General features: G+C 38.6%; 5 protein-coding genes across 7 annotated transcripts in view; all 5 read left to right on the top strand.

The window, feature by feature from the left end:
* Positions 1-43,010: 43,010 nt before the first annotated feature.
* On the top strand, positions 43,011-45,050 carry LOC122696459 (growth-regulated protein homolog beta-like). The gene is made up of 4 exons (XM_043906482.1): positions 43,011-43,184; positions 43,275-43,398; positions 43,509-43,592; positions 44,375-45,050. The coding sequence occupies exons 1-4, from the start codon at positions 43,094-43,096 to the stop codon at positions 44,388-44,390; spliced, it is 315 nt and encodes a 104-aa protein (XP_043762417.1). The 5' UTR covers positions 43,011-43,093; the 3' UTR covers positions 44,391-45,050.
* An 11,031-nt stretch (positions 45,051-56,081) lies between these two features.
* LOC122696458 (growth-regulated protein homolog beta) lies at positions 56,082-58,248 on the top strand. The gene is made up of 4 exons (XM_043906481.1): positions 56,082-56,242; positions 56,326-56,449; positions 56,563-56,646; positions 57,503-58,248. The coding sequence occupies exons 1-4, from the start codon at positions 56,152-56,154 to the stop codon at positions 57,516-57,518; spliced, it is 315 nt and encodes a 104-aa protein (XP_043762416.1). The 5' UTR covers positions 56,082-56,151; the 3' UTR covers positions 57,519-58,248.
* Positions 58,249-73,176: 14,928 nt separating this feature from the next.
* Positions 73,177-220,974, top strand: MTHFD2L (methylenetetrahydrofolate dehydrogenase (NADP+ dependent) 2 like). Of its 2 annotated transcripts, XM_043906475.1 has the most exons (8): positions 73,177-73,478; positions 94,179-94,363; positions 94,980-95,102; positions 118,578-118,730; positions 119,856-119,963; positions 137,803-137,895; positions 188,144-188,269; positions 219,534-220,974. In XM_043906475.1, exons 1-8 carry the CDS (start codon positions 73,336-73,338, stop codon positions 219,644-219,646), a joined length of 1,044 nt encoding a protein of 347 aa, XP_043762410.1. In that variant the 5' UTR covers positions 73,177-73,335; the 3' UTR covers positions 219,647-220,974. The 2 variants fall into 2 exon arrangements, with proteins under 2 accessions (XP_043762410.1, XP_043762411.1); XM_043906476.1 differs by lacking the exons at positions 94,179-94,363; positions 94,980-95,102; positions 118,578-118,730; ... (2 more) ...; positions 188,144-188,269; positions 219,534-220,974 and adding an exon at positions 75,281-76,074.
* Positions 220,975-225,725: 4,751 nt separating this feature from the next.
* Positions 225,726-233,413, top strand: EPGN (epithelial mitogen). 2 transcript variants are annotated; one of them, XM_043906478.1, is made up of 5 exons: positions 225,726-225,824; positions 226,356-226,445; positions 229,014-229,134; positions 230,086-230,238; positions 231,987-233,413. In XM_043906478.1, the coding sequence occupies exons 1-5, from the start codon at positions 225,782-225,784 to the stop codon at positions 232,039-232,041; spliced, it is 462 nt and encodes a 153-aa protein (XP_043762413.1). In that variant the 5' UTR covers positions 225,726-225,781; the 3' UTR covers positions 232,042-233,413. The 2 variants fall into 2 exon arrangements, with proteins under 2 accessions (XP_043762413.1, XP_043762412.1); XM_043906477.1 differs by having other exon boundaries at positions 225,756-225,824; positions 226,311-226,445.
* Positions 233,414-285,533: 52,120 nt separating this feature from the next.
* The window catches only part of EREG (epiregulin), a 19,806-nt gene continuing 16,981 nt past the window's right edge, over positions 285,534-288,358 (top strand). Inside the window, exon 1 of the mRNA XM_043906479.1 lies at positions 285,534-285,746. Within this exon, the coding sequence (XP_043762414.1) occupies positions 285,698-285,746 (49 nt within the window). The 5' untranslated portion in view covers positions 285,534-285,697. The remainder of the gene's footprint in view (positions 285,747-288,358) is intronic.

The following is a 288,358-nucleotide window of genomic DNA, read 5'->3' as shown; positions in this document are numbered from 1 at the left end:
TTGAATTTTATTTAGTGTGCTGGAATTTTCACTGAATTATGCGTCCTATATTTTTCTTTCAGGGATCACAGACAACATCCTCAGAAGCAGAAACGCTACTTTCTCCCTATATTGTTTGAATTTCCTATTTCCAGTGTTGGCGTAGACATGGGGTTCCATGGCCTGATCCCCACTTCATGGAAGAACTTTGCTGTCTGGGGGCAGGGAGCTGCTTTGACCAAGGTCATGGCCTTCCTGGGTCAGCCTGCGTTCAGTGATTCAGTGAGAGTACAAAGGTGGGTCATCTCAGCTCCAGGTGGGGTGACATTATTTGCTCTGGGGCTTGTTCTCCGGGCTAAGTCTATGTAGGGCTTGCAGAACAGTTTAACTGTTTTCTTCTGTCCAGTTCTGCTCCCTCCCCCTTTTTTCTTAGGTTTTGATCCTTAATGTATGTCTTAGACTCCAAAATCATCTTGGAATTTGCCTCCTGTTTTTTTTAAATTGTGATAAAGAGCACATGCCATCAACTTTATACCCTTGACCACGCTTAAGCGTATAGTGCAGTAATGTTAGCTACGTGCACTTTGTTGTTCAATAGATATAGAGAACTTTTTCATAAATACCTGATTCCTGAAAAGTCAATCTGTGACCACACTTTCTCTAATGATCTAAATCTTTCCAGGATGTTTTGAAGTGCAGTTCTTCTTTCTTGGTAATATCCTAAACAGGTCTGCAATATGAAATTGTGAGACTGAAGGATGGCAGAACCCCCAGAATGCAGAGTATCTGCAATGATCACATCCCTTTTTAAAATGGGGTCTGTGAATGCTTCCCATGCACCTTGAAGATTATGTTTTTCCTTTTTCTAGCCTGCATAGGAAGTGGATAAAAATTGGAATACTTTCTCCTTGGAAGTTTTAAGAAGACAGCAAAAGGTAATTTTTTTTTTTATTGAGAGGCTAAAACAACGTGGCAGGTATCTAACAAAGTTTTTGACTCAAAGTTTTCAGTCCTGAGCATCCTATTTGGGATTTTAGAGTTAATTGTGTTTACTCAAAGTTGTGGTCACATCAAAACTTTGTACTTCGGTAAGTCTACCTACAAAATGGGGAGGTTAGCCTATTGTAGTGGTTTTCAGTCCTGTTGCAGTAATTTAAAAAGGGCTAAGAATTTTTTTGCTACTCCTTCCATTGAGAGGCAGAATCTAATTACCCTCCTCTGAATCTGAGTTGACATCAGTGACTTCCTTGACAAATAGGATGTGAAACAAGTGATAGGGCATAACTTTTGAGCTAGCTCTTGCAGCTTCACCTTAATCCATAGAACCACTCTTCTTGGGAGTCTCTGAGCAGACTAGTGTTTTCCTCAGGACTTGAGAGGTAGGGTTAGAGGGACAGATGACAAAGGGGAATGAGGAAACTTTTGAGGGTGACGGATATTTTAATTACCAAGATGAATGTTTTTGGTGATGGAACAATCTGGTGATGATTTCGTAAACATACATGTATACCAAAGACCATAAAATTGTTCATTTTAAATGCATACAGTTTTTGTAGGAAAAGTATGCTTCATTAAAGTTGCAGAGAGAGATGGAAATTGGTTATCTCAAAGAATTTCCTCAGGTGCCAGAAAGTCTGGCCCAGAGGACTCATAGCTGGGAAAAAATGTCAACTGAATTTCACAATAGAATGAAGCTGGCAAAGGCAACATAGCTATTCCTCACTGGATAGGAATACCACAGATTGCTTCATCGATCCCCTGAACGCCTAAAAAAACTGATTGCTCTAACGAAAGTATTTGTTTCTGGTGCTGCATCTGAAAATAGAGGCACCCGCTTCTTCTGCTACCACCCATTGCCAGAGCTCTTCCAGGTGAGTTTCAGCACAGATCATCTTCTTAGGTACTAAATCCTACTGGGAGTACTCAGATTAGCCCAGAAGCATCTATTAAAGTTCATTAAAAATCTTTTTGAGGAGGAAAATGTGGTTTTCTTCTTCCTTTCAACTGGTTTTGGTACCTAGCATTACCATCTCATAATCTCACTATGAAACCAGGGCTTCACAACAAGCTAAACAGTTCATATCAAGGCTTGGCAAATAAATACTTAACAGCCAACTTTTGCTGACCAATAAAAGTACAGAAACCCACTGTCAGTCAAGTTTTTCCTGGGACTCTTTTTCACTAGGACAACTCAAAATGTATATATGATGAGATTTCAAAGTAATTGTGTTGGTCAACTTTTCTTTAATAGAGGTTCTTATACCCTTGGTCTCTACCAAAAATAATTATCCAAAATTGTTTAATAGACTTCAGTTATTCAACATTACCATTACTTGCTTCCCTTTCATAAACCCAGTATACTTTTCATCTACAGAGTATACTTCAACCCCAACACAAATCTTCCCCTCTAGTATATCCTTCTATTTGCTGATTACTTGAGCTTCTCCTAAATAAAAGCTTTTTAGATCCAACTCATGGGATTTTCTATAATGACATGCAGGAGAGAAAAGAAGTATATTTTATTTTTCCCCCATCTCTCCCTTCTATTGAGATATTAGCATGCTGTGGCAGTAATATACCTGTACTTTAAAGAGAGTTAAAATAGTCTTGTCAATGTACCTTCTTCCTACTATAAATTTTAGATCTGTATGACCAGAGTCACCAGATCTCTTTCTTTAATTCTATAGATTATTCAAGGAATTTTATCTTCTCAATAATACACCTTGCTTTGGGGACCTCAAAAGTTATAACATGTACATTATCACACAGTTGCAAATTCTAGCTTTTAGATTCAGGGTAATACCATCTTTTTAAAAGTACTTTAAAAGTAGGCATTCATAGATGCCAACTTCTTACCACCTTAGACAGTTCCCATGAAGCTCAGTACCCCTCATTCTCTGTCAAATATATCTTGTCTATGTATCCAGATGGTCTGTTGCTGGTAGAAAGTAATTTAGAAAGCTACTTAATCATCTGCAAAGTGGTTATATGAATTTACATTTTTCTTTGGGCAATGTGTGTGTTCTCCTTTTTCCATATACTAATGCTCAGAGTTGTTTGATACATTGTTTCTTAGTACTTCATTGTGGTTTAATTTGCATTTTTGTTAGGCAAAAAGCATTAGCATCTTCTCACTTAAATTTGTTCTCCCACATTTTGTAATAGATTGTCATTTTCTTCTTGCTTTAATTAATTGAATAAGCTGAAAACTTATTGTGGAAAAATGAAATTTTATCATGTTTTAAACTGATGTTGGTGACACATTTCAGATGCACCTAAATTATCTCTGACTTTACTAGGTCTTAATAGGATTAATTTTCAATCTGCTCTACCTTTATTCAGAGTTTTCACTCTTTCTCCTAACTATTGCACCAGACTACTCTCATCAACTCTAATGTGCCTGTAAGTCTGTAGACATACAAGAATACCTAAATTTTTATCCAGCCTTGAGCCTCCTAGCTATGTAACCACAAGCATATCACTTAACTTCTCTGTGCCTTGGTTCCTTCATCTGTTAAATCTTAAAATGACACTACCTATTTTGAGTTATTATGAGGATTGCATATACGCAGACAAGGTATAGAACAATGATAATTAGACAAATGTACACAACACACAATGAGCATTCCAACTTCCACTCATTCTCTTGCTTGTTTGCCTTATGTTTTCATCAGTTTATTGACAGATTCAAAGGTGGCTTAAAATAATATTAATACAGCTTTGAAAATTACCTTTAGGAGTCAATCTAGCTACCTGTTCCATTTGATGGAAACAGAAGTCTTTAGATTTATGTTTCAAGCCCATAGTTGTGTGCCTTATTTCCTCACAGTATGACTTTATTTGCTCTTATAACCCTTGAAAAAAGTTCATTCCTTGTCAGGATATGGAAAGCATTTATGAAGAAAAGCATTTTGGCTTCTGAAAGCCATTATTAAAATAGATATTCCTCTTATTGCCTACTGCCAACTGACTTGTCAAGCCAGTCTTTTATCTGGGAGAAAATGGATAATAATCAGACTGTCTCATAATGCTAATAATCACTCCAGTTGGACAGTATGCTTTGGATGCACTGTAGATTCAAAATTAAGAAAAACTGGACCTAAGGAAGAAAAAGCCACCTGTTTGAAGCCTGGTTGTTAGCAGAAGTCCCATGGTTAAATTTTCAAACCTCAGTTAACTATAGATGTAATTTCACAAAGCTGTCTTGAAACAAACAACAGCAAGAATCAGCAAAGGTGAAAACAAACTCTTCAAGTGCTATGTATCCAAGATAATTGACACAATCAATACCCTGGCTAATTCAAACCTTATAATATCTACATTATGCCTTATGATCTGTAAAACATATTATAATTTAGTCTGAGTATCCTGAAGATAGAATGATAACAGCATAGCAGTTGGAACTAAACATCCTGACTAGATCCAACCAGGATATCTTTCATTTGACCATCTACCTGGCTTTCTTATCCTGTTGCTACTTAGATAAATTCTACAAGCTATTAAAGCTCTTTGAGCCTCAATTTTCTCATTAATAGAGATTTCATCCACTTTATGGAATTATTGTGGACAGTTAATAAGATCAAACCAGTCAATCCTAAAGGATATCAACCCTGAATATTCATTGGAAGGACTGAAGCTGAAGCTCCAATACTTTGGCCACCTGATTCAAACAGCTGATTGACTGAAAAAGACCATGAAGCTGAAAAAGATTGAGGGCAAGAGGAGAAGGGGGTGACAGAGGAAAAGATGATTGGATGGTACCACTGACTCAATGGACATGAGTTTGTGATGAGCAAACTCAGAGAAATAATGAAGGACAGTGAAGCCTGGCATGCTGCAGTTCATGGGGTAGTAGAGAATCAGACATGATTTGGTGACTGAAAAGCAACAATATGGCACAAACTAGATACACAATAAAAGCTAGTAAATTTATGCCCAGGATCATATAATCAGAGGGTTTTTTCCCTTCATATGTGCAAATTTCATTTCCTTGGCTGACTGATAATCTCATCATCAATTCTATTTCCTCTCCCCTTCTGCTGAAAGCCTAAGAAGTGTAGTGCCTTGGAAAGGGTAGTCATTGGTTGACGGATAGTCTGAAGTCAGCCTTGGGAACAAGTATCTAAACTCTAAGGATTTTTCCAAATAACTCCTTATGGGGACTTAAGACAAACTTCCCAAACTAAGAGATTCAAGTGTATAAATCCTCTGTGGAACTAGCTCTACATTTTGAAAATAAAAGAATAACAGTTTCCAAAAGAGATTTTAGATTTTCTAAGTCAAAAAATAAACAAAAACTTTCTAAAAATTTTACATTTACAAGGAAAAAAAGGGAGGAAAGAAAAGAGAAGGAAAGAGGGGAGAGGGGAAAAAAGAAAAGAAGGAAGTAGAGAGAATGGAGTAAAAAGGTATATTACCAACTACCAAAATGGTGGGAATAAAGGAAACTTTTGGGGAGCATATGAATAAACATATTTTTTAAAGTTTAATAAATAAAATAGCAATGACAAAAACATTTATTTGAATAAAATAATGACAATCTATCAGTTCAGTTCAGTTCAGTCACTCAGTCATGTTCAACTCTTCACGACCCCATGGACAACAGCATGCCAGACCTCCCTGTCCATCACCAATCCCTGGAGTTTACTCAAACTCATGTCCATTGAGTCAGTGATGCCATCCAACCATCTCATCCTCTGTCGTCCCCTTCTCCTCCTGTCCTCAATCTTTCCTAGCATCACCGTCTTTTCAAATGAATCAGCTCTTCACATCAGGTGGCCAAAGTATTAGAGTTTCAGCTTCAACATCAGTCCTTCCAATGAACACCCAGCACTGATCTTCTTTAGGATGGACTGGTTGGATCTCCTTGCAGTCCAAAGGACTCTCAAGAGTCTTCTCCAACACCACAGTTCAAAAGCATCAATTCTTCGGTGCTCAGCTTTCTTTACAGTTCAACTCTCACATCCATACATGACTACTGGAAAAGCCATAGCCTTGACTAGACAGACCTTTGTTGGCAAAGTAATGTCTCTACTTTTTAATATGCTGTCTAGGTTGGTCATAACTTTCCTTCCAAGGAGTAAGCAACCTTTAATTTATGGCTGCAATTACCATCTGCAGTGATTTTGGAGCCCCCAAAATAAAGTCAGCCACTGTTTCCACTGTTTCCCCATCTATCCGTCATAAAGTAATAGGAGCAGATGCCATGATCTTGGTTTTCTGAATGTTAAGCTTTAAGCCAACTTTTTCACTCTCCTCTTTCACTTTCATCAAGAGGCTCTTTAGTTCTTCTTCTCTTTCTGCCATAAGGGTGGTGTCATCTGCATATCTGAGATCATTGATATTTCTCCTGCCAATCTTGATCCTAGCTTGTGCTTCATCCAGTCCAGCATTTCTCATGATGCACTCTGCATATAAGTTAAATATGCAAGGTGACAATATACAGTCTTGATGTACTTCGTTCCTGATTTGGGACCACTCTGTCATTCCATATCCTGTTCTAACTGTTGCTTCCTGAACTGCATACAAATTTCTCAAGAGGCAGGTCTAGGGGTCTTATATTCACATCTCTTTCAGAATTTTCCACAGTTTATTGTGATCCACACAGTCAAAGGCTTTGGCATAGTCAATAAAGCAGAAATAGATGCTTTTCTGGAACTCTCTTGCTTTTTTGATGATTGAATGGATGTTGGCAATTTGATCTCTGGTTCCTCTGCCTTTTATAAATCCAGCTTGAACATCTGAAAGTTCGAGGTTCACATATGGCTGAAGCCTGGCTTGGAGAATTTTGAGCATTACTTTACCAGTGTGTGAGGTGAGTGCAATTGTGTGGTAGTTTAAGCATTCTTTGGCATTGCCTTCCTTTGGGATTGGAATGAAAACTGACCTTTTCCAGTTCTGTGGTCATTGCTGACTTTTCCAAATTTGCTGGCATATTGAGTGCAGCACTTTCACAGCATCATCTTTTAGGATTTGAAATAGCTCAATTGGATTTCCTTCACCTCCACTAGCTTTGTTCCTAGTGATCCTTCCTAAGGTCCACTTGACTTCACATTCCAGGATGTCTGGCTCTAGATGTGTGATCACACCATCATGATTATCTGGGTCGTGAAGATCTTTTTTGTATAGTTCTGTGTATACTTGCCACCTCTTCTTAATTTCTTCTGCTTCTATTAGGTCCATACCATCTCTGTCCTTTATTGAGCCCATCTCTGCATGAAAATTTCCCTTGGTATCTCTAATTTTCTTGAAAAGATCTCTAGTCTTTCCCAGTCTATTGTTTTCTCCTATTTCTTTGCATTGATCACTGTGGAAGGCTTTCTTATCTCTCCTTGCGATTCTTTGGAACTCTGCGTTCAAATGGGTATATCTTTCCTTTCCTCCTTTGCTTTTTGCTTCTCGTCTTCTCACAGCTATTTATTTGTAAGGCCTCCTCAGGCAGTCATTTTGCTTTTTTGCATTTTTTTTTTCCCTTGGGGATGGTCTTGATCCTGGTCTACTGTACAATGACAACCTATGGTACAAAGTAAATCATTCTGACCAATAAACAATGACACTGAACATAATCAGGTAAATTCTTGCTATTTTGTTGTTCAATATAATGAAATTATAGCAATTTTGCCCTAACACAAGTCTCATGGTTCAAGCATAATGAGTAAACATGAAAGCAATATAAGCAGGGTGCTGCCAGCAGAGAAAAGATGAGAGTGGCAGCATCAAGTGCTCTCTAATGGAACATCATTAAGAATCTAAAATAAATACAAATGTTTTGCTAGACCAGAGCTCAATCCCTGCATCGGAAAGATCCCCTGGAGAAGGGAATGGCAACCCATTTCAGTGTTCTTGTCTGGAGAATCTCATGGAGAGAGGAGCCTGGCAGGCTATAGTCCATGGGATCTCACAGAGTCAGAGACGACTGAAGTGACTTAGCACGCACAGGCCATTATATTATTCTCTTAATATTTTTGCTTTATAATTGGGTTAACATTTGGTTAATCTATGTTCATATGTTTTATTATATTTGAACTAGATTACAGTTGAAAATATTATTTTATTTGACTATTTAAAAAGTTATAGGAATTTTACATGTCCTTAAATTCTCTTGGTGATAGGAAATGCCGTAACTTTACCCACTTTAGAAATTAAGAAGAAAACTAAACACAATGGTTAGTTTCCAGCCTTGCATAGCATTCAAAGCTACTGTCTCAGAGTGGTTGTCCCAAAAGCTATCACTCAGTTGTGAATTCAAGTTTCAGTAGTTTATTTTGGAAGTGATCCCAGTGAACAAAGTGGGTGAAGTGGAGACAATAGTGAATTAAAAAAGGCAATCAATGAAGTTTAGTTTATAGTTATGGGTTAATTGGAGCTTCACTGCCTGCGTGTGTGCTAAATCGCTTCAGTCCGACTCTTTGCGACCCCATGAACTGCAGCTCACCAGACCCCTCTGTCCATGGGATTTTCCAGGCAAGATGTGGGTTGCTGTGCCCTCCTCCAGGGGATCTTCTCAACCCAGGAATTGAACCTGTGTCTCCTGTGTCTTCTGCACTGGCAGGCAGATTCTTTACCACTGAGTCACCTGGGAAGCCCAGAGCTTCACTGGAAACCAAATAAAACATGTTTTGGACATATCCACCTGGGGGGCAAGGGAGTTGAGCTATTTACATGCTACTCTGGTGAGTCATTAAAGGCTGCTTCCAGAGCCATTAATTTCCCAGTATTTCCAGTCTTCAGCTCTGCTGGTGTAGTGGATTGGTGGCCAGAGAGCCCTGAAAGACTAAATACAGTAAGGATAGGATTGTATGGATGCCAATCCAACAGAATTGGCTAGAACTGTGATTTTATTTAGTTGAAGTTAGCACATCTACTGATAAGTTGTTGGAAATAATGGAAAAATTATCCTTTTTTATCATTTATTTTTCTCATCCTTCAAAGCTGTTGATAACATTGAATTAGGTAAAAGCAAAGGAACTTTTTCGTTGTCCTTTTTTTTTTTTTGAGAAATTAATAGTATTAAGTTTACTGTTTTACTCTACATTTTCAGTAATTAAAAAAGCAAAATTGCTTTTGCTGTTTTTTCCTTTCACTGAAGAGGCATAAATGAAAGTAACCATTTAAGCAGCAGCAACAGAAAAGGTGGTGGGTTGGAGTTAGTAAGATTCCATCATGTAATTGAGGAGCTGAGTTTTCTGAGTTTTCCTTAGTAGTTCCATGATAAATGAAAATTTTAATTGTGAAAAATCAAACCAACTCTTCTCAAAACGATCTGTACAACTACTGTCTGCACCCACTTTTTCTAAAGTCTCAGTGGAGGTCTCTTTGTGAATGAGCTAAACAAAGAAAAGATTGGGGGAAGCTTTATTCACCTGTTTTTAGGTATTCTTTTGCCATTGAAATCATGGTCCTTTGAGTTCAGTGGTTAACTGAAATGGGGCCAACAGGATTTCTTCACAATTTTCCAGTAGCCACGGCAGCACTTCACTTACTTACGTTGCCAAAGGCCACTGGACCCAGCAGTCACAGTAAAGGGGTTTCCCGGGTAATTTGGATGCAGATTGCTAAAGTTAACCAGGACAAACCTAGAGTTGCTTCAATCACTGTTAATCAGTTGTTCACGTTCCACTCTTTGTGACCCCATGGACTGTAGCCTGCCAGGCTCCTCTGTCCATGGGGACTTCCAGGCAAGAATACTGAAGTGAATTGCCATTTGCTTCTCCAGAAGATCTTCCCAACTCAGGGATTGAACCTGTGTCTTCAGCAAGTCTCCTGCATTGCAGGTGGATTCCTTACTGCTGAGTAATCAGGGAAGCCATAATCATTCCCACTTCAAACTTATTATTTCAGAAACTCTGTGGTGCTTCTCCAATTACTTTAACTCTAAAGGATGGAGGTTAACCAGATCCCCAGGCAGTGATTTAGAATCTGTTTATATCAAGTAAGTGAAACTACTGCTCTAGGATTCAGAAGCTAGGGAACATGAGCCAAAACTAAACAGACATCTGCACCACATTAAGTTTCATAAAGACAGAGATATTTCTTATTTTTGTTTACCACTGAACACCCAGAACCTTGTTATTTTTCATTGGCAGATGCAAAATAACTCAGCACTTTTAAAAGCAATTACATGATTTCTAAACTTTTACAGTGTGATCTATTCTGAACCATTCTTCATTATTTGACACATTTTGAACGGAAAGGAATGGAACATGCTATCATCCATTGGCACTGAGGCGGTGCACTCAGACTTGGCACAATGAAAGCAGTGAAAACAATACAGGAATAGGCACTGGTTTCACTAAAAGGCACAACTCTGCTGCATACTCTTTAAACTCTAACATGATGAGTTAAGGACCACACACACACACACACAAAAGTTTTAATTTTAAGGAGAAGATTACTGCAAACAAGACTACTTTTTGGCCAGGCTTTGACTTCCATTTGCTTTCTTTCAGGGAGGCCTGGCGTGCTGCAGTTCATGGGGTTGCAAAGAGCCGGACACAACTGAGCAACTGAACTGAACTGAAAATGTTTTTGCTGATTACTTTCAGTAACTTTCTATGTGAAGACTAATATTTATAGTTTTTAAAATTAATGTTGAACCTCCCTATGACATTTTTTCTTCCACTTGATTTTGCAGAATCCTCTGTGAAACCATAATGGTATTTGCAAGAGGTCAGCTATAACAGCATCAGCAAAGAAACCATCTTTAGAAAGAATTAATAGAAACTTATGTCTATTTCACAGAGATGTGTTTTAAAAACAATTCTTTAATGCTAATGAAAGATGAAAGAAAAAATTCAAGTGCAGAAACCATATGTTGAAAACAAGATGTTACTTGTTGTAGAACAGATTCTCAGGAGGGTCTAGGATCCCTCATGGGGTCTTCAAAACAGAAAAGAAATGATTATTGTCTGAATCTTCATCAACAGAATGATAATTAAAACATATGGGTTACCTAGTTCAGTGTTAATGAACAATATTTATAAACTGTGGATCCCAGGAATATAATATAAATTGTAACTGGGTTTGGGTATATATGTATTTATATATAGTAACAGTAGTAGCACTGTTAGTCCTCAGTTGTGTCCAACTCTTTGCGATGCTATGTACTGTAGCCCACCAGGCTCCTCTGTCCACGGGCTTCTCCAGGCAAGAATACTGGAGTAGGTTGCCATTCCTTTCTCCAGAGGATCTTCCTGACCCAGGGATTGAACCCAGGTACTCTGCATTGCAGGCAGATTCTTCACCATCTGAGCTATAGGAAAGTTCCATACATTGGTCTATAAAATTCAACTCATATCCAGATATGTAAATAAATGTGTTATAAAACAAGATCTGACTTTTAGCAACCAAATGTTTATACCAATCCAAATATCACAACTTCCTTAGAGGAATAGAGATAGAGCCTAAATAATTCAAACTCTGATTCAATCAAAGCTGACTTATGCATGAGGCAAAACAGGTGCAGTGCCTAGGGGACCACAATAATTTTAGGGGCCTGTGAAAATATTTCAATTTCTTTTAAAATCAAAAGAAAACGTAAATCTTTAGAGCCAAAGAAACTGGTAGTAAAGGTAAAGTTGTCCAAGGGCTATGGAAGTCATTTTGCATCCCTGTTCACATTAAATGAAATTTTTTTTGTTTCGAAAATAAATGTTTGTTCTTAAAGCATTTTGTTCTTAAAGCCTTACTTTCTGAGGATCATAATTAGATAAAAGAAAACTCTAGTAATCAGAAGTATGTACCTACCTGTGCACGATGCTACAGGGAGCATGAAACTGCCAAGAAAGCAAAAGAGCAATGGTCAGCGTGGAAGTCATGTTTACCCTGGATTCTCTCTTTCCAGGTTTCTGCAGCCCCAGACACTGTTTGCTTGACTGCCTCTGAGGACTTGTGTTGGCTGGGGTGTTCCTGAGGCTTTTTATATTATTGCAACACTAAAGGTACGTGGGTTCTCATCCTGTACTACATTACTGGAAATTACACAAAATCCAGTCTGTCCCCCTGCACTTTGAAACTAACTCTGAGAGAGGCAAACACTGGTAGGCCTCCACAAATTTTCAACATGCTTAAAGTTTAACTGATTTGGTATAAGAACTGTTTTGTTTAATGTCCAGGTCTTCCTCTTTTAGGGCTGCTGTAGCAAAAATACCATATAAGCTTGTGGCTTAAACAAGAATCACTTACTTCTCAGAGTTCTGGAGACAAAGAATTCCAGGAGCAAGGAGCCAGCAGATTAGGTGTCTGGTGAGAACCCATTTCCTGGTTATAAGTAGCCTTCTTCTCACTGTGTCTTCCTAAGGCAGGAGGGGTGATGGAGGTATCTAGGATCTCTTTTATAAGAATTCTACAGGCATACCTCATTTTATTGTGCTTTGCTTCTTTGTAGACATTGCATTTTTTTTAATAAATTGAAATTTTGTGGCAACCCTACATCAAGCAATTCTATTGGTATCATTTTTCCAATAGCATTGCTTGATTTGCATCTCTGTATCATATTTTGGTAATATTTCCAACTTTTTCATTATTATTCAATTGCTTTAAAAATTTTATTTTGTACTGGGGTATAGCCAGTTAACAATATTGTGATCATTTTAGGTGAACAGCGGAAGGGACTCAGTCATACATATACATCTGTCCATCCTCCCGCAAGCTCCTTTCCCATCCAGGCTGCCACATAACATTGAGCAGAGTTCCATTGCTATACAGTAGGTCCTTGCTGGTTATCCATTTTAAATATAGCAAAGTGTGCATGTCGATTTGCTATGGTGATCTGTGGTCAGTGATCTTTGATGTAATTATTGTAATTTTTTGAGACATCATGAACTCTGTCCATATAAAATTGAGTTTAATCAATAAATATATGTGTTCTAATTGCTTCACCAAACACTATTCCCCCATCTCTCTCCCTCTCTTTGGGCCTCCCTATTCCCTGAGGCACAACAACATTGAAATTAGGTCAATTAATAACCTTACAATAACCCCAAGTGTTCATCTCTCACTTTAAATCATAAACCGGAAATGATTAAGTTTCAGTTCAAGGAAGTTCAGTTCAGGGAAGAAGGCATGTTGAAAGCTAATGTAGGTTGAAAGCTGAGCTTCTTGTGCCAAACACTTGGCCAAATTGTGAATGCAAAGAAAAAGAGAAGGAAATTAAAAGTGCTACTCCAGTGAACACACAAACGATAAGAAAGTGAAACAGTCTTATTACTGATATGCGGAAAGTTATAGAGTCTAGATAGGTGATTAAACCAGCCACAATATTCCCTTAAGCTGAAGCCTATCCAGAGCAAAGCCCCAACTCTCCTCATCCTCTAAAGGCTGAGAGAGGTGAAGAAGCTGCAGAGGAGAGGTGAAGCTAGCAGAGGTTGTCTCATGAGGTTTAATGGAAGCAGCTGTCTCCATAACATAAAAGTGCAAATAAAGCAGCATGTGCTGGTGTAGAAGCTGCAGTAACTTATCGAGAAGATCTAGCTAAGATAACTAATGGCGGTTACACTAACACTAGACTTCCCTGATGGCTTAGTGGTTAAGAATCTGCCTGCAGTGCAGGAGACCCGGGTTTGATCCCTGGGTCGGGAAGATCCCCTGGAGAAGGGTATGGCAACCCGCTCCAGTATTCTTGCCTGGAGATTTCCATGGACAGAGGAGCCTTGTGGGCTACAGTCCATAGGGTCGAAAAGAATCGGACATGACTGAATCAACTGAGCATGCATGCGTGCACGCTAACACCATCTTCACAGATTTTCAGTGTAGATGAGACAAGCTTCTATTGGAAGAAGATGCCATCTCAGACCGTCACTGCTAGAAAGAAGTCAATGCCTGGCTTCAAAGTTTCAAAGGACAGACTGACTGTTGAGTCTAATGGTTAATGCAGCTAATGACTCTAAGCCAATGCTCATTTACCATTCTGAAAATCCTAGGGCCTTTAAGAATTATGCTAAATCTATTCTGCCTGAGCTCTATAAATAGAATAACAAAGTATGGATGACAGCATATTTGTTTACAACACGGTTTACTGAATATGTTAAAAAACACCTTGAGATCCACTGCTCAGGAAAAAAGAATCTTTTCAAAGGTTAATGCTCATCAACAATGCACTTGGACATCTGATGATATGTATGATGGAATTAATGTTGTTTTTTTGTGCCTGCTAACAGAACATCCATTCTGCGGCCCATAGATCAAGGAGTAATTTCAACTTTCAAGTCTTATTCTATAAGAAATATATTTCATAAGGCTTTATCTTTATTCATAGATAGTGATTCTTCTGGTAGATTTGGGCAAAGCCAATTGAAAAGCTTCTGGAAAAAATTCACCATTCTAGATACCATTAAGAACTTCTATGACGCAGGGGAAGTGATCAAACTATCAGCATTAACAGGAGTTTGAAAGAAGTTGATTCCAACCTTCATGGGTGACTTTGAAGGCTCAATACTTCAGCGGAGGAAGTAACTGCAGATGTTAGAAATAGCAAGAGAACTAGAATTAAAAGTGAAGCCAGGAGTTGTGACTAAATTTCAACTATCTCATGATAAAACTTTAATGGATGAGGACTTGCTTCTTATGGTGAACAAAGAAAGTGGCTTCTTGAGAAGGAATCTACTCCTGGTGAAGATGCTTTGAGGAGTGTTGAAATGACAACTAAAGATTTAGAATATATGTAAACTCAGTTAATAAAGAAGTGGCAGGATTTGAAAAGATTGACTTCAGTTTTGAAGAGAAGTTCTACTGTGAGTAAAACGTCAAACAGCATTGTATGCTGCAGAGAAATTGTTTGTGAAAGGAAGAGTCAAATGATGATGCAAACTTCATAGTTATTTTATGAAATTGCTAGAGCCAAACCTTCAGCAACCTCAACCCTATTCAGTCAACAGCCATCAACTCTGAGGCAAGACCTTCTACCAGCCAGAAGTCTAGGATTTGCAAAGGTTCAGATGTCAGTTAGCATTTTTGAGCAATAAAGTGTTTTTAATATGTTATGTACATTTTTTAAGACATAATGCTGTGGCACACTTAGTATACTGTAGCAAATTGGGAACATAATTTTTATATGCACTAGGAAACCAAAAAAATTGTGTGACTCATTTTATTGAAATAGTCACTTTATTGGGATTTTCTAGAACAGAATCCACATATCTCCAAGGTATGCTTATAATTCCATTTGTGAAGGCTCCACCTTCATGACATAATCACCTCTTAAAGAGACTATAGTCCTTTAGCCTATAATGCTTGTTTTGTAGAAACTTCTAGATAGTTTACATTGAAGATGCCCAGGTAGAAATCACAGCTATATCTCTATTGAGCCATTTTTACTTCCCATACACCACTGGTTGTATCTATTTAACAAAAAATCTTTCTCCTTTCATCCTTTTCCCTTTTTCACTTACTTCCTTTCATCCTTATTTTCTCCTTAACTTTTTTCATAGCTCTACATTACAAATATGATTCACTTTGAGCATATGAAAATATAAAACAGAAGAGAAGAATTGTCTATCATCTCACTATCCAGAGACTATGGCTTTTATGGTTTTGATATATTTCATTTTAATCTTGTGTGTTGTGTATGCCATGACTTTATGTCTTGGTTATTTCACCTTCTCTTGTGTTGTCAGCATTTCTTTATATCAGTCAGTACTTCTATTTCACAATTGTCTGGCCATTAGTTCTACTTGCATCTCTGAAGTATTCCAACATGTAATGGTAGCTAGTCTTTTAAAATTTTCAAATAATTTCTTAGTAAATTTCTTCCCTCTTCCTATTTCCACTACAATAGACTGGTCCTCCTTTCTCTTCCCCAGATTCCATAGAAATCTCCTATACGGTCTAACCCAAGCCTTCTCCCTCACCATTCACTTGCTTCTACCAAGAGAACTTTCAAGAACATGAATCTGGCCATATCTTTTCTCAGGTTTAATCATCAGTGTCTACCACTTGCCATGGTCTTCAGGATGGCTCACATTCTTGACCTGATAGAAGTTTTTCTCTGCTTGACTCTCCCCAGTCTCCTCTCTAGATTTCTCTCTCCTCCCATCTTTAGCTTCAGTCTTTTAAATTCTTGTACCTTGTACCTTTTGCCCATATTATTTTCTCTGTCTGGAGTGTCTTTCCCCTTTTTACGTGACAAAATCAACGCAACCTTTGCAATTCAAGCCAGGTCACACCACTGTTTGTGCACTTCCTAAGAGCTCATTCTTTCAATCTCCACCTCACCATATGAGTTAAGATCTCAAGGTTTATCCTCTCCTATCTCTGAGCCTTCCTATAGTCCAAATTGTACCTCTTCCTAAGTGACTTTCTGGTTTCTTTCCTCTTAACCATGGGAGCTGAATTTGAATCCCAACCACCTCACACAGAGTGAAGATTCAAGAAAAGTCTGATGAAAATAGAAATCTTTCATAGCCATTCTAGCTCAGCAGCTGAGAATCTCTGTGTCTGAGGCCAACTTCCTTCTGTTGACTCCATTCCAACATCAGCATGCCTGACACATGAATCATGGATCCTGGACAATATTATTTGTTGACATGGCTACAAAGAACAGTTGTGGAATTTCCCAACAAGTTCAGAATCTCCCTTTAAAATCCCTTTCCCCCCACATTTCTATCATAAGCACCTCCAGAAAAACAGTAATGGGCCATTGTTACCCTGAGGGTAAATCAACCACTGAAAAAATCTCTTACATTAACTTTGCTATTAGGAATTACAAAAGAGGAAACCAAGTGAGAGTTAGTTTGTGAATTTGATAAGTTAAAATTTAATATACAAATTTTAATATAATGGATGTGAGTGGTTTGGGTGGACATTCAGAAAGATAGAAATCTTTGTGACTAATTCAAAATCCTAACCATAAAAAAAAAGATCTCTTTAATCCTACCCTTATATAAGTTTATGAAATATTTATGAAACTATTTTTCATAAAAATATTTCAGCGACTTGGATCTGATTCACCATTTTGACCATACAACAGAATCCTCATGTATTTATCACTGTTACTAGTTACTAGGGTCATATTTACTAGCCTAAATATAAGAATGAACATTTTACATGTTGTAAGCAATGATGCCATTCAGATAGATGAGAAATTCATCACAGCCTTAGGCAGATGTATTACAAAGCTAATTAGCTGAAGTTCTAGGACCCTAACTAGTTTAGTCTTTTTTCAATGCTTAGGTGATGGGGGCTAGTAAGAGTCATGTATCTTTATAAAATTTGCTGGAGTCGTGTATTTTAACCAAATTAGTTATGATTCTTATTTTTTTCATTCCCACTTTCCTTCTTTACACTTCTGCTTATACTGGATGCTGTCGATATAGCTGTGCTTTTGAGATGTGGCTGAGAAGAAGCTGAGCCAAGGATGGCTAAGTTTAGATTTAGTGATATATATTTTACTGGTTCACAGTTACATTATGAATGGTTCTGTTTTTACTATCCTGCTGTAAGACAAGCTTCTAGAAATATCCCTGTACTTACTGTGCCTACACATCCACTTTCCTGATACAGAGATCAGAATGGGTCTTAAGGTGTCTCCTACGTCTTGATTACAGGAAATTACAAGAGATAAGCTTCATTCAGCCTCTCTGACCTTTCCTGAGTTCCAATGAGTAGGTTCAAACAGTTGCTATTTAGGGATGGGAGGGAATGCGGAAATAAGGGAGGAACAGCCAAGAGAAACAATAGGGCTTTCCTGGTGGTCCAGTGGTTAAGACCACTGCTTCCACTGCTGGGATGCCAGTTCAATCCCCAGATGGGAAAGCTTAGCACGCTTCTCTTGTGGTGTGGCCAAAAAAGAAAAGCAATCTTGCAGCCTTGGGGCAAGATTCTGGTTCCCCATCAAGGACTAAAATCTTTGAGCTGTATTGCAGATACTGAAACCCCCACCAGTCAGGAGAACTGTATGCTGCCCACAGTTGTAGACCCTAGACTGGTTGGAATCAGAAGACCCCCATTTACCTAACCACCAACCAATCAGAAGAGTGTCCATGAACTGATCACACTCTTTCTGAAACTCTTCACTAACCCCTCCAGTCTGGGACACACAATTGTGAAGGCAATAGCTCACTGTGGCCCAATTTGCCCGGCAAAGCAGTAAAACTATTCTTTTCCACTTCACCCAAAACTCTGACTCCTAGATTTAATTCTGTGTTGGGAATACAAAAGCCGTTTTCAGCTTCAAGGCTGGGGTGAGAAACAAACCAATCCACAGGAAAAATCCAGGTCCCTGAAGCACACTGAGGAAGATACTCAATTTACATTTTAATCCCCTCTCTGTTGGCAGCCAAGCTGTTGTTCTTTATTGTGACCTCTGCTATGGCCTCAGGACCCGTCAATCTAGACATTAATATGTGTATCAATGATCTCACACATTTGTGAAACACTTAGGAGTTTTCAGAATGATCTGTCCTGGGTAACAGAGATGCTAACCCATTTCCTGTGGTCAACTCATTACACAGCTCAATTCTTTATGGGGTGGAGACCATGGACCCACCCTGGTCCCTGAGGCAGAGGCCCTCATTCTCCACCCTCCCCGCAGATCCTGTCATACAGCTTTCAGCTGGTACATCCAACAAGCAGGACTTTTTATAGAAATGGAAAGTGTCCTGGGTCCATGAATTATTACTGCGGACTGGAAATTTTCAAGGACATGCTTGAGGCAAGATGTAAAGTTAAAAGAGGAAATAATTTCTGCTTCCTTGTTTTGTTCCTTACTTTCCTCAGTATGGGTTCTGGTGACTCATCCTGCTTGCTTCAGCCATTCTGCTTATCTTGAGTGCTGCAAAGCATCATGGGACATAGCCACGTGTGGGGAACTCAAACCCAATACCAAAGCAGATAAACCAAACTCCTCCCAGAATGTAAGCTCCATGAGGACAGGGATTGCGGTCTGTTTTATTCACTCTTCCGTCCAAAGTTCCTATAATACTACCCGGGACATAGTAGATGCTCAATATATACTTGTTGAATGAGTGAATTCTGCTTAACAAGAATGAAATTCTGACTTCTGGCCTCACAAGGAAATTATGGGCAGCTGTGTGGTAAACCCTTAGTCTGAATTCTTGCAGCACTTAGGACATTCTATCTGGAATTTGTCAGGTGTCAGGTGAGGTGTCACTTGTCAAATGTAGGTTTCCTACCTACATTTAAACTCTGGAACAAAAGTTGGACCTTGTTTTTGAAGGCAAGTGTACACAGCACAATGCTAAACCCCAGTAGGTGCATAATAAACAAACATAAATAATTCCTCTCTGGGAAACTGATATTTCTACTCATTGTAACCTTAATCTAACCACTATGTTACTATCCTCTAACCAGAAGGTTCTTTCTGTTAAATACCTGAATAATCAAAGATTAGATGGCATTTAAAATCAAAGGAGGTGGAAAGCTTTGAGGGCTGTGCCATCCAGGCCATGATGAGGTCTCTCAGAGATCATCTGCTTGTGACCAACTTCGGGTCCTGTAAATCCTGCCCTTGCTATTTTACTGCTTGTGGTTACTATATTTCATGCTGTAGATAGTATTTTCAATAGGGTGGTCAGAGGAGGCAGGATTTTACACAAAAGGCTATTTAGAGAAAACAGTGATGTAAACTCTAAGCAAAATTAAAAAAAACAATAATTTCTAGAATCACATAAAGTCACAAACCTTCACATCTATCAAGGCTTTGACATAATGTCCTGCGGCCTCCTGGAGTTGTTCCTCCAATCACTGCCTTTCTTTCACTTGTGTTCAGAGTCATCCATTTCTATATTCGTCTATGAATTTTGGCACCAAACTTTCAGACTAAGTATGCACTGAAGAGTAGATTAAAAAAAAAGGGATATCCAACTAAAAACCTGTGTATGCTTAACAAGTTTGTAAAGCAATAGGCAGCCAGACATTTCCAGGGCAAATACCTTGCTAAAGAATGTGGCAAGTGAAGTGATCTGCTATACCCAAACAGATCATGATAAATATATATTCCTCATTCTTACATCCTGTCCTCCTGTAGAATGTATCCACAGTTACCTCCTCAGAAATACCAACAACAAAAAATGTTTTGATCAGAAAAAGGTAAGTATTAGATTTATTCAACATGGCAAAAAGCATTTTGACAGAATCACAGCATCTCAGAAGGAGGATATTAGGTGGACTGGGATAAAAAAGTTTAAAACGTGTTATTCATGGCAGGGAATTGCCTGGAACTGGGCAAACTTTGCTGAAATAATAATTTTGGATTGGTGGACAAATGAGATGAGAGTCTGGACGGGAATCTTGATAAACAGCCTATTTTCTAATTCAAGAGCTAATAGCTGAGATGAGCAGATTACTGACCCGGATAAACTAATTTACAAGAATTTCCTGAAGCAAACAATAAAGTTCTCCATCAGATGGCAGTTTTCTCTTCTCAGTTAAGAATTTCCTGGAACACAGGATTACTAAATCATGCTAACGCAAATAATCTTGGCTCTCAGACGAAAGTAGGGAACTGGTCTATAGCCCCAACTCCTGGTACAATGCCTAGGATAAGTAAGTGCACGTGGATATACATCTAGTAGTTCAAAAAAGCATTTCTTGAATAGAATGAACATTACTGCTGCATGAAGGGGGATCCCTTCCAGGCCAAAGAGTCAACTGTTGTCTAACACTTGGAAATAAATTATGTAAGGAGACACACATGCTGACAAAGCAAGAGACTTTATTGGGAATACGTGCCTGGGCAGAGAAAACAGAGTAAGGGAACCCAGGAGAACTGCTCTGGCATGTGACTCGAAGTCTTAGGTTTTGAGGTGAGGGGGTTAGTTTCTGGGCTGTTTCTGGTCGATCACTCTAACTCAAGGTCCTTCCTGGTTGTGCACGTGACTCAGCCAAGATGGGTTCCTGTGAGAAGGATTCTGGGAGATTGGTAGGACATATGGACTGGAGCTTCCTCTTTCCTTTTGACCTTTCATAAATTCATCAGATTGACGGTAGCTTGTTAGTTCCACATTCCTTACCAGGATCTCCTGATGTAAGATAATTTGTGCAAGCGGTTACTATCTTGCCTGACCAAGGTGGAAAGTGTTGGTCAGTGGTTTCCCTAACATTATCTTGGTGCTAATTATAACATTAAAAAAAAAATAGGCATTGTTGTAGATTTGAAATTTCCCAGAAGTGGGAGTTAGGGTTCTGAATCCCAGTCCTGGTTCTACCACTATCTCTCTGTGCCTCTGTTTACTCACCACATTAAAAAGCAAGTTAGACAAGATTATGTCTAAGGTTCCTTCAATTCTGAAACACACTATCTCTCCACATTCACTTAGGAATACTTAAGTCATCCACAAATATATACTCCCCCCGCCCCCCACAACCCAGGGCATACAGACTTCAGCTGTTACTTAGAAAAAATGATTATGTTCTGGCACTGAGGCTGATTGGGATAGCTAGTCATTGAGAATTCAAACTTAGTGTCTCAGTGCAGATGCTCAGTCACGTCTGACTCTTTGCAACCCCATGGACTGAAGCAGACCAATCTTTCCTGTCCATCACCAACTCCCAGAGCTTGCTCAAACTCATGTCCATCAAGTCAGTGATGCCATCCAACCATCTCATCCTCTGTCGTCCCCTTCTCCTGCCTTCAATCTTTCCCAGCATCAGGGTCTTTTCCAATGAGTCAGTTCTTCCCATCAGGTATACAAAGTATTGGAGCTTCAGCTTCAGTATCAATCCTTCCAGTGAATATTCAGGACTGATTTCCTTTAGGATGGACTCATTGGATCTCCCTGCAGTCCACGGGACTCTCAAGAGTCTTCTCCAACACCATAGTTCAAAAGCATCAATTCTTCAATACTCAGCTTTCTTTATGGTCCAGCTCTCACTTCCATACATGACTACTGGAAAAACCATAGCTTTGAACTAGATGGACTTTTGTTGGCAAAGTAATGTCTCTGCTTTTTAATATGCTATCTAGGTTGGTCATAACTTTTCTTCCAAGGAGCAAGTGTCTTTTAATTTCATGGCTGCAGTCACCATCTGCAGTGATTTTGGGACCCAAGGAAATAAAGTTTGTCACTGTTTCCATTATTTCCCCATTTATTTGCCTTGAAGTGATGGGACCAGATGCCATGATCTTAGTTTTGTGAGGCTGAGTATTAAGCCAACTTTTTCACTCTCCTCTTTCACTTTCATCAAGAGGCTCCTTAGTTCCTCTTCACTTTCTTCTATAAGGGTGGTATCACCCGCATATCTGAGGTTATTTATATTTCTCCCAACAATCTTGACTCCAGCTTGTGCTTCATCCAGTCCAGCATTTTGCATAATGTACTCTGCATATAAGTACCCTGATATACCCTGCAAATAAGCAGGGAGACAATATACAGTCTTGACATACTCCTTTCCCAATTTTGAACCAGTTTGTTGTTCCATGTCTATTCATATTAATAGTAATTTGGGGCTAACAGAACTCAACATCCACAGGACATGAAAGCAGGGTGCACAGGTTTATGATCCCAGGGAAATAAATCCTTCATCTTCTAGCATTTCATTCCAGAGTTTTTTGCCTGTGCCAATAACAAAAAGTGGTTTCTCCAATCAGTCCAGAACAAACTTCCAAGCATCTGTGCATGAAAGTCATCTGGATGATAAAACCTAGGAAAAAATCAAAAATGAAAGAGGAAATGAGAGCTAAGGAAAATAAGAAACATCCAAAGGATCTGAATAGAAGACCTAGAGCAAAAGACAGAGGCTATAGAAGGGGGATGTATAGGGGATTATGTTCATGCAGATCTGAGAGTGAATATATGTATGTAGTAGCATGTTGGTAAAGTAAGTTTCAAAAAAAAAAAAAGCCAAGATTTATAGCATTTGCTGATTTTCATGGTATAAGCCTTCCTCCATGGCCCAATTTATTCTATGAAGAATTAATAACTGATAACAGAATTACTGCTGCTTCCCTAATGGCTCAGAGGCTAAAAATCCACCTTCCCTGGGTGGAGAAGATCCCCTGGGGAAGGAAACGGCAACCAACTGCAAGCAATATTCTAGCTGGAAAATCCCATGGACAGAGGAGCCTGGCAGGGTACAGTCCACGGGGTCTCAAAAGTGTCAGTCACAACTTAGTGACTAAACAACAGAATCACTAACTTAGCACTCAGTTCTTGTAATGGGATGAGCTGAGTTGAGCTCAGCAATGATCCTAAGCAATGCCAGGAAATAATCCCCTTGGGATGATAACTTTTCAATGACAGAAAATCTACTTCCTCTGTGTTTTTCTTTTAATGAAACTATGACTATGTTTTACTCTAGGGTGTCAGTGCACATATCCCATTCTTCAAGAGGAGATTGTTGAATAGGGGCTTGTGTAAAGTGAAGTGGTTGTACACCTCACATGACAGGCATCTCTCTTCCTCGGTTCAGATGAGAATCACTATTCCTCCAGTTGACTTTCTAGTAGGAGGAAGGGAGAAAGGAATGGAGTATTAGGGTCACTGTTCTGTATTCTCACCCTGCCCTCTGGCCTCTCTCACTCCCAGTCCTTATGGAATGCCCTAGCTTGGAGGAAAACTGGAAGAGCTAGACTATAAAATAAGTTAACTATTATCCATAGTCTAGGCCAAAGAAAATCAAGGAAATAGTTGCCACAAAGTTGTCTTGGAGACATTTTTTTCCATGCTATTTTTGTGTACATTTGTCATGGGCCTGCCATTGATGCCAAAATTCAGCCTCTGGGCCCTGGTACCAAGTTGAATCTTGGGAACAGAGTCTTGGGTGAGGTAGAAAAGAAAAGGTTTATTGCTTTGTCAGGCAAAGCAGAATGCAGAGGGCTAACACCCTCAAAGCTGTGTGCCCCAGCCCAGAGGAGCTGGGGAAGAGGTATGTAATAATGATTCAAGGGTGGGGCTGCTGATAAGATTAGGGTGTGCAAAGGGCCTACATTCATTTAATCTGGCCTCAGGCAGTTTCCTGTGGTTCTTGAGGTTACCAAATCATGATCTCTCTGTGGAATGAAGAATGCTTCATCAAGCAATTCAGTTCAGTTCAGCTCAGTTCAGTCAGTCAGTCATGTCCAACTCTGCGAGCCCGTGAACTGCAGCACGCCAGGCCTCCCTATTACCAACTCCTGGGGTTTACTCAAACTCATGTCCATTGAGTCGATGATGCCATCCAACCATCTCATCCTCTGTCATCTCCTTCTCCTCCTGCCTTCAATCTTTCCCAGCACTGGGGTCTTTTCAAATGAGTCAGTTCTTCATATCAGGTGGCCAAAGTATTGGAGTTTCAGCTTTAGCATCAGTCCTTCCAATGAACACCCAGGACTGATTTCCTTTAGGATGGACTGGTTGGATCTCCTTGCAGTCCAAGGGACTCTCAAGAGTCTTCTCCAACACCACAATTCAAAAGCATCAATTCTTCAGCACTCTACTTTCTAAAGAAAGTCCAACTCTCACGTCCACACATGACTACTGGAAAAACCATAGCCTTGACTAGACGGACCTTTGTTGACAAAGTAATGTCTCTGCTTTTTAATATGCTGTCTAGGTTGGTCATAACTTTTCTTCCAAGGAGCAAGCATCTTTTAATTTCATGGCTGCAGTCATCATGTGCAGTGATTTTGGAGCCCAAGAAACTAAAGTCTATTACTGTTTCCACTGTTTTCCCTTCTATTTGCCATGAAGTGATGGGACCAGATGCCATGATCTTAGTTTTGTGAATGTGGAGTTTTAAGCCAAATTTTTCACTCTCCTCTTTCACTTTCATCAAGAGGCTCTTTAGTTCTTCTCTTTCTGCCATAAGTGTAGTGTCATCTTCATATCTGAGGTTATTGATATTTCTCCTGGCAATCTTGATTCCAGCCTGTGCTTCCTCCAGCCCAGCATTTCTCATGATGTACTCTGCATATAAGTAAATAAGCAGGGTGACAATATACAGCCTTGACATACTCCTTTCCTGATTTGGAACCAGTCTGTTGTTCCATGTCCGGTTCTAACTGTTGCTTCTTTGACCTGCATATAGATTTCTCAGAAGGCAGGTCAGGTGGTCTGGTATTCCCATCTCTTTAAGAATACAGAGGGCAGATAATCAGCAGACAGAGTGAAAACCATCAAGCAATTAACATCTTCCATTTGTTGGACGTTTTCATTTTACAGAAGAGCTCAGAGATATTGTTACGTGTATTCTTTGAGATAGAACCAGGATCCTGTCCCAAGGCTACACTATTGTTGCTTTTTGCTTTTTTGGCCACACTGCACTACTCATAGGATCTTAGTTTCTCAACCAGGGATTGAACCCAGGCCCTGGGCAGTGAAAGCAGGAAGTTGTAACCACCTGAACAGCCAGGGAATTCTGCACTATTGTTTCTTGACTGCTCCTCCCTTGTCTCTGCACCCCTATCCTTCCCTGATCAGCAGCTGTTTGAACCTGCCCTTTGGAACTGAGTGAAGGTCATGGAGGCTGAAGCCTATTTCTTACAAACAAGAAATGGAGGACACAGAAAGGCTTCCGAGCCCAGGAGCTCCACAGAGTCCTGCTTGGTTTCATCGTTACAATAGAAGAAGGTAAACAACATCACCCTGAGTCTGCAGGCATCTTGATGCCTTTCCTGCCAAGATCAGACTGTTCCTCCTCTTATTTCATTTCCGTTCCTTTTAGTGGACTCTATGTTAGCAAATATGAGGCTGCAGGCTGAGTCCTGCTGATTTTTTTTCCCCCCAATATTGTGTGTTCAAAGTGAAGCACATTGCGCAGTACTATTTCATTTTGCTGATCTTTTAGATTGTTGAGCCATGAGTCCAAGAAGTTACGTAAACCACAAAACAGCATTTCCTGTGGCCATGCCAGTCAGTGAGAAGCGGTAGCCAAAGTTAAGCACCAAAGACGTACTTGACAAGACTCTCTGACTTCACATCCTTCTTCTAAGATCTGGATTCCCCTCTATTTAATAGAGTCACATTGCTTCTATAAACTGAACATGAGGCGCAGCTGTCTGAGAACATATTCCCAAGACATTCTGCCCTAACTGTGATAGTCCCACATCAGGAAATGACAATTGCTGTCCTGCTATTTATTTATGAGCAATTTGATGTCTCTTGAGTAACAAGAGCAAATTGGGAAATAAACTTCCTTCCTGCTATTGAGATTTCTACAACTTGCAGTGCTTCAATAAATGGAACAAACTAGCATTTTAAATTTAACTATGGAAGAGATATGTTTAAAACAAGGCCAAATTAAAATAGGATAAGTGTAACAGTGTTGGTTAGATTCTTAAAAAGCTAAACAGTAAGTCCGTCTCCCATGGCACAAGTTTTTAAGGATACTTTGAGGAATAACTGAAAGTAAGATAGCAATTCTGCTTTTCCTAACAATGCCTTATGGTATTATATTATCAAGAGTTGATTATAGTTAAAATAGCACTTAATAATTGACCAAGAAATTATATTTAAAGACAGATACTTATTACATCCCTCAGTATAACTTTCTCATCTGAAGTCTTAGCCAATAAAACTTATCTGTTTCCATTCCTCTTCCTTCCCAAGAATGTCCTACTTCAAGTCATTAAGCACTGTTGCAGTCCAAGCACTATAAAATGAACTCTGTGTCAATAAAGATGTAAATAGAAAATGAGCAATTATTGTTTCCAAAGAGCAATAAGTCCTCTAAGGGGGCATCAACATGAGCACAAATTTAAATACATTATTATATTATTCAACTTTTTTTCCAAAATTCATTTCCTCAGTTATCTGCTCTAGGATGCTTTTGAAATCTTTCCCCAAATTATCTATACACTCCGGCCCATCTCTCATAATTGTGGGGTCTTAGGGGAAGGTTCAAGGGAGGCCCCACATTCCCCTCCCTAAATATTTGAAGCTTTCTAAAGAAGTTAACAGAATGTTAAATAAAATAAGCTCTATCCTCCTACCTTGACAAATATACCTTGGCAAATATATACCAAAAGCATTTTAAAGTAAATAAAACATTGATTTTACTTGATGAGAGTCGGTAAAATAGCAAAGATAACTGAATTTTATTATTTCACAAACCTGGGTGTTCTGTAATTGCACCAATCATGTTAGCATGCATACAAAATAAAGATATGTAATTTATGAGTTATGCTATATTAATGGCTTAAAATTTATTTATTTATTTATTTTTGGCTACATTTCAGCAGAATTTATTCTTAAGTTTTTTAAAAATATTTATTTGTTAGTTGCAGCATGCTGGATCTTCAATCTTTGTTGCAGCATGCTGGATCTTTAGGTTGTGGCATGCAAATTCTTAGTTTTGGCACGTGGGTTCTAGTTCCCTGACCAGGTATTGAACCTGGGCCTCCTTGCATTAAAAACTTGGACTCTTAGCCTCTGGATCACCAGGAAAGTCCCTGTTAAAGATTTTATGATTGAAATTTTCACCTGGTTTGTGTTCTCAGACAGTCATGCCAGATTAGATGCTACTTGAACTATTAATCCTTAGATAACTGCATTATTAATTTTAATTAGAAGTTTTACTCTACAAAGTCAATTTTCAATGAGATTTCTAAAGCTCTAGTTAGATTCAAAAATGAACCATGAATTTTACATCATGTTGATATTACATTATAATGGGTTGCTTACAATACATTAGCGAGACACTGAGCTTCCAGAATAAATGAGAGAACACACAGCGGACAGCTGCCTTCAGGCTGTGTTTATTGAGAGGATGGGGAAGTTGTTGGTCATAAGGGTGCATAACCCTTTTGAGTTCCCCCAAGCTTTTTAGGTCATCTTCTGTGAAAATTCTGGTTTTTTTTTTTGTAAAAACACACACCTCCAGCTCTTCATGGGCATTCCAAAGCAGAAGAAAATGGAAGGGAGTCCAACCTCCACCTTTATTATTCATTAACACTCCCCCCACCACCGTGTGATCTGGGGGCAACTCAGCCTTGGGACTGGACTTTGTTAGACAAGAAAATAGACAGTTAAGTTTCAGGATTTTTAGAATATTAAAGGGCACTTGAACAACAATAGCAACAACATCCTTAGAACTCTACTCTTACTATGGAAAAGAAGAAACAGTATAGTCCATGTCCCACACCATCCTAATGTTAGTTTGGTAAACATCAGAAAGGAGCAAGAAGAAAATATAAAAAAGGAAAGAAAGATAGCGCTAAGTCATGTCTGACTCTTGCGATCCCATGAACTATAGCCTACCAGGCTCCTCTGTCCATGGGATTCTCCAGGCAACAACACTGGACTAGGTTGCCATTTCCTTCTCCAGGGGAACTTCCCAACCCAGGAATTGAACCGAGGTCTCTCCCACATTGCAGGCAGTTGCTTTACTAACTGAGCTACAAGAGAAGCCCAGTGTATAAAACAGGAAGGGCATTAAAATACAGAAGTGGCTCCTGTCTCCACTGTGCCCTTATGCCTCCCCCTAACTTTACTTCCTGTTTCAAAGCCTCCATTCACGAAGTTCAGACCACCAGTTGGCCAAAGCCTCAAAGCTGACTGAAGAACTTCATACCCAGGCTTCCCTGGTGGCTCAGTGGTAAAGAATCCACCTGCTGATGCAGAAGACATGGGTTCGATCCCTGGTCTGGGAAGATCCCACGTGACCCAGAGCAACTAAGCCTGCATGCCATAACTATTGAGCCTGTGCTCTAGAACCTGGGAGCCACAACTACTGAAGCCCGTGTGCCTAGAGCCCATGCTCCTCAGCAAGAGAAGCCAGTGCAATGAGAAGCCTGAGCACTGCAACTAGAGAGTAGCCCCTGCTCACCACGACTGGAGAAAAGCCCGTGCAGCAATGAAGACCCAGGACAGCCAAAAATAAAATAATTAAGTTAAAAAGAAAAAAAAAACTTCATATCCCTTGGCTTTACTTCTCTTTTCCCTCTTTCAAGGATCTTTCATTCTTTTAGGCCATTTTTCTCATGGCTCTCTAGGTCTCCCCTTCTTTTTGAACTCATGATCAACCCTTTATCGTCACCTAGTTCCCTGCTGGATACCACAGAAATGGAAGAGTGGAAATGGAAAGATGGCTATCCCAGAGTTACATACACTGCCCACACTGCCAAGACGAACAATTTTGATTTTTTTCCTCAGTTCCCTCCTCCCAGGGAAGTAACAAGACTGTGAAAGAAAGCCTGCATTCAGTACTTCGAAGACACTTAAGCATTGGCATTACGAGCCACAGCAACAACTTCTGTGTTTCAGAATAGGAAAAAGCTGCACGGTGGTGTGCTTCAAACGACCATGCCAATGTTTATCCTTTTTACAGAAAACAGGTTTAAGCCAAAGTTCAGAGGGATATTCCTGGATGTTTCGCTCTGCAGAAGTCCCTCAGGACCTTTGCTCTACCAAGGGGTGTGGTCAGGGAACCACAATAATTATTGAAATTGCATAATTTTCCTTTTGGTGGAATAGAATCAAATTTTAATCCGTTTTAAAGAAAATAAAGTAATTTAAATTTTCCTGCAGGCTCAGATTTATGGAGCAAAATTCAGACTCACAACTCAGTATTTGAAAACTCAAAAAAGTGATCACAGTAGAGAATGAACTTTTTTTTTAAGAGAATGAATTTTTATAAGGGCAGATTGAAAGCTCAGAATTTAAAACATAGCCACTGACATTGATTTTGTTTTAACTGTAACTATTACAAGGCATAGAACGATCTGACTGCCTCTTTCATAAAGTTTGCTTATTTTTATCTATTTTTTAAACTGGACTTTTATGCAAGATAGAGAAAAAAAAAGGCTATAAAGATTTGAGAAAAAGATTATACCCTGTATAAACATATTACTATAGAAATTCCTTTGTAATTAAAAATTTTTTAATTTGTTTAATAACCAGCTAATGTATAATTATATTGAATTTAACAAAGTTTTGTTACAAAAATGGAGAATATCATCAATCTGTTATCTTATGGGATTGAAAATTCCCTTGATTCAAAGTGCACTTCAAGCTCAGTAGTAGTGTTCTCAGAAAGGTATTGCCTCAGTAGTGGGGTCAAATTAATCCTTGCCTAAACAGTATTTGGCCACCTGATGCGAATAACTGACTCTTTGGAAAGACCCTGATGCTGGGAAAGATTGAAGGCAGGAGGAGAAGGGGACGACAGAGGATTGAGATGGTTGGATGGCATCACTGACTCAATGGACATGAGTTTGAGCAAACTCCAGGAGTTGGTGATGGACAGGGAAGCCTGGTGTGCTGCTGTCCATGGGGTCACAAAGAGTCAGACACAACTGAGTGACTGAACCGAACTGAAAGGGCATTTTGTTTTGTTTTGGTTTGGTTTTGACTTCACTGGGCAGCTTGCCAGATCTTAGTTCCCAGACCAGGGACTGAACCTGGGTCCCTGGCAATGAAAGTGCAGAGTCCTAACCACTGCGCAGCCAGGAAATATCCCTAAAGGGTATTTTGAAGCCATACTTTAAGAAGTTTAAAATCAAGCCTTGAAAGTCAAATTGATTCCAAATAACCTAACTGCATTCCAGAACAAAATGGAAAAAATATTTGAAGTGATACAAAAATATACAAGGTATTTCACCTCTCTATTGTGTCTCATCAGTTTGATTTTCATTCTGAGCATCAGATCACTGCTGCTAATTAGATAATGGTGTTGCAGTCATCAACTCCCATAGTTCCCCCTATATAACTTTCAGATATTTATCTGTTCTCTCTCTCTCATTACCCCCAGGATAAGCTCACATCATTCATTTCAACAATTATTCTATGAAGGGCATCTTGCTCTGGGCCAGAAATTGTGCTATTTATTGGGATTCAAACAGAAGTCTCTGCCCTTGCTCACTAGCTAAGATAATTCCAATCTAATGCAGCAAATGTTTGCATAGATGAGATGAAGTGCCCTAAGAAGATAGAGACAAGAATGTCTGGGGGGCTGTGGAAAAACACAATTACAAATGGTATCATCTCATAGGTTCCTATTAGATGTCAAGAATCATGTTTAGAGAGAACAGCATCGAAACATGTATATCATCTAGGGTGAAACAGATCACCAGCCCAGGTTGGATGCATGAGACAAGTGCTCGGGGCTGGTACACTGGGAAGACCCAGAGAGATCGGGTGGAGAGGGAGGTGGAAGGGGGGATCGGGATGGGGAATACATGTAAATCTATGGCTGATTCACGTCAATGTATGGCAAAAACCACTACAATATTTTAAAGTAATTTGCCTCCAACTAATAAAAATAAATGAAAAAAAAAAAGAATCATTTCTAACCCTCCCAGTAACACTTCAAGGCAGGTAATATCCCCACTTTATACTTAAGGAAGCAATTTCAAAAACTTTAAGAAACTTGCTCAAAGAGGCAACCTTAAGCTGCTTGATTCCCAATTCTATCTTTTTACCATAGCATGCTTCTTGTAAAGGAAAATGACATGTAAGTAATTACTTCCTGGAGGTACCAATAGATGAGTTTGATCTTAAAAAAAAAAATACAGAGAGAGACTTACAGTCAAGCAAAGAACTAAACTGAAAAAAAAAGGAGAAATGAGTGCAAACACATCAAAATCTGAATGATCATTGCATGTTTAGAGAAGGGTTTATTCTGTAAAAGCAGAATATATGTGAGGGATGGAGCAGATATGCATTAAAGAGAGAGTAGATAATGATTTCACTGAGAGTTTTGCTCCCTTTCTGAATTTTCCCCTCACATTTAACCTTCAATGCCACAAGAATTATCCTGTTAAAATATAACCATGTCACTCATTTATGTACAAACATCCAAGGTTTCTCTTGTGTCCCCCAGTGTAAGGTCTAACTTTCTTAGCATTCACGGCACATGTGTCTTGTTTTTCCAATCTCTGAAATGGGTGTATTTTGAATATCTATTTCCTCAGTTATTATAAGGAGATTTTATACACACAAACACACACACACACACACACGAGTCTCAGTCCTGTTTTTTATAACAACATAAAAAATGGCATGCTTTTACTAAATATTAGTGATTAGGAACAATAGCTATTATTATTATTGCTATTCTTTGTGCTATCATAGTATAATGGGCTGAATCAGACATTTAGCAGAAATGTTTTGATAAAAATAAAGAATATCAAAGTTGAAATACAAGTACTTCAACTAATTTTTTTTTAACTTAACACATTAGAAAGTGGAGTGCATGTGGTAGGATCTTCTGGTTTTGCTTCTTTTGTTTATTTCCTTTCTTATGATTGCTACAAACAATTTCCCTAGTTTGACCCAACAGCCCGAAGAACCAAAATAAATTTTGCTCCATGTTAACCTTTATTTTAGATTAACTGCACTGAGAACATTGTGAAGCTGTCATCCTTATCTGTAAAGGCATCAGAAGCAGGCATTCCTGTCAGGAAAAGCACAGGTCGTACGGTAATTTAATGCAGATACCCATTGTGCAAACTTGCAGGGAGTGAGGAAATCAAAATGGCATGACTTCAGTTTTTTTTTTTTTTTCTGCCTGCCTGGAGATTCTCAGCAAGTATTGTCTACAATCTAGGAACTTATAACACAGTCACAACTTTTATCAATAAAACAAAATCATCAAAAGAGTATTTTTGCTTGTGGAAGTTCTTTTCCTACATTCAAGGGTTTAATTTCACGTAGTTACCCGTGTACATACGAAAAAAGTTTTCACAAGATAATATTTCATTTGTGATATATTACAGTATATTTTCTTTTTATTCTATCCTGTTGTATTCTATCTATTGTATATTAAAATAATAGTTACAACCCACAAACTTGATTTTATGACCTACTAATGCATCACAACCTGTAGTTTAATAACATTGTTTTAGTCTCCTATGACAGAACCATGCTTAGATAGTCTGTGATAGAGTCTAATCCTTATTAACACCTTCCAAGATACTTGGAGAGTTAGTAGAGATAGTTTGCTTAGACCTTAGTTTGCTTAGGCCCTTCACACACCCTGCCTGTCATCACCTTCAGTCTAATTAGCAGATCCTTTAATCTGATTATCAGTGTAGGAGGTGTCTGAGATTTCCTTGGAATGAAGTGTTCAGAGCTGAGTTGGCACAAGCCAGAGGATCTCTGGGCTATTGACACTCTGGGGCCTAGAAGCTGTCATTACTCACACATTTTCATTTGATTCCTAGGACAAACTAAATTGAAGATTTTTAAAAATGCATTATTTCCTAGGAGGGCTTAAAAAATGAAGTGCACTTAGTAGACTTAAGATTTATACAGTATCTTTCTTCCCTGTCTTTCTTTCCTTATCCAGAGAAAGACTTGACTTTGAGCCAATGGGCTTCTGAATTAGATAGTCTTCCGTTTGAATTTTAACTCTGCCTTTAAGATGCTTTATGCCAATTTCCTTATCGATAAAATGAGAATAATGATATCAACTTCATAGCATTCTTGAGATTATGAAAATGATATTATGTAAAGCTCAGGTACTGCATCTGACATAGAGTTGGGACCTAATGAATTTTACTCTTCTCTTCTTCCTTTGGTTCCTTACATCTAGAACATGTATTATTTCCAAACAGCACAATCCCTGAGCTAACACGCAACCCACAAAGCATACCACAGATAAGCAAGAATTTTTCTTTGGTAGAACTGCACCCTAAAGATTGGGTGTTACAGTCAACAAAGAAAAGTTTAGAACACTGAACATAAGCTGCATTTCCCCCCAAATGAAATTGAAAAGTCTATTAAGTCTGCCAACCACCAAGTTTATAAGACTATAAAGTGTATCTGGTAATTGAGAGGCTATCTTAACCTTTTTTCACCTTTTTTCTTCAGTGGAAAAAGAAAATAAGAAATAAGCATAATATGTAACCATATCAATTATTTATTAGTTCACTGAGTCAGACACAACAAAGGGATTGCACCTGTGTCCAGTTTTTATAGAGGACAGGAAAGCTAGAAGCCAAAGGGGTCACCAACCACAGAGTGAGAACTATCAAGTCTTAATTATCAACAGCCTCAGCTAATCTACTTGACTTGGAGCCAATGGGCTTCTGAATTAGATAGTTTTCCATTTTAATTTTAACTCTGCCTTTAAGATCCCTTGTACTGTGCTCAGTTGTTTAGTCACGTCTGGCTCTTTGCAACTCCATGGACTGTGGCCGAACAGGCTCCTCTGTCCATGGAATTCTCCAGGCAAGAGTACTGGAGCAGGTCGCCATTTCCTTCTCCAGGGTAACTTCCCAACTTAGGGATCAAACCCGCGTCTCCTGCATTGGCAGGCAGATTCTTTACCACTGCACCACCTGAGAATCCCTAATCTAATTTCTACTCTATAATTCTAAAGGACAGTTTCCCAACCTCCATTGGCTGCTATTCTAAAATCTATTGTCAGTATTTCTTTGTCCTTCTCGTCTCTTCCTCTAGAGAAGAAAACTTTGTCCTTCCTAGTATAGCTACATTCCAAGAAAATGCTAGCCACAGTAAATGCTAAACAATGTGGTTAATGTTTTTTGTAAGTTACTGGCATAAGCAACTCAACCAACCAAAAATTAATTAAGAAAAGTAATGCCAGTCAATACCTAACATGGTTTTCAACTCTACTAAAATAATTTACAGATACGATAATCCCCTACCAGTCATTACCATCAACAATGTCTGTAGTTTTTTTTTTTTTTTCAGTTTGAAGTATGCCAAAGAACTTTCAGGGTCATGCCAACGTTTCGCCTCATCTATCCATCTACACCCTCAATTGCAATCACAAAGTATCACAAAATGCACTCAAGAAAGAATATTTAATTGCATAGATACATATTTGGGTAGAGTGTATCACATGAGATACATAACCAAGGCATCCTGTCTCCCTTTTATTCCGTATTTCCCACCCACCTGTCCTAACTGAGTCTCCTGGTTCTTTAATCTCCTCTATGTCAGAACTTCAAATGACACAGTATCTTGGTCACCCCCAAGCAGAACCTCACCTTTGACATTATTCTCTTTAGCATGGAGCAACGAGATTACAGACACTTTCCAAGACTAACTTTTTGTCCAAACTCTCCTACTTCCAAACGTACATTGAACATACCCAACATCCCCCAGGGACCTGAAAGTCCCTCAAAGACTGTCCCTCACCACCACCATTTTTCAGCCCATCATACCTTATCCTGCTCCCTGCACCTTCCATCTCAGCCTGGACTCTGTGGGTAGTCTTTTCTGCAAATTAAGGTCTTCATGGTTTACACTGGGCTAACCCCGTGGTCTTGCTCAGTTTTACTATTTGTCTTTGTCCCTGAGTTACATGAAGAAATGTATCAGTGTACTTCAATGCTTTTTAGTGCTGAGTGATCGTTCCCTGATATTTTACAGTCCTTTTGTTCATTAAGATCAACTCCTTCTGTACTTTTAGCAGCTGTTGTTCCAAATCCTCACTGTTTCCCTCAAACACCCAGCCCTGTCTTTAACCCTGACTGCTCAGTCCCTGATTTGTCCCACTTCATTGTGATGACCCCTAAACTCACCTCCCTTCATCCTCAAAATCTCTGTGCCTTCAACTTTTCTCCTTCTACTTTCTTGATATTGAGAAATAATTACCCCACCCTGAACCCATTTGCTAAATACAGTCACTAGAACTGATTGCTTAATCTCAATTAAGTACAAATTCATGCATGATATTTTCTTTTGGCTTTTAAAAGCTATTCTTAATTTAAGCTATTTTATTATTTTTCTTTATTTAACTATATTTTATTTTACTTTCAAGCACATTTTGCAAATGTGAACTTCATTGATTTTCATAATAATCCTATGAACTACTTTCAGCACTTTAAAAGAAGTAAAAATGTTTAGGTTGGCTAAAAGCTGGTGGAATGCAGAACGGACAAAAAATAAAGCAGATACAAAAAAAAAAAAAAACAAGGCTGCAATGAGAGATCACATGATATAGGAAAAACAGAGGATAAACTACATTCCAGCCCCAAATAATAAATCTTGCTATTTCCTGTCCTGAACATCTATTGACTTCCTTACTAGCCTTCTGTAAGTACCAGATAAATGCTAATGCCATTACTATCTCCTTACGCAGAGCTTTTATCTTGCTTTGTTTGTTTGATAAGACTTCGATTACTTGTAAAACATGCTGTGTGTGTCTCTATTTAAAAAAAATGTATGTACAAATGGACAGAGTCAAGAGGAATAAAAACAAAAATAAAAGTATTTCTGGTGCAAAATATGTGAAATGTAGTAGAAAAAAAACACTGGAAAATACACTATGGACAACATTCAAAAATCAAGTTTTTGATTCTTTATTCTAATTCTTCTAGCTAAAACTTGTGACACCATGTGTATGACACTTTCATCTGTGGTTTATACACTCATCTATGTACACTCATATATATATATATGTGGGCTTCCCAGGTGGCACTAGTGGTAAAGAACCCACTTGCCAATGCAGGTAGACGTAGGGGATGCAGATTCCATCCCTGGGTCAAGAAGATCCTCTGGAGAAGGGCATGGCAACCCACTCCAGTATTCTGGCCTGGAGAATCCCATGGACAGAGGAGCCTGGCAGGCTGCAGTCCATAGGGTCGCACAGAATCAGACACGGCTCAAGTGACTTAGCACACACAATCATATATATATGTATGTATACTCATCTTTAATACATATACACACACACGGCATATATATATATATGCATATATACTTATGCATATACATATATATGCATATACATGGCATATATATATATATATATATATATGGTATCACTGACTAAATGGACATGAATTTGTGCAAACTCCAGGAAATACTGAAAGACAATAGAACCTGGTGTGCTGCAGCCCATGAGGTCACAAAGAGTTGCACGTGACTTAGTGATGGAGCAACAACACTCATCTATTGACTTCCTAAATTTTGCTTCCACGAAACCACCATCATCATGGTTTTATTCTCCAAAAACAATTTTATAGCATAATCTATGCATTTCCATGGAGATGTTTCCCCTTTCCCTATGTTGAGTTCCCTTTTTAAAACTTGTCATAGCACCATTTCTTCATATTACTTTATACGATCATGGTAACATTTATTTAATTGAGGCTTCTTCCATAAACATTATAAACAATTTTAAGAAAATAAAGATGAAAAACTAACTTGAAGCAATTTCTTAAAATCTTTTAAAAATTGCCCAAAGCCAATATTTTTTAAAGGTGACTTAGTGTAACTTGGGGCTTCCCTGGTGGCTCAGAGGTTAAAGCGTCTGCCTGCAATGTGGGAGACCTGGGTTTGATCCCTGGGTTGGGAAGATCCCCTGGAGAAGGAAATGGCAACCCACTCCAGTATTCTTGCCTGGAGAATCCCATAGATGAAGGAGACTGGTGGGCTACAGTCCATGGGGTCGCAAAGAGTTGGACACGACTGAGCGACTTAACTTTAACTTTCTAGTGTAATTTGAAATGATTTGAAATCATTGCAAATTGCTCAACTCATCCAAATCTTTACTATAGATACAACAACAGAAGTTACCAAATATACAGAAGAGAGTATACTGGATAGATATTAATGAATGTCAAGTTAAGAGTTGAGAATGTCAGGTTAAGAGTTTGGAGTCCATCCAGTTTTGCATCTCTTATAAATCATGTCCTAACATGCTATACACAGTAAGGAGTTAATAAAGGTCTCCTTTTTTTTTTTTGTCTTATCCTGAGCCTTTTATTTAATCTGACCCCCCCTCACATACTTCATACTTGGGAAATTTGTGTACATAGGTCAAGGAAACACTTTGAGATGGACTCAAGAGCATTCTAATGGAATTAGAACTAACACCTGCACTGGTTTCTGAGTAACAGGTGGGGGCTACACAAAGCCTTCAGTGACTAGATTTTGCCTCCATCTCTCCTTTCTCTCTGCCTCACAGGTTAAGTTCCAGATATATGAATTGCTGTCTGTCCCAAGCAGACACGATACACATTCTAACCTCAATGCTTCTGTACATTTGGCATCACCTTCTGGAATGCTTCCCCTATCCTTTGATCTCCTGGTTCACATGGGAAAATTTCATCCATCATTTATGACTCAACTCAATAGGTACCTTTCCTCCAGAGAAGCTGCTCTGAAGCTCTCTGAGAGTTTGGCCCACCCTCTTCAGAAACAAGGCTAGGTATCCCACCTCTAGGCACCTACCATATTCTAGGCATACTTTTCGTGTGATGCTCTAGGCCACTTCATAATTGTCTGTATATAAGTCTGCTTCTCTTATTAGACTGAAAGTTTTGTGATAATGGACTCAAATTTATTTTTTTTATATTCCTTGAAGCTAACATGTTTCCAAACTCATAAATGTTAAGTTCAAAGTGAATAGATGGAGAGAAAAAGGGAAGGAAGGATTAAATAGTGAGGAATTCAGTCTGTTAAAAAAATAACTTTAGAAGCAGTATGAAAGATGGAGGTATTTTTCAGGACTCTTTACCTGCATGTGGTATAATCACAACCCAAATTGGCTAAACAAGGGAAGAGAATCTATTGTATATGACAGTGAAAGTCAAAGGATTTGTTGTTTTCAGTTGCTCAGTCATGTCTGACTCTTTGTGACCCCATTAACTGCAGCACACCAGGCTTCTCTGTCCATCACTATCTCCCTGAGTTTGCTCAAACTCATGCCCATAAAGGATTAGGTAGGACAACGCTAGACTCAAGTTCACAAACAGCATCTCCAACAATCTTGTCTGTGTAGGCTATGTCTGTGCTTTCCTCTGTGGCATTATATTCTCAGGCAAGCTTTCCCTAAGTCATGGCAAGACTGCAAATTTCCATCTTACCAGTTTAGGCAACCCCAGCTAGAAGCAAGAGCCTCTCAGAGCCTCTTAATTCCCTACGCTCCCACACAATTGGCATTGTCTCATTGGCCAACCTTAGCTCATGGCTCCATTGTGAACCTGTGTTGATGTGGGCGAGGACATAGGTAGGAAGCAGGAAGCAACAGTGTCCTTGGGTCACAAATTCTCAGTCTTGAGCTCACAACTGAAGTCACTTTAATCACACGGACTGCCAAGGGCAGAGGCGGGGATTTCCAAAGGAAAACCAAGGTTCTGTTTTAAGAAGAAAGAAGGTGAATTCTCTGCTGATCCAGTGATCAGGACTACACACTTTCACGGTCAAGAGTATCAGATCAATAGAGAAGTAAGATCCCCACTGCACCTGTGTGAACCCCCTGCTCAGAAGGAAAGAAGAAAGGTGGGTGCCAGTCAGGAGACAGGTAGAGAAAGCAGCAGACGTACTGATGGTAGAGCTTGGAAGGTGAGGTTAACACTGTTCAACTGAGCGTTCTTAGAAGGACGGGAGATCTTGGGATCTAGTAACTTGTTCAGTCGTCTTCATTTTCTCCCTTAAGAGTAGAACTGTTCTACACAAACCATAGCCATGAGGAAATGGGAATGGCAGCAGTGGGGTTATGTCAACAGAGCTCTCTAGGTGGGTTAGGACACAGCAGAGCCTCACCACTCATTCAGGCTGGCCAATGAGCAAGGTCAGTGCTCAGCATGGAACAGCAACCTTAGATTCTGTGGACATGTTACCTTGTATTAATCAAATCTCAAAGATACCCTTACAATTACAGAATAGAATGGAATTTAGGAAATTGAGCTTCTATTTTAGAGATGACTCCACTCAGTTCTTATGATTGCATTGATTTATGGTTTGTGCATATAAAAGTGGCATTCAGGACACATTAAAAACAAGAAATAATTTGCTTATCCTGATGAGTTTCATATCACTGATGCTCTTAAAATTTTCTGAAACTTACTGTGGGGCTGACATGAATTAAATAATGGAAAGCAGTACATTATTAAAGGAAAAAAAATTATTTTTTATCCCTTCCTGAAAGTAAATGATTTTAATTTAACAAGTTTCAGAGGTTATGTTATAGATAATTCTACAGATAAAGAGTTGATTCTTGACATGTCTCATCCTTTTGGCTGCTGTTGTAAGTAAGCTGAAATTCTATTCTTCCTTGGTATTTATTCACGTCACTACTTTGGGTTGGGTCTGGGAATCATTACAGCTAGTACTTTTCATTGTTTGAGCAACTAACTGTTAATGCCCAAGGCAGATAGACAGTCATTTCTTAAATATTTTCTCATAAATGAATTGGGAAATTTTTTTACTCTTATTCTTATTTTATACGAGAAGTAATTGAAAGCAACAGTGGATTTTAAAAAAATTTTAAAAATCTATTCCAAGATTCTCAAAGAATATGGATGCATTCCCCCTTACAAAATTTCTAATGCTGAAAAAAATTAAAGATAAATTAAGATATGTTCCTCTGAAATATACATATACATACATATATATATATATATATATATTCTGTTTACAACATAGGTTGTTGTGTTTATTGTGGCTGTTGTTTAGTTGCCCAGTCATGTCTGACTCTTTGCAACCCCATGGACTGTAGCCCACCAGGCTCTTCTGTCCATGGGATTCTCCAGGCAAGAATACTGGAGTGGATTGCCATGTTGTGTTTATGCAAGTAACTTAATCAGGTCAGGATGCTATAACAAAATATCATACGCTGAGGGAGTGAGTGAAAGTCGCTCAGTCGTGTCCTACTCTTTGTGACCCATGGACTATACAGTCCATGGACTGAATTCTCCAGGCCAGAATACTGAAGTGGGTACCATTTCCCTTCTCCTGGGTTGACTAGGCTTAAATAACAAGCATGACCTTCTTGATGAAGGTAAAGGAGGAGAGTGAAAAAGTTGGTTTAAAACTCAACATTCAAAAAACTAAGATCATGGCATCCAGTCCCATCAATTCATGTTGAATAAATGGGGAAAAAATGGAAACAATAGCAGGCTTTATTTTCTTGGGCTCCAAAATCACTGTGGATGGTGACTGCAACCATGAAGTTAAAAGACACTTGCTCCTTGGAAGAAAAGCTATGACAAATCTAGATAGCATATTAAAAAGCAGAGACATCACTTTGCTGACAAAGGTCCGTATAGTCAAAGCTATGATTTTTCCAAGAGTCATGTACAGATGTTAGAGTTGGACCATAAGTGAAGACTGAGCACTGAAGAATTGATACTTTCAAATTGTGGTGTTGGAGAAGACTCTTGAGAGTCCCTTGGACTGCAAGGAGATCCAACCAGTCCATCCTAAAGGCGATCAGTCCTCAGTGTTCATTGGAAGGACTGATGCTGAAGCTGAAGCTCCAATACTTTGGCCACCTGATGGAAAGAGCTGACTCATTGGGAAAGATCCTGATGCTGGGAAAGATTGAAGGCAGGAGGAGAAGGGGACGACAGAGGATGAGATCGTTGGATAGCATCATTGATTCAGTGGACAGAAGTTTGAGCAAACTCCAGGAGATAGTGAAGGGCAGGAAAGCCTGGCATGCTGCAGTCCATGGGGTCGCAAAGAGTCAGCCACAACTTAGGGACTGAATAACAACAAATTTCTCACATTTCTGGAGATCAAAGTGTCTGCAGATTTGATATCTGGTGAGAATCCTCTTCTGGTTTGCAGGTAGTGAAATCACCTTGCTTTATTCTAACATCACTGAGAGAGACAACCAGCTCTTCGGGTATCTTTTGCTATAAAGGCACTAATCCTACTGTGATGACCCCATCCTGATGACCTCAAATTAACCTAATCACCAAAAGGCTCCACAGTCATATACCATTTCAGTGAGGTATAGGGCTTCGACATAGGAATTTTTGGAGGGCACTAACATTTTGTGCATAACAGAAAGGTTGTAAATACTTCTATTTTATTTAGCAAATATTTATATAGCACTTAATATGTGCTACTCTTTGGACATTACTGAGCATACACTCTTCTAGAAATGTTAACACATTTCATATTCATAACAACTCTGTGAGGCAGGCACTATCATTAGCTCCCTTTAACAGAGGAAGAGCAAGAGCAGGGACAGATTAAATAATTGCCCATGATCCCACGGTCATGTGGCAGGTAAATGTGCAGTTGAGATTTCAGCCTTGACAGCCTGATTGACAAACTCCCTCTGTTCCTGAGGCAGACCCTCTTCCTCGGCTCCCCAGTCCTTCTCACAGCATCCACAGAACATCACACACATCCCCGAGGTCCTTACCTACTCTGGAGGGTCAACTTAGACCAACTACAGTTTAATCCAAAAAGGGGTATTGAAACTGATGCTGAAAGTGAGAAGGCCTCAGCTACATAGAATTTGAAATGTAAGTACATTGATAGTTGATTCCCAAGAGGGAATCAGTCCAAAGAAATAGGCAAATTCAAGCAAAGCGGAGTGAAACGTACTAGTGATCTAGTATGTGTCCAAAGCCATATCTGTCTGCTGCTCAAAGTCAGGAGCCTTAGGCACTCACTTTCTGATCTTAAGATCTTTTCTGCCCACAGACAGGCCTAGGAAAGGTGAAGGGACCTCCTGAGCCAAACATGACCCTTTATAATACCTGATATCTGTGGTGAGTGAAAACATCCTTGATATAGCAAAAAGTGGTGCTCTTGAAATCACTAAGTTCCAGAATTTCAAAGAAAGGACAGATAAGAGATTACAACACAGTATCCTAAAATAAACAGGGGATCAACCCGTTTAATAGTCAGGTCCCTGGCCCTCCCCGGGAGTCCCTATCTCAAAACAAAACAAATCAATGGCACTAGCGTGATTTATTTTTGATTCTAGAACATCAGGAATTAGACAAAGGTTCTTACATATAAACTGAGATGACAGATGTTATTTTAAACAGTGCGTGTATTTCAGGGATTCACAAAATCTACAAAACGCAAATTAAAGAGAAAGAGGAAAGACGGACAAAACAAACAAACAAAGGCTGCCATTCTAGCCTCAACTCTTTCAATCTCCAAAATAGAAGTGTCTTTGAAAGAAAGTAACACCCCCCCTAAGCTGCGGTGCATCTCTATGCTGGTCTAATCAGCCTGACAACGCCCGCTGACAACCAGGGGTGTCCGGGCGCCCACGACACCCCTCTCGGCCGTAGGCAGCCCCAGCCTGGCGGCGACTCACTCCCCCCGTGGGGATTTGGGCACAGAGGACACCCCGCGTGCGTGGACTCCCCGGGAGGCAGGCGGGGCCAAGCCTTCCTTCCGGACCCGGGAATGACCCGCGCGTCCGGGAATTTCCCGGGCCCGGGGCTGCCAACTCCCGCCCCAACCATGGATAAAAGAGGTTCGCTCGGCTCCGGGAGCCACAGAGCCCGCTCAGCCAGCGCTCCCGCCAGCCTTCCCGCCGCAGACACAGACCCTCCGAGCTGACACCCATGGCCCGAGCCGCGACCGCCGCCGCCCCCCGGCTCCTCCGCGCCGCGATGCTGCTCCTGCTCCTGGTGGCCTCCGGCCGGCGCGCAGCAGGTGAGACCCGGCGCCCGGGATCCCCAGGGCGGGACGGGGACGGGTGGGTACCTGTGAGGACAGCCCTAACCCACTCTGTCCTTCCCGCAGGGGCGCCCGTGGTCAACGAACTGCGCTGCCATTGTCTGCAGACCTTGCAGGGGATTCACCTCAAGAACATCCAGAGCGTGAAGGTGACGCCCCCGGGCCCCCACTGCGGCCAAACCGAAGTCATGTAAGTAGAGCCACTGTTTGTTGTCCTTATCACCCCCGCCGTCCGGATGCCCCAGCCTAGACTTGCAGCCCGACCTCCTGCCTCACTTCGATTCTCCCTTCTCTCTGCAGAGCCACTCTCAAGAATGGTCAGGAAGCTTGTCTCAACCCTGAAGCTCCCATGGTTAAGAAAATCATCAATAAGATGCTGAACAAGTAAGTCATGGATTTTATGCCTACTTGCAACTAGAGCCATTGGTCTCAAATACTGGCATCTACCTCCTGAAAATATTATTCGAGAAACCCACAGTTTAGTTGTAGGACTAAAAACCATTATTTCCCCATTAAATTTGATCTGCTGTAGTGTCAGAAGGCTATTTCCAGCTCACTCTGTCCTGATCCTGCTCTCCATCCCCATTCAAATGAGTCTGTATGTTCCTAAAAGATTAAGTAGGGCTTTCCTGGTGGCTCAGAAGGTAAAGAATTCACTTGCAATGCAGGTGACCCAGGTTCAACCCTTGAGTCAGGAAGATCCCCTGGAGAAGGGAATGACTACCCACTCCAATGTTCTTGACTGGAGAATTCCATGGACAGAGCAGCCTGGTGGCCTACAGTCCATAGGGTCACAAAGAATCAGACACAACTGAGCGATTTCAAAAGATAAGGAAATTTAACCAGAAATGGTAAAAAGCTTCCAACCCATTAAAGAACAGATGTTGTTTACCTCCATTTCTCAATGTTTTCTACCTGAAAAGTGGAGACCTGGGTTTTGGGCAACAGGGACCTCAGAAACTTAGCAGTGAAGAGCAGGACTTTGCAGTGAAAGCTTCCTGAGTTTTAGGATGCCTGTGAAAGTTTTTTAATCCCTGCGAGCAGAAACCTTTCTGAGTGCAGAGCTGGGCCAGGGTCTGCATGCAGAAGTCCCTCCAGCCTTGGGGCCTGTACAAGAAGATTAGCTTTCCTCAGCACCTGTAACCCTAACCCTTTTCTCATTGCAGGGGCAGCACCAACTGACCTAGAAGGAAGTAAGAAGTTCATTCGTGACAGTTCCTGAAAAGTGATCTCTGCTCTTATAGGAACTGAAAATGAAGAAGAGAACGGCTGGTTTCCAGGGACAACTGGAAAGGACTTGATGTGCTGGACTATTTTATATGAGTTCTATTTATTTATATATGTATTTATTTTTCAAAGCTAGTATTTTAGTCTTTTACATGTTAGTGTTTAAAGATGTGATTATGTTAAATCAAACATAACCCAGTCCTGATTGTTATTTAATATGAAGATGATGAGTTTTCAATGTTTTATTCAACTGGTATTTATTGGAAGACCATAAAGTGCCAGGCACTATGAGAGAGGTGGAGGTGGTGAGTGGGAGAGGGGAGTTCATACAATTAGACAGTGAAATCACTATTAGAATCAGGGAAAGTATGTGCATTTCTATTTCTGTACTTTTTTAAAAGAATGTCAGTTGTTATTTATTGAAATGATTTCATATTATGTGGTCAACATTTTTATGTTGAAATTTCCCTTGGACATTTTATGTCTTGCTTGTAAGGCATAATGCCTTGTTTAATGTTTACTATGTGGTGTTTCTCTTTGTTTTGGAACAAAGAAGTTAAAACTACTGTTACATTTTTTAAATGGCATGAAAATAAAAGTTCTGCAAAAAAAATAACATGACTAGGCTTTGTTTTATTCTTCTTGATCTTTAGTTTCTACTGGGTGCTCAAGATATTATACTCTTAGGCTTAGGTTGTGCCTAACTTGATGCCAACTCCTGGCTGTTATTCCCTTATTTTTCTCTAACTTGAGAAGGAATATTTGATACACTACCCTCCTCAACCTCTTTGAGAATTCTAGTTTTATGAAAAAATATTGCTGTTTTTTTCACACTGACCAATTTGTTATTCAAAATTAGTTCTTTATAAACTGTTGAACTTTTATCAATATTTCAACAAGGGCTCCTATTAATTGTTTTGACAATGGTTTTTCAAACAGCTATGCAATTCTTTTCCTTTAATGAAGCTGGGAGAAAAAGATAGAGAAGTAGATTATTCCTAAGAACAGGAGCAGTTTGTGTTGTTTAAAATGACAATAATAATGGTCAGTAGAAATAAATACATACTGTACAGTAAAATATATGACAAAATACAATACATTGTTAGAGAAAGCTTTAAAGAAAATTGCAATGTGGCAAGAAAAAAGAAAATGCAAAATTTTAGATTTAAAAATCTGAAAAGGGGAGAAAATGGAATAAAAGAAAATACCTGTATAATACAAAAGTAGACAAAAATTAAAGACTAAAGGAACAAAACAACAGATGCCACAGGGAGAAATGGCTTCCTTTCAGAAGGATTCCTAATAATATAAGTGGAGCCTCTTGAAGGTGGGGTTTAATTCCAACCCCCTCACACACACCTGAGTTTGGGCTGGACTTAGTGACTTACTTCCAAAAAATAGGTAAGGAAAAAGGAAAAACAACAAACTTCCAGTAGAGAATCCGTCACTTAACCAAGTGATTAAGGTTATTATCACCACTTGATATCACTTGAATATCATGTACTCATATGATGTGATGAGAAGGACACTTCATCTTCACGATTCTTACCCCAAATCAATAATCCCAGTGTTATCATCAGAAAATCATCCTAAAAATCCAAATGGAGGAACATTCTACAAAATAACTCATGAGTATGCTTTAAAACCATCATATTCATGAAAGACAAAACTGAGAATCTGTCACAGCTCTAAAGAGACAAAAGACACATGAATTAATGCCATGTGGTGTGCTGGATTGGATACAGGAATAGAAAAAAGACGTTAATGGAAAGTAGTGAGACCCAAATGGAGGCTGGAATTTACTTAACAGCAGTGTGCCAAAGCTGATTTCTTAGTTTTGACAAGTGATTATAATTATGTAAGATATCAACAAGAGGAGATACGAGGTCCACAGGAACTCCTTGTGCTATCTATACAAGTGTTTAGTAAATCTAAAATTATTCTGGGGCTTTCCTGGTAGCTCAGTGGTAAAGAACACGGTTGCCAATGTAGGAGACGTGGTTTTGATCCCTGGTCCAGGAAGATCCCACATGCGGCAGAGCAAGTAAACCCACGTGCAGCAATTACTGAGCCTGTGCTCTCCAGCCTGGGAGCCACAATCACTGAACCCACGTGCTGCAACTTCTGAAATCCCTCACCCTAGGGCCTGTGCTCCTCAACAAGAGAAGCCACTGCAAAGAAAAGCCCATGCACCACAACTAGAGAACAACCCTGCTCACTGCAACTAGAGAAATGAAGACACAGCCAAAAATAAAAAAAAATAAGTAAATTAATTAATTTTGAAAATTATTCCAAATTGAAAGTCTACTTTTAAAAAGATAAGACATTAAATCCAAATATATTAGAAATTATAGTAAATCAAAATGGGATAAACACTCAAAAGTCAAAGATCATCAGGCTGTGTAATTAAGACTAAAAGAATCAATGTTGCTTAAAAAAGGCATACTTTAAACATTAGGATCCAGATTGTTTGAAATGAAAAGAATTGAAAGCACTATATCACGCAAAAAAACCAATTGAAAGAAAACTGGCATGGATATATTGATGTATTAATTACTTATTAATTTGTTATTAGTGTAAATTATTGATATATTTGTTAATGGTTGATATCAATAACCTCAGATATGTAGATGACACCACCCTTATGGCAGAAAGTGAAGAAGAACTAAAGAGCCTCTTGATGAAAGTGAAAGAGGAGAGTGGAAAAGTTGGCTTAAAGCTCAACATTCAGAAAATTAAGATCATGGCATCCAGTCCCATCAGTTCATGGCAGATAGATGGGGAAACAGTGGAAACAGTGGCTGACTTTATTTTTCTGGGCTCCAAAATCACTGCAGATGGTGATTGCAGCCATGAAATTAAAAGATGCTTACTTCTTGGAAGGAAAGTTATGACCAACCTAGACAGCATATTAAAAAGCAGAGACATTACTTTGCCAACAAAGGTCCATCTAGTCAAGGCTATGGTTTTCCCAGTAGTCATGTATGGATATGAGAGTTGGACTATAAAGAAAGCTGAGTGCCAAAGAATTGATGCTTTTGAACTGTGGTTTTGGAGAAGACTCTTGAGAGTCCCTTGGACTGCAAGGAGATCCAACCAGTCCATCCTAAAGGAGATCAGTGCTGGGTGTTCATTGGAAGGACTGATGTTGAAGCTGAAACTCCAATACTTTGGCCACCTGATGCGAAGAGCTAACTCATTGGAAAAGACACTGATGCTGGGAAGGATTGAGGGCAGGAGGAGAAGGGGACGACAGAGGATGAGATGGTTGGATGGCATCATCAACTCGATGGACATGGGTTTGGGTGGACTCCGGGAGTTGGTGATAGACAGGGAGGTCTGGCGTGCTGCGGATCATGGGGTCGCAGAGAGTCGGACACGACTGAGTGACTGAACTGATACTGTGCATGCATGCTAAATTACTTCAGTCATCTCTTTGCAACCCTGTGGACTTTAGCCCTCCAGGCTACTCTGGGATTCTCCAGGCAAGAATACTGAAGTGGGTTGCCAGGCCCTTCTCCAGGGAATCTTCCTGACCCAGGGACTGAACTTGCATCTCTTATTTCTCCTTCATTGGCAGGTGGGTTCTTTACCACTAGCACCACCGGGAAGCCCCTGATTGATATGTTAATTATAACCAAATAATATGTTAAGACTTATGAGATAAAGAAGGCTGATTTAAAATAAAAAGGTGGCAATTTTACAAGGGACAAAAATACTTAGCAAACTTAATAACATTATCAAAATATATAAAGCAAAATGGAGAGAAACTAAAAGGCACAATATATGAAACCAGAGTCACAGTTAAAGATTCTAACAAACTTCTCTCAATACTTAAAAGACAAAGCAGTAAAGAATCAGTAACAGTATAGAAGAGTTTAACAACAGGACCAACCAATCTGGCCTGAAAAAAACACATGGGCATGCTTCACCTAACAACCGTATAAATCACATTTTTTTTCCAGCACTCAGATAACATTTTCTAAAACAGATCATGTATGAGCCATAAAGAATGCATCAACAAATTTTAAAACCTTGAAAAATTACAGAGGATATTCTCTGATCAGCAAGATTTTTATGATGATTGTCACTTTCCTAGCTGAAATATGTAATAACATACCACTGTACATGATATGTTTGCTGTGGTTTATAACTCATCTCTCAACTTCCTCAATTTTGCTTCCACAATACAGAAAGCATCAAAATAGGGTCATCATGCTCTTTCATGCCCATTATAGCCAAGTGTGATAAAAAAAATATTTCCACAGAGACATTTCTTCACTTCCTGTATCTATTTCTTGACATATTCTTTGGTAATTTTGGCATTTCTGTATTTCTTTGGCTTATACATATGTAACGTACTTAAATTACCTCTGTAAAAGTTAAAAAACAATCTTAAGAAAATGGAAAATCAAAGTTTAAACTGAAATCGATTCTTTAGAAGACTTGGAATAATAACCAAACTTATATATTACTTGGTATTCAGAGCTAATTGAACTAAATGAAATATTCAGAGATTTTGAAATTGTCAGGCTGTCTTTACGACAGGAACAGAAGGTAAGACAAGCTCTATTGCAGAAGAAAGTACGCATGAAGAAGAACTTCATGTTTCAGCTTATTCCACTAAATATCTTTTGCAAAACTGACCACAATCTCTTGCATCAATACATTGTATGTGCTTTATAAATGCCCTTTGACTTAATATTTCTGACCTAAAATCAATAGATTGTCAGATTTTTCTCCAGTAAAGATGGGTTTATTCAAGACCAGCAAAGAATTGCAGTTTGAAGTCTGCGACCATGGCAAGCTCCATGCAAGTCCCCATGCGGTAAGGGAAGAACATTTTTATAGAAAGCAACAAGACGTTGAGAGGGCTACAGTAAACAAAAAGTCCATGGATTTTCATTGAGTTTGCAAGGAAAGGAGTCTTAGTTTCTTCCTGTTGGGCTCAGTTCTTGTCCCAGAGTGTGAGAGCTCCCCCTTCTGGTCATTCTGTTCTATTTAGGTTTCTTAGCAGTTTCTGCTTACTGTTATTTATTATTATTATTTTTACAATATCTACCACCCCTCCTTTTCTGCACACACTGTGAATCTTAGGTCACCCTAGCCTTTCTTCCTCCCCATGGTAGACAGCCGATAAAGGTCACAATGTAGTCTGTGCAAGAAGGCTATAGAGATACCTTGAGGTGCGTGGAGAGACTTCCCAATGGAGGTAACATCCAAACTGGGTCTTGATGGAGAAGCAGGATCCTATGAGCACATGGCATCCAGTGTCTCAGCCCCTGCCACCTCCTCCAGAGTCTTTCCCCCTCTTCCTGCTCATAGAGTGAGCTCTAGATGCAAGACACTTGCTCGCTCAGTACCCACATGCTCTTTTCAATAACCATGCCTTTGCCCATTGATCCTCTCCTGGAATGTTTTCCACCCCTCTGGAGTTCCCCATTTACCTGGAAAGCTCCTTATTCTCAAGATTCACATAAGTGAGCACTTCTTTCAGGAAAACTTGTTTGACAACGCTCATCAACCCTCTGTAAGAGTGGCATTAGTTCTCCCTTCTCACACCCAATACCTTGGGAATGGTTTGCCATGGTAGCTTTTCCGAAACTTTTCCTTTTTACATTCATTTCCTACTGCATTGAGAGTTAGATGGTAGCAGAGTCTCTTATTCCTCTTTATATCCCCAGCACCAAACTTCATTCCCACCTTATAAAAGCTGAAAAAAAATAACCATTGAAAATGAAGAAACAAATGGAAAAAGAAAGGCATTAAATTTGTGTTGAAATACCCTCCTTTTTAATAAGATAATTCTAGCAGTAAGTAGAGTCAGTAACAAAAAACCTAATTCGAATTGGGTTAATGAAGAGGAATTCATCTGACCTTTGAAACTAAAAGACTGATGAGTAGACACAATAAATCTCAGTGATGCAGTTCAAAACTTCATAACCATCTCACTCTGGATCAGGCTGCTTTTCTCTGTGCTGGCTTCATTTTAGGCAAGCTCTTCTCAAGCATGGGCGAAGTTTTAAATTTCTGTTCTACTAGATATAACCCAACAGGAAGCAAGGGCTTTTTTTATTTGTTTTTCTGACCATTTCCTGACAAAAAGGACTCCAGGGAATTTTCTGACTTGGCTAGGCTTAGGTCACTCATTCACTCTTGCACCTATAGAATGGCTTGTGGTTGGATCCAGACTGGAAGGACTGATCAATATCCCTTTCAGTCATCAGTTCACTCCTGGATTGGGAGAAAGAAAAGATGGTCCCCATAGGAAAACCAAGGTGTTGTAACCAGAAGCAGGAGGAAAGGGCTCAAGGCAGGCAGAAATGACAAATAAACTAGAGACTGGACCAGGGGTGTGACACGGACACTGGATGGATGCTCAGGACTGAAGAAGCAGATGGATCCAGGGATTTATTGCTTCCAACATCTTTATTCTTCTCCTCTCTGTGCCAGAATCATTCTACCCAAGTAATCATCGCGGCAAGACAGGGTTGGCAATTGTGGGCGCAACTTGCCAAGGCCAGCATGGGGAGAGGAGCAGGGCACAGACCATTCCTGAAGCTCCATCATCCGGGGATACAGCACCAACTCTGGACTTTATTTTTTTAATATTTATTTATTTGGCTGCACCAGGCTTAAGTTGCTGCATGTGGGATCTAGTTCCCTGACCAGGTACTGAATCCAGGCCCCCTGCATTGGGAGCCCGGAGTGTCAACCACTGGACCACTAGAGAAGTCCCACAATTCTGGATTTTAAAGGCAGATTAGATAACGTTAATCAAGTCTGCATAATGCTGTGAATATGGTAGCTCAAAATGAAATTTAGCTACTAATTCTTTTAAGATAGGGTTGGCTCTATACTTTTAAAACTGCTGACTGCCTTAGTTGAAAGTTTGGGTATATACATTTGCCATGCAGCTTATAAAATGAGTAACTAGTTAGGGAAGATGTTTTTTAAAACAAGAAGGGAAGAACTGGGTTACTTTAGTAGGTTTCAGAATACTATTGCTTTTTATTTTTAAATTTTTTTCTTTTGTTTTTGGCCATGTTGTGAGGCTTGCAGAATCTTTTTTCCCCAACCAGTGATGGAACTCAGACCCTCCATGGTGAAAGTGTGGACCACTAGACCATCAGGGAATTCCCACATTATTGCATTTTAAATGATCTGAAAAATAACACAGTGCCATTAAGGATTAAATTTTGAGAATTGATATATTAAAGTAGAAAAAATCTTTTGTACTTTATTTTGTAAAAAATCAATGTTCCTTAAGCAATGTTTATTAAGACAATATACAAAGTCTTAGGCATAAAGTTGAAGATAATTCTACAAATACGATGCTGCTTCTTGATATGGTTTATCCTTTTGGCTACTACAGTGTTTTGATTTTCTATTCATTCACCCTGAGTATTGGCTTATGCCAATACTTTGGTTTGGATCTGGAAAGCATTAGAGCAAACATTCTCTGGTTTCTTAAGTTATAAAGAGAATAAATGTCTGGGTAGTCTCCAATTAATGCTGAAGGCAAAATATTTAAAATATGACAAAGTGCTCAAACAAAGTCAGTAGAAAACTGTGATCCTTATTTCAGCAAATAAGAGCTGACGGTAGTGCTCATTTCCCTTCTGGGAAACTCTCAGGGTGAAGTCATTATTCCTGACCTGATTTTTGAGCTGAAGTCCACTGATTCAGAAAATCAGATCACTAGATGAATAGATATGGATTTTATTAAATTCATGTATATAATATTCATGACACAAAAGAAAATTCTTGTTGTTAGTGAAATAAAACACTGGAGACTCTTGAGCAGTTGGCTATTTTCAAGTTTTAGGAAAGATGAAGTTGAACTATTCAACCATGAGGATAACAAAACAAGACTGCTCTTCTGAAGTTAACTGTCATTTGTTTCAGAAAAAATAAGTAATTTTTTACTGTGGAACTACACTACCTGAAGCTCAAATTCTGAATTATCTTAACTCTGAGATCTTGGCAACTTATTAATAGCTTCCCTGTGGGGGAAAAATTGTGAAGTAAATAAACTGGTGACTATTTAATGAGGCAGTTAATACTAAGTGGGTTTTATATATATGTAAAAGATTTAGAATATTGCCTATTACATCAAAATGTTATTTATGATAGCACTTCATGTTTACTTAGCATCTCATAAACACATAAAACATGTCAGTTACTAGGGATGTTGAAGACAAAAGGAAAGATCTGCAAAAGTTTGTTTCTTGAACAAAAGTTTAAAAGTCTTAATAACAATCTCTTCATGTTTTCTGTCTTTTATACTATTTCTATATTTCTATAATAAGCATATATACACTTTAATCAGAAAAATAAAATCAAATTTTTAAACTTTTAAAGAATAGCTATTATGTCTCTGATCCACTGATTATCTCAAGAAAACATAATACAGTTGACCATTGAAAACATGGAGGTTAGGGGTGCAGTTGAAAATCCAAGTATAAGTTTTGACTTTTCAGAAATTTAACTACTAATCACCTACTGTTGACTGGAAGCCTTACCAATGGCATAAACAGTCAACTAATACATATTTCATTTAGTCACTACGTTGTGCCTGACTCTTGCGATGACCTCATGGGCTGTAGCCCACCAGGCTCCTCTGTCCGTGGATTTTCCAGGCAAGAATACTGGAGTGAGTGGCCATTTCCTTCTCCAGCGGATCTTCCCAACTCAGGGAGAGAACCCAAGTCTCCTGTGTTGTCAGGAGGACTCTTTATACCACGGAGTCATCAGAGAAGCTCATATGTATTATATACTTTATTTTTAAAATAAAGTAAGCTACAGTAAAGAAAATTAGGGCTCCTTTATTAGGAAAGTTTTAACAAAGAGAAAATACATTTATATTACTATACTGTATTTATTGATACTGTAAGTTTGTCATATGTTTATAAGATGAATCATCTGTCAGTATCTCCATCAATATTGTCTTTTTTTTTAATATTGTCTTATTTAATACAAAACACTGTAGATGTTATATGTATTAATAACATGACTCTTCAAAAATGAAAGATAATGTAAAAATTCATGTTTAATTATAGATATAATGATTAATGCATTGATAACAAGGAAGCAATACGATTGCTTTGTGGTAGCTTAGTGTAATTGATAAATTGCTTCCCAGTAACTTAGCCTATATTCTAATGAATGAACCATTATGAAAACCTTATGGCCAACAGTATTACAGTCATATTCATAACATGATATTAGAAACATCGTTACATTTTTAAAAAAATTTACCTGTGATGATAGTTTCTCCAATTGTGAGAGAGAGAGGCATGCTGTATGGTAATATAATAAAAGCAAAGTTATAAAACAGGAAGAAAGCTAACACATTAATTTTATATTAAATATCACTCACCTTATGCCTATGTAAGAACAGACTAGTCTTTACATGGGTTCTATCCATTCATGACATAGCAACTTTTTCCTAGTTTTTTTGACATTTCTAGGCTACATGGTTAGTCTGCAAGTTTTTTTTCAAATTGCCACAAATCTCCAAAATTTTTTCCAATATGTTTATTGAAACAGATCTGTTTATAAGTGGACCTACGCAGTTTGAGCCCATGATGTCCAAGTGTTAAGTATTGTTGTTGCTCAGTTGCTGTCATGTCTGACTCTTTGCAACCCCATGGACGGCAGCATGCCACTCTTCCCTGTCCTTCACTATCTCTCAGAGTTTGCTCAAACTTACGTTCATTAAGTGTCAAGTATATTTCCAATTAAGAATCCCAGAAAAATAAAAACAACAACAGTATCTAAACAAATTCTCAATTATTGCTGTTACTCACATTTTATAAGCTTTAGGTCATCTTTCATTCCCTACTCTTTTTATAAAAATTAAATTTCCTGTTCTTTTTCTCAGGACTGTGCTGACAAAAAAATGTAAAGACAAATCTTTATTATAGTATAGTTATTCATAATCTTTTCTAATAATCAAGATGAGAGATCTTCGCTTTTATTCACATTTTGTAGTTGAAATGACTAAAACTAGAATTATAAGATTACTCAACAAACTAGATAACAAAAATGTACTGTTTTTTCTTAAGAAAAAATATGCAAACATTTTATGTTGGAAGAGTTTTTGTTTTTATTTTGGCTTTTTTTTCAATAATTCTTTTCTCTTTGTGCAAAGATTTTATCCTCAGATTAGTTTCAGTTTAGTAATATGGAAAAAGCAATTTCTATTTTAGTTTTTTAAAAATTATTTATAGCATTTAATATATACATGTGTTTTCAAAAGCTAATACATTTATTCATGGTAACAGCCAGTTGAAGTAAATATTACAGTTCATCTCCATTTTACAGATGAGAAACTAAGGCACAGACAATTAAATGCCATGGACCAATATTTCCGAGAGCTGAAATTCCTACTTTGCAACCTTGAACAGAGACTTGCTCTATGCCTTTACCCACCCTTCCAACCTCCCCTCCCTTCTCTTGCTTACCACTGGGTATCCCCACACTTTTAACAGATCTGCATCCAGAATCACACCTAAACCATCTGAAACCTACCTGAGCATAATCCAACAAAGGACATTAAAACTAAGGGTGAAAAATAAGCTACACAATTATGAAGTCTTCAATCAACTGCTTGAAGTGTCTTTTTAGAAATCAGTACAAATAAAATATGACAACAACTATTTCTCTGGAAAGAAATCAAATCACTGGAAAGAGAAAAGTCCATATGAGATGAAGATAAAGTGAGATTTGTGACCATCAAACAAGTAAATGGTATGAAATTCATGATTTTAGCTCTTAGATACTTCACAGGAACACCTGATTTTTTTTTGTTTGTTTTTTTGTTTGTTTTTGTTTTGTTTTGTTTTTTTGGTTAGAAGAGCAAAGGGTGTCACTCTCACTACTGGCCCTAGGTATTCCTCGCCCCCCAAACCCACACCCCAATTCCTGTGACCTATTTTGTTCTTGAACAAAACTAGAAACTGGGCCGGGACACACCTTTCCCTCCCTCGAACAGGTCCAAATGACCACTCGTCCCTTAGATCATGGATTAATCAACACACTCTCCACACAAAAAGCTGGTATTTGTGAATCTACTCGAGCTCTGGAAGTTCCAGAATTTCACCGGGGAAGGCATTTGTAGGATTGCAACACTTGGTTGCAATGTAAACACAGCATTAAACTTTTGATACTGGTCATCCCCTCACTACTGCGGGGATAATATGACATGAAGTGTGATTTATTGTGCTCGAAAAATACCAGGAAGTAAGAGAACATTCTCATGCATAATTTGAGATGACATGTGCTTTAAGAGTGTATTTATGCAGACGTGGATAAAATCATCAAGTCCCAAGATACTTAAGTGTAAGTAACACACACGGAAAATCAGTTCTCTCTGCGTCCCTCCTCCCTGGCCTTAATTCCCTCAATCTTAGTAACTAACGTTTGTCACGATGCCTGTCTCCTCTAAGATGTGACACCACTTCTTTCAAAGCGACTCACCCCGCCGTGGGGATTTGGGTACGGGGATGACACCCCAAGTGCGCAGATTACGCGTGAGGCGGGCGGGGCCGCGCCTTCCTTCCGGACCGGGAATTTCCCTGGCCCGGGGCTGGCAACTCCCATCCGATCAGGATAAAACGGGTTCGCTCGGCTCCAGGAGCCACAGAGCCCGCTCAGCCAGCGCTCCCGCCAGCCTTCCCGCAACAGACACAGACCCTCCGAGCTGAGACCCATGGCCCGAGCCGCGACCGCCGCCGCCCCCCGGCTCCTCCGCGCCGCGATGCTGCTCCTGCTCCTGGTGGCCGCCAGCCGGCGCGCGGCAGGTGAGACGCGGATCCCCAGGGCGGGACGGGGGTGGGTGGGTGCCCGTGAGGACAGCCCCTAACACACCCTGTCCTTCCCGCAGGGGCGCCCGTGGTCAACGAACTGCGATGCCAGTGCCTGCAGACCTTGCAGGGGATTCACTTCAAGAACATCCAGAGCGTGAAGGTGACGCCCCCCGGCCCCCACTGCGACCAAACCGAAGTCATGTAAGTGTCACTTCTGCTGCTGTCTTCCTTATACCACCCCCCCGTCCCGATGCCCTCACCCCGTCCCCCAAATGGACCTCCCATCTCACGTGGATTCTCCCTTCTCTCTGCAGAGCCACTCTCAAGACTGGTCAGGAAGTGTGTCTCAACCCCGCCGCCCCCATGGTTAAGAAAATCATCGATAAGATGCTAAACAAGTGAGTTGTAGTTTTTATTCATCGTGTGACTATAGTCGTTCTGCCTGCTGAAAACTCTATCAGAGAAACCTAGGATTTAGCTGAAAGAATGAAAAAAAAATAATTATTTTAGAATTAAATTTGCCATTAAAGTCATTAATCTGCTCTGGTGTCAGAAGGACACTTCCAGTGCCTCCTGGCCTCCTCGATCTTTCATGAGTGTGGGTAAATGTATGTTTCTAAAAGATGAAGCCCCAGGGATTGAATCCGGTCTCCTGTATTGTAGGCAGATTGTTTACCATCTGAGCCACCAAGGAAGCCCAAAAGGTGAAGCAGAATTAGCCAATGATGCTAAAATGCTTCCTATCTGTTAAGGAACAAATATCGTTTACCTCAACTCTTTTATGGGCTTCAGACCTGAGAGGTAAAACTCTTGGGTTTGGGTTGTATGGAACTGACACTTGGTGGTGAAACTGGGGACTTTTCAGGGAGCGCCCCTCCCCCTGGCCTCTGCCAACACAGTGCAAGTCTAGGTTCCACCCTTTATTATTCCCATAACCCCAGGGAAAGTACTTAATCTCTTTAAGTCTCAATAACATGGGGAATAATAGTAATACGTATTTAATGGAGTTTGCCATGAGGCTTAAGTGATGTCATGCATGTACTTTTTTTTTTAGCTCAAGGTGGCATTATGTTCTCACTTTTTGAAAATATTAAGATTGCTTCCACAGACTCCATGTTCCTAATTAAATAGCATTTAGGAGCCTGGTATTTTCTGCCATACAGTGCAGCAATGGTCTAGGTAGCAACCACATAGTGCAGGGCTGTGAGTCCAGTTTTTGGGGTCCTACTAACAGGAATGATTTTCTCATCGCAGGGCTAGTGCCAACTGATCTAGAGAGATGGAAGGAGCTTCTTGGCTACTGCAGCAGCCTCCATGGAATCGAAGTAAAAGAAGAGAAACAAATGGCTCCCGGGGCCATCTGGACTGTGTTTAATGTATTTGGCTGTTTCTTATGAGAGTTCTATTTATTTACATCTGTATTTATTTATTTATTTTTCAAAGCCTGTGTATTGATATTCTAATATTTAAAGGTGTGAATGTGTTTGGCAGTTCTCTGGACTGTTAGTTTCAAAGTTTATTTTTATGTTAACTCAAAGTTAGTTTGATCCTGACTGTTATTTAATTTGAAGATGATGTGTTTTAAGTGTTCTTCACTTATTAAACTATTTTTGGGGAGGGGGTATTCCACACTGTACTATCCACTATAGTAAAGGCTAGAGACAGTAGTGGAGGGTTCAAGAAAACAGATAGATCACGATCACTGTTAATGTAGGAATTGTATGTGTATGTTTCCTTTTTGTAGAGAAGATTGTCAGTTGTTATTTATTGAAACGTTTCACAGTCAACATTTCTGACTGTAGTCAACATTTCTGATGTTGAACCTTTACAAATGACAATGATCTAAATATCCCTTGGACATTTTATGTCTTCCTTGTAGGGCATAATGCCTTGTTTAGTGTGAGTTATCTAAATGTTTCTCTATGTCTTGGAATAGAGAAGTTTAAGTATTTATTGATGTATTTTTATAAATAACATGAAAATAAAGCTTTTTACACAAATTTCTTGCTTAGTTTTCTTTTTTACTTCTTGATCTCTTTTATCCTCCCTCTTGAATACCCAGCACTTGGGTTTTCTGTTGCTATTGTAACAAATTATTACAAATTCAGTAGTTTAAAAGAATAATTTGTTACAATAGCAAAGTTCCTTTTGCAATGTAAGGTAACATACTCACAGGTTCTGGTAGTACAAGAATATCTTTGGTAGTGGCGGTGGTTTAGTTACTAAGTCATGTCTGACTTTTGTGACCCCATGGAGCATGCCAGGCTCCTCTGTTCATGGAATTTTCCAGGCAAGAATCCTGGAGTGGGTTGCCATTTCCTTCTCCAGGGGATCTTCCCCACCCAGGGATCGAACCCGGGTCTCCTGCATTGCAAGTGGATTCTTTAGCACTTGTGCCACCTGGGAAGCCCTACATACACTGTTGCTTCCGTGTTTAGCTCCAGATAGTCTCCTTTTAGAGTCACAGTGAAAGAGAGAAAATTTGCTTGGCTCCTGAGAATGTATGGGTGATGATTTTTATCAAAAAGAGAGGTAAAGTACATGCCAAGGTGTCTTGAAGCAAAGTTTTTTTCTTCTTAAATAGATTGATATTTCAACAAAAGCTCTGCTATACTTTTTATGTAGTCTGGGGTCTGTTGTGCCTACTAAACATGTAAATGATTACAATGGCTATAAGTTGCTTTATGCAGATCATAACATAAGTATGTTCTCTATGTCTGCATCTCCATTGCTGCCCTCAAATAGGTTCATCAGTACCATCTTTGTAGATTCCATATATATATATATATATATATGTTAATATACTATATTAGTTTTTCTCTTTCTGACTGACCTCACTCTGTATAACAGGCTTCAGGTTCATCCACCTCCTTATACAGTGGGGGAAGGAGAGAGTGGGGGGGACACATTGAGAGAGTATCATTAAAACATATACATTACCATATGTAAAACAGATCAGTTCAGTTCAGTCGCTCAGTCTTGTCCAACACTTTGTGACCCCATGGACTGCAGCTGCCAGGCTTCCCTGTCCATCATCAACTCCCGGAGCTTGCTCATACCCCTGTCCATCAAGTCAGTGATGCCATTCAACTATCTCATCCTCTGTCATCCCCTTCTCTTCCTGCCTTCAATCTTTCCCAGCATCAGGGTCCTTTCCAGTGAGTCAGTTCTCCGCATGAGGTGGTCAAAGTATTGGAGTTTCAGCTTCAGCATCAGTCCTTCCAACGATACCCTGGGAATTTGCAAACCAGATGCTCTGTGACAACCTAGAGGGGTGGGGTGGGGTGGGAAATGGGAGGGAGTTTCAAGAATGAGGGGACATATGTATACCTATGGCTGATTAGTGTTGATGTATGGCAGAAACCAACACAATATTGTAAAGCAATTATTCTCCAATTAAAAACAAATAAATTTTAAAAAACCATAGGTATGTTAACTAGGAAAAATTTTCAGCAAAATTTCCTCTCTCCTGTTCCCCCTTAGATGGAAATCTTTGAATTCCAACACGGTGTTGCTAAAGGTTCAACTTCCAGCACAGTTGACAAACCATTGGGTAGGAATTGGCTAGTGAGAGCAGAGTCTCAGGTAAGGATTGAAGAGCAAGTAGGCACTGGGGAGATGCAGGGAAATGTACAGAAACAGTGTTGGAATGGAAACACCACCCGTAAAGGTGCACAGTTAATAGAAGACCTTATAATAAATCAGTTTACTCTTCCATGGGTCAGTGCTCCAGCTAAGAGACATGGACAGACCAGTTCATCCAGTTTCTGGGTAGATTATACCACAGTTTACCCTGCTGCTAAGTCCTTATTAAACTGAACTGATCTGGATCTGGGTTGTGTTTTGTTTGTAAAATAGATGCAATTACCATGGATTTTCAGAGTCTAGTGAAAATTTAGTGAGTAGTAAGCAAATTTACAATGAAAAAAAAAAAAAAAACTATCAACATTTTGTTGTAGAGGAGGATGGATTGGAAGTTTGGAGTCCGCAGATGCAAACCGTTATAGGAGAATGGATAAACAACAAAGTCCTACTGTATAGTACAGGCAACTATATTCAATATTCTGTGTTAAACCGTAACAGAAAAGAATTTTAGAAAGAATGTATATGTATGTATAACTGAATCACTTTGCTGTATAGCAGAACTTAACACATTATAAATTAAAAATAAATAAAATTTAAAATATAAAAATAAAATTTTGTTTTGTGCTAGTTACAAAATTTGCTTTGAGATGGTTTCTTTATTTTCAGGGGACTAGAGTGGAAACAAAGATTAGTAGATTATCTGTTGAATTATTTGACTAAATTTTACTTCCTTACTTTTGTGACCTAAGTTTTATACACTTAATGACTCTCATTCTAACATTCTCATCTTTTATTTTTCTACCTAAGCAGATGTGAGTATTCACTTTATCACCTCCTAGACACACCGGGAAATGTTAGACTTGTATTACCATCGATCGTGGTCTTCTGTTTGCATGGTGCTATAGGGAGCCTACACACGATTTGTGGTATAAATATAAGCCCTGGTGCAGACATGCTCAATTCAGAGATCAGACTCTTACTAGCTATGTGACCTTGAGCACATCACTTAACTGCTTCGAGTTTAGGTTTTCTCACTTCATCTCTATGAAACTCTGTGCTCTCACGTATCAGATCACTTCTTGGTTCTCTGAAAACACCATTTCTGTTTTGGCTCAGGGTCTTCCAAATACTGTTCTCTCTACTTGGAACATCTTTCAGCTTCTCCCCACCTCCTCGCTCATTCAGCTGCTTAATTTTTACCTGTTTTTCAGCTCTTGGTGTATCAATCACCTCCTGCAGGAGGCTCTTCCTGAGCCTTCCAAGTGTTAATGAGCAATTGAAATGTTCCAATGCCTATCATTTTATTTTCACACTGGTTTGCTAGCCATAGGAAGTGATGAAAAGGGAAATCAACTGACTTGCCCAAGGTTACAAAGCCTGTTAACAGGGCAGAACAAAAACATCATGCCAGGAGCATCCTCTTCCTTTTCTTTCACTACATCTGCCTTAGTGAGGCCAGCTCCACCCTGGTTGCACTCAGATTCTGTGGTATGCTGAGACATAAAATCTCCAGAAAGAGTCCCTCTGTGTATTTCTGGGTGAGGCGCATTTCTTCCCCATGACATGGTAAGTCATCAGGTCGTCTAAGACATCCTGACTGCTACTCCTTGCCAGCTCCACCAGTTTCCCTTCACTGGATCATCAGGTGCTACGATCTTTACCTTGACTGATGTCTATCTCTGCATTTTCTCCTTGCTGCCAGTGTTAACAAGTAACCACTGTAATCTACTTAGCTCTTCCGAGATTTCACATGCTCCTCTATTTTCCCATTTTGCTTTATGAACAATTCACTCTGTTGTCAAAACCAGGGACCCTGCTTTCACCGCAGACTGACTCGTTTTGCTTTACATCCAACTGGGCTCTCGTCCTGCCATTTTCATCCTGTTAACAACTCTCATGTGAAACTCCTTCTCTCCCTTCCTTATGAAATTGTCTTAATTATGCCTTTCATTGGCTGCCACTCGACCACTGACATAACTTCCTAAGTAGTCGCCCAGATTAGCCTCTCCAGTCAGTCTTATTCACTGCAAAGTGATTGTTCAAAAGAGCTCATCTTGTCTGGTCATCCTTTTACTTGAAACCTTCAATAGCAGTTTACCACCTGTAGCCAGTATTACTGGGCTTAGTTGTGTATTAATTTGCTCAGGCCACCATAACAAAGTACTGTACCATAGACTGTATGGCTTATACAGCATAACTGTATTTTCTCAGAGTTCTGGAGGCTAGAATCCAAGATCAAAGGGTCCTTACAATAGGTTTCCTCTTCAGCCTTTCTCCTTGGCTTGTAGTGGGCCATCTTTTCCATGTATGTTCGTGTGGTCTTCTGTCTGTATCATCAGTGTCCTAAACTCCTTTTCTTACAAGAGCCCAGTCATAATGGATTAAGGACCACCCTCGATGAGCTTATTTTTGCCTTAATTACCTTTTAAAATGGCCTATTTCCAAATAAAGTCATTCTGAGAAATGAGGATTAGGACTTCCAACATCTGGATTTTAGGGGGGACAAATTTAGCATATAAACAAGTGGATTACTCATCTTATTCTTTCCAAAAATTCTTATTATTTGTACATATGATAAGCCTCAAAACTTACAAAACTCTATAGTTGGCCCAGGAATGGTCTCAGTTTTTCTTGAGCCTTGCAAAATTTAATATCTCTCTAACAGAAAGAGATCCAAATTCCCTTATGATCATTCTATCATACTTACTCATTCTGCTGTTGATCATTCAGAATCTATAACTTGTACCATTAAGTAGGTAAACTGGTTAAACTTGTACCACTGAGTAGGTAAACAGGTTAAAACTTGTACTATTGAGTAGGTAAACTGGTTATATTTAGTCATTGAAGAAAAACATATGTGTACGTCATAAAAATTCAAATGATAAGAAAGGTTTATGCAGTTAATAAAAGACACCTGAATCACTCCCTCTCATTCAAGATCTTTGTTTCTCTTTCCCAGAAAATACTGAGATTATCACTTTTCTGTGTGTAGATGTTTTGGAAAAAATATTCTATAGCTAAATCAGCACATGTGTTTATGCACTGTGTCTGTTCATGTTTCTTTTTTATGGTAAACATGGGAGATACCAAGCATGCTGTTATGCACTTTGCTTGCTTTGTGTAAAAGTATGTTTCGGTGACCGTTCAATTTCAGCAAGTATTTTTAAATGTTTCCCTAGAGGGAGAGAGATGTGAGGGCTTCCTAGGTGGCACTAGTGGTAAAGAACCTGCCTGCCAATGCAGGAGACGTAAGAGATGAGGATTTGATCCCCGGGTTGGAAAGATCTCTTGGAGGAGGGCATGGCAACCCACTCCAGTATTCTTGCCTGCAGAATCCCATGTCATACGGTTGCAAAGAGTCAAACATGACTGAAGCGACTTAATACACATGCAGAAAGATGTGTGCTATACTACTTTATTGTTGGAATGGATCATTATTAATTCTATATAGATACAGTCAAGTTCTATACAGTTCTATACAGTTCTACATAGATATAGTCAAGGTTCTTCTCATCTTTTGCTTCTTTTGCTCCAATTACTGTAATTTCTTTCCCTTGTCTAATTGCATTGTCTATATCCCAAATTCTGTTATATAATAATAGTGGTTCCAGACATCCTTGTCTCAAGTTCAGCCTTTCTATCTATTCTTTCTATTTTTCTACCATTAGGTATTATGTTGACTTTTGACTGCTATTATACATATAGGTTATTACTGTTGCTATTTTCAATATTTTAGAAATATCTATTGGGAGAATACTTTCCCACCCTTCTCGTTTCTTTTTAAATGGAACTAGTTCAATTTGCACAACATTCCTAGTCTCTCTCATCCCTTTTGATTCTGTTCAGTGTAGAAATATCTTGCCTTATTTGGAAAAAATGAATCGGGCATGCTCAATTCTCTCATTTTACTCTTGGAAGCAGACCCCTTGATGTGGATGAAATCTATCTGGTTCAGCATTTGCAGTGACTTCGTGACTACCGCTTGTTTGTAGTATTCAGTTGGCAGCATTTTTGACACTGTCTTATTTAAGCTGTCTTCCAGTGTTTTCTTTTAATCAGTATTAAAAGCCGTTTTTTATTCCATTTGCCAATCACTTGATTTTTTGCATATTTTTAGTGTTGAAATGGTTTCTTGAGCTCTTTAGCTCCACCAACAGTAAAAGTACAATCATATTGTAATAAGAGCTTTAAAAATCTAGAATAAGTGCTTAATCCATCTTTAGCAATAACTACAGATAATTTAACTTCCCTGGTGGCTCAGACGGTAAAGCGTCTGTCTATAATGCGGGAGATCTCGGTTCGATCCCTGGGTGGGGAAGATCTCCTGGAGAAGGAAATGGCAACCTACTCCAGTATTCTTGCCTGGAAAAGCCCATGGATGGAGGAGCCTGGTGGGCTACAGTCCATGGGGTCACAAAGAGTCGGACATGACTGAGTGACTTCACTTTCACAGATAATTTAATCTATTGTCAGTTTATTAATATAGGCAGAGGGTATGTGCTGAATAGTTATTAAATAAAAATTTTAAATCACTGTATTTGTATATTCATAAGTAAATGCAACACAGTGTTTGCCATTCTGTGCTTTAAGGCATGATTCCTAAATTTGCTTCTTTTTGCACCATACCAGTTAAAAACCATTAATAAAGAACACCATGGGGATGTGTTTTCCTCTCTTCTAATTTTAGAGGTTAAGAGTTTTCTATCCTATGGTACCAGAAAGGTGTCTTATAGAACCAATTAATATACTAATATTATCTGTGTATACAAATAATGATACAGGTACAAAAATATAAATAATGGTTTACAAGAGTAAACCACTCCCTTTATTGTTATTTGATAGAGTAGTAGATTTAAACTAAGACATTCATCTTTGGTTTGTGTTAGGAAAGATTTTATACTTTGGAGTTGCTTTCAGGGACTGAAGTAACTATCAATTATTTTAAATCATTTCTTTAAATTTCTTTGAATACAACACGGTGCTAGTGATGCATCTTAAAGGGGCAAAACTGCTTTAAGAGAGTTTTTTATGTGTAGTTACTGGAAATAGGAATGTGTAGATTAAAGGCATTTCTGTTATAGCCAGACCAGGCTTATGTGTGAACCTCAACTTTAGAAACATTCTATTAGGTTGGTACAAATGAAACTGATTTCGGACTGTGAATTTTAAATCATTATAACTAGGCTCAAACACATTTTTACTAATCAAAATAGGAACCATTACAACCAACATATTTTTACCAATGAGAACAGCTTATTTATTCCTGTAGCATAAAAACACATGTTTTGAGATATGACAGATTCTTGAAAAGCGTGTCCTACATCCTGCTGGTTGCGGAAGCATTTTCCCTGCAAAAAGTTGTCCTGCTGGCTTTGCAATGTGCGGTCAGGCTCTGTTGTGGAGAAGAATTGGGCCCTTTCTGTTGACCAAGACCAGCTGCATGCACTGTAGATTTCAGTGCATCTCATCAATTTGCTGAGCGTGCTTCTCAGGCACAGTGATTTTGCCAGGATTCAGAAAGCTATTGTGGATCAGACTGGCAACAGACCACCAAACAGTGACCATGACCTTCTTTTGGTGCAAGTCTGGCTTGGGGAAGTGCTTTGGAACTTCTTGGTCCAGCCACTGACCTAGTCATCGAAGGCTGTGGTATAAAATCCACTTTTCATCACATGTCACAATCCAATCAAGAAATGGTTCATTGCTGTTGCATGGAATAAGAGAAGACACTTTGAAATGATGAATTTTTTTTTATTTGCAGTCAGCTCATGAGGCACCCAGCTATCAAGTTTTTCACCATTCTAATTTGCTTCAAATGCCAAACAACCTTAGAATGGTCAATGTTGAGTTCCTCAGCAACTTCTCATGTAACTGTAAGAGAATCAGTTTGAATGATAGAGAGTTCTCAGTCGATTGTTGTCAATTTCCAATGGCCAGCCGCTCTGCTCCTCATCTTCAAGGCTCTTGTCTCCTTTGCAAAGCTTGCTGAACCACCACTCCACTGTAAATCTGTTAGCAGCTCCTGGGTCAAGTGCATTGTTGATGTTGCCAGTTGTCACCACTGTTTATGACCTCTTTCAAACTCAAATTAGAAAATTTCTTGAATTTGCTTTTTGTCTAACATCATTTCCATAGTCTAAATATAAATATAAAATAAATATAAACTATAAATATAAAATAAACAGCAAGCAATGTCATTAGCAGAAAAACATGAAGTGAGAAATGTGCATTAAGTTAGTGTATAACATAATCACAGTTAGTTAAGGTTGTATTCCAATATCAAATGGCAAATTTCAACAATGCAAAAACTGTAATTACTTTTGCACCAATCTAACAGTTCTGACTTTGAAAAAGTTAACCTCTCAGAGCCTCAGATTCTATATTTATAAAATGAGAAGGAAAACAGTAGTTCTGCTTAAACCCTTATAAAGCTGTTGTCTATATTAAATTTAAAAAGCTAATACAAATAACACAGTACTGAACATACCTGGTGGAGAAGAAAATGGCAACCCACTCCAGTATTCTTGCCTAGAGAATCCTGTGGATGGAGGAGCCTGGTGGGTGCTATCCATAGGGTCTCACACAGTCGGAGATGACTTAAGCGACTTAGCAGCAGCAGCAGCAGAACATACCTAGAAGATATTAAGCTTTCAGTAAACATTAGTGGACACAATTTATTTTCATGTAATCACTAATATTCACAATAACTCTGTCCCCTTTATCCCCTCCATCAGTTAAAATCTACATATAACTTATTCGTGCCAAATGGATCTTAATAAAAGATACATAATTCCAACAAAGCTCAAAACTTACTGTTTATCATCCATTTCATTGTGCCCTCCACTTAATCATGAATACATTATTGGTATACGGCAAGGAAAAGCTGAGTGGGAATGCATGTACTATTTCTTTGGAAATACACCATATGCCCAATATATTCAGTTCAGTTCAGTTGTGTCCGACTCTTTGTGATCCCATGAACCGCAGCACGCCAGGCCTCCCTGTCCATCACCAACTCCCAGAGTTTACCCAAACTCATGTCCATTGAGTCGGTGATGCCATCCAGCCATCTCATCCTCTGTCGTCCTCTTCTCCTCCTGCCCTCAATATTTCCCAGCATCAGGGTCTTTTCAAATGAGTCAGTTCTTCGCATCAGGTGGCCAAAGTATTGGAGTTTCAGCTTCAACATCAGTCCTTCCAATGAACACCTAGGACTGATCTCCTTTAGGATGGACTGGTTGGATCTCCAATATGTAAATAAATTTAAAATGTGCTTCTCATCTGAGACTTTCCTGTTCATAAATTATACTTTTTCCCCTCTAACAAATTAAATGGAGATCATTAAGGATAAGGAAAAAGGATTTTGCCATCCACTGCCTGTCCCATTTCCAGTTGTAATGACTCATATTTTCTGCTTAAGAAAGTTAGAACCACAAAAGGATCATTTAATGTGACTACTAAATACTATAACCTTTATTGTAATTTTTAAAATTGATTACTGTTTAAAAGCATGTCAAAGAACATAGTTAATGTAGTTATGAGCTTTTTATATTATGTAAAAATATTCGATTTATACTTCATTTTTATGGTTAAGATAGCAAATAATGGTTACATTTTAACTTTGTGTTATTTGTGGTTACAATCAAGTAAAAATAAGATGTACAATAAAATCTCTGGGACAATACACCCAAATTTTTATAGCATTTGTATTTGCACACTGTGAGAATGATGACAATAATACTTTTGATTCTTATTCTCTTCTTTGTTCTTTTCTTTCATTCAGATTTTCTGTAACCTTCAAGTTTTCTGTAATGAACGTGTATAACTTTATAACCTTTGCTTTTTAAAAAACTAATCTCAGGTTATGTTTAAATAACCCACAACATCTAGATGAGAGTCAAAATCAGGTCTACTATTTAAATACATGAAAGAAGTTTCATCTCTTTCACAAGTAAGATATTTCCTGTATAATGATGGTCAGAAAAGATTTTACCAAATCTTATTAAAATTTCTTATACATCTTATAAAAACTTTTCATATTCATTATTTTCTATGAATTTACATTCAGTGCTTTTTAATAAGGGCTTCCCAGAAGGTGCTAGTGGTATAGAATCTGTCTGCCAATGCAGGAGACTTAGGAGATGCGGGTTTGATTCCCGAGTTGAGAAAACCCCTGGAGGAGGGCATGGCAACCCACTCCAGTATTTCTGCCCAGAGAATCCCACTGGCGGGCTATAGACCATAGGGTCACTAAACGCAGTGCCAAACTTTTGTATTCATGAAATATTGGCTCCCTCTAGTGGCCAAATTAATTATGGACCACTAACGTGAGAGGTGGATGGGTAGATAGATATTGATAAGCTCACTATGCTACAGATCTATCTAGTAGATCTATTGCTCTATTCATATCTATCTACATATATATATATCTAAAATGCTTCTTATTGAGGAATGTGGATTAATTCTAAGGAGAATCAGCAAATGCTTAAGCCCTATATTTAATCAATTTTAATTGAAAAATTTACATACAATAAAATGTTCCCATTTTAAGTGTGTCATTTAATGAGTTTTGACAAATTAATAGACTGTGTACCATACCACAATCAAAATATAGAACATTTTTGTCACCTTCAAAAGTTCTTTTGTACCCTTTTGGAGTCAGTCACAGACAAGTAGTAAAAAATAGAAACTGTGGAAATAGACATTATTGCCTTGTGTTAAACTTATGCATCTCTCACCATGAAATAATCATTATCTGTGGGTTTTCATAGACGTCCTTTATAAGCTTGATGAATATCCCTCTATTTACAATTTTATGCGAGTTTAAAATTTTTTTTCATGGATGAATGTTGAATTCTGTCAAATATCTTTTCTATATCTATTGAGCTCATTACTGTTTTGTTTTGTTTTTTTCAATCTGTTGCTCTAGTAAATTGAATTGATTGGTTCTGAGTATTGAACCAGATTCACATCCCCAGGATAAACCTCACTTGGTTATGATAGATTGCCTTTTTGTATATTGTTTTATTAAATTTGCTAGTGTATTTGAAAATTTCTGTTACTGTGTTGTTGAGGGATATTGGTCTGTAGTGTCTTTTCCTGTAATGTTTTGATACCAGGATACTAGTGGCCTAATAAATGAGATGGGAAGGTTCCTTCCTCTTCTGTTTTCTGAGAGACTTGCATAATATTGTTACTATTGATTTCTTAAACATTTGAGAGAAATTATCAGTGAAGTCCACCGAAGACTAAAGATTCTTTGTCAGAAGACAATTAGTAACTTGATTTTTTCATGGAATTATTCAATTTTTAAATTTCTTTTGGGGTCAATTTTTGATGATTTGTGTTTTTAAAGAAATTTGCCTATTTTACTTAGGTGGCCAAATACATATTTAATTGAGCCCTATCTACAATCTAATAAATTAGTCCTCTACAGTTTCATGAAAACTTACGGAAGACATGAGACTCCTGAAGGGAGACAAGAAATTTGTTACAGCAAAAGTAGTTATCAAAAATGACCTATCCAAAAAGGAGATGAAGAAAATATTTCCATTTACAATAACACCAAAAAGTATAAAATACTTACAAATAAACCCAACCAAGAAGGACTTTACACTGAAAATTGCAAAACATTGCTGAAGGAAATCAGAGAAGACATAAATAGATCAAAAAATATCATGTGTTCATGGATTGGAAGACCTATTATTGCCAAAATGCCAACATTACTCATAGCAATCTGTAGATTTAATGCAATGCCTATCAAAGTCCCAATGCCATTTTTAGAAGAAGCAGAAAAACCTATTCTAAAATTCACATGGAATCTTAAGGGGCCTTGAGTAGCCAAAACAATCTTGAAAAGGAAGAATAAAGTTGGAGGTCTCATACTCTCTGATTTAAACACTTATTACAAAGCCACAGTTATCAAAATATGTGATGCTGGCATAAGGCAGACACACACAACAATGGAAGAGAATAGAGAGCTCAGAAATAAACCTTGCAATAGATAAGCAAATGATATCAACCAAAAAAGTAATTGCTGGAGCATTAGCATCATTGCTCCATTTTCCTGAGCCCCACATACCGCAGGATGACACGGAAGACCAGATGAAGCCTGCATGTGTAGTCAGGTGTTGTACCACAGACGAGGAGCTCTGAGCTTGAGGATCGCATCACTTTAAGGCAAGCAGTAAGCAAGCATTCTCTTTTTACACAGGGAATCATTACCTCATTGCTCAGAATTACCAGCTGCATGAAAACTCATGAGAGATGGGGACCTGCCTGGTGGTCCAGTGGCTAACACTCCATGCTCCCAATTCAGGGGGCCTGAGTTTGTTAGCATGCTGCAACTAGAGCTGGTGCAGATAAATAAATAAATATTTTAAATAAATAAATACTAGTTTCTTTAAATTTAAAAAAAAAATAATGACTCCTGAGAAATGGTCCAGGTAAAAAGTGGTCAGGGTCTAGTCTTGACACTCAGCAAAACATGTAGGAATGAGAATAGGAATGCATTTCTCCTTATAATGCTCTTTTCCTTTAATTAGTCTTACAATTTTGTCAACTGTATTGATTAATTCTCAAAATTCGCTTTTGATAACATTAATTTCGTCTGCTGTTTTTCTGTTTTCTATTTAATTTAGCTCTCTAGCTCAACTGTTCTTATTTTTCTAATTTGTAGAAGCCTAGGAAATCTCATGGACAGAGGAGCCTGGTAGGCTGCAGTCCATGGTGTCGTGCAAGAGTCGGACACAACTGAGTGACTTCACTTTCACTTTTCACTTTCATGCATTGGAGAAGGAAATGGCAACCCACTCCAGTGTTCTTGCCTGGAGAATCCCAGGGACGGGGGAGCCTGATGGGCTGCCATCTATGGGGTCGCACAGAGTCGGACACGACTGAAGCGACTTAGCAGCAGCAGCAGCAGCAACAGACCATTGATATTATTAAATTTTTAATTTTTATTTTATATTGGAGTATAGTTGGTTTTCAATATTGTGCTAGTTTTAGGTGTACAGCAAAGTAATTAAGTTTTACCTATATCCGTTCCCACATATATCACTATAGACTGTTGATTAGAGTCCGCTGTGTTATACAGTAGGTCCTTGTTGATTATCTATTTTATATAGGGTAGTGGATATATGTTAATCCCAAACTTGTAGTTTATCCCTCCCTGCCACATTTCTCCTTTAGTAACCATAAGTTTATTTTCAAAGTCTATGAGTCTAGGTAGCATTTCATATGGGTCAGAAGGGCCATCATCAAAAAGTTTACAAACAGTAAGTGCTGAAGAGAGTGTGGAGAAAAGGGAACCCTCCTACACTGTTGGTGGGAATGTAAACTGGAATAGCCACTATGGAGAACAGTGTGGACAGTCCTCAAAAAACTAAAAACAGAACTACCACACGATCCAGCAATCACACTCCTGGGCATACATCTGCGCTTGTGTTCTTAGTTGCTCAGTCATGTCTGACTCTTTGTGATCCCATGGACTGTAGCCGACCAGGCTCCTCTGTCCATGGAATTTTCCAGGCAAGAATACTGGGGTAGGTTGCCATTTCCCACTCCAGGGGATCTTCCTGACCTCAGGATCAAACTTTCTTCTCCTGTGTCTCCTGCTTTACCAGGTGGGTTCTTTTACCACTGTATCACCTGGGAAGCCCCATATCCATAAAAAACTATAAATCAAAAAGAAACATGCACCCAATGGTCCTTGCAGTGCTATTTACAATAGCCAAGAAGGAAAGCAACCTAAATGTCCATCAACAGAGGAATGGATAAATAAGATGTGGTACGTACATATATAAAATGGAATATTACCCAGCCATAAAAAAAGAATAAAACCATGCCATTTGTAGCAACATGGATAGCCCTAGAGATTATCAGACCATTTATTTTAGACCTTTACTCTTCTCCAAAATAAGCATTTAAGGCTACTGATTTCTCCAGAAGTACTTCTTTAGCTGCTTTCCTCAAATTTTGATATATTCTCTGTTCATTTTCCCTTCTCATGTCTTCTTAGTTCCATGGATTTTTTTTTTTTTTTTTTTACCTACAGAATCAAAGTGCCTTTCTTTGCATTTTGAATGTACGACTTCCTAGACTTGTAGCTTTGGGCAAGTTTCTTAATTTCTTCATAGATCAGATTTATCATATGTAAAATGAGAATTACAAGAGGATCTTTCTCAGAGAATTATTGTCAAGATTAAATGAAGCAATCCACATAAAGGACAAATGCCTGGAACAGAGTAAATCTACAGAAACTGTTAGCTATTATTATTGATAATTTTTATTACTTTTAATTTAATGAATGTAACAATTCATAGAAATAATCCTGTATTTTTAATACAGAAAATATATTTAATCTTCCCAATTATGTATTTTTCATTTTGTGCACTTTTCCTATATTTTGCATTATCCTTAAGCTGGACTACAAGAAAAATTTTAAAAACAATACTTAATTTAAGGGGATGAAGGTAGTTCTGTTTCTTTCTTCATATTATCACTAGTTAGGTAGTAGGTCTGATAGACCTCTGCAGTTTTAAAGGAAAGTAACCTTTCAATAGCTGAACGAATCCACTTATTTGTCTAGTATAACTTCTGCCCCCTTCTGCCTACAAGTCTTTCATTTTCTGAAAGACATGCTCCTTAGAACTTTCTATCTGCTAGGTTGGATACTGCCTGATTCAAGTTGATTTTTGCTCAAATAAAAGCATAACTCAGTTCATCTTCTACCACATCTCAGCATTAAAAAATGGTCAGTCTGATTTTTACTTCTTAAAGGAAGCTTCTATTTTGTTTTCTCACTACAAATTCACCACATAACACAGGTTCCTAGGTAGTGTAAGTTTGATCATAGACTCCAGAAAATGAATGACAGGTTTTTCCTCTCCAAAGTGGAAATTATAAGGTAGAGCAATAGAAAATCTTAGGTCCAAGCCTTGTTCATCCAGGTCTCCCTCCTCCCTCCACACACTCACGCTTGTCTTTCTTTTTCCTGCTCTCAGGAGAAAGGTATCCCAGGGTCTCACTAAGGGAGACAGAATCTGTAATATCCTTCCTGCTTTAAATGAAACACCAGTAGCCTGGGCAGCTGCGGGGCAGAGCAATGGTTTGGGAGAAGGGGAGCGTGCTGCTTGGACTGATTAGTTTAGACGCTTTCCCTGTGTCCTCACTATGGGCACATCAGCAGCGTGACCAGTGCAAGGGAAGCCATGTCGCCGCCAGGCCATCCCTCAAACTCCAGCCTTCCGACGCACGTGCTAGTCCAGCCGGGGGCTCGGGTCCCGGCCCCGCCCCCTGAAGGAACAGGGCTCGGGTCCTTCAGCCCCGCCCCCGGCCCCGAACTCGGCTTGTAGCCCCGCCCCTGAAAGGTGCCCCCGGGAACTTTCGGCTGGTGGGACTCGCTCTCCCGCCGAGCCGGGTGGGGGCGGAGTCCGGGCTGGCGCTGTGAGGACCGGAGCGGCGGAGGTGGCGCCTCTGTCAGGGAGCCGGCATTCGCGGCCATGACAGTGGTGGCCCGCGGCTTCTGGCTGCTCCGCGGCCGCCTGGCCCGAGTGTCGGCGCTGAGCCGGAGCGCGGTGTCGCCCTTCGCGGCGCCAGGAGCGGCGGGGCAGGCGTTCCGGGGCTTTCGGAGCAGCGGCGTGAGGTACGAGCGCTCCCGGACGCTCGACCTCCTCGGGCCCGGGCGCTCCCGGGTGCGAAGCCACTGGCTGTGGGAGGGGCGGCTGGGCGCCTGCAGCTGGCGCGGGCCAGGCCTCGCGCGTGTGAGCCGGAGCTCCGGGGCAGCCGCGCGGCGGGGCGGGGGCGAGGCCTGTCTTCGCTCGGAACTTGGCCTTGCAGGCCAGGCCAGCTAGTCGCATCCGCCTCCAGTCAGGCAACTTGGATGTTCTCTGCGCTCACTGGAACGTGCCATCTTTGCAGCAGGTGCAGTTGAGTGACTGAGGAAGATCGTTGAGACCAGAGAAAAGGGGCCTTAAAAACACGTGGTCTGCTTGGAGCATTTGGTTTTGGTTCTGGCTGTGTTTCGTAAACAAAGGAGTGGGCGATGGCCATATGGTTTCGAGTTTGTGAATTTCTTTGTTGGTGGTAATACTGAGGTCTTTTCGAGCTCTACAATTCTTAATGATTTCACAAAATCAGACTTTAATCTTGACTTTTCGGTGTTTTTCTGTATGGCGCTTCCCAAATGTCTGCAGTCTTAGACTGACATGATCAATCTTAGATTCACTGCATCTCCTTGGACCTTGTTGCTGGCCAGCAGATTGCGAGTAGGTTTTAACTGTTATGTACAAATGGTACGCTGTCCGTCCATCCGTTACTTGTAGCTATTATACAAAGTCAGATCCAAGAAGCTAAGAATAATTTCTTTTGACCCAGAGCCAGTGAGTCCATTTGTTTTCAGACTTACAGGGATTTCAATAACGTGCTGTAACTGCAGTTTTACGTGGCCAGAGATTGTGCCTTACTCGTCTTTTTGTAGCCCCAGTGCCCAGCACAATGCCGGGAAGAAAGGAAAGATCAGTAATGAGAAAACATAGTGACGGCTTATTTAACTTAAATTGACTAACTCTTCATTGTATATATTTGGATCTTAGTCTTGCGTGATTGAAGTAAAAAAAAAAAAAAGTCCTATAGGGTTTACTTTGGACTTGGTTTGTAGTGACTGCTGTTTGTCTTCCAGAGAATATGTGAGAAGATAACAATGACCCACAGTTCTGATTGCGGAAGCTTTCATGGTGTCTGAAAAAAATTGCCAGTTGGTTTGGATACAAACTCTGCAAACTAGGAGAAGCAGATTCTGTAGAATTTTCTTTGCATTACAGAATTGAAGGAATTATGTACCACAGTCACACTATTTAGATAATTATTTGTTGAATTTGAGTTATTTTAGGGCTTCTTCCCAGAGTGAAGATAACCTTTTTCAAAGGTTGTATGAGTTGGTTCATTTCCCTTTGTCAGATGGTATAAATAGACAATCCCATCATCCTGTCTTCTCCAGGTAGCAATACACCGAATGAGAACCATGACAGCTAAAAACCTAACTGTCCCGTTGAAGCCACTTGTTGTCACACACACATGCACATACACATATGGATAATTCAGGGCTTTTTAAATTGAATTTACGGTCTTTTATAATTTGAAATAATCGAGTGGAATAATTTTGGAAAGCTATTTTTACTGTAAATAAAGAAGTGTAACTTTCAACCCAACTACGTTCAGATTATAGCTGTATAGAAACAGTAATACCTTTGATAGGTTTTTATTTTTTCAAGGCAGCACTAGTTAGGTTAGGATAGGTAACATTCTGACATCCCCTTGTCACTAAGTACCATATATTAAGATGAAGTTGCCTGTAAGGTTGAGAAACACCTGTGGACTGATGGGTCTCGGGTGGGGAGAAATCCGGACAGTGTGTTGATGTTCACTGGTGTCTCTTTTCTCTTCTAGGACCAGCAGAGAGAAGAGATTCCATCTTCCAGAGGTCGCCACTGTCTGCCTCCCCACTTGTCCCCATCTTCGGTCATCTCTTTTAACACATTATTGACCAGAGATGTATTAATATGTCTTTTGTTACCCAAATGTTATTGACTGGAGATATATCAATATCACTTGATAACAAATTGCTGGCCACAGGTGTTAGTCTCTGCAAAAATCCCCCGGTCAATAATGAGTTAATATGTAGTGACATGTTAGTTGTGTAGTTATTCATAGTGAATGTGGTTTAAATCCTACATTATCCTCTTGATTTGAAATTTGAGCCTTAGTGTTTTTCTTACTGCAGTGAATCTTTGAGTTTGATGAACTCTTTCTCTAATGATATTGACTGTTTTCAATTAACAGATTTATTACCAATTTCTGGTATAGAGCCGCAAATGAAAAAAAGTATTTTTGATTGTCTTTCATATCTTTGGCTAATTAGATACTTATAATGGAACATATAAATACTTTTTTAGTAGAGAATTTCAAGAAATAGTGTTTAACAGAATTTGAAAATTACAAAATTATTATTTATTGCTTAATACTTAATCTCAGAATGGTTTCCCTTTAAAATTTGCAGTGAGTTTTTCCCCCATTTACTCATGATAAAATGGATTTATTAATTGAAAGAAAATATATTTAAATGTCAAGGAAATAAATGAATAAGTCCATTCTATTTGTTGCAGCTTATTGTTTCTTGAAATGAGTTATCTAAAAAGCCAAAAAGTTACAAATAAAAAATTCTTGGTGATTGAATTTTCCCAGTTTTGCCTTGCTGTGTGAGAAGTTTACATATCAAAATGTGCTTGCGTTGTAAAATATCACATGAGTCTGGCACAGTGTTTTTAAGTGTATGGAACTGGGCAGCAGTCTATCCCATCTGGAGGCAAGGTTACAGACTTTTATGTTAAATGCCATTCTTGAGGCAGATTTTCGGGTATCCTCCAACAGAGGCTTCCCCAAACCATGCTTTACTATATCAACTCATTTTTAGTAATTAAATGGATATCCCAAGGGTTTTTTAAAATAAAAAAACCTATGTTTTTGGAGCTAGTAAGAGGTACTGGTTTATGTTATGTAAATAATCATGTCTTATAGGACTTCCCTGGTGGCTCAGATGGTAAAGAATCTGCCTGCAATGCAGGAGACCCAGGTTCAATCCCTGGGTGGGGAAAATCCCCTGGAGAAGGAAATGGCTACCCACTCCAGTATTCTTGTCTGAAGAATCCTATGGACAAAGAAACCTGGCAGGCTACAGTCCATGGGGTTGCAAAGAGTCAGCCACGACTGAGCAACTAACACCTTCTTTCATAGAATGGATAGTTTAAAAGACAAATATAATTTTTAAAAGACAAATTGTATATGTACGGCTGTTAGTTTTTCTTGAGACCCTCTCCTATAGTATTTACTCAGTTTCTTTGTCTGCTATCGAATTTATTTAAAGATCATTTTATCCTTGTGTGAAGCTTAAAGGACCCAGACTCCAGTTTGTACCATTACTGAAGCTGATTTTCCATGGAATTATTTCAACCAAGATAGAGTTTGCGCCAATGGCTAGCAAGAGCAATTTCTCAAGATCACATTTTATTTTGCTGGCAAATTGTGATTTTTGAGTCTTAATGCCTTACGTCTTCTAATGACAATGAGCTATGATAGCTATCTGGTTACAGTTTTTATTTCTAAGCAGTTATTGGTGGTGGTTTGGTCACTAAGTCGTGTCCTGCTCTTGAATCCATGAATCCATGGACTGTAGCAGTTATGTCATTTTAAATTTAGAACCTAAATGTTTCACCATTTATTATCTTATATCTTAGTTTTCTATCTGTGCTTCAGCTGTTAAGAGATAATATGTTCTAGTGTAATGTCTCCAAAATCAAGTTTTCTGATTAAAATGGATCAACAAGTGAACAGAGAAAATTAATAATCTCAGACCTTGTTAGTCATGATTTTAGTAATAATCTAGCAATTTCTTTAATGACCCAAATCTTTGTTTTTCAAATGCTTTGTAGTTATATTATTCTTTCATGTTAATACCCTAATTAGATGATAAAAGTAGCAACAAAGAAACCCAGCAGATTACCTTCTGTGGAGATAATACTCCATAGAAGTACTCGCATACTCTTCATCGAATTCCCTGGAGCTCACTGAAGATTGTTAAAAATAGTTTGGTTTAGGGGTGATTAAGTTGTAGAAGGATGCTTAAAGATGTAGGAGCTTGGGTGAAATCTGAACTGTCCAATGAGTGGGATAAAGTAATGATTAGTAATTAGTGAGATTTACTATTAAGAAGTGCAGTATGGACCAGAAAAAAAAAATCAACTAATTTGTGTTCAGAATGGGATATAACACAAACCTAAATTAGTTTCAAAGAAGACCTCAGGGTTGATAGTATCCAAGAAGTTTTATCCAGCTGCTCCTGTTAATATTATGTCATAGGTATTTTCTGTGTTGCCATTGTTTTTGTTAACATTTTATTGGCTGCATAATATTACATTAAGTCAAGTGGCATTAATTTATGTAACCATTTTGCCGTTGATTAATGTCTAGTCCTTGAAATATGAAATAATTCACTCTCAGATGCAGGTCATATTCCTGTCAACATCATACCAACCAGGTTTGTTCACTTAATGATCTGAACTCTACTTAGGTTTCTAGAATTACTCTCATTAAAGAGTATGCCTCGAGCCAAGAGACTATTCAAAGATTTGTCATTCTAAAATGAGGGCATACTATAATTTAAAAATAGATGTTTCCTTTTCCACTTTGGCTATTTATTAACTCTGCAATGAATATCATCTTGCTTTAAGCAATCCAGTTGTACTGTTGAAAAATAAATTCTTATTAATATTTAATTTTTCCTTACTCTGTGTTAAACATTTTGCTGAGATTTTTCATGTATAGTTTGTCCTTCAATCCTCATAACAACTGAATGAAGTAGACACTATTACTATTCCCAGCTAACAGATTAGGAGATTGAGACTTACAGAAATTAAAGAACTTGTCCATGATAACACAGTAAATAAATGGTGAAGACAGAGTTGAAACCTATATGATCTATCCAGTGCTTTTCTCTACAAGCAATTTATAAATTTCCCTATCGCTTATCATCATTCTGAAAATTCTTATTAAAGTGCGGAACTTTTGTGAATCAGGATTTCTGATTTTGCATATAAATCTTAAAAATTGTGCTGTCAGATTTCTTTAATACAGGGTTTCTCTTTACTTGGGACTTCATGGATAGAATTTAAGGATCCCTAAACTTAGATGGGAGGTCACTAGTCTCTACTAAATTTAGCATTTTCTTCAATAGTGAATGTTTGCCTCAAACCACAGTAATAGGAGTACAATTTATAATATTGCCAGCAAAAGTACAGGCATATTAATAACACAGTTGATGTGCAGAGATCTCAAAACATATATACACTCACTAATACTCTTTGATATTATGGTAGTAATTAGACTTGCCACTAGGTGTTTTATTTAATGCTTTTTTTAAAAAAGTATTTGATAACAGTGTTTCAATAAAACTGGTTTTCTGTAAACCTGTGTATTTTATGTTAAACATTTAAAAAAATTGTTCTGAGAAGATGTACATGGGATTTAACAATCTGCCCAAGTGTTCTCCTGGTACAAAGCTTAGCATATAAGATTTTTTTCTGCAGAAATTATGGATGTTTAGGTTGTTGTTGAGTCACTAAGTCATGTCTGACTCTTTTGCAACCCCATGGACTGTAGCCCCCCAGGCTCATCTGTCCATGGGATTCTCCAGGCCAGAATACTGGAGTGGTTTGCCATTTCCTTCTCCGGGGGTTTAGGTTGTTACTGATGTTTTAAGTTACAGGTTAGAGTTCTGAAAGTGTTAAGTTACAAAATTGAATGAAAGAATCGTACATAATGGAAAGAATTTGCTTTACTTTTTATTGAGTTATGAAAGTATAATTTCTTGACTTCATAGTGTAAGATAGCATTTGAGATGTGAAATGAAATGTTTTTTTAAAAAACCATAAACTTAACATTTTTAAATATTAATTTACTTAAAAAAAATTCACTTGCTTTGAAAGGCTCCCTTGTACTAGTTGGTGATTGGTTTTATTCCATAGGTAATTTTGCCCTGGTTCCCTTGAGTTTGTTTTGTTACTATTGTTAATTTGAACCCCAGAATCTTCAAATTTTGCCCTAGGACCTGCAGAGATACTTTAATTGCTAATGACTGTATTAGGCTTTTTCATCTTTATAGATCGTAAAACAGTTTATTACAGTTCTAATTAAAGTTGTGGTTGAAAATGAGATTATAGATGCAGAAGCAAGATGTCAGGTATACAAATTAAATACACTGTTGTTTGTGAGTGGGCTTTGTTTTACTATTTTGTGAATGAGTATTTTGATACACAAGAAAAGAGGTGATTTTTTTCCCCTCCTGTTTGTTACTTTGTTTTAGCTAATTAAACACTTAATTTAGTACTAGGAACCATATATTAGGATGGTTGTAGTATGTTTTCTGGAAAGTGAATAGGTAAGTGGACAAGCTCACAGAAACAACACTAAATGTTGATGACTTTTTGTTGGTGTTTAGTTGCTAAGTTGTGTCTGACTCTTTGTGACCCGATGGACTGTAGCCCACCAGGCTCCTCTGTCCATGGGATTTCCCAGGCAAAAATATTGAAGTGGGTTGCCAATTCCTCCTGCAGGGGATCTTCCCGATCCAGGGATAGAAGCCACATCTCTTGCATTAGCGGGTGGATTCTTTACCACTGAGCCACCGGGGAAGCCCTGAGGGCTTTTCAGTCCCATATCACTTCTGGTTCTCTGAACATTTCTCCATCTATTACTTAACAGAAACTAGGAAAGCCATTTTTACAAATGAGCCAATCAACTCTTAGTCAAAGCTGCTTATATAAGGTCAACAGAGAATATTCCCATTATATACATGAGGAAATTGCATGCCTTTGAAAGCAGTAAAGTAACTTGGCCAGCTTTTAAGGGTGAACAGGGCTGCCTCTCAGGACTTCTGGTTTGGTTGAGTAATTTGTAGTGTGTTGTGCTGCCTGACTGCTAACTCTCCTCCCTGGCCACTCCATTGTGACATATTCTTTCCTAATGAAGGGATTTCAGTGCTAGCTCAGCAACAGGGGGAGAAAAAACTGCTGAAAAGGAGAGCTCCTTGTCTTGCCTTCTTTGGGGGTGACTTGCAAAGTTCCTGCCTTTGCAGGAGATGTCACCTGAGCAAGTAATGACAGGGTGCATTGTATGAAAGATATCTAAGGGTCGAATTGACTTCACTTTTGATTTGTATTAATGGCTTTCTCACTGTATAATTTTTTGATGAAACCACATTTTTAAGAGTTAAAAAAGTATGATCACACTCCAATACTGCATTTCAGATTCTTGTTAAATGAGGGCTACTCCATTTCTTCTAAGGGATTCTTGCCCACAGTAGTAGATGGTCATCTCAGTTAAATTTGCCTATTTTCATTCATTTTAGTTCACTGATTCCTAAGATGTTGATGTTTACTCTTGCCATCTCCTGGTTGACCACACCCAATTTACCTTGATTCATGGACCTCACAGTCCTCGTTCCTATGCAGTATTGTCCTTTAGCCTCAGACTTTACTTTCACCACCAGACACATCCACAACTGAACATCATTTTGGCTTTGGCCCAGCTGCTTCATTATTTCTGGAGCTACTAGTAATTGTCCTCTGCTCTACCCTAGTAGCATATTGAACACCTTCTGACCTGCGGGGCTCATCATCTGATGTCACATTCTTTGTCTTTTCATACTGTTCGTGGGGTTCTTGTGGCAAGAATACTGGAATGGTTTGCCATTCACTCCTCAAGGAGGCCAAGTTTTGTCGTAACTCTTCACTGACAGTTACTCAGTGAAAAACAGGAGATTCATCAAAAGTTCTTCCCACAAATTCAGTTCAGTTCAGTCACTCAGTTGTGGCTGACTCTTTGCAACCCCATGAACCGCAACACTCCAGGTCTCCATGTCCATCACCAACTCCCGGAGTTTACGCAAACTCATGTCAGTTGAGTTGGTGATGCCATTCAATCATCTCATTCTCTGTCGTCTCCTTCTCCTCCTGCCTTCAATCTTTCCCAACATCAGGGTCTTTTCAAATGAGTCAGCTCTTCGTATCAGGTGGCCCAAATACTGGAGTTTCAGCTTCAACATCAGTCCTTCCAATGAACTCCCAGGACTGATTTCCTTTAGGATGGACTGGTTGGATCTCCTTGCAGTCCAAGGGACTCTCAAGAGTCTTCTCCAACACCACAGTTCAAAAGCATCACTTCTTTGGTGCTCAGCTTTCTTTGTAGTCCAACTCACATCCATACATGACTACTGGAAAAACCATAGCCTTGACTACATGGACTTTTGTTGACAAAGTAATGTCTCTGCTTTTTAATATGCTGTCCAGGTTAGTCATAACTTTACTCCCAAAGAGTATCTTTTAATTTCATGGCTGCAGTCACCATCTGCAGTGATTTTGGAGCCCCCAAAAATAAAGTCAGCCACTGTTCCACTGTTTCCCCACCTATTTGCCATGAAGTGATGGGACCAGATGCCATGATCTTAGTTTTCTGAATGTTGAGCTTTAAGCCAGCTTTTTCGCTCTCCTCTTTCATGTTCATCAAGAGGCTCTTTAGCTCTTCTTCGCTTTCTGCCATAAGGGTGGTGTCATCTGTATATCTGAGGTTATTGATATTTCTCCCAGCAATCTTGATTCCAGCTTGTGCTTCATCCAGCCCAGCATTTCTCATAATGTACTCTGCATATAAGTTAAATAAGCAGGGTGACAGTATACAGCCTTGACATACTCCTTTTCCTATTTGGAACCAGTCTGTTGTTCCATGTCCAGTTCTAACTGTTGCTTCCTGACCTGCATACAGGTTTCTTAAGAGACAGATCAGGTGGTCTGGTATTCCCATCTCTTTCAGAATTTTCCACAGTTTATTGTGATCCACACAGTCAAAGGCTTTGGCATATCATATCAATAAAGCAGAAATAGATGCTTTTCTGGAACTCTCTTGCTTTTTGAATGATCCAACAAATGTTGGAAATTTGATCTCTGGTTCCTCTGCCTTTTCTAAAACCAGCTTGAACACCTGGAAGTTCATGATTCACGTACTGCTGAAGCCTGGCTTGGAAAATTTTGAGCATTACTTCACTAGCTTGTGAGATGAGTGCAGTTGTGCAGTAGTTTGAGCCTTCTTTGGCATTGCCTTTCTTTGGGATTGGAATGAAAACTGACCCTTTCCAGTCCTGTGGCCACTGCTGAGTTTTCCAAATATGCTAGCATATTGAGTACAGCACTTTCATAGCATCATCTTTTAGAATTTGAAATAGTTCAGCTGGAATTCCATCACCTCCACTAGCTTTGTTTGTAGTGATGCTTCCTAAGGCCCACTTGACTTCACATTCCAGGATGTCTGACTCTAGTGGAGTGATCACACCATCATGATTATCTGGGTCGTGAAGATCTCTTTTGTATAGTTCTTCTGTGTATTCTTGCCACCTCTTCTTCATATCTTCTGCTTCTGTTAGGTCCATACCATTTCTGTCCTTTATTGTGCCCATCATTGCATGAAATGTTCCTTTGGTATCTCTAATTTTCTTGAAGAGATCTCTAATCTTTCCTGTTCTATTGTTTTCCTCTATTTCCTTGCATTGATTACTGAGGAAGGCTTTCTTATCTCTCCTAGCTATTCTTTGGAACTCTGCATTCAAATGAGTATATCTTTCCTTTTCTCTTTTGCTTTTCGCTTCTCTTCTTTTCACAGCTACTTGTAAGGCCTCCTCAGACAACCATTTTGCTTTTTTGCATTTCTTTTCCATGGGGATGGTCTTGATCCCTGTCTCCTGTACAATGTCACGAACCTCCATCCATAGTTCATCAGGTACTCTGTCTATCAGATCTAGTCCCTTAAATCTGTTTCTCACTCCCTTGTATAATCATGAGGGATTTGATTTAGGTCATACCTGAATGGTCTAGTGGTTTTCCCCACTTTCTTCAATTTAAGTCTGAATTTAGCAATAAGGAGTTCACGATCTGAGCCACAGTCAACTCCCGGTCTTGTTTTTGCTGACTGTATAGAGCTTCTCCATCTTTGGCTGCAAAGAATATAATCAATCTGATTTTGGTGTTGACCATCTTGTGATGTCAATGTGTAGAGACTTCTCGTGTTGTTGGAAAGGGTGTTTGCTATGACCAGTGCATTCTCTTGGCAAAACTCTATTATCCTTTGCTCTGCTTCATTCTGTACTCCAAGGCCAAATTTGCCTGTTACTCCAGGTGTTTCTTGACTTCCTACTTTTGAATTCCAGTCCCCTATAATGAAAAGTACATCTTTTTTGGGTGTTAGTTCTAAAAGGTCTTGTAGGTCTTCATAGAACTGTTCAACTTCAGCTTCTTCAGTATTACTGGTCAGGGCATAGGTTTGGATTACTGTGATATTGAATGGTTTGCCTTGGACACGAACAGAGATCATACTGTCTTTTTTGAGATTGCATCCAAGTATTGCATTTCAGACTCTTGTTGACTATGATGGCTGCTCCATTTCTTCTAAGGGATTCCTGCCCCCAGTAGTAGGTATAATGGTCATCTGAGTTAAATTCACCCATTCCAGTCCATCTTAGTTCACTGATTCCTAGAATGTCGATGTTCACTCTTGCCATCTCCTGTTTGACCACTTCCAGTTTGCCTTGATTCGTGGACCTAACATTCCAGATTTCTATGCAATATTTCTCTTTACAGAATTGGACCTTGCTTCTAACACCAGTCACATCCACAACTGGGTGTTGTTTTTACTTTGGCTACATCCCTTTAAATTGAGATACTTTAAATTGGGATTAAAGATGTATTTGTTTAGTAAGGCTGCCATAAACAAAGTACCACAAACTAGATGGATTTGTAGAGGAGGGGATACTCTCCTCTTTTTCCTCTCAATTCTTTCAGCTGACCGTTGAAATGAGAGAAGGCAGATTAACCAGAAAAAAAAATCAAATTTTTAAACTATATATGAGGAATTTACATAAACATGAAGAATTCCGAAGGCAGGCAAGATGAGGTATATATATTATTCTGGACTAAGGAGAAGAAGATAAGTGTCTAGGACTTTGAAGAGAAGTAAGATAATTCACAGGAAGATGAAAAGAGTTAATGTTTGGTGAACAAATGTTTGCCGGGCCATCTAGAGACAGAGGGACGCAGAGGGAACTTTGATCAAACTGGCCTTGCTAGGTTCCTCCCTGCCCACCACACCTAGTTCATACTTTAGTATGGTTATCTGTGGTGACAGCTCCTTCTTGGAACTGGAATTCCAGTTCTTAAAGTTCTCTTAGGCATTTGGGAGAAGTTCAAAGCTTTCGTCCCAAATCTTTTGGGCCTTGGTTGTCTTCAGCTGGGAATAATCTCCATGTTAGAGTGTCACATTTTGGGGCATCCTGCCCTGAACCCCATCAGTTTAAAACAGAAGCAACTTGTCCTCACACTTATAGAGGCCAGGAGTCTGAAATCAAGAGAACCCACAGAACCACATTCTCTTAACCTGTCGTTGCTGGCAATCCTTGGTTTTCTTTGGCTTAGGGCTCTATGACTCCAACTTTGTGTCTGTAGCCATGTGGCCATCTTGCCTCTGTCTTCATGTGGAGTTTTCTCTGTCTTTTTATAAGGACAAAAGTCGTATTTATGGTCACTGAACTCCAGTGTGACTTCATCCTGTATCTTAGTTATATCTGCAGATTCCTTATTTACATATACGATCACAGCCATGGGTTCCAGGGATTAGGGTTTGAACATATCTTTTTGGGGACAAAATTCAACCCTCAGCAATAGAATTTAAAAATTGCTTGTATAATGCTTGAGGAATCATTGTTTAATTAGCTCAGTACCTCCTTTTGGAGGGAAGTGATACGTTTCTATTGTAAGCTTTGGTTTCAGTATTTGCAGTTCACTAGATGTTTCAAATCTGAAGTCCTCCTTCCGCCCTCGTCTGGCCTATTTTTTTGAATATGTTAATAATTTCCAGTAGATTGGCTCCTTTACAAAATATATTTTTAAACACTTGTTTTTAAAATCATATAGGCAGTGAAGAGAGTACATTCTGCTGTGATGAAATAATTTTTTGTATTCAATACAAACTTCTTCACAATAGCTTTGTAATTTAGTTATAATAACTGAGCTTGTGTGTACAATATTTGTTAATTTGTTATCAATTTATACTTTTGGGCTTTCTCCATGGCTCAGCAGCTAAAGAATCTGCCTGAAATGCAGGAAATAGAGGAGATATGGGTTCCATCCCTGGATCAGGAAGATTTCCTGGAGGAGGAAATGGCAACCCACTCCAATATTCTTACTCTTGGCAGGCTACAGTCTACGGGGTCGCAAAGAGCCCTAGTTGGTAGATTGTATGCTTGTTTGCATACTTATTGATACATGCCCCATGACCAGTTTCAAGCATATACACGTGCTTCATAGGTTTCTTTATATTGAAAGTATTAATGCAAGTTCACATGCCTGATGCATAATGATGTCAAACTAACTGTAACATAGGATTTGGGAGCAGAGAAAGGTTTATAGCAAGACAATGCAAGGAGATGGGTGGTTCATGCCCTAAAAAGCAGCAAGTTCCCCAAAGAGTTTCAGCAGATCACTTTTAAAAGCCAAGTGAGGGAGGTGGAGTGTCTCAGGGTCTGTGATCAGCTCATGCACAATTTTCTGATTGGCTGGTGATGAGGTAGGAGGGTGGTATCCCAGGGGTTAGCATGATCGGTCCTTATGTTCTTGGTGGCCTGGGACTATGTGTTCATCATTGTCAAATAGTTAACATCTTTCATTTGTTAGCATGAGGGAGGTTTTTTTACATCTGCAAAACAGCTCAGGAAATGTGGTTCAAATATTATTATATAGGTACTTCAGAGAGGAGCTAATGCAAAAGATATGGGGGAAAGCCTGTCCTGGGAAGGCCTCATGGGGTTCTGCTTGGTTACAAAGGTAGTTGACCACCTATCAGGAATACTAGAATGGGGATTTTTACTATGAGAATGATGGGGGTGTAAATCAGTGGTTCTTAACTGAAGCTTGGCAGAACCACTTTTTAGAGGTTTTAGTTAAGCCCAGTAAGATTTTTAGATCTAGCCTATAGCGTCTCAGAAAGTTCCTGGCAATTCCTTAGCCAATCTGTCTCATCAACTGTGAGTCCTGTTGTGTTCTGTAAAACACATTTTGTCAGAGATGATGAAGGTTTTCTTAAAAGACAAGAAGTGCAAGCTCTAGAGGCAAAGATGGTTTTCACGTTAGAATTACAAACTTTCCATCAAAAGTAACTGTAAAATAAATGAAAAGTCAAACCATATACTGGTGATACTTGATACACAGATGTTACTGATGTAGACTTAAAAAACAGACATATCCTAAAAGTTGAGAGTTATGTTTTATTTGGCAGAAATTTTTAGTACTTAATCCCAGGAGGCAGCATCTTAAGTGTCCCTGAGAGAACTGCTCCAAGGAGGTGGAGATAGGAGTCTGGTTATATAGAAGTTTGAAACAAAGAACAAGTAGTCTGAACATCAAAAGTATTTTTTTGAATTAAAGGAAACCAGATATCTCAAGTTAAGGAATTTAGCACTTTTCTTGTGTATGGGAAGATGCAAGAATCTGGGTTCACTGAAATCACTCCTTTCAAATGCAGCTCAACTCTCTGGGGCCAGCCTCCCGTGAGTCTTCACATCCTCGTTCCTTGGTGCTCACCATAGAGAGTGGCTGCATTGCAGTCTGATGGCTGCCAGAATGCACAGGTCTTCTCCTCCCTCCTGAGTGCCCTGGAGGGCTGGAATCCCTGATGACTGTGACATCCTTGTTTACTGATATGGCAGGAAACACTCCATTCCTCACTGTTATGAGATTAGTGTTCAGAATGTATAAACAGCTGCTACGGATTAGGCACAGCTAATAATCCATTAGAAAAATGGTCAGTAGAGATGAACAGGCATCCAGTAAAAGAGGAACTCCAGATGGCTAATAAACCTATAAGAAATTCAACCTCTAGTAATTAGGGAAACACATATTTAAACTACAGCAAAATGCCATTAAACTAATGTGTTATGTAAAAACTTGGCAATCTCAAGGAAGTAGAAATTCTTAGACACTACTGGTGGATGTATGAACTAGTGCAACCACTTTGAAAATAAGGTGACATAAACTGAACACATATAAATGTGTCCTATAGCAATCCCATTCCTGGGTGTAAACCTTAGAGAGATATTATGTTTTATATTTATATCATATATAAATGTGAGATATATAATGTAGCTCATATATTGATGTACATTATAGTATATATGCTATATGTTATTATGTTACATTATATGGCATATAATGTATATGATTATATTTCTAATGTTTAGAGATACAAACATTAGTTTAAATGATAAAGGAAAGAAATGGAATTATAAACTCCAATTTCAGGATTGTGTTTAACTCTCTAGGAGAAGATAAGGTTTTGATAGGGGAGGGTTTCAATGCATACAATTTCAATGATGATGATAGTATTTTTCTTAAACTGGGTACTAAGGTTGTTAATTTTACTATTTTTTTCTTTTCATATGTTTCATACATATTTTGCATTTACTCACTTTTAATTTAATTCAGGATCTGTTTTGATACCATTTTAAGATAGATAAATATCCAGAATACTACCTATCTCACCATTTTATTATGTACCTATAGTTTTTCATTTAATTTCTTCACTTAATTTTATGCAAACATTTTAACGTGTTGTTGTTTTTATAGTTATTTTCAGTGGCTACACGTTAACCCCAGCAAACTGTAGTACAATAAACAGCTTTGATAATCCCACAAATATTTGGTAAATGCAGTGTGAAAAATACTCTTAAGTATTAAGGATATCATGGTAAATATAAGCTTCCTGTCCTACACAGCTTAGAGTGTTGTGAGGGAGACAATAATTTTAATAAGGACTTTAGACTCTACCTGAGGGTAAGAGCTGGGTGCTGTGGGCACTCTTAACAGAGGCAGATCCCTAGGTTGAAAGTATCAGAGGACATTTCCCAGATTGCCTTCCAAGCTGAGACTTGAGGACTGTGTGGGAATGAATGAGGAGCAGATTTGGCAGGGATGTTAGAGAAGTAAGAAGGAGGATGAAGAGTGTTTTAGGTCAAAGGAATAGTGTATGTGAAGGCCCAGAAATGAGAAACTAGCACAAGTGATAAATTGAAATTCAGCTGTGTGTATTGTGGGACTTGATCAGCACCATGAAGCTGAAGAAAGCCATGTTTGACTTGTTCTGTTTTCTTTACACCCTATACTCTATCTCAGTAAATCGCAGGGGCTCCACCCTCAAAATAGATTCAGAATCAGTCTACTCTCAGCACCTGGACTGCCTGCTCCACCCACCATGTCCAAGCCACCATCATCTCTTGTCTGAGATTCCACACTAGTCTCTTCACTGCTCTCCTCACCTCCCTGCTTCCTCCTATAGAGTCTCCACATTTTAACCAGTTATCACTGAAGAATGAAAATCAGGTCATGGCACTCCTCAAATCTTCAGATGCTTGCTTTCTCACAGTAAAAGCCAGTGTCTTTCCAAAGGCCTGGAGTACGATGTGCTCTGAGGTCACACTCCTCTGACTTTACATCCTGTTCTGACCCATTTGTTCTTTCCACTGCAGCCACTGGCTCGTTGCTATTCCTCAAACATACCAGGCTTGCTCCAGCTTAAAGTCCTTTGTACTCGCTGTGTACTTCCCGTAGCCTAAATTCTTTTCTCCAGGTAACCACAAAACTTATGCCTTCACTTCTTTATTTATACTCAGGTGTTACCCTATTAATCAGAGAAGTGACACTTTAACCTTCTTATGGAAAATGGTAACTCTGGCCTCTGCATATGCCTTTTCTTTCTATTTCTCACACATAATACATTAAATATTTGCTTTAAAACTTTGCTTATGTCTTTTTCAACTACAAATTTAGTTTCTGTGGAAGTGAGTAATTTGTTTTGTGCACTATTATTTGTATTCCTGGTGCCTCGAAGCAGTTTTCCATATTTATTTATTAAGTTAATTTAAAAAATGGGTATATAGTGCAGGGAGCTGGCGTGTTTCCATGGAAAATTTTCCATGGAAAATTTCTCTGACTGCAGTGTGGAGAATGGACTGGCAGGGATCGAGATCTGAAGGTGAATTCTTAGGAGCTGTGTGCTTCCGTGGCTGAACATTTGAGTTGTTGCTGATATTTAACATTTTTCAACAATATGCATGTTGAAAAAAATCTCATTTCTTTATTCACTAAGGTCTATGTGAGCTCTTACTGTGTGTGTTTACCAGTACTTGTAGCAGGTAGAGTGATGCAGACATCTTGCATTGGCCCTCCACTAATTTGGCGTTGCTTCATTTATCCCTAAAGTGTGTCTCCAACAGAACCAGACTTGCTTAGCCTCTCCAGTGACTGGGGAAATCGGTGGGATGGACCAGCTGTGGCTGAAAATGCTCTAAGTTCCTCTTTATAATTGGGTGGCAATCAAATGGGTGTTTACCCATAAACACCAGCTAGACCAGGCTATGCCATGTCAGCTGTAATTAGGAAGCCAATTTAGCACATCAGTGCTATCATGTAAAATAAGCCCTGTCACCTCAGCCTCCAACAGAAAAGGTGCAATCAAGTTTAATCTGCAAATAGATTGTCTTTTTAGAAGTCAGGAATCAGTTTATGCCATTATCATATCTGACATCCTCAAGGTTACACAGTTTTGTAGTTTCTAGGCCGTAATTATCCTGAATTATGTCCAGTGTTGCCAGTTTCACAATAATCTATGTATAAATCACTGTATTTAATAGAGAATTGGCTAATAAAACATGTAAGCAGCTGCATTGCTAGTCATATGCTGTTAAAATGTAACAGATGGTTTTATATTTTAAAATATAAATGTGTGTTCTTTACATCTGAAGTCACTTTAAAGAAGTGTTATGTTAGCAGATAAACTCGCCTCTAAAGTAGAGTATTTTGCCTATCTGAATATTGTTGACACAACTTAATTTTTGGAAAGTTTTTACTACTTATTTTATTATTTATTTATTTTATTATATTTTTTGCTACCTCTTATAAACAAATCATGCTGAAATTGTTTGCCATATCTGCAGGCCCTTAGTACGTGTTAATATAGGAGGTCCTTGTTCTCTCAGTATTAATGTGTGTGTATGTGTGTGTGTGTATGTGTGTGCTCAGTCATATCTGACTCTTTGCAATCCCATGGACTGTAGCACACCAGGTTCCTCTGCCCATGGAATTTTCCAGGCAAGAATACTGGACTGGGTTGCTGTTTCCTTTTCCAGGGGATCTTCTCAACCCAGAGATCAAATCCACATCTCTTGCGTTTCCTGCATTATCAGGCAGATTCTTTACCATTGTGCTACCTGGGAAGGCCCTTAGTATTAAAAGTCCACTTAAATGAATCAATAACAAATGAGCATCAGGAATTCAAAGTAAATAGTGAAAAAAGTTTGTTTCTTAATCCTGAAGAATAAAATTGAACTCAAAAGTGAATGTATTTTATCTTTATTTAGTCTAATAATTATGTATTCATACCAATTATTAGAATGTACAAAGATACAAACTACAAAAGGTCACTCAAGAAATGATAGATAACCTAAAGAGCCCTTTGTATTAAATAATTTAAATTTGTAGTCTTAAATCTTACCACAAAGAAAGCCCAGGGCCAGAGAGCTTCACAAGTGAATTCCACCAAACATTTAAGGGAGAAATAAAACCGATTCTGCACAAACTCTTCTGGAAATGTGAAGAGGGATGGATACTTCCTAACTCATTCTATGAGGGCAGTTTCACCCTGATACCAAAACCAGTTACTTGTTTACCCATGCTTATGTTTATTATTGGGGCTTTCCAGGTGAAGAACTTGGTGCTAGTGGTTAAGAACCCACCTGCCAATGCAGGAGATATAAGATCCCTGGGTCAGGAAGATCCCCTGGAGGAGGACATGGCAACCCTCTCCTGTATTCTTGCCGGGAGAATCACATGGACAGAGGGGCCTGGAGGGCTCCATAGGGTTGCAAAGAGTCGGACACGATTGAAGTGACTTAGCAGACACATGATTATTAAAATACACTTTTGTGTTGAACTGAAGAAGTGGTTTTCAAACATGCATAAGAATACTTGTGGGAGCCTGTTAGATGTGCAGATTGCCAGGCTGTCTCTTCTTCCCCAGGTGTCCTGAATCATGGGTGTGGTGCTGGTGGAGGGGGCATCCAGAAATTGCAAGTTCAGTAAGCTTCCCAGGCAATTTTGATGTATGTATACATAGACTATATTTCAGGATTACTTCTTAGCAGAACATTGTTGACATCAAAATTGCATGAACCTGGATGAGCCCTGTGGACCACTGATGCCAGGTTGAAATAGTATTCTTGATCTGGTTCTACATGTGTGTACACCAACCTGTCAGAAAGGGAAGCTGACTTATTTGGAAGGGGTGACACATTTTCATTTTGTTTGTGCTGGCTGCTATTCATGATGCCTGCTCTCATTAGAACATAAAAGTTGTACAGGTGATTGAGAAAATTAAGTTGGTGAAGGTTTCTCTTTCCTCCGTTTCTTCTCCTGCATATTATTCATTGACCTGCATTTAGTGTTTTGTATAATATTCATGCACTATAGATCATGCTTTCACCAGACCTTTCAATAGTGAAAGGACGGGGGCACCAGATGGAACTATCTTTTATTTTACCTGATAACTTTAAAAACTAAACATGCAGTAGTGCATGCATGCATGCTAAGTAGCTTCAGTTGTGTCCGACTCCTTGTGACCCTAGGGACCGTATCCCATCAGGCTCCTCTGTCCGTGGGATTCTCCACTGGAGTGGATTGCCATGCCCTCCTCCAGGAGATCTTCCTGACCCAGGGTTTGAACCCGCTTCTCTTATGTCTCCTGCATGTAGTAGAAGCAATATTAATTCACCACTTTTAAATTTGAGATCATGGAGAGCAGTAAAGCCTTCCCATAATGCATTCATTTTTGTGCCTTTCCAGAGATAAATTTATGTCATCTATCAAAGTATAGCATGTTTTACCTTCTTAAGCACTTATAAACTGCCATGAAGTAATGTTTTGTGTCGTTTTTTTTGTTAGAAATAATGCCTTGGTGTGATCAGGGTGGTGGGGGTGGTGGGGTGGGGAGAAGGGGAGACAGCCATTTGCTTCCTGGCCTGATCCCCATCGGTGACGAGCATGGCAGTACGGGCAGCTGCTGTCGCGGAGTCCTAGAGCTGTGGGATACAATTTTTCTTGCAGTAAATGAGAGCAGCTGTGTAGTATAGAGCTCATGACTGCAGGATTTTGTACTGGATGTACTATTAAGAGTGAACTGACTTTGCCTTTGGGTCAAAAGGCTATGTGGCCAGGTATATACAACATGTCTGGGGCTTTGAAGATAGGGGCCAGTTTTAACTCAACTGTGCTGATCTGTCTCTTCTGGAAAAAAAAATAAAAGGCAGAGCTTTTAATAGAACCAGTATTCTAGGTCTTGAGTATGTGATTTGATCATTAAAAAGCATATATGTGAAAGTGATGAAGAAATGTATACTGTAGACAGATCATAATGCAGAACTGAAAAGCAGAGTTGGACTACTTTCATTTTATTTTATTTTATTTTTTGTTTGTTTGTTTGTTTTTTTATTTTTTTATTTTTTATTAGTTGGAGGCCAATCACTTCACAACATTTCAGTGGGTTTTGTCATACATTGATATGAATCAGCCATGGATTTACACGTATTCCCCATCCCGATCCCCCCTCCCACCTCCCTCTCCACCCGATTCCTCTGGGTCCTCCCAGTGCACCAGGCCGGAGCACTTGTCTCATGCATCCCACCTGGGCTGGTGATCTGTTTCACCATAGATAGTATACATGCTGTTCTTTCGAAATATCCCACCCTCACATTCTCCCACAGAGTTCAAAAGTCTGTTCTGTATTTCTGTGTCTCTTTTTCTGTTTTGCATATAGGGTTATCGTTACCACCTTTCTAAATTCCATATATATGTGTTAGTATGCTGTAATGTTCTTTATCTTTCTGGCTTACTTCACTCTGTATAAGGGGCTCCAGTTTCATCCATCTCATTAGGACTGGTTCAAATGAATTATTTTTAATGGCTGAGTAATATTCCATGGTGTATATGTACCACAGCTTCCTTATCCATTCATCTGCTGATGGGCATCTAGGTTGCTTCCATGTCCTGGCTATTATAAACAGTGCTGCGATGAACATTGGGGTACACGTGTCTCTTTCAGATCTGGTTTCCTCAGTGTGAATGCCCAGAAGTGGGATTGCTGGGTCATATGGCAGTTCTATTTCCAGTTTTTTAAGAAATCTCCACACTGTTTTCCATAGCGGCTGTACTAGTTTGCATTCCCACCAACAGTGTAAGAGGGTTCCCTTTTCTCCACACCCTCTCCAGCATTTATTGCTTGTAGACTTTTGGATAGCAGCCATCCTGACTGGCGTGTAATGGTACCTCATTGTGGTTTTGATTTGCATTTCTCTGATAATGAGTGATGTTGAGCATCTTTTCATGTGTTTGTTAGCCATCTGTATGTCTTCTTTGGAGAAATGTCTGTTTAGTTCTTTGGCCCATTTTTTGACTACTTTTAAAAAGTTATGCATGCATTTCTGAACCTTAAGAATGAGTGTCAAATATATCTGAAACAAATCAAAGTTTGGTTGCTTGCTTAGGGGATCATAGATGTTTTGTTCACTCTCATACTTTAAATTGATGTGGCTGGATAGTCCTTACTGCCTTATTAGTAGTATATTTTTTGTTTGTTTCTTTGTTTTCCACAGATATGATGCAATTATTATCTCAGGAACTGAAATGGCCAAACAAATCCAGAAAGAAATCCAGCATGGCGTGGACTCTTGGGTTTCCCTTGGGAACAGAAGGCCTCACCTCAGTATCATATTAGTGGGTGATAACCCAGCAAGCCACACGTATGTCAGGAGGAAGATCAAAGCCGCTGCTGCTGTAGGTGGGGAGCATTTTAGCTGTACTTGTTACTAGATAACGTTTCCTGGTTTTACTTCAAAGTGTGATAATTATGAATGATAGCTGTCGACTAAATGCTATTTGAATAACATGTGTTATTATTATTTATTGCCATTCTGTTGATTATTTAGTTCCCAACATTCACATTCATTTCTTACTCTTTTTTTTTCTTCAAATTGCTTTAAATCAACTTGGTGTGATTTCTTGTCCTATTGGAAAACATGAGAGCAACTTGTTACATTTTAAGGGCTTTTTTTTTTTTCTTTAAATCACATTAACCTGCCTAGTTCATGGTGGTGGTGGTAGTGGTGGTACTGGTATTTTTACTCTCCTCAAATCCATTAACAGTAGCTCATCACAAATAAGTGCAATTTGTCGCATAGAATACTGGGCCAAAGAATGCATGTGAATCATAAGAAAAGATCTGTACCATTTAAAATTCCCTCCTGATGGTGCTTTGAACATCACTTTTGTAGAAGGGCCTTTTCTTTCAGTGGGACAAGAACAAAGGGAACCAATCAAACACCGTGTAAGACACCATTAATGAAAAAACACATCTTTGTTAGTCAAGTGACTTTCTGTTCTTGTTTTTCTTTCAGGTATCTGTAGTGAGATCATTCTAAAACCTAAGGATGTTTCTCAGGAAGAACTGTTGGATATAACTGATCACTTGAACGCGGACCCAAGAGTCAGTGGTATATTAGTTCAGTTGCCACTGCCAGGTATACAATGCTCTTCTGTGTGTCTAATTCGGTTAGGGGCAAGGACATCTTTCAACATTACGTCATGACACCACAAGTCATTTATAAAGTAGGTTTAGAATGGGACTAGCTATTATAGTCACATTCAAGGTGGCAATTTCACAGTTTATAGTGACTGTGAAAGAAAACTTTAGGCTTTGGCAATAATACATGCAGTTCTTGTTTTGCACAATAGTGCAAGACCATGAAAATGACTAAGTTGAAATTGGGCAAAGGATCTTAACAAATCAATAGGAAAATAACAATTGTTCTGTGACCTTTAAAATGTTTTCTCAAAACATTAATAACTCTCTTACCATGGTTTATAAATGTGTAAGGAGATGAAAGCTATGGTTTTTCCAGTAGTCATGTATGGATGTGAGAGTTGGACTATAAAGAAAAGCTGAGTGACAAAGAATTGATGCTTTTGAACTGTGGTGTTGGAGAAGACTCTTGAGAGTCCCTTGGATTGCAAGGAGATCCAACCAGTCCATCCTAAATGAAGTCAGTTCTGAGTGTTCATTGGAAGGACTGATGTTGAAACTGAAACTCCATTACTTTGGCCACCTGATGTGAAGATCTGACTTCAGTGGAAAAGACCCTGATGCTGGGAAAGATTGAGGGCGGGAGGAGAAGCGGACGACAGAGGATGAGATGGTTGGATGGCATCACCAACTCAAAGGAGATGAATTTGAGTAAACTCCGGGAATTGGTGATGGACAGGGAAGCCTGGCGTGCTGCAGTCCATGGGGTCACAAAGAGTTGGACATGGCTGAGTAACTGAACTGAACTGAAGGAGATGAAAAAAATAGTGAAACTAATATTTATCCAGTACACTGTAATTTAAAACATTGGAAACATCGAGCATTAAAGTAGTTTATTTCATTGTCAAAATCTTATCAAGAGGAGTTTGAACAGTTACTTGCCTTCTTCTCATCATATAACTTATATGGAGCAAGCATTTTTTCTATGCCTTGGTGAATTGAATTGTCAAATTCTTTTTAAGTTTGGATTAACTTCCATTTTGTCCTTTGTCCTTTCAAAGTCTTGAAATATCTCTGAGAGTTTCTTTAGTGTGAGGTTTGATTCTGGTGTCACTTCCTCTGGGCGTTGTCATCCTTTTTGTTCCTCATTTATTTTGATCCATTTGTGATGACTAAGTTCCTTTGGCTTCATAGCTGCATCACTCCAAAGGACATGGTATCAGCATTCTAGGGTCTTTTCCTGTTTCTTGTACAACCAACCCATTTACAGTCCATTAGAATCCTATTGAAGCGACTTTACCTTGTCTTTTACATTCATGGCCCTTGCCTTCTTGCTAGCCTAGGTCTCTTCTATCTTTGCTTTACTGTTGCCGTCTTCAGATCTTCTATTCACATCCAATTTTCACTTCCAGCATCATCACATTTATTTCTTTGTTGAACTTTCATCTTTATGGGCTAATTCCCTCTTTTGATTATATACTTTTTGGAAATGTCAGTGAATTTATCCCTGAAACCCAAGGAGGCAATATAATTTGCTATCTATGTTTGAATTGAGTAACAGATGTACAGTGACCAAGCACTGACAGACTTTGAAAAGACTGACATGTTAGTCACTGATTACTAAGCTCATCTGTTACTCACATGGTGATATTTGGACCAAAGAGTCAGCGTGCAGTCACTTCAGTCCTGTCTGACTCTTTTCAGTCCTGTGGACTGTAGCCCTCCAAGCTCCCCTGTCCACAGGACCCTCCAGGCAAGAATACTGGAGTGGGTTGTCATTCCCTCCTCCAGAGGATCCTCCTAACCCAGGGATCAAATCTGCATCTCTTAATGTTTCCTGCTTTGGCAGACGGGTTCTTTATCACTAGTGCCACCTAAGAAACCCATCATACTGGAGTGGGTTGCCATTGCCTTCTCCAGGGAATCTTTCCGACCCAGGGTTTGAACCTGGGTCTCCTGCTTTGCAGGCAGTTTCTTTACTGTCTGAGAGTTGGCAGCTCTTATATAATTACTCACAGTTAAGACGCCTTGATAACTAACATTTGAACTGTGTTGTTGGAAGACAGGTGTCATTTGACTAAATTATAGCTCTGAAGTTCATGCATATTTCAATGAGCAAAGCAAGGAGTAGCCTAAATATTATAGATTATAGTAGTTTTGTGCAGTTTTTAATTCTTTTATAAGTTTTGACTTGCAGAAAGTAAAGCTGAATGATGCAATTGTCTGTGTTCTTTGTATGGTACTAATATTTTAACTTATCTAATAATATAACTTAATATCCTAGTATATGTTATAACATTTGTGCTGTTTAAATTACACTCCAAATTCACATTTATAATTCTTTTCCTCTTATATTGCTGCATTTAAAATATCAAAAAGTTGGAACGAATCTTAGAAGTTATTAAGGTTTGCCCTTAAGAAAAATGCTTCTGACAGATAATAGTATAGATTCATCATGCTAAAATTAGCATAGTGATTTATCCCATACTTTTATAACTACAAAAGGAATTCAACACATATAGCACACTCATTTGATATCATAGAAGATTAGGCCCTAGAAAATATCAGGGATATATGAACATCACAAGTCTGTCCAAAATATTTTTGGCATTGAGTTTAAACCCAATTGTTTGGCTCATGCAAAATAAAAATCTTTTTGTTTTTTTGGTAATGCTGTATTTGCCAAGCAATGTTTCTGTGGTTTTCAGTTTTTAAATTTCCCCCACTTATATTTGTATCCAATTCAAATTGCTATAGAAAACATATCACAGTTTTCCAAATATCTAGTTTGTCTTAAAGAATTAAATTCACATCTGTAGAAAATGTACCCCTTTTATGGGCAATATTCCTCCTTATTGAGTTTGCTAGCAATTTGCCACTAGATGGCAATGGTGATCTGCTTGTACTAAAATAAATTGCTTGAGTCCTGTGTTCATTTTAGAAATATACAAGCAGCTCATGCAGCTCAATACCAGAAAAATAAATGACCCAATCAAAAAATGGGCCAAAGAACTAAACAGACATTTCTCCAAAGAAGACATACAGATGGCTAACGAACACATGAAAAGATGCTCAACATCACTCATTATCAGAAAAATGGAAATCAAAACCACACTGAGGTACCATCTCATGCTGGTCAGAATGGCTGCTATCAAAAAGTCTACAAACAATAAATGCTGGAGAGGGTGCAGAGAAAAGGGAACCCTCTTACACTGTTGGTGGGAATGCAAACTAGTACAGCCACTATGGAGAAGATACAGTGTAGAGATTCCTTTAAAAACTGGAAATAGAACTCCCATATGACCCACTGCTGGGCATACACACCCAGAAAACCAGAATTGAAAGACACGTGTGCCCCACTGTTCATCGCAGCACTGTTTACAGTAGCCAGGGTATGGAAGCAACCTAGACGTCCATCGGCAGATGAATGGATAAGAAAACTGTGGTACATATACACAATGGAATATTACTATTAAATATTGCTATTAAAAAGAACACATTTAAAGCAGTTCTAATGAGGTGGATTAAACTGCAGCCTATTATACAGAGTGAAGTAAGACAGAAAGAAAAACACCAATACAGTATATTAATGCATATAAGTGGAATTTAGAAAGGTGGTTAACGATGACCCTATATGCAAGACAGCAAAAGAGACACAGATATAAAGGTCACACTTGTGGACTCTATGGGAGAAGGTGAGAGTGGAATGGTTTGAGAGAATAGCATTGAAACATGTATATTACCATATGTGAAATAGATCACCAGTCCAAGTTCGATGCATGAAATGGGGCACTCAAAGCCCGTGCACTGGGATGACCCTGAAGAATGGGATGAGGAGAGAGGTTGGAGGGGGGTTCAGGATGGGGGACACATGTACACCCATGGCTAATTCATGTCAATGTATGGCAAAAACCACTACAATATTGTAAAGTAATTAGCCTCCAATTAAAATAAATTAATTAATTAAAAAAAAAGAAACTGAGAAGCAAGAGCCAAAGGGATATGGTGATAACACTTATCTGGATGCTCTGAGAAAGGGCAGTCTTCTACCTAGCTGAAGAGCCAATAGCATACAAAATAACACTGATTAAAATTAAGCATTTATTATGTCTTATACTCTTTGCGTTTACTGATTCACTGGATCCTCACAATTTCCCAATGCAGATGGGGAGCTATTATTATGTACATTTCACTAATGATGAATTTGAAGTACAGAGTAGTTATGTAACTTCCTCTAAGGTCACAGAGCTGGCAATTGTGCTGGGATGTGAACCCAGGCTGGCAGGTCCCTCATGCCTTTACCACTATGTTACCACCCTCACCAACTTGTCAGTGTTAGCTCGTGAGTAACGTGTGCTTACTGTGTGGCAACTATTCTTTTATAGGGATGATTTTATTTAATCCTCAAAACAGCCTTATGGGTAGGCATTGTCTTCTTCATTTTGCAGGTGAGAAGACTAAGCTATATTACTTATTGACTTAAAGTACATTATACTGGTACATAAAATTTGTTGCTTACCAGAATAAGCTGGAATTCTCCAGGCAAGAATATTGGAGTGGGTAGCTGTTCCCTTCTCCAGGGGATCTTCCCAACCCAGGGATCCAACCCAGGTCTCCTGCATTGCAGGCTGATTCTTTACCAGCTGAGCCACAAGGCAAGCCCAGGAAACCATAACACAATGCAGTTACCTTAAACAATGTGTTATAACATAAAGTATTTAAATTAATTCATCAATCTTGTGATGTAAGTTTTCAGGTAGGATGACATTTTCCCTTCTTGGTTCTTCTCTCTGGTCTAGGAATTAAGTTGACCTGAGATAGATTAACAAGAGAAAAACAAACAAAAGTTTAGTAACTTGTGTACTTGGGAGAGACTCAGGAAAACTGAGTGACTCTCCAAAATGGTTTTAGCTCTCACCTTAAATACTGTTGGACATGGAGAAAGGAAGGGAGTTCCAAAAAAACATCTACTTCTACTTTACTGACTATGCTAAAGCCCTTGATTATGTGGAGCACAACAAACTGGAAAATTCTTAAAGAGATGGGAATACCAGACCAACTTGTCGCCTGAGAAACCTGTGTGTGGGTCGAGGAGCAGCAGTTAGGACCAGACATGGAACAACTGATTGGTTCAAAATTGGGAAAGGAGTATGACAAGGCTGTATATTTTCACTCTAGTTTTTTAATTTATATGCAGAGTACATCATGCAAACTGCTTGGTTGAATGAATCACAAGCTGGAATCAAGATTTCCAGGAGATATATCAATAACCTCAGATAAGCAAATACTACCATGCTAATGGCAGAAAGTGAATAGAAACTCAAGAACCTCTTGATTAGGTTGGAAGAGGAGAGTGAAAAAGCTGTCTTAAAATTCAACATTCAAAAAATTAAGGTCATGGCATCCAGTCCCATCGCTTCATGGCAAACAGAAGGGGAAAAGGTGGAAACAGTGACAGAATTTTATTTTCTGTGCTCCAAAATCACTGCGGATGGTGACTACAGTCATGAAATAAAAGATGCTTGCTCCTGGGAAGAAAAGCTGTGACAAACCTAGACAATGTATTAAAAAGCAGGGATATCACTTTACTGACAAAGGCCCGTATAGTCAAAGCTTTTTCCAGTGGTCATGTAGGGATGTGAGAATTGGCCATAAAGAAGGCTGAGCGCCGAAGAATTGATGCTTTCGAACTGTGGTGCTGGAAAAGACTCTTGAGCATCTCTTGGACAGCAAGGAGATCAAACCAGCCAATCCTCAAAGAAATCAACCCTGAATATTCATTGGAAAGACTGATGCTAAAGCTGAAGCTCCAATACTTTGGCTGCCTGATGTGAAGAGCTGACTCATTGGAAAAGACCCTGATGCTGGGAAAGATTGAAGGCATAAGAAGGAGGTGACAGAGGATGAGACAGTTGAATGGCATCACTGACTCAGTGGACATGAATTTGAGCAAACTTCGAGAGATAGTGAAGGACAAGAAAGCCTGGTGTGCTGCAGTCTGTGGGGTCGCAAAGAGTCAAACCCAACTGAGTGACTGAACAACAAAAACAATTCAGATATAAGTCTAGAAAACAGTGAGTGTATGTCCTGAGTCAGTTGTGTCTGACTCTTTGTGGCCCCATGGACTATAGCCTGCCAGGCTCCTCTGCCCATGGAATTTTCCAGGTGAGCATACTGGAGTTGGTTGCCATTTCCTACTCCAGGAGATCTTCCCGACCCAGGGATCAAACCTGCATCTTTTGCATATCCTGCATTGCCAGGCAGATTCTTTACTACTGAGCCACCTGGGAAACCCAGAAAACAGCAATAACTCAATTAAATTTTAATGTGTTATTTTACAACTATTGTTCCATGACAACAACTATTACTAGTATTAGTAATGGCAAATTTTTGCCATTTATTATTGCCAGGCATTGTTAGTAAATGCCTTGTATACATAAATCATTTAACGTTCACAAGAACCTTAACCAGTAAGTACATTTTTTTGATCCATGGTTTCTAGTTAAGGAAACGAAACTTGTTAAGGTCACAGCATATGAGTAGCAGAGAAGTATTAGATACCCAGTTATAGCATTCTTTCAGTCATAATCACAGTCTTATAACTGAATTAAGTCAAGCACCAAAGGAGATGCTTACTCACCTTCTTGTATTTTCTTGCTTTCTAGGAAATCTACTTCTCAACTATTTCTGGTTAGAAAATCATAAGTAGAGTGGGAAAAGTTTTTTATCTTATTTATCTTTTTCTAAAACAGTTTTTCAAATATTTCCCTTCAGTTATCTAGTTTGATGCCTTTGAGGATTAACATCTTCCAATTTATGTAAAAGGATTAAATAGAGAAATTAGAATGAAATACAGGATTAAAGGATTGAATATGGAGAGGGTGAGTAAGAAGAGTTAGAATTCACAGTGTAGATTTAACAAAGATAAATTTTTCTAGTAATTAGTAGGCATATAAATGTGGATGTTGACCTAATTAGTGAATGTAGATATGTGTATTTGTCTAAACCTTGATTCTTCATTTGGAAGGAAAAAAAAAAGAAACGGTCTTACTATAGTTGTTTTTCTTGAGAGATTATGGAATTTATGTATGTAGAATACTTACTGCTCTATTTTTAATGTTCTTGACCACAGTGGGAAATTTTTATTACTCTGAACTTCTCCATTTTTGTAGAGCTCTTTCCTGCTTATTTCTAAATAGTTTCTATATTATAAATCACCTTTGTTGTAGCTTTCTCTCCTTTTCTTTATGGGGAAAAACAATTCCACATAGAATATTTCATTGCTTTTTAGTAATATGTTTCTTCTACTAGATTATTAGTTATCAGTTCCACCAAAGTAGGGGAAATTGCAGTCAATAGTATTATTCCACCTTGCCTCATGGTAGACTATTAGTGAATGTTATTGCTGAAATAAATGAACCCTATAGCTTCACAGCTACTGTTTTTAGTTTATGTGTGTCATTGAAGTTTCATCCTTCTGCATATTCTTTTACATCTGAGTAGTGTATTTATTAATTTCTGTCACCAATCAGTATTTGGTGAGGCTCTTATACCCCATATCCTTGAAAGCTTCCTATAGCGATAGTATTTCTTATACAAAGGACATGCTAGGATAATGTACATTTTATTTCTTGAATAAGGCTTTAGCCTCTGACTTCTTAACTACATTGGTTATCTTTCAAACATACCAGGGCTGACTTTCTGACTTTCAAATCTTAGCTTAAATTCCACTGGTTCAGAGAGCCTTTCTCAGCCTACACCTTCTGAAATTACTTTAGTTCTATCAATTCCTGTTTTAGATCTGCTTTTCAAGTATGCCAAACAGCCACATGTTTCCTTATTTCCCAGCTTCTCCTAGCAATTAGATTGGGGGCATGTGAATTTTGGTTACTGGACTGTGAGGATAAGTGACTTTTCTGAGTCACTTCTGGACTGAGATAGCTAAAAGCTATGTAGCCTCCCATACCCACAGCCATTTTTGTTGCAGTTATCATGAAATCTAGGTGTTATAGATGATTGCTAATTATGAGAAGAAAGGAAGTGGGATTCTTTTTTTTTTAAGATTTTTTTTTTAATGTGGGCCATTTTTTTAAAGTCTTTATTGAATTTGTTACAGTGTTGCTTCTGTTTTATGTTTTGGTTTTTTGGTCACAAGACATGTGGGATCTTAGCTCCTCAAACAGGGATTGAACTTGCACCCCCTGCATTGGAAGTCTTAACCACTGAACCACCAGGGAAGTCTCAGAGGGTGGGATTCTTGGCAGAGGCTTACATGAATAAGAAATAGGTATTCTTTCATAATGAATTGGAGTTTCAGATTAAAGCACACACACACACAGAAACACAAATATGATAAAAACTATATATACACAGATCTAAGAAGCTCAACAAACTTTCAGCCCATGAAATAGGAAGACAACTATACCAGAAACACCAAAGTGAAATTCTTCAAATCCAGTGTGATTAAAAATAAAAATAATGTTGAAAGTGGCAAGGGGATGGGAAGTCACATTACATACAGAGGAACAAAAAGAAGGAAATAGCAGACTTCTCATAAATAATGTAAGCAAGAAGACAATGGAACATCTTAATCTTTAAAGTACTGAAAGAAAGAAATAACTATCAATCATGAGATCTATGCTCAGTGAAAATATCTTTAAAAACTAAAGGCAAAAAAGCATTTTTAGAAATGTAGAGAGAGTAGAGTCCAGATAGAGGTGTAAACAATCACGTGCATACCCAAACTGTAAAACTTATTAAAGGGAGTCCTTCAGGCAGAAAGAAATGATACAATATGTATATTATCAAAGGAATGAAGAGCACTGGAATTGGTAGCCACATGAGTAAGTATTTATGGTATTTTTCATAAATTATTTTTCAAATCATTTTAGAATATAATTGGCATTTATCCCAAAATAAAAACAATGTAATGTGTGGTTTGTAACTTGTATAACAGCAATAGTACAAAAGTCAGAAAGGAAGAAATGATAAAACATTATTGTTAGATTCTGATGCTATATGTAAAGTGATAAAATGTCACTTGAGAGTAGACTGAAATAAGTTATAGTTGTTACTATACCAAAAAGTTGTTTACTATAAAGCCATAAGCAACTGCTGAAACAAAACAAAACAAAGAGGGCTAATAAAACCAGTAAAAGAGATACTATCCAATCATTAAAATATTCAAGTTATTCTAAAGGAAGGAAGAAAATGGGGGAACAATGAAAACACATAGCTAGATGATAGGTTTAATCACATAAATGTAATGTTGTAAATAATCCAATTAAATGTCAGAGGCTATCAGATTGAATAAAAAACAAGGTCCAACTATATGGTACCTACAAGGAATATAGTTTGCATATAAAAGCCTAGAGAGATTAAGAGAAAAAAAGATGGAAAAGATACGCTATACTACGGTAGATCAAAAGAAAGCTGGAGTGGTTATGTTAATATCTGCCTTTCAATGCAGAAAGCACAAGAGACACAGATTTGATCCCTGGGTCAGGAAGATCAGATTCAGATCCCTGGGGATTCCCAGTCCGTTTGTTGGATCCTCAGGCTGGGAAGCCTGATGTGGGGTTCATAACCTTCGCAACAGTGGGTGAGCTTCTTTGGTGTTATTGTTCTTCAGTTTGTGGGTCATCCCCCCGCCAGCGGATGTGGGAATATTTTTTTATCGTGATTATGCCTCTCCTACCGTCTTACTGTGGGTTCTTTGTCTTTGGATGTGGGACATCTTTTTTTTTTGGTGGGTTCCAGCGTCCTCCTGTTGATGGTTGTTCAGCAGCTAGTTAGGATTTTGGTGCTCTTGCAGGAGGAGATGAGTGCACGTCCTTCTATTCTACTCTACCATCTTGAATCAGAAACTGACATCTCTTCTTGTAAGGTCATTAATCCCATCATGAGGGCCCCACTCTGATGACTTCATATAAACCTAATTACATATAATTTACATTAAGGGTCAGGGATTCAACACATGAATTTTGAGGGGACACAATTCAGCCCATGGCAAGTGTTTTCAAAGCAGTTGGAGGTTAGGGGACAGGAAAGGGGGAGAGAACAAGATGCGGAAAAGGGGCCTGAAGAAATTTTCCAGAGTGGTGTACATGTTCATCATCTTGATTGTGGTAATGGTTTTACAAGTATATGCGTATGTGAAAGCCTATCAAATTGTGTACTTTAAATATATGCAGTCTACTATATTCAGATATTCTTAAATAAAATTATTTAAAAAAACAAATCTATTAGGAATACAAATAGATGCAATAGAACTCATGGAAAGGAAGTCAAGGGAATGATAAGAACAGGATGTGGGATGAAGTTTACCTAAGGTTGGAGCAGGAAATGGGGTGGGTTAATGGATGAAATATATGATTAAATATAGATTTTGTCAAGTCCATAACTTTTGTTTGGAGTGGCAAATTTGTAAATGCCTTGCTTACTTTGAAAATAACTAGTTAATTATTTAAAACTGGATTATGCTTGGACCAATATTGATATTGTGTCACAAGTCATTCAAAAATAAATGCATTTAAGGTTTATGCAAAGAAAAAGGACCAGATTTTAAACAATAGTTTGTTCAAATCCTTTCTGACATGACGTAGTGTTAACATAGAAACCAGTGAAAGTCACTCATTCGTGTCCGACTCTTTGCGACCCCCAGGGACTATACAGTCTATGGAATTCTCCAGGCCAGAGTACCAGAGTGGGTAACCTTTCCCTTCTCCAGGGGATCTTCCCAACCCAGGGATCAAACCCAGGTCTCCTGAATTGCAGGTGGATTCTTTACCAGCTGAGTCACAAGGGAAGCCCAAGAAACAAAGTCATCGCTGCAAATCACTCATCTACTTAAAAATTTTGTTCTTATAGGTAAGACTTTTTTCAGAGAATTTGTATGAGGGGCAGGTAGGGGAACAAAGGGCTTCCCTGATAGCTCAGCTGGTAAAGAATCTGCCTGCAATAAGGGAGACCTGGGTTCGATCCCTGGGTTGGAAAGATCCCCTGGAGGAAGGCATGGCAACCCAGTTCAGTATTCTTGCCTGGAGAATCCCCACGGACAGAGGAGCCTAACGGACTGCAGTCCGTGGGGTTGCAGAGTCGGATACGACTCAACAGCTAAGCATGGCACCGCACAGCACAGGGGAACCAAGTGGAAAATTCTCCTGCTCTGGCTCATGATGACCGCATGATGGCAGCATTGAGCAAGCAGTGTTTTGTGTGTGTGTGTTTTGTTTAATGGTTTATAGAGAAAGATGAGTAAATCACTTTGATATGCTTTATATATCAGTGGGATTGGTTGGTCCCTGTAGCCATATGTGTTTCTTCCTATTTATTTCCAAAGGGAAACCATCCCAAGAGTTATTTCAGTCCCTTAGATCTATATAATTCTGTCTTTTTGAACAGTTGCTATCATAAACAGACTATATCATGTAACTTGAAATTATTTACTTCTCAAAGTATCTTCACAATCTGGAGTTTCTTAGAACAACAATCGTTGCTTCTTTTTTCGTATTTTTCTCTTTCCTCTGTCATGATGTCCTTAACTATTTTTGAGTGCTTTCAGCTTTGATAAGGAATTTACCAAAATCAAAAGACCCTTTGAAATGTCTGGATATTTCTTTGTAGAATTCTTTAAAGAGAAGTGTTTAAATGATTGCTCTCAGACCCTCTTTGTTCTTTTTCCAGTTCAAAAAAATATTTACCTAGAATCCAATCTATATATGATTCTGTGATAGTCACTAGGGAAAAGGGGTGGTTAGAAAACAATTTGAGACACACTGTCCTTGAAAACTTTGCAAGGAAGTCCCTGAAACACAGTATCTCTTCTTTTCCCTTTTGTGTTAAAGGAGTTCATTAGGCTAGATATGCTTGGTTATCAGACTGTTTCCTCTATGGAAAAGACATAGCTTCAAGTTCAGTACCATGTATTTGACAGAAGTGTATAGTGTCTAGAAATCCAAGGGTTTAGAAAACCAGGGTGTCTTCAACACTTCTGAAGAATAACGCAATCTTTGGATCTCCATCTACTCTTCACATCACTCAAGAAACTTATAAAGGTCAAACCTTTGCGTGATGTGTAGGTTCCCACTTCATTAACTTTTTAAAGAGCCTGTGAAGTCAGCCTGCCTAGGAATGTCTGCGTAGTTTCTGTGGCTATAGGAGAAAGAGGCTAAGAAAGGGTGGAGAGCCAGATCCACCCCTTTCTGGGCATACACTCTGCCTCCGAGTTCTGCTGTCTTCTCAGATTTAGGGGTGGAGTGATACAGTGAGACTCGAGTCACTTCCCATTGCCTTTTTGTCTTGTCACTGCTTGATGATTCTTAAATGATATTGGGCAAGAGGTAAGCACCTGATACGTATTTTATGTCTTGAAACATTGATGTAGAACCCAGAGGGTGTAACTTAAATAATATTATGTATTGGTTTGAGAACTGTGAACACAGCTTTCAAAACTGTATTTACTCCAAGAAAATAATTAACTCATCAAGAGTGTGAAAGTGTAATAGTCACTCTGTCATGTCAGACCCTTTGTGATCCCATGGACTATAACCCCACCGGTCTTCTCTGTCCATGGAATCTCCAGGCCAGAATACTGGAGCGGGTTGCCATTTCCTTGTCCAGGGGATCTTCCTGACCCAGGGATCAAACCTGGATCTCCCGCATTGCAGGCAGATTCTTTACCATCTGAGCCACCACTAAGGAAGCCCAGCTCAAGAGACTACAGCTAAATGACTGACTAAAATGTGAGCTCCAGAGGGTAAGAGTTTTGTTTGTTTGATTCACTTATATATTCTAAACCCTTAGAACAGTACTGAGCTTCCCTGGCGGCTCAGTTGGTAAGGAATCTGCCCACAGTGCAGAAGACCCAGTTTGATCCATGGGCTGGGAAGATCCCCTGGAGAAAGGCATGGCAGCCCACTCCAGCATTCTTGCCTGGAGAATCCCATGGACGGAGGAGTCTGGCAGGCTACAATCCATGGGGTCACAAAGAGTTGGACATGACTGAAAGACTAACACTTTCACTTTTCACTTTAGAACAATGGTAGGCACATGGTAGACACTCAATAATCATTTCAATATTGTAAATCTATAAATATTTGTTGAGCGAATAAATAAGTAAATTTCCAGGGAAGTTCCAGGGGAATTTCCACACTTGTTCAGAGTGTGGACTTTAACATATCTGCATAAGGCATTACCTGAGATTTCTTATTCTTCAAGTCCTGAAAGGAAGAAATAAATGAAAAACAAAGAAATATGAATCTTTTACACATTAAAGTTATATTGGAGGGTGTAAAAATGCCAAATATCTAATAACATAGCTATTGACAAATCAAGATTTTATTGAAAGCTACTTTTGATTTTTTTCACTGTATTTGAAAAAGATGAATATCAGAGATTGCAGGGGAATCAGGCACCTTCTCCTTGTGATAGTCTATTCCAATTGTTTCCAGTTTACCATTCATTTTTCTCAGTATCTCCATTTATAAATCAAAGGTAATTGTAGTTATTTATTTAACAAATTTCCAGGCACTGTTATTCGTGCTAGGAATACATCAGTGAAAAAAAAGGACAGAAATTGCTACCTTTGTGGAGTAGTAGGGGAGATAGACAATAAAAAAAATAAACATAATAAGTAATTGCTGTATATTTTTTAGAAGTTGATATGCTATGGGAAAAAAGAAAAAGTAGAGCATGATAAAGAGGATCAGGATGTCCAGGGGCTATTTGGAATCTTATATTTTTATTTTGGAGTATTTATTATACAGAGGACATGTTAGGATAATGCACATTTTATTACTTGAATTGGACTCTATTGAGCCACTGATCTCTTAACTACATTGGTTATCAAACTTAACCAGGGCTGATTTCTTTTCCAGCTTTCAGGTCTTAGCTTAAATGCCACTGGCCCAGAGAGTCTTTCCCAACCCATGTCTTCTGACATTATTTTAATTCTGTCAGCCCCTAGTTTGGATCTGTCTTTTTTTCTATGGCAGACAAATAAACTACTCCAAGCATGCTTGTTTCCTTACATTCCCCAGTTTCTTTTGGCAGTTAGGTTTGGGACTTCAAAGGAGAGGAAGGCAATTCACCTGAAGAAAGAAAAGCAAATGTTTAGTAAGCAAATGTTTTTGGACTGTGATTTCTAGGCCCTGACTAGAGTTCCCCCAGCACTCCTAGGCCATATTCTTTGCAGATATTTCTGGTGATACCTCTGTACTTCTCTTCTGGGAACAAGTCCTTTATCTAAATTCTTTAGGCAGCTAAAGAATTTAAAGGGGGAGATAAAATGTAATCCTCATGTCAAAGAGACACATTTTGATATGGCAAATTTTCTCCTCCACAGAATGAAGTAAGGATTGTGTCTCTTTGTTGTTGTTGTTGGTTTTTTCCCTAAGTGAAGTCACTCAGCCATGTCCGACTCTTTGCGACCCCATGGACTGTAGCCTACCAGGATTCTCCATCTATGGGATTTTCCAGGCAAGAATACTGGAGTGGGTTGCCATTGCCTGTTCTCTAGGGGATCTTCCCAACCCAGGGATTGAACCCGGGTCTCCCGCATTGTAGGCAGATGCTTTACTGTCTGAACCAGTAGGGAAGTCCTTTTTTTTTCCCTATATGACTGTCAAATTATTCAAGTGTTATTTGTTGAAAATGCTTTCCTTCTCCCATTAAATTGCTTTTGGCAACTTTGTAAATGGTCAAATGACTGTGTAAGTGTTCATCTAAAGTTGGGCTCTCTATTCTATTCCATTGATTTATTTGTCTATCCCTGCACCAGCTACCCACTCCAGTATTCTTGCCTGGAAAATCCCATGGACAGAGGAGCCTGGTGGGCTACAGTTCATGAGGTCAGAGAGCTGGACACAACTGAGCAACTACACTTCCACTTTCATACCAGCCCCACTGTGTGCTTATTATTGTAGCTTTGTAGCAAGTCTTAAAGTCAGGTATCCTAAGTCTTTTTTGTTCGTTTTTAAGATTTCTTTGGATGTTCTAAGTCCTTTGCATAGCCATATAAATTTTAGAATCAGTTTGTCAACTTCTACAAAAAAACCTCACAGGATTGTGTTTGAGATTACGTTGAATCAATAGATCAAATTGGAAGAACTGACATCTTAATATTATTGAGTTTTCCAACCTATAAGTGGCTAGCCATTCCCTCTCCAGGGGATCTTGCCGACCCAGGAATGGAACCTGAGTCTCCTGCATTGCAGGCAGATTCTTTACCATCTGAGCCACCAGGACTCCCAAGTACAGTACACCTTCCATTTATTTAGGTCATCTGTCAGCAAAATTGTGCAGTTTTCATTATAAAAATCATGCCCTAAATTTTAAAATTTATTCCTAAGTATTTTCTGATCTGAGTTATTATAAATAAATTTTTTAAATTTCATATTTTAGTTGTTTCTTTTTCTGGATATTGACTTTATATTCTGTGATCTTGCTAAATTCACTTTATTTGTTCTTTTGTTGTCATGTATATTCTTTACAGTATTCTATATAAACAGCCATCTGTGGTGAGAGAGTTTTACATCATCCTTTCTGATCTTTAGACTTCTTTTTTAATTTTCCTTCTCTTATTACACCAGCTAGGATCTCCAATAAAATACTGAATTAGAAATGGTGGGTGTGGACACTTCTGCCACCTTCTGATCTTGGGGAAAGAGTCTATATTTCACTATTAACTATAATGTTTGCTGTAAGAATTTGTGTGTGTGTGAATGCCTGTCACATTGAGGACTTCAGGCTTTGCTTTGCCCTTGTTGAGCCACAGATGCAATCTGTTTAGTTCTCTTAGCATTAGATGGGCTTCTGGGGGTTTGCCTCTTGTGGATATTGTTCATGGGTCAGTCAGAGTTTGGGGAAGAAATTATAGACACAATTTGACTCTCCCCTCTGTGGTTTTCTCTTTTCCTGGATATATCCCTTCAATTTCCAGCTTCCGTAGTAGCCCCAGACTTTGTCCTTTAATTCCTTAAACAAAGAAGACCACAGATTTTTATGCAAATTCTGCCTAGAAAAACCTCCCAAATAGGAAATTCTTCCAGTGACATTTCTTTCAGATGTCCATTCTCTTCCAAATCTGTTTCAAGTAACTCTCCAGTGCTTTCAGAGAGTTGTGTTTTTTAAAAATGTTTACAAATTTTATGTTTCATTTACAGTTATTACAAAATGTTGGCTTTATTTTCTGTACGGTACAATACATCTTTGATAGTTCTTTTTTAATATATTTTTTCCAGTGTCTATAGTTGTTTTCCCTGAGAAATTTGGTCCAATATAAACAACTTCAACATTATTAGACATGGAGCCTCATGCTGAAATAATGTGGTCAGAATACTCTTACAGAAAATGTGGAATTTAAACAAAGATTTGAAAAAAGAGAAGGATTTAGCCAAATTGACAGTTTTTTGGTAAAGCCTCCAGGCAGACAGAGGAGCGATAAGCAAACTAGGAGATGCCTGATATGTTAGAGGGCTAGCAAGAAGAGCGGGGTTTTGAGGAGAGTGGTGTGATCAGATGTGCATTTCAAAAATAAAACCTCTGCTATTTTGAGAACAGATTATATGGGTGCAAATATAGAAACAGTTAGCTAGAGAATTAGCTGTTACAAGAATTCACAGGAGAAATAATGGCTTCTCGAAATAGAGTAGATATGGTGAGACCAGTGAAGTGCTATATGTGATGTGAAGGAAGAACCAATAGATTTTTCAGTTGATTAGATATTCCGTGTGAAAGAAAGTGTTCAGAATGACTTCAGATTTTTCTAGCAAGTAAGCATGATTTCTGTATAACACAGAAGGATGGAATTGCCATCAACTGAGAAAGCTATGAGTAAATCAGTTTGATACCATTCAGGTATGACCTAAATCAAATCCCTACAATTATACAGTGGAAGTGAGAAATAGATTCAAGGGATCAGATCTGATAGACAGTGTGCCTGAAGAACTATGGATGGAGGTTTGTGACATTGTACAGGAGACAGGGATCAAGACCATCCCCAGGAAAAAAAAAATGCAAAAAGGCAAAATGGTTGTCTGAGGAGGCCTTACTAATAGCTGTGAAAAGAAGAGAAGCGAAAAACGAAGGAGAAAGGAAAGATATACCTATTTGAATGCAGAGTTCTAAAGAATAGCAAGGAGAGATAAGAAAGCCTTCCTCAGGGATCAGTGCAAAGAAATAGAGGAAAGCAACAGAATGGAAATGGCTAGAGATCTCTTCAAGAAAGTTACAGATACCAAGAGAACATTTCATGCAAAGATGGGCACAATAAAGGACAGAAACGGTATGGACCTAACAGAAGCAGAAGATACTAAGAAGAGGTGGCAAGAATACACAGAAGAACTATACAAAAGAGATCTTAATGACCCAAATAATCAGGTGGTGTGATCACTCACCTAGAGCCAGACATCCTGGAATGTGAAGTCAAGTGAGCCTTAGGAAGCATCACTATGAACAAAGTTAGTGGAGGTGAGGGAATTCCAGTTGAGCTATTTCAAATCCTGAAAGATGATGCTGTGCAAGTGCTGCACTCAATATACCAGCAAATTTGGAAAGCTCAGCAGTGGCCATAGGACTGGAGGAGGTCAGCTTTCATACCAATCCCAAAGATAGGCAAGGCCAAAGAATGTTCAAACTACTGCACAATTGCACTCACCTCACAGGCTACCAAAATAATGCTCAAAATTCTCCAAGCCAGGCTTCAACAGTACATGAACCTTGAACTTCCAGGTGTTCAAGCTGGATTTAGAAAAAGCAGTGGAACCAGAGATCAAATGACCAACATTCATTGGATCATCGAAAAAGCAAGAGAATTCCAGAAAAACATCTTCAGCTTTATTAACTATGCCAAAGCCTTTGACTGTGTGAATCACAACAAACTGTGGAAAATTCTAAAAGAGATGGGAATACCAGACCACCTGACCTGCCTCCTGAGAAATCTGTATACAGGTCAAGAAGCAACAGTTAGAACTGGACGTGGAACAAGAGACTGGTTCCAAATAGGGAAAGGAGTACATCAAGGCTGTATTTTGTCACCCTGCTTATTTAACTTATGTGCAGAGTACATCATGTGAAATGCCGGGCTGGATGAAGCGCAAGCTGGAATCAAGATTGCCGGGAGAAATATCAATAACCTCAGATATGCAGATGACACCACTCTTATGGCAGAAAGTGAAGAACTAAACAGCCTCTTGATGAAAGTGAAAGAGAAGAGTGAAAAAGTTGATTTAAAATTCAACATTCAGAAAACTAAGATCATGGCATCTGGTTCCATCACTTCATGGCAAATAGATGTGGAAACAGTGACAGACTTTATTTTCTTGGGCTCCAAAATCACTGCAGATGGTGACTGTAGCCATGAAATTAAAAGATGCTTGCTCCTTGGAAGAAAAGTTATGACCAACCTGGACAGCATATTAAAAAACAGAGACATTACTTTGCCAACAAAGGTCCATCTAGTCCAAGCTATGGTTTTTCCAGTAGTCATGTGTGGATGTGAGAGTTGGTCTATAAAGAAAGTTTAGCGCTGAAGAATTGATGCTTTTGAGCCGTGGTGTTGGAGAAGACTCTTGAGAGTCCCTTGGACTGCAAGGAGATCCAACCAGTCCATCTGAAAGGAAATCAGTCCTGAATATTCATTGGAAGGACTGATGCTGAAACTGAAACTCCAATACTTTGGCCACCTGATGCAAAGAACTGACTCATTGGACAAAATCCTGATGCTGAGAAAGATTGAAGGCAGGAGAAGGGGATGACAGAGGGTGAAATAGTTGGATGCCATCACCAACTCATGGATATGAGTTTGAGTAAACTCCAGTAGTTGGTGATGGACAGGGAGGCCTGGTGTGCTGCAGTCCATGGGGTCACAAAGAGTCGGACATGACTGAGTGACTGAACTGATGCCTGAACTGTGCCCTCCAAGACAAAGTCCTAGCTAAGAGAGATACTTAAATAACTAATATGATCGTCTAACTGAACTTTTGGTAGTATGCTTCTGTGGAGACCAGAGGAGAAAAAAGTCTCATTTCACTTTGTGATGAGGAAGTAGGTAGTAATGGATCAGTATGTTGAAGAATAAATAGGATGTGAAAGAATAGGGAGTAAGAAGTTACTAATGGAAGAATAATCCTGCACAGTAATACAGAAATGCAAACCTTAATGCTGAGTGCTTGGCAGTGGGACACAAATTGGTATGATCTGAGGTAAAGATGTATGGTAATGATGGTAGGAAAAGGGATGGAGTATATGGAGGGAGGAAAATACAGGACAAAAGACATAATCAAGTTAAAGAATGTATTTACTGTAATAATGAGCTTATCCTTATCCAACAGGCATTGGGAAAGTGGAAAAAAGTACTTTTAAACAGTAAGGTGAAAATCCTTGGATGGAAAATAAGCCAGTAATTTGTTTGTTTTCTTTTTGTTGTTGTTCTTTGTCCAAAGGCAGTTAAACATATTATAAATAAATCACAGAAATATATATTCAGTGTTGTAGTTCTAAAGCATGGTCCACAAGGACATTCCCTGAACTGTTCTATTGTGGTATTATGAATTTAATTGAAGACTTTTTTTCCTGGCGTGATTTAATGATTTTTCATATTATTAAATAGATGGGAAAAACACATACAAAGTGAATAATGCCAGTTTCCCATTCATTTGTGTAAGATATTAACTGGTTAGTTGTTTGCCAGTGTATTCTATGAATCAAAATTGTTTTATAACCATGAGGAAAAAAAATTAGTGCTACTGAAACTTGTGATTGTTTATTCTTTTCAAGTCATGGGCCACAGGGATGAGACAGGGGACTTCAGTAGCAGTCAGTCAAAATCATGAAATATATTTATTTCTATTACTCATTTAACAAAAGGTAGTATTTGCTGTAAAATGTTTGATGCTTTTGTGAGTGTGTTAAGATACAATTTAATTGCTCAGTCATGTCTGACTCTGCAACCCCATGGACTGTAACCCACCAGGATCCTCTGTCCATGGGATTCTCTGGGCAAGAAGACTGGAGTGAGTTGCCATTTCCTTCTCCATGGCATCCTCCTGACCCAGGGATTGAACCTGGGTCTCCTGCATTGCAGGCAGATTCTTTACTGTCTGAGCCTCCAGGAAGATGTTAGTTAATTCAAGAGTACTGTTGTCTGTGGAGGTCTAGAAGAAACAAAGCAAAGAGGAACTAAAGAGCCTGTTGATGAAGGTGAAAGAGGAGAGTGAAAAAGCTGGCATGAAATTCAACATTCTGAAGACTAAGATCATGGCATCTGGTCCCATCTCTTCATGGGAAATAGATGGGGAAACAAAACAGTGACAGACTATTTTCTTGGGCTCCAAAATCACTGCAGTTGGTGACTGTAGCCTTGAAATTAAAAGATGCTTGCTCCTTGGAAGAAAAGCAATGAAAAATCTAGACAGCATGTTAAAAAGCAGAGACACTACTTTGCCAACAAAGGTCCATATAGTAAAAGCTATGGTTTTTCCAATAGTCATATATGGTTGTGAGAATTGGACCATAAAGAAGGCTGAGCGCTGAAGAATTGATGCTTTTGAACTGTGGTGTTGGAGAAGACTCTTGAGAGTCCCTTGGACTGCAAGGATATCACACCAGTTAATCCTAAAAGAAATCAGTCCTAAATATTCATTGGAAGGACTGATGCTGAAGCTGAAGCTCTAGTACTTTGGTCACCTGATTCAAAGAGCCGACTTATTAGAAAATATCTGATGCTGGGAAAGATTGAGGGCAGGAGGAGAAGGGGACAACAGAGGGTGAGATGGTTGCATGGCATCACCAACTCAATGGACATGAGTTTGAGCAGGCTCCAGGAGTTGGTGATGGACAGGGAAGCCTAACGTGCTACAGTCCTTGGAGTCACAGTCTCCTGACTGAATGACTGAACAACCAAAATAAGAAGAAACACTGCCTTCCTTGGGATATTTTAGAATTATCAAATGTCTTGATTAGAAGGGATAGGGACCCTTTCTCCTATTAATTTATCACTGTTATTTAAGATGATTAATATTTATGATTTGTATCTAACACTGAAAGAAAAGCTTGTTTTAGGGCAAAGAGATGGAGATTTGATTTCCAGACTTTCCTCTCAGTAGTAGTTTGAGATCGGCTAAGTCTCAGAATTTTGAGCTTCATCTTTAAAATGAGGATAATATCTTTTCTACCTTCATTCCTGGTAACTATGAAGACCAAAGGGGAATTCTGTATAATGGTAACATGTACATTAGAAAGCATTATTTGAATATGAGATATATTAACTCATATTATTTTCATATACTGTAGATTACATAATAAAAGTTACATCTTTCCTGGTAAAGGATGTAGGTGAGATTTCATTTACTGCTGAGATCATATAGAGTTACATAAAACTCCATGAATTTTTTCTTTTTGATTTTTATGATCTTAACATTTTTTAATTTACTCACATAAACTTTTCCCTTTAGATTAAATAATAACCACACTAAAAATCAGTTTTCATGTGTTTTCTACATCACACCTTTTATATGTCCACATACCTGTCTTTTAAACAAAATTTAATTAAGACAGAATTGTTCAGAAATGATGATCTGAGTTAAAAGTTTAAGAAGCACATGAGAGAACAGGTCTATAATTGCCAGTTTCTAGTGCTTGTCCCCAAATTTTCAGATGCTTACATTTTTCCTGAGTATTTCAGCTATTGTGTGAGATGTACTGTTCACTACAACATGTAATTTTTAGTGAATAAAGTGGCACAGACCAGTAGATGGCCAAATTCAGTATAGTTCAGACTTACTTGGTAAGAGGATGGCTCTCAAAATCTACGAAGAGCCTTTGTTGAGTTCTTTCTATCATGTATACATTTGTTGTTGTTGTAGTTTAGTTGCGAAGTTGTGTTTGACTCTGTGGCCGCGTGGACTGTAGCCCACCAGGCTCCTCTGTCCAGGGGATTTCCCAGGCAAGAACACTGGAGTGAGCTACCATTTCCTTCTCCAGGCGATCTTCCCCACCCAGGGATCAAATCCATGTCTCTTGTATTGGCAGGTGGATTCTTTACCGCTGAGCCCCCAGTGAAGCCCCCATTCATATATTATTGGCCCACATATACTGTAGCCAATTTTGAATTTAGAAATAAACTAATTTAAGTCATAGCTCATAATGGAGAGTTAAATTACAGTTATTTCTTTTTTATTTACAAAACTTTTGATTTTCTTGTAAGGAATATTCATGGCGTGAAGCTTCTGCATGAGTAGGTGTCTAGAAATGAATCATCTCCATCGTCATCATCATCACTACCATCCAGATTTTAAAAGGAACGACTGTTTTTGTCCTCAAACAGTAAATATTGTCTTCAAATATTTAATTCTAAAAATTGTTTTGCTAGAACCCATATAATAGTCTTTTATCTTCAGAGAAAACATATGGAGACTTACTCTGCTAGGACATTATAGAATGAATACAATAATCAAAAGTGACAAACTAGTCATTGGAAAGAATTCCTGAGACCCAATTTCTATTTGAATATGAGTCATTGTGACTTTTACATATATAAAGGACTTAGGCAGTCTAATAATGGCAAATTGGAGCTATTTAAAGTAGGATGGCAATAGTGTCCCTTTTAGGATACAAAAGATAAAAGACACAAAGCATGACTCTCTGAAAACAGCTAGAACTTAGGCATTGATAATGTTTAAAAAATTATGTAGACATGGCATTCATTGTATAATGCATAAATAAACTTTTATATAGAAAATGCACCTTTATTTTAGTATTTTAGGCATGTGGGTTAATTATTGGGTTGAGGGTAACCTAAGCTACACCGTACAGAATAATATTAAGAGCCTACTTTTCAAAATGAGATGATTGGCATCTGATATCTCATTTGGTTAATTTATTACTCAAGTTATGTTTTTTTCCCTTCATAAAGAAAACCATAATAATATTTTGGATTTCAGTGCAATAATGCTTCAGGGAAATGATGTGTGTGTGTGTGTGTGTGTGTGTGTTTTATTTGCTTTTCTTTTATGTCATCTGGGAGGAGGCTAGGCATTAATGATGTTATGGTTATTTTTAACACTAATAGCCCTTTTAACCTATAATGCTAGCGATATTCAATAGAAGCTTATTCATGGAAATATTTTGTATAGGAAAAACATAGAGTTAAATATCTAAACTTACGTGGCAAAGCTTTATCATCTGACCATCCCAGATCTCATTGGTATTGTTTTATTTTACAGATTTTCCTTTTTACCAGGCTAGTCACTTCTGGTTCTGTACCTGCATATACTCTTACAGAAGTTAATTACAGCTATTGGTCAAGAGCACTTTGACTTAATATTTTCATGGCAAGAAAAGGAATAGAGTAATGATTGTATATCTTAACTGAAGCTGAACCATAAGTGATCTGGCTGAAGGCCCTCAGATATAATTTTTCAGACTTCCAAATAAATAACAATTGTAAAATTAAATCAATTTTATTTACTTCCAGACCATGTGGATGAGCGGACAGTATGCAATGGAATAGCCCCTGAAAAAGATGTAGATGGATTTCATATTATTAACATTGGAAGACTATGTCTTGATCAGCATTCCCTCATACCTGCCACTGCTAGTGCTGTTTGGGAAATTATCAGAAGAACAGGTTGGTCTATGGGACATAGGTGCTAAGTGCCACGTGAGCATTTGTGCATTGCCTTGATGGAAAGGGTGACAGAACATAAGCCATTAAACTTCAATCTACAGGAATATATAAAGTTATAGAAATTGAAGAATAATCTGAGATAAGAGAAAAGAAGAACTGGTACCAGGTTACAAGTAACTGCTGTATCAGCTTTCAGGGAGTGCATTTTCCAAATAATAGATTTATCTCCCTACTTTAAAACTATAAACTTAAGGTATTTTGATATATATTTTTCAAAATGTGTTATGTTTCTCCTTACCTTTAAAAACAAAATGTGCTGAACATTTGAGCTATCTCTAATGACCTAGGTTTTCATTGTAGACACTTGCCTTTGAATTGTGCTCTAAATAAAATAATGCTCTCAAAGACCCTCTAGCAGGCAGGTGATAGCTCCCCTGCCTCCATCACTGTCACTTACATTTCTGGCAGCATCTCCTCATCCCAATCTGTTCTTTTCTAACTGAGAAAGAGAACTTTCAAGAGAAAGCAGATCCTAGAATTATATTCATAGAATTTTAATAGTCATAAAACTTTAATTCTAATTTTTTCATTTTACTTATGAAGAAACTATGCCCCAAAGAGGTTAAGTGTATGAAATCTGTAAGCTTTACCTTTCAGATCTTTCTAAATCCGTACATGTAGTGCTTCCCTCCTATGAAGTAAACCACATAAATTTTATGAAAAATACTTTTTCCCCACTTCATTTTGTCCTAGATTTGCTCAAAGTTTGGTTGCCAGTTAATCTTGACATTGTTGTACCTTGCCTGTTTTATGATTAATAATAAATTTTAAGTCTTCACACTTCTACCTCTTCATGTGAATTTTCATGTTTAAAATAATTTAATGACACCTTGAAAATGTTTGTGGTTTTTTTTTTAATGAGGATATAACGAGAGGGAAAGTGACAAAACCAAAAAGTATAAAAATAAATATTTTAAAATAATGAATGTTGGAACATTATAGACAATTTACAAAATAATTCAAATTTAATTAGAGGTTTTTAAAGAATATTTCAGTTGGCTGTTCAGATGATTACTTTGCTTCTTGTTGTTTATTCTTCATTTAAATCAAACTCTGTATTTTAAGGAATTGAAACATTTGGAAAAAATGTTGTTGTGGCTGGAAGATCCAAGAATGTAGGGATGCCCATTGCCATGCTGTTACACACAGATGGAGAACACGAGCGGCCAGGAGGTAGGTGCTGCTTGGAGATTCTATGCGCTCTTATTAATACAATCTTCTTACTTCCTAAGCTCTTCAAATAAAAATGTGTTTGGAAATGTGGTTTAGCATATTTGTGGGCTTAATGCAAATAAAGTTTTCCCTTATTCTTCATCTAATGATATGTGTGCTTGCATGCTCAGTTGATCAGTCATATCTGATTCTTTGTGACCCCCATGGACTGTAGCCTGCTGGGCTCCTCTGTCCATGGCATTTTCCAGCAAGAATACTAGAGTGGGTTGCCACTTCCTGCTCCATCTAAAGACATGAGTGCCTTGATAATGTATAAAAGAATTGCTAGAAATATGTGGTCCCTTTGTTCCTATTTTTTTCTTTTGGCTATATGTACTTCCTTCATATCCTTAAACATATAGAGATTATGGAGAATCATATGGAGAGTACTTTAAAAATGAGGAATAAAACTATCATGTGACCTAGCAATCCCATTCCTGAGCATATAGCCTGAGAAAACCACAATTAAAAAATGACACATGTACCCCAATGTTCATTGGAACACTGTTTACAGTAGCTAGGACATGGAAACAACCTAGATGTCTATCTACAGATGAATGGATAAAGAAGTTGTAGTACATATATACAATGGAATATTACTAGCCATAAAAAGAATGCAGTTAGTCAGTTCTAGTGAGGTGGATAAACCTAGGGCCATTATGCAGAGTGAAGTCAGAAAGAGAAAAACACATATCATACATTAACACATATATATGGAATCTTGAAAAATAGTAGTAATGAACCTATTGGCAGGGCAGGAATATAGATGTGGATGTAGAGGACACTTGTGGACACAGCAGGGGAAGGAGAGTAGGACAAGTTGAGAGAGTAGCATTGCAATATATAGACTACGTGTGTAAAACAGGTAATCAGTGGGACGTTGCTGTGTGGCGCAGGCAGCTCACCTCGTGCTCTGTGACGACCTAGAGGGTGAGATGGGGATGGTGCTAGAGAGGCTCAAGAAGGAGGAAATCTATGTGTACCTATGGGGGGTTCACACTGCTATACCACAGAAACCTACACAACATTGTAAAGCAATTATCCTCCAATTAAAAATTAAAATATTAAAAAAAGAAAGGTAGAAAGGCTAGATACTTACTAGATGCATAAATATCACCAGTTGATAGCTATCTGTGTACCCATGTACACCATCTCACTAAAATACACCACCAATGCATGGATATAAGACTTTTTTTTTTTTTTTTACCATTATTAACCTTGGTGAATTCCAGTTCCCTGTTATAACATTTTCTAACATTTTCTTTCAAGTTGACTCTTGAACAGCACAGGTTTGAACTGCACAAGTCCATTTATATTTTTTTCACTAAATATTTACATACTACAGTACTATATAATCTGTGGCTAGTTAAATCAGTGAATATGGAACCATGAATACAGTGGCTGACTGCAAAGTTATAGGTGGATTCTCAACTGCACAGACGGTGGGTGTTCTAAACCTCCATATTGTTCAAGGGTTAACTATACTAATTTTATGACCTTGGTTGACATAATGCATGTGAAATATTTTTTTAAACCATGAAGCTCAATGGAAAAACAAGCCCAATGATAACAAATCACTTATACAAAGTGATAAATTACGAGAATTAAATATTGTTTTTCCTTCCTGGGATTAAGGACTTAAATATTACCAGATCAAAATGTGTATGAGGATCAAAGTTATCTTGGGCCTGATAGTGACTCAAAGTAATTTTAAAAAGTCTCAGTTTTGGACTTTTCCGGTAGTCCAGTGGTTTAGAATTTGCCTGCCAATGCAGGGGACATGGGTTCGATCCCTGGTCTAGGAAGATTCCACGTACCCTGGAGCAACTAAACCTGTGCCCCACAATTACTGAGCCTGCGTGCCTAGAGCCTGTGCTCTGCAAAAAGAAAAACCACTGGAATGAGAAGCCTGTGCACCACAACAAAGAGTAGCCCCTGCTTACCACAACTAGAGAAAGCCTGTGCAGCAAGGAATACCCAGCGCAGCCAAAAGTTAATTAATTAATTATTTTAAAAGTCTTAGTTTTGAAGAGCTGTTCAGAAGACCAAATCTGGTAGTATGAACTTTGTAGATGGTAGCCTACAAAGAGATGGAGATGATGTAGATGCATCTCTAGCTTAATTATTCACTTCTAACATAGTCTGTTAGTGCTCATCTGTGTATCTCTTAGGATGTGGTAATGATATTGATTCATATTTGCCTTTATTTGATAGTTTCTGTTAAGCAAGGTAAAATAATCAGAAAGATTTACCTAAGTATACCATTTTTGTTGGAAGATTTTGACCGAGAGTCACTTGGCAGGTTTTTCTTCATTTTCAACATATTATCTTATTTCATCAGTAGCATATCAAGCAACATTATGCAACTTCATTATTTGCACAGCACTTTCTCATGAACTATCCTATTTCGTTCTCAATAATTCTGGAATATATTCATATTCACATTTTGCAGCTAAAGGAAATGAGCTTGAAACTGCAGTAACTTACCCAAGGCCATTCAAGGAAACGGTGTACAGAGTGGGGCTGGGGGCTGACTGTCAGTTAGGAGGGTAGTTTGAAGTCAGACCCCTCTCCCACCAAGCCCTGTATCCTTGGACAAGTCATTTAATCTGTGCAAGCCTCCACTTCCCTCATTTGTATCTTTTTTGCTGGGTTATCATAAAAACTGAACTAGATTTGAATGTGAAGCACTACTCACAGTGCCTGAGACAGTAAGTTAAGTAAGCCCTTGGTACATGTGAACGATGGCTATTACTATTATTTCTATTATTATGCTTAAGGCAATAATCTGTGGCCATGCAGATGAAAAAGTTTAGATTAACGTAATCCAAGGTTAATGATGAATTTTTAACCTCCATTTGAAATTTTATTTTCTTTTTGTGGTGGGTTTTCTGTTTGCTTTTATTTGGATGAAATCTAATCTTTGTTGTAATAATTTGCATAAATGTAGAATTTATAAAGTTTATAAACATGACTTATAATATTCCAAATTATACTTTATATTGTACTTTTTCTTATACATATTAACATATTGTATGCTAATTTCTTGATAAATTTCAATTTTGAATTGTTTGTCTATAAAATACCTAAGTCTAAGAAAGTCAATTTCCCTCCTCTTTATGCAATTTAAAAGGAGATTTTCCTATATCATAAAACACATTAACTTTATAAATATTCTGTGCTTTGTTTTGCAGGATATGTTCACTTGAATGCATGTTAAAAAGTGAATAAAAGCAGAATTAGATATAGTTCTGGTTACTTATATGCCAAGTGGTTAAATTTGCATTTATTATAGTGGCACCTAGGTGCATTTATAATTACAGTATCTAAAAGGTAATATATTATAAATGATATTGGTCATCACAACATGGGTGGTGTTTAATCTCACGCGCATTTAATAGGAGTATGGTGACATATATGATTAGTATGAATTGTTGAGAGCTGCTCACTGAAAATCTGGAATCTGTGGGAAAGTTAATATTTCAAATGTCCATGTCTGTTAGAGCAGTGATTATGTGGAGTGACTGCATGTGCATTGTTAGCTAGTGGAGATAATGAAGGAGGATTAACTGGGCAAATTCCTATCTATAGACCTTGCTCTGATGACGCTCACAATGCTGAGCATCAGCTCATGCTATATTTCTTTGCCAGAAAAGATTCAAAGCCCTAATGATTCATTTGTGTTTTAAAGCCAAAGATAATCACACTAGAAGACATATAGCGAGGCTGTGGTACTATTGCAGTGGCATTAGTGCTAGGAGATTTTAAGAGAGCATTATGGAAGATTTTGCTTAGAGTCCTATGAACCCAGGGGTGTTCTTGATTTCATTTGTGCAATATGCATTCGGTACATATACTCATTGAACACTAGGGTGGAGGGTGGTAGAGTGTTGAAAAAGACTTGGGTGGCACTAGTGGTAAAGAACCTGCCTGCCAGTGCAGGAGACAGAAGAAACCTCGGTTCGATCCCTGGATTGGGAAGATCCCCTGGAGAAGAGAATGGCTACCCATTCTAGTATCCTTGCCTGGAGAATCGCATGGACAGAGGAGCCTGGAGGGCTACGTTCCATGGGCTGGCAAAGAGTCGGACACGGCGGAAGCAGCTGAGCACATGCACCCCTGTCTGCAGAAGATGAGGGGCTGCACCTTCAGGGCACCATTTTGCTTAGAGCTCGGATTCCTCACTGATACTCAGCTTTTGCACTCAAGCTGCCCATCTGCTGCAACTTCTTTACATCAGGTACATTTTTTTTTTTTAAGGGACATCCTATCTAAACGGAAAAACCTCAAGATATTTTGTCAGTGGAATGCCTTGCCTTTGTGAAAATTGGCTCCAGTTGTGAAAAATGAACATTTTTGCCACCTTGGAAGCATTATCTCTCACTTACAAGAGGGGCCTTCAGGTGGTAATACAGGAGTGGATGTTCCAGGCAGTGCAATGTGATATGAGTGCCATGTGTGATTAAGCTCAGCCCAGTGCTAGACTGGGCCAGGTGTCCTCTGGTTTCAAAGAGAGGAACCAAAAAGGAATGCCTGGGAGAGGAGTTACACAAAGCAATCACAAAGTCTCAGTCACAAGACTGAGATTCTTGGTCTTGTTGCTAGGGGAGTGAGGTGGACTTTTGCTGCCTCTGTGGAATGAACCATTGTCAAACTGGGGCAGGGGGACACCAGGCATATAGTCTTTATTCCTCCCATCCCACTGTTCCTAAGGTAGAAGTGCTCACGGTAAGATATTAGGGATATAATGTTTTGTGATGCCTCCGTATTGAGTCAAATTCACTGAATTATAGCTTTGAGTTTGTTTAGCGGAAAGCAATAGCAAAGAACAAATGCTTGTTGCAGTCTCATTTTCTGTGTTGAATAGTAGGAGTACTGTTTCATTTTCAGAGTATCTGAAATTCAGCCAGCTAGTATCTGAAAAGCACTGTACTTGAAAAAATACCACATATCCTCACATCAGGCAGCTGGAGCTATTAGTTACAACTGTTGAAACTAACACTAAACACTATATAAAAAATAAGATGAAGTTCAAATCCTTTTCTTTCCCTTTCATCTTCTCTCTTTCATCCTGACCTCAGAGCACCAGGCATTTTTTTAATTAGCAGCACAAAGCATCCCTTTTCTAATGTCTGTAAGCCCAATAATTCAAAGCGTGACTTGTAAGGATGTTGTGTTCTGCTCCACCAGCCTTTTCAGCCATTTGTCCCATCAGGTTCCCTTTGGTACCTTCTGCTGAAGCTTCATAGAAGTGCATATTATTCCCCAAACACACCACCTCTTCCAAGCCGCCTTTCCATTACATACCCTGTTCCCTATGCAGGGAACGCTGCTTCTCAACCCTCACCCGCTTTCCTCTCACCTTCCGCCCACCTTTCATGATGTGCACCAAAGCTAACTCTTAAACGTCATCTACGCTGCCATCACAGCACTAATTCTGCACATCTTCATTGTCTACCTATTCCCCTTTTCTACACATGCATAGTAAACGTGAGCTGCTTAATGACAAATATTTTGTCTTGGGCTTTTTCTGTCTCTGAAATTTAGCACCGAGATTGGCATGTAATAATGCAACTAGTCAGTGGATCAATAACAGTTTACTAATGTCTCCTATGAGCACTGAAGAATTGATGCTTTTTGGATTGTGATACTGGAGAAGATTCTCTAGAGTCTCTTGGACTGCAAGAAGATCAAACCTGTCAATCCTAAAGGAAATCAACCCTGAATACTCATTGGAAGGACTGATGCTGAAGCCAAAGCTCCAGTACTTTGGCCACCTGATGCCTTTGCATCATTGGAAAAGATACAACTCTTTGGAAAGGACCCTGATGCTGGGAAGGATTGAAGGCAAAAAGAGAAGAAGGCAGCAGAGGATGCGGTGGTTAGACAGCATCACTGACTCAATGGACATGAACTTGAGCAAACTACGAGAGATAATGAAGGACAGGAGAGCCTGGCCTGCTGGAGTCCACAGGATCCCAAACAGTCAAACACAGCTTAGTGACTGAACAACAACATGAGCCTGTGTTATAGAAAATAAGACTGCAGGCTAGGGATTTAAAATCAAATATTGCTATTTACTGAGGGGAAAAAATTCCCTGTAAAGGGAGGAAGAGGGAGAGAAGTAGCTAGGTGCTTACTACACACTAACACCGTCATACTTTGACATTATAGACATTTATATATAAGCATAACTTATGGCTCCTCTTTCCCCAAGAGTCAGATCATAGGAGAGGAGAATGCCTCATGACCATCAGGAGGAGGAGGAGACCTAAGTGTACTGGGAATAGAAGAGAGTTGTTAACGACAGCATTAATGGAAAGAGGTCACAGCATTTTTCCAGTAAAACATTTAAAATTTATCCTTTTGTTTAGACATTTTTTTTTCTCATGCTGCTGACATGTAATATTGCCTTCTTACAGAGGGGCTGATTTCTTTCTCACTAAATATGTGGAATATGATGGTGAATAAATCACAGTTCAGTAGGAAAGATAATCAGTAAACAATCAGGTAATAATGATTAATCATAATTGTGCAAAATGCTGCAAAAGAGAAGAGCTTTCTATAATAAAAGCTTAAGGAATGGATGATTTCTAACTGTAGTTCTGCATGAAGGCTATACCTATTTATGTCTATCTTCTGTTACTATTGCAATGGAATGTTTTTAATAGTCTACCTTCTGTCACTACAGTTTATTTCAGACTAAAGAAAATCCCACCTCAGGGATGAAAACAAAAATATGTACTACTTAAAGTTATTAAAAATTTCTAAAATATATAGATGAAAAGATTTACTCTATACAAAATAAATACTTCATACCATATGGTAAATGATGAGTTGATGATCTTTTAAAAAATCAAGTCGATGCCATGCAATTATTATATGTATAAAGTAAGAACATCAGATAGAACTTCCTCAAACAGGCCTCTCTGAAAATCTATCCCACTCCCTCACACAGCTCTATAGACACGCTAAAGAACTTCTCCTTCACAATGTTTATCAGTCTGTAATTATAATTTATTTGTGTCATTATTGATTAGTGTTCATCATACTTACTGGACTGTTAACTCCACAAGAGCAAAAACCAGATTTCTCTATCTTCCCATTTTATTTCCAGAACCTATTAATAGCACAATATTTCTCCAAAAATTCTTTGTTCAATAAATGAATGAAAAGATCACTTTATTTGTAGAACATGAGTATCACAAAGGTTTTAACACAGCTATTCATAAACTGTAGTCTTAGAAGCCCTGATGTACCACAAGATTTTAAATGGTTCTGAGGCTAACCATGAAAGGCCAAAAAGTGGGCAATGGCCCAATTCTTAGAAATCCCTGTCCCTTCCCCCAAAATAATCAGGGAATAACTGAAATAATCAGGGAATAATTAGAATAATAATTGGAACAATAATGAGTTGGAATAATTTTCCCACGCATTTGCCTATGAAATTACTCAGCCCATAAAAACTTGCCACCCCATATTTAGGGGCTCTTACCTTCTGAGATGGCCCACACTCTATCTATGGAGTGTTTCTCTCTAAATAAATCCATTTCTTACCTAAAGAAAAAAACACTTTATTAATGGGTTTGCAGGAGACCTGGTTTCGCTCGCTGGATTGGGAAGATCCCCTGGCAACCCACTCCAGTATTCTTGCCTGGAGAATTCCATGGACTGAGGAGCCTAGCAGGCTACAGTCTGTGGGGTCACAAAGAGTCAGACACAAGTGGGCAACTGACACTGGTTGCTGGTTAATTTTTTTTTGAAGGGACAAAAATTAGTCAAGTAAGTCTGGGAATTCTGGGTTAAACAAAATCAAACATATATCTTGACTGTGAATATAATAATATAATATAGCCTTTAATATAGTGAGCACTGTGAAACTCTGAGAGGGTACAAGTCTTTGGTATTTGACCTTGGAAGTTGTTTTTTCCCTCTAAAACAATATAAATCTATATATGTATATTTATATACATCCTGGAATGTGAAGTCAAGTGGACCTTAGGAAACATCACTACAAACAAAGCCAGTGGAGGTGATGGAATTCCAGTTGAGCTACTCCACATCCTAAAAGATGATGCTGTGAAAGTGCTGCACTCAATATGCCAGCAACTTTGGAAAGCTCAGCAGTGGCCACAGGACTGGAAAAGGTCAGTTTCATTCCAATCCCGAAGAAAGGCAATGCCAAAGAATGTTCAAACTACTGCACAATTGCACTCATCTCACACACTAGCAAAGTAACGCTCAAAATTCTCCAAGGTAGGCTTCAACAGTATGTGAACCATGAACTTACAGATCTTCAACCTGCATTTAGAAAAGGCAGAGGTCAAATTGCCAACATTCGTTGGATCATCGAAAAAGCAAGAGAGTTCCAGAAAAATGTCTACTTCTGCTTTATTGACTATGCTAAGCCTTTGACTGTGTGGATCACAACAAACTGTGGAAAATGCTTCAAGAGATGGGAATACCAGACCACCTGACCTTCCTCTTGAGAAATCTGTATGCAGGTCAAGAAGCAACAGTTACAACTAGACATGAGCAACAGATTGGTTCCAAATCGGGAAAGGAGTACGTCAAGGCTGTATATTGTCACCCTGCTTAACTTACATGCAGAGTACATCATGGGAAATGCCAGGCTGGATGAAGCACGAGCTGGAATCAGGATTGCTGGAAGAAATATCAATTACCTCAGATATGCAGATGACACCACCCTTATGGCAGAAAGCAAAGAAGAGCTAAAGAGCCTCTTGATGAACATGAAAGAGGAGAGTGAAAAAGCTGACTTAAAACTCAACATTCAGAAAACTAAGATCATGGCATCCAGTCCAATCACTTAATGGTAAATAGATGGGGAAACAATAAAAACAGTGAGAGACTTTATTTTGGGGGGCTCCAAAATCACTGCAGATGGTGACTGCAGCCATGAAATTAAAAGATGCTTGCTCCTTGGAAGAAAAGCTATGATCAACCTAGATAGCATATTAAAAAGTAGAGATATTACTTTGCCAACAAAGGTCCATCTAGTCAAAGTTAGGGTTTTTCTAGTAGTCATGTATGGATGTGAGACTTGGAGTATAAAGAAAGTTGAGCACCAAAAAATTGATGCTTTTGAACTGTGGTGTTGGAGAAGACTCTTGAGAGTCCCTTGGACTACAAGGAGATCCAGCTAGTCTATCCTCAAGTAGATCAGTCCAGAATATTCATTAGAAGGACTGATGCTGAAGCTGAAACTCGAATACTTTGGCCACCTAATGCGAAGAACTGACTCACTAGAAAAGAGACCCTGATGCTGGGAAAGATTGAAGGTGGGAGGAGAAGGTGATTTCAAATGATGAGATGGTTGGATGGTATCACTGACTCGATGGACATGAATTTGAGTAAACTCTGGGAGCTGATGATAGACAGGGAGGCCTGGCGTGCTGCAGTCATGGGATCGCAAAGAGTTGGACACGACTGAGTGACTGAACTGAATGTATATTTATAGTTGCCATATTTGTATCTATATATTTGCTAGCCTTTTTCCACACAGAGGATGAATAGGGCAATAAGCAGGGTGTCGTTCTTCAAGATGTCTGCATTTTTCACTCTCAATTTCAGGACCTTGAGAAAACTTATTTAGCATCAGTCTATGGTCTTTTAAGGCTTTCCTGGTAGCTCAGATGGTAAAGAATCTGCCTGCAAGGCAGAAGATCCAGGTTCGATCCCTAGGTTGTGGTGATCCCCTGGAGAAGGATATGGCAATTCATTCCAGTATTCTTGCCTAGAGCATTCCATGGACAGAGGGGCCTGGCAGGCTACAGTCTTTGGGGTCACAAAGAGCTGGACACGACTGAGTGACTAACACTATGCCCTTATAAGCAAGTTTGCAAGAGTAGACGTTGTAGTAAGAGTCCTCAGTTTATTTTCATCTGTTAATTTTTGAAGAAAGAAAATAAATGTAAAAATTATATAAAGCTTTAGCAAATAGACCTCATATACACATCTCCCAGCCAAAACAACTAGAAAGCAAAGGGTAACACTTTGGCTCCTGCTGACACTTAGCCTTTGTCCCATGACTGAGTTGGCTACCTCATTTTGGCTAGGGTTTGGGTTGGTCTGATTGCTTTGCTTTTTGTTTTTTTATATAGCTTAAAATCTGTTTAACAATCAGGAATACTACCATCAATCCTGACCCGGCAGCTTGGTAGCGTGAGGAATTTGGTCACCTGGGGAATTTATTCATGTGGATGATTTAACAAATTTTATCCCTATTAATAGGAAAATAAACCTAAAAATATGACTCCAAAGCCAATGTTTTCATTTATAACTGGCAACTTGTTCTCTCCATAGTTGCAGTCTTGACAGGTAAAGTTGGACTCCTGGAGCGGGAGAGCCTAGTGTTAATGAGACTAGGTGCTCTGATCATATTGCCTGAGTGCACCCTGTGTTCCTGTATTTCCCTGAAACTCAGTGTTCAGTTCACATTAGCTATTATAGTGTACTTGCTCTAAAAAGTATTTAAAGTGGTCCACAACAACTATGCAAAGCACAATGCAAATGAGAAATAGTTAAGAAAAAGGAGAAATAAGACCTGAAACTAAAAAAAAAAACAAAAAACCTGAAGCTAAAATGGAGTTATGAATAAAGCTACTATTAAAAATAGGCATATCATTAAATCTTCATGGATATTTTCCCTTGCCAAACACACTGCAGTTTATATACTGTCACTAAATATATGTTTGGTGAATTTAATTGGGTCTAAACTATACTTTCTGTATTAGGGTCAATAATTTCATTCTGTGAGCTTTTTAGCAGGAAAACAAAATGACTAGTTACCCAATTAAGTGTCTTTAGGATTAAAAATAAACACATGCTTAGAATAAATGAAACATTTTCTGCATTTTCTGATATTAAAACCAAAAAGTAATTTCTCCTAAATTCCTTACAAGCAGGGAACTATGAATGGAATGAGTAATATTCATATGCTTTTTAATTTAACGAAATGGTCATATTTTATAGTTATTTCTTTCATTGTCTAGCATAGGTCAAAGCTACCATTGGCATGTATCTCTCTGATCTCACTCACACATTTCTTCTAATTCTGTTTCTGAGTCATTCTCCTCTTCCCACCTTCTAAACCAGTGTTCTCAAACCTAGCTGTCCACTAGTATCATCTGAGGGCTTTTAAAAATGTAGTCACCTGAACCCAATGCAGAACAGTTATATCAGAGTCTTTGTGAGGAGGATCTGAATATCAGCATTTTTTATAATGCTTCATAAAAGAATCTAACACAATGATAGCAATTGAGGATGAAGCTCAGAACATTGGAATGAGTCCAGGACTTCACTTCCTATTCCAGAGTCATTCTGTAGGCATTTTCTCCCAGCCTCGTAGCTTCACTTTTTAATTTTTTAAATTAATTTGTATTACAGTTGCTTTACAATGCCGTGTTAGTTTCTGCTGTATAGTAAAGTGGATCAGCTGTATGGCTGCATGTATCCCCTCTTTTTTGGATTCCTTCCCACTTAGGTTACCGCAGAGCCTTGGGTAGTTTCTTGTGCCATACAGTAGGTTCTCATTAGTTATCTGTTTTATACATGGTATCAATAGTACATATATATGTCAATCTCCCAGTCTCCCAATCCATCCCACCCTCCTCCTACTTTGCCGTCCATATGTTTGTTCTCTATATCTGTGTCTTTATTTATACTTTGCAAATAAGCTCATCTATACCTTTCTTCTAGATTCCACATATATGCGTTAATATATGATGTTTGTTTTTCTTTTTCTGACTTATTTCACTCTGTGAGACAGCCTTTGTCCATCCATGTCTCTGCAAATACCACCCTCATAGCTTTAAATCCACCTGTATCACCCCTATGCTCTACAGCCATGTAACCACTGTCCACTTGACAACTCCACTTGGATGGTCCACAGGGATCTCAAAATTACCAAATACAATCCTTCACTCTTAATTTTACTCCCCATAGTCCTCATCGTCTTAGTAAATGTCACCATCAGTTCACCTAGTTGCTCAGGCCATCCTTGATTTCTCTCTCTCACACTCCCAATCTTATCCATTAGCAATCTGTGCAAAACATACCTATGAGCTCATCACATTCACTAATAAGACCCTAGGTCAGTAAGCCATTATCTCACACTATAAAATGTACACATTTTATAAAACTTACTTCTGCCTTTTTCCCATCTCCCACATCCAGTCTATTTTCCAAGTGTTGTGTCTCAGTCATTGGTGGCTTCCCATAATACTCACAGCAACAAAATGCCAGAATAGAAGCCAAATCCCTTGCTGTCATATGCAAGATATTACATGATCTGACGTGTGTCTCCTTACTCATTTCCTACCACTTACCTTCCTCACTACCCTCCAGCCACACCTGCCTTTTGCTTTCCTAGAACACGCTGTACATGCTCATGTGTCAGGTCTTTGCCCTTGGCTTTCCTTTTGCCTAGAATGCTCTTTTTTTGTAGTCATTTGCATAATTTATTTCCTCACTCCTTCTGGTTTCTGTTCAAATGTTATCTCCGTGGGAGACCTGGGTTCAATCCCTGGGTTGGGAAGATCCCCTGGAGAAGGGAAAGGCTACCCACTCCAGCATTCTGGCCTAGAGAGTTCCATGGACTGTATGGTCCATGGGGTCACAAAGCGACTTTCACTTCACTCCACCATTCTTAGCTTCCTCACTACCCTCCAGCCTCACCTGCCTTTTGCTTTCCTGGAACATGTCATACATGCTCATGTGTCAGATCTTTGCTCTTGGCTTTCCTTTTGCCTACAATGCTCTTTTTTGTAGTTATTTACATTATTTATTTCCTCACTACTTCTGGTTTCTGTTCAGATGTTATCTCCACAGGCTGTCCCTGACCACCTTATCAAAATAGCACCTATTCTGTTGCTCTTTATTCACTTATTCTGTGCTTTTTACTCATAGCATTTATTCTTATGTAAATTTTTATTATAGATTTATTTGCTCATTTATGTATTATCTTTGTTGGATGATGAATCCATGTGTTAAATTCAATAATTTCTGGCTGAAACCAGGGGCAGACTTTTTAATTATCTAGAGCAATAGGTGGTTATGATTCAGTAAGTCTTTCCTAATACTCTTTCTCACAAAAGAAATTTGAGATAGACGTAAAAGGAGTGAGATTGAAATGGTATTTGACTAAATGTGAAACCATATTCCTTAGTTTGCATCCACCTAGCAACCCAAAGTGTTTGGACGATAACTGACAGACTGATAAACAGCAAATCAAACCAGCCTAGTCTTGGCCAGATGCCAGGTTAAAGTCTGGCCCGTTTTAAATATGAAAAGAAGGCTTAGATCTGAGTACACTGTAACTACATCTAAAGTTATTTAAATAAAGAAAAAACAGCTGAAATTGAAACAGAAAACTTATAATAAATGGAATTCAGGAGCCAAGAGAGTACAATATTATTTTTAAGATCTGGGAAAATTGTTGTTGTTGTTCAGTCACTAAGTCATGTCCAACTCTTTGTGACCCAATGATTGCAGTGCACCAGGCTTCCCTGTCCTTCACCATCTCCCAAAACCTGCCCAAACTCATGTCCATTGAGTCGGTGATCCTCTCTAACCATCTCATCCTCTGTCGTCCCCTTCTCCTCCTGCCTTCAATCTTTCCCAGGATTTCCTTTTCCAATGAGTCAGCTCTTCACATCAGGTGACCAAAGTATTGGAGCTTCAGCTTCAGCATCAGTCCTTCCAATGAATATTCAGGATTGATTTCCTTTAGGACTGACTGTTTTGATCTCTTTGCTTCCCACTTGGAAAAATTGGCTAGTGATTATTTTACAAGAAGATCCCCTGGAGGAGGAAATGGCAACTCACTCCTGTATTCCTCCCTGGAAAATGCCATGGACAGAGGAGCCTGGTAGGGCCACAGTCCATGGGGTCATGAAGAGTCAGAGACATAGATCAACTGAGCACGCACAAAAACTAAAGCCTAAACTGTCTTTTTTTGTGTTAGAGGCACATAATGTTTTCCATCAGATGTGCTGTTATCAGTACTACCAGTGTATTCTGGGTGGGATTTGAAGGCAGACTTTATGCCTAAGGAAAAAGAAGTGTCATCGAGATCCCTTCATGGCCTCCTTAGTATCAGCATGATAATCCCAGAAATGCTATTCTGCTGACCAAAGTGAAAACACAGTGTGTGCCAGCTCTGATTCTACTGCTCTGAGCACGTTTCCTTTCTGTCCCATGTGGAGGCTGTGCAGTGAAGTGACTAGGAGCTTGGCCTCAAGAGCTGGACTAAATGAGTTTGAATTCTGGCTCTTACATAGATTTATGACCTTGGACAAATTATGGGTTCTTTGTGTTTTCTCATTTATATAATGTAAATAATGTTAGCTTCTACCTCCCAAAAATACACTTACAGTGTTTGGTGAAGATTGTTATGAGTTAATATGTGATACTGAACAAGACTTTGAAAGGAAAACTGATACAAAGGACACAGCTTCTGTTCTAACTAGACTTTGTGATGTTAGACCCCAGTTGGTGGTGAAGGGAGGAGGGACTTCATAGATGATGCCAAGTTTATGGGCAGAAAATACAAGGAAGGTGGTGCCATTATAAGAGTAGATAACATAGGGAGGATAGCAGGTTTCAGTGGCATTTGCAGCTAGCAGACCTGAAGGAGGACACAATGAGTGAAGGAATTTGGGTTTTAGTTCATATATCATCCATTTATATTTATGTGTGGCACTTGGACAAGTAGATCTTGAGTAAAAGAATAGAGTTAATGGGGTCTGTTTGGAAGTCATATGAGGAAATATCACTTTTAAAGGTATAAGAGCCATTCAGATGTTCCCAGGGAAATGGTATGGAATGGAAAATCATAGAACCTTGGGAAATAGGTGACAAGGAGAGGATAGAAATGGCCAAAGAATTTGGAGGAAAAAAAGAGCTCAGTCTTGTGGGAGTCAGGAGAGCAGAATATGGAAGCAGGCATGGGGTGACTCGCAATGCAATGATTGGAGAAAGAATGAGTGACAACATCATAAACAAGATCATCATTATTCAGGGAAAATTGTGTTAAAATCAGCAATAAAAATTGCTAAGTTGATTTTTTAACACTAGAATTGGTTTTATATTTTCATCCAGCTTCCCATTAATATGAATTTTATTTGTCTTGGTAACTCAAGCACTGATCATTCAAATTGTGACTTAAGAGCAGCAATGTATTCTAGCAAGTGTTTGGTCATACAATTCAACTTTTCCATAACAACATTTTTTCTGTTGACTTTATTACTTTGTTGGTAAATTCTTAAAATTATTTTTTGGTGTTTTGACCTTGCATCTGGCACTTTTGTTTACTTAAACATTTGCATAGAAGAAAATTTATTTAAACAGTTGCATAGAGTAAAATTCACTTTTTTGGTGTATAGTTCCATGAATTTAGACAAATGTACAGTCATTCAACTACCACTAATATCAAAATTCCCCAGGACTGATCCTTATATAGTATTATCAAAGTGTTAGTGGCTTAGTTGTATCCAACTCCTTGTGACCCTGTGGACTGTGGCCTGCCAGGCTCCTCTGTCCATGGAATTCTCCAGACAAGAATACTGGAGTGGGGTGCCATTCCCTTCTCCAGGGAATCTTCCCAACCCTGGGATCGAACGTGGGTCTCCTGCATTGCAGGTAGATTCTTTATCATCTGAGCCATCAGGGAAGCCCCTATATAGTATTATGGATACTGTTTAAAATCCTTTTTTAATTACTTATCATGAAGTGAGTTGGATTTTCTTGAATCTGCTGTTTGCAAGATACTTCTGCTAGGGTTTGGGGAAGACATTCTGGGCAGCCTTCAGATTTTTTTCTTCAGCACCTTCACAGAGTCACGCCATTTCCTGCTTAAACAGCTCCTCTGAGTCTTTGTGTTACCACTCACTGTGAACTATGCGAGGTGCAAGAGGGCTTCTTCTGCCTTTATTCCTACATGCAATAGGAGAGAGAGATTTTGCAATTTGCTGTGACCTCCTTCACCTTCAGGAAGCATATTTTTGTAATCATTTTTCAGAGATCTGCCACTACTGGCCATGTTGTTGTTGGTTGAACTTCTTTCTGCCTTTCTCCCTGTGTGATGTCTACTAACTCTGCTGCACCTGGGTAACTGTTACATATTTTTGGAATCTGTGAAAAATATGTCGTCTAGTTTTGCTAAAAAGGGGGATTGTGCAGTTTTTGTTGTCATTAACTGTGTAACTTTTGCACGCTATCTGGGAGGAGCAGATAGAAGATCCTGTTTAGCACATCCATGTTCCTACTGGAAGTCCTTCCTTTAACTGCTGTCATCACTGCCTTTCTCTCATTCCCCTTCTTTGGCTCACACATTAAGCTCTGGTATCCCTCACACTGCCAACTCCTCTTATTCCTACATCACTTTACTAAAGCATGGAGTACTTCCTGCTATATCCTAGACCATGTCACCATTTCCTGAACATATAAGCTCAAAGTTGGTCCACTTTTTCTTGCTATCCTTTTGATTTGAAATTCCCTTTTATTCTTTCCCTGATTAGTATACTGTTGTTCATACTTCATGGCAACCCACTCCAGTATTCTTGCCTGGACTATCCCAGGGACTGGGGAGCCTGGTGGGCTGCTGTCTATGGGGTCACACAGAGTCGGACATGACTGAAGCGACTTAACAGCAGCAGCAGTTCATATTTCATGAGCTAAAAATGTGTATTGACTCCTTTATGAAGCCTTCTTTGGCATCTCCTCAGCTGTTGTTGTTTCTGACTCTTTGTGACTTCATGGACTGCAGCACACCAGGCTTCCCTGTCCTTTAGTCTCTCCCGGAGTTTGCTCAAATTCATGTACACTGAGTCAGTGATACTATCTAATCATCTCATCCTCTGCTACCTTCTTCTCTTTTTGCCTTCAGTCTTTCCCAGCATCAGGGTCTTTTCCAATGAGTCAGCTCTTTACATCAGGTGGCCAAAGTATAGGAGCTTCAGCTTGAGCATCAATCCTTCCAACAAGTATTCGGAGTTGATTTCCCTTACAATTGACTAGTTTGATCTCCTTGCCATCCAAGGGACTCTCCAGAGTCTTCTCCAGGACCACAATTTGAAAGCCTCAGCTCTTCAGCGTTCAGCCTTGTTTATGGTCCAACTCTCAAATCCATACGTGACTACTGGAAAAACCATAACTTTGACCATATGGACCTTTGTAGGCAAGGTGATGTCTCTGCTTTTTAATACACTGTCTAGGTTGGTCATAGCTTTCCTTCCAAGGAACAAGCATCTTTTAATTTAATGTCTGCAATCACCGCCCACAGTGATTTTGGAGCCTAAGAAAATAAAACCTGTCATTGCTTCCACTTTTTCCCCTTTCATTTGCCATGAAGCAAGGCAAATCAATTTCTCACCTGTGTTTCCACAGCACACTGTCCCATTTTCACTGCACTTACTTTGTTGCTTTCAATATTTATATATCTTATTATCAAGCCAGTTAGTATCCCCTGCATCTATGTATTGGCCTGTCAATATAAAACTTTCAAATCCTTGGTTTCTAGGACTCTACTTGCAAATCTCCTATGATGAACAGCACATACCTTTATTTGGTCTCATTTGACTTTCTACTGGTCAATTGAAGGGTGCAATATTTTGAGCCACTAGATTTCCATATCTAGCTTTTGCTTGCAAAGTGTTTTGATAATTTCAAAGAAATTTTACGATTCTTAGAATGTTACTGGAACTCCTCTAGAATTGAAGCCTCACTTAAAAAAAAAAAAAACTCAGTAATTACTAATAGAAGTTATTCTGCATTCCAGGTGATGCAACTGTGACAATAGCTCACAGATATACCCCCAAAGAGCAACTGAAGATCCATACTCTGTTGGCAGATGTTATCATAGTTGCTGCAGGTAAGTCTTTAGTGCCTGTTATTTGTTGAAATGTCACATCAGCAGACTAATTTCTTCCCTGATTGCTGACATGTCTATAAGAACAGCTTCTTGGAAGAATTAGGTATATGTACAACTAACTTCTGTTCTGTCTTTTGGTAGTCAAGATATTGGTCCATTATGCCTGTGTTAGCGTTTGTTACTTCATTATGGAAAACCAAAACAGTCTTTGGAATGACAGATTAAGCACAAGAATGAATGTGTACTTTGACAATTACTTTGACTGGCATGATTGGTTCCAAACATGAATAAGTTAAAAGGAGACTGGTAGGAAATGCTGTCAAAAAGGTAGTCAGGGCTAGCTCATGTAGGATCTTGAAAACCCTCCAGGGACTTTCATATAAGCCAAAGATGGCTGTGAGCAAACGATAGATATGGTTTGGCTTATGTTTTTAAAATAATACTTATATGTGTCAAGGAGCATTGATTCTAGAACAGTAAGAGCAGAAACAGAGAGAATAGTTATTGCACTTCTATTTAATGAATCTTGATTTTTCCCTTAATTTGTTTTATATTCAAACATACAAAGTAATTCTACCCTTCACTTCTAGCTTTACTCTTGCCACATAGTATTTCTGCATTACAGACGACTGTGACTCTTCTTGTTTTATCCAAGGCTTGAATGGGGGCATTTTTCACTTTGTTTATCAATTAGATGTTACTGATAATTTCTAGACTTTACAGTTAAGTTGTTAAATATTTACAAACTACAAAGGGAGGGTAAAAGTTACAGAAGAAATAGAGTTTGATGAAGAGAATGATAATAGTTTAACTTAGTTTCAATCAAGTTTAACTCCCTTTTAAAATAATATAGACCCTTCTCAGAAGCTCAGACTATATATGTGATGATTCCAGGTGGAGTAATTTGCCTCTTTGTAGAGTAAAAATAGAAATATTACATTTTCATGAAGTCACCAGTAAACTGGTAAAGCTAATCACATTTCCTGTTTTTCTGAAAAATTATATTCAGGAGATATCAAATGCAAATTTTTGAACTGAGCTGACATCAGATGTTTAGAGAGGCACTAAGAGTTTTCACACCACAGGTCAACATTAAGTAAAACGCTGTGCACCAGCTGATATATTAGCAGAGACAAATACCGACTCCTTTTTAGAAATACTAGGATTCACACACCAGTCCCAGGATTTGGTGAACAGAGAGAAATTAGAGTGATCTTCCTGGTTTATCTCTAACTTTAGACAGAATGAAATTTACATTATCGGTGCTGTTGACTCCAGTATTACCAACTTATAAAGACTGTTCCACCATTGACCCCATTTCCCATTTATCAATTATGACATTAAATGCATATTTTCTTCTAGTGGAGTAACATCCCTCAGTGTGCATTCAGTTCATGGTGTTTTTTTTTTATTTTGATAAAAAAAATGACAAATGTGTGATCAAAATCCTCTTTTCAGAACCACTGACATTCTTTGTGACTAAATCAAAGCTTATGTCACAAGTATACATTCTTGAGTTCCTGCTATGGACTCACTGTATGCTCCTTTGTAAAGGCTTAAATCAGCACTTTGTAAAAGGCAAAGGAACAAGAGATCAAATTGCCAACATCTGTGAGATCATAGAAAAAGCAAGAGATTTCCAGAAAAACGTCTACTTCTGCTTCATTTACTATGCTAAAGCCTTTGACTGTGTGAATCACAACAAACTGTGGAAAATTCTTGCCTGTCTCCCAAAAAACCCGTATTCAGGTCGAGAAGCAACAGATAGAACCAGACATGGAAGAACTGACTGGTTCCAAACTGGGAAAGGAGTACGTCAAGGCTGTATGTTGTCACCCTGCTTATTTAACTTATATGCAGAGCACATCATGAGAAATGCTGGGCTGGATGAAGCACAAGCTGGAATCAAGATTGCCGGGAGAAATATCAATAACCTCAGATATGTGATGATACCATCCTTATGGCAGGGGGAACTTAATAGCCTTTTGGTGAAGGTGAAAGAGGAAAGTGAAAAAGTTGGGTTAAAGCTCAACATTCAGAAAACTAAGATCATGGCATCCCATCCCATTAGTTCATGGCAAATAGATGGGAAAACAGTGGAAACAGTGAGAGAATTTATTTTGGGGGGCTCCAAAATGACTGCAGATGGTAATTGCAGCCATGAAATTAAAAGATGCTTGCTTCTTGAAAGAAAAGCTATAACAAACCTAGACAGCATATTAAAAAGCAGAGACATTACTTTGCCAACAAAAGTCCATCTAGTCAAAGCTATCTTTTTTCTAGTAGTCATGTATGGATGTGAGAGTTGTACTATAAAGAAGGCTGAGCACCTGAGAATTGATGCTTTCAAACTGTGGTGTTGGACAAGACTCTTAAGAGTCCCTTGGACTGCAAGGAGATCAAACCAGTCCATCCTAAAGGAGATCAATCCTGAATATTCATTGGAAGGACTGATGCTGAAGCTGAAGCTACAGTACTTTGGCCACCTGATGGGAAGAGCTGACTCATTGGAAAAGTACCTGATGCTGGGAAAGATTGAGGGCAGGAGGAGAAGGGGACGACAGAGGACGAGATGTTTGGATGGCATCACCGACTCAATGGATATGGGTTTGAACAAGCTCCGGGAGATGGTGAAGGACGGGGAATCCTGGCGTGCTGCGGTCCATGGGGTCGCAAAGAGTCAGACATGACTGAACGACTGAACAAAAACAACAAATCAGCACTGAATACAAGGCATTAAAAATAAGACAGGAAAAGACAAAGGAAAATAAGAGAAGGGAAAGGAGGAGCCAAGCCTATATAAAATGAACAAGTGAAAGTGATAGTCCATCGGTCATGTCCGACTCTTTTGAACTGCTTGAACTATATATAGCCCATTAGGCTTCTCTGTCCGTGGAATTCTCCAGGCAAGAATACTGGAGGGGGCAGCCATTCCTTTCTCCAGAGGATCTTCCCTTCCCAGGGATCTAACCCAGGTCTCCTGCACTGCAGGCTGATTCCTTACCATCTGAGCCACTAAGCCAGGAGGTACTCGGGCTTCTAGCGGTAGAGCCTCTGTGGAGACTGTAAGCAGCAGCCATCCCGCTCAGGATAGCCACTTACCACCAGAGGGCGCCAGTCAGGTGTGCACCTACTGCAAACAGCCGGCTGGGCACGCTTCATCCTTATCCTGAGGGAGTCAGAACTGACATTTTGAATGAGAGCAGTGCGGTCAGGTCTTGCTTCTGCCTTGTATTCTAGTTCTAATCCTCCAACTATTAATAGATACTAAAGTTTTCTGAAAGCTGGAAGACTGCCCTATACAGAGCCCTCCCGTCATCCCCAAGAAATAAATATTTGGATAATGGGAAATTTCAGGGAAGAGAATTGAGAATTATAAGAAATAACTAAAGATTGCTACATTTCCACTTCCTTAATAAACACCAGGAGAATTTAAGGGTAAAATATGTAGATATTGGTAAATTATGGTAAAGTATAAATTAATGTAAAAAAGAAATTCCATATAACCAGACAACAAGAATGAAATATTTCTGAAATGACCACATCATCATGTGTGGGGAATAAATAAATACAATTAGCAGTGGGTATTAAAGAAGGAGATAGTGATCTAATAGCAGAGTTTCTGGGACAGGGAGGGCTGGATCATTATCATAATGAAGACGTCAGCATATATGGAAGCAGTTGCATCTAAAAGTCGGGAACAGTAGAAGGAGGAGCAGGGTGTAATGTACCAGAAAGTTTAATAATGTTTGAGAAATGACAGTGCAGAATGTAATGATGAAATCTCAGAATGGGCTTGAACAAGAAAAAGGTAAAAAAGGAAATCATTTTGTGAAGATCCTGGGGCATGAATAAAATTAGCTTATATTAACCTCACCCCTCCAGTTTCTCAAATTGCCATAGGTTTAACTGTGCATCATTTACTTTTTAAATATATACTTTCAAAAATCAAGAATTGGACTAATTTAGAAGCTCAGATTTGAAAATCAGATCGTCAGACTGCTTCCCAAGTAGCACTAGCGGTAAAGAACCCGCCTGCCAATGCAGGAGACATAATGAGACAAAGGTTCGATCCCTTGATCGGGAAGATTCCCTGGAAAAGGGAATGGCTACCCACTCCAGTATTCTTGCCTGGAGAATTCCATGGACAGAGGAGCCTTGCGGGCTACAATCCCTGGGGTCGCAAAGAGTCAGGACATGACTGAGTAACTAACACACAGAAGCTCAGATCTGAAAATCAGATTGTCAAACTGCACTTAGAAATAAGAAGCTTAAGTCTCTATAGCTACCTCTGAGTTCACAGAAAGCATGAGTCTGTTTCTAGGGTATTATCCGGAACCATGCTTATAGCACTTAGCACCTGTGTATGGTTGCCTGTCACCCTCACTAGACTAGAGCGGGGACGGGTCTGGCTTTTGTTGTTGTTGTTGGCTCTCTTTTTAGCCAAGTGCTTAGAACGTTATCTGACCCATAGTGGGTACTCAGTAAATGTGTCCTGTAGTTCATCTTGAGATTACAGTTGGAGCAAGGATTTCTTCAAGTTGATATAAACTTAACTGATAAATATTTAAGAATACTTTTATAAGGATGAAATTGTTAGTCTAAGATATTGGTTGATTCACTTAGAGATAACATTATTTTTATGACTACTAAACTTCCTTTTGCCATCTCCTGTTTGACCACTTCCAATTTGCCTTGATTCATGGACCTAACGTTCCAGGTTCCTATGCAATATTGCTCTTTACAGCATCAGACCTTGCTTCTATCACCAGTCACATCCACAAATGGGTATTGTTTTTGCTTTGGCTCCATCCCTTCATTCTTTCTGGAGTTATTTCTCCACTGATCTCCAGTAGCATATTGGGTACCTACCGACCTGGGGAGTTTCTCTTTGAGTATCCTATCATTTTGCCTTTTCATACTGTTCATGGGGTTCTCAAGGCAAGAATACTGAAGTGGTTTGCCATTCCCTTCTCCAGTGGACCACATTCTGTCAGGCCTCTCCACCATGACCTGTCTGTCTTGGGTGGCCCCACATGGCATGGCTTAGTTTCATTGAGTTAGACAAGGCTGTGGTCCATGTGATCCCTTAGAAGAAATGGAGTAGCCATCATGGTCAACAAAAGGGTCCAAAATGCAGTACTTGGATTCAATCTCAAAAATGACAGAATGATCTCTGTTCATTTCCAAAGCAAACCATTCAATATCACGGTAATCCAAACCTATGCCCCAACCAGTAACACTGAAGAAGCTGAAGTTGAATGGTTCTATGAAGACCTACAAGACCTTTTAGAACTAACACCCAAAAAAGATGTACTTTTCATTATAGGGGACTGGAATTCAAAAGTAGGAAGTCAAGAGACACCTGGAGTAACAGGCATATTTGGCCTTGGAGGACAGAATGAAGCAGGGCAAAGGCTAATAGAGTTTTATCAAGAGAACTCACTGGTCATAGCAAACACCCTCTTCCAACAACACAAGATTAGACTCTACACATGGACATCACCAGATGGTCAACACCAAAATCAGATTGATTGTATTCTTTGCAGCCAAAGATGGAGAAGCTCTATACAGTCAGCAAAAAAAAAAAAGACCTGGACCTGACTGTGGCTCAGATCATGAACTCCTTAGTGCCAAATTCAGACTTAAATTGAAGAAAGAAGGGAAAACCACTAGACCATTCAGGTATGACCTAAATCAAATCCCTTATGACTATACAGTGGAAGTGAGAAATAGATTTAAGGGACTAGATCTGATAGACAGAGTGCCTGATGAACTATGGACGGAGGTTCATGACATTGTACAGGAGACAGGGATCAAGACCATCCCCATGGAAAAGAAATGCAAAAAAGCAAAATGACTGTCTGAGGAGGCCTTACAAATAGCTGCAAAAAGAAGAAAAGTGAAAAGCAAAAGAGAAAAGGAAAGATATTCCCATTTGAATTCAGAGTTCCAAAGAATAGTCAGGAGAGGTAAGAAAGCCTTCCTCAGCGATCAATGCAAAGAAATAGAGGAAAACAACAAAATGGGAAAGACTAGAGATCTCTTCATTAGAGATATCAAGGGAACATTTTATGAAAGATGGGTTTGATAAAGGACGAAATGGTCTGGACCTAACAGAAGCAGAAGACATTAAGAAGAGATGGCAAGAATACACAGAAGAACTGTATAAAAAAAATCTTCACAACCCAGATAATCACGATGGTGTGATCACTCACCTAGAGCCAGACATCCTAGAATGTGAAGTCAAGTGGGCCTTAGGAAGCATCACTATAAACAAAGCTAGTGGAGGTGATGGAATTCCAGTTGAGCTATTTCAAATCCTGAAAGATGATGCTGTGAAAGTGCTGCACTCAATATACCAGCAAATTTGGAAAACTCAGCAGTGGCCACAGGACTGGAAAAGGTCAGTTTTCATTCCAATCCCAAAGAAAGGCAATCCCGAAGAATGCTCAAACTACTGCACAATTTCACTCATCTCACACGCTAGTAAAGTAATGCTCAAAATTCTCCAAGCCAGGCTTCAGCAATACGTGAACCGTGAACTTCCAGATGTTCAAGCTGATTTTAGAAAAGGCAGAGGAACCAGAGATCAAATTTCCAACATCCACTGGATCATCAAAAAAGCAAGAGAGTTCCAGAAAAACATCTACTTCTGCTTTATTGACCATGCCAAAGCCTTTGACTGTGTGGATCACAATAAACTGTGGAAAATTCTGAAAGAGATGGGCATACCAGACCATCTGACCTGCCTCTTGAGAAACCTGTATGCAGGTCAGGAAGCAACAGTTAGAACTTGACATGGACCAACAGACTGGTTCCAAATAGGAAAAGGAGTACGTCAAGGCTGTATATTGTCACCCTGCTTATTTAACTTATATGCAGAGTACATCATGTGAAACGCTGGGCTGGACGAAGCACAAGCTGGAATCAAGATTGCCGGGAGAAATATCAATAACCTCAGATATACAGATGACACCACCCTTATGGCAGAAAGTGAAGAGGAACTAAAAAGCCTCTTGATGAAAGTGAAAGAGGAGAGTGAAAAAGTTGGGTTAAAGCTCAACATTCAGAAAACTAAGATCATGGCATCTGGTCCCATCACTTCATGGGAAATAGATGGGGAAACAGTGGAAACAGTGTCAGACTTTTTTTGTGTTCCAAAATCACTGCAGATGGTGATTGCAGTCATGAAATTAAAAGATGCTTACTCTTTGGAAGGAAAGTTATGACCAACCTAGATAGCATATTAAAAAGCAGAGACATTACTTTGCCAACAAAGGTCCCTCTAGTCAAGGCTATGGTTTTTCCAGTGGTCATGTATGGATGTGAGAGTCGGACTGTGAAGAAAGCTGAGCGCCGAAGAATTGATGCTTTTGAACTGTGATGTTGGAGAAGACTCTTGAGAGTCCCTTGGACTGCAAGGAGATCCAACCAGTCCATCCTAAAGCAGATCAGTCCTGGGTGTTCATTGGAAGGACTGATGCTGAGGCTGAAACTTCAATACTTTGGCCACCTCATGAGAAGAGTTGACTCACATGAAAAGACCCTGATGCTGGGAGGGATTGGGGGCAGGAGGAGAAGGGGATGGCAGAGGATGAGGTGGTTGGATGGCATCACCGACTCGATGGACATGAGTTTGAGCAAACTCCTGGAGTTGGTGATGGACAGGGAGGCCTGGTGTGCTGCGATTCATGGGGTCGCAAAGAGTCAGACATGGCTGAGTGACTGAACTGAAATGACTGAACTGAAACTTCCTACTTTGTCACTGTAAATTGATAAAGCCATAAAGGTGAAAGATATGTTTATAAAAAATCAGTTCATGTCATTAGGTGGATGAATGGATTGATTTTAAAGATTAAAACATTTTTAAGATTAAAACTTATGAGCGGGTTGAAGAAAATAAGGAGACTGTTATAGACATCTAAAATATAGTAAGAAAGGAGAAAGAAAAGGGGGAGGTATAAATTAGAAGGTTAGGATTAAGATGGCTCAGTGGGAAAAGAAATTGCCTGCAGTGCAGGAGACATAGGAGATGCAGGTTTGATCCCTGGATCAGGAAGATCCTCTGGAGGAGGAAATGGCAACCCACTCCAGTATTCTTGCCTCGAGATCCATGGACAGAGGAGCCTGGCAGGCTGCAGTCCATGGGGTCACAAGAGTTAGACACAACTGAGTGACTAAGCACACACACTCTATGTAAAATAGATTATCAACCAGGACTTACTGTAAAGCACAAGGAACTCTACTCAATACTCTGTAATAACCTATATGGAAAAAGACTCTGAAAAAGGATAGATATATGTATATGCATAACTGAGTCACCTTGCTGAACACCTGAAACTAATACAACATTGTAAATCAACTACACTCCAATATAACATAGAAATTTTAAGAACAAAAATATAATTAGAGTATTAGTTGAATGAAAAGAAGTAGTTTAGGGGAAGGCTAAATTGGCTTTGTGTAAGATAATGGTAAAACAGGGGAAAGAAGACAGATTAAGGAACCAATTTTAAGAATATGGATAAGGCCTTTGGCTCAGCCACATCTCATGCTTACAGGAAGATGGGGGAAATCTTTAGTTTGTAAAAGTTGTAGGAATCTTGATTATCCAGACAAGATAGGCAATGTTTTTCCCAGACATTATCCAAAGGACCCTCCACCCATCTGAGTAAACTCTGTGGAATTAGCTTCATTCAGAAGATGAACTGCTGAGTCAATGCCACTAGCATATTAACTTCTGGCTGCAGAGTGTCATAGCCGGTGAAAGCTGGTGTTTTGTCCACTAAGCTCTCTCCGCCAGCGTGATGAATGAACCTTCACAGTCGTAACTGAAGCGTCTCTATTGCAACACTTTTAATGATAGACACTGTAATATAAAGCAGGATAAATGGGCAATTCAGTAATTTGGAATATTCATACTTACTTGTCATAAAATGCCAGCTGACCAACTAACTTCTTTCCACTGCTTCTCCCATCGTATTATCAAGTTTTAGACACACTCCCATTACACAACATCCTAAGCTCAGAGCTTTCCCTCTGGTAGGTTTCCTCCTCCTTGAAGCCAGGTTAGTAAATTTCAGGATGACTGGAAGTTCCAAGGGGTGGGGCACGGAAATACTCTGCTCCACCATCGGAAGCTCATGCAGCTCGGGAGTGGAGCTTGCTCACTCACAGTCCTGGCTGCTTCCTGAGTGGATGCTCACCCATTTCACGGTCTGACTGAAGCTACTGTTCTTCCGTATCCTATGTCTGATTCTTTATCTTGTCCCCTTTGGCCTCTGTTTCTCCATTTATAATTCCTTTCTGCTTTCCTAAATTTATCATTTCTCTCAATTTTTTTCAATTATTTTCAATGGTATAGAGTAGTGTAAAAAGCACAGGGCTTGGGAATTTCCTGGTGGTCCAGTGGTTAGAACTTCATGCTCTCATTGCCAAGGGCCTGGGTTCAATCCCTAGTTGGAATTATTGCTTTGCTATGTTTTTATGGCATGTCTTTAAACATTTTACATTATGAAATATTTAAAATGTGCTTTTTAAATATAGCAAAAGAACAATGTTGCAAGCATCAATCAAGTTTGTCATATCTAAATATTGTATTTTCAATTTCTACATGCTGTATGTTTCTGCAACTTGCTTTGTTCTGGTTAACATCATGCTTTGGAGATTTGCCCGTATAAATACATGCAGCACTAGCTGTATAATACTCCGTTGACTGAGTATCCATTTTCTGTTGATGGATAAGTGTGTTATTTCCAATTTACTGTGATTGTAAAAAGTGCTGCAGCGCTGTACAGAAATAAATCTGTACATATAGCCTCAGGCTCGTTCTTTCTTTGAAAAGATATTAATTTTGCTCTCCATCAGGTGCTGGAAAACAAAGATACATAAATTACAGATTCAGCTCTTGGGAAATTCAGAGCCTAGCAGAGGAGAAAGATGTACAAATTAGTATAATACAGTTTGCTGATACAGTACTAGAAATATTTGTGGGTAGATATGTTTATGTCTGGTTGTCTATTAAAGAGAGAAACAGAAAGACAGAGAGTAGAGAGATAGAGAGACAGAGACCAAGAGGGACAGAGACACACAGACAAAGATGGAGAAAAGCAGAGAGAAACAGAGACAGACAGACAGACAGACAGAGAGGCAGAGGATGTGCCACCGAGGACTGAGAGCTATGTCTCACTGACCCTGCAGGCGAAATGGTTGAGTGGGGTTCCATCCCACAGAGTGAGCAGAAATCCCCTGGGGACTCCCAGAAGCTTAAAGCTGTAAACCACTATGTGTGTGTGCGTGGTTTCTCAGACTTGCCTGGCTCTTCGTGACCCCATGGATTGTAGCCCACTTGGCTCCTCTGCCCATTGAACCTTGCAGGCAAGAATTCTTAAATGGGGTGCTACTTTCCACTCCAGTAAAATATTGTGCATATATAAAAAAATGTTTGGTTCAGTTCAATTGCTCAGATGTGTCTGACTCTTCGGGACCCCCATGGACTGGGGCACACCAGGCTTCCTTGTCCATCACAACTCCCGTAGCTTACTCAAACTCCTGTCCATCAAGTCGGTGATGCCATCCAACCATCTCATCCTCTGTCGTCCCCTTCTCCTCCTGCCTTCAGTCTTTCCCAGCATCAGGGTCTCTTCCAGTAAGTTAGTTCTTTGCATCAGGTAGCCAAAGTATTGGAGTTTCAGCTTCAGCATCAGTCCTTCCAATGAATATCCAGGACTGATTTCTTGAATGTTAAAATGTTAACTCTTTCAAAGCGATGCTTCTCTGTGAGTGGTGAAAGATGAAATAGCATTCAGAAAGAATCAGACAGCAAGATAAATGAAGAGATTTGGATTTTATCACATAAGTTATGGATTAAACTTTATTTTTGTAACATACCACTTCACTTTTAATGTAAGAAACTTACAAAAACATACTTACATTTTCCCCTTCCATCCTCTGTGCTACTGTTGTACATTTTACTTGTGTATCGTAGTAAACCCCATGATATGCTGCTGTTATATTTGCTAAATAGTCAATTATATTTAGAATAAATTTTAATGAGAAAAATATTTCATAAATATGCATATATTTCTCATTTCTCATATCATTTTCTCTTAACCCGAAGAACTTCCTTTATTATTTCTTTTTAACTTTTTATTTTCAATTGTAGTGTAGGTGATTAAAAATGTTGTGATAGTTTCAGGTGCAAAGTGATTCAGTTATAAATATACGTGTATGTAGTCAGACTCTTTTCCGTATAGGTTATTACAGAGAACTGGGTAGAGTTCCTTGTGCTATACAGTAAGTCCTGGTTGATTATCTACTTTACGTGTAGTGTGTGTTCTTAGTCACTCAGTTGTGTCTGACTCTCTGTGACCCCACAGACTACAGCCTGCCAGGCTCCTCTGTCCATGGGACTCTCGAGGCAAGAATCCTGGAGTGGGGTGCCATTTGCTCCTGCAGGGGCTCTTCCCCACCGAGCGATCGAACCTATGTCTCCTGCATTCTTTTCCCATTTAGCTTGTTAAATAATATTGAACAGAGTCCCCTGTGCTATACAGTAGGTCCTTGTTGATTATCCATTTTAAATATAGCAGTGTGTGCATGTCAATTCCAAACTCCCTAATTCAGACGGAGAAAGACAAATATTTCATGATATCACTTAAATGCAGAATCAAAAAAAAAAAATACAAATGTACTTATTTACAAAACAGAAACAGACTCACACACTTAAAGAGCAAACTTACCGTTACCAGGGGTGAAGGGTTGGGGAAAGGGTAAACTTTAAATAGGTGTAAGCATTGGAATAACATGATGATATTTAAATCTTTGAAGGGTTACTCTGGTAGCCCATGGGCAGGGATGCGGTTGGGAGTAGCATTGATGTGGTTCTAAACTAATATAAGAAATAGTCGAAAATCAGCCAGAGAAAGAAAAAGTCGACTAGACTTTCTGGCTTTGGATCCTGGGCATATGGTGTTACTATTAACAAGGGAGAGCATGCAGGGAAGCGAGGTTTGTGTGGAGAAATGAGAGGGTGGGAGGTGATGATCAATCTCATTTGAACTTGTTGAGTTTGAAACACTCACAGTATATTCAGGTGGAGAAACCCAGCAGAGGCCTGAGATATGTGGATTTGGGGTTCAGAAGAGAACTCTAATCCGGGCTGACAGGTTTGGAAGTCATTAGCATCAGTGGTACTAGACACTGAGGCATGGATAAAACCACTTAAAGTGAGTTTGTCTAGACAAAACAAGTATTTATATAATCAATTCCATTCTCTTCCTCTTTTATTATATTGTTACACTTCAAAATTCACAATGTGATGTTTAAGAGGAGTTTTTAAAATAAAGACATTCCATATCATCTTGTGTTAGCCTGATGTATTTAAATTTTACATATTAATAATATTAAGGCATATTTTATGCTTTACACAAGTGTTATCAAACAACTTTTGTATAGCAAAGTTATGTGGATTGCATAGTTAACGTCATATCTGATGCTGGTTGGTTGGCGTAAGTCCCATACACCCATAATAGTAGAGACAAAATTATACTCTAAAAACAGAATGATTATCTTAAATTCATAAATATTGAATCTTTCCACATATAAACTTAAACATCATTAATAAATATGTCTCACAGCTTATATTTTCTGTTCATGCTTGTGTTTCTGGTATGTTCACAGTAAATTTGGCATAATTATTCTTTATCATTCAATGCATTTGATTTCCATTATATAGTTTGGTTAAATTTCCCAGTTGACCTGCTTTTTCCAGTCTTAATTCTCACAGCCTATTTTATTGTCAAATAATTTTTTTTCATCAGAGAAAGCCTGATTTCAGTACCTGCATTTCTCATGCTTATTTATTGGTTAAATGCTTTGTAAAAATAGGAACAAATTATTTTCTCAGTACTTTATGGTCTGATATCTGTTTTCTGAGCCTGATCTGCTTAATTTTTGCTTGAATAATCTATTGACTTAAATTCATTCTTTTTTTTTTTTAAAGTAGGATCAGAAATGAAAATTCTACATGCTTTAAATATACTCTGTAGTTTTTCCTATTCATTTAGGCTATTTTTCTGTTCATCCAATATATTTTTTCTATTTATAATTCTACTCCTATGGTGTCCATTCAACTCTGGAGGGTCTGATTAAGGCAGACATGGTCATGACATTCGTAACCATGGTAGGAACCATTAAAAGTCCTTTATCCCTCTGTTGGGTTCCCTGGTGGCTCAGTGGTAAATAATCCACTTACCAATGCCAATGCAGGAGACATGGATCCAATCCCTGGGTTGCGAAGATCCCCTGGAATAGGAAATGGCAACCCACTCCAATATTCCACCTGGGAAATCACGTGGATAGAGGAATCTGACTGGCTACAGTCCATGGGGTTGCAAATAGTCAGACGCAACTCAGTGACTAAACAACAAACAAACAACAGCAAATTCCTCTCTTAGCAAATTATTGTCTCTGCATGAAAAGACAATAGATTCTAGGGTATCTAATCCATATTTAATAAAGAATGGTGCCTAAAGCCATGATATTTTCCTTGTGTATCAGTAGATAGTTTAAAATCTACTCTACAGCTTCTGTGCCATTTTGGATATTATGACTTGAATATTATGGCCCTTGAATATTATGACTCACTTCAACAACTGACTCCAGTAAACTGACTCTGGACTACAGAGGAGATATAGGCAATTTTTAAAACCATGCCTTCCGTGGACTTATCTCTAGTTTACTAATTTTTTAGTAGGCCTAAGAAAGCTTAGCGCCGAAAAATTGATGCTTTTGAACTGTGGTATTGGAGAAGACTCTTGAGAGTCCCTTGGACTGCGAGGAGATCCAACCAGTCCATCCTAAAGCAGATCAGTCCTGGGTGTTCATTGGAAGGACTGATGCTGAAGCTGAAACTCCAATACTTTGGCCACCTCATGTGAAGAGTTGACTCATTGGAAAAGACCCTGATGCTGGGAGGGATTGGGGGCAGGAGGAGAAGGGGACGACAGAGGGTGAGATGGTTGGATGGCATCACTGACTCAATGGACATGAGTTTGAGCAAACTCCTGGAGTTGGTGATGGACAGGGAGGCCTGGCGTGCTGCGATTCATGGGGTCGCATGGACACGACTGAGCAACTGAACTGAACTGAACTGAACTTTATATGAGGCTGTATCAAGTCATTGTTTATAGTTGTAAAAAAAAGCTATCTAACAATATCCATATAGGGCATAAAATAAGCCTTAATATTATGTAAATTTTAAACACATGATACTAACATGGGATGACAATGGGTGCCTTTATTTAAAGTAGAAAAGTCTCTTTCAAGCATCACATTGCAAATTTTGAAGTGTAACAAAATAATAAAAGAGGAGAAGGAGAATGGAAATACAGAGGACCTAGATGAGATGTGTGATGAGTAAAACACAGTATGAATTACAAGTGGGACAGTACTGATGTTATTCATGTCATGTTGTGATCTCCAGTAACTGGGTCCATGTCTTATTTATCTTTGTATTTCTTGTACCTCGTGAAGAACCTTACATTGGGAACTAGAAAACTCATGTTAAATGAATACATTTCCTTCTTTAAAAGTCAGGTGCTTATCTTGGTTTAAGGGTTTTTTCCCTAAAACGAAGAGAGCTTTCATTGGGGCAGATGATCTCTTCAGGATCCATTCAGACTTTGATTCTTCTTCAAACCTTGTTTGGGGCTGTTCCACTTCATGAAGGCTTAATATGGCATTGCATCAGCACCGCTGACTCAGAGCTTACACCTGCAGAATTCAAAGGTAAGATAGGGAGGAGGCTGAGAAACATCTGAGAAATGATGACTGTCTTCAGTGAAAGAACGAGAAAATACTATCGGTTTGCTCTCTATTGTGGGTAGAAGTATGAGCCCTTCTTTGGTGAAGTCATCATTCCTGTGGTATATTCAGATTTGTGGTATTGCTGAATGTTTATTCCAAATGTGTGTTGACTGGCAGAAATTGAAATGATTTCAATAGATCTATAGTCAGTCATTAGTTGTGGCTTTGCGATAACACCACATATCTAATTAAATATCTAATTAAAATACAGGAAACCAAAAACAGGTTTTTTTTTAATTCAGGGATGAAGTATCACATATCAACACTTGTGTAATAATCTGTACAGAGGTGGTGATTGAAGAGGAGGCTATGGAGAACCTGAGTGTGCACCTAGCTACCTGTTTGAGGTGTGGCTTTGGTTCTAAAGGAGCGGGATGGGAAGGAAGGAGTCACTGCAGCCACAGATCTCCTCAGGCAGCTTTCTGTGCAATTCCTTTCTTCTCACCCATTTATGTAGTCAGAGAAGTGTTTCCAGCCCTGTTTCGTCATCCTTCACCTAAGTGCATTTCCTCCCAAATTTATTTCTGATTTGATTAATTAATAATTGCTTATTTTAGAATGATTTACCTTTGTTACAAAACTTGAAGATTAATGAGTACTGTGTACGAGTGTGGGCTTTATATTTATGACTGTGGACGGAACAAATATAAATGTCATAGTTCTTCCCTGAGTGTGCAGATTACAGACAATCTTCTCTTAGTATATTACTAATGTGTGTGCTTTAAATCAAGATAGTAACATCTGCAGGGATTGCATATTACGTTGCAAAAAAAGGCAGGTACATTTCAATCATGTTTCTGTTGTATGTATTTCATAATTCATACTTACACGTATTTTAAAGATAAGTAGGCATATAACTTGTCTTTGACATACATACATACACACACAAAACAAAGGACACATAGTATACATCTTTGACAGGATAGTTAGGACAGTCCTAAAAATAATGTGGTATGTCGTGTCAGAATGAATGAGAAGCCCTCCTTAAATACTGAGTATCATATGTTCTTTTAGGTCACTAAGGTATCACCCCAAATTTACTTTTTATTGAATTAAAAAAAAAGTGCTGGAAGGACTTCCCCCCTCCTCTACTTTATGATACACTTTCTGATTTTTTTACTGGAAACTCTGCAAAGGAGTATTTGAATGGTTCAAAAAGAACTTACAAGATGGAATTAATTATCGTGGGCGCTAGATGAGATAGTAAACGAGTAAATTTCTCCAAATACAAATAAATAGACTTTAAAACTTGTTATAGATATAAGCTTGTGAACAGATAAGGTCTCAAAATACTACATCCAGGAGTTTAAAGAAAATTGTAAGGAGTTTTTCAGAGAAATATTCAAGGATATCCATCACAGATTTATTGATGATAGCAAAAAGTTTGAAGCCGCCTAAACATCCAACAATGCAGGAATATTTAATAAATGATGGTATAGCTATAAGAAGGAATTCTTACTACCAGTTATATTTTGAAAGCCAATTATATTATTTACAGACATGACCTAATGTCTATGTAGATTTCTATACAGAAATCTAAATAGAACCCCACAACACACACATATGAAAAACTTCAACTTGAGAAGAGTTGTTACCTCATGCTAATGGCTAACAGGTAATAGATATAGATATTGATTCTTTATCTTTCTCTGAATTCTCCAAATAAATTCTTCAAGATGTACTGATTTCACAATTATAAAATGAAATAAAAAATGTTAAGGTGATCCATTCCCCGTCTGTGGCAAGATTCTGCCTGAAGTCCATGTTGTCTTCTGGGGCTGATAACCTTTTTATATAAAAGAGCGTGGGAGTGCACTGTTCATTGCAGCACTATTTACAATAGCTAGGACTGTTGGAAGCAACCTAGATATCCATTGGCAGGTGAATGGATAAGGAAGTTGAGGTACATATACACAATGGAATATTAATCAACTATAAAAAGGAACATATTTGAGTCAGTTCTAATGAGGTGGATGAACTTAGAGCCTATTACACAGAGTGAAGTAAGTAAAAAAAGAAAGACAAATAGAGTATATTAACACATATTTATGGAATTTAGAAAGATGGTACCAACAATCCTATATGCAGGGCAGCAAAGGAGACACAGGTGTAAAGAACAGACTTTTGGACTCAGTGGGAGAATGAGAGGGTGGGATGATTTGAGAGAATAGCACTGAAATGTATGCATTACCATATGTGAAATAGATGACCAGTGCAAGTTCAGTGCATGAAGCAGGGCATCCGAAGCCAGTGCTCTGGGACAACCTAGAGGGATAGGGTAGGGAAGGAGATGGGAGAGGGGTTCAGGGTTGGGGGCACCCTATGTATACTTATGGCCAATTCATGTTGATGTATGGCAAAAGCCATCACAATATTGTAAAGTAATTATCCTCCAATTAAAATAAATACATTTTAAAAATTAACAAAAAGAGCATGGAGTGGTGTAAAGCTGAAATGGCCTGTCCCCTGCAAAGTACCAAACATGTTAATTAAATGACTCTTCTTGAAAGAAGAAGAAATGAAAAGACGAGTGAATTAAATGGATAAATCATATGGGATATAAATTATATCTTCATAAAGCTTATAAAAACTGATGGGAAACTGAAAGACCCAGGGATGCTGAAATTGAGGGCGGTTTTTGTTTTTAAATCGGTTATCAAATATTCAGAAAAAAGTATCTAGTGTTTTGCTTGTTTGTTTGTTTTTTCACTTGAAATTGCTTTATTTAAAACCATTTCCAACTCCTACATCCTGACATACTCAGTTCTTGGTCATTAAGCAGTGAACCCTTTTGATGTTAGGCCACATGTAACGTAACATGATTACATTAATAAAACTGAAATGCTCAGCAAAGAGTTTTATTTTAAAAGTATAACTGCCAAAAGAAGATGGAATAGGATGGAAAGGGAGGTGGGAGAGGGGTTCAGGATGGGGAACACATGTACACCCATGGCTGATTCCTGTCAATGTATGGCAAAAACCACTACAATATTGTAAAGTAATTAGCCTCCAATTAAAATTAAAAAAAAAAAAAGAAGATGGAATTTGAAAGCATTTCTACCCAATTGCTGAGAATTGTATTCTCAGTAATATCCTGAGTTAAAGTGCCCACAACTACAGTCTCTGTGTACCAGCATTTTAAATGAAGCAAACAGGATTCTATTACCACACAGAAGATAATTGTTAAGAGCAATCGGTCATTATAAATAAGTTGATTCAAGTCCATGGAATATTATCAGAATTGCAGCCAAGACGGGGACTCCAGATCAAGCCAGTGCAGTTGTCTTTGTTTTGTTGCCTCCTCATCGTATAAAGAAGCCATCTAGTTCTCAGGTAGCACCAAGAAGGAGTAGGGCAAGAATCTGAGGGGAAGAGGTAGTAGGAAGGGAAAACCTCTACTTGCTCTCGTTGGAGCCCCTGATTTCTCCCTCTGCCATTCTGTTTTGAACTTTCCTTGCCACTGATGCTCTATCCTTTTGCCTCAAGGCCCTAGAGCTCTCCAGATGCCATTAATACCTTGTTCTTCTGTAGTCAGTCAAGAACAAATCCAGATTTTAACTGATGTAACCTTTGTAACAAATAGAGGCACATTCATTTTTTTTTGCCCCTGTATAAATAGTTGAAACCTTAGAGAAACCTATTTAGTTTCCAATTTATCTGACTCATCTCCAGCAGAAGCTAGTCCTTGATATTTCTGAAAAAGCATGTACAGGGACATTAAGAGTTTTCTGTATGGTTAAATAATTAGTACTCACTTGTATGTCTGAGTATCATGGACATTATCTTTTAAAATATAGTGATTTTTTTTTTCAAACAGACTTTTTTGGGCCACTTTATTTATTTTTTAATTGAAGGATAATTGCTTTACAGAATTTTGTTGTTTTCTGTCAAGCATCAATAAGAATCACCCATAGGTACATCCATGTCCCCTCCCTCCCAAACCTACCTCCTGTCTCCTTCTCCATCCCACCCCTCTAGATTGTTACGGAGCCCCTGTTTGAGTTCCCTGACCTATACAGCAAATTCACACTGGCTATCTATTTTATATGTGGTGTTGTGAGTGTCCATGTTCCGCTCTCCGTACATCTCCCCCTCTCCCTCCCCTGCTCCCTCAATGTCCATAATTCTGTTCTCCATGTCGGTGTCTCCACTGCTGCCTTGCAAATAAATTCATCAGTACTCTCTTTCTTGATTCCATATATATGTGTCAGTATACGATATTTATATTTCTCTTTCTGACTTACTTCACTCTGTATAATAGGCTCTAGGTTTGTATTCAAACAGACTTTAAAGTAACCTTTAAGTGGAGTGTTTCAGTATAGAATTTTCACTATTTTATTTAAATATTGGCATTCATAATATTTATCTATTATAATACAGATTGATATTTATTGAGCATTTCTAAAAATCATCACATTTAAATCTCATAACACCCTTATGAAGTCAGTAAGTTTAATATCCTTATTTGCCGGTGTCCAGCCCCAGCAGGATCCAGGGGAACCCTCAGGATGAATGGCGTCGGCGAATGAGAGAGAGACAGTGAGACAAAGCTCAGGGCTGAGTCGGGAGTTTATTTTTGCATGGCCTCTTTATACCCTTAACAACATCTTTTTTTGGGAGGAAGTGCATATTGCTTACACACAGGTCATCTTAAAACATTACAGTAACTTGACCTTCAACAGAAATAGGATGTCACCCACATACTTTTCGTTCACAAGAGTCTTTCTTATCATTTGGCCTTCAGGCCTGCTAACATTTTATGGCTTGCACCTGGTGTGACTTAAGCAACTTCAGTAGCCGACCCTGTTTTTCTTATAATTAATCTATTTTATTTCTAATAGGTGTCATCTCTATGGTAACTAGATAGGATTACATTTTTACAGAACAGAAATGCGAAGGACTGCAAAAACAGCAGATATGGCACAAAACAGGCTCTTAGTCTAAAAGTTAACCACCTGCAAGAAGTCGCCAGCTAATCTCTCTCTAAAGTATTTTCTATGAGGCACATTTGTGGCTATTATATTTGTGGAGCTTTTCTCACCCCACGAAGGGGCCTATGCTTAATAGTTTCTTTTGTTAGCGCACTGTGCTTAGGATGTTTAGAACAATCATGAGCATTTTGTGCAATGAGAGCACACATTTATCAAACAAGCCAGAATGCCAGCAAAAGGGTTTGAACTGAAGCATTTCTTTCATCCCTGGCCCCTTCATAGGGTAGCAGCGTCCAGGAGATTTATTAGTTAGAGTTTTAAGTTGGTCCTCATTCAGTGAAAGAGGAGCAGGAGAGCTCTCGGCAGGCAACACAAGAATCTGCAACAGGGCAAACAAGAACAATAGCAGAAAAAGGGGGGAGGATACAGGGTGAGGTAGAGGCCGAGGCCAACCTGGAGGGTCCCTTATCCTAGACGGCCTTGCCTGTCAGGTTTTTCCCTCGTGACCTCATCATGGATGGGGTCCCGGATGGCCTTGCCTGCCCAGTATTTTCTTCATGACCTCGTCACAGGAGGGACCCCCCATAATGGCTCCTGGCACTTAATGATGCAAAAAGTTGAGGTTTAAAGTGAACTGATTTGCCCATGATCATATGATGAGTGCCTCAACCAGGACTGGGAACCCCATCTTGATCTTGATTCTTCAAAGCCCTTGATGCTGATTCTAATACCCCTGATCTTGATTTTTCATTCTGCTTTTGGCTATTGTTGTCATAATTTTGGAAAGCAAGATGTGCTTTCATTTTCTGTGTTTATTTGCTTTATATTAACTGCAAGTGTTATAATAACTGAAGGAGCAGGCATCATGCATGCATAAATGTTTCTCAAGAATTTATAGCTATGTTGGCCCAGCAATCCCACTCCTGGGCATACACACTGAGGAAACCAGATCTGAAAGAGACACGTGCACCCCAATGTTCATCGCAGCACTGTTTATAATAGCCAGGACATGGAAGCAACCTAGATGCCCAACAGCAGACGAATGGATAAGGAAGCTGTGGTACATATACACCATGGAATATTACTCAGCCATTAAAAAGAATTCATTTGAATCAGTTCTAATGAGATGGATGAAACTGGAGCCCATTATACAGAGTGAAGTAAGCCAGGAAGATAAAGAACATTACAGCATACTAACACATATATATGGGATTTAGAAAGATGGTAATGATACCCTATATGCAAAACAGACTACAGAACAGACTTTTGGACTCTGTGGGAGAAGGTGAGGGTGGGATGTTTCAAGAGAACAGCATGTATATTATCTATAGTGAAACAGATCACCAGCCCAGGTTGGATGCATGAGACAAGTGCTCGGGCCTGGTGCACTGGGAAGACCCAGAGGGAGAGGGTAGAGAGGGAGGTGGGAGGGGGGATTGAGATGGGGAATACATGTGAATCCATGGCTGATTCATGTCAATGTATGACAAAAACCACTACAATGTTGTAAAGTGATTATCCTCCAACTAATAAAAAAAAAAAAAGAATTTATAGCTATGTTGGGTACATTCCACATTTTATTCATAGCATTTTTTAATGGAACTCAAGGGGCATATTTAAGGAAGACAAAAACAAGCATGAGTTTAATTTTTCAAAGCTTGCAGAGTTATATCTACAATTCTATAACTGTCTGCCAATTAATAACATTTCACATTTGTATATTCAAATAGAAGAAAACTTGGCATTTTCCTTGTCTATTTGTTACATCTTCATTCCAGTTCAGCTCTTACAAGACAGCCTGCCATATGTGCCCCTTTCATAATGCGTGGTGATGCTTAAGAGCACCTCTCACAGAGTGATGCTGACATTCTTTAGGAATCAGTAATCTGTTGAAGGAACCTGGAGAAGGAAATGGCAACCCACTCCAGTATCCTTGCCTGGAAAATTCCGTGGATGGAGGAGCCTGGCAGACTACTGTCCATGAGGTTGCAAAGAGTCGGACATGACCTAGCAACTTCCTTCCTTAATCTGTTGAAATGGGCAAAAATTATCCCTTCATCTCTGTGTCTCTTAGTCATAGACTCATATTTGTTTTTAGCAAAATACGTGCTCCAACTGGAAAAGTTTTAACTCCTGGTACATTTTTTGTGTGATTTCATGGCCAAGGAAATAATTTAGAACCCGTATCAAATTTTTTAACCTATGATTTATTCTTATTCTTATATATTCCTTAAATGTTTTCTCACCATCCAATGTCCTCATTAGGGATTTTGACCTGTAAACTCTAGATAGAAACTGGTTGGTACACCACTAATCCTAGAATAATTATGTAAGGGAAAGCCTCTCTTCCCCTCCCCTGACCAAAGAGACGAAAAACAGTGCCTCACTAATTATGTCATTGCTTTCCTAGAATCAGCTGGAGATTATAGCCACATAACAATAGTAGCTAGACAGGTAAAATTGAGACAATCTTGATTTATTTATATATGGTCCTTTAAGTCATACTTGTTTTTTACCCTAAAAAAAAAAAAAATAACTAGGGATATACACAAAATAAATTGAATTGCTAAAATTGTCAAGAGGGGATTAACCATGACATTTATTTAAAGAAATTTAATTATACCTTGACTTTTAAAAAAAGTTTGAAGCAACTTATAAAGAAAGACATTTTAGTTACATAGGAATAAGGTCACTTACGGTAATTTAACATCCCTAAAGCTTGTTGTTGTCAGTCGCTAAGTCATGTCCAACACTTTGCAGCCCTGTGGACTGCAGCACATCAGGCTTCCCCATCCTTCACTATCTCCCAGTTTGCTCAGATTCATGTCCATTGAGTCGGTGATGCTATCCAACCATCTCATCTTCTGCCATCCTCTTCTGTTGCCTTCCATCTTTCCCAGCATCAGGGTCTTTCCCAGTGAGTTGGCTCTTCACATCAGGTGGCCAAAGTATTGGAGCTTCAGCTTCAGCACCAGCATCAGTCCTTCCAACGAATATTCAGGGTACATACCAGACTTCTTGAAGTAACAGATAAATCCTCGGAATTCTGACTAATAAACTCAGAGTATTTTGTGAGATGTTTCTTTCTTCTTGGTAGTGAGGCAGAAAAGAACTTCCTCATATCAAAAGAATATTCTTTGGAAGGACGGATGCTGAAGCTGAAGCTCCAATACTTTGGTCACCTGATGCGAAGAGCCAACTCATTGGGAAAGACCCTGATGCTGGGAAAGACTGAAGGCAACAGAAGAGGATGGCAAAAGCTGAGATGGTTGGATAGCATCATCAACTCAGTGGACATGAACCTGAGCAAACTGGGAGACAGCGAAGGATGGGGAAGCCTGATGTGCTGCAGTCCCAGGGGTCACAAAGTGTTGATTTGATCTGTAAAGTTGCATACAGGACAATATTCATATTGTGTTTAAGTTTTCAATTAGAATAGAAATAAACCAAAGGCAACTGTCATTCATCAAATGCTGCTGTATGCCAAGCATCACGCTCTGTGCTTCATCTACTTAATTTAATTTAATTGTAGTTTTACAAGAAATTTAGGGTTTTGGGAAATGTCATTGTGTTTATTTTTATAAATGTGGGATATACTCTTACCATTAGTGTAGGAACATAGAATCTATAATTGTCAAGGCTGAGATCTGTTTGCCTCCAAAGCCCAAGTTCTTTCCAATGACTCAGACTGCATGCTTGTGCAGACCAAAGGGCAAACTTGGTTACCCTCCTTGGTAATTACTAGTTCCTAATGGAGAGCTGTCATTATCATACCATTTTCCCACCTAAAGAGTTTCTCAGATCACACTTTGTCTGATTATGCCATACGGAGCAAAGAAACAGTACATATCCACATTTCCCCCTGGATTTGTGATTTGAAATTCCTGGACTTTCTGCTCACTTCTCTTTCCCATCCTGCCAATCCAGGTAAGACACTCAAAACTCCCAAGACTGGTAGAGACACAACTATTTCACCTTCCTTTTGCTTCTCTATAGCCCTGCAGTGCCAGCCAAGCCAATTAGAAGACCCAAATGAAAGAAACTACTCCAAATAATGTTCTCTTTCCTTTTGGAAGTTCTTTCTGCCTCACTACCAAGAAGAAATATCTCACAAAATACTCTGAGTTTATTGATCAGAATTCTGAGGATTTATCTGTTACTTCAAGAGGTCTAGTAGGCGCTTACTGAACTTATTCACTTAAGTTTCTCAAATTAAGTTTTCAACAAGAATCTAACTCCTTTTCATCAAGTTAAAGTACAGAGAACAAGAGCCTTGGTGACTTTCCTATTTTCCTTTGGGATTCCTTTTGCCTTTCTCCTCCTTTAATTAGCATGCCACTTTCCAAGGACTGATGCCTGAAGCTAGTCTAGCTGCATTCATCATTTCTCCCTTCATTTACTTGACATATGTATTGAGTTCATACATATTAGTGCCAGATGCTGTGTCTCATGCTGGTTAGTTTCTCCCTCATGGAGCTTATAATCTACTCTAAACAAATATGTAATATGCAAATGTAATGGCAAAATTGTAAACTGTGTGAATAAGTGCAGGGGCTGTGGGTACATCTGTGGAAGGGGACTTGGTTGGTACCAGGATTGGTGTGGTCACAGAAGGCCTCCCAGAGGAAGTGGCTGTTTGTCTGACATATGCTGGATTTAGTAATATTAGGCAAGAAAGACTGTCACAATTTTCTTTTATCAGTTTTAATTAGGCACTTTATGCACATCTGGTATATTTTTATTACTGTGCATCTCGGGTTTAGAAGTCATCTTCCACAGAGTACATTCGAGTTCCCTGAAGACAGGGGCTCTGTGAGGTTCCCTTACTCTCCTGAATGTCAGCCTAGCATCTCACCACACTCCTACTGGGCTACATGGGAAGGGGTTGTTATGGTAGGATAAAATACCATCAAGAAATTTTGAAGCTTTCTCTAATCCATTTGTGTGGATTTTGTTCATTTTTGAAAACAAGTGTTGGATTTTTTGGGGGTACTTAGTTTTATTATGTAGTTTCACTTGTTTGTTTTTAATAAGCTTTTTTTAACCTCAAAAAAATCATTCCCTTGATTTCCCTGCTTTCATATCAAGCCTCTTCAGAGTTCCATGCTCTGGATGAGTTTAGTGTTTCCAAATGAATGTGAATGTGTTGTCCTTAATTTTGTTTGGTACTTGCATCACAGAGGATGTTATAATCAGCTAGTTATTCTCCCAAAACAAAGCTTGTAGGCAAGGTAACAGACCCACCCATTAAATCCCTATGAGAACAGAGAGCTTTTTTTTTTTTCTCATTCTTACAAGGTGCCCATTCTTTCCTCACTTTGGTTTGTACACTGACCCCATCTATGGTAGTGGACTCTGTAAGGTTTGGCCCAAGCATCATTGACTAACATTGTTGTTATACTTTATGGAAGACCAGATTAGAAATAACACCATTCAGTTTGTTGACAGGTGTGACAGAGCAATCTTCTTGTTACTATTTGTCCCAACTGTTGTTACGTGATGATTATATGTTAAGGTTGTGCCACTCTCTATTTGTGGGGGGTGGGGTCTCAAGTGAAGAGTGAGATCATTCATTATATTCATCACCACAGTCTTTCCAATGTGCTGGAAAGTGGCGTAACCCTTAGATCAGACAGGTGGGTGGAGTAGGGAGGTCTTTACTTGGTTATAAAGATAGATCCTTCTATTGGTCTTGATGGAAATGGTTCTGAGTGCCCACTGGTCTGCTGTTGTTAGTGGAAAGGAAGATAGGAGAGTAAAGACTGGTGGTGGGTACAAAAGGCCCTGGAGTGAGTTGTGGTGAACTTGTACTGGCCATCTGAATTAGGTTATAGCTTGATTTCAAGCAAAGATAATTTTGCAAAAGCATTGTCTTCTCTATAAGCTTGACAGTTTCCAAAAACTTAATTTTTTTTTTCTCATGAGAGCAATGGGATATTAATGAATGGGATTTGTAATACTGTAAAATAATATGTGACAACATTTGGAAGATCTTTCCTCCCCACTGGTACTTCTGTCATGCCCATCCCTCCAGATCATTGGGTATATCCAGCCATAGCTTTTCCAAGAATTGAATATAATATAAAACTAGTTGTTTTTGACATTTTCAATGGAGAAACCAAGTCTTAATATTCAGAATACATCTGAACTGGAATGTTGACCAATTGAAACTGAACCAGCCTTTCTCTTCTCTTAAGTGCATAGTGGGATAAAATGTTTTTTTTTCTCTATCATTTGACAATATGGCAAAACATTTTTAAAACGAATAAACATAGCTATTCTAGAAAACAAGAAAGAGAAGTCTCTATAGAATAGAATAAGAATATTCCCCTAAAAGAAAAATGGCAATGAGGAACAAATAAAATTCATAACATTCTGAAGCTGTGAAGTCAGTCCACAGGTAGCAGAGGGTGGAGACTCAGGTGAATGCTTGGAAAAAAGAACTGGCATCTTTATGCCCACACAAGTTGTATACATAGCACAGGACCACATCTGCACAGCTTTAGTGAAAAGGGGTTCTGGGAAAGGTGCCGCCTGCTTTCTCCTCTCTTGGCTGAGCTTAGAACAGCAGTACCGCTTGCCATATAGCTTGGGGCTCCTGCAGCGTGGCTTGTAGAATTATGAGAGTCTGGATCTGTGCCTTCACAGAAGCAAATCTGGAAGTGGATCTGTGAAGAGTGCAGTCCTGAGTTCCAGGCCTGCTCTGGAGCCAGACTTCCAACAGAGCCAATGTTGAGGCCACCACAAACTTGTTATAAGAGACCAGGATGCCCTAGAGGAGATAACCCATGAAAAATGATTACACAGGAATTTAACAAAGATGATAAAGCACAAATGACCAACTTAGTAAACAGAAAAGCTGACTAAGGAAAATAAGCAACTAGTACAACTAGAAAGGACTTTGAAAAAGTTATTTTGATGTTATTAGAGAGATAAGGAAGGGATTACAACCATGAGAGAAGAATGAAAGTTTAAAAAGAATAAGATGGTGGGTCAGATCGTAAAGAATCTGCCTGCAATCATAGTAGTAAGTATTGTTATTATTGTATTGAAAATCCAGAATGGATGTGGTGACTTCTATTTTGTAATTCTAGACTTTACCATCATCTCATCTATCATAATGTGACACACTTTTGTAGTGAAAGTGTTATCACTTTAATTAGTGGTAAAATTCGAAGTTGAAAAGTAATATAACAAAATGAAAAAAAATTCTAGAGAGCCTCAATAGTAGATTTAAACTATTAGAAGAAAGAATTAGTGAGCTTGGAAACAGATCAATAAAGTTTGTGCCATCTGAAGAACAGATAGTAAAAAGAATAAATAAAAGTGCAAAAAACTTCAAGAAATGTGGAAAATTCATAAGCACACTAATATGTGTGATGGAGTTATTAGAATGAAAAAAAACAAAGAAATGATCAGAAATAATGTTTGAAGAAATAATGGCTGAAACTTCCCAAATTTGATGAAAAGCATTAATGAACAAAGGCAAGGAAATCACCAACCTCCAACTAAGATAAACTCAAGTAGATACATCCCCAAGAAATCATACTTAAAATGTTGAAAAGCAAAGAGAAAATCTCCAAAACAGCAAGCAAAAAATGACTCATTACATATAAGGGAACCTCAATAAAATTAAGTTTATCATCAGAAACAATGGAGGCCAGATGACAGTGGATGACGTATTTAAAGTGCTAAAAGCAAAACTGTCAAACATGTACCTTACATTTAGTAAAATTCTTTCTCAAAAATGAAGGCAAAAACATTTCCAGATAAATAAAAACTAAGAGAATTCATTTCTAACTGACTTTCATTACAAGAAAAGCTCAGTACATTTTAAAGGATTGAGATTACAAAAAGTATGTTCTCCAACAACAATGGAATGAAATGAGAAAAAGCAGTAAGGAATTTGGGAAATTTACATATGTGTGGAAATTAAGTAGTACCCTCCAAACTGACTAAAGCATCAAACAAGAAATCACAATTACATTAAACTGAATGAGAATGAAAACCTAGCAAAACTAGGTTTTTCCATAGCAAAACTTATGGAATGCAGTTAAGGCAGTGCTTAGAGAGAAATTTATAGCTGGAAAGTCTTTATTTTATTTATTTTTTTTCATTTATTTTTATTAGTTGGAGGCTAATTACTTTACAATATTATAGTGTTTTCTGCCATATATTGACATGTTTTAAAAAGAGGAAATACATTGAATCGGCATCCTACTCTTCCAACTTGGAACACTAGAAACGGAAGAGTTGGCTATACTCAAAGGAAAGAGAAAGAAGAAAAGAATAAAGATTACAGCATATATGAAAGTAATAGAGAATACAAAACAATGGAGATTATAAACAACATCAAAATTTATTTTTCTGAAAAGATCAACAAAAATTGTCAAAACTTTACCTCGGTTGACCAGGAAAAAAAAAAGAAAGAGAAAAGTGTCAAATTGCTAAAATCAAGAATGAAAGAGAGGACATCATTAACAACCTTACAGAAACTAAAAGAAATTATAAGGGCTTTTAAAAAAAATAATAAATAAAAATAAAAGCAATTGTAAGGGAATACTATGGAAAACTGTAATGGATGAATTCCTAGAAAGGCACAGACAACCAGAACTAACACAAGGAGAAATTGAAAATCTGAGTAGACATTTAAAAATTTAGGAGATTGAAAATTTCCTCCCACAAAGAAAAGCCCAAGTCCAAATAACTTCACTAATGAATTCTACTAAATATTTAGAGGCAAATTAATGCCACTTCCTCTGAAACTTTTCTAAAAATAGACAAGATGGGGATATTTCCTCTGTGAATCCAGTATTATTCTGATATTGAAATAGAAACATCACAAAAAAGCATCCCTTATATAGATCCAATAACCCTCAGTGAAATACTAGCAAGCTGAATCCAGCTATGAATAAAAAGGGTAACATATTATGACCAAATGAGGTTTACACTAGGAATATATTTTACTTTAACATACAAAATCAATTAATGTAATGCACACCATCTAGAGAATAAAGGACAAAAGCTTTGTGATCATCTCATTAGACACAGAAGAAGCATTCAACAAAATGCAACATTCTTTCAAGATAAAGACACACTCATGGCTCAGATGGTAAAGAATCTGCCTGCAATGCCTGAGACCCAGGTTTAATCCCTGGGTCGGGAAGATCCCCTGGAGAAGCAAATAGCAACCCACTCCAGTACTCTTGCCTGGAGAATTCCATGGCCAGAGGGCCTGGTGGGCTACAGTCCACGGGGTCACAAAGAATTGATCACAGCTGAGTGACAAACACACACAACAAACTAGGGAGAGGAAAGATTCTCAATTTGATAATAAGCATTTAAACAAATTCCATGCTTAAATCATACCTATTGATGAAAGACTGAATATCTTCCCCCTAAAGCCAAGAATAAGACAAATATGACAATTCTTATCACTTTTATTCTACATTGTACTGGAGGTTCCAGCCAGTTCAAGAAGAAGTAATAAAAAGCATTCATGTTGGAAAGGAAGAAGTAAAATTATCTCTTTTTGCACATGACATGATCTTGCATACATAAATTCCTAAATAATCCACTAAAAATTATCAGAACCAATAAATGAGTTTAACAGAGCTTCAGGATACAAGATCAATATATAAAAATCAATTCTGTTTTTACACATTAGTGATCAATAAACTGAAAACAAAATTAAGAAATGATTGCAGAAAGGCTAAAGCACTCAGGAATAAATTTAACAAAAAGAATGGAAAATATCCTATCCTAAAAAACAACAAAACATTTTTGAAGAGAATTAAAGATCACATTAAAAAGCAGAGACATTACTTTGCCAACAAAGGTCCGTCTAGTCAATGCTATGGAGAAGGCAATGGCACCCCACTCTAGTACTCTTGCCTGGAAAATCCCATGGACGGAAGAACCTGGTTGGCTGCAGTCCATGGGGTCGCTAAGAGTCGGACACGACTGAGCTACTTCACTTTCACTTTTCACTTTCATGCACTGGAGAAGGAAATGGCAACCCACTCCAGTGTTCTTGCCTGGAGAATCCCAGGGATGGGGGAGCCTGATGGGCTGCCATCTATGGGGTCGCAGAGTCGGACACGACTGAAGCGACTTAGCAGCAGCAGCAGCAGTCAAAGCTATGGTTTTTCCAGTAGTCACATATGGATGTGAGAGTTGAACTATAAGGAAAGCTGAGCACCGAAGAATTGATGCTTTTGAACTGTGGTGTTGGAGAAGACTCTTGAGAGTCCCTTGGACTGCAAGGAGGTCCAACCAGTCCATACTAAAGGAAATCAGTCCTGAATATTCATTGGAAGGACTGATGTTGAAGCTGAAACTCCAGTACTTTGGCCACCTGATGTGAAGAGCTGACTCTTTGGAAAAGACCCTGATGCTGGGAAAGATTGAAGGCAGGAGGAGAAGGGGACGACAGAGGATGAGATGGCTGGATGGCATCACCGACTCCACGGACATGAGTTTGAGTAAACTCCGGAAGTTGGTGATGGACAGGGAGGCCTGGCGTGCTGCAGTCCATGGGGTCACAAAGAGTCGGACACGACTGAGCAACTGAACTGAACTGAATGGAAAGATCACATAAATACAAGGAAAGAGGTCCCATATTCATTCATCTCATGCTTCATAATTTTCCATATGATTTTTAGGATTAAGTTGTCAACTTCTGAAAAAAGTCTGTTGGAATTTTGACAATTTCACTGAAGCTGTAGAACACGTAAGGGATATTGGCAATCTCCATGGTTTAAGTCTTTTAAACCAATAGTTCTAGAACAACTGGATGTCCACATGGGCAAAAGAATGAAGTTGGACTGCTTTCTCATACTATACATAAAATTAACTCAAGATGGATCAGAGACCAAACATAAGAGCTAAAGTTATAAAACTCTTTGAAGAAAATATTGCAGTAAATCTTCATAGCTTTGGGATAGGCAGATTCTTCTTAACTATTACACCAAAAACACAATCAACAAAAGAAAAAAAAAGGATAAATTGAATTTCATAAAATGTTTTTAAAAACTTTAATCCTCAAAGGTTATCATCAAGATAACAAAAAGACAACCCAAAGAATGAGAGAAAATATTTGCAAATCAAATATCTGATAAGGGATTTATACCCAAAATAAACAAAGAACTCTTACAGTTCATCAATGAAAAAAAAATAATCTAATTCAAACATGGACAAATGATCTGAACAGAGGTGCTTCCAAGAAGTTAAATAAATAGTCAATAAAATCACATGAAAAGATGCTCACTATCATTATCATTAGGGAAATGCAAACCAAAACCAAATGAGATAACACTTCATACCCACCAAGGTCACTATCAAAATTTCAGATAATAGTAAGTGTTTACAAGAAAGTAAAAATTGGAATCTAAATACATTTCTCATTTAAGTATAAAATGGTTTAGGAAATTATCTGGCTGTCCACAATGTTAAATAGGGAGTTCCCTTATGACTCCATAATTCCACTCCTAGATATATACCCTAAGGAAAAGAACACATGACCCCACACAAAACTAATACACAAATATAACGCCATAGTATGATTCCCTTTATATAAAATAACCTGAATAGACAAATCCATAGAGATAGAAGCAGATTAGTAATTGGGACTGGGGAGGCAGGGAGAATTGGGGAGTGACTGCTAATGGATAAAAGGATGATGAAAATGGTAAAAAATTGATTATGGTGATAAACACACAATTTTGTGACTGGTGATGAATACTAAAAACCACTGAATTGTAGAATTTAAATGGGTGAATTATACATCATTGAAGTGTCTAAGAAAAAAATGATATGCACAGAAATTCCTTGGGGTTAATTGTGGTACATACATAACTCAGAATTTTTTCCAGTTAAGATGAGATATTCTGCCAATTGAAGCAGAACAGTGGTTGTCCAAATTTACAAGTTTTAAAAATATGCATATACATATGTACAGCTATCTATGTATTTCTATTTGCTCATCATAGGTGTTATATAAATTTTGAAATTTTAATTTTTTAGTGAGCAAACTAAGTGTACTAGAGTGGAGTTGAAATTCTGTAGATGAATCATCTAAATTTTGTTTGCATTTTATTCAAAAGCAATTGGAAATTTCAAATATAAGTATTCAATGAGTGGAATACCAAACCCTGCAGGTTTTATTGCACTTACATCCATTTATTATAAACCATAATTTATTGAAATGTAGCTTTATGTAAGAAAAATTAAATATGAAATATCACAAGCTGTATACACATCTAATCTTTAAATTCTATAATTAAAATTTGGAATATCTCAATTAATGGTATGAATCATTTGATAGAGCTCATATTTTCAATAGGGTAAATTTACAATCTGTATTAGAATACACCAAAATTTTCATTGGTGCATGTAAAGTAGTTATTAGGATCAAAATTAGGGAAAGAAAAAAGAGAGAGGGCAGAAAAAGTAAAATCAGAAAATGTAACTGAGACAGTGGGACATTTTAAAATTATATAATCTTATGCCATTAAATTTTAAAACCTAGATTGATACTTAAAACCTGGATAGCATGTTAAAACCAGAGAATGGAATCCCTGGTGATTCAGTGGTTAAGATTCAGTGCTTTCACTACTGTGGGCCCAGGTTTGATCCCTGGTTGGGGAACCAAGATCCTACTAGCTCTGTGGCACTGCCAGAAATAAATAAGTAAAATAAAATAAAATTTAAAAAACTGGAGAGGGGAGGTGGGAATGACCAAAATTCTCCCAAGACAGAGAAAATCTGATTAAAGCTACTAAGTACAAAATAAATTGAATTGGTAAACAGTTCTTCACATTAAAATAATAAGTACTAGATGGTCTGGAGATAATTTCAGAAAGAACTTTTAATTCTTTAAAGAATAAATAATTATGTCTTATATAAACTTAGTATGGAAAGAGAAGAAAGGAAGAGGAGGAGGTGGAGAAGGTGGGGGAAGGGGACAAAGAGGGAGAAGAAACTTTACCCAATTTAATTTATAAGATCACTGATGGGGCTTCCCTGGTAGCTCAGCTGATAAAGAATCCACCTGCAATGCAGGAGACCCTGGTTCAATCCCTGGGTTGGGAAGATCCCTTGGAGGAGGGCATGGCAACCCACTCCCATGTTCTTGCCTGGAGAATCCCCATGGACAGAGGAGCCTGGTGGGCTGCAGGTCCCTGGGGTCACAAAGAGTCGGACACGACTGAGAGATTAAGCATGCACGCATAATACTGATACCAAAACACGACAAAGGTGACAGGGGAATAAAAAAAACTTTGTCTAATTTTACTTATGAATATTAGTAAGTTTAAAACCACAGTATTTTATATATATATATATTCTGAAGACCCTCTGACACCACAGTTTTTAAATGCCTGCTGTCAAAGTCAGATTTCTGAGTGCAAGCTAAAACATTCATTGTAAAACACACATTTCTTGCCTGGATAATCATGTGAGAAAATAGATGTCCACGAAAATAAAGACAAAACCTTTTTAAGTTGAAAAATAAATAAATAAAACCACAGTATTAAAAGAATATAAGGCAAGAATTCAGATTTTTTTAAAACTATATTACCAAAAATTGAATTCTTTAAACTGTATTACTACCCAGCTTTCCAGGTGCCACTCGTGGTAGAGAATGCCTGCCAATGCAGGAGGCATAAGCAACACGGGTTCGATTCCTGGGTCGGGAAGATCCCTGGAGGAGGGCATGGCAACCCACTCCAGTATTCTTGCCTGGAGAATCCTATGGACAGAGGAGCCTGGTGGGCTACAGTCCATAGAGTCACAAAGAGTCAGACAGGACTGAAGCAACTTAGCACACATGCACCATTACTCTTACAACCTCAAAAGATGTAGAAAAAGCTATTTATAATAGTCAACACTTATTTGTGATTTAATAAATCAACAACAAAGAAACAAGTTTTTAAAACAGTCATTCTGACCTAGGAATGGAGAAAATTTGCTTAATCTAATGAATGTTATCAGTCAAAAATAAATAGAGAAAAAATCCTCAGTTTTGAAATACTAGAATTATTCCCATTCATTTAAGGATGAAACACAGAAAACAACTATTTCTTTGATTTTTCCTGGTGCTCTGTCATTTTTCCTTTATTCTATTGATCAGATTTCTATGGCAAGGCTCAGATTCAAAGCATGGAAAAAAGACTCCACTTCTTACATAAAGGAACCACAAAGTCATGTTGACCTAGAACAAAGAGACTGACAGTTATTTCTCCAGCAAACATGGATTTATTCAGGCTCAAGGAATTGCAGTTTGTGGTCTGCAGTGACTCAGTGACTAAACAACAACAACAACACATTATGCTGTACTATTCCTATGAAACTATTCTAAACTGCCACTGGATAAACACATTGCCAGCCAGTAGACAACGACCTACGCTACCCATCTCCTCCAGACTCCTCTGTTTTAGAGATATTGGTTGATTTTGCTAACTGATGATTTGAGCTGCATGTATTCTCTCGCCCTGTGCTGTTAACTCCCATTTTTCTTTTAAATTCACAAACAAAAGTGAGCCTTGGCAATCCTATCCCCCCACCCGGAGCCCCAGTAAAAAGCAGAGCCCCAGTTACATTCTCTCTCACTCTCTTTCGCTTTACCTGTGACCTCACTGACTGTGTGCCCCAGGTGTGCCATGTAATTTCCAGCTCCTGTGTCAATAAGCTTTTTTAAAAAAATTTCTTAATGGTTATTGCTGATGGCATCTTACAATCCTAAGAACCAAAAGAGCAGGTTCAGCCACAGCATTGTTATCAATAGGCTGAGACGAGCAAGCAACAAGATGGAAGAAGGGAAGGTCTAAGACTATGTACAAAGGAAATAACAGAATTATGAAAAAAATAATTTGTGTTTCCAAAACATCAGCCCCATGTGTATACATTATTCAGACTATCTGGCTTTCAGGAGCTATGTTTTTAGGCAAAAGGAACTGAACTCCCTGGCTTTCAAACTGAACTCTTGGGAACCTAAGGAGGTGGTGCTCCCCCAATCCTACCTTTTTTTTTTTTCAGTGAGTACATCTATCCTTGCTTTGATCATTTTACATGTGAGCTTGGTAAACATTTTTTCCTGTAAAGAAAGGATGAAAACGTGTTTTATTCTTATTCCATTTGTGTGCTCTGTATACCCCATGGAGATTGGAAATGTAGGCCCTTTGAATTGATGCTTTCAAACTGTGGTGCTGGAGAAGACTCTTGAGAGTCCCTTGGACTGCAAAGAGATCCAACCAGTCCATCCTCAAGGAAATCAACCCTGAATCTTCATTGGAAGGACTGACGCTGAAGTTGAAGCGCCAATATTTTGGCCACCTGATGTGATGAACTGACTCATTGGGAAAGACTGATGCTGGGAAAGATTAAGGGCAGGAGGAGAAGGGGACAAAAGAGGATGAGATGGTGGGATGGCATCACTGACTTAAAGGACATGAGTTTGAGTAAATTCTGGGAGATGATGATGACAGGGAAACCTGGCGTGCTGCAGTTCATGGGGTCGCAAACAGACACGACTGAGTGAACAACCTATTGTCCCAATTGTCCTCCAGCCTCCACCCGTGCCTCCAATGCACCAGTGTCTATTTGAAAGGAACATGGTTTTGTTAATGGGAGGGAGAAAAGAGAAACATGCATCTCACCCCCCAAGAGGTCCACTGGACTTTGCAGCAAAAAGGTTCAAGGTAAAAGCTGATATCAATTATCAGGTCTTAGAAAAGACCATCATTCTGGAAAAGATTGAAGGCAGGAGGAAAGGGGACGACAGAGAACCAGATAGTTCGATGGCATCCCCAACTCAAGACATGAGTTTGAGCAAGCTCCAGAAGATTGTGAGGGACAGGGAAGCCTGGCATGCTGCAGTCCATATGGTCACAAAGAGTCGGACATGACTGAGCAGCTGGACAACAACAACAAAAGCTGATATAACTGCTCATGAGCAATTCTATGAGTTTCTGAAAACAAAGGGATTCCATATCCCTGGAGAATCAAGTATGGAACAGAGCAAAATCCTACTGGTCCTCAGCTCTGTAAGGAATTCAAGGCTGGTCTGGCACCCCAAGGATTGGAAGCTTTAGAAGTATCCAGAGATTGCTCTGCTGCTGCTGCTGCTGCTGCTAAGTCACTTCCGTCGTGTCCGACTCTGTGTGACCCCATAGACGGCAGCCCACCAGGCTCCCCCATCCCTGGGATTCTCCAGGCAAGAACACTGGAGTGGTTGCCATTTCCTTCTCCAATGCATGAAAGTGAAAAGTGAAAGTGAAGTCACTCAGTCGTGTCTGGCTCTTTGAGACCCCATGGACTGCAGCCCACCAGGCCCCTCCGCCCATGGGATTTTCCAGGCAAGAGTCCTGGAGTGGGGTGCCATTGTCTTCTCCAGAGATTGCCCTAGGTATAGACATTACTCTCCTGACAGGCATCATAGTCAAACAGGTATCAGATAGGAATCAAAGAAGCCAGGGAAAAAGAGAAAAAAGAGGACATGTTCTGTGGTCATTGTCACTGATTTACTGGTTTATAATCCACTTCTTGGGGATCCCTAGAAGTAACAGGAGGACTCTGGGGAAGACACTGAAGTACTCTCACTACTAATATAGTCTCTATTTAGCTAGGATGCATTTAGCCATCATACTGCTGTCTCCAAAGCAAATACTGTTGAACATAGTTTTTTCTAATCTAGACAGAACCATATACATTCACACAAATTCCATTGCAATTGCTCTTGTTATTTATGTAGTAGGACAACTTCCAGCTGAAGGAGTGATGCATCTGAATAAGCATTTCCACGGTGCTACTTTTATATTTGAATAAGAATTCTGGTTTTGTTCCCAGTCTCACTTCTGACTCATCATTGTGAAACCAAGAAATCAATTAGCCTCTCAGCACCTCAAAATCTCTCTTCTGTGAATGAGGATAATGGGTAACCTTCTCTTGCTTCACTGAATTGTTGTGAAGTTTAATTAGATAATGTTCGCACAGCCCTTTGAACTCTACTAATTAAATTGATGTGTAAATATGGTGCTTCCTTTTATCAGGATGCCTTGACTGAGCCATTTCATAAAGAAAGATGACTGTGACAGGAGGATTCATAGGGAAAAGATTACTTTAAAAAAAATTCTTGCGAACTAAATTCTGAGATTATCAAATAACCATGTGAAATCATGTAAAAATACCTAGTTGGGGTTCTAGGATATGGCCTTCACTTACTCAAGAAGTGTTGGTTTTACCTTCATATAAAAATAAACAGCTCCTAGGGTGTAGAATCATGTCCTGTTTATACTTTAAATAATGCTGTTGTTTTTCTAAATGCTATATTTATCCAGTATATTTTGCTAAAACAGCATTGGTTGTTTATTTCATATTTGTCATATAAGGGATCACAAAATAACAGATTTGAAATAACCTAATAAGAAACTTATAACCTTTGAAATAGTGTGATTCTGTGTAGACCATCCATTGATTAGTCTGCTATCAATAAAAGAGATTTCACCCACAACAGAGAAATCTTAGATGAATCAAAATTTTACTAAATTTTCTGATGAGAATGCTACTGCTGCTAAGTCACTTCAGTCGTGTCTGACTCTGTGCGACCCCATAGACGGCAGACCACCAGGTTCCCCTGTCCCTGGGATTCTCCAGGCAAGAATACTGGAGCGGCTTGCCATTTCCTTCTCCAATGCATGGAAGTGAAAAGTGAAAGTGAAGTTGCTCAGTCGTGTCCAACTCCTAGTGACCCATGGGCCGCAGCCCACCAAGCTCCTCTGTCCATGGGATTTTCCAGGCAAGAGTACTGGAGTGGGTTGCCATTGCCTTCTCCGCTGATGAGAATAGTTCACTCTAAAATAATTATCCCAATTATTTTTGAAATTTGCATTCATAAAGACCTTTTGTTTCTGTCAGAAGTAACTTCATAGATGGATTAATTCACTTGGGGGAAAAAAATCATAAGCTTACCTCCATAAACCTATCTCAGTCTTTAGTATGTAATTTTATTTATAAGTTAGAATTTTTTTTATATTTCCTTAATTTTTTCCCCATTTCTTTTTATTAGATGGAGGCTAATTACTTTACAATATTGTAGTGGTTTTTGCCATACATTGACATGAATCAGCCATGGATTTACATGTGTTCCCCATCCCGATCCCCCCTCCCGCCTCCCTCCCCATTCCATCCCTCTGGGTCTTCCCAGTGCACCAGCCCTGAGCACTTGTCTCATGCATCCAACCTGGGCTGGTGATCTGTTTCACCCTTGATAGTATACTTGTTTCAAAGCTATTCTCTCAGAACATCCCACCCTCTCCTCCCACAGAGTCTAAAATTCTGTTCTGTACATCTGTGTCTCTTTTTCTGTTTTGCATATAGGGTTATCGTTACCATCTTTTTAAATTCCATATATATGTGTTAGTATACTGTATTGGTCTTTATCTTTCTGGCTTACTTCACTCTGTATAATGGGCTCCAGTTTCATCCATCTCATTAGAACTGATTCAAATGAATTCTTTTTAATGGCTGAGTAATATTCCATGGTGTATATGTACCACAGCTTCCTTATCCATTCGTCTGCTGATGGGCATCTAGGTTGCTTCCATGTCCTGGCTATTGTAAACAGTGCTGTGATGAACATTGGGGTGCACGTGTCTCTTTCAGATCTGGTTTCCTCAGTGTGTATGCCCAGGAGTGGGATTGCTGGGTCATATGGCAGTTCTATTTCCAGTTTTTTAAGAAATCTCCACACTGTTTTCCATAGCGGCTGTACTAGTTTGCATTCCCACCAACAGTGTAAGAGGGTTCCCTTTTCTCCACACCCTCTCCAGCATTTATTGCTTGTAGACTTTTGGATAGCAGCCATTCTGACTGGCATGTAATGGGACCTCATTGAGGTTTTGATTTGCATTTCTCTGATAATGAGTGACATTGAGCATCTTTTCATGTGTTTGTTAGCCATCTGTATGTCTTCTTTGGAGAAATGTCTGTTTAGTTCTTTGGCCCATTTTTTGATTGGGTCATTTATTTTTCTGGAATTGAGCTGCAGGAGTTGCTTGTATATTTTTGAGATTAATCCTTTGTCTGTTTCTTCATTTGCTATTATTTTCTCCCATTCTGAAGGCTGTCTTTTCACCTTGCTTATAGTTTCCTTTGTTGTGCAAAAGCTTTTAAGTTTCATTAGGTCCCACTTGTTTAGTTTTGCTTTTATTTCCAATATTCTGGGAGGTGGGTCATAGAGGATCCTGCTGTGATTTATGTCGGAGAGTATTTTGCCTATGTTCTCCTCTAGGAGTTTTATAGTTTCTGGTCTTACATTTAGATCTTTAATCCATTTTGAGTTTATTTTTGTGTATGGTGTTAGAAAGTGTTCTAGTTTCATTCTTTTACAAGTGGTTGACCAGTTTTCCCAGCACCGCTTGTTAAAGAGGCTGTCTTTTTTCCATTGTATATTCTTGCCTCCTTTGTTGAAGATAAGGTGTCTGTAGGTATGTGGATTTATCTCTGGGCTTTCTGTTCTGTTCCATTGATCTATATTTCTGTCTTTTAGAATTTTTTAAAAATTAATTTATTTTTAAAGGTTACACCCCATTTATTGTTATTATAAAATATTGGTTATTTTCTCTCTGCTGTACAATATATCCCTGTAGCTTATTTTCTACATCACAGTTTGTACCTCTTACTCTCCTACCCCTATAGTGTCCCTCCCCCTTCCTTCTCCTCACTGGTAACCACTAGTTTGTTCTCTATATTTATTTCTGCTTTCTTTTTGTTGTATTCACAAGTTTGTTGTATTTTTTAGATTTCACACAAAAATGCAGTATCATACAGTATTTGTCTTACCCTTTTGAAGTATCTCACTTAGCATAATACCCTCCAAACCCATCCATATTACTATAAATGACAAAATTTCATTCTTTTTTATGGCTGAGTATTATTCCAGTGTGTGTGTGTGTGTGTGTGTGTGTGTATGTGTGTGTGTGTGTGTATCACATCTTCTTTATCCATTCACCTGTTGGTAGACACTTATGTTGCTTTCATATCTTGACAATTGTAAATAATTTTGCTATAAACATTGGGTTGTGTTATCCTTTCAAACTGGTATTTTTGTTTTTTTCAGATATATACCCAGGAGTATAATTGCTGGTTCTATTTTTAATTTTTTTTAAAACTTCCATTCTGTTTCCCCAGTGGTTGCATCAATTACATTCCCACAAACAATGTACAAAATTCACTTTTCTACACATCCTTGCCAATAATTTGTTATCTGTGTTCATTTTATGATAGCCATTCTGACAGGTGTGAGGTGATATCTCACTGTAGTTTCGATTTGCATTTCCTTAACATTTAGTGACGTTGAGCATCTTTTCATGTGCCTGTTGTCTACTATCTACATGTCCCTTTGGAAAAATGTATATTCAGGTTTTCTGCCCACTTTTTAATTGTTTTTTTTTTTATGTTGAGTTGTATTAATATGAGCTTTTTAATGTATGTTGGATATTAACTCCTTGTCAGTGATATCATTTGTAAATATTTTCTTCCATTGAGTAGGTTGTTTTTTTTTTTTTTGGTCAATGGTTTCCTTTACTGTGCAAAATATTTTGGGTTTAATTAGGTCCCTTTTGTTTATTTTTGCTTTTATTTACTTCGCTTTAGAAGACAGATCCAAAAAATATTGCTACAATTTATGTCAGAGTGTTCTGCCTACGTTTTCCTCTAGGAGTTTTATGGTTTTTGGTCTTAAATTTAGGTCTTTAATAAGTTGTTGTTGTTGTTTTTACTGAAGTCTTTAATTCATTTTGAGTTTATTGTGATATATGGTGTTAGAGAATGTTCTGATTTCATTCTCTTATGTGGAGCTGTCCAGTTTTACCAGCACCATTTATTGAGGAAACTGTCTTTTCTCCGTTATATATCCTTGCCTCCTTTGCCATAGATTAATAGACCATAAGGGCATGGGTTTATTTCTGGGCTCTCTAATCTGTTCATTGATCCGTGTGTCTGTTTTTGTGTCAATACCAGGCTGTTTTGATTACTGTAGCTTTGTGGTGTGGCCTGAAATCAGGTAGGGTGATTCTTCCAGCTGTGTTCTTTCTGAAGACTGTTTTTGCTCTGCAGGGTTAAAGCTGGAAATGTTGATGATATTATAAGTGTGCAACAATGAAATTTCATGTAACTGAATATCTTAGAATATAGAGTTGATATGTTTTATTAGGAATTTAAAGAACTGATATGAGAGTTTTGAAAATTGCTAACTATAAAGGAGGGAGTTTGCAATAACAAATATTTATATAAAATCTAACAGCTATTTTATTGTACTTGTAATGTTTCTTATTACCTATTTACTTGAGGAATACATCTGCTGATAGGCCAGCATAGCCTAAAAGTATTTTGAATTTTTAGAAACTTAAAATTCAGTGTCTGATTCACATCTTCTAAAATATATGTTCTTCTGCAAATCTTCCTTTGAATGATAAGAATTACAGAAAAATTTCAGATTCTTTAGGTCCTGATAGAGGATTTTGAAAAAGTATGAGGATGACTTAGTAAACTCCTGGGTATAACAATAGCCCAGATATGTATATTGTTGATATTTCCAGAAGAAGGCCAATAAGTATTGATTATTATGATCTAAAAGAAATCATAATAGTCAATTATAATTAACAGTAAAGAAAGGACACTAAAGGAAACAAAATACAGATTTAAACTAAATATATTCTCTCAGGAGGCACAAGGATAAAACAGAATTTGAGGCTGCTACTACAGGGAACTGGGGAATGAATATTCTATTTATGGATCTAAGATTCTGAATGATTCTATATCCTCAACCCATTGGTGTTTTTACCTAGAAGGACAAGAGTTTTAAGAGCCAGTCCATTTTCTGTTAGTTTTGGTCTGTCTTTAGCTAGTGCTTTAAGAGAATATTATGTACCAGAGTCGCCTGGAGAAGTGTTAAAATGCAGAGTCCTGGGCCATATCTGGCCTGCTGACTCAGGACACAGGCAGTCTAACAAGCTCCCCAGGTGAAACTCACTGAAACTTAAGAACGTCTCAACAAATGTGCTTTTCTCACTAGATAGAGGTTTAGCTAGAGGTTCAGTCCTATTAATGCCGCCAGTATTATAAAAGTGTTACCCACAAAAACTCTAGCATTTCTTTGAGATCTTCAATTTGGACTTGATTTAGACACAGTAAGTCTAAGTTAATATGCCAATTAGTTGCGACCTCATTACGAATAGGAAGTCCTCAGAGTTTTCAGGAAAGAGACTATCAAGAAATCACTTAATTTGTTAATGATTCCACTTTGAGCATACATCTGTCCCGATCAAATTCGCACGTGTGGGGTCACTGAGGAGCCAAGACTGCACCTCTGCTCGCAGCCAGGACATGTGGAACATTTGTGTATTCTTAAACACCCACCACCATCTCTCCAAGGGAGATGTTGAATTAAATAGCAGTTTAAGACTAATAAAGTAGTGCCCAGATCAAGCAAAAGGTTGCCTTCTAACATTATGAGGATATTCTCCTTGTGAATTTTCAAGGATAAAATAAGAGATTGGGCATTTGATTCCTTTTCCTCCTCCCCTTCCTCCTCATAGGGAATGTCTAATTGTTTTATCTGAGTCTTATTCCCTTTGTTCTCATATTCTTTTAAAAATGCTCAGTAAAGTGCTGAATGTCTGGCAATGGGTCTATTATTCCATTCTAGTTTTTCTAGAATGTTTTAAATTATAGATGTTTAAATTCTAAATGTTTCTAGTGTATTAAACTTTCTATTTCAGGCTTAAAGGTATTGGCAAAAAGTTAGTAGAGAGCTCATTACATTTGCAGCAGGAGTTACTTATGAAAACTGTCTAAAGGTATTAAAGAACTTGTCTCTGAATTCTCCAATGGATGGTTCCTTTCTTTGCTTATAAAACGGGATTAGCATTCAATCTGTGCTCACAGGAGGGTATAGTTTCCAAAAGACCTTGTCTAATATACACAATTTTTCTAAATTCTTCTGGTTTCTTATGCAAATTGGGGTCTTTGAATCCTATCTTTCCATTAGACTCTTTCATAACAGAACACATATGTACTATTTGATATACACTTGGGGTTACTGGATTATTGATTCCTAAAACTATTTCTAATTCCTCTGCAAATTTTATCACTTGGCTTTTTGGCTCAGTATGAGACCAGACCTTAAAACAATGCAATTTTCCCTGCTTCTGATGGTGAGGGGAGGGGTGGTAAATTTTATGAAGTAATTGCACTTTGGAGATTTTTCTAGACAGTTAGGAGGTAAAAGGAACAAGTCAAAGGAAGTAGAGAAACTTAAGTTGGGGGAAGATAAATAATAAAAGAGCTATTTGATTTGTACTAAGACTTGGAAGACTCTAAAAGAGACCATTTTTAGTTTTTCACTTTTTGTTTGCCTTGGTGAAGACATTTTAAGGGAACAATTTTGGAATCTAAATGCCTTAGATATTCCCTCAGAAACATAAAAAAAATAAAAAATGCAGAACATTGGATATTTGGGATGCTGTGCTAGTGCTAAATCACTTCAGTTGTATCCAACCTTTTGTGGACCAATGGGCTGTAAGCCTGCCAGGCTCCTCTGTCTATGGAATTCTCCAGACAAGAACACTGGAGTGGGTAGCCATTCCCTTCTCGAGAGGATATTCCTGACCCAGGGATCAAACCCAGGTCTCCTGCACTGCAGGCAGATTTTTTTTACCATCTTAGCCAGGGAAACAAGTGAGCTGAGGCAAAACATCCGCAGGATTTTCCAAAATTCAAAAGATACTTTCTGAACTTTTTAGTCCTCAGGGTCAGTTTGAGTAATGGATTTATCTACCTTACCCACATCCCCTCACTGTGAACTCTTCCTTTGTAGATATACAACAAAAGATGACAGCAATAGAGACAAGTTGTGTTGTAAGTAATAGCACTGACTTCCACCAAAGATAAAAGTTATTTAACTGAACATATAATCAAAGGATTTCTAAAATGAGTTTCTTATTTAAAGAAGACAAAATAAACTCAGCATTTGGGGACCTTTAAAGAAAAGAAATCAGAGTTGGGACTCAATGCAAGACTTACCTCATCATCCCAGTCACAGAGGCCAACAGCTTCCTGTACCAGCAAGAGGCTCAAAGGGCCAAAGAGGCAACCATGGTTCCAACTTGAGGTCCTGGACCATGGCCAAGAGAAGTTCTTGATTAGATTTTCACAGATCCCCAGTATTGTTGAACACTGGTTTCCCCCAGATGGCATCCAAACAATCCATCAATAAGACAAATCTGAGTTTAGGTTAGAGAAGCATGGGAGAACACTATCTTGATAGTCCCTTAGAGGCAGTGGTGTGCTGAACCTAACTCCTGTTAGCCTGAGAAGGATCACCTTGGTAACTTGAAGTCAGCCATGATAGGAATACTTATACCACAGAAATCATCAAATTCCACAAATCAGGAATCCCCACCTCTCCCCCCACCGCCCCCCCTGACCAGCCCCAGTGAGCTACTTTACCTTAGTAACATCTTAGGGTGTAGAAGCAAAGTTGGAATATTTAGGAGATGTTGAAGTTTGTTTTGGGGGTTTCCCTGGTGGTTCAGATAGTAAAGAATCTGCCTGCAATGCAGGAGATGTGGGTTTGATCCTTGGGTGGGGAAGATCCCCTGGAGATGGAAATGGCAACCCATTCCAGAATGCTTGCCTCAAGAATCCCATGGATAGAGGAGCCTGGTGGGCTACAGTCCATGAGGTTGCAAGAGATTAAACATGAAGTTTGTTTAAGGCAAGTCTCTTAATCAGAAATTTTCAGGAGGATTAGGTAAAGATCATAATATAAAAGTTTAGGATTGAAGACACAACAAGGAGAGGATTTAAAGCAAGGATTTCCAAGGGTCTTGAAAATTTTGATACTATTTATTGAGATGTCAAACAGTTTGATGTTAATTAAAATAAGTCTTTTGATGTGTTTTTGAGACAATAAAATTGCTTAAAACTTTTATCTTTCTGAGCAAGAGTTCCCTAGAGTAATAAAGTTGTATTGATAAAAACAATGAAATAATAAAGTTATGTTAATGTATAGAGTAAGTTATGTGTATGTGGATGGTTTTGGTTCTCACATATAATGCTTGAGTCTTCAAATTATATAAGAATTAAGGATAGCGGCTGTACTAGTTTGCATATGACCCAGCAATCCCACTTCTGGGCATACACACTGAGGAAACCAGATCTGAAAGAGACACGTGCACCCCAATGTTCATCGCAGCACTGTTTATAATAGCCAGGACATGGAAGCAACCTAGATGCCCATCAGCAGATGAATGGATAAGGAAGCTGTGGTACATATACACCATGGAATATTACTCAGCCATTAAAAAGAACTCATTTGAATCAGTTCTAATAAGATGGATGAAGCTGGAGCCCCTTATACAGAGTGAAGTAAGCCAGAAAGATAAAGAACATTACAGCATACTAACACATATATATGGAATTTAGGAAGATGGTAACGATAACCCTATATGCAAAACAGAAAAAGAGACACAGAAATACAGAACAGACTTTTGAACTCTGTGGGAGAATGTGAGGGTGGGATATTTCAAAAGAACAGCGTGTATACTATCTATGGTGAAACAGATCACCAGCCCAGGTGGGATGCATGAGACAAGTGCTCCGGCCTGGTGCACTGGGAAGACCCAGAGGAATCGGGTGGAGAGGGAGGTGGGAGGGGGGATCGGGATGGGGAATACGTGTAAATCCATGGCTGATTCATATCAATGTATGACAAAACCCACTGAAATGATGTGAAGTAATTAGCCTCCAACTAATAAAAAAAAAAAAAAAGAATTAAGGATAGGTTTCTGTGGAACTATCACATCAAAAAGAAAAGGCTCATAGGAAATGTTCACTTGAAACTACTGTTCATTTTCAACTTTAACAAAAAAACAAATAAAAAATTTTTCTGACTTCACATTCTACTAGTATCTAAAGTCTTTTTTTTTTAGACTAATATCTAAAATCAGTCCATGGGGTCGCAAAGAGTCAGACACGACTGAGTGACTGAACTGAACTAAACTGAAATTCTTTTCCAAATGTTTAGTTTTTAATATGCCACTTTATCAAATGATAATAATTTAATTTAAATACATTGCATTTGTTTATTTGGGGAACCAAATACCTCATGTCTAAGAAATTTCTTTTCAGTGTCTTTTAAGGTACAATTAATGAACAACTTTACTTCCAGTCATTTGTTTCTACAAGACAACAATGTCAGTGGACAAGTTATTTAACATATCTGAAGTAGGTATCATATATGCCTATTTGTTATCATTTCAACTGTTAAGTACAATTTGTATTATTTCTTTCTTTTGTTTAGCAGAATGACAGGGTCAGAAGTCTGCAAGGGTTCAGAAATGAATTACTTGAGAGAAGAAAGAAAAAAATTATTTTAATTAGACAAAAGAGAATCTTTAAATCATAAAATTTGAAAGCATCATTAACTTTCCCAATTCAATCTCATCTTTGCCCTATTGTGAACATTTCTAATGGGGAATAAGGACAGTATTTCTCTTTGTGGCTTATTATTCTTAAAATATCCTCTGTATTGAGCTAAAAATCTATTCCCTTCCTTGTCCCTTCATTCTTCCTTCTGAAAATATATAAAGTAAATCAACTCCCTATACAGTTTAACACACTGAAGACACAATTATTGGGTTTTGATTATTTTTAGTTTTTTAGGTGTTTTTTTCCCCCTAAGAAAGGCAACTTGAGTTTATTCAACCATTCCTGTTTCAGAGATATTCAATGTATGGACCAATACTCACCCATGGCTGTTCCTTACCCTTTGGGAACTGTAAGTTATAGATCCACATCAACATAAAGAACTGTGGCAGAATATAAATCAGCATACTGGGACTTCCCTCATGGTCCAGGGGTTAAGAATCTGCCTGCCAATACAGAGGACAAGAGTTCAATCCCTGATCAGGGAACTAAGATCCTACATGTCATGGGACAACTAGTTGCAGCATATGCTGCAACACATAGCCCACGTGCTACAACACAGTGTCTGCACACTGCAAGAAGACCCAGCACTGCCAAAATTAAAAAAAAGAAATCAACATATTGCTATCATCATTGAAAAATTCTTTCTATGAAAAACTAAAGCTAGCTGAATTTAAAAGCATGTTGACTGATATAGTTGATTTAAATTGTGGCATAAACTTTTTCTTCTTGTCACAACCTGATGGGTAAACAGTTGAACCAACTAGTTTGATAGCACTTGTTCCATATGACATGATTTCCAGATCCATTCTCATCATTCTTCTTAAGATCAGCCTCCAGAATACAACCAACATTTTCAGAGAAACTCTGCTGAAAATACAGTGGAAAACATTACATCCCTGTATCTGGACATTATTTGTCTTGGAACACCTAAGAGTTTTTAGTGAATTTTTAATCAAGTACACCCAGCTGATCAGATATACAGAACCTCTTTCAAATTCTTATGGCTATTGATAGTCCACTATTCCAAAGTAGCTACCTACTAGCTATTCTGTCCAATTTTGTCATTTGCTAATATGTATTATGCAACTTTTGCTGTATTAAAAAACAACCAAACACCCCCAAACTCAGTCAATTTAAACAACCACCCTTTAAAATAAATTTCTCATGAGCATGGTTCAGCTAGTCAATTATAGTGACCTTAGCTCAAATATTCTGACCATGACTTGGCTTGTTCAAACATCTGCCTTCAGCTGTGGTTGGCTAGATAACTGGTCTAGGAGGGCTTCCCTGAAACAACACAGCTCTCTTCCACAGGATTTGGATCTGCCAGGAGGGAGGCTTGTATTTGTTCTCATGGCTGTGACAGGGTTCCAAGAGAGAGAGGAAACACACAAGACCTCTAGAAGAATCAGTCCCATCCCTGCCATAAAGTAGAGCAGAGAAGGGTGGAAAATGGACCTGGAGGAGGACAAAGATAAAATAACTATTGTGATGCCAATGTGTTCTTCCAAGTTCTCACAAAATTTGAAAATGGCACTGAAAGATACTTTTCATGGAAGACCTTCTTATAGATTCATTGATAAACTGTTTCAGAATGTATTATTTAACCAGTCATGACTACCATTGAGAGCTTTTATTCAACCTGTGTTTTTCCATCATGTTTCACTGAATCCCATCATAAGGCTTCAGTGAAAAACTGTCAAACTTGCTGCTGCAGATAAGAAATCATCATAGTTTCATGAACACAAATGATCATCACTGCATTATTTATGATAGCAAAGTATTGAAAAGACTGCAGGAATGAATAACTTACTATGGTAATTTACATAATAAATTATTTCATGTGGTTTTTAAATTTTAAATAATTGATGAAATAGGAAAATGCTTACAGTTTAATTTTAATTCAAAGATAAACAATGAGGCACAATACAAACAAAATTATATATCTTTTTATAGGCTTTATACCTAATGAAGAAGCATTTTGAAATCCTAGAAACAAATACAATAAAAATACATTTATTATCTTTGGATGGCAAGATTATAGTGATTTTTGTTTTCAGCTTAAACTTTTAGATATTTTTGACATTTTCTGCAATGGAAATATGTAACATCATCATCATCAAAAAAAAAAAAAAAGCATGTATTCAGTTGTTTTCCATTTTGTAATTTTCCTGAGAATTAAAATCAAGCTCACATTTCCCTCGATTTGGAAAACTGTGTATTTGACCACTGCCAATTGATATTCATTGAGATAGTGAATTGAATAGTCCTAATTGAGAGGGAGCTCTGGATCTTTCCCAAAATCATAGTAGCTGGATTTTAATAACTACTTCATTGTCATTTTAATTTTAAAAATATTTCCTGCTGTCATATCACTTATGGTTTCTTTTTCTATTGGCTGCCAAGAATATACAGGATTTTATGACTTTATTTGGAGCATTACTTGATATCTATGCTAGAACTGATAAAAAGGGAGAAGTTCTCTGGGACAGGATAGGAAAGCAAGAGAAAAAATTTCTCTCAAGCATTGATAACCATCTTCGTTGTATCATTGGTGTGGCTGAGGAACCTTGTCAGCTAGCTGTATCTATCTTGGCACTGTCTTTTTAGCCTTTTAATTCTTACTATCACTAAAAATCATATGTCACAAGATGACATTTAAAGCATCTGGATATTCAGATCATAGAAGAAAGCCTCTGATGATGCAAAACAGATTACCCTATTCTGGTTAAGGGATGTAGTGTGAAAATGAGTAAATCACATTCCAGACACAGTGTCATCCAGAGGCATTCTGATGGAATAAAGATGGACACAAATTCTTTGATTCTCCTCCCATTGGGAAGTCGCATCTCCACCCCTCCTTTTCAGTCTAAGTGGATTCTGTCACTGGCTGACCAATAGAATATGACAGAAGCAACACTGTGCTAGTTTCCAGGTTCCATCCTCAAGCTACAGGTGCCTTCTATTTCCTGCCGCTTGGAACACGCACTCCTGGAAGCCAGCTGCGGGGCTGTGAGAAGTCCGAGCTGCGTGGAGAGGCCACATCAATGTGCTCCAGTCAGCATCCCCAGACGAGCTCAACTGCAGGCCTGTGAATGCACCTTGGACAACCAGTAATGTCACAGGTTGAGATGCCTCCAACTGCAGCCACTGACTCCATTTATATGAAAGACCCCCAGGAAGATCCATCCAGCTGAGCTCAGTCAACTCACACAACTGTGGAAAATAAAAATAAGTTGTTGGTTTAAGACACTGAGTTTAGGGATGATTTGTTAACTCATAGCAAAAAAAAAAAAAGGCAGCACTAGCCGTTGTTAGCTGGCACTGTTGCATCTGAAATAAAATTTGAAAAGAGTTACAAAAAATAGATGGTGACATCACATTTCTGTAGAGCTATCTTTCAAATTCAAATGGAGAAACACTAGGTAGAATGTACTGTTTCTTACCATTCCATGTTATATACAGATGTGATGATCAAAGAAACCAAGAAAAAATCAAAGCAGGATAGTCTTTCATGTTTGGAAATGATAAGATACTACTTTGTGCACATCACTTTACAGTTTACCACAACCCTGAGAAATATGAATAGTACCATCTTCACTTTTTGTCTTTTTTATCCTCCTTCCCTCCCTCACTTCCTTGTTTCTGCCTCCATCTTCCAAGTTGTTTTCACTCCACTGCACTCACCCTCAACAGAAGCCTATTTTGTCTCCATAATCGCCCCATGGTATTTATAGTACATGAGATACAAAAGGAGGCTGCTCAAGCTGGGTCCATTTGAAGTCTGTAAGCAGTCTCTAAGGTGAAAGGGTAAACCCTAGCAGAATTTCACCCTGTGATACCCTCATGTGCTACCTTTCCATGACAACAAAAATACCAGATGTATAAATCCTTGTTATTCTCAAGGTAAGAGTTTAAGTATTTTCCAGTGTTTTACAACTCTGTTTTCCTTCTAGGTATCCCAAAGTTGATCACATCTGATATGGTCAAGGAAGGTGCCGCTGTAATTGATGTTGGTATCAACTATATCCATGACCCAGTCACAAGAAAGACAAAACTCGTTGGAGATGTGGACTTTGAAGGTAATAAACTGCATCTTTTTTGACGAGTGAAGAAAAACAGAGGTTCAACTTTGCATGTTTTGATAGTTGAAAGAGAGATTTTCTATTTGATTGGGGCATTACTTTTTATAATTTTTTTTAAGATTATTTATTTTGGCTGTGCTGGATCTTTGTTGCTTCACAGACTTTTCTCTAGTTGCAGTGAGCAGGGGTTACTCTTCATTGTGTTGCACAGGCTTCTCATTGCAGTGGTTTCTCTTGTGGGGCAGGGATTCTAGGCTTGCAGGCTTCAGTAGTTGCAGCTCATGGGTTCAGCAGTTGCAGCTAAACAGGCTGTAGAGCCCTGGCTCAGTAGTTGTGGCACATGGGCCTAGTTGCTTCACAGCACGTGGGATCTTCCTAGACCAGGGTTTGAACCTGTGTCCCCTACATTGGCAGGCAGATTCTTAACCACTAGAGCATCAGGGAAGCCCTGATGATTATTATTAATCATTACATTAATCTTTCCTCTGATGGAAAAGAGTTTAATGACACTCACATATTTCCTTCCTTCTGCCTGACTCCTTTCCTTCCTACCTTCCTTCTTTCTTTCCTTCTGTCCTTCTTTTCCTCCTCTTCCTTCTTGGGAGAAAAATATAATAACATCATTAATATTTAGTTTTAAGATTAAATTCCTTGTAGTGCAGTTTTCTTAGTGAGCATTGTTTTGACTGTTGGGAGCGTATCTCTGTCCTTCATCATCCATGCTTCATACTCAGCCATTCATTCTCAGAGCCAGAAGGCATCTTGAGATGTGTTTGCTAGCCTTCACTATATTTCAGATCTAAATAGTTCCCTGGATAATTCAAGTCGTTATCCCTCACTTGTGTTTTAAAGAGGATGAGAGGGCGGCCATTTTGTTCTTCTCGTGGTTCCAGTGGGGAGAGAAGGAGGAAGCAGGGAGCGGGGCGGTTGGCGGGTCCCACCGTGGCTTCTGCCACCAACGCCAGCACCATCTCTGTGCTGTGGCGTGGGAAAGGAGGTGTGAATCCCGGGCGCGAGCCGGCGACGGCGCCGCTGCGGGAAGGTCGGCGGTGGGAAGGCGATGGCGGATATAGATAAACTCAACATCGACAGCATCATCCAACGGCTGCTGGAAGTGAGAGGGTCCAAGCCTGGTAAAAATGTCCAGCTACAGGAGAATGAAATCAGAGGACAGTGCTTAAAGTCCCGAGAGATCTTTCTCAGTCAGCCTATCCTGCTAGAACTTGAAGCACCACTCAAGATATGTGGTGATATCCATGGGCAATACTATGATTTGCTTCGACTTTTTGAGTATGGTGGTTTCCCGCCAGAAAGCAATTACCTGTTTCTTGGGGACTATGTGGACAGGGGAAAACAATCACTGGAGACTATCTGCCTCTTGTTGGCTTACAAAATCAAATATCCCGACAATTTTTTTCTTCTCAGAGGAAACCACGAATGTGCCAGCATCAATAGAATTTATGGATTTTATGATGAATGTAAAAGAAGATATAACATTAAACTATGGAAAATTTTCACAGACTGCTTTAACTGTTTACCGATAGCAGCCATTGTGGATGAGAAAATATTCTGCTGTCGTGGAGGTTTATCACCAGATCTTCAATCTATGGAGCAGATTCGGCGAATTATGCGACCAACTGATGTACCAGATCAAGGTCTTCTTTGTGATCTTTTGTGGTCTGACCCCGATAAAGATGTCTTAGGCTGGGGTGAAAATAACAGAGGAGTGTCCTTCACATTTGGTGCAGAAGTAGTTGCAAAATTTCTCCATAAGCATGGTTTGGATCTTATATGTAGAGCCCATCAGGTGGTTGAAGATGGATATGAATTTTTTGCAAAGAGGCAGTTGGTCACTCTGTTTTCTGCGCTCAATTATTGTGGAGAGTTTGACAATGCAGGTGCCATGATGAGTGTGGACGAAACACTAATGTGTTCTTTTCAGATTTTAAAGCCTGCAGAGAAAAAGAAGCCGAATGCCACGAGACCCGTCACACCTCCAAGGGGTATGATCACAAAGCAAGCAAAGAAATAGATGTCATTTTGATACTGCCTAGTTGGGACTTGTAACATATAGTACATAACCTTCATTTTTAAAACTGTAATGTGTATTGGTCAGCTTGCTCAAATAGTGTTTGTGGGGCTCCCCCTTCCATTTTTGACTTAATGAATGGTATTTGCTGGTTATAACAGCAAATGATAGATTCTCCACTCCCAAGGAAAAATGTTTTGTTTAGTTCCCTGTTCCTTTTACAAACAACATTAATGATGGTGTTAAAGCTGTACACTCAGGACAGTGTCCCCTGTCTAAGGGGTGAGTGTACAACTGATCTTTTTTTAATTCAGTACAGCCCATGAATAATGTAAATGCTCATTTTCTTTAGGATATACAGAGAGCCCTAGGGTGCTCAATCTGTACATGTTATTGTCATAAAATGCATACTGTTGGATACAAACCACTGTGAACTTTTTTGTTTCAAAGGGATTGCTTTTTTTTTTTTTAATTAATTAATTAAATTTTTTTTTTGTCATACATTGATATGAATCAGCCATAGATTTACACGTATTCCCCATCCCGATCCCCCCTCCCACCTCCCCCTCCACCCGATTCCTCTGGGTCTTCCCAGTGCACCAGGCCCGAGCACCTGTCTCATGCATCCCACCTGGGCTGGTGATCTGTTTCACCATAAATAGTATACATGCTGTTCTTTTGAAATATCCCACCCTCACATTCTCCCACAGAGTTCAAAAGTCTGTTCTGTATTTCTGTGTCTCTTTTTCCGTTTTGCATATAGGGTTATCGTTACCATCTTCCTAAATTCCATATATATGTGTTAGTATGCTGTAATGTTCTTTATCTTTCTGGCTTACTTCACTCTGTATAAGGGGCTCCAGTTTCATCCATCTTATTAGGACTGATTCAAATGAATTCTTTTTAATGGCTGAGTAATATTCCATGGTGTATATGTACCACAGCTTCCTTATCCATTCATCTGCTGATGGGCATCTAGGTTGCTTCCATGTCCTGGCTATTATAAACAGTGCTGCGATGAACATTGGGGTGCACGTGTCTCTTTCAGATCTGGTTTCCTCAGTGTATATGCCCAGAAGTGGGATTGCTGGGTCATATGGCAGTTCTATTTCCAGTTTTTTAAGAAATCTCCACACTGTTTTCCATAGCGGCTGTACTAGTTTGCATTCCCACCAACAGTGTAAGAGGGTTCCCTTTTCTCCACACCCTCTCCAGCATTTATTGCTTGTAGACTTTTGGATAGCAGCCATCCTGACTGGCGAGTAATGGTACCTCATTGTGGTTTTGATTTGCATTTCTCTAATAATGAGTGATGTTGAGCATCTTTTCATGTGTTTGTTAGCCTAACTAACAAAGGGATTGCTTTTTGTTTTTCCTCTTGTCTTATTATGTACAAACTAGTTTTTATAGCTATCAACATTAGGAGTAACTTTCAACCTTGCCAGCATCACTGGTATGTATATTTAATTAAAGCACACTTTCCCCTACAGTATACCTAAAATGACGATTAAAGCCATTATTTTAAGTGTTTGTGACTCTTTTCCTGAAGCCAAAGTTTCTGTTGAAATATATATTGACACTCCCCTAAGTAAGTACAAGGTGGCATGGTTGTGTACACCTGTCACCTTTATGGGGATTCAAAAACAGGTTTTTGAGTTTGAATAGCAGTTAGTAACATAGTGCTGTTTAAGCTATTAATGATTAAAGTTAATTACATTTTGTACGATTTCCATATAGTCTATTCATTAAGTAATCTTTTTACAGTTACATCAGGCCTGAACCCATCCATTCAGAAAGCTTCAAATTATAGAAACAATACTGATCTATGTGAGTGACCGATTATGCATTCTTTGGCCTACATTCTTTATTCTGCGATGAAGTTGAGGCTTATAAGTCAAAACAAAGGAACTAACTTACTATCCACCAGTTTATACAGAACTCACAGTATCTATGACTTTTTTAAACTAAGATCTGTTAAAAAGAAATCTGTTTCAACAGATGACCGTGTACAATACCATGTGGTGAAAATTAATTCAGACTTATTAAATGATGAACTTGTTAAAAAAAAAATAAAGAGGATGAGAAAGAGGAGTTAGGTTAATATTAGTATGGCCAATGAAGGAGATAAAGCAGCAAATGTGTAGAAACAAAAGAAATTCTAACCCAATGCCTTTGCTGTATAGATGAAGAAACTTAACCCTGAGATAGGTATATTTTAGATGCCTGACCCCTAATCCAATACTTCCAGTATCTTTGTCAAATACTTACCTGCACTGGCCTTTTCAGTATAATCTAGGAATCTTAGCTAATAATACATGCATATAATAAAATAGAGATATTTTCATATTAGAAATATTTTATATATTGGATTACTCCTTGGAAGGAAATATTTTATATATTGGATTACTCCTTGGGAGGAAAGTTATGACCAACCTAGATAGCATATTTAAAAGCAGAGACATTATTTTGCCAACAAAGGTCTGTCTAGTCAAGGCTATGGTTTTTCCAGTAGTCATATATGGATGTGAGAGTTGGACTGTGAAGAAAGCTGAGTGCCAAAGAATTGATGCTTTTGAACTGTGGTGTTGGAGAAGACTCTTGAGAGTCCCTTGGACTGCAAGAAGATCCAACCAGTCCATCCTAAAGGAGATCAGTCCTGGGTGTTCATTGGAAGTACTGATGCTGAAGCTGAAACTCCAATACTTTGGCCACCTCAGGTGAAGAGTTGACTCATTGGAAAAGACCCTAATGCTGAGAAGGATTGGGGGCAGGAGGAGAAGGGGACGACAGGATGAGATGGCTGGATGGCATCACTGACTCAATGGACATGGGTTTGGGTAGACTCCAGGAGTTGGTGATGGACAAGGAGGCCTGGCGTGCTGCAATTCATGGGGTCACAAAGAGTCCGACACGACTGAGCGACTGAACTGAACTGAACTGATATATTGGATTGGTCATTCTGGCCAAAAAAGCAGGGTCATGCAAGAACTTCCTTAAGTTAAAAGTGTGTCTTTACAGACAAATTGAAAGGAAAAATCATGCTCTTTCTAAAAATAATTCAAACTTCACATGTTCTGTTGGAATTTGGTCATTAGCTGATGGTTTGCCCAAGTCCTATTGTCATATGTAATACAAATGACTATGCAGAGACTCAGAAGTGTCCTTCTGAGTAAGGTGTTGGCCCCTTGAATGTGAGATTCCAGGGTGCATCAGGGACCAGATCCAAGTAGGGTTGCTAAGCCGGGTGCTAAAAAGAAAAGGGAAACCTGAAGACAAAAACTCTGGAGACAGGATGATGAAGAGAGCAAAGTACAGATGAACCTTATCATCTGCTGCCTTCACAGGCTGTCATTCATGGAGCCCTGCCAACCTAGCAAGGTGGCTCTCCAGTGAACATGTGTGTCTGTATGCATGTGTGTGTCCATACTGACCTCTTTAGGAAATGACCTCTTTTCTTTATTTAATTTTTCATGTTCAATCACTAATGTCAGATATCAATAATATATTTGAATTTCTCAACTTGAAATTTCAAGTAAGGATAGATTTCATTTTAAAAGTTGACCTTATTTATTTATTTTTTTTTACAGTCATTCTGCTTCTGGGTTACATTATAGTTACTGTGTGTTTATGGCAAAATCACCACAAACTTATGATGCATCCAGATGGCATTGACAGCACGCGACAACCAGCTCAACGCAAGAAAGCAGGGTGTTAAACACAGCTCACAACCTTGACTGTGCTTGTGGGGCAAGCTTACCTAGCTGGCAGTTGGCAGTGTTTTATAAGACCCTTCTCCTATATGATATTTCATTCAATTCAGACTTTATGAAAAACGTTTTTTAAAAAATGAGCATTTTGGGGTGGGTACATACACTGTCACATATAGATATACAATCTCTTGGTAGTATCTATTAAATTACAGTTATGTGTATCTAACTATACAATGAAACAAAAAAGGACATGACCATGAGAGACTAAGATATAAGGAAGAGCACTGGGCTGAGAGACTGAAGAGGTGCTCTGAGACCGAGTATTGCAACCCATTAACTTAGCAACCTCTCTGGCCGTTGGACTGCAAGGAGATCCAACCAGTCCATCCTAAAGGAGGTCAGTCCTGGGTGTTCACTGGAAGGACTGATGCTGAAGCTGAAATTCCAATACTTTGGCCACCTCATGCCAAGAGTTGACTTATTTGAAAAGACCCTGATGCTGGGAGGGATTGGGGGCAAGAGGAGAAGGGGATGACAGAGGATGAGATGGCTGGATGGCATCACCGACTCAATGGACATGAGTTTGAGTAAACTCCGGGAGTTGGTGATGGCAGGGAGGCCTGGCGTGCTGCAGTTCATGGGGTCGCAAAGAGTCGGACACGACTGAGCAACTGAACTGAACTGAACTGACCGGCAATGTTGTTATCAGTTGCAGCAATGATGGCAGTCCTTCCAGCTCTAGCACTTGGTGCATCCTGGACATTCAGCTGAGTGTTGCCATGAGACTGTGTAAAAGCACAGAAACTTTCAGAAAGTCAGGTTTTTCTGATCCTAACTTAAAACACGCCTATGTGATTTGTAATATTGCTCTTGTCGCCCTGCTGGTTCATGGAGCCACAGCCCTAAGACCTGGACCTGGTAAAGAAGGCCTTACCGGTGAGGCCATGACTCAGTCACCCAGAGGAGCACGCAAGTGATAGGTTTTGACATGCTGCTCTTCAGATTGTTCATCAGGACTTAACCTGAGGTGAGGGATGATCCCGCAGCTGAGAGGGAGGGACTTTCACGTGGGTTCTGCTGCAAAACTTATAGGTAGCAGTCAGCTGTAAATTGCCACAGGGAAATTGCGGCTGATTTGTGAGTATCGATGAAAGTTTCACTATAACTATAGCCAAGACAGATAAACCAGATACAGGTAAAATGCAGAGCTGAAGTAAATGGTCCTTGCAGAAATCTTGGCTCACTAATAAAGGAAACAGGATGACCTACTTCAAGTAGATTACTTCAGTGGGAATGATTTTTAAAGAATAATTTCATCCACAACCCTCTTTAGGTATTACTGGAAATATGTAAATTTCTGTAAATATACTAATATAATATAACATAATATATGTTTTATATATATAACATAATATATGTTATAATATAACATAATATAAATATGTAAATTCTGTAAAAATACTGTAAATAATTGCAGATTATTTTACAAATTCAATGATTTATAGAACCAGGTGCCATTTAATCTATTTTCTTTCTAAGAAAATACACGTCTGTATGTGTTCTGCTTCATTATTAGATGTTTTGACTTCATTTTTAAATAAGGCTTCTCTCTAAGAAGACTGATACTTTATGTCAAATACAACATGAAGGTTGCATCACACTTGCTATAGTTCTTGACAAAAGAGAACATAAAAACACCCTGAATATTTCCTTTTGACTTTGAGGTCAGATTTTTCTTTGGGTTTAGATACACTTTTCTCTAAACTGCATCTTCCTTCATCCACTAGGCTTTCCTGCTCTTATTTCTGTGCTTTCATAGCCAGTGTTTGTGAAGTGCTTACTGGGTACTAGGTATTGTTCTCATCCTTTTACATATGAATAACCCTATAAGCATGTATTGTTTAAGTTTGAATCAGTTATTATGATAACCCTATAAGGTAGGTATTGTTATGCCAACTACACACTGGCACTAGCCATCTGCCTCCACAAGGATTAAATCATGAGCTGCTGCAGCTGCTGACCTTCAACATTCCCTGAAAGGAGTTCAGGGTGGAGATAGAAATGAGGCACTGTGTGATCTGGGAAAAACTGGCAGAACAGGTCTTCAGATAGAGATTTTCAGAAGATTTTATGAGCCCAATTCTTGCATCTCCTCGTGTCTAGAAAAGCACTAAAACCCTTCATGGTGACATCTGCTCCTCGTGACTAGCAGTAATTTTTAGGAGACTAGCATCAACTTTCAGCAAAATATATGTGCCTGATTACATGTACTTCCCCTTCAGCAAAATCACTGACCTTTCCCCAAACTCTGTGGAGCAGTTTCTCAGAGCTATCTGAAATAGCTCTTGGGCTACAGTCCTCATTTTGCCTTTAATAAAACTTGTTCCTTGTCCGGTTTTAACTGTTGCTTCTTATCCTGCAAACAGACTTCTTAGGAGATAGGTAAGATGGTCTGGTATTCCCATCTCTTGAAGAATTTTCCAGTTTGTTGTGATCCACATAGTCAGTGGTTTTAGCATAGTCACTGAAGCAGAAGTAGATGTTTTTCTGGAATTCTGCTGTTTTTTCTGTGATCAGTGGATGTTGGCAATCTGACCTCTGGTTACTCTGCCTTTTTAAAACCCAGCTTATACATCTGGAATTTCTTGGTTCACGTACTGCTGAAGCATAGCTTGAAGGATTTTGAGCATGTGAAGTGAGTGCAATTGTATGGCAGTTTGAACATTCTTTGGTATTGCCCTTCTTTGGGATTGGAATGAAACCTGACCTTTTCCAGTCCTGTGGCCACTGCTGAGTTTTCCAAATTTGCTGGCTGGCATATTGAGTGCAGCACTTTTGCAACATCATCTTTTAGGATTTGAAATAGCTCAGCTGGAATTCTATCTCCTCCACTAGCTTTGTTCTTAGTAATTCTTCCTAAGGCCCACTTGACTTCACACTCCAGGATATCTGGCTCTAGGTGAGTGACCAGACTGTCATGGTTATCCAGGTCATTAAGACCTTTTTTGTATAATTATTCTGTGTATTCTTGCCACCTCTTCTTAATCTCTTCTGCTTTTGTTAGATCCTTGTTGTTTCTGTCCTTCATTGTGCTCATCTTTGCATGAAATGTTCCTTGCTATCTCCAATTTTCTTGATGAGATCTCTAGTCTTTCCCATTCTCTTGTTTTCTTCTGTTTCTTTGCACTGTTCACCCAAGAAGGCTTTCTTATCACTTATTCTGACTATTGAGAAAGAGAAGCCTACATGTTTCCCCTGGTTCAAGGACTAAGATTTTTGTGTGTATGTCCAGCCAGGAAAGATGAGTTACCTGCTGTTAGAACCTTCCTGTGGATATATACCCAGGAGTGGGATTGCTGGATCTATTTTTAATTTTTTGAGGAACTCCACCGTGTTTTCAGCAGTGTTTGTACTAATTTACATTCACACTTACAGTGCAAAAGTGTTCCCTTTTTCTCCAGATCTTCTCTACCACTTGTTATTTCTTGTCTTTTGGACAGTAGCCATTCTGACAAATGTGAGGTGATATCTCACTGTGGTTTTGATTTGCATTTCTCTGATGATTGAGCAACGTTTTATGTACCTGTTGGTCACTTGTACATTTTCTTTGGAAAACGTCCGTTCAGTTCCTTGGCCAATTTTCTAATTGGGTTGTTTGAGGGTTTTTTTGCTACTGAGTTGTATGAGTTCTTCATATATTTTGGTTATTAAAGTCTTATCCAGTATGTGGTTTGCAAGTATTTCCCCCCATTCTGTAGGTTGCCCTTTCATTTTGTTGTTACTTTTTCTGTGCTGGTACTTTTTAGTTTGATGATGTCCCACTTGTTGATTTTTACTTTTGTTGCTTGTGCTTTGGTGTCATAGCCAAAAACCTACTGCTAAAACCAGTGTTAAGAGTTTGTTCCCTATGTTTTCTTCTAGGAGTTCGATGGTAGGAGGTATTAAATAGACTTTAATCCATTTTAAGTTAATACAAAAATTAACTCACAAAAGAGTGCTGTGAGCTAGAGCCCCAATTTCATTTTTCGTGTGTTTATCCAGTTTCCCTAGTATCATTTTTTAAAGAGATTTTCCTTTTCTAATGAAGTGTTCTTGACACCCTTGTCAAATGTTAGCTGACCCTATGTAGGGGATTTATTTCTGAGTTCTCAATTCTCTTTCACTGGTCTATGTGTCTGTTTTACTGCTTTCATTATTATAGCTTTATATATTGTTTGCTTCCCAGGTGACTCAGTGGTAAAGAATCTGCCTGCTAATATAGGAGATGAAAGAGACACAGGTTTGATCCTTGGGTCAGGAATATTCCCTGGAGGAAGAAATGGCAACCCACTCCAGTATTCTTGCCTGGAAAATTCCACAGACAGAGAAGGCTGGTGGGCTATAATCCATGGCATTGCAAACAGTTGGACACAACAGCGCAAGCACAAAATATTGTTTGAAATGGGTCCTTCACCTTTGTTCTCAGGACTGCTTTAGCTGTTTAGGGTCTTTGTGTTTCCATACAAATTGTAAGATTTTTTTTTTCTGTTTCTGTGAAAAATGCCATTGGAATTTTGACAGAGATTGAATCAAATATATTGATGGCTTTGGGTAGCACGTGAAGTGAAGTGAAAGTCATTTAGTCGTGTCCAACTCTTTGTGACCCCATGGACTATACAGTCCATGGAATTCTCTAGGCCAGAATACTATAGAGAGTAGCCTTGCCCTTCTCCAGGGGATCTTCCCAACCCAGGAATCGAACCCAGGTCTTCCACATTGCAGGCGGATTCTTTACCAGCTCAGCCACAAGGGAAGGTCATAGACATTTAAAAAATATTATTTCTGCTAATCCATGAACATGGAATACCTTTACATTTATTATTTGTGTCTTCTTCAATTTCTTTCATCAAAGTCTTGCAGTTTTCATTGTATAGATCTTTCATTTCCTTGGTTAAGTTTATTCCTAAGTATTTTATTGTTTTATGAAGCTATAGTGAATAGGGTAGTTTTCATTATTTCATTTTCAGATTTCATTGTTATATATAGTATCAACTACACTAAATCAACACTACTGATTTATGATCCATCAATCCCATTTCTCTTATCCAAAGGAGACAAAAATAGGATACAGAAAAGATATGTCTTGTTTAGTGTAGTTTTACTCAAAAGAGCCAAGATATGAAAATAACCTAAGTGTCCCTCAATAGATGAATGAAGAGTCTGGGAGGGCAGTGGGGCCAAGTGCCCTTCTGGAGCTGAGTTAGCTTGCCCTGTAGGTCACAGAGGGAGACAGGGCCAGCACCAACTCCATAAGGTACCAGGGAAAACAGTTTCCATGATGGAGTCTGTGCGTGAACTTGAGGAGGGATTTGTAGGTGAGGAGTGGGGTGGTCCTAGAGAGAGAGGGAAAAGGGGGCATCTAGCCCAGCCACCTGGGACAGTAAGAGGAAAGAGAATGTCAGATGCTGGATCAGTCTGTCTGTCTATTCCTAGGTCAATAACTCACTCTTTTCTTAACCTACCCCAGGAACAGGACACCTCCAGTGGTGGAGGGGATACACCAGTCAAGTCCAGCCCCTGTCAGCGATTTCTCTCTGGCCCATAATTCTCTGCACAGTAGAGGCGTAGGTGCTTCTCTGGCTCCTCACAACAGCCCTTTCTAAAAAATGCCGAGGAGGATGGTAGGAAGGGGAGAAGTGCTCAGGGCCCTCTCTGGAATCCCTGGAGGCCACAGAAGAGCTGGCGGTGGGATGCAGCGGGGTGGGGATGCTAAGTGTCAGGCATTGCTATGGGCACTTGGGATGCCACAGTGACTGACACAGGCAAAGTCCTTCCCTACAAAGAGCTTACATTCTGGTTGGAGAAGACAGGTGACAAATATATAATACACTATATTAGGCAGTATTTAATGTTACAAGAATCAAACAAGATGGGGGCAGGGCTAGAGATGTATGGCCTTACGTTGTTGAGAAAGAGTGGTCACAGCAGGCTAACTGCTGATCTGAACAACGTCAAGTCGAGAGCCATGTGGATATATGGGGCAGGAACAGTCCAGACACATGGATGAGCAGTGTGAAAACCTTGAGGTGCAGTGTGCTTGCTGGTTTTGGTGAGCTGAGGAAGGCCACTGTAACTGAGGAAGAAATAAAAAAGGGGAAGAATGCTGGGAAATAAAGAGGAAGCAGCAGGGGTACCACATCATGAATGGCCTTACAGACCGTGGAAAGGAACTCGAACTTTAAGTGCAGTGGAAACCCACTGGAGGATTTGCGCCAAAGCCATTGCAGGATACTTATGCATTTTTTGCATTTAACAAGATCATCCTGGTTTTTTGAATTACAAATCAGCCTTAGGTGAGGATATAAATAGGGTACCTGTTAAGAACCCATTGTAATTATCCAGGTAAGAAATTATCCAAGATGGGGTGTGGACCCAGGTGGTAATGGTTGAAAGTATTAAGAGGTAGTTAGATGGTAGATAAAATTTAAAAGGAGAGTTAGAATGATTGGCTAAGTGATTAGATATAAAAGAAAGAGGAGAATTATTTATGACTCTAAGAGTTCTCAAATAGGCAGAAGGGAAGGTTTTCTTTTGAGATGAGTCTGAAATGATCAGTGAATTTCATCTATTTATGTGTATATAGGGCAGAGAGTGGGCAGAAAAAAATGGGGCTCTTTCCATGGGAAGGGAGCAGCAGATCAAAAAGAAGGAGGAAAGTTTCCAAAAGGCCTTATGTAGTCAATAAGCAATCCAACATTGTTTGTTGAATAAGGAAAGTATGATATTCTAAATAATTGTGATTTGGTCCAAATAGTTATAGCCTTACCATGCACTCTTCAAAAGAATCTCCACTAGACAAATCTCTGCTAGAGCAAAAAGAACCCTATAATTTGGGACTCCATCTGGTCAGAATTATTCCTCAAAATTTGAGCGCAGTAGTCAAAATATGAGGACAGAAGAGGATCCAGAATTACACAGAAGGTACTGTTCTTATAAGAAACTACTATAAAGGAATTAAAACTCCTGAAGTGCCTTTTAAAGCAGCTTTTCATCTATATTTTCTCTTCTTTTACTATAGGTGCTCCTAGATGTCTTATTTATGCAGTACTCTACATTCAAAACCTGAGAGTTACCTTTTACTCCATGCCGTTTTTATGTTATGTACAATATTTTATATAAGGCTATGATTTGGAGTTAGACTGATTTAGGTTTGAATTAAGCTCTGTTGCTTAAAACAATTAGGATCTTGGCAAATCACTTCACCTCTCTGAGACTTGATTTTATCATCCAAAAAACTGAGATAATAATACCTATCTTATAGAGTTGTTATAAAGATTAAATGAAATAATCACCTCACATGAGCTAATGTATGAGACTTCCTGAGCATAATACCTGGCAGAAAACAGTGTATGTGTGTGTTTGTGAGTGTGCACATTATTCAGCCTTTCTCTCCATTCCCACTACAACACTAACCTGGAAATATGTAATTTCACCTTTCAATTACCACTCAGCTCCTCATTACTTTTCTGACCTCAGCTCTCTTCCAGTCAGATCTGATGTCACCCAATAGTCCCCATCTTCTCCAGACTCCCATAGGAGATCTCAATCTGCCCGACTCTTTTTGTTCTTAATCCTGTACTGCCTTGCACTTTTATTTAGTTGTTCCCTACTAAATTGTATGCCTCTGTAATGTAAGCTTCCTGTCCTCCATTTCTTTTGTATCTTCATTCCATACCAGATCTCAACCTTCTCAGTCATATCAATGGTCATTTGCATGATAATCCTGGATAACTTAGAAATCTCTAGTGTTACTCTTACATTACAGAAATAATTCCTTATAGTTGCCTGAATGGGAACAACAGCTCCCACTGAAGGTGGCATCTGACACATTATTAATCTACAGCAATCTAGATTCAGTAGTGATACATCTACTGAATCATACATTGGTTTTCTCAGTGCATACTTCTCACTCAACACACCTTCAAGGTACGAGGGATTTGGCACACACAGATAAACCAAGTCCCTGTTCTCACAGATATTCTCTAGTGTGTGTTAGCCTCTCAGTCATGTCCTACTCTTTGCACCCTCATGGACTGTAGCCCACCAGGCTCCTCTGTCCCTGGAATTCTCCAATAAGAATACTGGAGTGGGTGGCCATGCCCTTCTCCAGGGTATCGTCCCAACCTAGGGATTGAACCTGGGTCTCCTGCATTGCAGGCAGACTCTTTACCATCTGAACCACCAGGGAAGCCCTATATTCTCTAGACTATATGTCAAAGTAGCCATTTTTTGGAAGTGGCTTTGGTACTGTGTGTGCGTGCTAGGTTGCTTCAGCCATGTCCCACTCTTTGTGACCCTATGGATTGTAGCTCACCAAGCTCCTCTGTCCATGGGATTCTCCAGGCAAGAATACTAGAGCGGGTTTCCATGACCTCCTTCAGGGGATCGTCCCGCTCCAGGGATTGAACCTGTGTCTCTAGGGTCTCCTGCATTGGCAAGCAGGTACTTTACCACTAGTGCCACCTGGGAAGCCGATTTTGGTACTACTTACTCTCAAATGTATGTTCTAAAGCTGGGAGAGTAAGAGCATGTTACCAGTTTTGAAGGAAATAAAACTATTTTGGAATGATCACTTTGAAGAACTATTAATCTGTGGTGATATTATAAAGAACCAAAATTAATCTGAGTTTTTTGTGTTAATCATTTAATTTGATGATGTATGTCTTAGTTTGGGCTGCTATGACAAATTATCAAAGGCTAGGTGGCATAAAGAACAAATATGTATTTCTTACAGTTCTGGACACTGGGAGTCTAAGATCAGAGTGTCATCATACTCAGGTTCTGGTGAGAACCCCATTCTGAGTTATAGACAGCTATTTTTCACTGTATCTTTACACATCACAAAGAGCATGATAGCTCCCTGAATTTTTTTTTTTTTTTTTAAGAGTACTGAAAGTTGTAACTCTCATGACTTAATCTTTTCCTCAAAGGTCCTGAGAATTTTGCAGAGATTGCACTGGTCATAGCAAACACCCTCTTCCAACAACACAAGAGAAGACTCTACACATGGACATACCAGGTGGTCAATACTGAAATCAGATTGATTATATTCTTTGCAGCCAAAGATGAAGAAGTTCTATACAGTCAGCAAAAACAAGACCAGGAGCTGACGGTGACTCAGATCTTGAGCTCCTTATTGCTAAATTCAGACTTAAATTTAAGAAAGTAGGGAAAACCACTAGACCATTTGGGTATAACCTAAATCAAATCCCTACAATTATACAGTGGAAGTGACAAATAGATTCAAGGAATTAGAACTGATAGACAAAGTGCCTGATGAACTATGGACGGAGGTTCATGACACTGTACAGAAGGCAGTGATCAAGACCATCCTCAAGAAAAAGAAATGCAAAAAGGCAAAATGGTTGTCTGAAGAGGGCTTACAAATAGCTGTGAAAAGAAGAGAAGCAAAAAGCATAGGAGGAAAAGAAAGATATTCCCATTTGAATGCAGAGTTCCAAAGAATAGCAAGGAGAGATAAGAAAGCCTTTCTCAGGGATCAATGCAAAGAAACAGAGGAAAACAATAGAATGGGAAAGACTAGAGATCTCTTCAAGAAAATTAGAGATACCAAGGGAACATTTCACGCAAAGATGGGCACAATAAAGGACAGAAATGGTATGAACCTAAAGAAGCAGAAGATATTAAGAAGAGGTGGCAAGAATACACAGAAGAACTATACAAAAAAGAACTTCATGACACAGATAACTACAATGGTGTGATCACTCACCTAGAGCCAGACATCCTGGAATGCGAAGTCAAGTGGGCCTTAGGAAGGATCACTATGAACAAAGCTAGTGGAGGTGATGGAATTCCAGTTGAGCTATTTCAAATCCTGAAAGATGATGCTGTGAAAGTGCTGCACTCAATATGCCAGCAAATTTGGAAAACTCAACAGTAGCCACAGGACTGGAAAAGGTTAGTTTTCATTCCAATCCCAAAGAAAGGCAATGCCAAAGAATGTTCAAGTATACTGTATAATTGCACTCATCTCACAGGCGAGCAAGGTAATGCTCAAAATTTTCCAAGTGAGACTTCAACAGTATGTGAACCGTGAAATTCCAGATGTTCAAGCTGCATTTAGAAAAGGCAGAGGAACCAGAGACCAAATTGCCAACATCCGTTGGATCATCAAAAAAGCGAGAGAGTTCCAGAAAAACATTTACTTTGACTTTATTGGCTATGCCAAAACCTTTGACTATGTGGGTCACAACAAACTGGAAAGTTCTTCAAGAGATGGGAATACCAGACAACCTGACCTGCCTCCTGAGAAATTTGGATGCAGGTCAAGAAGCAACAGTTAGAACTGGACATGGAACAACAGACTGGTTTCAAATAGGGAAAGGAGTATGTCAAGGCTGTTTATTGTCACCCTGTTTATCTAACTTATATGCAGAGTACATAATGAGGAATGCTGGACTGGATGAAGCATTGAGCTGGAATCAAGATTGCCAGGAGAAATATCAATAACCTCAGATATGCAGATGACACCACCCTTATGGCAGAAACTGAAGAAGACCTAAAGAGACTTTTGACGAAAGTGAAAGAGGAGAATGAAAAAGTTGGTTTAAAAGTCAACATTCAGAAAATTAAGATCATGGCATCTGGTCCCATCACTTCATGGCCAATAGATGGGGAAACAGTGGGAACAGTGGCAGACTTTATTTTTGGGGGCTCCAAAATCACTGCAGATGGTGACTGCAGCCATGAGATTAAAAGACACTTGCTCCTTGGAAGAAAAGTTATGACCAACCTATACAGGATATTAAAAAGCAGAGACATTACTTTGCCAACAAATGTCCATCTAGTCAAAGCTTTGGTTTTTCCAGTCGTCATGAATGGATGTGAGAGTTGGACTATAAAGAACACTGAGCTCCAAAGAATTGATGCTTTTGAACTGTGGTGTTGGAGAAGACTCTTGAGAGTCCCTTGGACTGCAAGGAGATCCAACCAGTCCATCCTAAAGGAAATCAGTCCTGAATATTCATTGGAAGGACTGATGCTGAAGCTGAAACTCCAGTTCTTTGGCCACCTGATGTGAAGAACTGACTCATTTGAAATGACCCTGATGCTGGGAATGATTGAAGACAGGAGGAGAAGGAGACAACAGAGGATGAGATAGTTGGATGGCATCACCGACTCAATGGACATGAGTTGGAGTAAGCTTCAGGAGTTGGTGATGGACAGGGAAGCCTTGCGTGCTGCAGTCCATGGGGTCACAAAGAGTCGGGCATGACTGAGCAACTGAACTGAACTAAAAAGGTCCCACCTCCTAATATCATCATACTGGAGGGTAGGATTTAAATATATTAATTTTAAGGAACACAAATATTCAGTCAATAACAATAGAGTTGATCAGTCTGACTCAAAATATAAACTTTTCATAGTGTTAGCTCAAAACTCCAATTTTAGTATAAAAGAAGATCTAACACTTTTAGGATAGATGACAGATAGATGGGGAAACAGTGGAAACAGTGACAGACTTTATTTTGGGGGGCTCCAAAATCACTGCAGATGGTGACTGTAGCCATGAAATTAAAAGATGCTTACTCCTTGCAAGAAAAGTTATGACCAACCTAGACAGCATACTAAAAAGCAGAGACATTACTTTGTCAACAACGGTCCATCTAGTCAAAGCTATGGTTTTTCCAGTGGTCATATATGGATGTGAGAGTTGGACTATAAAGAACACTGAGCACAGAAGAATTGATGCTTTTGAACTGTGGTGTTGGAGAAGACTCTTGAGAGTCCCTTGGACTGCAAGGAGATCCAACCAGTCCATCCTAAAGGAAATCAGTTCTGAATATTCATTGGAAGGACTGATGCTGAAGCTGAAACTCCAGTTCTTTGGCCACCTGATGTGAAGACCTGACTCATTTGAAAAGACCCTGATGTTGGGAAAGATTGAAGGCAGGAGGAGAAGGAGATGCCAGAGGATGAAATGGTTGGATGGCATCACCAACTCAATGGACATGAGTTTGGGTCAACTCCGGGAGTTGGTGATGGACATGAGGCCTGGCGTGCTGCAGTCCATGGGATTGCAAAGAGCTGGACATGACTGAGCAACTGAAGTGAACTGAACTGAACACTGTAGGCCAGAGGTGATCTCTTCCAGTCATTTTGAAAGAGCTGATGGAAACTGGCAAAAGTCTCTGTTAGAGAGACTATTACTAACACAGTGGTCATCGTGCCAACCTGTCATTTCAGAAAACAGGTAGAACCGCTGATGTTCACAATGAGATCGCTACCATTGAGCCAACTGCCACCCTGTTGTTTACAACATGGGCAAGATGCTTAAAGTCTAGGTCTTTGAAATCAGGTCAGCCTTTAGAGACATTCATTTTAGTAGAACATATTTGACATTAAATGCTTTAATGTGGAGAAGAGTTGGACTTTCCAGGTGGCAACAGTGGTAAATAATCAGCCTGCCAGCGCAAGAAACACAAGAGACTAGGGTTCCATCTCTGGGTCGGGAAGATCCCCTGGAGTAAGAAATGGCAACCCACTCCAGTCTTCTTGCCTGGAAAATTCAATGGACAGAGGAGCCTGGTGGGGCTATAGTCCATGGGGTCACAAAGTCATGACTGAGCACACACACATATGGAGAAGAGTTAAGTTGAAGCATAAAAGGTTTTCTACCAAAACAGAAATGCTTGATGCCTCTGAAGTCCTTCTTCTTTTATACTTAAGTGTGAGGGTTTTTTGAAGTTGTTTCTCAGGGTCTTTTTAAAATAAAAATATCTATAGGAAGGAAATTTTATGTCCTAGTGTCTCGGGTTGATTATGGTAGACTACTGGGATCAAGAGAGTGCCAGTGATTTTTGAGGACACTCCAAACAGCCTATCTAGGTTTACAGATTTGCCACTCTGCTGTACAAATGTTCAGAGGCTTGAGGAAAAAGGATTGGGAATGGAAGAAAAAGGATTGGGGAGAATGACAAGAATAAATGATATTTTTTTTATAAAGGAAGTCATGAAAGGAAGATATTTTAGTCATGTTGACAGAGTACTAGAAATATCCTAGTGGAGATCCTTACTCCTGCTCACCAGAATGGAAACTAGCATTATGGCTGACACTATTCACGGTCAGAGAGGAGGTTCCTCTGGTGGTTCACAGAGTTTGTTGAAAACAATTTCAAATTTTGATCAGGTGGTTAATTTGTTATTTGGCTCCATTGAAGGCCTTCTGAGTTGTGAGTGGTAGTTTTAGATATTCACATCTGTATTTCTCTTGGCATCTCTCTAGTCAGTCAGCTGTGTTTGACTCTTTGTGATCCCATGGGCTATAGCCCACCAGGCTCCTTGTCCATGGAATTCTCCAGGCAAGAATACTGGTGTGAGTATAGATTTGATTTAACATAATGAGAAAAGCAGATAAAGCAAAAAAAAAAAAAAAAAGAAGAAGAAGAAGAAAGAAAAGACTTATCCGCCTTACCCAGTTTAAGTTAAATAGTTGAGGGAAGTCTTTGTAAGAAAAAACTTATAAAAATATGACCAAAGTCTCATATTCTTGTCCCTAGTAGGGTATTAATCCTGTCCGTTCCATTAATATTCCACTGGGTACCATAATAATATCTTAATATATATTGAAAAAAATAACTTGTAGAAACCCCAGGAGTCAGGCAGCCAGACAAATGCAAGAGAAAGCATGGTAAATTATCTCTGGGGCACCTGATTCCCTGTTGCCTCACAAGAATCCAGTGACGAGCCATTTGCTTGTCAAGGAGCCCTTTACTCTCTGGCTCATCATGCTCTCATTTTTTATGTCAACCATATGAGAAAGTGGAGTGTTTTCCATATTATCTCCTGAGTCATACTATTTCTCCAGTCTTATGCAAGTCAGGTTTTTCTGGTTGCTATTTACCTACTTCATTTTCCTGAAGCTTGTCTTCCCTTCATTACAGCGGATATGTTTGGGAGGTCATACTTCTAAATGGTCTGCAAGGGAAAATCCCTAAGCATTTAATTTAGACAATTACGCATGTATAGGAGGAGGCAGAAACTCACATGAAGGGAACGAGGAATTTTCCTTCTGCTGCTGGTTGCCACAAGTAAAGAATCATTCCTTTTCCTTTTAGGGAAGGGAGTTGGTTTGAAAAGTTAGTTGTAACATTGCTGGAAATCTGATATGGGCCATAGAGTATTTCTTTGCAAGAGACAGAGAAATGGACAAAATGCAGATAGAAATAAAATAGTATTGTGGGAATTTAACATATCAATTCTTTCTCTTCTACCCAAGAATAGATTTATAAAGCACAGATATATTCTTTGACTTAACTAGAATATAAAATTTCCAAACTGTATTAGTAAAATTAATTATATTTAGGTATATATGTAAATTCCATTATTTGGGAACTTTGGAGTAGTATATCACATACTATGGTGCTTCCTAGATGGCGCAGTGATAAAGAATCTGCCTGCCAACGCAGGAGACACAAAAGACGTGGATTCAATATCCCTGAGTTGGGAAGATGCCCTGGAGTGGGAAATGGCAACCCTCTCCAGTAGTCTTACCTGGAAAGTCCCATGGACAGGGGAGCCTGGCGAGCAAAGAGTCACAAAGAGTCGGACACAACTGAGCGAATGAGCACACACATCATATAGAAACAGAAATTCCCTATCTGCTTAAAAATTAGTGACTCTTCCTAACAAAGTATTTAAGATGAGAGTCTGGATTATTAAACCCAGGTCCTGAAAACCTGGGAAAGTAAAGTTTCCAGAGGAAATAATGACACGCAACACACAAGCCAGAGATACCCTGTCATGAAGCATGGGTTGCTGGTGCCAAAAGGTTAACAATCACACATGTCTTCCTTTCAGTTCAGTTCAGTCGCTCAGTCGTGTCCGACTCTTTGCGACCTGATAAATCGCAGCACGTCAGGCCTCCCTGTCCATCACCAACTCCCGGAGTTTACTCAAACCCATGTCCATCGAATCGGTAATGCCATCTAGCCATCTCATCCTCTGTCATCCCCTTCTCCTCCTGCCCCCAATCCCTCCCAGCATCAGGGTCTTTTCCAATGGGTCAACTCTTCGCATGAGGTGGCCAAAGTATTGGAGTTTCAGCTTCAGCATCAGTCCTTCCAATGAATGCCCAGGACTGATCTGCTTTAGGATGGACTGGTTGGATCTCCTTGCAGTCCAAGGGACTCTCAAGAGTCTTCTCCAACACCACAGTTCAAAAGCATCAATTTTTCGGTGCTCAGCTTTCTTCACTGTCCAACTCTCACATCCATACATGACCACTGGAAAAACCACTGGAAAAAGCCTTGACCAGACGGACCTTTGTTGGCAAAGTAATGTCTCTGCTTTTTAATATGCTATCTAGGTTGGTCATAACTTTCCTTCCAAGGAGTAAGCGTCTTTTAATTTCATGGCTGCAGTCACCATCTGCAGTGATTTTGGAGCCCCCCAAAATATAGTCTGACACTGTTTCCACTGTCTCCCCATCTATTTCCCATGAGGTGATGGGACCAGATGCCATGATCTTAGTTTTCTGAATGTTAAGCTTTAAGCTTCTTCCTTTATTCTTACCTTAATTATTAAAAGGCATTTTAATGTCCCTTATGTCGCTATAAGTGTCCTTCATTAGCAATATTTCCACACCTTGTGACCATGTGTCACCCCTGGTTTTTTTTTAAGGCACACACCTAATCTGAACACCTGGTTTCTTTCATCATCCCTGTCATTACCTCAAATTTTAAATAAGAATAACTTCTGCTCCATACTTATTCTTCTTACCTTCAAACTGAAAGATGGTTTCCATCAAGTAAGACATGATGGAAATTATGTCAAGCCAGGTAAACCTGCGTTAATTCTTCCCTTTAGAAAATTGAAACCAATGACATGATAAAGAGTAGATGTCTACATACTGGAGAAAAGGAAGCACAGCAGATTAGATACATATTTCATGCTGAAAAGGGATTTCTTGAAAAATAATTGAATAGCATTCAATAACCTAAAACTTCATGAAAATAAAACTTGGATATCTCCTTTATTTTAATTTTGTTCTGAAAATTATTTAGCAGTACAAAGAATCTGCCTGCAATGCAGGAGACTGGGATTCAATCCCTGGATGGAGAAGATCCCCTGAAGAAGGAAATGGCAATCCACTCTAGTATTCTCGCCTGAAAAATCCCATGGACAGAGGAGCCTGGCGGGCCTACCGTCCATGGGGTCACAAGAGTCAGACACGACTTAGTGACTAAACCACCATACATTTTTCTCTCCAATTTCTCATTTTGAAAAGCTGGTTATTCTTATGCTTATTCTTATTCTTATGCTTATTCTTAAATGCTGAGGCTTATTCGCAAAAGATATTTTTTTCAAAAGCTTATTCATCTTGAACACAGTAACTACAGCTGCCATCACCCAGTCCAAGTGTCCCAACCCTTCACTTCTTGGTCATGCAGCCCATGGCCTTCCTAGCCTCTTCTCTGTCTCCTCTCCGCTTGCACCATGTGCTTCAGTCATAATGCACTTGTTTGAACTCCTCCATTGCATCAGCTTCCTTGTCAGGTACAAAGCTCCTTTGCTTTTATTATTCCCGGCATTGGCACTGCATTCTTTCCTTCTTTCTTACTCCCTCAGACCTTTCTGTCACTTTACAAATATTCTCTCACCCCAGTTTGATTTCTGTTCCTCTTTGAAGTGCTCTCAGAAGAACCAGAATTTATTCCCATCTTAGCAAGTTTACCTTTATGTTGCTTCTTTGGTGTTCTCATTTCTCTGACCCAGATGATAAACTCATCCCATTAGAAAAATATACACAGAATAGGCAGTTTTCCCCATTTGACTTATCCTGCATCAGAATAGTTTTTTCAAAGTTTTAAAGATACGTTATAAACAACAAGGTCCTACGGTATATAGCACAGAGAACTGTATTCAATATCCTATGATAATCCATAATGGAAAAGACTATATAAAAAAGAGTATATATAAATGTATCACTGTACAGAAGTGATTAACACATTGTAAATCAACTATATGTCAATAAATAAAAATAAAATACTTAACCAGTGCTCTTAGGTTAATGCCCCAAATTTGTATCATTATCTGCTAGGCTCTATATGAGCTAGACTCCTCGATGTCACCTCCCGAAACTCTTCCCTTCACTTCTACATGTCAGCCCCACTGACATTCTTGCAGTGTTTCAAAGAATTCATGCCATTTTCTTCCTGGGGGAAATCTTATTTCTACCTCATCATAAACATCATTCCCCAATCAAGAACACTGTTTTTTCCCTACGTCTCCATTTCACCTGGAAAAGTTTGGTTCATCCTCTGATTTCTGGACTTGGCAGAGATACTCATATGCTCAACCTCAGTTAAGTCCTCCCAATACAGTCACAGTGCAGTAAGCATTTTGTTTGTAGAACATTTCATAGCCTTAGCTCAATTATTATGTAGGTAGTTATATTTATAATATAAATCTCCCAACTAGACTATAAGTTCCAAGGGATAATGGCAATGGCTGTCTTTCTCAAGAAACTTTTTTGGTAAATCTCTCTGGGGAGTTTTTAGCATGTGTTGGAACAGTGAATAATGGAATTCAGAAAACATGCAATGGTTTGGAAATACTGCAAGACAGGGATGAAGGGCTGGATCATAAAAGATCCTAGCTGACATGACAAAGAATTTATATTTTATCCTAAAGGCAGTCTACCAACTCAGCTAGCCAGGTGGCTAAAGACAGTCAAATTCATCAAATGTTTATAAGCTGAAATGATCTAATCTATGTTTTAAAGAATAAATCTGGCAGCAGGTTATACAGCTAATAAAGGTAGAGACTGAAATCCAAGAGACTTATTACAGTAGATTATAAAAAATGACTATATATATTTTCTTGCCTCATGGGCACATCCTCTTGGCAATGTGACTTGGCAACTTTTCCTAGTCTAAGCCTTTAAATTTGAGCTTGACCATGTGACTTGCTTTGACCAATGAGACATTCAGGTGTTACACTGGGGATGGCTGGGACTTGACTGGAAAGTCAGAGGCCACCACATGAAGTAACCTTCATTGAAGCAGTGGATTTTAACCACATTTAAATCTCTTCCACCTATGTTTATATGTATAATATTCCCTACCCTCATTAGAAACATCTCTCATTTCAGCAAAGATTCTCAGTGGTGCGTACTAGAATCATGAGGTGGGAGGAGGCATATCTAATTTGACTACAGTTCTCAGGAGATTCCAACATACTCTGTGATAACAAATTGAAAATCATGCTAGTAAATTTCATGGATCAATAAATGAATAGTTAATGTAGCTGGGGAGTTAACAAGCACCACAAAGGAAGTAGCATTTAGCCAGATTTGAAAAGGAAGAATAAATATTCATTGGATGGAAAAGTGCAGGAATGGTATGTCAAAGAGAATAGTGTGTACAAAGGCAAATCTTGTGTCTAGAATGATTGATTTTAAACCGTGAGCTCTTTGCTCTTTTATTTCTAAACAACTGAACACACTCTCTAATGTCTGAATTTTGCTGATAGGCATTATTTTAAAGGAAATTATAGAATATATTTTGCAGTCAACAGTTTAGAAAGAAGTTATTCAGATAAAATTATCATGATGATTGTCACCTTTCCTCATAATATTCTTATTTTTAGGAAACTGCTTTAAAATCATTAAGTCATTTCCATCTAAATCTCATTCCCTCAAGTAAGTTCCATACAAGTAACAACAGGATTTGAGGATTATTTTACTTGCCTCCATTGTCAGTTTCAGTAACTCTAAAATCATGTTGACCTTATGAAATTTAATCTAATCATGGTTTTGTGACATCTGTTCAAAAGTCTCTCATGAAAGCATCAATATCAATCAAGACCTAATTCCTGATTCCCATATGTACAGAATTTTAGTATCTTCCTTAAATACAAACATACTCCCTCATAGTAAATAGGTTTATGAATGAAATTATTGCCTTAAAATTCTTCTGTAATTCTTTTCAATGGAGCACATAGAATACCTTTTCTCACACATAATAGGATTAATCTTAAATAGCATCATCTTCAGCGAACAGGTGCAAACCCTATTTGCCCTCAGGGAAAGACCAGTCAATGAGAAGTTATTCTAGTGATGTCATGCTTGTTAACTTACTCTTTCTCAAACATGATTGGGGAAAATGCTTTTCAGAGCATCAGACAGGTATTGAACTTAACTCTTTCTCACAAACATGTCACTTAGGACAGCCTTGAAATAGTTATGCAAAGTAATTAGACTAAGAGAATTTCTTTTAAGCATTGACATCTGTACCCATTGGCATTTGCCAGTGATAATTCCTCATCTTTCTTGAGAAATCACTTACTTCCATATCCTGGTCCTTATGTAAATAGAAAAGAATAAATTAACATTAGCCAGCAGCATCAAAACTTAGCAGTTCCTTCTCGGATATAGATCCTAATTAAGATCAAATCAAAAACAATAGAAATCTTATATTTTTTAAGTCAAATTCAACACAGTCTGCCTCTCATGGCTCTGTACTAATTTCATTTTCATACCTGCCTAGTTATGTCAAAGATAAAAATATCTGAAATAAGTATTTGAATAAAACCACATGTGTTCACAGTGATATCATAAACTTCTGCCTAGTGATAATTTACAAGGCTCTGTTGATGCAACTAAATGCTCATGGAAGTCCAGAGAAGTCCTCACCCAGGACAGGTGAAGACCCATCACATAGTCTTGAATCTATGAAGTGATAGGACAGGATAGATATATGTTGGTTACCATAGTAAAGTGTGCGGGACAGCAGACATAGAGCTACGCATTTCAGACAGGTATTATTTCATGTGACAGCTTATTCTCATTCCCTATTCCTCCATCTCAAGCCTCACTTTTTTAGCAAAAGAATGCAATAGTAAGCATGTTGTGAAAAACAATTTCAAAGAGGAGGGTCATAACACCTGAGCAGACCAGTGGTTTATCTGATCTGAATTTCACCCAAGAAAGAAAGCAACTCAGACTGCTAAGCCAGCTGAAATTTAAATGCTGACATAATTCAAAGATGATGAACTCTGAGTACTCATAGTAAAATTGGAGGTAAATTACTGTATTAGAACTTCCCCCTTTTTGTTTCTTTTTTCTTAATATCCTCTTAACCCTTTGAGAAAACTGAGTTGATTTGGGGCACATGAGCCTTTCTTGGAGCTTTTCCACTTGTTCAGGTCATGGTAATACAGTTGCATTGGGATGAGGTGGAATTATGGAACCACAAAATGATTCAACCCTGACTGTGAATAACGTCTCTACCATATTGGAGAATGATAAGTCATTTGAAGTTCAGTGAGCCACACTTTCTGCAGCTATTGAAATGATAATTAAATATAAATTATTAAAATGATGTGTATATAATTCTTGGCAAGTAGTAAGTATTCAATGGATACTGCCTATGGTTATTACTATTTTTCCACATAAAGATCATTTCAAGCCACTTCACTTGTCAAAGTTGAAAACAAAATTATATTAAAAAATGATTGTATACCCAGAATGGATTCCCAATTTTGTCTGCTTCTATCTTTTAACTATTAAATAAACCATTTTGTTTTCCATTGAATATTTACTTTGATCTTGATTCTTCAGTTCAGTTCAGTAGCTTAGTCGTATCCAACTCTTTGCGACCCCATGAATCGCAGCATGCCAGGCCTCCCTGTCCATCACCAACTCCCGGAGTTTACTAATATACCATATTATGCCATAATATTCTATTTTTATCTATTAATATTTCAAAGTCAGTGCTTTACAAATATATGATTTTACATGCTATCAGTATAAATAATAGCAGTACAGTACATTTCTTCTAGAGATCTAATTCAATTTTTAAAGACATTTTTCTCTAATCCTATAGAAAAGGTCCTGGAAGGCACTGTTCATACCATCAAGTTAGCTTATTGGAAAGTGAAAAATGCAGTTTGTCACCCTCCAGCAACTTATGTAGCTTGAGAATTTCAGTAAATTAACTAGAACTAACTTATTTTGATGCTGTCTACATCCAGTCAAAAACACGGACACATTCCTGCAAATTGATTTTAGATTTTAAATTTCAATGACTGTTTACTTCATGTTTTCATAACTTACTAAATGCCTCACCTGTGCATGGAGAAGTTCTAAGATTAAAAATGACAATAATCAGCCCAAAGACAGTTTCTGCCTTCCAAGGACCAGTGTCTAATTAAAGGAATAGCACACTGTGCTAAATTTCATAACAGAGTTTGGTAAAAAGTGACTGGAAACATAGATGGTAGCACTTTTAATTTAATGTTGAGGGGGGAGAATTTTTGAGAAAAATTATGAACAGGTAACATTTCATTGGCTTTAAAAGAATAATAAGGAATTGTTTATTTGGATAAGGTGGCAGTATATTTCAGGTGGAAGGAATAACAAGAGCAAAGGAAGTAAGGACCGAGAATTCGTATTGATTTGTGGATCGACTGTTGACACAGGCTAGTGTTTCTGCAGAATAGAGTACTTTGGATTGAATTACGGCCAGGAAAGGACATGCTTCCTGTAAAGAGGCACATTTTGGAAAAACAAAATATTATCTTCCAAATCACAATACTCTTATCCTTTCTTTGTTATATACCATGAGACGATTCATGATATACACTAGCTGGCTTTTTTGGTGTGTGATGTCTTCAAGCTTATCTGGACTTTTCTTCAAGTAAAAGAATGTTGTTCCTTTGCTTTTCCTATGATTAAAAGGCCCAGGTGGAGCGAGTGGTAAAGGATCTGCATGCCAATGCAGGAGACCTAAGAGAAGTGAGTTGGATCCCTGGGTTGGAAAGATCCTCTGGCGTAGGAAATAGCAACACACTCCAGTATTCTTGCCTGGAAAACCCATGGACAGAGTCGCCTTGCGGGCTACAGTCCATGGGGTCACAGAGTCAGGCATGCCTGAGCACACACACACACATATGAGTAAAAAATTACAATATACTAATACACTTAAGGTAAATGCAAATTTCACAAGCCGTATTTCAAAAAGGCAATGTAAATTGTACAAAAGATTTAATTAAGATTTAGAAAACATCTACTGATTTCATTTGTGTAGAAGCATCTAAGAGTAAACTTCTAAAAAGCAATATATCTAAATAGCATGTGATTAATGAGGTCAGAGTATGCATTAAAGTATTGTCTATGCTAACCTTGTATTAAAAGAGTTACCTGGGAAGACTTCATTTTTCTTATTCACACGGTGAAACACTGAACCAGCAGGTCAATTCATGAAGCCACTCACCTGTAATATTGTGGGTGTGAGAACATTCTTAAATAAAACTTGCTGAAAATTCTCCGTCATTTTCTTTGAGTATATTCACTGAAGAAGAAATCTTTATTCATACCTTAGAACAGGACTATGTGTATTTGCTCAGTTCATTTTAATATCTTTAATGTTTTTATTAGACTTGCACTGGAATGTATGATCCACATATACATGATGCTATTGTTATAACAAGGCTTTCCTGATGGCTCAGACAGTAAAGAACCTGCCTGTAATTCAGGAGACCAGGGTTCAATCCCTAAGTCAGGAAGATCCCCTGGAGGAGAGAATGATTAACCACCACAGTATACCTGCCTGGAGAATTCCATGGACAGAGAAGCCTGTCAAGAGTGTTTTAATTTAACAGATGGTGCTGAACTGTTTGTATCCTGTCTTCCCTTTAGAGACTAATAGCATGTATTTTAGAAATAGTTAACTGGAATTACACACAGTTGAGTCAATCACTGGAAAAGATCAGTTTTCATTCCAATCCCAAAGAAAGGCAATGCCAAAGAGTGTTCAAACTACCACACAATTGCACTCATCTCACATGCTAGCAAAGTAATGCTCAAAATTCTCCAAGTCAGGCTTCAACAGTACGTGAACCAAGAACTTCCACATGTTCAAACTGGATTTAGAAAAGGCAGAGGAACCAGAGATCAAATTGCCAACATCTGTTGGATCGTAGAAAAAGCGAGAGAATTCCAGAAAAACATTTATTTCTGCTTTATCGATTACACCAAAGCCTTTGACTGTGTAGATCACAACAAACTGTGGGAAATCCTTCAAGAGATGGGAATAGCAGACCACCTTACCTGCCTCCTGAGAAATCTGTATACAGGTCAAGAAGCAACCGTTAGAACTGGACATGGAACAACAGACTGGTTCCAAGTTGGGAAAGGAGTACATCAAGGCTGTATGTTGTCACCCTGTTTATTTAGTTTATATGCAGAGTATATCATGTGAAATGCTGGACTGAATGAAGCTCAAGCTGGAATAAAGATTGCTGGGAGAAATGTCAATAACTTCAGATATGCAGATGACACCACCCTTATGGCAGAAAGCAAAGAACCAAAGAGCCTCTTGAGAAAAGTGAAAGAGAAGAGTGAAAAAGCTGGCTTAAAACTCAACATTCAAAAAATGAAGATTATGGCATCCAGTCCCATCACTTCATGACAAATAGATGGCGAAACAATGGAAACAGTGACAGACTTATTTTCTTGGGCTCCAAGATCACTGCAGATGGTGACTGCAGCCATGAAATTAAAAGATGCTTGCTCCTTGGAAGAAAAGCTATGACAAACCTAGATAGTGTATTAAAGCAGAGACATTACTAACAAAGGTCCACTGTCTAGTCAAAGCTATGGTTTTTCCAGTAGTCATGTATGGATGTGAGCTCAGTTCAGTTCAGTCATTCAGTCGTGTCCGACTCTTTGCAACCCCATGGACTGCAGTACACCAGGCTTCTCTATCCTTTACTATCTCCCAGAGCTTGCTCAAACATCCAACCATCTCTCCTCTGTCATCCCTTTCTCCTCCCACCTTCAATCTTTCCCAGCATCAGAGTCTTTTCCAATTAGTCGGTTCTTCCCATCAGGTGGCCAAAGTATCAGAGTTTCAGCTTCAGCATCAGTCCTTCCAATGAATGTTCAGGATTGATTTCCTTGAGGATTGACTGGTTTGATCTCCTTGCAGTCCAAGGGACTCTCAAGAGTCTTGAACACCACAGTTCAAAAGCATCAATTCTTCGGCACTTGGCTTTCTTTATAGTTCAATTCTCACACCCATACATGACTACTGGAAAAACCATAGCCTTAAGTAGACAGACCTATCTTGGCAAAGTAATGTCTCTGCTTTTTAATATGATGTCCAGGTTGGTCACAGCTTTCCTTCTGAGGAGCAAGTGTCTTTTAATTTCATGGCTGCAGTCACCATCTGCAGTAATTTTTGGAGCCCCCCAAAATAAAGTCTCTCACTATTTCCATTGTTTCCCCATCTATTTGCCATGAAGTGAGAATTGGACCATAAAGAATGCTGAGCACCGAAGAATTGATGTTTTTGAACTGCGGTATTGGAGAAGACTCTTGAGAGTCCCTTGAACTGCAAAGAGATCCAACCAGTCCATCTGAAAGGAAATCAGTCCTGAATATTCATTGGAAGGACTGATGCTGAAGTTGAAGCTCCAATACTTTGGCCACCTGATGCAAAGAAGTGACTCATAGAAAAGACCCTGATGCTGAGAAAGATTGAAGGCAAAAGGAGAAGGGGACGACAAAGGATGAGATGGTTAGATGGCATCACCGACTTAATAGACATGAATTTGAGCAAGCTCTGGGAGTTGGTGATGGACAGGGAAGCCTGGAGTGCTGCAGTCCATGGGGTCTCAAAGAGTCAGACATAACTGAGCGACTGAACTGAACTGAGTCAATCAGGGGTTACAGATTTTCTTTTATTAAACTTTTTATTTTGTACTGGAGAATAGCCAACTAACAATGTTGTGATAGTTTCAGGGTTACAGCAAAGGGACTCAGCCATACATTTACATGTATCCATTATTCCCCAAACTCCCGTCCCATCCAGGCTGCCACATAACATTGAGCAGAGTTCCCTGTGCTATACAGTAGGTTAGATTTTCATTATGTAACACTAACTGAGCTGCGTGAAGTTTTATCCTACAGTGCTGGCCTCGTGTTTTTTCTATACACATTCAGTATCATATGCAGAAGTGTGTGTATGTGTGTTACAGTCTGCTTCATTGTAAAAATTATTTGGGGATGCTAGAGTTATACATGTAATGTAGAAAAATTCAGTGTACTCTGTTAATTAAACAAAGAAACCCTTGGACTGAGGTGGCTCTAATGCCCCAGCTGTCTACGTAAGCAAATCAAAATCTAGGTCTGGAAATGCCTTGAGGTTACAACATGGAAAGCTAAGGACAACCTATCACAAATAGCCAACTAGGCTATAAAGCTGGGCATTAACGCTGTAACTAATAAGTGGTTTTCTTGCTTTGTTTCTACCTTTTCTCTGTAAGTCGCTCCTGTTGCTGAAAGCTTTCCAACTCCTTCAGGTTTGGTGCTGCTGGATTTGACTCCATTTTTGCACAGATAAACTCTTAAGTTTTAAAATATACGCTTCAGATTTTACAGTTTTAACAGTTCCATATGTTTAAAGATATGAAATTCTGAGGAAAAAATAAGAAATTTTTCTGTTTCCTCCATCAGCTGTTAAGAAGAAGGCTAGCTTTATCACTCCAGTTCCGGGAGGCGTGGGACCCGTGACGGTGGCGATGCTTCTCAAGAACACCCTTTTGGCAGCTAAAAAAATCATTTACTAGATCACATGAAAGAATAAAGCAAACTGAAGTCATGCTATATATTTATTTTACAAAAGGCAAAAATCTTTATATTTTACTACAAAACTATTTCTACATTGTATTTATTTTTTCATGGGTGGAATCATTGTGAATCAGATGATTCACACAATCTTATGCATTTCCTGCTAATACTTACTGGAATATTTTGAATGGATTTTGAGTTTTAGGAAAAAAGAAAACAACTGCAATGACACTTTGGTAACAATTGCTTGTTTTGTGAATATTATTTGTTCATAATGTTAAAACAATAAAGGGCTCATAACAAATGCATATATTTTTGACACAAATATCACAGTGTGTCTTCAACAAATGTTTTGTCAGCCAAATGGGCTCCCTTGTAAAATGTAATTTAGATTTTGCCATAATCATACTCAATTTTATATATATTTTATATTCTATATTGTATGCTGAAAGAACAATAGCAGTAAGCTGTGTCCAACTCTTGTGACCCCATGAACTGTAGCCTGCCATGTTCCTCTGTCCATGGGATTCTCCAGGCAAGAATACTGAAGTGGGCTGCCATTTCCTTCTCCAGGGGAACTTTCCCAACACAGGGATTGAACCCAGGACTCCTGCATTGAAGGCAGATGCTTTACTGACTGAGCTATGCAGGAAGCCCATATTGCATGCTGAGAAAGAGCAAAAGAACTTACTTGCTAAAAGAAAGATAAAATATTAAGAATAAAATTTTGATCTCATATACTTCCCAAATGTACTCCCCAAGGCATACTAGTGAAAAATTATGCTCCATTCGAGGAAAGAAAAATGTGCAAGGAACCCCAAAAATGGCATGCTAGTTGGAAAGGTATTGATTATTTCAAATTGTGAATGACTACTTGACATAGTAAAAATGCAATAAGAATATGTTAGGCTTACATGTAATTTCTTTGTTCTCCTACAAACATATTTGGATAATACGTTCCACAAACCTAGAAATCTAACAGCAAAATAGGGCACAGTGTGCCACAGCTAATCCTTAGGATGTGACTCAAAGCCTACTGCCTTGTCGCCCACAGTTCTTATGGCCTTTGGTTCTCACAGTAGATGCCATGTTTTTAACACAGTTTAAATTAGAAAATACATGTGATTGTCAGTTGAAGGCTATTTGAGACTACCCTGGGCATATAACTGTATTGCTGTCATGCCCAAATCTCAGTGTGTTAATGCACCAATAATGATTCTTATCCAATGCATGTCTTTATTAGTATGTACTCTTAATCATTTGTGTGAAAATGGACTAGAGGTTTATAATTAATAGTATCTCAACTGTATAATAAAATCAGTTTGGAAAGAAATATGTGTCTTCTTTTTTCCTAAGCTGTAGGTTTCCTTGTTCATATACTCGTTATCTATTTCTTCACTGCACACTGGGGAAATGTACAAATGTCTCAAAAAGGAAAGAAAATGTTCTGTAGCCCATTCCACACTAATCTTGGTCTGATAACCTTGATAGTAGTTTATTTTTTATTTTTTTTTAATTTTTGTTTATTTTTGGCTGTGTTGGATCTTCGTTGCTGCACAGGCTTTTCTCTAGTTGTGGCAAGTGGGAGCTCCTCTTTGTTGCGGTGCGGGGGCTTCTCATTGCAGTGGCTTCTCTTGTTGCGGAGCATGGGTTCTGGGGCGTGCAGGCTTCAGCAGTTCCAGCTCCCAGGACGGGTTCAGTAGTTGTGGTGCACAGGCTTAGTTGCTCCGCAGTATGTGAGATTCTTCCTGGACCAGGCATTGAACCTGTGTCTCCTGCATTGGCAGGTAGATTCTTTACCACTCAGCCACCAGGGAAGCCCCTTGATGGTAGTTTAGAATCTAAGATCCCAAGCAAACATGTCAGAAAGGCCCTCATTAATATTTAAGTGCCCCAAATTCCCAAAACGAACAGTGACTATTGCAGTGGGTCAAGACTATCACGATAGAAGAGATTGAAATCAACTCCAAATATAGCTGAGACATCAGTGGATTTACAGGCAATGAAAAGAGTGAGGGGATCAGTAGGTGGAAAATTACTAAGAGAACTTGATTAGATATCAAGGCTGGAAGGATTTTTGTTAAACTACCTCACCAGGATTCTTGTTAAAGTAAAGGGTGGGAGAGGAGGAACTTAATCAGATATGGCAAGAGTACAAGGAACAGGGCAGGGGGATTCTCCATAAACTAACTTAACAGATTTCTTTGCTAAAACTGTGCTCAACAGTCTAAGTTGATGCCTAGTTAAGAAAAGGACTCAGAGGAGCCTAGCTAAAGTTTGGTCAAGAAGGAGGCCTTTGTCAACATATAAAGTTAACACATGAAGTTGGTTCATCGGTATCATAACTTTACTTATGGATATTATTTGGGGTCTATAAAAGATAGATATATGATTGTCTTGTGAAGGAGATTTGTAAAAGTTCCCTTCTCCTACAAGTATCTGTAAAAGGGACCCTGAGGGATTAGTGAGGACTGAATAATAATATGAAGACATGGAGGTGAGAATGAGCTTAGCAAATATGTATGAAAGCAAGGGCAAGTCAGACTGAAGTGAAAAATGTGTGTTGCAGAGTGGTTGCAATATAGCTGGATAATAGCAGAAATGGATTAGAAAAAGCCTGGATAAATCAGAATTTAAACTATATTTAGTTAGTGATATAACATGGAAGTTGAAGCCTGGAGGATGTTATCACTGATTATCATGAGGAGGTTGTAAAGAGGAGCTGATTTTGGAGGAGAGATAATATGTTCAGTTTAAGATGTTGTGTTTGCAGTGATGACATAATACATAAGTCAAAGTCCTAACAAAATATCACTCTGGATTGAAAATAATTTATGGCTAGTGGTGAAAATTTGAGACACAGTAGTGTGTGTGTTAACCACTAAATTCCTAACCTTTTTGACCACTGTATACACCCCGCATCTTTCTAATCTTGTTCAATAGTAACTGTTATCCTTAATTGAGCATGTGCTATATGTTTTGTTTACATTTTTGAGGTTGTTGTTACTGACATTTTGAATTTGATATATGAGGAAATCAACCCATGAGGTTATGAAAAAGTCTCAGCCAAGGCCAAATGGGTAGGAAAGGTAGAATTGAAATTCAAAGAAAGGTCTATTGGGTGATATGAGCCAGAACCCACTCTCTTTTCTATCACGCTATCCCCTCAGTGCCCACCTCCCTGCCACCTAGAATCCTTTCTCTTGTCATTATATTTCTAAATTCTACTTGCTATTTAAGATTCACTTCAAATGAAACTCATCCAAGAAAAATGCTGTGAGACTTTAACCAAGTCCCACCTCCGAACTCTCATACTCTATGTACACATTCACGGCCGTCATCTATCCCTACCCAGCACTGTAGTTACGTATGTACTTTCCTTGACTCTCTCTAGTTCTTTGAGGTCAGGGTCCATGTATGATTTGTCTACTTGTCTTACAAACGTTGGATGTTAGAGGCATAAAGTAGTTTATGATTGAATGGATGACAGCTGAATTCATGAAAGTTACAGATTAAGTTTAGAGAAAGATAAGCAATGTGCTGGTGACCATTTCCTGCAAATGTCCAAAAACAAATTGTGACTCTTAGTCAAAGAGCAAGAAAGAAAGAAAAAAATGGAAGGATAGGAGAGGAGAGAAGAGATGAAGAGAGGAAAGGAAAGGAAAAGAAACTGTAAGTGGGAGAGGGAAGGAAAAAATAAACTTAAGGGGGAGGGGCAGGAAGAGAAGGCACTTCCAGAGTTGCTTATGACTAAAGAGAGATGAATAAATTAAAAAGACAGGAAAAATGGTCAGAGGGAAAAAATGATAGATGGGCATTGCAGCTCTTCGCTTTCTTTCTCATTCTAACATGCATCAAGAATACAAATATCCATATGGCCACTTTATAGTACCCACCATCCCTATTCTTCAGAATCGCTGAAGGACTCCCTGATGAGAGGACTGAAGACATGAATATAGAAGATTTTCTACTTAGAGTGTAAGTGGAATCCATTAGGATGAGTCTTAGAGGAAAAGAAACAAAGGATAACTTGGAGCTATTTTCATAGGCTCAGGTGGTAGATGAGTTTATATATTATGTGGCTTAGTTCACCAGAGTGGAGAAACATCTAGAGAGACAGCGGTCCACTTCTCTCAGTCCAAATATGTGCAGAAGCCACAGTTCATTTAATGTTTAGATTCTTATGGTAAAGGCAATTTACTTAAATCTTGATTTTAGGAGATAATGTGAATTCTTCTAAGATCACTATCCTGACTCCTACCAGAGGACACAGCTGGGGAAATGGAAAGGACGCGTGACCTGGAATCTGAACACAGATTCAAGTCCCAACTCCAAGGTGTGTCCGCTGGAAAGTCATTTAATTTCTTTTGAGTCTTCATTCTTTATTTGTTATATGGGAATTAAAACAAGACCTGTTGTTGCTTTCTTCACTCAAGATAGATTGAGTATACACTATATATTAGGCATTGGATTTGTTGGGGCCAGCCAGGATTACTGAAGACAAATTTGAGATGTGTGTGAAAAACTTCTGCAAAATGCAAAGCACTTTAAACACCAGTTAACAGTTTCTACAAAGACGTTGTTGTACTATGTCCCAGTCTTCGGAATGAGGGTATCTAACATTATTTCTAGCATCTTCCTCCTGAAACTGCAATTGGTTGTGGTTTATTTAATCCTTTGTAAATTATTTCTTCTTAAATTCTTACCAATGGCACAGAAGGTGATTATATGACATAATTCAAATATTATTTGCTTAGGAAAAATCGTATCCAGAAATTGTCCTAATAACAGTTAAAAAGAAAACTTCACAAAAGTAGAAATATGAACTGTGTAGGCACATTAAAGTAAGCCAAGTCCTATACATTCTTTAACTTTAAAAGGATGACTCTTGTGGTAAGCGATTGCCCAAGTTATAATGAGTTCAACAAGCTCATTCTTGTGTGATTTCTAAAGCCAAGTTTATATTTGAATAGTGAAAGGGATCCTTTCTGGTAAACTGAATTTGCTGGGTGGACGTGATGCAAATGACAACCTATCTCGACTTATACAAGTTTTCAAGGTACAGAAAATATGAGCAATTGAAATTCTTGGTAGAAAACTTTAACACCTCAGCAAAACATATTTATAAATTTTATTATTATAAATTGGGCAAGTGAGAATTTATGGAAGCTCCTATTGTCCCAAAAAGTAATAGCAATAATTACATATTTTGGCCTTAAAAATGATACTTTAATAATCGTTAAGTAGATGAATAGCAAAAAAAATACGAATGTTATATTAAACTTAAAACTTTATATTCATTAGATGTACCAAATATAAATATTTTAATTTCATCTTATTGGAGATGATATTATTATTGTTGTTGTTAGTAGTATTTTGGTGTTTTACTAGTTCTCTCTAGCCTAATCATTGGGGCACATTTTTAAGAACTGTAGTTCCTAGAACTTGGTAGCCATTCCATTTACTCAGAAAAATATTAAATGGCAAAAATGACACAAAGGTAAATGTTATACTCTTAAAAATAATTATTTTTACAGAACTTGAAATACTAAAACTAAGTAGCAAAAACTAAAGTGGAATATTATGCACATTTATTTTTATGCACATTTACTTTTATGCACATTTAATTGTTCTCTCCTGCCACTAAATAACAAAATATCTTGATTTACAGTGCAACCAAATCTGTCTTAAAAAGTAGTGTAAATAACTGGAGCTTTGTTTCCTGGTTTGGACACATCAAAACTCCCCTTTCTTGGAATCCTGCATGGATTGCTAGCAGCTTAGGAACTAGAACAATTCTGTTCACACCAAGGGAGCTTTACCCGAATTCAGTTCTTTTTTGTTGTTTTAAGTACATTTACAAACATGATTATGCCCACAGGTAACAGGAAACCAGTGTTTCAAAAGAAAAACTTGATCACACTACCAGATAACACAGGTATCCTAAACAAGTGCATGAACGCCCCAAGGCTTCATGCTGCTGCCAGAAGGACATATTTTTTTGATTGCTAAGAACTGCCAGATGACGCTTCATGAAATATAAATGCAAGAAAGCCTCTGAGAGAGCTCAATAAAAACCTTCCACCCATCCGTCTAGGAGGATAAGAGCAAGACACTATTACCAAGTGCAGGAAATGGATTTCGGGGTTCCAATATCAGTCTATCTCTTGATCAATGGTAGGTCATTTCTTTTTACTGTGTTAATGTTGTGTCATTGTAAAATGTGAACAGGATTTGCTTTCTCTGTATGAGTGAGAAGTTGGCTTTTAGCAGTTGTTCTTTATGACAAAGATCCAAGCAAGGAATCCGTGGATTCATTTAGTTTCTTATGTAATGTTTTGACACATTCCTCTCTTAATATATTTTGATACCTTTTTTCTGAGATCTCTATATTGTTTGTTCTATACAACTGAAGAGCAGTTGAGACACTTTAACTATGATATGATAGTATCCTTGTGATTGAGTTTATAAATGTGTTCATTTTCTTTTAACAATTAGTGGGTTTCTATTTTCTCTAGCTGTAATGTAGTGAATGGAATTGATATGCATGAGAAACTCAGAAAACTGCCCTTAGTAGGTTATGGATCTCAAATGTAGATGAATTAAAAATAGAACAGATGTGGGAATAGACAGAATAACTTTTGGTCTGTTGCTTGTACGTAGAAGGAGGCTCGCCTGCTAAAGATGCCTTTCCCCTCCTTCACACAGCAATGACAGCGCTGATGGGAGAGGCAGCCAGGACTGTCAGCCCCCCAGTCACAACCCCGCAGAGTAACTGGACAGTTAACAAAACAGAAGGTATTTTTCTTCCCACTTTTGTGTTTCAAGTGACTTTTTCTTTTAATGTTTGAGCGAAATTTGGATTGTGATAAAAGCAACATTGGAAATTTTTAAACATATATCTTATTATTAGACAATCTTGTATTGGGACATTGTGAAATGGAAGTGACAGGTTAAATATGTCGCAAAGAATCATCTTTTTAAAAGGAGGAAGCGGAGCAGAGGAGAGAAAGTTGTCTTCAGTTACAGTCCTGGATGTGAAACCTGCCACACTTTCTACCTGATTCCTGCCGAGTTCCCAGGAACCCAGGCATGTCTAAAGGCCATTTGTCCCCACTTTGGCACTCTCGATGAGTAACAATATTTTGCTCTGTGATTATGAGCTTTTGCAGCCAAAAAAATTCTGGCAAGCAGATGAAGCCTTAATCCACTTTCTCTAATCTTTGGAAACGTCTTTCTCTTGTGTGTCTTTGGGGTTTTTTGTTGTTTTAGTGTACGCTGTATTTCCCAACCACTTGGACCCAATTTTTGTTGTTGATGGTGATGACATATTTTATTATTGTTATTAAAATAGTTTCTGGCCATTGTTGAGCATCAGCATGTTTCCAAACTCTTTGAACTCTTAGAGGTGAATTTAGGAAGCTTGTTATCTGCCAAGACCTGTGTATCAGATGGCTGTGATTCTCAGGCAAATCATATATCACCCCCTGATGGGAAGATGGACTTTGTGATTTACAACAAAAGAAACACCATATCTTGCTCTCAGAGCCCAGCAAATAAAAGAAGATGAAGTCAGATACTTTGTTTGTGAATATGAAAGATAGTAATATTTAAGTATTCTTCATTTCACCAATAATTTTAAATTTTAAAAAACTTCCTTAAAATACTTTACCCATTTGAATTTTTGAGCATATATTAATTTGAAAAACAAAATGTGTGGCTTTTAGAATAACTTTTAGCTAAATTCTTCATGCCTCTGAGCCTTTAAACAAAGAGAAAGCATTCTTGTTGGAAGATAACACTGTTGAAATTAAAGTACAGTTTCCTCTCAGTGTCGTAACAGTCTGCCCATCACCACTGTTTTTCTTCCCTAATAGTGAACTGTAAGTCAATAGTCTCCAAGTTACAGGCAATAATAATGGAAAGAAAAGGGATTGAATATATCACTTCAGTAGTCTTCCTTTGCGTTCTTGATGGGGGAATTCTAGTTTCCTGCTTATTGTTTAATCTAAAAAGTCTGAATCCGGTACCTCAGGAAAATTTTTGTGAAGTTATAATGAATATTCTTGTCCTTAGGGGAAAGATATGAGTCTCTAGTCTACTCTCTCTTTAAAAATGTCTTCTTTCAGTTCTCACATTTTCCAGTAAGTCCTGATTCAGGCTTGGTTAATTGAACTTAGTTAATCTTGAAGTAGGAAAAACCTAGTACAGTTTATAATGGGAAGTTCTCACTGCCTTAGAGTTAATGATCAAGGTGAGAAATTAGATTTACTATGCCACATTTAACAAAATGAATATGAATTTTAAGGTAATGTTGTGTGTTCTCAACCAAAATGAAGTTATACGTTGAGGACATATGATGTTTATTCACAACAATGACAAAAATAAAATGCCACTAATTCTGCTTGAGAAGAATTTAAGAATCAAATATTAAACTACACTAAAATTATGCCATTTTACCCAAATGTCATTCCCACTGCATAAACTTCAAGAACAGCATAGGTATATGTCTTTAATACATCAAGGAATGAAAGATAACCAACCATTCTGAAATATATGTATTTTGCCACAGTACAGCTTCCCAAAGGGAAGTTTCCCATAAAAAGGCTTCTGGACACTTGACCGCAAAAGTTTTACCAAGTGTGGTCATCGGAATAGTCTAAGAGCTAGAAATCAAAACCCAGGTTTTCTATTTCCAACTCCACGGCTTTTCCTACAATCTCATAATGCCTCTTAATTGAGTAAAATTTTTAATTAACATCCAAAGGCATTGTCTTAGCTATGTTAAGCCTGAGTCATAAATTATTTCTGGCTTCATATACAGGTCATAACAATACCTCTTCTGAAATCAGTTATGGAAACAATTCCCTTTCCATTAGCTACTTAACGTCCACAGAAGAGCAAGAGCAGATTCTCATCTCACTCCTCTAGGGAGTGAAGAGAAATCAAATTCATTATCTCACAAGCGTATATCCACATCTCCCTAAGTGCTTACTTCTCAGGTATATGAAAGCTTCTATATTTATTAGCATCCAGGATACATTTGGGAAGCCTTGTTTAAGATACCAAACTGACTAGAATCAATGCTGCCACCTTTTGGCAGACTTGTATCTATATCTTATAATGAAATTTCTAAAGAACAGCATGATAATCAGTCCACCTCCACCACCTAGCTTATTAATATGTCTAGATGATATTAACCTAACCTTTGGATATATAGCCTGCCAAAGGAATGAATCGATAGTTCAAATGGCAGAGCACTCAAAGAATATTCTTAAAATGAAAGGCCTTTTTGTATATGTGTTACGAATCTACTATGAAAGCGTGACCTACTTCATCTGTTAATATAGTATCTCCTTTTTCTAGCTGACTACACAGAAGTACCCATAGCCTTGAAGTTCTCACATCCTTGCCTGGAAGACCACCATAGTTACTGCATCAATGGTGTCTGTGCATTCCACCATGAGTTGGAGAAAGCCATCTGCAGGTAATTGCGAAGAACTTCCCACGTCCTAGAGATGGGAGAAGGAGAATGTATGCCTCCTTTCACATGGTGTTTCATATGGTACACTTCTATACACCTCTGTCTTACCCAGTAAAAAAGGTACATGATCTGAACATGATTCACCAATTCTCTTTGTATTTGAATATCGAAGGAGTCTTTTTCTAACCTACCTAATTCTCACTACTTAAAAGTATGGTTCCTAGATTAGAAGCATCTGTGTAACCTGGGAGCTTGTTAGAAATGCAGAAGCTCATGCCACACCTCAAAACTACTGACTCCAAAACAACTTTTGAAAAGTGAAAATGTTAGTTGCTCAGTCATGTCCAACTCTTTGCAACCCCATAGAGTATAGCCCACCAGGCTCCTCTGTCCATGAGATTCTCTGGGCTAGAACACTGGAGTGGGTTGCCATTTCCTTCTCCAGGGAATCTTCCTGGCCCAGGGATTGAACCTGGGTCTCCTACATTACAGGCAGATTCTTTACCATCTGAGACACCAGGGAATCCCAAACCAGCTTTCAACAACATGCAAAGACGTTTCTAAGTTTCTATGAGTTGATTATAGGATAAAATGAAACTATAGCAAAAATACTTCAGGAATATAAAGTTCTAGATCAACTGAGATACTGTTTATGGCCATTGATTTACTCAGCATCCTCTTATGAAAAAGTAGGTTAACGATTTTCTAGGTCAACTCATGGAGGTGTCCTACCTTTCTCTTCTACCAATGAGGGGAGCTGCATTAATACAGGGTTTTAATCAAATAATTAGTGCAAAATGCATGGCTTCTTCTTTAATAGATCAACTTTCATTTGGTATTTGCCTCTTTAATTTAAATCATTTTTATTTAATTGTTTTCATTCTTTGAAATCGGTCGTATGTGTTTCTATCATCATGAATTTTAACATTATACATTTTTTTCTTTTTTTAAAAGGTGTTTTACTGGTTATACTGGAGAAAGGTGTGAGCATTTGACCTTAACTTCATATGCTGTGGATTCTTATGAAAAATACATCGCAATTGGGATTGGCGTTGGATTACTATTAAGTGGTTTTCTTGTTATTTTTTACTGCTACATAAGAAAGAGGTAAGGAAAAAAAAACAAATTATGAAGTCACTAGATACTCATTCATTTAACATTTACTGAGCCCCTACAGTGTACCAAGCATTGACATATATAATTGTCTAGTGAAAATATGGCTGTAAATCTGGCAAGTTCCTGCATATTTGTTTTGATGCCTCATCTCATAAACCCAGACAAGAGGTAAAGATTTACCTGCAGTTGCAGTAGGATAGCTCTAATTTACAATTTCCCTTCATCCTCATCTCTGTCTGCCTACATCAAGTAATAAATGAGTAGGACAGTCGGTCCACAAGGGTAAATATTAAATGTGTCCTGTGCACAACTATATGAAGTGCTGAGTACCATGTTTGGCATACCATATGTGCTCAGTAAATATCTGTCAAATGGACACATCGAAATATAAGTGTTAAATTAATGAAAGTGTGTAACAAACTTGGGCCATTTTCTTCTCAGACATCAACTGAGAGTACATTCAGGAGATACTGCCTACTGCTAAAAGCTAAAGAAGACAAATTTGATCCACTAAGTATAAATTACTCATGTATTAATTATTATTTCTGGCCTTTCCACACTGGTAATTTTACCTAAAAGCCACATATAAGGAAAAGCCAAAAAATAGAGATGACATACATTAAAGAAAAGTAAAAATACATTTTTTTTTGCTGTACTCTGTTAACTAAGTTGTCATATTTAAAATGACCAAAAATTATTATACAACATAAAAAAATGTTTTCTTAATAATCGCACCTTAGAGAGAGTGAAATTTGTTATATCAATTGTGGATCGATTGATACAAAATCTGTTAAATCAGCTGCATAAGAGATCAAGAAAGAAAAAACAAAGAAAAGGAAGTAAGACCTTTTACTGTAAATGAGACAGCTGCCCAAGGTCAAGTTCCCTAGAAGAACTATGAAACAGATTCTTGAGTGAGTGGTTGGTCAAGGGACTGCTCAAAGCTTAAACTCGTAATGAAGTAGGAAAGCTAGAGCAGAGGCGAAGGGAGGCAAAGATGCAGCTTTAGCTGAGATCTGTCCTCAGCCTGATTCCACAGGGAGACCTAGAACATGAATGGCATCTCTGACCCAACCCAAGGAGGTGAGGGAGCTCGGTTTTAGCACCCACTGTCATCAGGTGTGGATGTCAGACTGCTCCTGGTGGGGTAGGGGACAGGGCCTTGGAATCTCCCAGAAATCTTCAGGCAAAATCCTCTCTCGGCTGAGGACCGTCCTCTAAAGAAGGATGGTGCTGTGAACCTTATTATGGGCTTCCCTGGAAGCTCAGTTGGTAAAGAATCTATCTGCAATGCAGAAGACCCTGGTTCAATTCCTGGGTCGGGAAGATCCCCTGGAGAAGGGATAGGCTACCCACTCCATAATTCTTGGGCTTCCTTGGTGGCTCAGAAAGTAAAGAATCCGCCTGCAATTCAGGAGACCTGTGTTTGATCCCTGGGTTGGGAAGATCTCCTGGAGGAGGGCATGGCAACCCACTCTAGTATTCTTGCCTGGAGAATCCCCATGGACAGAGGAGCCTGGCGGGCTACAGTCCATAGGGTCACAGAAATGGGACACAAGTGAGCGATGAAGCACAGCACATGAGCCTCATTAATACCCACAGCTGCTGGGGGATGGGGATGGTAAAGGGGGTACAGGTGGGACACCAAGAGCAACTGTTATACCAGAGCATTTATATAATTCTCAATAAGCCACACAAACAGCAGTCAAATTCATATGGAAACCAATGCTCTGTTTTAGGTATCTAAAATTGAAATCACCTTACAATATCTGTTCCGGAGGAAGACCACTGTGAAGCCTTTGTAAGATGTTTTCATGAGGCATTGGTGTAAATCAGTGGGCCCCAAACGGAAATCTTCAGGTGAAACAACAAAACTTCCCAAGCTGACTAGAAAGTTGGGATCGTGGTGAAATGAGAGAATAAATTTCAGCGTTGGTCCTTAAGACTCTGTCATCGTTAAAGTGCATGTGAGCCAAGGGAGCAAGCTACAGTGAGAGACGTCGAGTTCACAGTCCTACTCTGGGTGTGCTGCTTCTGTGTGGTTTTTGCTCTCCCTGTGGGATGTTGAGTTTTACACTTCTGACTATGTCAGATGTGAATTCTCAGGACAATAATTATCAACCGTGCAGTCAGCCTAAGCAAGGCCACGCTTGGGTTCTTCACTATGCTTGCTACCAGGATTCTGGACCACAGCTCTATGGACCAAATCCGAAACATGCTGCTTTCATGGTGTCTAAAAGAATGTGATGTCAACTACTCGGATGAGATTAGTGTTATGGCACCTCCGGTGACCCAAACATGTGACTGAAGTCTAAGCTAGAGAAAAGAAAATGGAATGTCCAAGGCAAACATAAATCATCCCAAGCTTGTGACAACACTGTGAAATATGGAATAAGCTAAAGAGTTTCTGATGACTGAAAACTTACCTGGATATTGAGTCTTGAATAGGCAAGACATTTTTGTTCCTGCATGGATTATAAAATTTTGTGCTCGACTCACTAGTCTTCAAATGCTTATGTTCATCACTTTCTCCTATTGTTAGTGGAATTACCTGGTGACTATTTGGACTGAAATTCTAAAATTCTACTAATGAATACAATTCTACAATTGACTCTGAAATAGAAACTGAAGAACCAGACATTTTCACCAACCAAGAGCATGTGGAAACTTTCTTTACCATTTCTGGATACCTGATAGAAGATTTATACGTGGAGAAAATGGAACATTGGTAGAAATAACAAGTTGAGAATTACGGTCCTACCTGTTTAATCATTATTCTTCCAGCTAATTCAAATAATCCTAGGCCCCTTAATTTCTTTGGGCTTTCATGTCATTTTCCACAAGGCCTTTCTAGCACTAAAATTTGATACTGAGAGAAGGGAGAAAATTTTCCACATGTGTGTTGCAAGTGTGATTATTCTCAACTCCATCTCTGCCCCTAGTCTCACCCCTCACCCTGAAACACACCACTGGCTATCATCTTTGGTGTATATTTTAGTGTTTGGTTGTTAAAATAATAATTTAAGAATTTGTTCTTAAAGGAAGTGAAGCATGAAATTAAAGAATACTATCTACCATGTTTCTTTTAGATTTGACCTAAGACTATGGACATTTTTTTTTTTCCATTGTGGAATAGATAAGCAAAATATCTTGATCATGGCATGGGTTAAAAAGGGGGTCAAAGGTGAATTTTCTTACAATGGAAGCCTAGTAGTAATGGCTTCTCTTACATCAAGTTGTGACTTTTCATTCACTTCTAAATAAAACTACCATCTGCTTTCCTTTGAGTGGAAGGCATTTCACTTGCTCAGTTTGTTTTTCCTTCAGAAGGAATTTAATGCAGATGGATTGCACGTCAGCACTTTCTGCATGATCTCACAAAGTATGCAGAGGTTACATCACCCCAAGGAGGAGGCAGGTAAAGGTTCCTCCCAATGACTACTCTTCCTGAGCATTTCAAAGAGGTGTTAAAAAGCTGGGGAGAGTCCAGGAAGCAACAATAAAGCTTAATTAAGGACTGCCTCCTGATGAAAAGAGAGAGGAAGTAAGACTAAAGTCTCTGGAGAGGTGATAAACTAAAAAGTTACAAATATTTGCTGTCTATAAGTATTTCTAAAATGTATACATAACTGGATCGATATTGAACAAGAAATTAAAATTCCCAAGATGCCAAACCAAAAAGTAGATCAAAGCAGAAAACCAACAGAGGTTCACTTTTTTTCACCTCTGGAAGAGTATGCATTAACATTATAAAATCCACCCAGTGAGAAAATATGGAAATTTAGAGAGTGGCTCCTGAGAAGCCATCTGTTTATGATGTCATGCAGAGGAATCTTGGGCTCATATAACTCCTAGAGTTCATTTTCCAGGAAGGAATCCCTGCTATTCTTATGGCAATATTTACATTTGTAAGCAGGTCTTCAGTAGGAACATGTATAAGATGTTCTGCAAATCTTTCATATTCTGTTTTTGCCTACATGAAATAAGACCTTCCCTGAAAAGAAGCCTACCAGTGAAGATCTGGTATCAGAACTACATTTTCAGCTATTAGGTGTGGTGGGTCATTTAAGAAAGAAATGAGAACATATTTCTGGCTTCTTTGACTAAATCAAACCAGCCAACGGGGTTCATCAACTTCTTTCATTTCCCATTTTGTCTCCTTCCCGTGTCTGCCCTTCAGTTCTTGAGAACACAGTCTTAAGTCATCAGTATTCATGAGTGCTTCATTAATTAGCCCTTTGGAGAATGAAGGCAGTAGGAGCAAACACTATAATTTCAGTCATGCTTGAGCGAGTAAATTTACAGAAAAGGGATTATAACTGCTTTCCCCGAGTTATTTTTTTGTATAATTATATTGGAAGTAGATGAAATTATAATAGTTTGTCTTTTAATGTTTCCTGGCACAATACAACCCTTTAATTTTGAAACGTCCCATTTTGCTGACGTTAAGAAAATGTCCGTTTATTATATGCAATTGAAAAAAGAATGTCTTAAGGAAATAACAGTGCAAACATGAACAATTTAAGCTTTTGATGTTGAACAGAAGGACACTTCTGCACCAAAGGCCATGAGAAAACCATCTAATTTCTCTGCCTTGCAAACTGTAACACACTCTGTGATATGATGTAAATATTGATATCCTACAACCCACACTCATGGGAAGGGTTACCAGAATCTCTCTATTGCAAAACACCACTCTTTCTGGCTTACATCATTAGTCTGACATCAGGATACTAGCATTTGCCAAGATGAACTGGAAGTGTTGAAATTTAATTTGTGAGCTTGAGACTGCTAATCTGGGTGAGTCCACATTTCTGTCCAAACATTTGGCACAGCCCTATTCAGTAGCACATTCAGAAGCATATCTTCCAGATTCAGCCCCAAATTTCTGTTAAATGTTCAATGAATGCACAACTCAGAATACAAGGCCTAAGTAGCTAATTTCTTGAGAATTCAAAGTACAGACTCCTTGAGAATAACTATGTGAAAAAATGTGATCCATCACTACATTTTACTCCTCCGCCAAAATGAAACATGAGAGCTGTTATAGACTGTGGGCAATACCCACAGCTTCCAGAGAAGTATCTCATAAAGATTAAGAATGTGATTAGACAGTAACAAGAAGAATTGAATTGTTTAATCAGCTCTTATGCCTATGCTTCCTGGGCTTTCCTTGTAATTTCTATGTCTCAGATAATATTGGAGCATAAGTAACTTAGATTAAAATTCTGCTAATACCACAGTCTAGCAGGTATCAAACTAGCAGTTTTCTTTAACAGAATGTTAGTTAGGCTTCACATCTTTCTGGAAAAACAGTGGCATATCTAGATTTTTTTGAACTATACGAAACTATTGATTCAATATTGAGTCTCTTCTCAAATGAAACTGAAGTAATAGTGTAGTGTAGCTACCATTTATGAGCATTTAAAATGTTTGAAAAGCATTATTAGCTTTATTTTAATTAACCCACACCTATATGCAATTAAGGCTTACAGAAGGCAAATCAGTTTTTTCAAGGTCACATAGCCTTTCAGCGGCAGAGCCTAGATAGATCTAGATAGAACTAGATAGATCTAATGCCAAAGTCCCTTATTTAAACCTATATGAAAATAGTTCCCAACATTTTATGAAAAACATTAGTGTTGGGGGTTGATTTTCTTTCTTTTTTTCTTATGAGCTTGAATGTATACCCAAGAGATTTGCAAGCAAATGAAAAAAGTTATTTTCTTTAAAATATATAAAACAATAACCTTGTCATGAATTGACCACAAAAATTTCCTGGTGTCATCTGCAGATTATTAAAATATGAATACCATCCTTAGGGTGGGGCCAGAACAAGCTTCAAGTGCCTACTGAATGTACAGTCTGGGAAGAAACTTTAGACTATAAATGAACCCTGGTTTATCCACAGGATGTAGGGAATGAGTTGGTCACTTGGGAACACTTGATCCCAACCTGTGGACAAGGGTTCTTTGGCACTAACATTGTCCTAACAGGGACATCGTGGTTCAGTTTGGTGGTGAGATGAGGAGCGAGTGGTTTTCACATCTCTAGGAAAATCTCAACAACCTCCTTCCAACCACAACACTCCCAATCCTACCCTAGTGCCATATATTCTTCAGAGAAAAACAGTCAATGGTAGTGGTCCAGCTTGGGGCAAAAATTGGAAGCAACATTAAAAATGAATGGATAGTTAAAGGACCATAAAATTCCTATTATAATCTAGTCTGGCTGTGTGATTCTCTAACTTTGCTGGGGCCATTTGCACTGGCTCTTTTTGTCTGCTAAGTGAAGAAGTTATTGTTTAGAGATGACCTTCACATTCCCTTCTTGATTGAAAGTTATATGTTGAAAATGTGCAGCCTATAAGGCAGATCCAGTCCACAGGTGTATTTCCTTTGTCTTCCAAGGTGTCTGTTTTAAGTCCAGCCCACATTTAGAAATCAAGATATTTTACTATAGAAATCTAGCTTCTAGAAAAAAAGGAGATACAGGATATATAATAGGAGTTAAAGGAGATCTCACAGAGACAGGATACATAATAGGAGATACACAGCTCTGACCCTATATTCTTAACATAGCTTTGATCAGGAGTGTGCCCTGGACACCCAGCCAGTTTCTGTCACTATGCTTCTCATTCAGGGTTCCTATGGATCTTCAAGTGCGCCACGATGGTTTGACTGGATTAATTTTAAGATCCTGCCTCATCTAAATTCCTCTGAATCTAGTCATCTGGGTAACCTGTAGAGGGCCTTGTTGTACTGCAAAACACTCCAGCCATGAAAGAACCTGGAAGCTGTCAGGGGCGGCATCCAATGACTCAGATTCCCTGCCCTGCCCACACCCTCAGTCACTCTCTGCTACAATCTTTGTCAGATTTGTTTTCTCATTGTTCAGCCCTGTTTATGTTAACTTCCTGATCAAAAACTAAACTGACTCCCCATTGTGCACCGTGTTTAACAAAGGCTCCCCTCCCAGTAGTGTGAGGCCCTCCAAAGGGAGGCTCTGGTGGTCTCTTTCTTACCTATCCTCCCAGGGGCTCCAACTCAGACCATCAGCAGCAGCCACCGGTTGCCCTTTGCTCTCTGAAGAGATCTCACAATTTCTATCTGTATGTTAGGTTGTCAACTATTCCCTCCACATGTATTATCCTTCTTCATCTCTGTGGGTTAAGATTTCATGCAATTTTTTTTCCTTCAAATCCTGCCATCTCTTTGAAGAGTTACATTATTTACAAATACCATCTTTCCCATCCTTTGAGTTCCCTGACTATTATTTTGTTTAACCTCTCAAACAGTGTTTACATTCTGCCTTGTATTATAATGATTTTTGTTTTTGGCTAAGTTCCAGTTGTGATCAGAAATCTCAGAGAGCTGGGTTCTGAGTCCCAACTGTTTACTAGCTCTGTGATAGGGAGTAACTTATTTAACCCCTCTAAATCTCAATTGCATCCATTATAAAATGGGGGTAATAATAATTACACCTAACCCAGAAGGTCATTTTAGGATTAAGTTAACTTAGATAGCTAACTATGTAAAATATTTAGAACACAGTACTCACTCAATAAATTTTACTTATAATTATTAAACATTTGAAACTCCTATATATGCCTTCCTAAAAAAGTTATCACATTGCAGAATTAAGCAATAAAAACCACAGGTTATATATGAAAACTAAAGCTAGGGGCATAATACTCGAAAACTGTGTGACATTAAAAAAAAAGAAACACTAAAGAAAATCATCAAACCACAAGGGAAGAGACAAAGAGAAGAAGAAAAGAATAGGGAAAAACTATACAACATACAAAAGCAATTAACAAAATGCTCTTATTAGGTATTATTAGGTAACAAAATGCTCTTATTAGAGCATACCTATTAATGATCACTTTAAATGTAAATGTACTAAATTCTCCAGTCAAAAAACTTAAAGTAGCTGAATATATAAAAAGACAAGATCTATCTATATGCTCCCTGTAAGAGACTCACTCCAGATCTACAAACACACACAGACTGTTAGTTAAGGTATGGAAAAAGATATTCCATGCAAATTAAAACAAAGCTGAGAGTAACAATCTTATATGTGATAAAATAAAGTTTAAAAAAACTGCAACAAAAGACAAAAAAGGGCATTACATAATCATAAAAGGATCAATTTAAGAAGAAGATATAAAATTTGTAAGTAAGTATGCATCCAACATATAAGCATCTAAATATATAAAGCCAATATTAACAGATATAAAGGGAAAATCAAAAGTAATGCAATGATAGGAAGGACTTTAACACCCCCACTTAAATCAATGGATAGATCAACCAATATATACAAAACATTACATCCTCAAACTGAAGAAGACACTTTTTCAAGTGTACATGGAACATTCTCCAGGATAGGTCACATATTAGTCCACAACACAAATCTAAATAAATTTAAGATTAATATTATGTCAAGCTTTTTCCCAATCAAAACAGTATGAAATTAGAAGTCAGTTACAAAAAGAAACTAGAAAAACACAGACACATGGAGATTAAACTACATGCTACTAAAAAGCCAATCAGTCAATAAAAAAACCAAATAAGAAATTTAAAAAATACCCTGAGACAAATGAAAATGGAAACACAACTTTCCAGAATCTATAGGATGCAGCAAAATCAATTATGAGGCAATATCGAAGCAATACAGGTTAACTCAGGAAACAAGAAAAATCTCAAGCAAGCAATGTAACTTTACATCCAAAGGAACAAGACAAAGAAGAAAAAGCAAAGCCTAAAGTTAGCAAAAGGAATGGAATAATAAAGATTAAAGTGAAAAATAACAGAAATAGAGACCAAAAAACCAATAGAAAAGATCAATGTAAATAAGGGCTATTTTTTGAAAAGTAAACAAAATTGATAAACTTTTAGCCAGATTCATCAAGAAAAAAAAAGATCCCAAACAAATAAAATGAAAAATTAAAGAGAAGTCACAACATATACCAAAGAAATACAGTCACAAGAGACTACTACAAACAATTATACAACTACAAACTGGACACCCTAGAAGAAATAATTAGATTCCTAGAAACATACAATTTTCAAAGACTAAGTCAAGAAGAAAGGGAAAATATGAGCAGACCAATTCTAGTAATGAAATTGAATAAGTAATCAAAATCTCTCAACAAACAAAAGTCTAGGACCATGTAGATTCACATGAACTTTCCAATGTGTATTTAAAGAAGAGTTAATGCTTATCCTTCTACAACTATTCCAAAACACTAGAGGAAGCATCTATGAGACCAGCATTATCCCAATAAGAAAACCAGACAAAGACACTATAAAAAGAAAAAGAAAGAAAATTACAGGCCAATAGCCCTGATGAACATAGATACAAAAATTCTCAACAGAATATTTGCAAACCAAATTTAGCAATATATAAAAAGGATCATATACCATGATCAAGTGGAATTTATTCCAGGGATGCAAGGATGATGCAATACCTACATATTAATTATTGTAAAACATCACATTAACAAAAGTGAAAGTTAAAGCACATTTTATTTAAATGATCATTTTCAGATGCAGAAAAAGCATCTGATGAAAGTCAACATCTATATATGATAAAAACTCTCAACAAAGTGGGTATGGAGGATACAAACCTAATCATAATAAAAACTGCATATGACAAGCCCCCAGCTAACTCATACTCAGTGGTAAAATGCTGAAAGCTTTTCCTCTGAGATCAGGAACAAGTGAAGTATGCCCACTCTTACTGCTTTTATTCACATGATACTAGAAGCCCTAACCATAGCAATCAGAGAAGAAAAAGAAATAAAGGTATCTAAAATGGAAGCAAAGAAGTAACACTGTGACTCTTTGCAGATGGTGTGATATTATATAGAATAACCTAAAAAACTCCACTAATAAACAGTTTTGACTAATAAATGAATTCATTAAAATTGCAAAATTTACAACTTTACAAAATTTACAAAAAGATACAGAAGTAATCTGAAGACATTTGTTTAATTTCTATACATTAACAACAAACTATGGGAAAGAGAAGTTAGGAAAATAATCCAATTTACAATTACTTCAAAAAGAACAAAATACCCAGGAGATGAAAGACTTGCACTCTGAAAACTATAAGGAAAAGATTGAGTAAGATACAAACAAATAGAAAGATATCCTTTGCTCATTGACTGAAAAATTATTGTTAAAATGTCCATACTACCCAAAGCAATTCACAAATTCAATGCATTCCTTATGAGAATATTCATGGAATTTTTCACAGAACTAGAACAAATAATCCTAAAATTTGTACAAACTACAAAAGACCCCAAATAGCCAAATCGTTCTTGAGAAAGAAGAACAAGACTGGACATATCACATTCTCTGGTTTCAGACTATACTGTAAAGCTATAGTAATCAAAATAGATATCGCTGGCACAAAAACAGACATATAGATCAATGGAAGAGAATAGAACACCCAGAAATAAACTCACATTTATATGGTCAGTTAATCTATGATAAAGGAGGCAAGGATACATGATAGGGGAAAGACAGTCTCTTCAATAAACAGTGTTGGGAAAACTAGACCATTACCTGGAAAAGAACAAAACTATTTTTCTTACACCATAAGCAAAATAAAATAAAAATGAATTAAAGGCTTAAATGCAAGGCCCCCAAACCATAAACTTCCTAGGAGAAAATGGAGGCAGCATACTCTTTGACATCAATCTTGACAGTATTTACTTATTCATGCATTTATTTATTGGGATCTGTCTCTTCAGGCAAAGCAACAAAAGAAAAAATAAACAAATGGGACTACATCAAACTAAAAGACTTTTGCACAGAGAAGGAAACCATCAATAAAGTGAAAAGGCAATCTGTTGAATGGAAGAAGATATTTGCAAATGATATGCCTGCTAAGGGGTTGATATCTAATATATATAAAGAATACACATATCTCAATAGGAAAAATTAGATTAAAAATGAACAAAAGACCTAAACAGGCATTTTTCCAAAGAAGACACACAGATGACCACACAGGCAGATGAAAAGATGTTCAGCATCATTAATCTTCAGGGAAAAGCAAATCAAAGCCACAATAAGATATCACCTAACACCCATCAGAATAGCTATTATCAAAAAGAAAACAAATAACAAGTGTTAGTGAAACAGAGAAAATGGTACCCTTGTACACAGTTAATGGGAAGGTAAACTGGTGCAGCCACTATTGAAAACAGCATAGAGATTCCTCAAAATTTTAAAGTGGAACTACCGTATGATCCAGCAATTCCATTTCTGGGTATTTACCCAAAGAAAATGAAAACTCTAACTGGAAATCAAACATCAACGCCAGTGTTCACTGCAGTATTATGTAAATACAAGAGCCAAGATATGGAAGTAACCTAAATACTCACGGATAAAGGAGATGTGGTATGTATACAGTGGAATGTTGTTGTTTAGTCCCTAAGTCGTGTCCAACTGTTTTACAGCCCCATGGACTGTAGCCCACAGGCTCCTCTGTCAGTGGGATTTCCCAGACAAGAGTACTGGAGTGGGTTGCCATTTCCTTCTCCAGGGGATCTTCCCGACCCAGAGATCGAACCTGTGTCTCTGTTCGGCAGGTGGGTCTTTTCACTGAGCCACCAAGGAAGCCCCACAATGGAATATTAATCACCCATAAAAAAGAATTAAATTTTGCCAGTTTTGACAACATGAATAGACCTAGAGGACATTATGCTAAAGTGAAACAGAGAAAGGCAAATACTATATGATTTCACTTATATGTAGAATCTTTAAAACAAACCAACAAACATAACAACAGAAACAGACTCATAGGTACAAAGAACAAATGAGTGATTCCCAAAAGGGAGGGGTGGGCAGTGGACATATGGGAGAAGGGGAATAAAAGGTACAGACCTCCAGTTACAAAATAAATAAGCCATGGGGATGTATGTACAGCAAAGGGAATCTAGTTAATGATATTGCAATTATATTTTATGGTGACAAATGGTAGCTAGACTTGTCACAGGGATAATTTCATAATGTATAAAAATAACAAATCACTGTGTTATACACCTGAAGTCAATATAATATTGTAAGTCAATATACTTCAATAAAAAGAGTAATAAAATCAGCATAGTCTTATACATTCTAAATGATTAAAGATATATAAATAAATAATAAAAAATACATAAATAGTTGAGTGTATAGTGTACTTTACCTCACAAAACACCTGAAGTGTGCTTGTGGAAGTGACAGAGGAAGGATTATGGAAACTGGGTAGAAAGTTGTAACAGCAAACATTTCTAACACAAACCTGAACCAAGGTAGCTATCATATATTTGTGATTTGGGCAAATATGCGTTTGGTGTGGTCTACTCATCTCAGCTCAACAGCTTTGTGCATTCATCTAGTGCTTCTCTCAGGTGAAATTATGTGTAAACAAACACAAGATTCCTATTATGCTGAAACTGTTCCTTTATGTCAGAAGCAATGCTCACTTTCAAAACAAGCATTCAAATAAAACTGTATCCTGAAATGATCTTAGCTCTTATATCTCAACCTAAAACTTAATTATAATTTTTAGATGCTTGAAATATTCTGATTATATTTATATCAGGACCTTAAGGACTGGGGGTTATGATAACCTTCATTTCTCCATATAAATTTTAACAGGAATGCCAACACATACTTCCAAGGACCCATGATACTGTGCTTTTGACTTCTCTCAGACAGACTCATTATCATTATGTTTGTTCTTTTTTAATCACACTATAAATGGACAGAAAACTTCATGACTATATTTTCCTTCCAAAATTCATAATCACTCTAAGATGGTTTTCTTCCAAATGTTATTGACTTGAAGTATTAATGTGAAAAATCCTAATTCTTCCTCCTTTCATAGTGACTTATTCCCCTCCTGTATTTTTTTCTTTTCTTTCCGAGCACCAACTTTGACTCCCTTCAGTAACGTATACTAGGCAATAAATTTTGCCAAACTGCAGAACTTCTTCAAGCAGCAAGAATTCACTTAAGAATTATCAAAGCATTTAGTAGAAAAAAGTGGACATTAAGCAAAAGGAAGTAAAAAGAAGAGTCAAACTTGGTATATACTAGGGTCCCCAGCTTGAGCCTAACACGTTACCATCAGGGTTCAGGCCTGTCTAGGTGGGCTGGGCAAAAATGTGTGTCTATAGACAGCTGTCTTGAGCAGACTGAAGTCCATTTGCTTGAGGGACTTAGGAGCCTTCTCTGAGCACACCTTCAGGTACGCCTCATACCTGATCAAAATTAATTTATGTTCCAGTGATTTTTGTTTGCATGCCTAGGGAAATATATAGCATGTAGTAAAATGCAGTAACAATTAATTTGCTTCCCTTGCCCGCAAGCAAGAAGAAATATACGAAAAAGATATTCATGACCCAGGTAACCACGATGGTGTGATCACTCACCTAGAGCCAGACATCCTGGAATGTGAAGTCAAGTGGGCCTTAGGGAGCATCACTGTGAACACAGCTAGTGGAGGTGATGGAATTCCAGTTGAGCTATTTCAAATCCTAAAAGATGATGTTGTGAAAGTGCTGCACTCAATATACCAGCAAATTTGGAAAACTCAGCAGTGGCCACAGGACTGGAAAAGGTCAGTTTTCGTTCCAATTCTGAAGAAGGGCAATGACAAAGAATGTTCAAACTACCACACAATTGCACTCATCTCACACGCTAGTAAAGTAATGCTCAAAATTCTCCAAGCAAGGCTTCAACAGTACATGAACTGAGAACTTCCAGATATTCAAGCTGGATTTGGAAAGGGCAGAGGAACCAGAGATGAAATTGCCAACATCCATTGGATCATAGAAAAAAAACAAGAGAATTCCAGAAAAACATTCACTTCTGTTTTATTGATTACACCAAAGCCTTTGACTGTGTAGATCACAATAAACTGTGGAAAATTCTTTAAGAGATGAGAATACCAGAGCACCTGACCTGCCTTCTGAGAAATCTGTATGCAGTTCAAGAAGCAACAGTTAGAACTGGACATGGAACAGAATGGTTCCATATTGGGAAAGGAGTATGTCAAGGTTGCATATTGTCACCCTGCTCATTTAACTTATATGCAGAGTACATCATACGAAATGCTGGGCTGGTTGAAGCACAAGCTTGAATCAAGATTGCTGGGAGAAATATCAATAACCTCAGATATGCAGATGACACCACCCTTATGGCAGAAAGTGAAGAGGAACTAAAGAGCCTCTTGATGAAAGTGAAAGAGGAGAGTGAAAAGTTGGCTTAAATCTCAATATTCAAAAAACTAAGATCATGGCATCTGGTCCCATCATTCCATGGGAAATAGATGGAGAAACAATGGAAACAATGACAGACTTTATTTTCCTGGGCTCCAAAATCACTACAGATGGTGACTGCAGTCATGAAATTAAAAGACACTCGCTCCTTGAAAGAAAAGATATGAACCAACCTAGATAGCATATTAAAAAGCAGAGACATTACTTTGCCAACAAAGGTCCATCTAGTCAAAGCTATGGTTTTTCCAATAGTCATTATGGATGTGTTAGTTGGACTATAGAGAAAGCTGAGAGTCAAGAATTGGTGCTTTTGAACTGTGGTGTTGGAGAAGACTCTTGAGAGTGCAAGGAGATCCAACCAGTCCATCCTAAAGGAAATCAGTCCTGAATGTTCATTGGAAGGACTGATGCTGAAGCTGAAACTCCAATACTTTGGCGACCTGATGGAAAGAAATGACTCATTTGAAAAGACTCTGATGCTGGGAAAGATTGAAGGCAGGAGGAGAAGTGGACGACAGAGAAGGACATGGTTAGATGTTTGAGCAACTCTGGGAGATAGTAAAGGATAGGGAAACCTGGTGTGCTACAGTCCATGGGGTCGCAAAGAGTCAGACACGACTGAGCAACTGAACTGATCTGGCCAGCATCCATGTCTCTTTTGAAAACAGAACCCCAATTTTGCTTTGGAATATCATCCTTATTCACCTTCATTGTACGTGGTTAGATGTACACACCTCACCTCTATCCCCAGGGGCAACCAAAGCATTCCATCACCCTATGGTAGATACTGAGATGCAGCTGTTCAGTCACTAAGTCACGTCCAGCTCTTTGTGACCCCATGGACTGCAGCACACCAGACTCCTTTGTCCTATCGCCTGGAGTTTCTTAAATTTGTGTCCACTGAGTCAGTGATGCTATCTAACCATCTCTGCCACCGCTTTATCCTTTTGCCTTCAATCTTCCCCAGCATCAGTGCCTTCTACAATGAGCTGGCTCTTTGCATCAGGTGGCCAAAGTAGTGCAGCTTCAGCATCAGTCCTTCCAATGAACACCCAGGACTGATCTCCTTCAGGATGGACTGGTTGGATCTCCTTGCTGTCCGAGGGACTCTCAAGAGTCTTCTCCAGCACCACAAGTCAAAAGCATCAATTCTTGGGCACTCAACCTTCTTTATGGTCCAACTCTTACATCTGTAAATGACTACTGGAAAAATCATAGCTCTGACTACATGGACCTCTGTTGCAAGTGATGCCTCTTTTCAATATACTAGGTTTGTCATACCTTTTCTTCCAAAGAGCAAGTGTCTTTTAATTTCATGGCTGCAATCACTGTCTACAGTGATTTTGGAGTCCAAGAAAATAAAGGTGCTTCAATCTTTTCCCCTTCTATTTGCCATGAATTGATGCAAATGGCTTCCTGGGTGCCATAGTGGTAGAGAATCTGCCTGCCAATGCCAGAAAGGAAGATGTGGTTCTATCCCTGGGTCAGGAAGATCCCTTGCAGCAGGAAATGGATACCCACTCCAGTATTCCTTCCTGGAAAATTCCATGCACAGAGGAGCCTAGAGGGCTACAGTCCATGGGGTTGGAAAGAGTCAGATACGACTGAGTAAGCATGAAGACATGCACAATGGGACCAGATGCCATGATCTTAATTATTTAATGTTGAATTTCAATTTTTTTTTTTTTGCATCCAGCATATATTTGAAAACTTTTACACTGATACCAAAGACAGGCAAAGACACTACAAGAAAATTACAAATATCCTTTATGAATATTGACATAGAAATCTGGAACAAAATACAAGCAAACCAAAGCAGTACATTAAAAGGTTTATACACTATGACCAAGTGGGATTTATTCCTGGAATTTGAGAATGGGTCAACAGACAAAAATTAATCAGTGTGATACGTCACCTTAATAGAATGAAGGAAGAAGACCCCAAGCCTGCTTTTTCACTCTCTTCTTTGACCTTCATCAAGAGGTTTAGTTCCTCTTCACTTTCTGCCATTAGAGTGATGATATGCATATTTGACGTTGTTGATATTTCTGGCAGCAATCTTGATTCCAGTTTGTGATTCATCCAGCCTGGCATTTCTCATGATGAGCACTGCATATTGGGCTTCTCAGGTGGTGCTAGTGGTAAAGAACCCACCTGTCAGTGAAGGAAACATAAGAGACACAGGTTCAATCCTTGGGTCAGGAGGATCCCCTGGAGGAGGGTATGGCAACCTACTCCAGTATTCTAGTCTGGAGAACCCATGAACAGAGGGCTACACTCCATAGGTCGCAAAGAGTCAAACACAACTGAAGCGACTTAGCAGGAGCATGCACGGTGCATTTAAGTTAAATAAGCAGGGTGAAAATATACAGCTTTGATGCACCCCTTTCCCAATTTTGAACCAGTCCATGTTCCATGTCCAGTTCTAACTGTTGCTTCTTGACCTCCATACAGGTTTCTCAGGAAGAAGGTAAGGTGGTCTGGTATTCTCATCATTTTAAGAATTTTCCAAAGATTTTTGTGATCCATACAGTCAAAGGCTTTAGCATAGTCAATGAAGCAGAAGTAGATGTTTTTCAGGAACTCCTTTAATTTCTCCATGATCTAATGAATTATGGCAATTTATCTCTCTTTCTCTCTGCCTCTTCGAAACCCAGCTCGTACATCTGGAATGTCTTTACTCAAGTACTGCTTACGCCTAGCTTGAAGGATTCTGAACATAATCTTGCTAGCATGTGAACTGAGTTCATGTTATCAGTTCAGTTCAGTTCCGTTGCTCAGTCGTGTCCAACTCTTTGTGATCCCAAGGACTGGAACACCCCGGGCCTCGCTGTCTATCACCAACTCCTGGAGTTTACCCAAACTCATGTCACTGAGTCAGTGATGTCATCTAACCATCTCATCCTCTGTCGTCCCCTTCTCCTCCTGCCTTCAATCTTTCCCAGCATCAGGGTCTTTTCAAATGAGTCAGCTCTTCGCATCAGGTGGCCAAAGTACTGGAGTTTAAGCTTCAGCATCAATCCTTCCAATGAAGATTCAGGACTGATTTCCTTTAGGATGGACTGGTTGGATCACCTTGCAGTCCAAGGGACTCTCAAGAGTCTTCTCCAACACCACATTTCAAAAGCATCAATTCTTCAGTACTCAGCTTTCTTTATAGTCCAACTCTCACATCCATACATGACTACTGGAAAAACCATAGCTTTGACTAGATGGACCTTTGTTGGCAAAGTAATGTCTCTGCTTTTTAATATGCTCTCTAGGTTGGTTATAACTTTTCTTCCAAGGAGCAAGCATCTTTTAATTTCATGGCTGCAGTCGCCATCTGCAGTGATTTTGAAGCTCAAAGAAATAAAGTCTGTCATTGTTTCCATTGTTTCTCCATCTATTTCCCATGAGGTGATGGGACCAGATGCAGTGATCTTAGTTTTCTGAATGTTGACTTTTAAGCCAACTTTTTCACTCTCCTCTTTCACTTTCATCAAGAGGCTCTTTAGTCCTTGTTCACTTTCTGCCGTAAGGGTGGTGTCATATCCGAGGTTATTGATGTTTCTCCCAGCAATCTTGATTCCAGCTTGTGCTTCATCCAGCCCAGCATTTCTCATAACGTACTCTGCATATAAGTTAAATAAGCAGGGTGACAATATATAGCGTTGACATACTCCTTTCCTAATTTGGAACCATTCTGTTGTTCCATGTCCAGTTCTAATTGTTGCTTCTTGACCTGCATATAGATTTCTCAGAAGGCAGGTCAGGTGGTCTGGTATTCCCACCTCTTGAAGAATTTTCCACAGTTTATTGTGATCCACATAGTCAAAGGCTTTGGCATAGTTAATAAAGCAGAAGTAGATGTTTTTCTGGAATTATCTTGTTTTTTTGATGATCCAGTAGATGTTGGAAATTTGATCTCTGGCTCCTCTGCCTTTTCTAAATCCAGCTAGAACATCTGGAAGTTCTTGATTCATGCACTGTTGACGCCTCAGTTCACGTACTGTTGGAGAATTTTGAGCATTATTTTACTAGCGTGTGAGATGACTGCAATTGTGTGGTAGTTTGAACATTCTTTGGCATTTCCTTTCTTTGGGATTGGAATGAAAACTGACCTTTTCCAGTCCTGTGGCCACTGCTGAGCTTTCCAAATTTGCTGGCATATTGAGTGCAACACTTGCACAGCATCATCTTTGAGGATTTGAAATAGCTCAACTGGAATTCCATCACCTCCACTGGCTTTGTTTATAGTGAATCTTCCTAAGGCCCACTTGACTTCACATTCCAGGATATCTGGCTCTAGGTGAGTGATTACACCATCGTGGTTATTTGGGTCATGAAGATCTTTTTTGTACAGTTCTTCTGTGTATTCTTGCCATCTCTTCTTAATATCTTCTGCTTCTGTTAGGTACATGCCATTTCTGTCCTTTATTGTGCTCATCTTTGCATGAAGTGTTCCATTGGTATCTCAAATTTTCTAGAAGAGATCTCTAGACTTTCCCATTCTGTTGTTTTCCTCTATTTCTTTGTATTGATCACCGAGGAAGGCATTCTTAACTCTTCTTGCTATTCTTTGGAATTCTTCATTCGAATGGGTATATCTTTCCTTTTCTTCTTTTCCTTTTGCTTCTCTTCTATTCACAGCTATTTGTAAGGCCTCCTCAGACAACCATTTTGCCTTTTTTTGTTTGTTTTGTTTTTGTCACAAGGCAAAAATTATTAAAAAAAACATTAAAAGAATTTCAGAAAAGAGAGTCCACAGATCCAAGAAATGTAGACCTGACACCTAAGTAAAGGAATTACAGTCTAAAACATCTTTTAAAATTTGTAGCTTAAACTGTTCAGGGAGATGAGGAAAAAATCATAAAGTAAGAGCAGGGAACTGGAAAAAGACAAGTGATGATCCTAAATGCAGTCTTTAGAGTAAAATAAATCTAGATAAACTAAAATAAAATCTAGTAACTTAGGCACAAGATAGAATAAGAAATGAAAGAAAGTTGTGAGGAAATCATCTAGACTAGTAGCTCAGAGAAATAAAGAGAGAAGAAAGGTATGGAATCTTCCAAAATAAATCAAGATGATTTTCAGAAGTAAAGAATAGTTTAGAGGAAATGTTTAACAAATAATGGTCAAGAACTTTCAGAAATGAAGTAAGACATGAACCGTCAAATTGAAGACATATACCTAGGCTTGAGAAAGATGAGTGAAAACAAATCTATACCTAAACATATCACAATGATACTGAAGGACATGAAGGACTAAAAACACTTAAAATTTGTCAGAAAAAAAGATATATTGTCTTAATAAGTCATTGATAATAAGGGCATAGTCTTCCTCAGCAAAAACAGATCATTATTATACAAGGGAATGATTTTCAAAATATTTAGGTAAAACCAACGTTACTAGAGAATTCTACCCCCATTTTAATAGTAAGAACAAAATTAAGACATTCAGCCAAAAAAGATACTTTCCAACAAAAGTGCTCAAAATTGCTCAAATCACTGATATATAATTGAGATTACAAAAATTCAGTTAAATCATATATAATGGTTTCATCTCACATTTTTCTTTCCTGTGACATAGTTTACAGCTTCAGGTGAACAGTTGGATGAAATAAATATTTTAAGAAATATAGCTTTTTGAAAACAAACATTTTTAGTCCCTAGTTTAGGGCTTCCCTCATAGCTCAGGTGATAAAGAATCCATCTGCAATGCAGGAGACCCCAGTTCGATTCCTGGATTGGGAAGATCCACTGGAGAAGAGATAGGCTACTCACTCCAGGACTCTTGGGCTTTCCTGGTGGCTGAGCTGGTAAAGAATCCACCTGAAATGAGAGAGACCTGGGTTAGATCCCTGGGTTAGGAAGATCCCCTGGAGAAGGGAATGGCTGCCCACTCCAGTATTCTGGCCTGGAGAATTCCATGGATTATGTCCACGGGGTCGCAAAGAGTCGGACACGACCGAGCGACTTTCATTTTCTTTACAAATCAAGCAGTCTTATATGTTTCTTTATTTTTAGCAAACAGACTTAAAGAGATATGCAACTTTACAATAAGATAAAAAATACAAAAAAATTAACTCACCAGCTAATATTTGCTAACCTGCTATGAAAGCAAAGTCGCTCAGTTGTGTCCGACTCTTTATGACCCCACGGGCTGTGGTCTACCAGACTCCTCCGTCCATGGGATTCTCCAGGCAAGAATACTGTAGTGGGTTGCCATTTCCTTCTCCAGGGGATCTTCCTGACCCAGGGATGGAACCCAGGTCTCCCGCATGGCAGGCAGACATTTTACCCTCTGAGCCACTGGGGAAGCCCAACCTGCTATGACCTATGATTTAATCTGAACTCTAGCTCTCCAAGGACCATGGTAACTATCTTCTCATTCTCAAGATTTCTTATTAAACTCAGTAAAGGCTGTAAGCCTCTGACTATTCTTTTTAGGAAAGTCTAAATTAAAGATATTGAGATCAGAATTTTCTATTTCTGAAAAAGACTTAGTTTCCTATCGCTAAATCGTCACTGAAAGAACTGCCAATGAATATATTTTAACAAGATGAAAAAAGATCACGAGAGGAAAAAATGTCATGCAAGTAGCAATGACGAGCAAGGAAATCAGAGATACATTTTGGTAAATAGAGATAAATGTTGAGTTCTGGTTAAAATTAACCCAGGGCAACATTTAGAAAATGATGTAAAACTTAAACACTAGATCATAACAAGAATATGAGAGAAGGAATTTAGAAAGAAGTTAAATTGTAGTAAGGTCCTTGTCTGTGCTAAATCACTTCAGTCGTGTTCAACTCTTTGTGATGCCATGGACTTAGCCGGCCGGGCTCCTCTGTCATGGGGATTCTCCAGGCAAGAATACTGGAGTGGGCTGCCGTGCCCTCCTCCAGGGATCTTCCCAACCCAGGGATGAAACCCCTGTCTCTCACATCTCCTGCATTGACAAGAGGGTTCTTTACTACTAGTGCTACCTCGGAAGCCCTCTCATCTGTATAAACAAGGAGAGAAATATTGACTAAAAAGTGACTATGGCATAAAATTATAAAAATTAAGAATGAATGAAAAATAATATGGTAAACCGTTAATAATATTAAACATTTATGCCTTAAGGATGAATACTATGTATTACTCTTAAAATAGGAGAATAAATATAAATACACCAGAGAAAACTTTCACCAATAAAAGGCAGAAAGGGAAAAGTAAAAGATGAGAAAACTCATATTAAATAGAAAACAAATGAAATAGTAATGATAAGTTGGAATATATTATAAATTATAATAATTGTAAAGAGTTGGAGATTTCCAAACTGGGATAAAAAAATTAAATGCAGGCACTCAGTCATTTACAAAAGATAGTATAAAACCTAGACATAAAATTATCATGGAAAGAGAGTTGGTGTAAAATATTAACTGGAATAGAGTTTAAGGAAAAAAACCTTGAATTGAGATATAGATGCAAATACATGCAAGTGTTCATAGCCACTCAGTCAAGTCTGACTCTTTGAGACCCCAGGGACTGTAGCTGCCAGGCTCCTCTGTCCATGGGATTTTCCAGGCAAAAATACTGGAGTTTGTTACCATTTCCTTCTCCAGGGGATCTTACTGACCCAGGGATCAAACCTGTGTCTCCTACATTTCCTACATGGCAGGCGGATTCTTTACCATTAAGCCATCGGGGAAGCCCACAGATACAAATAATGATGCATTTAAAACTATAATAACCCTGAACTGGTATCTACTTAACCACCTGGAATCTTCAAAACAAAATTGGCAGAATTACCAGGAGAATTGGACAAATATATGATCATAGGCAGAGAATGTAAAATGTCTCTCAAGAGCTGATTGAATAAGCAAATAAAAACTTAATATAAGATTTGAATAGCACTATTAACAAATTCAGTCTGATACACACACTGTCCCTTAAAGAAGGGCCAGACATGCTTTTCAAGCACATGAGGAACGCTTATGAGTCCACCACAACAAGATCATCACTCAATGAGAATCTTAAAAATGGAAATTATACAAATGTTCTCTGATTAAGGGGCTTCCCTGGCGTCTCAGACGGTAAAGAATCTGCCTGCAATGCAGGAGACCAGGGTTGGATCCCCGGGTCGGGAAGATCCACCAGAGAAGGGAACAGCTGTCCACTCCAGTATTCTTGCCTGGAGAATTCCATGGAAGAAGGAAACAGTCCATGGTGTCTCAGAGAGTCAGACACAACTGAGTGACTGACACTTTCACTTTTCTCTGATTAAAAAGCAATGAATGAAAAATTAGCAATGAAAACCAGCAAAAGCTGAGGATGAAAAAAGTATATGGCTTTGTGGGTAAGAGCGTGGACCCCTGGCAGACTGGATTTCTTAGCTAACCAGCTGTGTAACCTTAGGCAGGGTACTTAATCTCTTTATATTAATACCGCAGTTCTTTCAGACACTTATTTTTCAAACTCAAAGTATTTCAATCTCCATAACAGGAGAACTTTACTGTAAATGTAAAGAATGCATTGAAGTCATCAGCCAGTTTCCCTAATAGACAGATAAAGTTCACAAGTAATAAAAGAAAACATACAGGAAGAACAGAATCCCAGAAAAACTGGCGACATGGTTTTGCAACAAGAATCTCTACTCAAGAGAATCCTGAGAATCTACTCAAGTGGTTAAAAAGTTGTGAAAGACATTACAGTCTGAGGTTGTGTAAAAGGTTAAATTTGAGGTACACTGGGCTACATACGTGATATGCTGGATTACCGAATCAAGATCTAGAAAGAGATAAACAATCCCAAGCCAGGAACTGGACTGGGGCAGGCAAACCTTGATGCATCTGAGTAATTTCCTCCTCAGATTATGTGACCACAAACGTGTCCAGGTTCCTTTCTCTGCCCATGCTAAACTGTCGCTTATCAATGTGACATAAATTCATATCTCAAGAGTAACCCTGAGCCTGAGTTGCCAATAGCAAGAGGAACTGGATTCAGAGGCAGTGATTCATATCAAGGCACGCACGGGGCAGGAGAAGTAGCTAATTCACCATGAAAAACATTGCTCATAAAGTTGAAACATTTATGAGAAAGGTTTCTTCATATCTGTTTTGCAATACTACAAACTGGAAAAAAGAAGTGAAATTGCCATCTTTTTAAGCTGGAACAAAATTAGATTTTTTTCATTACAAGTAAGACTGAATATTTTTATATGTATACTGATCATTTGTAAATATACTTTTATGAAATTCCTATTCGCCTTCATAACCCATTAAAAAAAATTAGGCTGTTTCAGTTTCTTATTAACGTACAGAAAATGTAAAACACTTCAAATACTAACCATTTGTCATTTGTGTTGCAAATGTTTATTCTAAGTTGTTTTCCATTTTTATTTTGTCTATATTTCTCTTTGAAATACAGAACTTAAAAAGTGGAATTTTCACAAAGATCTTTTCTACACTAAAGTTGTTTTCATTTGAGAAAGAAATGAAAGACAAGAAAGTAAGTTTTCACACAAGAATGTAACTTTTTATTTTAGAGATTCTTTGTACAGAATGCTGAAAATCTTCATTGTTTTTTTCTAATTTGGGATGAGTGTGTAGTCATTTTTCAATTTATTGTCATATATTTAATGACTATTTATTTATATTTCCAAGCTGCAGTTCTGTGGCTCTCTTTTATTCTTACAGCACCAGTACAACACATATATTTAATAACTGTATAGCTACATAATATGCTTAAAAATCAGGTAAAGTTAGAACCTCATTATTAAGCCAGTTTTTCAAAATTGTATTGTCTATATCTCCAGAGTAAGCTTTTGAAAAAACAACTTTTAATATAAACATGATAAAGAGAATTTAAAAAAAAAAATTCAGAGACTAATAATTCTTTTTTTCCATTATTGCTTCTCAATCACCAACACTTATACTTTTCAGAGTTAATGATTATTTTGTACCACTTCAGAGATATTCTATACATAAACTAGTATAATCATTTATAAGCTTGTTTGCTCCAAAACTTTACCATACTATATATGCAATTTTTTGTTGTTGTTTGTTTTTTACCTAATATCTTTGTAAGTATTTCATGCAAGTGCATCCAAACTCTGTCATTTATTTCAAGAGTGCACAGTTTTGCCTTGCTTCATGCACCATATTAATTAACTGGTCTTTACTTGGCAGATATTTACATTGCTTCCAGTCTCATACTACAACTAACGGGTTGTCAAGAATATCCTTTTACATATACATCAAGATACAGATTTGAAACATATCTATAAGGGTAAGTTATTAAAAATATGACTGCTGCTTCCTTTATGTGGGTTGCTGGTTCATAGATACATCTCTTTCCTGTATTTAAAATGTTAATATTTCCATTTCTTTATTAACCCAAGTGTCCATACTGTTAGTTAGAAATTTGCATCATTTATATAAAGAAAAGGATACTCTTTTCTTCAGAAATGTTTTGCAAGTATTTGTTGTCTTTTGAATTATTTACGGTGTTTTTTGATGCCTATAATATTTTCCATAATTGAATACATCCATCTTTTAGTTTATGGTTTATTTTCCATGATACTTTTAAGCTTCATTTTTTTTAATTTCCATGCTTGATCCATCTAAAACTTGTTTTAGTGTAAAGAGTAAGCAAATAAAGTTGTTTATTTCTTAAATGTCTATTCCAGTTTCTCAACAACATTTATTGAATACTTGTTCTTACACATTAACCTTCAATGCTACCTTAATATTATATATTACTCCCATATTACTCTCATATTGTTTTCTGTATTGGATTCTGTTCTGTTTCATCAATTTACCTAGTTTATTCCAAAAACTGACAATGCATACATACTCCTACTTTAGAATTTACATTATTATGATATTCAGGGCTTCTATCCAAGGTTAGGGTATATTCAAGTCTTCTTTTATCTTTCACAATAGTATTTTAATATTGTGTTTATAGAATTCTTGTACATTTATTGTTAAATTTATTCACAGCTATTAAAATCCATTCTGGTATTACTGTAAGGTGGATCATATTCCACTTTAAATTTTAACTAGTGGTTAATTCTATACAGGAAGGCCATCAATTTTTGTAAATAAAATTTCTGGCCATCTTACTGAAGTATCTATTTAATTGTAATAGTTTATAAGGTTTTTATAAACATATGGGATTCCTTCTTTTATAAACATATGGAATCACTTCTTCTATTAAGAAGGATAATTTACCTCTTACTGAAACTCAAACTAGGAATTGAACCCACAATCCAGAATTCAACCCCAGCCAAAACCTAAACTGGGACTTGAACCCACAGTCCTTTAACTGAGATCAGGACTTAATGAAGCTTGGGTTCTTGATGTCTCATTGTAGAAAGAATTCAGTGAGAGACAAAGTGATAGGTAAAAAGTGGATTTATTTAGAGAGAAACACACTCTGCAGACAGAATATGGGCCATCTCGGAAGGCAAAAGCAGCACCAGGGTATGGGGTTGTCTGTTTTTATCAGGGTAGGTGATTTCACAGGCCAATGAGTGGGGAAATATTCCAGCTGTTTTGGGGAAGGGGTGAGAAATTCCAGGAACTGGGCCATTGCCTACTTTTTGGTGTCTATGGTTGGCCCTGGAACTGTCAGGGCACCTATGGGTATGTCATTTAGCTTGCTAATTTGTTACAATGAGTGTATACTGAGGCTGGAAGACTAGTGAAGGTCAACTAGTCTGCTATCTTGGACCTATTTGGTTCTAATCAGTTTATCTCACATCCTCAGGGTATGTCATTCTTTTTTTTGTTTGTTTCTGTTTTTTTTTTTTTTCTTTTTTTTTTTTTTTAATTGGTTGGAGGCTAATTACTTTACAATATTGTAGTGGTTTTTGCCATACACTGACATGAATTAGCCATGGATTTACATGTATTCCCCATCCCGATCCCCCCTCCCACGTCCCTCTCCACCTGATCCCTCTGAGTATGTCATTCTTTTAGAGATTATGCCCTGCCCCGTTCCCTCCTGTCTCAGTACTATCTAAATATTTTGCCTCTTCTTTCTCCCATCTAGGGCTTCCCTGGTAGCTCAGAGGTTAAAGAGTCTGCCTGCAATGCAGGAGACCTGGGTTCGATCCCTGGGTCGGGAAGATCCTCTGGAGAAGGAAATGGCAACCCACTCCAGTATTCTTGCCTGGAGAATCCCATGGATGGAGGAGCCTGGTGGGCTACAGTCCACGGGGTCACAAAGAGTCAGACACAACTGAGCAACTTCATTTTCACTTCCCTCATCTAATCCTGACAATTACACTAGCTAATAGTAATTTATCATTTCCAGTTTTATTATGAATATATCTAGTGTTTTCCAGCAATATGATATGGATTCTTGACTCCATCAATGTAAAATAAAAGTAAATTCTATTATTTATATTTCAGTGAAAGTATTTCTAAAGTCAAGAAGGGATATTGAATTTTATCAAAAGAATTTCATCATCTATGGATATTAGATTTTGCCCTTGTTCTATTAATATGTTGAATTAAATTGGTGGTTTTCTTTATGCCAAATCCTCTTTACACTGTTAATGTGAATCATAACTGCTCTTGGGATTTTTTTTTCTATTTTTTAAAGTGCTGCTGAATTTTATTTTCTGCTTTTTCAAGATTATTATTGTATTAAAATTAATGTGTGAATTACAAAAAAAAAAATTTTTTTTTTTTTGTGCTGACTTTGTTAGACTTGGGTGTCAATATTAGGCAAGCTGAATACTAAACTATGATGATAAAAATCATGAGCTCTGAAGCCAGACTAGCCAGGTTCAAGTCAGCTCTGCTGTTAGTGACTGAATGACTTTGGGCAAGCTGTTAAACCTCTGTGCCTTAACTTCCTTGAATGTAAAATGTGAAATCTGAGGTATTCTGGTTCTTTCTTACTATGAAAATGTAACTCAAGTCCCAAATGAAAGAATGGGCATGTGATAACAAGGACCCTCCTTTTTAAAAAATAACTATATAAGCTTTATTCACTGTCCAGCTTTTACATTTCCATTTCTACTTTGCCCCTGATATCAAAACCAAAGTGTACACTTTATTTGCATCTTAGCATCATCCTAGATTTTAGTTTGCTTCAACATAGGGCAACAAATGACATTCTTGTATAATGTTTTATTTGACAGCAAGGTTTTTTTTTTTCTTTTTGCTCTTCCTTTAAAAAATATTGAAATATAGTGAATTTACAATGTTGTGTTAGTTTCAGGTGTATAGCACAATGATTCAATTATACATACATATGTATTTCTTTATCAGATTCTTTTCCATTATAGGTTATTACTATAAGATATTAAATATATAGCTCCCTGTGCTATATAGCAGGTCCTTGTTATCTGTTTTATACATAGTATCATGTATTTATTAATCCCAAACTCCTAATTTATCTATCCCTCCCCATCCTTGCTATTTCTTTCAGTAAACCTAAGTTTGTTTTCCATGAAGGAGAAAGAATTTAAACCCTAACTTTTGTTCCCATCCCTGTAAGAACGTCAATAGCTCTGCTCAGCTTTTCAGGCCCTCATCCACTGATTTCTTTGTTGAGAATCACCCAGAGCAGTCCAAATTGTGAGGCTCAGCACCCTCCCTCCTGGATATGGATCCCTCAGCTCCTTACTGCTACCCGTCTGATGCCTTCAGATCAATGCCTTCTTTCACCGTGCTCCTTTCCTGGGCATTCTGGGTGAAACGGTTAATCCAAAATATTATCGTCTCTCCACTTTCTATGATCAGTCTAAAGCAAACTAACATTTTTGCCTACAATAATTATTTTAACTTTGTTTACATCTATTATTTTACTTGATTTTCTCAATGCTGTTCCCTATGTCCCCTACTGCATCAATCCCAACCATTTTGGCGCCAGGGACCAGTTTTGTGGAAGACAGTTTTTCCATGAACCTCTTTTTATAAGAATTCCAGTCAGACTGGATTAGAGCACAGCCTAATGGATTCATTTTAACTTAATCATTTCTTTAAAGACTATCTGCAAATAATCACAATCTGAAGTACTGAGGGTTAGGACTTAACAGATGAGTTTTGGAGGGACACAATTCAACCCATAATACAAATCACTGTCCATTCTATTTCAAATAATGATTTTTCATCTTGATAGTGCAAATAATTCTCACTCAGCACAGTGAGTGATATCAAGTCTGACAAATGGGAATGGTAAAAGAAAAAAAAAAAGAAAAAAATAGTGACTCTGTAAATGAAATAATTGTAAAATTTATTATATTTTAATGCCAGCAATAAAGTCATATGGTCCATGACTAAGGTTTAAATGAATAAATAATATTATGAGTATTTGTAGCAAATTAAAGTTGACCTGTACTTTTACAGATAACTACAGAATTTACAGATTACAGAAACTTTCAGACTGCCTACAATGACTACTGTTTATGGTGATTATTTGTAACTTTAGATCAACAAAATGTGTACTTTCAAGAGTCTTCTACTCCAGAGTTTATCTAATCTTTTTTAAAAAAATTAGCTATATCCTTGAACAAAATATGACTTCAAATATGCACTTATTTCAAAATTGTTGTAATGTTTATGCTTTCTAAAGAATTCTAAAGAAAAAATTAAGCTGGGGATTTCCAAGTTTATATTATAGCATTTACAATAAAAAACTGACATCAGTTCGGGAGCCAAATGAAGGCAGACATCACATTTATAAATAAACAAAAACGAGAGGAAGGAATCACATTAAATTATTTCTTTTTGTTTTCATGCTTAAATATGTAGTACAATATAAACAGCTGAAAGTAAGTTTAGTTTTCATATTGTACCTAATAGTAAGTATACTACAATTTTATTACTTATCCTCCCCCACCAAAAAAAAAAAAAAAATTAAAAAAAGTATGTCCTATCACTCAACTCTCTTTTATGAAAGACCAAGATTCTACTACTCTATATTTTGAAGAGTCATTTTTTATAATTAATGAGAAATGGAATATTTCCTGCCATGTCAGTAAACATGAATGTCATAGTCATCAGCCATTGCAGCCCTCCAATGTGAGGTCTTTTCATACTATTCATAGAGTTCTCAAACCATATTGTCAAAGCTATGGTTTTTCCAGTAGTCATGTATGGGTGCGAGAGTTGGACTATAAAGAAAGCAAGAAAGCTGTGCCGAAGAATTGATGTTTTTGAACTGTGGTGTTGGAGAAGACTTTTGAGAGTTCTTTGAACAGCAGGGAGATCAAACCACTCAATCCTAAAGGAAATCAGTCCTGAATATTCCACTGGAAGGACTGATGCTGAAGCTGAAACTCCAATACTTTGGCCACCTGATGTGAAGAACTGACTCATTGGAAAAGACCTGGTGCTGGGAAAGATTGAGGGCGGGCGCAGAAAGGTAGGACAGAGGATGAGATGGTTGGATGGCATCCCCGACTCGATGGACATGAGGTTGAGCAAGCTCTGGGTGATGGACAGGGAAGCCTGGCGTGCTGCAGTCCATGGGGTCACAAAGAGTCAGATAAGACTGAGCAACTGAATTGAATGTGAGCCCATGAGTCATAAGGGAACTCAAGAAGGAGAAGAATACCTGCCGTCTAGCAGCCAACAGGCTATAGCCACTCCCTATGGTGAGCCCTGAGGAACTCAGGATGTGAAAACAGGATATTGGCCTCAGATAGCTGAGGTGCATATCAAAGGAAGCGGTTTGTTTAGTTAAAACACGAGCGAGGCACAGATGCACTTCAGAAGAGAAAGGGTGTTGGCGTCTCTCCTAGTGAGGAGGAGCTCAGTAAAGAGGTGGTTAAGTCACTTATACAGGGCAGTTTGTCAGGGTCTTCAGTCAAGTATCTGGTCTCTTTTTGCACACCTGACCTACCCTAGGACCCTCTTGTGGGTGTGCGTGCGCCCCACAGCCAAGATGGATCTCGAAGTGAAGGTTTCTGGGAGGAGCAAGATTCATTATGGCCTGGATCATCCCCTGACTTTTGACCCCCAGGGGCCTTTCTCTGTAAGTGTAGTGTCTCCCTTGTTCCCAAAAAGCAGAGAGCAGAGATCCCTTAATTCTTTATCCAAACGAGGTTTTGCCCCTCTTTGTCCTTGCCATGATTATTACTTTAAGAACAAACACTGGCTATCTACCCTGTTTCTGTCGTTACTTCCATTTCCGAGGGCAAACAGGAGGTTGATTGTAAATGCCTTAACTGGAGCCCACCTATCTATTGTCTCAGGAAATGCAAGCAGGCGGCTAGTTATAAGTATCCTGCCTGAAGCCCACTTCTTCCTGTCCCATAAAATGTAAACAAGAAGTCAATTGTAAATGTCTAACCTGGAGTCCATCTATTTTCTGCCTCAAGACTACCTGCTCTTTGTTGCAAAACTTTTATGTAACTTCGCTCCTCCCCTTCTTTGGACCAGTTCTCTCAGGGTTACTTGAGATTCTGTCTCTCCGGCTTGAAGTCCTAAAAATTTCCACTGAATAAGACATAACTCTCATTGTTTAGGTTGCTTGTACTTTTTCAGTTGACATTAAGTATCTTACAGATATCCAGCAACTGTACATATGTGAAAACACTGCTTAAATCATCACAACATTGCAACACTCTCCACAATGAGGAAGTTTATATCTGTTAAGCTTTTATTTACTTAATAATAAAAACAAAGGACTCCTTCTGACATTTTTGCATGTATTGTTTATCTCTAACTATGGTCATGCACAAGTGTGTATGTTTGTGTATGTTTGTGCGTATGTGTGTGCATGTGTGTGTGTGCGTATGTGTTTAGAGGGAACTGATAGTTTATTTCATGAGTACCTTCTATGTTCCAGGGATTCTTTTCAACATTTTAATATATGAAAGTGCTTCAACCTCAAAAGTATCCCATGATGCATGCTCTGTTAACTATTTTTCAGATAAAACAGTAATCCAAGCTTGCTAAACAACTTCAAGCTAATACTTATTAGCTTTTAACGAGCTAGGATTCATGAATAAAGTTTAAAAATAGTGAATATCATCATTAACAGTCATTACCCCACTTGGTCCCTTTCTCCATCTTTAAATAAAATTGCACTTCAAACATAGACAGTAGTCTGCCTTCCATTCCTCCTGCAGCCCCTTCAAAGCCTCAGGCCAAGATGCTACACCAATCCTTGTGATCCATTCCAGTTTCTAGTCTTACTTGCCAGAGCATCTCCTGAAAGCTTCTAATGCTTTAAGAAAAGTCTGATTTGTCCTGTTTATACAAAGCAGGATCCTGTGGGCCTCCTGGACACAAAAGCCCTGCTGTGTCCCCCATTTTCTTATTATAGGAAATAGGTTTCATTCAGTCTCAATGACTTTCCTTGAATTCCAAGGGGCAAGTTCAATCAGTTGCTCATTAGTGACTGGAGGGAACATGGAGATAAGGGAGGAATAGTCAAAAGAAACAATCATTCAGTCTTGGGGCAGGGTCCTGGTTTCCCTTTAAGAGCTAGTCATAACAACATCTTTGAGCTGATTTGCAGATAACGAAACCCATGACCAGGTGAGAGAAATTAATGGTCCCCAAACCACTGGGACCAGAAGGTTGATGATGCTGACGCCCACTTACCTCACCACCAATTGAGCAAAAGAATGCTCAGCAGTTGATCACACCCTCTTTGAACCATTACTATAAAACGTCTCACTACCCCCTCCGGGTTGGGACACACAGTTTTGAGGGTATTATCCCACTGTGTTCCCGTTTGCTTGGCAGAGCAATAAAGCTATTCTTTTCTACTTCACCCAAAACTCTGTCTCTGAGATTTAATTTGATGTCAGGGTAAAGAAACAAGATTCAGCTTCACTGTCTCAGCTAGAGGAAAGAAATTCTATTCACCAGCACTCAAAACAGAAAGATTTTCTTTCTACCCAACACACCCCATTCCTGTGGCTTTGTTTTTGGTTGTCTGCTTGGCCCAGAGATTTCAGCATAAACACTGATCTGAATCTGTTCTCAGGTACCACCCTAGGTTCCCAGGGCAATCCTGCCACCAAATCACAAGTTCAAGTAAACTCTTGGAGTACATTTGGTAACTTGGGTGAACAGACTAACTGCCAACATTATCCATGTTTTTATTTCAAATGGAAATGGCTCTAACTTTGGGCTAGAAGTACTGGGGTTTCCCCAGACAATCCTATATAAAGACCTATACTACTACTGAATACTCAACAAGGAGACCAATAGGAATAATGGGATAATTTTGATACCCCCATATTTCCCTAATAGATAAACAAAAGAAATCTAATGACTTTTGCCTATATTTTCACCAGTGCATTTCTATGACCGTATCTATGACATAATTGGTGATGCCACTGGTAAAGAACCCAACTGCTAATGCAGGAGACTCAAGAGATGCAGGTTGGAACCCTAGGTGGGAAGATCCCCTGGAGGAAAGCATGGCAACCCGCCCTAGCATTCTTGCCAGGAAAATCCCATGGACAGAGGAGTCTGGTGGGCTACAGTCCATGGGGTCACAAAGAGTGGGACACAAGTCAAGTGATTCAGCATGCAGGCATGACGTAATTATTGCTCATTCTTAAGTGATTATTATAATCATAGTTATCACATAGGTTCTTTGCACGTAACCAATGTTTCCAGTTATAAACAGTACATTTATAGGAACCTCTTTGCTAGATACTGTCTTTATCAGCTCTCTGATGTTACTGTGCAATTCTATAAGCTAATTAAATTCATACGTTCTGTACTGGGGTATGAGGGAAACCCCATGGGCAAAACAAATTCACAGACAGAGGTCGAATAAATCTCTGATTTTCAATGACAAAGTAGTTTCATCTCATGACAGTTTTTAAAAGATTTTTTTTTACAAACTGGAAAATATATAAGCTGATCTTATCTGGGGAATGCTGTTAAGAATGAATTTAATGTATTTGAAGTAAGAATGGCATTTCTGACTAACATCTTCCCTACTTAAAAAATGATTTTATGGCTATCCAGTTTCAGTTCTGACATACAAAGAACTTAGAAGATATCACTCCCATCCTTAGAATAAGAAAAAGCTGACAAGCTGAAAATCAACTAATTATCTTGGCCCTATTAGAGAACTGAGTTTACAGGACAGACTGCCACCCAGACAAATGTTCCATTTTTGGCTTCAACTGTTTTTCTGCCTTCTCTGGTTTTAATTGGTCATTATATATGATTTCCTTTCACCTCTTCTACTGTATCAATTATAATACTTCTTAAAAAGTTTTAATATTTGGTCTAGGAGTTTGAAGCACACATTTTAAACTAAAACCATCTTCAAATAACATGATACTGCCTCACGTGTAGGGCAAGCATCTTATAACAGGTATTTCCAATATCTTCTTCCCATCCCTTATCACATTACTGTCATTTATTTCATTTACCCACATGTTATAATCATTCAATACATTACAATTATGACTGCATACAATTATGATGGCATTAGCCTATTATCTAATCTTGGTCATTTAAAAAAACAATAAAAACCTTGTATGGTTTCTAATTTCCAAATTATTAAATTACTGTACACTTACCATGGGCCAGGCACAATTCTAAATACTTTATGCTTATTTAAGATCCACATCCTTAAGAAACAGTACTATCATTTCTGCTTTATAAATGGCCAAAAGCTGAGGCAGAGAAAGTTTAAGTGACTTGCCCCAAGTCAGACAATTAGTAAACTGGGTTGTATGGATATGAAACCAGGCAATCTGGCCCCAAGCCCACACTTTTAACTGTCCACCCTCTTCAGTACTTCCACATATATCATCCAATTTGGTGCCAAATCCCTTCATTCACCTAATGATCATTAATGGAGTATTATTTATGTTCCCCCTAGGGAAGGGAATGGCAACCCACTCCAGTATTCTTGCCTGGAGAATCCCAAGGACAGAGGAGCCTGGTGGGCTGCAGCCCATGGGGTTGCAAAGAGTCAGACAGGACTGAGTACAATTATGCTCCAGGTACAGAGCCACGTGCTGCAAGATACGAAACAAGTGTAAGACAGTGCCTGGTTCATCATCTACAAAAGGAAAGAAACATAAAAAGGGTTCCTCAGGCCTTTCTAGTGTTGCCTGAGGAAATTCAACCTTTCTCCCATATCCATCTCTGACCTACAAATGAGGAGGGTCTGTTGTAAATTCTATACCAGACTTCTCCAGTTTGTCAACAGGACCCCAGGTGCAAGAAACCTCTACTCTCAAGGATCTACAGGAGAAAAAGTTCTCAATTGTTTTCTACTACTCAGGCTTCAAAGCAAACAGAAATGCCCTTTCCTCAACAGCAGTACATTCTCTCGTCATGTCACCTGTGCGTGCGTGCACGCTAAGTCGTTTCAGTCGTGTCCGACTCTTTGTGACCCCATGGACTGTAGCCCTCCAGGCTCCTCTGTCCATGGAAGTTTTCCGGGCAAGAATACTGGAAGGGGTTGCCACGCCCTCCTGCAGGGGATCTTCCCGACCCAGGGATCTCCCACGGCTCCAGCACCGCAGGCAGGTTCTTTACTGCTGGGCCCGCAGGGAAGCCCATCATGTCATACACACGCACGCAAAAAGCTATGTCCGTCCACTGTTCATTTTCTACAAGGCCACATGGCACAGTTTCATGTTTGACTTACTCATCACTCCAGCCTTTTCTGTTCTGCTTTTGGCTAGAAAACATTCCGAGTTTTCTTCCCTCCTTGCACGCAGTCACTTCTATCCCCAACCCGATTGTCTTTCCTAATGCCCTCCCCTCTGAGTGACGCTCTTCCTTATCTGAGGGTTGTTTGGGGACGGGTTGACTCTTGATTCTGCGTGCCTTCAAGGGCTTCATTTAGGAGCCAGTTGTTGATCTGGAATAGTTTATTCCTTTGGGCTTCTTAATTCTCCAGCTCCTCTAATCCTCATGTAAATAGGTGACCGGATCCTGAACTTAAAGGCTTTCACTCCAAAGCTTGAGTTACTGAGAGACAAAGTGTCAGTATATGTGTACATGCCATACTTTTGGAATCTATAGTAAGCGGAGGAGATGTGTCTATGGCGTGCGTGCGTGCTAAGTCACCTCAGTTGTGTTTCACTTTTTGTGACCCTAGGCAAATTTGGCCTTGGAGTACGGAATGAAGCAGGGCAAAGGCTAATAGAGTTTTGCCAAGAGAACACACTGGTCATAGCAAACACACTCTTCCAACAACACAAAAGAAGACTCTACACATGGACATCACCAGATGGGCAACACCGAAATCAGACTGATTATATTCTTTGCAGCCAAAGATGGAGAAGCTCTATACAGTCAGCAAAAACAAGACCAGGAGCTGACTGTGGCTCAGATCATGAACTCTTTATTGTCAAATTCAGACTTAAACTGAAGAAAGTAGGGAAAACCACTAGCCCATTCAGGTATGACCTAAATCAAATCCCTTATGACTATACAGTGGAAGTGAGAAATAGATTTAAGGGACTAGATCTGGTAGAGTGCCTGATGAACTATGGACGGAGGTTCGTGACATTGTACAGGAGACAGGGATGAAGACCACCCCCATGGAAAAGAAATGCAAAAAGGCAAAATGGTTTTCTGAGGAGGCCTTACAAATAGCTGTGAAAAGAAGAGAAGCAAAAAGCAAAGGAGAAAAGGAAAGATATTCCCATTTGAATGCAGAGTTCCAAAGAATAGCAAGGAGAGATAAGAAAACCTTCCTCAGCAATCAATGCAAAGAAATAGAGGAAAACAATAGAATGGGAAAGACCAGTGATCCCTTCAAGAAAATTAGAGATACCAAGGGAACATTTCACACAAAGATGGGTTCAATAAAGGACAGAAACAGTCTGGACCCAACAGAAGCAGAAGATATTAAGAAGAGGTGGCAAGAATACACAGAAGAACTGTACAGAAAAGATCTTCACGATCCAGATAATCACAATGGTGTGATCACTCACCTAGCGCCAGACATCCTGGAATGTGAAGTCAAGTGGGCCTTAGAAAGCATCATATGAACAAAGCTAGTGGAGGTGATGGAATTCCAGTTGAGCTATTTCAAATCCTGAAAGATGATGCTGTGAAAGTGCTGCACTCAATATGCCAGCAAATTTGGAAAACTCAGCAGTGGCCACAGGACTGGAAAAGGTCAGTTTTCATTCCAATTCCAAAGAAAGGCAATCCCGAAGAATGCTCAAACTACTGCACAATTTCACTCATCTCACACGCTAGTAAAGTAATGCTCAAAATTCTCCAAGCCAGGCTTCAGCAATACGTGAACCGTGAACTTCCAGATGTTCAAGCTGATTTTAGAAAAGGCAGAGGAACCAGAGATCAAATTGCCAACATTCGCTGGATCATCCAAAAAGCAAGAGAGTTCCAGAAAAGCATCTATTTCTGCTTTATTGACTATGCCAAAGCCTTTGACTGTGTGGATCACAACAAACTGTGGAAAATTCTTAAAGAGATGAGCATACCAGACCATCTGACATGCCTCTTGAGAAACCTGTATGTAGGTCCGGAAACAACAGAACTGGACATGGAACAACAGACTCTTCCAAATAGGAAAAGGAGTACGTAAAGGCTATATATTGTCACCCTGCTTATTTAACTTACATGCAGAGTACATCATGAGAAACACTGGGCTACATGAAGCACAAGCTGGAATCAAGATTGCCGTGAGAAATATCAATAATCTCAGATATGCAGATGATACCACCCTTGTGGCAGAAAGTGAAGAGGAACTAAAAAAGCCTCTTGATGAAAGTGAAAGAGGAGAGTGAAAAAATTGGCTTAAAGCTCAGCATTCAGAAAACTAAGATCATGGCATCCGGTCCCAACACTTCATGGGAAATAGGTAGGGAAACAGTGGAAACAATGTCAGACTATTTTTTGCGGGGGCTCCAAAATCACTGCAGATGGTGACTGCAGCCATGAAATTAAAAGACACTAACTCCTTGGAAGGAAAGTTATGACCAACCTAGATAGCAAATTAAAAAGCAGAGACATTACTTTGCCAACAAAAGTCCGTCTAGTCAAGGCTATGGTTTTTGCAGTGGTCATGTATGGATGTGAGAGTTGGACAGTGAAGAAACCTGAGCACCGAAGAATTGATGCTTTTGAACTGTGGTGTTGGAGAAGACTCTTGAGAGTCCCTTGGACTGCAAGGAGATCCAACCAGTCCATCCTAAAGGAGGTCAGTCCTGGGTGTTCATTGGAAGGACTGATGCTGAGGCTGAAACTCCAATACTTTGGTCACCTCATGCGAAGAGTTGACTCATTGGAAAAGACCCTGATGCTGGGAGGGATTGGGGGCAGGAGGAGAAGGGGATGACAGAGGATGAGATGGCTGGATGGCATCACCGACTCGATGGACATGTGTTTGGGTAAACTCCGGGAGCTGGTGATGGACAGGGAGGCCTGGCGTGCTGCAATTCATGGGGTCGCAAAGGGTCAGACACGACTGAGCAACTGAACTGAACTGAACTGAGACCACAGTCTCATCTGTCCATGGCATTCTCCAGGCAAAAATACTGGAGTGGTTTGCCATTTCCTCCCCCAGGGGATCTTCCCAACCCAGGGATCAAACTGGCACCTCTAAGATCTTCCGCATTACAGGCGGGTTCTTTACTCTTTATTGCATGATTATCAAAGTGGGGTTCTGGTATTACTTTAAACCAAGGGGCTTGCTAACCTAAGGTAGCCTTACACTGCATAGTTAAAAATTCCAGATAACCTGGGGTTGAGTGGAAGCCAAGGAACAAGTGGGGCAGAGAGTGCTGAGTCTGCAGGGTGAGACGGGCCCCCAAACAGGAGGAGGAGGCACAAACAGATTGACTGTGAGAGGACTGAGATGGGGAGGATGGAAAGTGACGGGATTCAGATCTGATCGGTGAGAACTGGTGTTTGGGGAGGAGTCGGAAGGGCAATTTACAGAAACCAGGCAGAAACAGAACAGTCTTGGGATCCCAAGGAACATCTGGGAAGACCAGGGATTTGAAATCTGACAAACCTATTTTCAAACTCCAGCTCCACCACTGCTTGATCTTGGAAACGTTATTTAACCTTCAGGTTCTCATCAGTATATCAGGGATTATTATGTCTACCCAGTAGGCTGATGTGAGGATTAAAAGGAGGAATAATACACTTAATGCTTCACACATAGTAAATATTTCATAAATACAAGTTCTGTCTCTTCTTGTACTTCATAGTCCTCTATCCCTCCCTCATCCACATCCCAATCTTGAGTCACTTCTAAACTCTGGCTTTGTGTCCTCCATCTTAGACAAACATGACTTTAGGAAGTTCTAATAATCATTTCTAATGCTTTTTAATTAGTTTAAAATTATGGGATGTCACCTTTGCCCTTGAAACACCCCATTTCTCTCTGAGATTGATCTGTTCCCATTCCTGACAGATTGATAAAATCTAAAAAAATATTTTATTTTTTTCCTTTCCACTGAAATGAAATATTCTTTATTTAAAAAGGCATGAAGAGTAGAGCAATAAATAAAATATCTGGACTCTTAAGGAAAAGAATGTCTGGGAATTCCCTGGCAGTCCAGTGGTTAAGACTCAGCACTCTCACTGAGAAAAAAAAAATAATAATAATAGTAATATTGCATATATGTGGAATCTAGAAAAATGACACAGATAAACTTATTTGCAAAGCAGAAAGAGAGACACAGATGCAGAAAAGAAATGTATTGATGTGGCAAGTGGGATGACTTAGGAGACTGGGATTGGCATATATACACTACTATGTATAAAACTGGTAACTAATGAGAACCTACTGTATAGTTCAGGGACCTCTACTCAGGGCTCTGTGGTGATATAATGGGAAGAAAATCCATCCAAAAGAGGGGACATACGTGTACATAGTTGGTTCACTTTGCTATAGAGCAAAGACTAACACAGTACTGCAAAGCAACCATACACTAATAAAAAATAATTTTAATTAATTTTCAAAAAGAGCTTTCACTGCCATAGTCCCAAGTTGAGTCCCTGGTCCAGGGAACGAAGATACTGCAATGTGTGGTCAAGAAATAAAAAGAAGAGGAGAATGTCTTCACTTACCAGAAACCAAAACAGAGGTCAAAACTCAGCACTGAATTCTGAGCAAAAGGGTCAAAATTCGTGTAGATTATCTAACTGACTTATCACAAGTCCACAATATAAATTCCAAAATTCTGATGCAGATTTGAAAGATGTAAACAAAACTGAATTATATACATAAATATATATAATAAGGATCCAGTCAAATATTTTAATTTTATTGAAACTCCAAGCCTAAATAAAGTATTGCTTGAAATAAGTAGAACATCATATAAGAAAGCTTTTAGTTTATGTAAAGTGATTTCACAAGTAGTGTTTTTTGTTATAACTGGATTTGACCTATAAGGTAAGGAAATTATAATGTACAGAGGTAGCTGTTAAACCTTTTACCCAGTGATATGTTTCTTTAAATGGAATTTTCTGTGGAAGACCTGCATATAGAGCAAAATGTAGCAGAAGTGGGAGTGAGAACCTGGAATCCATCCACTCTAAAAACACACATTCTCTCTCCCATTTCTGACTATGACAGAAACTCTGAGCAGGACCACGACCCCTCCCCATTCATGTAGCCCCTAGGGCTTTAGAATCCACAGGATTTACCACTGCTCTAAGGCATCACTGATCTATGTGTCTATATTTTCCTAAATTGCATACTGTAACCAATTAGTGTGCCAGTAAATAAATTTTAATGAATCTCAACTCTTACATCTTTGTGGCGTATGGCCTGAGCATGCTCAGTCGTGTCCAACTCTTTGTGACCCCATTGACTGTAGACTGCCAGGCTCCTTTGTTCAGGGAATTTTCCAGGCAAGAAATATTGGAGTGGGTTGCCACTTCCTACTTCTGGGGATCCTCCTGACCCAGAGATTAAACCCACATCTCTTGCATCTCTTGTACTGGCAGGCGAATTCTTTACCACTTGTGGCACCTGGGAAGGCCATTGTATCTTTCATATAAGATAAAATAGAAGAGATCACAACATACTTCAACAAGCTAATATATTGGTTTTAATACACTTATTTCAAAAAGATATATATTCCTGAGTATGCTGCATCAGAATGTAAAATGATTGTAAGCCCCAACCAAGAAAAGTCTGACAGACCCCATGCTGCTTCATGAGGTTGAGAAAACCTCATGAAGTGCATAACATCTTGGTGAAATAATTTTAAAATGACAAACTCCCAACCCTAATATAATGGAACTCTATTCAGGAAAAAAGTTATGGTTGAACACACATATGCAAATCAATGAAGAAGTTGGAGGCATAAATTTTGTTGGTAATAAAAAGAAGCAGCTCAGTTTTTTTAGCCATTTATTTTTATTTATGTATTTATAATTTATTCATTATAAATACCATGTTCTTTTCCCCTATCAAATAAATGTTCAGTTTAAACCTAAGACTGTTGAATAACTTGGGTTGTCTTAAACCTTCTATCATAGTTGTTAAGTCCACAAATCAAAGACACAGATATAAAGGTATTTCAGATACTTTAAATGTAACAAATGGCAAGAGCAATATCTTAGTTAATTCATGAAACTGCAATGATATCATTTCTCTTAATAACACTGGGGATGTGTTTATCATCCAGGGCTCGGTATCACATCTATATTAATTTTCACAGTAATGGGCATCCAAATACCCTCAGCATATTTGTCTTTTTCATGTGGAACACAAGAGTTGTGTGTTGCTTGGGCTCCTAATTGCTGGGTTTCTAACAGAAGGAGTTCTTTGGCTCCTTAAGCTGCAGGATTTTCTCAAAATGATTCATGTCATCTCTGACCAGTTCCCAGCATGATTCAAGATGTTACAGTCTTTAACAAGCAGGATTTTATAGAGATCACTTCAGATATTTCTTCTGCTCAACAGGCCTTTGGCGGTCCACACCAAACCTATCCTATGACGCTGTGACTTGTGAATAGTACTGATCAGAGCACAGAAGCATTGGTAAGTGCCTGCTTAATGGGCAAGTCTTCCTTACCACTGGCCCTAAGTTTGATTCATAGATATCTAACAAAACCGGTCCAGGAGCTTATTAAGATAGTATGCACACCATTAATGTAATAGGATTTGTGCTGGCAATAATTATTAACCTAGTCATGTTGGATCACTACCAGATATATGACACCCAAGTCCCAATGTAATTTTCTTCTCTTCCTTTAATATATAATATGGAATTCAGCTTTAGTAATCAACACATTCATTCAACAACTAAATATTTAGTGCCTAGCATATGCAAGACAGGACTTCCCAGGTGGTGAAGTGGTAAAGAATCCACCTGCCGACACAGGAGACACTAAAGACATGGGTTCGATCCCTGGATCAGGAAGATCGCCTGGAGTGGAAAATGGCAACCTGCTCCAGTATTCTTACCTGGAAAATTTCATGGACAGAGGAGCCTGGTGGGCTACAGTCCATGGGGTCGCAAAGAGTCGGACACAACTGCATGACTGAGCAGACACACATATGCAAGACACTAAAGTAGGTATAGCAGAGTATCCAAACACATGAAAGGCATCACTTTGGCTTCAAGAATATTAAAATCTGGTATTTAAAATACAACTTGTAAACCACCACTAACAATAACAATAGACATACTTACTGAATAATTTATGTGCTAGCCAATATTCTAAAATTTTTAACTCCAAGTTATTGAATAAGGATAGCTATTGATCCTTTCCTCATGGAGCTCATCTTTTCATGAGAGAAACAAGAAGCAAATGCATGAAGAAGTGATAAGTTTTATGATGGAGGAAGTTCAGACTGTAATAAAAGACATCATTGGAAGTCCCTGACATGGCCTAGGAAGATCTGAGAAGGCTCCCAGAGAAAGTGATAATAAAGTTAACACTCATTTGAACATGAGCCAGGACAAAAAACAAGCAGAACTTCCAAGAATCTGGAGTTGAAGTGTCATAAAAGTATTTGAACTCACAAGTCTTGTAAGTAGAAAAGTTATAAACATCAAAGCTTCTGCTCTCAAATCCTTAGTCTATCCCTATCCATTGCTGTGCTTGATTTAGTTTTCCCTTTTGAATATCTTCTATTGATTTGTGATTTTGGAAGTCAAGGATTTGTCAGAGCCACCAGAGACCTTCCCTGGCGGCTCAGATGGTAAAGAATCTGACTTTACCATCAAACCAGGATACCTGGGTTTGATTCCTGGGTTGGGAAGATTCCCTGGGGAAGGGAATGGCTACCCATTCTAGAGAATTCTTACCTGGAGAGTTCCATGGACAGAGGAGCCTGGCAGGGTCCATGGGGTCACAAATAGTCGGACACAACTGACTGACTAACACTTTTACTTTCACTAGAGAGCCTGGTACAACAGATAACATAACTAAGCACAGGTTTCATGTTAAGATGCCCTGATACCCATTACAAGACTGGCAGCATAGGGTAAGCAGAGAGAAGGGCAGTTTACAACCATTCCTTTTGGAGCCCCATGGGTATACAGGTAATATTTTTTCCAAATCCAAAGCACACTTTGTAATCTAAGTGAGGTGTAGGAGGGCCTCTAGAAAATTCGCTCAAGATTCAAGTAAAACTCAGGTTTCCTTCTGGTGAGATTCTGGGTTTCCCCTAGCTTTATTTTTCATACATTCTTAGGAATGCAGATGCACTAACCCAGGAAGGATAGATCTGAAGTTCTAAGTCCTCTGTTACAAAAGTAGAAAGACAACTAGATTTTTACAAATAGGTATCTATTAAAAGGTGTGTTTAGAGAAAGGAAGATTAATGCTGTTCCAAGGAGTCTAGGGAGTTGATTCGTGAGAAGAGGGGAGTTTTGAAGAATCTTGAGTCTGCAGTTATAGTCCAGGAGCCAGAGTAACTTGAGAGGGGACTAGGAATTATAAGACAGATATTCCTTCCATGTCATTATATTTTTGATCTTATGTCATTCTGAAGTCCAAGTCAGTTTAAGTGCCGTGGCACCATACAAAGACTGGAGGTGGTGATCCATGTCTGTTTCTCTATAGTCAGCTACTTGCCCTCACTGAAGATACAACAGGTATTATATATGTGTGTGTATGTGTATGTATGTGTACTATATATAGAGCACCTGTTGTATGTTTTCACCTGTGCCCCCTCACTCCCACCCACAAATAATGGATTAGGTTTCGGCAGGAAAGGAATGATAGGAGACCAATGCATTTAAATAAGGAGTGAAAGACATTGTCTATATGTATTAATAGAATCTCAGGATCTCAGAAAATCACTTTGTTCCTGATTCCTCTATTATAATACACAAGGTTACTTTCTTCGATCTCTATATATATAATATTGAAGAAAATTATTTTTGAGGTTTCCTTCCAAATTAAATAAGAAAAAGATGAGAAATGCATGTTACAGTAAAGCCCACAGTAAGCGACTTCTCTATTGGGTTCACTTGAATACTACATGGGTTAAACAAAGGCCTGCCTACAAGAATGACCTCTCTACTCCAAGAGTTTTACACTTAGCTTTGACGACTTACGGGACTCTTGTGCTGTGAAACATCCCACGCTGAGTGAGGCCCACTGACTCTTCTTCTCTGACAGTGATATTTAGTATTAGAAGAAATACAGGACATTATATGTCTGTAATCTGACTTCTGTCTTCTCCTTTACACTGAACTTTCTCCTGAAAGGTTACCGGTGATCTCATTCTTGCCAAACCTCTTCCTCCATTCCTACTGTCTTGACCTCATTGCTCCATCTGCTACAGGAACCTCTTTGGAACACTCACCTTGTGTTTTGGGAATCCAGCACTATCACCATTGCCCTTTTAACTTTTTGACTCTCTTATGTATCTTGACACTAAGTAAATATCTGATTATTTGTTAATGTCAAAAATTATATCTTACAGTTCTGTCTCACCATTTTATTAATTAACCTCATTTGAACCCCATGAAAATACTGAGATGAATGAAAGACAGGAACAGGTTTTACAGATGAGGCTAGGGCAGTGTAAATAAGGTCATAAGGTCAAAAGACTCAGGAATGATAGGAGCTAGCATCGCAAACTAGGGCTTCCAACTGTTGATTTAGTGTCTTTTTTTTTTTTTTTTTTTTGCATAAATGTTTTCTTTTCTTGTTTTTGGCACATTTCACATATACCCATTCTTTCCAACAGAAAAAGTGAAATTTTCTTCATAAAAAGTGGCTTGGGTCATACTATAGTACAGTTCTTGATCCACAACAGGATCAAGATTTTCAAGTTTCTAAATCCCCACATAGTTTTCATGGCATTTATGATTCATACGTTGTAAGCTAAGGGAAAAAAATGAACAAAACACCTAAACCGAAATCCTAGGGGAGATGAAGTTAAGATATCAGAAAACTGGAGAAGCCTGTTTAGAAGATAAACTACTTTTTCATATCCTAAGGACATTACCTATGCTATCACTCTAGGATATTTCAGCCGAGGTCTAAAATTGTTCAGTGCTTAAAAAGCAAATATAGTTGAGAGATAACAATGTTGTGGTTCCATCACATCAGTACCAGATTTCAGAGGTCACAGAAAGCTATTCCATTTTGAGATCATGTGGTTCAAATCTGCCTTTTAAGAATGAAAAAGGTCTAGCCCAGAACTGTTAAATGACCTACACGAGATCACACAAGAGTTTATGTTCAGTCAGGACTAGGACTTGGATCTAAACCATGTGGTTCAGTATTCGTTCTCGCTTTCCATGTTTTAGTTAAAACATCAAGCTCTCTGCTTATAAGAATACATTCATTTGAGGCCCTTCCCAAAATAAATGAATCAGAATCTCTGGGAAAATAAGGCCCCAGGTTCAGTATTTTTTCTGAAGCTATCCAAGTGACTTTAACGTGTAGCCATGGGTGAGAATCAGTGTCCAGCGAGGGGCACAATACGATATTAGCAATTATACAAATCATTCCTTACAGACTAAGATACATTGCAAGACAGAATATAATCTAATTTGTGTGCAATTTTTTGGGGGGATAATTTTCTAAATCTAACAGGTATTACCAGTAATATCCAATGCAATAAAAATGAAGACTTCAACGGCTATTGCTTTATTGCCTTCACTAGCAATTTTTTACTTATCTGTTAGTGGTAGTGTTAAACAGAGGAAAAAACAGTAATCATAAAACAATTCCTAGGATTTCTGTGGCATTTTACTCCATCTTCTAGATATCTTTACCTCCAGGGTCTACAGAAATAAGGCAACAGTACATTGATGGCAGGAGGAGAAGAGGACGACAGAGGATGAGGTGGTTGGATGGCATCACCGACTCAATGGACATGAGTTTGGGTAAACTCCGGGAGTTGGTGATGGACAGGGAGGCCTGGCATGCTGAGGTTCATGGGGTTAGAAAGAGTTGGACACGACTGAGTGACTGAACTGAACTGAGATAAAATTTATTGAGCTATAAATTTAGATATCTTTGAAGAGATTGACAACAAGAAGGTTTCAGGCTGAGTATGTTTCATCCTTTCTCCATGGCTAAGAAGGACACTGTTCTTACTATTCAATTGCTAAGTCGTGTCTGACTCTGTGACCCCATATATTGCAGCACACCAGGCTTCCATGCCCTTCACCATCTCGCAGAGCTTGCTCAAACTCATGTCCATTGAGTCAGTGATGTCATCGAACCATCTTATCCTCTGTTGTCTTCTCCTCCTCCTGACTTCAATCTTTCCCAGCATCAGGGTCTTTTCTAATAAGTCAGTGTTTGCATCAGGTGGCCAAAGTATTGGAGCTTCAGCATCAGTCCTTCCAATGAATATTCAGTATTGATTTCTTTTAGGATTAACTGGTTTGATCTCCTTGCAGTCCAAGGGATGTTCAAGAGTCTTCTCCAACATCACAATTCAAAAGCATCAATTCTTTGGCACTCAGCCTTCTTTATGGTTCAACTCTCACATCCATACATAACTACTGGGAAAACCATAGCTTTGACTAGATGGACCTTTGTTGGCAAAGTAATGTCTCTGCTTTTTAATATGCCATCTACATTGGTCATGGCTTTTCTTCCAAGGAGCAAGCGTCTTTTAATTTCATGGCTGCAATCACCATCTGCAGTGATTTTGAAGCCCAAGAAAATAAAGTCTCTCACTATTTCCATTGTTTCCCCATTTATTTGTCATGAAGTGATGGGACTGGATGCCATAATCTAAGTCTTTTGAATATTGAGTTTTAAGCCAGCTTTTTCACTTTCCTCTTTTACCTTCATCAAAAGGCTCTTTAGTTCCTCTTCACTTTCTGCCATTAACACGGTGTCATCTGCATATCTAAGGTTATTGACATTTCTGCATATTTAACTTATATGCAGAGTACATCATGAGAAACGCTAGGCTGGGTGAAGCACAAGCTGGAATCAAGACTGCCAGGAGAAATATCAATAACCTCAGATATGCAGATGACACCAACCCTTATGACAAAAAGATGGAGAAACAGTGGAAACAGTGGCAGACTTTATTTTGGGGGGCTCCAAAATCACTGCAGATACTTCAGCCACGAAATTAAAAGACACGTACTCCTTGGAAGAAAATTTATGACCAACCTAGACAACATATTAAAAAGCAGAGACATTGCTTTGTCAGCAAAGGTCCATCTAGTCAAGGCTATGGTTTTTTTCAATAGTCGTGTATGGATGTGTTAGTTGGACTATAGAGAAAGCTGAGAGCCAAGAATTGATGCTTTTGAAGTGTGGTGTTGGAGAAGACTCTTGAGAGTCCCTTGGACTGCAAGGAGATCTAACTAGTCCATCCTAAAGGAAATCAGTCCTGAATCTTCATTGGAAGGACTGATGCTGAAGCTGAAACTCCAATACTTTGATGACCTCATGTGATGAGCTGACTCATTTGAAAAGACCCTGATGCTGGGAAAGATTGAAGGCAGGAGGAGAAGGGGACGACAGAGGATGAGATGGTTGGATGGCATCACCGACTCAATGGACATGAGTTTGGGTAAACTCCGGGAGTTGATGATGGACAGGGAGGCCTGGCATGCTGCAGTCCATGGGTTCGCAAAGAGTCGGACACGACTGAGTGACTGAACTAAACTGATTGACATTTCTCCAAGCAATCTTGATTCCAGTCTGTACTTTATCCAGCAAGGGATTTCTCATGATATACTCTGTATATAAGTTAAATAAGCAGGGTGACAATATACAGCCTTGACGTACTTCTTTCCCAATTTGGAACCAGTCTGTTGTTTCATGTCCAGTTCAAATTGTTTCTTCTTGACCTGCATACAGGTTTCTCGGGAGGCAGGTAAGGTGGTATTTCCATCTTTTTTAAAGAGTTTTCCACAGCTTGTTGTGATCCATACAGTCAAAGGCTTTAGCATCATCAATGAAGCAGATGTTTTTCTGGAACTCCCTTGCTTTTTCTATGAGCCAATGGATGTCGGCAATTTGATCTCTAGATCCTCTGCCTTTTCTAAATCCAGCTTGAGCATCTGGAAGTTCTCAGTCCACGTACTGTTGAAGTCTTTGCTAGTGTGTTAGATGAGTGCAATTGTGCGATAGTTTGAACATTCTTTGGCACTGCCTTTCTTTGGGATTGGAATGAAAGCTGACTTTTTTCAGTCCTGTGGCTACTGCTGAGTTTTCCAAATTTACTGGCATACTGAATACTTTAACAGCCTCATCTTTTAGGAATTGAAATAGCTCAGCTGGAATTCCATCACCTTCACTAGCTTTGTTCATAGTGATGCTTCCTAAGGCCCACTTAACTTTGCACTCCAAAATACCTGGTTCTAGGTGAGTGATCACACCATTGTGGTTCTCTGGGTCATTAAGATCTTTTTTGTATAGTTCTTCTGTGTATTCTTGCCACCTCTTCTTAATATCTTCTGCTTCTGTTAGGCCCATACCATTTCTGTCCTTTGTTGTGCCCATATTTGCATTAAATGTTCCCTTGGTATCTCTAATTTTCTTGAAGAGATCTCTAGTCTTTCCCATTCTATTATTTTCCTCTATTTTAGGAATCAGTGAACTAAAATGGACCTGAATGGGTGAATTTAATTCAGGTGACCACTATATCTATACTGTGGGCAAGAATCCCTTAGAAGAAACGGAGTAGCCATCAAAAAAAAAAAAGAAAACAAAAAGAGAGTCAACCAAAGAGAAACGGAGTACCTGGGGCAAACTCAAAACAGAAGAATGATCTCTACAAGTCTCCAAGGCTAAGCTTTCAATATCACAGTAATCCAAGTCTATGCTCCAACACTAATGCTGAAGAAGCTGAAGTTGAACACTTCTATGAAGACCTACAAGACCTTCTAGAACACCAAAAAATGATGTCATTTTCATCACAGGGGACTGGAAGGTAAAAGTAGAAAGTCAAGAGATCTCTGGAGTAGCAAGCAAATTTGGCCTTGGAGTACAAAATGAAGCCGGGAAAAGCCTAACAAAGAGCTTTGCCAAGAGAATGCACTGGTCATAGCAAACACCCTCTTCTGACCACACAAGAGACCACTCTACACATGGACACACCTGATGTTCAATACTGACATCAGATTGATTATATTCTTTGCAGCCAAAGATGGAGAAGCTCTATACCGTCAGCAAAAATAAGACTGGGAGCTGACTTGACTCTGATCATGAACTTCTTATTGAAAATTCAAACTTTAAATTGAAAAAAGTAGGGAAAGTAGCCATTTAGGTATGAAAGTGAAGTCGCTCAGTCCTGTCCAACTCTCTGCGACCCCACGGACTGACTATAGCCTACCAGGCTCCTCTGTCCATGGGATTTTCCAGGCAAGAATACTGGAGTGGGTTGCCATTTCTTTCTCCAGAAAATCTTCCCAACACAGGGATTGAACCCCGGGTCTCCCGCATTGTAGGCACATGCTTTACCATCTCAGTATAACCTAAATCAAATCCCTTACAATTATACAGTGGAAGTGACAAATAGATTCAAGGGATTAGATCCAACAGACCAAGTGCCTGAAGAACTATGGATGGAGGTTCAAAACACTGTATAGGAGGCAGTAAGCAAAACCATCTCCAAGAAAAAGAAATGCAAAAACTCAAAATGGTCGTTTGAGGAGGTCTTTAAATAGCTGAGGAAAGAGAAGCAAGAAGGGCATTAAACTGAGTATTTATGAAACTGCATAAGTCCATATGCAATCATTGCAATAATCACACAGATTATTTAGAAGCTGAGAAATTTCTCAAAGGCAGATGATGTATGAGACATAAAATGTTTATTAAATGATTGTTGAACCAATGTCTTTATGAAAGTTAACATTTTAACTGTAAGACATTGATTAAGAAGTAGCAGCACCAGTGTAGGTGATGTATGATCGCATGCTACTAGGCATTAGCTAAACCTGAAATAGCAGTACTTTCAATAGGGATGGCTGCATTCCTAATTCATCATCACTGCGTGTGTAATTAATGCTCTGTGGGTATGCATAGTGACAGAAAGGGAGGCTCTTCTATTACTAGGTCACAGCTCAAGACAAGTACAAGAAGCAGCAGCTTCAGATGTCAGATTCCTAATATCAAATACCATCTGTCTTTTTCTTATATTTTGTGATTACTGAATGATTTCTCAGAGGATGCTGTTGATAAAATTCACATGTGGTATTCTCAATGGGGCATTTTTAGGCCAAAAGGTTTTACATAAGCATGATGGACTATAAAAAAGGAAGATGAACAAATGCTTTGGCGATGGAAGCTGGAAGACTGACATACCTGATTTCCTTCTTAATAGGAAAGCAATAATATGGGACATTCTCCTTTGGAAAGAGAATCAAAACTATCTGTAAAGGGATGTGAACGCTCTCTTCAAATACTCTGAGACTAGAAACTCCAGAAACATGGATTTTAGTGAAAATATATGAAAGCGATGCACATATAGGAAACACTGTAAATGGAAACTTACATTACCATATGTAAAATAGACAGCCAAAGGGAATTTGCTGTTTGGCTCAGGAAACTCAAACAGGGGCTCTATATCAACCTTGGGGGTAGGGTGGGGAGGGAGATGGAAGGGTTCAAAAGGGAGGGGATATACGTATACCTATGGCTGATTCATGTTGAGGCTTGACAGAAAACAACAAAATTCTGTAAAGAAATTATCCTTCAATTAAAAAATAAATAAGTTAAAAAAAAGAAAAAGAAACACTACTTTCAGTGAACCACATGTTGCTATGGGTAAAAGTAATACAGTGTGATGGTGAAAGAGTTGGTGTTGCCTGGAGTCAGGCTGCTTGGTTTGAATTCTGTCTCCTGTTGTTCATGAGCTGAAAGGCCTTGAACAAATTCCTCAATCTTAGTCTCATCTGTAAAATAGAAATAAAAATGTACTCACCTCACAGGGTTATTTAGGGGAATAAATAAGCAATTATATTTTAAACTACCTAACGAGTTAAAAATGTTAGATATATAATAAATGCTACCCGTTGTTGTTGCTACTGTTATTATTATTAGGCACATTCTGATTTAGATTTAAAAACCAATATCCACCACTTTCATGTTCCTTTCCACCTACAGTTCTGAATCAAAACAGAACCACAAGCAAGATACTGTCTTTTAGTGAATTCATTCATCTAATCACTCAGCCATCCACACCACTCACTGTTCAAATGGTATGTAAATTTTTACATGTTTTGGAGTCATTTTTGGTTTAAGAAAACTCAAATTATCAGGCCAGTTAATGAAAAATTTACTATTTTTCATTTTACTATTTTTACTATTTATACTATTTTTACTATAATAAGTTTACTATTAATTAAACTTTAAAGCTTTCTAAAGTTTTACTTTCTTGTACCTCTGCATATATCGAAAGAAACACAAGAACATTTTCCTTTCTGAATTTTCAAACTAATCCTCTGATAAGAATGGATTAGTCCAGAAGACAATGACTTTTTTAAAAAGTCTATGATAAAAGATATTTAAATAAAGAGAGGATCACTGCATTCAATATAAGTTCCTCCTTTCTCTATTTTGTCTCTAATAGGATACAATATGAATAAATGAACCAATGAAAAAGGATGGCAGTGGTTAACTTTCAGTCAAGGAGAAAAGCTAGGGGACTTCTCTGGTGGTCCAGTGGCTAAGACCCCAGGCTCTCCGTGCAGGGGGCCCCGGGTTCAGTCCCTGGTCAGAGACCTAGATCTCAATGCCACGAGAATTGCATGCCAAAACTAAAGTGCCACAACGAAGATCTGGCCCAGCCAAATAAATAAATACTTTTCTTAAAAAACGAGAAAAGCTAAACAGTCACAGTCCCACAAAGACTACCAGGAAATATGGAGCCTAGAATTTTGCTTGGAAATGTGTGTTTTGTTTGTACTTTATATGATACTATTTAATCTATATTTGAATAATTATCATGAAAGACATAAATTCTTCATTCAAGTGGAACTTGCTAGAGTATGATTCGTATCTGGCTAAATTTAGAATAAAATCTTTTTTTTTTTTCAAAAGTTACCATGACACAACAGAATTCACATTCCAGGACTCATATTTTGTATATTAAATTTAATAGCTTTATCTCAAACATTTTTCTATATTTTTCAACATCTTTATTGTTAAAAAAAGCAACCTATGGCTGATTCATGTTCCTGTTTGATAGAAAAAAATAAAATTCTGGAAAGCAATCATCCTTCAGTTAAAAAATAAGTAAATTTTTAAAAATACATTATTTAAAAAAAAAGCAATCTAATACCACTCTATGGCAGTGGTTCTTGCTAAGGATTACCTAACAAAAAATTATAAACATTTTGTTATATAAAAGCTAATTCACTGAAGTAGGTATGCTCTGTTGTTAGTTTGAAAATCATTAATTTCATAATAAAGAAGTGCCAGTTGCAGTCCCAAATAAGCAAGTGATGGGAGAAGAATTATGAAGTTTCATCTGTTCTTGTCTAAAGCTAAATGCTAGCTTTTGGGTCTGGTCCAGGGCTCGATCTGGCTACGGTGTGTAGTAGGTTTACACCTGATATCAGTTTAGGGCCTGTGCACTCAGTTTAGGATGTGTGGATGATGCCAGTCCAGGGTTTCCTAATTCTCCTAAGAGGACCCCTTTTAATGCCACACAGCCCCATCTGACAGAGGTAATATGTTTGTTATGTATCAATTAAAATACATGTACCAGCAAGCCACCTTGGATTCATTATTAATTTAAAATGAATACACTTTAACAATCACAATCCTCAATACATTTAAAAAACAGTATGAGATAGATATCAGACTATAAATATTATTTATATTTACTACGTTTTTGAGAAAGAATCCCCAAACCGCTTGGGTTGGGAATTGCTGACCTGGTTGATGTCTTGAAGTTACTACCAGTTGGAAAATTCTATACGACTTGATTGTTTCCTTGCCAAACTGTCCTGCCTGAAATGTGTTGGGGGCCTTTAAGAGGAATTATGATTGTGCTTGATACTATGTTTATACATTTAAATAAAAGATTAATGAAAATGGTTCCCAATTATCAAAAAAAAAACAAGACTGTTCTGCGGAGGCAGCTGCCGGTCTTCCCTGTTGTGTCATGACAGAGTCATTCCTGAAAGCTAATGGCTAGAAAATTGAGTAAACATAAAACCAATAAAGAGAAGATTTCTTCACACCACGTGAAATCAGCTTGTAGAGGAGCACATTGCTGTGGAAAATTTTGGGAGAAGCACAGGGATTTTTTTATGATGATGGTATCTCCTGCTTACAGGAATCAGCTACGAAATGAAAAAAATTCCTCCCCAGATATCAATACCAAAGAGCTGACTGTTGTCGCGTGACCCCATTTTTTCCAATCTGTTTCCACCCCATCCTTCTTTTGCGTACACACCACGACACCGTATTTACTGAAACACGACATAAATTAGGACTAAGACAGTCTTCTTCCTGTCACTGTTTGTAAGTACTTGACAGCGGCTGCTGTGCAAAATAATGACATACTTCCAGCTGAGCCCTCGTTCTTTCCACTGAATTCTGCTTTAGCTTTTCAGACACTTGAGGGCTAGTTCTTTTCCAGATCCAGTTTGTAAAACAAAAACCATCATGAACCAGCTGTCCCTTTTCCCAATTCTAATTTACCAAATTTGTGATCCCTAGCAATGTTCCATAAAGCTAACCCACCTCCAGGATTATCTTTCTTGGTTCCATTTATTCTTTTAGAAGAGAGCCAATTGACAAGTTACTTACTACTTGTTTCCTTGCTGGGTTCAGAAGTTAAACTCAGGAACTCCTGAGGCACAGGTAATCCTCCTTGTACCTTACCATACATTCATTCACTTAGCTCCTGAACACTGACCATCATCCTAACATGCATCTGCATATCATAACAGGCATTTTTAATGCATGCCAACTCTGTACTAGGCGCTATGGGAAGCACTTTCACTATATTCCTATGAGTTAGATACTATTAGTATCCCTCGTTTACATATGAGGAAACTGAAAGTGGTTAAAAAAACTTGTCCAAGGATTCACACGCAAACAGTCTAAATCCAGAACCCAAGATCTTAAACACTGAGGGAAACAGGAAACATTTGCTTCCAACATCAGTAAAGGACATCATTGATATGAAGGAAAATGAGTAGGAAAGAAGGAAGGGAGGAAGGGAAGGAGGGAGGAAGGAAGGAAGGAAAAAAAAAGAAAAAGGAAGAAAGAAAAAGGGAAAGGAATAACATGAAGATAAAAGAAAGGTGAAGAGTTACCAACATACTAGATTTCATTTTCTATTCAAGTATGCTGTCAGTATGTCAGGGAAGTTCAGGCTTCTCTGGTAGCTCAGCTGGTAAAGAATCCTCCTGCAATGCAGGAGATCTGGGTTTGATCCCTGGGTTGGGAAGATCCCCTGGTGGCGGACATGGCAACTCACTCCAGTATTCTGGCCTGGAGAATCCCCACAGATTCTAGCCTGGTGGGCTATAGTCCATGGGGTCACAAAGAGTCGGACACAACTGAACAACTACACACGTCACAGCATATGCTATCAGTACTGCTATATTAATTCACTGTTTTTTAGGACCTACAGGAGAAATTCAACAACAAGAAAGGCAATTCATTCATTCATGCAGATCCAAAGATAGGACTGACAAACAAGAAAAGTTAATTCAAAGTAGTTTCATCAGGTGCAAAGTAACCATCTAAAATTCTATATCTAGTCTAGCGGAAAGATAAACAACACAAGCTGTGACGGATCAGAATGGGGAGAGAGGCCCCAGCAATCCAGGCCTTTGAGGAGAACCATGAAAGTGAATAGGCTTGACCAGCTCCATTTCTCCAAACTGGGACTCCGCTGGCTCAGGGAGGACAGTGGGAATAAGAAAAGGCAGAGTGAGTTTCCCGGCCTGACTGCGGCTAGACGACTTGTCTGGTGAACTAGCAGGAGTTGAAGTGGAGAAGTCTGTTGAGTTCACAAGTGTGTCTGGCCTTCTCCAAAAGGCAATGAGAAGTCACTGAGAGATTTTGTACAGAAGGGTGACAGCGTGAAGGCACAATTGAGGGAAGTTAAATTCACAGCAGTAGGTTGATCGATGGGGGAAGCATCATTTAGGGGCTTTTCTTCATGACCACTACATTTGGAAGCCTTAAATGCTCGCTGCACGCTGGAAGCAGAGGGGCTGCAAAGGAAAGTGTAGACACACACACAGACACACACAGACACACACAGAGACACACCTCTGGACGGTGGCGGGTGTGAATACAAAGAGCTACAGACAAATTTCAAGAACGTCCATAAGTCACTAACACATCAGCTTTCCAAAAGCACGAACTGGGAGCTCCAGCCCTGGCCGAGAGACTGACTCAAGCTAACGCCCGTCACCCAGAGCAACCCAAACCACCCACCATCCGGCAGGCAGGTGACCCCACAAACCAACCCTTCTGGTCCACGCTCCCCATCGCCTCCCGCAGGAGCCAGGGAGGGAGCTGGAAAAGTTTGGGGAGTAGTCCCCGGCTCACGAGAAGGGCATTTTCTCATTCCTCGGTCCCTCTCAGGTGTTCAGAGAGGGAGGATGACGTCCGGACCGTCCTCCGGCCCCTCCTCCCCCGGGCCGATTATGAAACTGCGGGCACTGTGTACCTCACCCCGCTCGCCCGTGAGTACTCAGGCCCCTCCCCAGACTAATAAAGGTCGCAGCGCGCGGCCGTGAAGCTCACTTGCCAGACACGGGCCAGGTGTCCCAGGGACGCGTGGGCCCCCGTCGCTCCAGCCGCCGCCGCCGCCGCCCAGCCGGACGCCTCCCGCACCCGCCGCAGCCCCCGTGGCCCGCGCGCCCTCGCACACGCTCACCGGGAGGAGGATGGAGCCGCGCCGCGCCCGCCGGGTCCCCACGCTGCTGCTCGTCCTGGGTGAGTCCCCCGCCCCCTGCCCGACGCAGAGGACGAGACTCGGGCGGCCCGGGGGGCACTTGTCACTTTCCACCCGACTCCAGCGTCCTCCACTTCCAACCACGTCTCTCCTTAGGCGGCGAGTCCGGTCCTTCCCTCCCGCCGCGGATGGAATGGGATGGGTTAGGGGAGCAGGCAGCGGTGTTCAAGTGTTCAATATGCCTTTCGCTGATCAAGGAACTTGGGCTGTGTGTTCTGCGTGAATTAATACAGCTCCGTATTGGAAGAAATAAAAAGTTGAAAAGACTTTTTTCCCCCCCTTAGGAAAATCTGACAGTTTTAAGAAATCCAAAGACAAGGGAAAACTGGGCTGAGGGCGGGGACCGGAGGCGGGAGTAGAGACTAGACCCGCGCCTATAAAAGATTTTTGGGAAAGAAAAGCGGTTTCCTCCCGCCTGGCCTTTAGTTTTCTAAATTGAGCGGGCTTCAGCTTCCTGGGGCGCTGGCGTGCGCCGGCGCCGGCTTCGCTGCAGCTCCGGACCGGTGGAAACGCTGCTTGCTCACCTGGAGCTGCAGGGACACGCGGGCCCTGCCGCTTCCGGCCCCCCGCCCGCCTCCCCCGCGGGCCGCGCGCTCATCACTTGCTGTTAATTGCACCCTGTAGCCTGTAGTGGACACGATTGAGCGCGCGCGCACACACACACACACACACACACACACGCGCGGGCGCATAGCCTGTAGTGGCTGAGCGTACTTTAATGCCTGCCTTCTTATTTGACATAATTCAGGGTGGTTTTTTTTTTTTTTTTTTGGACAGAGGGGGAAAAATTCCTTAAGTAACTTTACAGGTTTTGAAAAAAAAATCTTGATAATTCCTAAACTTCAAGAAGAGCTCTTATGAAAATTTTCCTAAGGAAATAAAGGTTGCCAATCTCGTGTTATTTCTGGGATTGCAATGAGGCGAATTCCCCTAACTCTACCTGTGCAGGATGTGACAGTTAAATTATTATTTCGACACACCTTATCTTAGGGGTTAGGAGACCTAATGACATGCATACTATGCATACTTGTAACTTACTTGTCCAAGTTCAAGAACACAGGTGGGAACAGGATCTGTGGTTTCTACCAAAACTTCTGAGAATAACTTGCTGGGAGTTTCTCAGTACATAATGTGGCTTTGCTATCTTTGTTATGAAGTCTTCCTAGAGTTACATATCAACCTAGAGGTCAGAAGAGCTTTACACTTTTTTCCCCACCTGTAAGGTTGCTTTGAACAATGCATGTGTCTGTTCTGGGCCACTCATTGAGTATTCTAATTTGAGACATCAAGATCCTATGAATATCCTGGTTACTACCCACTTAGCTTATGTGTTGTGTGTGTTTTTGTTGTCATAAAAATGCTTAACTCCTTTATTGCATTACTTAATTATAGTTCACCTATTTCATCAGCTGCCAAGCCCATTTCTAAATGAGCTCGGTCAGTTTCTGTTTTCCCAGTTTGTTTAGGTATTTCTCTGCCACTAGGAAAGTTCCTGTTTGAAGTTCTGTATCATATCTCTATACTCTATTCAGGTATGCAAGTCCAATAGTCTTATTCCAAAGCACATGGAAAAAAGGCAAGGCCGACTGTTCTTTCTGAAATTGCCATTTCCCCCCTAAACTAAAGATTACCTAGAAATACTTTTCCCAAATATCTATCCTTCAAGAAAAAGAGACATTCATTCGAGTTTTCAGCAAACATTTTATTATTGCCCTTTTTTGTGGAATTTATATGTATTTATGTGTGGAAAAAAATACAGACACTTTCATGTCCATCTTCTGCCTCCAACACATGCAGATTTAAATTGCTACACACACCCCACAATCACTTGATCACTTTTACATTTTATAAATATTTGATATTGACTGTTCCCGAATAAAAAGAAAAAAATTTTATATTGAGTCTGCAATTAATGTTTAGAGTCTTTTGATCTAAAAATCAAACATACTCAAGGATACCTAGATGGGCTTTTGAGCATGCTCCTGAATGACAGATCCAAGACAATTTATCCATACTTCATTGCACAATGATAGAGAGTTGACAGAATAAACATGCTTTCTTGAAATCTGAGAAGCATAGATCTCGGTGAGGCAATGGCTCGCCTTAGAGCTTTCCTTTTGACCCTGAGAGTTTATGAGCTGCCTGGTGTTGGCACAGCCTGAGATGACACATCAGGGGCAGAAACACGATGACAGGCCTCTCCGGTCTGGATTTTGACCCAGGCACCCTAGCGGCCTTCCACATCATCTTGCCATATAAGCAACTTGGGTAATTGGACTGTGTGGTTCAACCCTGAGACCCAAATCCAGGCTCTGGGGAGGCAGATGCCTCCTGTGAACTAACCATTTTGTATGAGGGGTGTTTTCCATGTATCCTTTACTCCTTAAAATAACTATATGAGGTCGAGATGATCAGCCCAGTTTGACAAACGAAGAAACCAAGGCTCAGTGATGTCAGATACCTTACAAGGACTTAGAGACAGCAAATGTCAAGGTCATTCTGGGTCAATGTGTAAAGAGCCGGAGGTTCTCAGAGTTAGTTATCAGGAACATAATAAAGTAACTGGTTCTAATAGAGAAGTCCTAGAGTAGTG

The sequence above is a fragment of the Cervus elaphus genome, chromosome 6 (genome assembly GCF_910594005.1).
Source record: "Cervus elaphus chromosome 6, mCerEla1.1, whole genome shotgun sequence".
NCBI classification, from domain to species: Eukaryota; Metazoa; Chordata; class Mammalia; order Artiodactyla; family Cervidae; genus Cervus; species Cervus elaphus.
This window is presented reverse-complemented; position numbering and strand designations above follow the sequence as displayed.

Bases quoted from the DNA above. Each gene is read 5' to 3' on its own strand.
- LOC122696459 (XM_043906482.1), top strand. From the start codon at position 43,094: ATGGCCCGAGCCGCGACCGCCGCCGCCCCCCGGCTCCTCCGCGCCGCG. The intron at 43,185-43,274 runs GTGAGACCCGGC...TCCTTCCCGCAG, and splicing joins CTCCGGCCGGCGCGCAGCAG to GGGCGCCCGTGGTCAACGAA. The intron at 43,399-43,508 runs GTAAGTAGAGCC...TTCTCTCTGCAG, and splicing joins TGCGGCCAAACCGAAGTCAT to AGCCACTCTCAAGAATGGTC.
- LOC122696458 (XM_043906481.1), top strand. From the start codon at position 56,152: ATGGCCCGAGCCGCGACCGCCGCCGCCCCCCGGCTCCTCCGCGCCGCG. The intron at 56,243-56,325 runs GTGAGACGCGGA...TCCTTCCCGCAG, and splicing joins CGCCAGCCGGCGCGCGGCAG to GGGCGCCCGTGGTCAACGAA. The intron at 56,450-56,562 runs GTAAGTGTCACT...TTCTCTCTGCAG, and splicing joins TGCGACCAAACCGAAGTCAT to AGCCACTCTCAAGACTGGTC.
- MTHFD2L (XM_043906475.1), top strand. From the start codon at position 73,336: ATGACAGTGGTGGCCCGCGGCTTCTGGCTGCTCCGCGGCCGCCTGGCC. The intron at 95,103-118,577 runs GTATACAATGCT...ATTTACTTCCAG, and splicing joins AGTTCAGTTGCCACTGCCAG to ACCATGTGGATGAGCGGACA. The intron at 118,731-119,855 runs GTTGGTCTATGG...CTGTATTTTAAG, and splicing joins GGAAATTATCAGAAGAACAG to GAATTGAAACATTTGGAAAA.
- EPGN (XM_043906477.1), top strand. From the start codon at position 225,782: ATGGATTTCGGGGTTCCAATATCAGTCTATCTCTTGATCAATG. The intron at 226,446-229,013 runs GTATTTTTCTTC...TCCTTTTTCTAG, and splicing joins GACAGTTAACAAAACAGAAG to CTGACTACACAGAAGTACCC. The intron at 229,135-230,085 runs GTAATTGCGAAG...TTTTTTTAAAAG, and splicing joins TTGGAGAAAGCCATCTGCAG to GTGTTTTACTGGTTATACTG.